The 225,706-nt window shown below is 42.5% G+C and overlaps 1 protein-coding gene across 3 annotated transcripts; it reads left to right on the forward strand.

Annotated features, from left to right (window-relative positions):
* Positions 1–34,664: 34,664 nt before the first annotated feature.
* On the forward strand, positions 34,665–178,704 carry ZFAND3 (zinc finger AN1-type containing 3). 3 transcript variants are annotated; one of them, XM_086460541.1, is made up of 7 exons: positions 34,665–34,735; positions 69,663–69,703; positions 71,605–71,631; positions 127,830–128,009; positions 138,600–138,665; positions 155,649–155,819; positions 176,017–178,704. In XM_086460541.1, the coding sequence occupies exons 1-7, from the start codon at positions 34,665–34,667 to the stop codon at positions 176,169–176,171; spliced, it is 711 nt and encodes a 236-aa protein (XP_086316667.1). In that variant the 3' UTR covers positions 176,172–178,704. The 3 variants fall into 3 exon arrangements, with proteins under 3 accessions (XP_086316667.1, XP_086316668.1, XP_086316669.1); XM_086460542.1 differs by lacking the exon at positions 71,605–71,631; XM_086460543.1 differs by lacking the exons at positions 71,605–71,631; positions 138,600–138,665.
* Positions 178,705–225,706: the final 47,002 nt, after the last annotated feature.

A 225,706-nucleotide genomic window follows, 5' to 3' on the forward strand; every position in this document is an offset into this window, starting at 1 on the left:
CCCTACTGCTTCCCAGTGACAGGGGTTTTGCTCTGTGTCTTATTTTGCGTGGGCTCAGTGTTTATGGTCTGTAGCCTTCTGTACACCCTGCTCTTTGCAGTGCCACCATGGAAATGTCTGTATAAATGTGAATTTCAAAAGCCATTATGCTCCTGGCAGCAGCAATCCACATTCGGTACCTCAGAGCCTGTTAATCTGGAGTAGTCATAAGGCTACTTATCTCCTGCTCTTTTCAAATACCTTGGCAGTGGATACAAAAGGGAAATGGCAGGAGCTATTCTTCTCTGGAGTCTGAGAGGCTTTTTTTCTGTTGTTCTTTCTTTTTTTATAGATATATTTTCTGCTGTACTGTTGCTACATCACCAAATGTCACATTCAAAACTGATGGCAAAGTTTGCAAGAGAGATAAGAGATTGCAGTCCTCCGAGTTTCTGCTAGCGTGAGACTCTTGGCCCAGGAAAGCAGCTAGTTGCAGGGTGATGTTACAAGGGCCCAGAGTGCATGGCTGTCTGTTAGCTAATTAAAGCACCGTGATCTGAAAACTTCAAACAATTTAGTTCAGATCTTCCTCAGGGTCATTTTTATCTCTACTACCTATTTGCTGATGAATCCTCAGCTCCAGCCTACAGTGTTGAGCTACCAAAGGATGTTGGAAGAAGGGCGCTTGCATGCCATGGACATAGGTGTTGTTAAAAGACACAGAGAGATGTGGCTCCAGAGAGATTTCTGGCAAGGATAATGAGAGCTAAAAATATGCAAAGGAAATAAATTACAAAGGAAAACTATAATTTGTACTGGATTTGAGCTGCTGCCTCTAGGGCTCTTATGGTGAAAAATTTGGGATGCTGATTCCCTTAACCTCTACGGCTGCTGACATCCCAAGTTGAAGCCATTTCAGCAGCCAAAATCTGCACAAGAGCTCTCCTTACTAGCCAGCCCTCAGCCCTCCATCCAAGTGGAGTGCTGCTGAGCCATAGGGCACATTGCCCAGCCCTGCCACGTCTCACCATGTGGCCAAGTGTGACCGAAACAAGGCCACAAAAAGAGCAGTAAGGCACAAGGCCCGTGATTAACCAGCTAGGTAAGCTGGACACACTATGTTTAATGAGAGGCTGAAGAAAATCCTCTGCTACGGGATGAAGTGTCCCAGACAGGGGCAGAGGTCTGCCAGGTGCTGGCTAGGGACTGGGTTTACAAAAAAAATAAAAGGGAGGTGCTGGACTTACACATCCAAGCACTCCTGAGCAGAGCTGGGTCCTGCACATGTAGAACAATTGTGCCAACTAAGTCAGGACACGGAGTACTGCAGATGTGAGGGGAGTGAAGAGGATCCTGAAGATGCTTAGCAAAGAGACCCAAAAGATGGGGGTGATCTGGTTCTTGCAAGGAGATGGTAATAATACCACTTTGTTTTCTACCTATAGCAATTAAGATACTTAACAGTTCCTTCAGTTCAATTTTAATAATTTGGTAAGCAAGAGACCCTCAGTCAAGACACAAAAGGCCAAGAATGGAATCTTCATATTTGTTGTCCATCACCCAGCCTTTTCTCTGCTCTTCTGGCTTATTTATCGTGAGGTGTTGGTGAAAACAGCTGCCTTGCTGATCACAGTGGAAAAGGGTTCAGGAGCATGTGCCAGGAACACCAGTACAAGCAGGGACGTTTGCAGCTTTCTGCTTGGAGCCACAGGAGTGTTTCAGGACCGGCTGATCACCTTCAAACCTTTTCTGCTCCTCCACCATCGAAATAAACCCTTAGGTCTTTCTCCACTCACATTTTTTTTTTCCTAATTGTCATGAAGGTAAGTGGATATCCCGTCACCACCAGCTGAGATCAACCACCCATTCAGACGGGACTGGAAATCTGGATCTAGAGGCTTGGAAGAGCTGGTTTACTGAGGCAGAGGAAAAGAAGTGGCCAAGGACAGTAATTTTATAGTGCGACAGCGCCTGACATGAACAAAGCAAATGTCCCTCGTTTCTCTTGCTGCCACACCTTTGCACATCCCTGAAAAACTTTCTCATCCTGGAACTTTTGCTGGAAGTTGAGTCTTTGAATAAATCCTAGATTAGCAAAATCAGCAGCTTTTCAAACGCTGATTGCCAGAGGTTGGGGAGGTGAACGAGGCGAGCCATGTGCGTTCTATTCTTGCATTTACACTGAGGCATCCACCACGGCCACTCTCAGGCAGGCTGCTGGGCTGAATGGACTTTTGATCCAATGCAGCGTTGCTGTTTCCTTGGTCCCTCTTTATAGAAGTGGTCAATAAATGAATGTATGTTTTAAGAGTTCATAGCTCTAAAGATCATTCAGATTTGCTTTGCCAAGGCGGCTAACGATGAACTTAGTTTTTAAGCAGGAGAACAAGCTTGTGAGCCTCTCCTAATTAGAGGAATCTCAAGGCACATTGTTGCTTCCACCTAATCCAGTCTGCAAATCTGAACAAAACCTCTGTCTTTCTTTCATCAGCAGGGCATCATACAGACCAATATATTCATAGAGCTTCACTGATCTTGATTGTGTTAAAACCATCCTTCGCTGCTGCCAATTCTGCAGCTCTACCAAGCCGTAGTGCTGCGAGACAGTCACGGTCTCTGCTCAGTCAGGCCGGCATTTTGCAATGGAGATAAGGAACAAGGGGATAGCACAGGTTTTTCTCCCTTCCTGCTTCCCAGGGTCCGAGAAAATTCAGTAAAGGACAACACTGAGCTCCTTGGAAGGTACCTTTAATTCCTATTGAATTTCTGCAGGCACAGCCATATATAACAATAATCAAGACAAGACAAAAGCAGAGAGCAAGGCTTAGCAACCTAAGATAAACCGTGCTCCTTTTGCTATCGATCACCTCGACTCTGTGCTTTCGTTCCCAGTCAAATCAGATCAAAACACTGGAAAGAGAAACCACTCAAGGATTTCTGAGAAAATGGGCCAGGAACAAAGAAATTATTTTGAATTAAAATCTAGCTTTCTTCCCACCCTCACTTACCCCTCTTCCACTCCCCCCCTGAGCTAAGAATCTTCTGCCATCATCTGCTGGTGGAAAGGCAAAGGCTTCAGGCACCCTCCTTTTTCTGTGCCAGCATCGTCGTAATTACATGAGCAACCACCAGTGTGGTAAAGGAGTCTGGTGTTTTCTTCAGCCAGCCTGCCTGTTTGCCCAGCCTGGAAGGAACATGCTTTTTGTGTCTTTCCTCACGCAGCCGCATGCGTGGCCCACTGCGACTTGGCTGTTATTTGCTTTTCCTCCCTCAAGGGGATAGATATTTGGGAGGAAGAAAGTAAATGAGAGAGTGCCCAAGGTGCCTCACAACACGATTTGGTTTGCCTTCCGAATTATTGCTGCCAGGAGCTAATGAGCATTTCTCCCCAGAATTCCTCTCACAAGAACAGAAAACTCACTTGGCTTAACAAGATTTTTCACACGCCTTTTGTTGTGGGTAGAGGCTACGCAAGGCAGAAATGAGAATATTTTCTTAGTTTGAGGCAGCCACACAAAAGCAAGAGAAGCTTTTATAGAAACCAGGAGATGCAATGAATGAGTTCAGATTTGCATTCAAACTTAACCTCAAATCCTCAAAGGCAGAGAAATTTGAGGTCATCTTTTCAACACGTTTCCTTGATGTCTGCTGGAGGTTCAAGTGCATGAATACGATTTTGTGGTGTATGTATGGGTGTGCATGTACCTGCTGACTATTTACGTGCACTCTGGCATGTGTGTTTATACATCTATTCAGGGCCTGCTCCAACGCATTTGGCAATACCGGTAAACCTATTTTCTGGTGTTTACCTAAGCAAAGTAATAATCCGGTTGTACTGACAGCACTTTGCAGCCAGGACACTTGGGGCACTGCAGAACAACAATAGAAGCATTTCAGAACACAATACAAACACGGTATTAGCATCATCTTATAACTCAAACGAACCATGCTGAGTTCCTGAGAGGCAGAGCGATGGAGATGTCAGAAAAGAATAAATAGGTGGTTACGATGGTTTGGTTTCAAAGCACGCCGTGAGAAAAAAATGTGGTTTAGATGAATTTCGAGGGAAGGGGCAGCGGGGTGAGTTCCTAGCGCTGGAGCCCTCTCTGACAAAAGACTCGCTGTAAAAGCTGAGCTGTGTCTGGCGCTGACACACGGTCAGCTGAAGCTGGAAGGAGACAAGCCTGGGGTGTTGCAAGGATCAGCCCGGTAAAGGGCTTTCAACCGGCAGTATCGGCGTGTGACAGTCGCCCTGGCCCAGAGGAGGCAGCCGTGGCGCTGGACGCAGGGATGTGGAATGTCAGTGGTGCTGCTTTCACCTACTGGCGGGGCTTGAGGGGGTGACGTGCTAACCGGCATGGGAGCCACAGGAGAGGGTGAGGAATGACACCCGTGACCCCAAAAAGTAGAGTGTTGCTCCAACAAACAGCACAACCTGTGTTTGTACCCTGTGGCCCGCCCCAGGGGCAAAAGAGACGCCCCCACCCTCCTCTTTTGTTACACTTGGCCCTTCCCTTCCCATAGATTCACGCGGAGAAATGCAGGTCAGCCCGCTGGGAGCACCAGCGCTCCAGCTTTCCTGCTCAGCCGTTGCGGGGTCCCCGGCGAATGCTGTCGGAGCTGTTGTTATTCCTCCCGTGCAATATCTCTGAGCACAGCACGGAGATACAAAGCCAGCAGGAGCCTTGCAGACAAGAGCCTCGTGATTTGTGGAGAGCATTCTCCAAGGCTAGCGCTCCGTAAAGGGAGCTGCAGCTGGTGATAAGCGTCTAGCTCCAAGGCTACCGAAAGCTAAATAAACCGATGGTTGTTTGTCGTGCAGCAAGCAGAGCTCTAAGCTGGATGCCGCCCGGTGCCTTCCTCATGTAAATCGGGGAGTTCCTGCTCAGATGCCAAATGTTAGAGCTGCCTTTGAGTGCCTGACGTTAATTTCAAGGGAATGCAACTGCTGGAGCTTGGGTCTCACTGAACAAAATGCAAGACCTTAAGCAAAGTCATGGCTGGTGGAGATGAGCTCGGTGTAGCAAGAGGAAGGCTGAACACTGCCCTCTGCCTTTGCAGCATTATGCACTAGGCATTTGTCATTCTCCAGCAGACTCCCCTCGTATTCCAGGAAAAACGCCAGGAAGCTCTCAAGAAGGAGCTTGGGGTCAGGGCTGAGCCCTGCTGGCGGTGTGCAGAGTGAACTAGAAATACTGGTGGGAGGCACGCGTATTGGAGGGGGAAAGGGATAACCAGGAGAGCACCAGCACTGCACTGGAACAGTCATTCAGTATCGGCTTGCTCGGGGAGGTACCAGGAGGCCACGGATGTGCTGTCTGTCCTGCAGGAATCCCAGTGCCATCGCAGCAAAAGACCCCCACAGCAACCTGTCTGACTGTCTTGACAGCTGTGCGTCAGAGTGCCACAGTGTGTGAGGCCCGATGTGGTGTAAAAATAAACCCAGCACTTTAATATAATCCCTCTGACATAAACACAGTCATAAATTTCACCTGCCAATTCAATCATGAATGTGACATCCATATTTTCCCTCTAATTTAAAGAACATCAGATGATCTTGGTCTAAACTTTAATTTAATATAACCAGGTAGGGAAAGAGCCGTCAGTGTACAAACAAAATTACATGTTTGCTTTATCACAATAGCGTAGAATACAAATTAGTTACCGACATTTATACAGCACTTAGACAATGACTGAATGCCTGGACTCTTGGAGTAGCCTCTCCAGCAAAGGAGACAAAAGACGCTGTTCTACCATCTTTGCATTCCCTCCAGCAGCTGTCCTTGTGCGGATAGACAGACCCCAAGTGGGTCTGGCTGGCAGGGTTCATACTGGCATTTCTTCTTTTCCACAGCCACCCTACCCCCAAATGTCTAATTGCTACGTGAAAATGCAGGGTGCTGCGTATCTCAGGTAAGGTGCTCAGAATAGCTGCTCCCAATGAAGTCATCGGTGGCTGAGAGGATGAAAGATTAAGGTAGTATTGAATTGAGAACCAGAAGAGCTTAAAATTTATAGTATCAGAGTCATTACTGATGTTCTGCAGTCTGTGCCTTAGCTGGAGAAGTTCCTGTGGCAATCAAAACAGCATCCCAGCAAGTCTCAGACAGAGCCTGCAACTCCAAGCTGACCCACCCTAGCCTCAATTTATTAGGCAGGACCATGCAAGAAGAGCTACAGCAGCTCTGTCATTTCAAGGTTAAATGTTTGAAACGGTCTAATATATCAAAGAAGGTGAAACATCAGGATCTATTGGGCCAATTGGTGTAATTAACCCCCAAAGGAGGACTGAATTCCACCTGTTCAGAATCCCTTAAGTGCTGCCTTTCTCTCCAAAGACCTCCCATTATGCTGCCTCATGTGACATTAGACCTATATCTGTGTCTAATAATGTGACATTATTAGTGACATTAGACCTGTATCTTTGGCCTCTCTCCCTGTCACAGTCACTACACATCACACGCTGACATTGTCCTTTCCTCCCAGCTTTCATAAGGAATGACATTTTTGACATCACCCTACGAACAAGAAGCAAAGAAGCTGCAAAGCAGCAGGCTATTCCAGGATGAAGACGCAGAGATCCGCCTAGTTCGTGATCTGAGAGTTTTGCAGGCAGGTGATGTCTCCTGTAGCTTTCTTCTTCAGATGGAAGACAGGGTCTCACACAGTCCAGGGCACGTGGCGAGAAAGCGGCTGAGAGCATTCAGAAACTTCCAAAGTTTGTTTAATTCTTTTAGGGCACACTTATACTTTTGGGTGTTTGAATTAAACAACCTCCTGGGGCTTCCTTGCTCGTTCTGAGAAACTCCTTTCTTATGTGAAACACTTCCCTTGGGTGTTTGGGCATGAGGAATTGTAGAACAAGTGCAGTCTGGGAGAGAAGCATGGAAAGGCCAGCTATTCTAGGAAGAGATTTGAAGGTGTTGAAAGAGACTGCTTATGTCTCACTGTGGACACTTCTGCCTTCCTGTTCTTTTATTCTCATTTTTTTCCTCCATTTTTCCTGAAAAGAACGTAAGGATAATAATCAGCAGTAACACAAACAGCAGAAAATGACAGATAACTAGAAACTAATAAAGGAGATGCTCTTCTGGGACTGGTCTGGAGGCCGTAACAGTGTTGGAAGTCACTGCAGAACCTGCCTGCCACATTGCTCCAATCTTTCTGTGGCAGTTTCTCACTTTATTTTTCCTTGGTGTCAGCACTGTATCTATACAGCAGTGTCATATGTAAAGGAACAAACAAAGCATGTAGTGCTGTCTAATTTTCTGAGCTTGTAGCTCGGTTTGGACTTCTCCAGCAAGAGCTGAGTCATGAGTAAATAAAGAGCCTGTAAACAAGAAGCAGATGAACAGAGTATGGAATAATTCTCCTGGAATTTTGTGCATTCTTCAGCCATTACCCTCCATTTATGTACAAACAGGTGAGAGGATGGGTACAAACATGTTCCAAGCTAGACAAAGTAAAATTGATGGAGACTACAGATTCCAGAGCAAATGAGATCTCTGAGGGCTCGGGAAGAAACTCACTGACATATCCACTCAATATTTACTGAAATGAGCTCAGGGAACTTTGCTCAATTAAAGCCTGGCTGCGGGGGAAAGCTGATCCAAGCTGAACTCAGAAGCAGCGGTTTTCTGGACGTGCGAGATCTAAGTCAAAAGAGACATAATTGGCCAAGGGATGCGGTATATTATAATGAAATCTTCCAGAAATGATGTTTTGGAGCGTGCTGGCTTAATGATGCTCGTCTCTCACAGTTACAGCAGTGATGCAGGGTTAATGCCTCTACAGCTAGCTTAGTAGCAAAGCTATATCTATAAATGCAGCCTCCCACAAACAAAGGGGACTTTTGACCCTACTACTCAGCACAGATTCTGGTCCTAGTGACAGTAAATCTGGAATAAACCCACTGAATTCATTGAAACTTTGGCAGATTTACAGTAGCATAGACTGTTTTCACATATTCAGTCGTGGTGCTGCAGACTTACATTGATATAACCATATATCTTGTGTCCATTTCACTTGGAGAGAGGAAACTACAGACAACTTGAGTCAGCATTACTCATCACCTCCCCAGGCTCTGCGTAAAAGCTCCTGAACAGGCATGACTTTACCAGTGAAAGTTAAGCAAACCTGCATTGTCATTCCAAACAATGCCTCCCTGCATAGTACCAAGCCGTATCGACGCAGTCAATGGCAATAACATCTTCCCTTTCTGTAGTACCTTTCACCCCAAAGGAGCCAGAGAGGGATCCACTTTAGAGGTTTCGGTGGAATGCTTTGACTCTCCTTTGCTGCACGGGATCTTATTAATCAAAGGCATTTTAAAAATCAGCACTTGCAGCCTTGTTTTGCTTGCCCCTGCTGCGAAACCCTTTCCCGGAGCCTACACGGCTCAGTCATCACCCACTGACCACCCAGCAAACAGCTCAGCTGAAGCTGTGAATTGATGTGGAAGGCTGTCAGAGAAGAGCCACACTTTGCGGGTGAAAATCAGACCAATCTCACTGCTTGTGCCATACTGTGAGGCATAATGTGGGTCGTGAATCTCAAAACAATGGATAAATGGCCTGGCCCATCAAATACGGATTTGGAAGAAGCGTGTGCAGGGACCCAGCCTAGGAGGGAACCTGGGTCAGATGGAGGCCAGGCAAAAGCTGTGCATTTTCATCGAATCACAGAATCATAGAGTAGTCTGGGTTGGAAGGGACCTTTAGAGGTCACCTAGTCCAACCCCCCTGCAGTGAGCAGGGACATCTTGAGCTGGATCAGGTTGCTCAGAGCCCCGTCCAACCTGACCTGGGATGTTTCCAGGGATGGGGCTTCCACCACCTCCCTGGGCAGCCTGTGCCAGTGTTTCACCACCCTCATTGTAAAACATTTCTTCCTTATATCTAGTCTAAACCTACCCTTTTCAGTTTAAAACCATTACTCCTTGTCCTGTTGAACAGGTGCTGCTAAAAAGCTTGCCCTCATCTTTCTTATAGCCCCCTTTCAGCACTGAAGGCCGCTGTAAGGTCTCCCCGGAGCCTTCTCTTCTCCGGGGTGAACAACCCCAACTCTCTCAGCCTGTCCTCACAGGGGAGCTGCTCCAGCCCCCTGAGCATCTTTGTCATGTTACATGCTCAGATTATGCTGTGAATATCTAACATGGAGAGGAAAATCTTCTATGAAGGGTCTGACTCCTCTGCCTCCACTTTTGGCAATAGTTCTCATCACACTGAAGGCAGAATAACATTTAAGTGAATTTGAAAACTAACTCTGGAAATAAGGGAATTAGAGCCATTAGTAAATCTTTTCACCTCAGAACCTAAACAAACAGGATCAAATTGCTATCTGGTGTAATCTAATTGAATTCCATGGATTTACAGCCACAGACAAATTTCAGCCAATAAAGAGAAGAATATAAATGTTTTATTCTGACATTTGTGACATCATAAAGTTAATATAGCTGTGCAATGAAAGGAAGATTTCTGAGCACATTTGTCTAATTTAAGTCTCATTTATAATGCAAAGTAATTAAATACCTTGCATGAAATTGGAGAAAGCAGAGGAGAACGCTGAAGAATGTCACTTCATTCGTGGGACAGAGAAGTGCTTTGTTGTTTCCTGCTGTTTATCTTTCGCTCTGCAAGCAGGAGTTCCCATTTATGTTCAGTTATCAGCTGCCAACCTAGAGCCCACTGGAAGATGCATGTCATTTCCAGAAGGGTCTTAATAAACACCACCAGTGGAGAGACATTTCACGCTTGGCAGTTCATCTGTCAGAGCAAGAGGTAACTTCAAATTATTTCCATGACCATTCTGCAGATATTTGTGGAAGAAGATAACACCAAGAAGGTGATACTTAGGGAAGACAGAAGTTAGGGAGGGCTCACTGGTTTCATTAGGGGAGAGCACAGTTCAGCAAGATCAGCGGTGACACTCATCTTACCATTGATTTGCTACACCAAAGGCCAGTGGAAGAAAATGAAAACAGCATTTCCTTGCATTGGACAGCCCAGTGCTACTAACAGCATCCCATGGCTCTGGGGGTCCGCTGCCAAATCTCTCTTAACCATGTTGTGTCAGGCAGAGCATCTGTAGGGGGAGACAGGACCCAGAGAAGGGCTTGCATTGCACAGAGAAGTTAAGAGGGCATCCTTCAGCCCCCGTAGGATGCTGTCTCACTAGCCATGTCAGAGTGATAGTCTTCTGCTCCTCTGAGAAGCTCCGACAGTTGCTGAAGATGCTCCAGGTTAAGAACAAGGCCATAAGGTTCATATATGAACCAAGCAGGGAAATGTGGTAGCACTCACCTCTTTGGACTGTGCTCCCACTGCCTTGTTTATCTGGAAATGTTCCTCTCTCTCCCTTTTCCCATCTGTCCGTCACCTTCCTCCGCTTCTTGGATAAAAGGAAGAATTGGGGTGGCAGTGAACTGTGAAAACGGGATGCCTGCCTTACAAGCAGGCAGCAGAAACCAAGGTAAGTACGGGTGGCTTGAAGTCCCTTCCCAGCGGGGAGGCAAAGGAGCAAGGAAAGGTGTGCACACACGGAGTCTCGGGCAAGGTGTGCACATAAGCAGTGTATCCAAGGAAAGGTGTGACTGAGAGGCTCCTTCACCTGAAGCCGTCTGGCAGAAGCTCCTGGCAGCTTTCCCCGTGGCACAGCACTCCTCCAGCAGCTTTACCAGCAGCTCCGGGTCAGGCCTAGCAGCGAGGCAGCTGCCTTCACTCGGGGTTGTGTGCTGCAGCCCTGGGCAGCTGCTCTGAATTTCGGTTCTGGGGCTGGCACCCAGCTTGGGTCCTCTCCTGGAGGGGATTTATTCCTGGCATGTGTTCCTTGCATTTGGGTTTGTTGGCACGTGGAGCCCAGCAGTGCTGAGCAGCGTCAGTATATCTAACAGTTTTGCCCTGATTTGGTCCTTTCTGACAAGGATTTGCCTTTATTTATGAAGGACTTGATGCTGAGAATGGGAGGAGTCCACTTGGATGCCCTGCAGCCACATAGTTTTGGTTTAGGAGTAGGGTCGCTGGGATTCTTTGCTCACAACCCTTGCCAGTGTAACTACTCCAAGCACACCATGTCCACTCATCCACCTTTCGCCTCAGTGCCCCCGCAGCACTGCAAGGCTGTGGCAGTTCTTGTGAAATAGCAGGTCTGTAATTCTGGACACGCATCCCAGAGGATTTATTCCTTCTCTGCCTGTGGCTACGGGTGTCACCACATCATTACACTGCAAGTTCGCCTCTCTCCCAGCTACTACCAGCTGGTAACTACCTACTAGGGGGTCACACACACACACTGAGAAATGCAGCTTTTCTCATTCCAACAGCACTTGGACTGCAGGGGTGTTGTGACTTTTTTCTGTTCTAAGAAAACCGTCTGCCCATCGTCTTCCCTGGCTCATGAAACTTTTCCCTGAGCACTTCTGTAAGTCTTGCTCCATTTCACCAAGAGCTATTGTGGAACGCACATGAAATATAGATTTGGAAGGCTGATGAAGGTACGACAAAGCTGGAAGCTACGGAATAATACCTGCTCCTGGGAAATGTGAACTTACTGTATTTTTTGCCCCACAGCTAAACCTAGCCCTCAGCCTCACTGGCTGGTAGAAGGGTGAAGTGCAGGGTCTTTCAACACGTTAAGGTCAGCAAACTGCCACAAATCGTGGCTCAAAGGTAAGGGTGGTTTTGCATGCCTTCTTTAAACCTAGATGCTAACCATGCTGAAATGCAACTTTGTTATGCAGCCTGGCAAGATTTCAGCAATTTTATTGAGAGGGCATTTTGTTATGTTTATTAGATTTGTCAAAAAAAGGCATTTTACGGTGTTTATGAGATTGCATATAAATTTATGAAACTTTAACTTTTGCGTCAAAAATAGCCTTTACTGAAAATCAAATAATGCAAGTAGTTAAACCTCCCATCGGGCAAATCCAGGCAAAATTTTCCATCAAGCAAAGCGCCGATTCATTCACGGAACAATCTGTGAAATGCTGTCGATGAAGCCCGGGCTGTAAAGCCACGGCATAGCTGCTGGGTGCACACAGTAAGGCTGCAGTGCTCCCGGGTGGGTACAGAGGTGGCAATTCCGTCCGATGCCCTTGCCAGACTACAAGCGTGGTGGTTGCAGGGCATCTGCTGGTTTTGTTGCCCTAGCAGCAGGAAGGGAAGAGCTTCTGGCTTGTGTTTTGGCAAGCGTACTGCGCTTGTCCCGCTTGGGCTCCGAAGCACGACTGGCTGCTGTTGATATACTGCGCAAGGACGAGCCACGAGCACATCTTCCACCAGCTCTCTGCTGCTGTCTCCACTCCAAAAGCCCCTTCTGCAGGTTTTTTTCCTTTCTTGCCGTTGCTGCTTTTCATTTTCTGCTGTTCATTTCTGTCTTCCCCTCACCTCGAGTAAAAAACCGCCTCGTATTTCTGCTCGGAGAGCTCCCTCCTCCTCCTCCTCCTCATCTTTTTCCTTTGTTCATCCTCTGCAATACCATCATGGTGCTGTGAAACCCTCGATCTCTTTCCTTCTCTTTCTTACTTAGGCCATCAGTCGGGCACTCTGCAATTGATACTCTCCCCCTTCTTGGAGACTGTGATGTGGCAGCCAGACAGGCTGAGGAACTGATCAAGTCATTCCTGTGTCAGCCGGGATCTCTGTAGCAGCCATCACAACATTTCCAAAATTATGATTTTGGAATGCTGTTCCCAGGTGTCTTCCCCAGGCAAGGGAAGGCTTAGCGACAATAAAATGCTTCCCACGCTGCTTCTTCCCCGTTCTGAAGGAGCCCTAAGAAGTTGGAAAGGTGGCAGGGATGAGAAGTGTTGGGAGGTTAGGCAGGAGAAATCCAGAGCTGGAAGAAGAGTAGGGATCTGGAGGGGATGCGCTCAGCCCTGCCTGTGTGTTGAGGCAGGCTGTCCTTATGCTGGAGGAGTTCAACCTGGCACGAAGAAGGCCTCTCACCCTGAAGGGCAGAGAGCGGAGCTGTAGGAGAAGGCAAGGGAGGTGGTCACTTCATGTGGCAGAACAGACCTCCCACACCTCTTCACCAACAACCTTTCTGGACCCGCTGTGTCTTGCGTTCTTGAGGAGAAGCTGCAGCACTGCCCTTGCTCGCAGTTCTCCCCTGTTTCACTAGGGGACACATTCAAAGCACAATGCCGAGCGGGGCCCTGCAATAACCTTACTAGACCTGAGCTCTGATGATGCCAAGAGTGTGACTGTGACTGTCACCACCCAAGGGGTATTTAACCTCCTTCCGTTTCCACAAGTCTTGTTTTGGGAAATCTCATAAAATGCCATGGGATCTGAAAGCTGATAGTGTCCTTCAAACAGCAAAGTGCCTTTTTTATTGTCCAGACTCTCTCTAGCTGAAGTATCAGTAGGCTTGGGTGCCTCTCTTAGGCATTCGTCTATCTGAAAGTGCTGCGGTGCCGTTCGTTTGATTGGGGTGGAGGCACGTGCTGCAGCGGTTGCCCTGGATAGCATGAAAATGCAAAAGGCTGGGAGAATGGGGATGGTGAGGAAGTGATGACGTGAAATGACTACGCACATTTTGGGGCAATAATCATCACCAAACAAAACTTCTCTGGCACGGATGCTGCTCTCAGCAAAATGGGAGTTACAAGCCAAATGGATTGGAGAAACTGCCTAACCCTTGTGGCCGAAAATAACATCAAGTGCAGGGCTTGCGGAACACGCTTGTGTGCCTTGCCTCATCCCTCTCGCTGTAACCCCAAGATACACGTGAACATAAAGTCTACTACCTCCATCTCGAGAGCCCTCTTACTGCAGTGGCATAGCAAGTTTATGCTGTGCTAGGGAGCATCTTTGGCTGGGTCTGCCCTGGCTTGTTGCACAGGGAAAAGAGCCTGGATTTACAGGAATTTTCCATGCTCATAGCCCTGGCTAAGTTAAGACAAGCGTCCTCTTTGCCATTAGCACAAGTCACAGCCCTGCACGCCACCTCCTGCACCAAATGTCAGACCCAAAGCCTTGGAAAAGAACTAGCTACATAGAACATTGCCAGAGACCTTGTTTACAGCCTTGGGGGGGTTTCCCCCATTTTTGCCAGAGTTTCATTCCTTCCTTGTTGCAATGAGCTGAACCCTAAGTAGATTGTTCTCCATTCCTTCATTTTAGCACATACTTCTGTATCTCCAGGTCACTCCAGACAAGTCTGAACAGCTTTCCCTGGGCATATGGTGACCTATGACTTCTGGATGACCCCTCATGTATGCAAGGAATTTGCAAGGCAGTGAGACAGTATACATGATTTTGAGAGTATATATTCACAGGCTGCTTTTGGGTACACACACCACGAGCTGAATCCCATTAGCTCGATCCTTGATGCAGTAAGAGCCTACAGGTAAGCAGATGAATCAACCCTGGCATGAAGCACAGTTGTATGGGACAGCAGCAAGAGGCCAGGCAGAAAAGTTCAAAGTACTGATGTGTCCACAGAAAACTTAATACGCTGTGGCTCATCCAAAGGTTTTCACATAAGCCACTTGAAAAATGAATCCAGCCTGTGAAAGGTGGGCACTGACTTGCCGTAGTTCACTGTGTGAATTCAAAGTGTTTCAGGTTTGTAAGAAGAGGGTAGTACAAAAGCACAAATAGAATAAGCTGGCCATTAGGTAGCGTTTGTCGTGGGGCTGTGAATAACTGAGGAAAGCGTGTGAGCAGCACATACAGGAGAGACACAAAAGAAAGGAGGATCAGAAGGAATGTTAGAGCTTCTTCCTCTTAAGAACTTATTTAACCCACTGATCGCTTGTTTGTTTAATTGAAATAAAAGATTACTGAAAGGCCTCCATGGTTCTTGGATCACATATTGAGGAGACCTTCACTCAGCACTTTGAGCTGGTACTTTTTGGACTGAATGTGGTCTTGGCATAACCCCAGTGCCTTCCACCAAGCTGGGCCACATTGCCACAGTGCTGATTTTGCCCTCTCCTGTTGAGGCCACATAACTGCACTTGGCAGTTACGGAAGGAATGTAAGAACTAGAAATTAAATAGCAAGAAAGGTATGACTGCAACTTCATTAATTTTACTCCAGTCTGAATGAATTTGGAAAGCTTTCTAGGCGAGGTTTTGAAGTGAGGGAATATTAAGCCACCAATTTTTTTAAATCTACCAATACTGACCCTGATTTAATATTTTCCATATCCCGTCCAGCAGCAGGATTCATAGTCGATCTGACTGGACTTTCAGAGGAGGCTGTCCGAGCACTTCAAGGTCACAAAGGTCTTGGAAACCAGATGTCTTTAAAATTTGAATTTTGTTAGCAGTTCAGAAGAGTTTCTTGTCCACTGGCAACCTCACTTTGTCTGTGGTAACCTGGTATCAGTTACCTTACCAAAGAGAATTTGCTTCAGACATAGAGGTGGCTATTGCCGTAACTGGTGAAGACCTGAGATACACCGATGTTTGGCCCATTGTTTACTGTGGGAACAACTGTACTGCACTGAGCTTTAGGGCGTTTAGAAATAAATCAACAGGAGTGGAGAAAAAGAAAGGCTCTGAGGGGGTCGCTCAGCCCTCCCCAGTGCAGCTCGCGTGCCTCGTGATGGGATGGTCCCACTTCCCCAATCCTCCTGCCTGTGCTGCCCCAGACACTTTTGCATCCTTTCCCCCAGTCTGTTCAATCCTCTGCCACGGAGCCCTTGGTGCTCCTGTAAAATATGCAGAACGAGTATGTGAGAGATGGGATGGGCTCCTCACGACTCCCTGGGCTGGCAGCTCGAAGCAGAGCGGCTTGTAGCTGAACAGATGGCGGCGTTCGAAATACCTGGGCTCCCCGGGGGCCGGGGGCTTGAGTCCCAGCAGGGCCAATTCAGCTAGCTAGTCCCAGTTGCTCAACTGCTGTCCACATATCTTCCTGTCTCTAACACTCTAGATAAGACCTTCACATCCTGAGGCTGCGCCTGGTTAGTACGCCTGCGATACACCCACAGCACTTCTGGTGAAAGCTGGGTTTTCCCCAGTGGTTTTGGGTAATGTTTGCACCAGGATTGATCCCAATAGCTAACTGGCAGGAATCATAGACCTTCTGGGGAGTAAATTTCCCGGGGAGGTATTCAATAGATAAGATATTCTGCCACATATGTATCAATATTTACAATTTCTAGGACCAAATCTGGAGTCTCTTCCTGAATAATTGGAAGAACTCACACATATTTTGACAGTGCTAAGTAAGCACTTTGGGCCTCGACTCTAATTTATAATGTGCTTTGGGATTAAAGGTGTCCTATAAATGTAAGATTATTATTAATAACAATATCATTGCTAGTCCCAAAACAGTAAGCTAGGAACGGATACAGGGTATTCTGCATGTTTATTAAACCAAACATAACCACTACAGGAGACCGAGTTATTCTTGCCTTTTATTAGAATGAAGCAGAGAAGCAGTATGAACAAACACGATTAAAAAGACCCTCCGGATTAAATGTACCCCTGATTGCTCTTGCAAGCCAGATATCAAATTTTGTGCTGTTTTCTAGAGGTTGATTCTTACTCTACAGTCTTCATCTGATTTTACAGTCAGCATTACTTCAAGCTTATTACATTTGTAACAGAATACAAATACAGCACCATTAATTTAATTTTATTTACATTTCAGAGTTATTCAGCTGGAATAAATTGAACACAATTTGATTGAAACTGTCCTGCAGGACTGACTTGAAGCACATTCAACAAGAGTGCTTTATAAATAATGGCAGCATTTAGTACACAAAAGACACCCTCTTGGACTGGAGGATTTGCAGAAGTCATTAGCAGATGAGGGGAAAGCAACCTTGCCAGGAACAGAGCTCAACCGCACACTTCTGCTCTGGAGCCCACTTTTCACTGCGCGCATCTTCAGAAGAGACCCCCCCGGCAGAGCACGGTGGCCCTCCGTGTATAGCTCCCGCAGAAGGCAGTTGCTAACTTGGGTGTTTCACTAGCACAAAAGCTTCAGGACTCAGGTAAACTGTTCGAGTGAGCCTTGGTAGAAAAGGAATGAGGAACGTCAATGTTCGTTTTGAGACGGCCCTTAGAAATCCTCATCAGTAATGGAGAAGCTTTTGTGGAGACACTTTGCAGACCCAAAAGACCATCCCTGCCTTCCAGATGTGGGTATCTAGAGGGCAATGGATGTATCTGGGCAGGCAGGGCAGCAGATAGATAGGAGGAGCGGACTCCTGTTTGTCTGCACGATGGGGAGCAGCCAAACCACGGTCATGCTCTTCATAGGCGGCATAAAGGAGGGTTTTCAACAGAGATTTGGAAAGATAATGAGGGTCTTTCACGGCTCTTTACCAAGGTTCCTGCCAATAACAGCAAGGAAAAATCACAGAAGTGTTTCTATACAAATGTTAACAAGTGAGACATAGAGACTGGCAGAATGATGAGAAGGGAAACGACATTGTCATAGCAGAGGAGAGCTCTTTGGCAGGGTGGGAAGGGCCTTGGCAGGAAAGATAAATAGCTTGTGTTTGATGGAGTAAAGGAGAGGAATGTAGCAGAGAGGAGCAAAGAACGTGTAAAATCCTCAAACTGATGGATTAGGAGGATGATCTTTACAGCAGTATTTTGCAGAGATGTGCACAGACTGAAATTACACTTGGCGAGGCCAAAGAGAAGGTCGTTTCAGTAACCAAAATGCAAGACCATTGTATTTTAGCCAGGTTAGGTAAGGCCTTCTGATGCTTTTAAATGGGAAGGCTACTACCAGAATCTTTCCTATCTTGCCTGGAAGTGAAAGGAAGAGTTTTGAAGCAATTTTTCTTTCTGATTGCGATTGTTTCATTTTTACCTGAATGTGTTTTGTTCCAACCTCTGACAGCCTGCAGCATCCATGAGACAATCCCGTTCACACGCGTGGGAGAAGGACATGCTCTTAAAAGCTGTAGGTTGTGGGGTCTTTGGTGTCCTGACCTGTCCTGATCCTAACTGATCTCATGTGAGCCGTGAAGGAGAGTTTGAAGGTGTCACTGTTAGTACAGGTAAGTGAGATTTGTTAGTGCCCGTTTGGAGGTGCCTCATCGGCAGGCACTCCAGGTCAACCCCCTTATGGAGCTAGTGGGAGAAAAAAGGGATTCTGTTTCAGACCGCTGGGATTTTTGTGATCTGTCACAGCGAGATGTCTGATTACGAAGAAATGGAATTGCCATCTGTGCCAAACGAATGGGCCATATAGTTTAATGATCCTGCTGTGATAGTGCCTGGTGAAACGCTCCAGATTAAGCACAGGGAACCTGGCAGAACACAAGTAGTGAATGACTTGCCGACAGGGGAGGTTTCTTTTTAATTCTTATCAGTTAGCAACTAGCCTAGGCCCTGAAGCAAGAGGGTTTATATCCTTTCATAACAAAAGAAAATATGTATTCTATTTAATGAGAACATCCCCAATTACATTATCCATATAAATGTCTAATCCTTTTTTAAAATCCTACTAATCTCTTAGGCTTAATGTTATCTTATGGGAATGAGCTAATTAGGCATTGTATAAAATATATTTCCTTTTAACAGTTTCATATTTGCTGTCTTTTATTTCCATTGAATATCCCCTTGTCCTTGTCGTCTGGGAGGATGGAGCATCTATTTTTCCTTCTTTCTACCCCCCACATTTTCCACATCCCAGTCAGGACCTCCTCTCTGATGTACAACTTTTAGTGTTTCCAGACCTTCCCCACTTGAACCTCACCCAAACAGGGAACCAGAGCAGGGCCAGAAGATTGTGCCATTGACTTAAACGAGGGCCTTACCATGATTGCAGACTGGTTTGCCCCAAACTTTAGGTCGATTGAAATTATTTGTGTATTTGATCACCCTGCTATGCCTCAAGTGAGAGAATCCGCTGTGCTCTCCCTTGTGGCACCCCAGTTCCCCTCCTGAGGCGTTACAGCTGAAGCAAAACCCGGTGAGGCGCCTGGCTGCTCTCCATCACCCTTTCTGGAGGCATCGCCCTGTGCCTGCCAGTGGGGGAACGGGCCTCCCGCTGCTCTCTGCTCCCACGGGTTGCCTCTGCCATTGTTCCGTCTCCTCTGGAGGTGAGGTGACTTCACGGCGGTGTCAGATCCGCCTCTTACACCTCACTTTCCCCTCCTTTTTCCAAACAGTCCAACAGTCTTGCTGCCAATCTCTATCAACTTAAAAACCAATCCCTTCTTCCTATGTTTTGTTTCCAGCCCTTTTGCAGGTGTTTGATGGCTCCTCCTCTCACCTTTTACCCACCTTGCCTTTGTACCAGTATCTTGGCAGGGGGGGTTGGTATGTGTTTTTAAATGATCAAATAAAATCTGACAATTTGTTCACACCCTGTACAACCCTGCAGTGGTACTGGAGTCATCATAGTAAAGCTTAGTTCTTGCTAGAATAAAAATAGCCTGTATGGAGCAGAATATAGCAATTGTGAAGGATTTCTATATTCTGGATTCAGCACAGCATTTCTTCTGGCGCTCTTCCAAGGTTCTCCACATTGATTTTTGTTCAGAGCTTATACAGGAAGCCAAACAACCTTTCCATTGAACCCAGAAGTAAACTGATCACAAGCCAAAGATGGGCCCTCTCTCTGCAGCTATCTGAACCATTACAGCAGCATTGGTTGAGTGTGCCTTTATTTTTCTGGTTTTAATCTGCAGTGTGCTGACAGCCCCAGAAAGATCCTTCTTAATGGACTTTAATAGCAATGCAGCAGTAAACTTATAGAGCACCTGCCACACCAAGGCATCCCAGTAGATTTCCCAAATAATAGAGTTCAACGCTTCTGCTTTCACGAGCCGAAGGCAAGGCTCAGGAGAGCAAAATTAAGTTTGGGCTTTGAAATATTGACAAACTTGACATTATTAATTTCAAGAGGTGAATTCATCACTGCTGGAATGGATTGCAGGGGAGAAGCCAGGGGAGGATCAGCAGAGACAGCACCGGTCAACTTACAATCACACACCTGAATGGGAACCCAGGGATGAGAACCTGTGTTCAACATGCAACAATTGCATGTTTACAGCTGCTTAACTTACTGTAATTAAAATAAGTCATCCAGAAAAGCAACAGGAAGTCTGAAGTCAGGCTCGCTGTATGCAATTTCGAGCTTTCATGCAGCACCTTCGATACTACTACGGTCTCAAAGCATTCTACAACCATTAATGGGTTACGCCTCCCTGGTAGCAAAAGCATTGTAGCTATTGCAAACCAAGACACATCAAGATCAAATGATCTGTGCAAATGAATTCATAGTAGTACTGCAAATGAATTCATAGTAGTACTAAGAGCAGAAACCCAGGAGCTCTGATTCGCAGATCTGCCCCTCAGACAATGAAGCTTTCTGAAGCTCCAGGAGGCCAATGTGTCATACGCATCGCTTCTCTTTCACTTTAGTCCTAATCTTAAGGGTGGTTATATATTTGCTATTAAGGCTACTATAACATTAATAATTGCAGCCTTTAACTGGTCTAAAGCAGGTGTCATTTCCTTTCGTCATGAACAGGATTTCAGGCTTTTAAAGCCGAGGAAGCAGGAGAAGAACCAAACCCCATTTCCTGAGCCAGTCTTTCAGCAATAAATGAAAAAAAGTGGGAAACACCTTGCAGACCACCTGAAACAAGAATACAAGGAGATGCTGAAATGTTTAGAACATTTATGAGCACAGTTGAACAGACCCTGGTAGGTTTTTACCTCTTTTCAATGGAATAGGAAATCTATTCCTTAGCTATCCGTGTGAGCTGAAGAAAGCTACTTCTGAACTATGTCTGCAAAGTTCAAGACGAGTCATTCTTTCCAATAGGAAATAGGGCACGTGCTTTCTGAACATTACAACCAATATATGCTTTCTGGTTCCATAACTTTAAAAGTAAAATGCATCTTCACATGATTACAGCTATCTTCTTATTCTCGAGTTACTTATCACATGTGTAATAAATCTGTAAGCACCAATCAGTGCATCAAGCTACAAGTTCCTATTTGAAGCTCCTAAAATATTTTTTTTTATAATGGCAATAAATGATTTTGATTCAGACAGCATAAGTAACTGCAGCTTATAGATATTATGCAGAACCGAGCTTGGAAAGAAGACATTTTTATTTCTCTGCTGTAAGATTGCCCTCCTTGATTTTCAAACCATTCCCAGACATTTTGCTGCCAGGCAAAAGGTGACATGTAAAATAAGCTGTTGGAAGGAAAGAGTATGACTGAGCAAAAACTATGCACAAAAAAGGCCAAAAGAGCTTTTCTCAGAATGAGAAAGTTCATAACCAAACTCAAGCAGTGGGAAAAAACCTGGTTTGGGGATTCAAATTATTCTTATCATCCAATATATGAACTCCACCCTTCCCCAAGGTCATTCTCTGCTTCTGCCTCCTAATAAGCCCATTTACAACCCTTTCTTTTGAGTGACTCTTGAAGGTGTGAGGAGGGACATCGCTCTGACTGAGCTCTGTCTGGCTAGGAACCAGTGGGTGCCCTGCACCTAATACACAAATTTGCAGCATGACTTCTTTTCACCTACAGACAGAGCATCTGACTCTGGAAACCACAATGCTGAACTGGTGCCCTGGGGTATCAGGAGAATCCAGCTGGGTAAATCAGACAACAGATAGCAAAGGCCCAGTTCTGTCACTTCAAGAAAATATAGGACCGCTGTCCGTGCTATCCAGGGAAGAAGGTACTTCTTTGGGTTAAACAGAGCCAAAATATGAAGCATCAGTGCTATTTCCTTGCCGCATTCCGATGTGAAAACGATGAAGAGACGTGTTACTCTAAACGCCCAAGCACCACAGAGGCACAGCTTAAACCATGAGGCACGCTGCATGGCAGAGCTCCCCGTGGCTCCTGCGCCAGCCTGCACGAGCCGGGCAACAGGCAGCAAACAAAGCTGCATGCTGTCTCTTCCGTCATCGCATCCACAACTGAGGGAAATAGTCGTCAAGAAGCAGCTGATGTTACTGGGTAAAGGAGGAAATCAGTCTAGGATGGGTCACGGCCAACCAAAAGGATCAGACAGCAGAAGGGACAAAGAAAACTCAGATGTATTTTAAAGGACTGACATGTCTAATCAAGTGGCCCTCCCTGAGAGATGCTGCCAACCAGGCAGGGGGTTTGGGGGGGGGCCGAGAAGTTGCTCTAGCACCTTGCAGCTTGAGGGGGGAGAACAGATGCTCACAGATTCTCTGGGGAAGAGCTGAGCTTTCTGTTAGGTTTTATCCAGGGTTGGCACGGCATGGGAGGGTAAAAGAGGGGAGAGGGAGTTTAATAAATGGGTACTTTAGCCTGGGTTTTTTTAGTGTTTTATACACATAGAGGATTTTATGTTTCATTCAGGAGCTCAGCACTGCTGGGCACTGCCAAAACATACACCGCCGAGGCAGTTCTGCCTTGATAAAGTTACCAGCCAGGAACAGGGAGCGCAGAACAGATCAATATATAATGTGGGAGTCATCGGCAAACCACCTGCTTAACCAATGTCTAACAGCCTGTCTCCAGAAATAGACTACAGGACACAAACATGGCTGTAAGAGATTCTGCAGTAAATAATTATGGATTAAACTACAGCTGACTACCGATAGTTTGTCTCTCGTCCGTTTTTGTACCACCTCACCTATCGCTGCAGTCTTCAGTCACTTCACTTCAAACTTTATTTTCATCCTCCTGAAAACAAAGCTAGCCACAGACCTCTTGCAGGGTATAAATTAGAGCCTCGGTTTCAGTGTAAGCTGAACCCAAACTGGACACAGCTGAAACCTAGAGAGCAGAGTTTAATTTTAGTAGCCCTTCAACGCTGCTGTGTCTCCCAAGCCTGTATTTTCTCTATTGCCTCTATTTCCTCCAGCTTACTGGAAGCCACCTGCTTGTTTCTAGCAAAGCCGAAACCCAAAATACTGCATTTCTTCACCGCTCCGGTCTCTTCAACAGCCTGAAAAGATACTACCTGAATGGGCTGCTTGCTGGGCTGAGTGCTCAGCCTTGGGTGCTCACTGGTGACAGAAGTGGAAAGAACACGGTTTGGGGCGGGGACACGCTGACACCTGTATGAAAACAGCCACGGGAGGCTGGCAATAGAAAGGCCTGGGCACACGGATGTTGTGCATTCAGGGCAAATTAAACACAATTAAACCATCTCACGACCTGCTTTACAAGGCAAAGTACTGCCACAGCAAGAACGGCCATGAGGTTGTCCCCCAGCAAGGTGGCTTACAAGGCACGTGGTCCAGTGCCCATACAGGGTCAAAGACAAGCGAGAACCGAGTACCTTGGGAGAGACCTTGGCAACGAGAGGACCAAAAAAGCAGGAACAGACCTTGGGACAGATTGTGTGATTAAGTGAAGCTGGAGATAATTGCATTTTAGAGATCTCCTGGGGAAGGGGCTCAGAATAGAAGCAGCGGCAGGGCTGGATCTGTAGCTACGTAGATTGCTATTGCCACATTTGTTAGCACGGAGAAGGAAACGGAGAACGGTGGTCTGCGTGGGTAAATGTTTTTTTTAGCGGGTCAGTGCACTGTTAGACAGATGTGCCAATACTTGTGGTGTAACATTGTCCTGCACAGGCTGTTATAAGTCCCCAGGCTCTGCTAAATTAAACTGTTGACAGGAATACTAGTCTCCACAGGTTATTTGTTCACAGATGGCTGTTTGGGAATAATGCAGGAAGCTAAAGAAGGGATAATTTTTTAACCATCTTCTGGTATCTCAGTTCAGCACCACCTGGACGTTCACCCTGCTTATTCCTTACACCTGACTGGATGCTTCTGATTTTTTACAGAGGAGAGACTTGCTGCAAGCTGTGATATTCAGGAGCAGGATAGATGTCCAACAGCTGCCAGCTAGCTCTCCCCGTTCATTCATATGACGATCAGTCAACAGGTGCTGAAATCTCACCTCTGAGTAAGTAGATGATTTCCTAGCAAAAGCCCAAGAAAAGTTATCCACTCTCTTGTTTAGGGGCCTAGAGGAAAATGCTATCCTTGCAGGGTTTCCCTGGGCAGGAGAAGCATTCGAACTGCTGTGCAAATGGTTGCCTTAACATTTCAAGCTACCTCTGCCTTTTTCTTTTCTTGAATTTGTTTAATGAAACCATTTGAAACCATGACAATAGCATAAGTGTGGCTGCTGCTCGTAACCAGGCCACTAATACCTTTTGAACAGGCTAAGCAATTAAATGTAGGCATGCCTAGTAAGCAGAGATACTAATTTGTGGCCATGCCGTGCTGCAGCGTTTAATATAGGATTTTCTTTCTTTCCCTGGACAAAAAAATAACATGCCCTTGCATTGTTTTGATGGGACTTGCCACCTCAGCCTGGCAGATGTTATGACCTTTGAGCAAGAGCTTTGTCACTAAGAGAGATGCAAAAGAACTCTGAGGCAGCGAGGTGCAAGGGAAGTCCATGTGCCTGAGTGCCAGGAGGGAGAGAGGGACAGGAGAAGGGAGAGTGGAGACAGGGAGGTACCTAGTACGTGGGGTGAGAAGAGAGGGAAGAGGACAAACAGCAGCAGCAGGAGGTTGAATGGCTCATCATTTAAATGGCCATCAAGAAAAACCCCCACCTACAGCGCTTGTGACAGTACCACCTCCCTCTGAAGCAACCAAGCAGTCTCCCCATCCTGTGAAGAACCTAAGAGTGGGTGATGCTGGTGGTGAGTTCCACACCCTCACGTGGACAAAAGTCCCCATTTGCTGCCCTGTCACCCTCTGTCACCACAGGAGCAGACCAGGCGTTGTGCAAGCCAGTGAAACACCATCGTTTGGTTTCACGGGTCCTTTCGCTACCAGACACACTCTTCTGCTTCACTCTTGGCGATGCACACGGCTTACTGGCAGCTGTGAAGACTTTCAGTATCACATGTGTCAGTGCCAGCTCAGCGCGTGCAAACCGCGGGCTCCCCGGTGCTTTGATTTCAGCATTGAACTTCTTGAACCACAGCAGTGCAGCCTGCTTGTCTTTAAAAAGGGATACTCACCTCGCAGCACACGCAGCGCAGGGGCCCTTGCTTAGTGGTTGTAGCCCTTTTCCCCAGTGCAGCCAAGGGCCAGCTGAAAGACCCTGGGTGTGAGAGCAGCTATTTCCTTCTCTGCAATAAATCAGCATGGCCAGAAAGCGCTGGGGTAGAAACCAGAGAGTCACAGCGTGTGGCCTTCCCTCAGGGCCCAAAGTAGAGAGGTGATGTCTCATCCCAGAAATGTAGGGAGCCACCACTGAGAATGAGTTACTGCTGTCAACACCTCCTCCCAACCGTGATGTCTGGAGGACTTGTATGACCTCCTGATCGCGCATGTGAATGAGCTCAAGTTAAGGAGACCCTCCTACTAATTGCAGGTAACAACTGTACTAATAAGCACAGTCAGCTCACACCTCAGAGCTACAAATTGCCTTCAAAAGCCCATAGAAATTCCTGGATAGGGTTTTCAAGCTTTTCTTTGAACCCGGAAAGCAGAAAGCTTTCTTCCCTGGAGAGCTGATTAGAAATTGGCCTACACCAACATGGTCTTAATCCAACCTTTACTATGAATAACAGAATAGGAAAACAAAGCAGTTTGTCCCAGATCCCATTTCAAGGTGTTAAACTGCCATCTCACTTCACAAATAGTCGCAATTACAGACAAAGCCACTGCGCCAGCTTTTCCCTTGGCCTCCTCAAACCTCTCATGTGCCTGTTAACCACCACTGGGAGGGTTAAAAAAGCCGTGAGTAAACTCAGCAGGCAACACAAGTGACAGTCCCAGCAACACTGACCAGCTTCGGGAGGCTAATTGCGACAGTAAGGACTTGAGGATCCCTGCTCAGAAGTCTCTCAGGTTTTGTATCGATTCCCAAGAGCCTGCTGACACCTTCCCTTTTCCTATCCTACTGTTACTCTTTTCTCCATCGCTATGGTCTCCACCTGTGGTATTTCCCTGAACTTTTTCCAGCTTGTTAACCATTGACCTGTCCCCACGTTCCACCTCTTCCTGTCTCCTCCTGTCAGCAGCCTTCACGATGTACCCTGTAACCTGTCCCTCTGTTGAAAAGTTGTCTGTAAAATTCAGTGATCCTCCTGAAAGCCATTTGCTAACCCAAATAGTGACTCCTCCTCTCTCTCCTACATGGGATAGGGGTGGTTAGACATGTATGATCATCCAGCGTTTCGTTCCTGTGCCAGCACTCAGCTCCAAACCTGGGTGTGGGTGTTCGCACTGGTCTTCTGGCCAGACTCCTACTCCACTCACAATCTCATTTGTCCTACAAATCCACATGTTCGTAGCCCATACAGGCCAGACTCACCGCTCAAGTCAAAGATGTGTTTGGGAAGCTGGAGGGGTGAGTTCACCTTCAGAAGGTGAAATTAAGAAGGTGAAATTAAGTCTCTTCCCATCTCCCCTCCCTGCTTCAGGACCCTGACATCCCCCAGCCATACACAGACACTGATAGCCGCCTTCCCTCCCTCGTAAGAGCTCGTCCCTCTCGCAGCAGCTGACCGTGACTCTGGCACCATCACGCCCTTGGGATGTGTGTTACACACTGTGCAGTCTGGGATGGAGAGTCCCAAAGACTTGGGAGGCAAGGCTTGCCCTGCCTGCTGCCGTGGGAAGAAAAAGGAGGGCAGCTCCTTGTGCTGTGGGGAGAGATCATGACCGCAGCAGCAGCCCCACGCTGTACCGTCCGTGCCTCCTTCTGCACTGCCGCTGGCATCCACGGAGCTGTGCAGAACGAAGCAAGGACCAGCGGCTGGAGTCTGATGGCTGCTCACGTAGAGGACTGTGGTCATGCAGCTCTGGCACTGCAGCTGCTCTCTCGTCCGGCGTGCTTCCCGCTTGCCTACAACTACAGTGGGTTTGTGCAACTCCATTTCTTCCTCTTGCAACTGAGCCAAGGTTTCTCCCAGCCGCCGGTGTCTTGTTAGAAGCTTCTCCCCAACCACTGCTTCACTTCCAGATTCCCAGTCCCAGCTCTCCCACCTCCCTGGAAACCACTCTTTCACACCTTGCTGCTCTTGTTTCTTACCTGCTGCTTTGTTCTCGTTTCTTACCTGCTGCTTTGCTCTCTAGGTTCTCCTCAGGTTTTTTGCCTGCCTCTGAAACGGAATGGAGCAGCCCGTCAAAGTGAAATGTTTTGCAGCTTGACAGAAGGAGATACAGAGATCCCCTGCCGCGTTTCTGAGGAAAATTCAAAACCTCAGCATTCTCTTTCCCTTCAAAGACCACCATCTCCTCACCCTCTGGCATGTGCCCCAGCTCCTCCAAGCGAGCTGCAGCTCTCCCCTCGGCGTGAAAGCCTCCTTCAGATCTCAGCGTTACCAGCCCGGGGAGAGGAGAGCAGAGCACGCCGCAGCGGGTGTCTTACTGCAGGAGGCAGGGCAGGACTCTCCAGCAGCCCCTCACCAACTCGCCTCCTCTCCCTCTTCACCCCTTGTCCAAGGCCGGTGCCTGCTGCCCTGGCCTGGGGAGGACCAAGCTGCTCAGGGCCACGACCTCCTCCAACCCGTCCTGCTTGTACTCTGCCATCACCCTGATGCAACGAGCGGAGTGGGAAAGTTTGGGGGTCCCTGGGTGAGCTGGAGGGGTGGCTCCCAGCTCGGGGTCAGAAGGCAGCAGAGATTTAACAAGGTGGGGCAGGCGGGAGCACCACCACGAGCACCGGTCAGCCCAGCAGATGCTCCTGCCTGGAGTGACAGCTGGGGTTGACCGCACGGCACCCCCGCCTGCCGGCCCCCAAGTCCACCCCCGCTCTGCTCAGCCATTTGCAGCCAACAGCTGGGGAAAAGCTTCTCGGAGGAGCTGCTCCGAAAGGCAAGGGGACTGAGCGGCCGATGCGGCAGCTCAGTCGTACGGCGTAAAGGCAAGCTGTCAGCCTGCACACAGCGGGGGCAACTGCGCCACGGGTACAAGGGCTAACGCTTTAAACCCGTTTTGTAACCGCGTCAGACAAATTCGGAACAGCTGCTCTGTATGCTCTTCATTCCCAGCAGCAATGTCTTTTTTTTTTTTTTTTTTTTTTCCCCTTCCACTCGCTGTAAAAGAAACCGGTGCCACTGCTCTTTACAAAATTACCCAAGCTGCACTTAGGACTTCTAACTTCTGATCTTGCTGCGCTCACGCGGATACCGTAAACGGCCAGATCAGGATTTGCTCTGCTAACGTTGGGGCCACAGCCCCGAAAAAGCTCAGTGTTGGGTACATTATGGAGGGGAGAAGCCAGGAGCAGCAAAGGAGGACTGTCGGCTCCCATTTCACATTCTCCAAGACCTTTTGTCATTGAACTACCGAACGCTTTCTCATGCCGCTGAGCAATTAAGCTTCCCTGACACCAGAGCGTTTATGAGGGAATTACTGCCTGTCTCAGCCACGCTCAGAACCACCGGGTCAGAAGTCAAAGAATTGATAAACCTAGAGAGGTGCCTGGAAATACGTTCAGCTGCCGAGTCCCCAGTCTGACATCTTCAGAGCAGCAGAGGAAAGAGCAGAAATAGCTTCTATTCAGATTGCCACGGGCAAGCACCTTCCCGTCTAATAAAGGCTGGGCTGTTTTATATTTATAGGAGGGGTTTATAATGCTTGTTTCTCTGTGCTACAGTAGGACCCAGAACACCTAAGTGCAGACAAGGTCCCTTTGTGCTGGGCATTATGAAAATGCTGAAGAGAAGGCAAGTAAAGAAAACAGAGGAAATCTATAAATACCACTGATCCTCTACCTTTCCATTTAATGATAGCCTTTTGGCCCAAGCTCCTTTTTCAACTGGAGGGACATGTACAGTGCTTTATTTATTTTGATCCATTTAATTTATAAACCAAGTAGTTGCAGGAAAGACGATTTGGGACACCACTGTTGAGTGAACCTGGACCCTGAGGAAGAGGAGGCAGGCCTTGGGGGTTGCTAAAGGAGCAGCCAAGGCACGAGCTCTGCCAGAGGGCACAGACCCCACATCGGTTGCTCTATCGGGAGTCGAGCGATGCGAATGCTGTCACTAGATCTGCAGGTGCCTTCTTGCGTGACCCTGGGCAGCTTGTTTCACTTTCAAGGCTGCTTTCCTCCTGGTAAAACTGCTGTAATAATGCTTACCTTTTGTTTTTTTGTTTTTTTTTTTTTTTTAAAAAAAAAGTGCTGGAGATCATTTGCTAAAAAGAGCTTTCAAAGGCTAAGAATGGTCTTTGCTGAGTCTGCCATCCAGCATCGGGAAACGCCTGGCACAACGTGATCATCATTACACATTCGCAAGTCTCACGGCTTATAATGATAATAATAATAAAAGTCTTGGCTTATACAGACTATCTGCAGGTTTATTTTTCTGTGAGTGACTTCAGTATTAGTACTGTCACATCTGTGTGGGGTCACTACCCACTTTTTTTTTAAAAAAATCTATTTTAAATGTTTTATCTGGCATTTTTAGACTAGCCTGGAATGTTCATTTAACTGCACCCCATTTTTTGCCTTTGTGCTTTTCTCAAAGTGCCCTGGGTTACATAAGGTGCAGGAAGGGGAAGTAAGACATGGGTGAAATAAAGAAAAGTATTATTAATAATAATTGCCCCTGGGTTAGTCATATCCATGCAAATTGCAACAGGCTGCGTTAAGAGTTTTCTCTTTCACCTCGGACCCTCCAGCCAGCCGTTAATTGCAAAGAAATGGCACTCTCAGTCACAGTAATAACAGCAGCAGCGATTCCTCATTTCTAAAAATGCCACCCAATAGTCACTTAATACACTGCCCATGAGATTATTATTGTTTCCATTCCAGAAAACGAAACTGAGGCACAGAGAGACTTAAAATAATCAGAAGAATGTCCAAGTCCTGACTTCAAATTCTGCGCTGTAACTCTTTAAACTTGTCCTTTAGTTTTCAAACTTGTTTTTTTATGTTTAAAAAAAAAAGACACAGCTACGAAAACCTTCTAATCTACATGACTCATAAGTTGATAATTCATGGCTGGTTAAATTTTTTTTTTTTTTTTTGCTCTGTCAACACAACCGATGTTGAGAGCCAAGATGAACTCAGCTTGCCTTCTTTAATCTGGAGACTTCCTTCAAGCAGCAAAGGCAACTGGAGTGGAATTCAGTGAGGCCCAAGCCAGAGGCGAAGGTGCGGGCTCTTCTCCCTTCGGACTGCTTGCACTGACACCTACCTTGAACTAAATGCACAAGCAAATCTTGAGGCCTTCAGCTGGATCACACCCTGCTCTGCCAGATGCATACAAAAACCAAGAGGTGCTTTCCAAACGTGGGAAATGAGATGAGCCACGCCCCACCGAGCAGGCCTTGGTCCCGATTCAGCCGGTTTTCGGCACGGTTCGGTGGCCTTTTCCGGGGCGCATCCGTGTGGCTGACTCGCTGCAGGTTAATGTCTTCATGGTCCGCAGCCTGTGCCCTGGGATCAGGGTAACTCTTCCCCTTTATCATCAGCTAGGACTACAGCTCAGACATGTCCTCTCCGCTGCCCTCTCCCACGTGCTCATTTCTTCAGCCTCCATACAGGGTTTAATGAGAATGATCTTCCAAAAGAAAAGATTTCCCCAAGATATTTGCCCACTGGAGAGGAATAAAAAGCGATTATTTCAATCAGCTCAAGAGTCTCTCTAACAGATTGGCACCACGTGAGTCACTTTTATCATTTTATGGTGATTTAGATGTCGAGACGAGAAGGAAGATGTACAATACTTGTGACATTCTCCACCTGCTCCGCTTTATGGTTGTGCACATCTACCTCAATCAGGCAATCATGCTTATACTAAAATAAACAACGCCCAAATGTTCTGATTATATACAGGTACAACCTTTTCTAGTGTATCTGGAAAAAAAAAAAAAAGGGAGCACTTGAGGAACAATGGTTTTTTAATTGTTGCTGCTAAATCTGGTGGAGTTTTGCCTCCTGATTCTGTGAGGTCTGTTACCTCATCCAATCCTGCAATGGGGCGTCGCTGAGAACAAGCCAGAAGCACCTCAGTGAGAGGTAAAAAAATCAGACTTCACCATGAGAACATTTTCTGTGTATGTCCTCAGCACTTCTCCCCTCAGAGACATCTCTTTAGTACTAAACTCCGTGTGTCCTGCTGGCAAATAACCTCCCATTTTTGTTTCTAATTTTAGACATGAATATACGGTTATGATCCCTCCCCAAATGCAACCATTCCCTGGCCAAACTGTAAACATTTGATTTTTTAAAAGTATTTCAGTGTCTGCAGGCAGTATTTTGGCTGCTCTTCTCTGCATTCTCTCCAACTTGTCTGCAAAAAAGATGCCTTTCTGTGCATGAATATTCCCAACCCTACCCAGCTCACACCCTGCTAAGCACTGCTGATCCATTTGTCTCAGGATGCTTACACATCAGTTGAGAAAGTATCCAGGGCTTGGCCTCTTTGGATGAAAAAAAGCTGGAGAAAACGTCAGTTAGCACTCAAGACTCCTCCGGGAGCCAGAGGCCTGGCTGAACAGGAGATCTGTTGGAGGGAGCTCACACGCCGACGGGAGCCCGCGATGCCCTTTCCATGCCTGCCTTCATTTTACATCAGCTGAAGCAGTTTTCTCCCTGCCAGCCTCTGGAGAAGCATCGCCCATCGGTACTTCCCCTCGCTGCCGCGATGCACCACAAAAACGCCCTTTCTGGTGGTTGCAACTGGGTGGAGATGACTGTAAGTCACGTGACACAACCCAAAAGATTAAAGTGTTTGGAAAAGCAGGTACAGATTAAGATTAGTACGCTAAATTTTCAGGAAACAACGGGGAATGGACTCATCAGTAATTTAAATTTTGTGCTGTTTAGACAAAGTATGAAACACCACAATGACACAAAACTAGTGTTGCAAAAGTTGTACTTAAAAAACAAGATTATAAGCACGCAGAACGACAGCATGAAAGCACGCAAGCTCCCTCTTCTCTGTCCCATAGTATTCAATTGCACTGTAATCCTAAAGATTTTTCCCCCCCTCAGATTATTGCTCCTTAGGGCACTACCAGTAGGCAGAGTTAAGAGTTGTTGAGATGTCTTCATTGTCATCATGCTTGAAATTTGTTTGCTTTGCATCGTAACATTATCTCTAAACTCATGTTTTTCTTATGCTTAACTTTGGAGTGAATTACCACGCCCCTGTAGGGTTTTTAAAAATCTGAATTGCTTGGGAAACTAGAATTTTGACATTATCCCAACACAACTTCACAAAAAATCAAGAAAGGTTTATTTGAAACGACCCAAGAGTACTGAGCAGGAAAACCAGAGAGAATGCTTCTCCATGACATCTGTAATACCTGAAAGCTAACTCAACGTGAGCTCACTTTAATAGCAAATAATGACATACAAACTACCAAATCATCTTTAAAAAGCCAGCAGGTACTGCTTATCCGAGGGGAGTTACAGCCCCCGGGAGGAGTATGGGTAGCCAGCACACAGAAAGACAACTTTAATGTTCAGTTGACTTACTGGCTTAAAGGGACGAGTTAATGAAGCTGAGGCTGTTTTGTTCCAAGTGCTCACTCCTCCGAGTGCAGCCGGCAGCAGCTAGGCTTCTCGGGAAGCTGTGCCAGAGGAAGCTCTCATGCTTCGGTGCACGGGGTGCTACGCAGCCCCAGACACTTCAGGGAGGGCTGGCAGTTGGGACAATTAATTTGTCAGTGAAAACTCTCCACACATGCCCCACCTCCACCGTACCACATCGGTCTCACACTCAGTAACGTTACGGTGTCCCAAGTGCTGCTGAGGAAGAGGAGTGGCGGGTTGAGCTACCCAAGCATCCGCTGCCCGCCTGATGCATTAACAGGGAGTCAAGTAACCCCGGGCTCACTGGCTTGATAAAGCAACCGATATTAGTAAACCCTGTCACAAACCAGTCTCTTCAAAAGAAGACCATTCACATGATTTCAATTAAATTCCAACTTTTCATTAAAAAGTTTAAAGTATGTGTGTATCTAAGTATTCCATTAGTACTTTTTTTCTCTGCCATGAATTAATTTGAGATAAAATTCATTAAGAAGGCTGAATATTTAAGTCAAAAGGCTGTTGGCAGAATTAATTAGGTGCTCACAAAGACCTACATACTCCAGGCTTTGTTAAGGATGTCTATCATTTTCAATATTCTACAACCTTGGCTGTAAGTGCAAAGCAGAAATCAAAGTACGAGTAACCACACCTCAAGAAACGTGTCAAAATTCCACCTTCATTATTGCCACACCAGTATTTTTCCACATCGCATTTTTCACTCGGATGAAAAAGCAGTTTCTAGCAAGGGGTCAGCAGGATTTCCACTCCACAGACAGCGAGGGCAAGACTTATAACTTGCTCAAGGCCATTTGCTGACCCGTCCCAGAAGCACAATCCCCATTACTCAGCCCTCCAGACGCCGGGAACTCCCCTCTCCTTTCCTCTCCGCCAAAGGGAGGCGGGCGGTGATCACCTCCGCGCCGTGCCGGCTGTCCGCTCCCCTGCTCGCCACACCTTACCTCCGCAGGTCCCTTTCTCTGGGGCCAAACCAGGAGGGCCAAGGCGGCCCCCGCCTTCTCCCGGCTCCAGCCAGCCCTCAGGCAGGGAGTGTTGTTCACCCCGGGCAAGGAAACCACCCCGTACGTTAGACACGTAACCGATTTTATTTCGTACCGAGTGAAACCGAGGACGAACACCCACAGAATAAGCACGAAAACCGGAGCGTCGCCTTCAGGGCCCTCGCCGGCCTCCAGGCCTCCCTCACAGCCCGCAGCGGAGGCCTGGTACGAACGCAAACAGAGGCCGCGGGGGGTGAGGCCCGGCCCGGCCCGGCCCGCACTCCCCCCCCCCCCCCGCCGGGGTCCCCCAGGGGCAGCCGCCCGCCAGAGAGAGCCCCCGAAGGCGCATAGGCCGCCCGCCCCCCGACCGGCCGGCAACAACCAGCCCCTCCCGGCGAGGCAGCTCCGAGCGACAGCCTGGGCCCAAGCTCCAGCGGCCCGACGGTGCCGGGAGGATGGGGGGGGGTGTACGGGGGGTGCGGACCCGCTCGGCCCCCCCCCCCCGGCCCTGGGCACCACGGGGGAGGCCCCCGGGGACCCGCACGCCACAGACCGACTTCCGCGTCGAAGGCCCTCCACGCATGCGCGGCCAAAGCCGGCACTCCCCCCCCCCCCCCCCCCCGACTGGTCTTCCCTGGCTGTACCACTATGTGCCTAACGTGTGGGTAGAGGCAAAAGAGGGCGGCGGCTCCAGGGAGTCCTGCAAGCCTCAGCCCCCCTTTCCGCCCCAAGCTTCCTCAAGGAAAACTTCATTCCGCTCTCGAGTCTATGGGCGCCTTCCAAACTTGCTACTCTCCTAGTTCCTGCCCCCGAACTAACCCAACTCCCCCTGAGGATGGGCTATGGTATATGCCACTCCCAGCTGATCCGGAGGCTTGGCGAAACCATCCCGCTCAGGACAGGGGGGAAGCAAAGCGCCGGAGGGGGGTGTGTGTGTGTGGTGGGGGGGAACGCACGCATTGTTGAGTCAGGGGCCGAGTGGCGGGGGAGGGCGGGCGCGCCTCGCTGCGACGGCGGGGTCGTCGCAGAAACCGGCGGGCGGAAGGGGCCGCCGCAGAGAGAGTTCCCCGCCGCGTCCCCGCTCCAAGCCGGTAGGGCGCGGCCGCCCCCCCCCCCCCCCCCCCTTCCTCCCGCGCCCTCCCCTCCATCGCCTCCCCAGTGGTCGCGCCCGGCTCCAGCTGACCGGCCTGGAATCCCGGCTGGGAGCCCCGCGCTCCCTCCCCGCCTCCCCCCCCCCCCCCCCCCCCCCCCCCGCCGCCGCCGCCCCGCGCACCGGCCCCGCCATGGGAGACGCCGGCAGCGAGCGCAGCAAGGCGCCCAGCCTGCCACCGCGCTGCCCCTGCGGCTTCTGGGGGTAAGCGAGGCCCGAGGGCGAGGAGGGGGCTGGGCTGGAGCCGACCCGGCCTGTCCCGGGGAGGGGGGCGGCCGGGCGGGCGGCGCGGCGAAGGGCGAGGCGGTGGGGGGCCGCGGCCGGGCGGGGGCAGGGCCCGGGCCTGGCCTGGCGGCTTGGCCGGCCGGGGCGCCAGGCCAGGTCGGAGCCCTGAGCTCGGGCCTGTCACGGGGTGGGGGGGGGGAGGCGCTGAGCCCGCAGCTCGCCTTGGGGTGGGGGCGGCCGCTGGCACCCGCCGGGCAGGCCGCAGGGGGCTGCCCGCTGGGGAGAGGGGTGTCCCCCTGCCTGCCGGCGTGTGGCGGGGCTGTGCCGCGTCCCAGGGGGCCCGGGCGGGGGTGGCGGCTCCTGCCTTAGAGGCAGCGGGTGACCCGGGCGGAGGGAGGTGGCTGCGTTGCCCCTGGGGCGCGGTGGCGGTGCGGGGGGGGGGCCCGGCCTGGCTGCGAGGGTCGGCCCCGCGGCCTCCCCCCCCCCCCCCCCGGCCGCTCGAGCCCCTCGGCGGGGCGGCCTTCCCGATAGCTCGGTGAGGGGGGAGGCCTGCTCGCTTTCCCAGAGCCAGAGGGTTTGTTTTTTTGTTGTTTGTTTTTTTTTTTTTCCTGGAGCGGCTGCCCCCTCCTCTGGGGCTGCGGGGTGGCAGGCGGCTGCGGGCTGCGCTGCGGGGCCTGCCTGGAGCGCCTCCGAGGCGGGGATGAGTAATGCGGGCCCCCGGGTGGGTGTCCCGGAGCGCGGTGCCTGCCACATCCCTGCTCTGCGCCCGGGAGCTGCATAAGTGGTAAAGGAAAAAGGTTAAGGACAAAAATACATTTCTTTCTCCACCTTAGGAAGGCAGGGAGGTTCGTCATAGGAACGGTCCTCGTTAGCTGTTGGCTGATCCCTTTTTAGAAAGAAGGAAGTAGGGTCGTTCCTTTGCCAAAGGTGAAAAAAAAAAAAGTAAGCCTGCTCCTTGCTAAACTCCTGTCACCTCTAGGGCCATGTCCGTGGAAGATACTTCCATTATTGATTTTTTTTTTTTTTTTTTTAAATCTGATGTATCATGGCAGATGGTGTACTGACAGATATGCATGATCATAAAGCGTCTTTAGTGTAGATCACAGAAACATTAGTCCCTAATGTTCTTATTTATGCAAAGTTCAAAGAATATGTGACTGGATAGACTTTTGAGGGCCCACCTGAGATTTACACTTGTCTGTGATTGTACCTTCTTGGGATTTATGTCCTACCATTTAAGGCACTCTGGGGAAGTGAAGGCTGAGAGAAAGATGCAATAAGAGTGATTTAGTGATGTCACTGTAGATTTGATTGGTTTATTGGAGTGGCAGGATTTAAAATGAAATCCCATTTTTGGGTTATAACAAAAGCCTGAACTGCAACAAATGCCATGGCCCTGCTGGGAGTGATCTTGCACAACAGGTTATAAATATACAGTCAATTATTTTGTTTATTTTTGTTTTGTTAGGCTCCCATATTTGGGCCTGATGCTTTCTGTAATGTAGTGGAAAGCGAGTTGCTGCTATCTCTAGTGTAGCGTGCTGACTTCTGCAACGTGATACTGATGTGAAAGGAGAGTTGCAGAAAGTTGAAAGTGAACTTTTTCTTTGGGCTGAATTTCTTGGCTGGTTGAGCATGTTGTGATAATGAGAAGAAAATCTGGTGCTTCGTGTTCAAGGATCTGCTTAATAGTGACAGGAGGCTCTTAAGAAAGCCCAGTGTCTTTAACTTTTTTTTTTAACATATGCTTCCCTTGCACGAGCAGCTATCAAAATGTTTTGGGGTTTTTTTGGCCTTTTTTCCCCCTCAGGGTGTCATCCATGCAGTAGCGTTTCTTGTAAGGTATTTTTGAAAGACAGCATTGTGAAAAAAAGCGCACTTTGTTCACCAATACAGTGAATAAATCAATCAGTTTTTCAGTTTCTTTAAGTGTCTGCCAGCTACATTTCAGTACACAGTGGCAAACTATGTATCTATTCACTTAAAAACAAACAAACAAACCCCAGAACTTCAGCTTTCAGATCTAATCGTTTGTTGTACTTTTCAGTCCTGAGGAAACTTACGTGTCTTCCTGTCCTTATTTACCTGAGCCTTGGTAGAGCTTGAAAAGATTGGCTGGTAGATCTGTGGAGATGGGCCCTTCTAATGAAGCTGCATTGGCAGGAGTGCATGAGGGGTCACAGTTTTATACCAGCTTTCTGAAGAAAGTAAATCACGATAGCAAAAAGATTTATATGCATCTGAAGTTGGAATTACGCTGCTCTAGATGTCAGCTAGGGTTACTACCAGCAAGATGTCTTAAGACAGAGTCTTGTTTGTGACTTCCATGTCACATTTATATGCCTGCCAAGTCACAGTTTGGAATAAGAGGGCCATATTTCCTCTTCAACTGCAGGACCTTTAAGGCTCTGAAAAGTTCTGACACTTGTAATTTAATGTCGTAGTTTCCATGAAATTTATAAGTAAAGTAGTGTAAGGAATAGTGTTGCTTTGTGTTTCCTGGTCCCCATCGATCCAATGGTTGAAAATCCTTTCATGGTTGTTCTTGAGTGAGACCGAACCACTCGGTAGCAGAACAAGTCAGTGTCAGTGGGTCAAACAATAAGGTCTAGGTTTTGCCAAGTATAAAAGATGGTGATTTTTTTTTTTAATTGATTTTTACGTAGTGCTTAGCCAGGGCTGTTTGCAGTAAGATGCACACTTTCTGTCGTCATCCACAAAGACAGGGAACATTAAAGAAAATACTGAAGAAGCATTACAGTTGAAGTAAGCTGTGGGTTTCTGGGCTAAAACTTGCCTGTTGGTGAACGGTGATAGAAGTAGCTCCTGAAATGCACCTTGATAGTGGTGGTATGCAAGGAGATTACAGGAGAAGACTAAGTGTGTACTATTGTGTTAAATTTGGAGGGGCTCTTCTTTTAAAGTGCTTGGTTTTACATTAGAAATGCAGATCCTGTCCGTTTCAAGAATCTCTAGTGACTGCGAAAACTACTAAACTCTTGATGTTTCAAGATCTGAGAGACTGAAAAATGAACAGCTGAAAGAAGGGACTTGAGTGGGACTGTTCAGGACTTCTGAAACATCTGCTTGAGGTCAATGGGTAACGTTTGCTTACCTCTTGGTGAAGATCATGGAATCCCTCCTTAAATCTTCTGCAGACTTGCCCTTCTTTTTAGAACGTCCAGTCTGTCATTTCTGCTCAAGGGAAGTGCAAATGGAGCACTGAGATGATATTTGTATTTTACAAAATCATTTTGGTTACCTAGATAATCTCCGTTTGGAAACCTCCTATGTGTTTGTGTTATTTATGAAAAATTCACACAACTCGTTGTTTGGAAATATTTTGCTCTTCTTTCTTCTTATTTTTAAATCTTAAACTTCAGTCAGTTTATATCTTAAACTTCAGTCCGTTGCTTTTAATGGAAATAGTCTTAGATTGGAAAGGGTGCAGTGTGCAAGATGTTACTTTATGTTAATGCACCTGGAGTTTATGCTGTGCTTAACTTGTTATGACCTGGAAAAATTCTTTCTTCTTTTCCTGATTAACGGACTATGTAATATTGGGGTTTTTTCCTTAGACTAGTGGATTTATATGGCGTATATAAAATCTTCATCTCTCAGTTAATAAAATGAAAATATTACTATACATATATATTCCAGTTAAACCTTTTGGTTTATTAGAGATGAGGCAGGATTCTTTCATGAACTCCATGTTGGCAGTTCCCCGTTGGCTTCTAAAGGACTCCACGAAGGTTTCACTCGTGTAGAGCTCATCAAAGGGCCGGGGCTGTTGGTATCAAACGGGTATGGGCGTAGATGAGACTCGTAGGCTACAATACTCCTTGGCTGGTAGAAGCATATACTGTGAAGGAGCATGTCAGGGAGGATGATACTTTTGCAGTTCTGTTTGTGACTCTGCTTATTTTTCGTGCGGTCCCGACTGATGCCGTAGCGTTGCACTCAGTGCCTTAGAACCAGAAAAGAAGGAAATATGTTAATGGACGTAAAACAAATGAATTCCATTCTTGAAATGGTGGCAGCCAGCAGGAAGTTGATTGAAAACACAGTGTGATTAGTTTCATCTCATCTCTTTTCTGGCAGCTAGAAGGTACTGTAGTCAGCTAAGACTGATGGCAGTACTGTTTGTGAACATGCCAGGAGGGCTTCTGCGGGATGTTGTCATTTGTTCTGCCTTTCTGTGACACTGCGTGCATCATATGTGTGATGAGACATTGTGCCCCGAGCATTCTGTGCAGGCCCCATCCAGAGTTTGCTTCGGAGTCTGGATTTTCCAGTCACTTATGTATCATCAGGTCCCTGCCATGCCAATCTGGCGCTTTTCTCCATTTTGTTTACTGAAATTAAACATTTGATCAAACAGTGAATCATTTCACGTAAGCATGATTAGTTTCTGACTGTATATCACCAAAGCTTGCTTTTAGCTTCTAAACAAATAATGACTATATATATGCCATTAAGAAGCTGCTTCTCTGGCTAGTCTTTTTCTTCCCTCTTTTTTTTTGTGTGTGATTACAGCTGTTCTTTCCACATGAACTGTCAGTGACTGTCCTTTTAATAAATACTTTCTAATCTCATAGGCTGCGTAGGTCATCATGAGCACATAATGCCTTCATAAACCTAATCTTGCTTTAACCACTGTTGAAACTTCACCTACAGATGTTCCTAAAAGAGACTTGAGGAAACTGTTGAAATATGTACCTTTCCCCCCGAGAATTCGTTCTCGCTGGGCTTGTATCATTGCAGTTCCTTAGCCAGGCTTTCGCTTTCGGGAGCTTTGGGTCAGGTGCTAGAATAAGCAATGATTTTGTCAGTTCCTGCAAGGCAAGGGATGCATTACCAACTAGGTTACGGTTTGTTAGACCTCAGTCTAACCGGTGTCTTCGAGTGAACAGCGAGCAGGGAGGATCAAGTGAGGTGCTTTGGGGTAGCTGTGTGTGGGTAGTGCTGTCTGAGGGGCAGGGTTTCTCTGCAGTTGCTGATGATCAGAAGGGTCAATTCTTCCCTCTAAAGTGATAAATTGCTTGAAATCAATAAATTAATGACGCTTATGTTTTAGGAAGGCTCATTCTTGCTACCTTGTACAAGACCTAAACCATTTTTTGTGTTTTAGCAAAAGTTTGCTCTTATTTATCACAAACGTTTGTAGGTCATCTATTACAGGAAACTGTAGTTGGTTGGAATCAAGCAATTAATTTGCCCTCCGTGGTCCTTGAACTCTGTTTTAGTCTTAGGTTAAGACTAAAAATACTTGAATATTGTAATTTTTTTTTATTAAATTAATTTTATTAAACAAGTTCTGCATGAACTTGTTTAATACTCTCAAATCCTTGGGTAAAAGAACTTGATTGTAGTTAAAGCCGTCATTGACTGCTCTAACACATCTACAGGTGTGTGGCACAAACAGAAGTGACAAATTATTTAGCTGACAGAAACAGTCTGATGAGGAATTGATTTATTTACAATTTATCCTAGGAAGTGCTACAGAGGATGATAATAGGCATTGGAAAGACACTGAAATTCTTTGCTTGGATCTTAATTTTAGAAGATACTGAGAGTTCTGAGACGTAGAGAAGCTTCTATCTGAGATGAGAGCGGTTGTGGTGGTGGGGAACTGAACTTTGACATGTTCCCTGCTTGAATAAGAATGTGCAGAATAAAGAATGATAAATTGTGAGGTTCTTGTGATTTCCGTCAGACTAAGAGCATCTCAACTAATGTAAAAAGAAATTTTTTGACTCTTTTTGTACAGGGAGCAAATGCCTTTTGCAACCGCAGTTGCAAGGTCCCGCATTTTGGATCAGGGCTAAGTTTCTGTTTGCTGCAGAGCTTACCTTTAGGAATGGGGGTTACTGGCACTCAAAGTAAAAGCAGATGAACTGGATTTAATGCTTTAACTGTAATAAGCTCTCTTCTAGGAATGTGAAAACAATGCTTTCTTTTGCAGTACTTAATATAATAGACAAAACAGAAAGGAGATTTTATTTAATGAAAACCAGCTGTTGTGGATCAGCCCAAAGATACACCCAGCCCTGTTTCTGATTTGGGTGATAAGCGATGCTGAGGGAATAAGCGTAAGGACAGAGCCAGCATGCAGTGATGTTTATCTTGGTATACCTCCTTGCTTCTGGCACTCTGACATAAGGCTGTCCTCTGTTTTACAGATTTGTGGCTTAGTAGGTCTTACCTATTTTTTTTACAAATTTGCATAATGACTTGTTGAATCCATATGTACTCTTGACCCTCACAACATCCTGCAGCAAGTAGTTCCGTAACTCAACCATTCCCTTTATGAAAAAAAAAAAAGAGAATTGCTTTTGTTTCCTTTAATCTTGCTATGTGATAATTCTAAAGAGTGAATAAATTCAAACAGCTGGTGTATGAGGGTGTTTTGTTTAAGAAGATCCAAAAATAAGCCTGCTTGATTAAAAATGTCTGTTCACTTCTTCAGTGAAGCCCAAATTTGAGAAAACACTTGCTTAAACCATGAATTGATTAAAAATCTTTATATAAAATGTTTTAGAAGTATTTTCTAATTGTTATGCTAGTTATAGACAGATGTATCCAGCACCTTTTAATCTAACCCTAACTACTTCATCAGTCAGAATGAAATTCGGTGTCATAGCTGCTGCTCTTACAAGTGGAACGAACAAGAAAGAAGTAGATTGTGTGCTGCTTTTTGAAGCTTAGAGGAGTTAAAAGTAACTGTGTCTAGGTCCCCTCCTACATTTCGTTCTATCTTCCTATCAGTCAGTACCTTCTTCATGGTTTTTGTGAACTGCCCTTAGTTGCAGGTGTTGGGATTTGGGCAGTGCTAATGATTATACCACAGTTAGTGCTGTGAAATGTCTGTCTTCATGCTGATTAGCAAAATCTTCAACTGTTACATAATAGCACGCATATATTGTGTTTTGTGTATTGCTTCATTTTATTGCACATACTTTGGGTTCCTGAAAGTTTCTAATGGTTCAGTCCAGTCTGTTAGAGGGTTAGAGGTATCAGTTTTAAGGAAATACTGCTGCAGTTTTTAATTGCATAAATTTTAACCACGTCGATATCAAACTTCCACAGAGGTGGTAATGTTGTTGCTGCACGTTGGGCTTGGCGAGCTGTTGGAGTCTCAAACTGATGGAAGCGTCGTGACCCAGTGTTTCCTTCAAGGTGTTGAAATCGGTGATGCAAAGCATGAACTTGAGAGAATGATCCTTGGTGGACGTATTAATTGGAGATGTTTCGTTTTGACTTGAATATTTTCACGGACGTGCTATGGCAGTTATTACTGGAATTAAAAATTATTTTAAAGTAGAAGTTTGTGCATATAAATAGGCACAGGCTTCTTTAGAGGCAGTTGGTAGGAATGATGAATGTGATGTATTTTCTCAGCAAAATACGGCCTGTATTCTTTGAAGTTTAAAATGTCTCCGTGCTCCTGTATCTCCTCAAATATGCAACCTTGACTGACTAACTTTGTGTCATAATGGCTTGTGAATGTTTTTGGGCAGTATTTGATCTTGATTATGTTGGATCTCAGAGATAAACTTCATACTCACTTTAGGCAGGTAAATTATGTCGATCTGTTCTCTCCCTTTTTTTTTTCCCCCCTCTGCTTTTACTCAAATGGCAAAAGTCCTTCCTGTCCCTGCAGTATAGGCCGAGCTCACTAGCATGGGCTCCTTTCTCTGGTGTCAGAAGGAGAATTAAAAATCAGCCAATAGCTGCAGCATGAGTTGACTTCCCTCGACATCAGATTTGGGAAGGAACTTAGGTCAGAGTAGTTGCAGATATTAGAAAGGCATCTTCTTAGGACGCTGAGAAGGCCACGAAAGAAAGTACTGTTGAGGACACTATATGCAGTGAATGCAAAATGATTCTGAAAAACCCTTTTTGAAAATGAAACCTTGGCGTGGATGACCGTGATCAACGGTTTCCGACCGTGGAGGTGATGTTAACACGCAGTAGAAGTGGGTTGGTATTTTGAGGTTCTACAAAAATGCCCAACCATTATCTTCTAATTTGAGATTTTGATGTAACGCTGTTTGTTTGTTTGTTTTATAATAGGGATGTATCTTTTATTTGAATTGGTGAGAATTTTATATGCTTAAGGAGTGTGGGGTTTAAACTTAATTTTTAATTTTTTAACACATTTTTTGAAATCTTGTAACTCGGAAGTCAAACAACGTATTGTAATTTAGAGCTCTATTCACTGTAAATTCTTCTTTATCTGTACTCAGGAAAACTTATTAATTGAAGAGTTACAGTATTCCAGGAGTTGGAGAAGGAAGATCTTTGTAGTTGTGTGTCCAGTTTCTCTGTTAATAGCATCTGAGTAGTAGCAGTGGTAGGTGCAGTACTTGCTTGTACAGAGAAGTTGTATTAGGAAATTGTAGATGGATTTTTACATTTAATCTGTCCTCTGAGGTCTTCCCTGCAGCAGGGAATGCTGCCCTATGTTATTCATGAAAGAATTGTAGGTATCCTTTTCAGTTCCTGCTGTTTAATCTGCTCACCATATGCATGCTCTGAACTTGAACAGTGTAGGTCAGTGGGATGAAGATAAATTTCAGTTTCTAAATGTAGTAGTATTTTTATTAGTGGTTTAAGGGAATTTATTTTTAAAATGACTTTTGTTGGCATTATGTCCTTTAATAAATGTACTCTGGCTAATGTTGGATTTCCAGGGTTTATTTGGTGTAAATTGAAGAGACTAACTGGGAGTAATGAAAAATTTTGAATGGAGATAAAAAAACTGGTTTTGCTAAAATAATCTTAATAAGCAGTCAGACAAACTGAGAGAAAAAGAGGTTGTTTGACGACTGTCTTTACTTTCTAGCTCTTTAGTCTATGTAGTATCTGATGCTGGGCGAGTTGTTTAATTTGAGGACCTGTTTTAGTAGAGAATGTATTTAACTCCTGCTTGTTTGAATGTAGGAAGGCCTGTTTAATTCCTAAGCACCTAAGGAAGGGGGGGAAGGAGGCAGCACAATACTAGTTTGGAAGCAGTGTTTAAGAACAAAAAGCAAGCTGGTTCCACGATAACCTCCTAATTGTGCACTTAGAAAAGCAGAATCCAAAGTCATGTCCTCACTGACTTAATTGCTAAAAACCAGCTGGCCTTCAAAATATGACTGTTACTGAGATCAGCCCTGTCGCTATAACAGCAGCTTTTTGATCTCTTAATTATATGTTGTTAGAGGTGTCTCAGAGGAAGTTGCATGTGTAAAGTAGGCAAAATGCTTGCATTTAGCAAGAGTCCCTCAGTATTGGAAATTGTATTGGCCTTCTAACTTGATTAGATGCTATTTTCATCCAAGATAACGTCAATAGTGAGGAGTCTAGCTTTTGGTAAACCAATTAACTGTCTTTGAAACTTTTCTTTAAGAGGTATCCAGTATTACTCAATGAAATGCATTTTTAGCTGGAGAAAGGTGAATCTTAGGTCAGGTATTGCTGACACTAGTTTGACAGAAGAGGCATTAGGGTTGGGTGCAGTAATGGTTGTTCATCATTTAGTGTCTTAGTGTTACCTTTTTTTATTAATCTCCTCCAGTGAACTAATGGGCAATAATGGTTTCTAAAATTGTCCCTGTGTTAACAAATGCTTGCTTATTCATGCAGATAGGTTTCAGGTGTTCCCCTGAACTGTTAACATGTTGATCAATTTAAAATCCGATAATTTCTATTTTTAGAAACAACTTTTGACTGTGTACTTCATTGGAGGAGTGAAAGCATTTTTAACAGGGCATGCTTCCATAGTAAAGGTTCTTTCCAATTTTAATTTGCAAGCCTGTTAGTCTAATTGCTTAGTTTTTAATAGGAAAAAAATTATATGGAAGGCATCATGATTTAATTTTAAAACATGCTTAGAATTTTACAAGATTTAAAATACAGTAGTTCTTTGAAGCAGCTGAAATCTTGTTTTTTCATTTTTACATAGATGTGTGGATGAACCATCAGCTGTGCTGTAACTGATAAAGGGCGTTTAGGATTAATCCATATATACTTAGTAACTTCCCTAGGTGTTAACTCATTTTTGAGCTTTCAAAAGAAAGCAATTAACGATAGCATTTGAACCCTACAAATACCTTTTTCTTGGCAGTGGGGCTTTCTGAGTAATACTTCATGGCAAAGTAACTGAAATTAAACTTGCCTCGGAAATAATAATTAACTTAACGTGGAGCAAATTGACTCCTCACTGCTGCTTGTAACTCCGGTGTTGTTAAATACATGGGGTGTTTGTGATACTTCTGACATGCCTATTTTAGAGTATATTTCATTTCCAGAATTAGTTAGATGTTAGAATGTCATTGTATATATAGTGTTGAATGTCACTATATATTATTATCTTGTTTTGTCTGTAGTTTGTTAGCATTAGTTTTATTTTTATATCTGTTTTTATTATTATAAAACATTGTTGTTTTAGCTTTCTCTTAGGTGCTGCAGACATTGTACTCTAATGTTGATTTCTTTTTTTTCATACATCTCACATTTATTACAAGAATTTAGAGACTGTAAACCCATAAAGGTGAGGGTAGTAGAATGTTCCCTTTTTAATAAGTTGGAAAGGATTTATGACTGTTTCTGACACTGATGCACTGTGTGACAGTTGGTCCATGCTTTTCCCTTTACATGTTTTCCTTCACTAGTGAATCATTTATCACTCTTCATTTAATTCCACTGTGCTTTAGGAGCCTTGGATGAAAGACTTGGCAGCAAGGAGTATTTGCAGCTTCTCCAGCTCGGCCCTTTAGAGACGGGTGTTTGTTTTAAATCGGAACTTGCTCTAGGACAATATTGACCCATGGACATGTTGTTTCCAAGGATGTTCATGGAGAAGGAAGTGTTTTTGGTGGGTGGAGGAGGTCTCTCTCAATCAGAAGAGTTGCTATGCAATTAGAAGAGCAAGAACCGCCTGCATTACACATCTGCAAGTCTCAGGTGGTTGTGCAGTACTCTCCTGTTGAAGATAGGACCCCATTATTATCCATTATTCTGTGATGCAGTCTCTCGTTTGACTATTAATGTTCTCGTGTGACTAATTCAGGAAAGACCAGAAATCTTTCTCATGAATAATTAACGCTTCCTGTCCTGCTCAAGTGGCTTGTAAAGACAGATTCGAAAGGTAAAAGCAAATCACGGTGATATATAGATCATTATATAGTAAACCAAACCGATGCATCGTATCGTTCTTGCAAAGTAAACGAAAATACTGGAAATTCCATCTCTTACTGGCGTAACGAGAACTCTAGCAAATTGAGTTACCTGAGCTGGCACGTCTGCTGAAGTGCATCCAAAATTCAGATAACTGAAATTACTGGTTGCTTTTGAAACTGCTGTAATTGGAAACTCAAACTAAACAGCGCTGGACCAGGGCTTTGAGAAACTGAAGCCTACAGCTTTCAGAGGTTACTATAATTTTTGGTTTCTTTTTCTGTTTCTTTTTTTTTTTTTCAGATCAGGTTCCCAGAACACTCCTAGATGCCATTGAGACAGAAACTGATGTAGCTGCTTTCTTGTTGGCATTGTTTCTGTCCTTATTATTTCAGTTTGTGATCTCGTAGCAAGTTTCTGACTTCGTTAGCAATGTGCTTGTTGTAAACTTGAATCCAGAAGTGCTTTCCAGTAGTCTTTATGTTGCGATTGGAAATGCTGAAATTGCGTAGGGATTTTTATTTTTATATAAATATATACACCCCCCTCCCCAACCTTTCATTTCTTTGCAACTTTTGATACAGATTTATAAAATCTGTAATGGCTTCTGCAGCACTTGTCTAGATGGATTGTGTAGCTAATGACTTACTGTAGCACAGAAGAATGCTTATATGTGTTCGTCAATTTTCAGGATGAAAATGGCAGTAAAAGGAACATTTTCTGTTTGAACATGACTTTGACTAAGTATTCTAGTAGTATTTTTCCTGGTATGAATGTCATAAAAATAAAATCAGGGTTTTTTTTTTTAAACTATTTTTGGGGACTACTTAAGGCACTCAACCAATAAGTGAATTTATGGTCCAAATGGATTTGTACTCTTTAAGGTTATGTAGCAAGACTGACACAAATGGGAGCTCCAAAGGCTTGTATTCTTTGGGTGCCTGTGGAAGTTAGAGAAGAGGGTAAGGGAAATGGTGTCCGTGATCCTCATCTTGGGATTTATTATTAGCTGGTTAATCAATGGTGCTTTCCTTTCTTCTGCTCAGCTTTCTTGTCCCTCATAATCTATTCAGGACAAGTTCTGAAGGTAGATGTTACATATTTAGTAGCACAACTGAGCACCTAGTTTGGAAAAAAGTGGGCCAGCTTTTGGAGGCACAGGCTTCCCTTCAGTGTATGGGGAAGCTGGTCTACTTTTTCGAAGTATATACCTGGATACTACCTCTGTCCCCAAAATCAATCTTGCCTATATCCTTAGGTCATCGTGGCTGCAACAAAACTGCTACTAAGACATGAAAGACAAGTGTCTTCTACGAGCTAGTTGGACAGATGGCCTGAGTTAATGTTTCTGATGTTTGTTTTCAGCTGTTTGCTTGTAGGTGTTGTTCAGAAACCACTGTTTCTGCTAAAATCACGTAGCACAATATGTAGCAAACACTGAATGTGGAATTATCCTTAGCGTGGAAGATACAAGTTGCTAGTTCAATTTGTACTGTCTGAAGGTAGCTACAGATGTTTTTAATTCACTTTGATTCTAGTTGAATTAGTTGAGTGTAAACATTTTCTTTGAAAGGTTATAGATAGCATTTTACCTTCCCCTAACAGAGCAAAACCATCTGCTTAAATTGACTTGAGAAAAACGATGCTTAGAGGGCTAAAAATCCAAAATTTTCATCTATCAGTCTACTGTTTGCAGGGGGTAGGGTGTTAAGTAAAAGTATTGGGAAGAGGGGGGCAGGAAAACAATGTATATGAAGTTCATAATTTACATACTTGCTATTCATTAGTTTCATGGTTGGAGATACTTTTTTTGGTTTAAATTCTGTTACCTGCCACTTAATTTCCCAGACTGCTGTGGTGCTTTGGTGAAAGGGCAGAGTGAGAGAAGATTGTGTTGTCCCCTTGCAGTAGGGGCCTTCCACGAGTAAAGGATGCAGCTGAGGAAGGTGCAGAGATGTATGATTAAAAGCTTAAAGTCAGGCAGAATCATGGAAACATCAATTTTTCTTTTGCTTATTTTACGATACGGCTGCTTGCTTGCTAAATTTTTAAAACTCCTTTTAACTCCTGCTTGTATTTAGGATTCCGTGTTAATTTGAGATAGTTAATGAAGCCGTAGAGTTGCAGTTTGCAGCTGTGGCCTGTCACAGTGGTTAGGTAGTTAAAACTCGCTTGTTCTTGTGTACTGGGAAGGTTACACGTAGCTTGGATGAGAGTTCAGGATGAGGTAATGTTACAGGGCTCGTTTTTATTACCTACTGTTAATGATCACTCTGAGCTTGGTTACCGTGCCTTTGCCTAATATTACCTTCAGAAAGGCATAAAAAGCAGATCTAACGAAAGAGCCTTTGCTGTTTGCTCTGCATGCATGGGAATGAAATATTTAACTTGGCCCTGATTTCCCACTGTCTGAATTGGATGAAATAAGTGTACTGATTGTGATTTATCCCTTTAGCCTTGAGTAGTAGAGGCAAATAAGAAGTTGAGGCTTGTTCCCACACTTTCCCATGTTATTTCAAAATAGGAAAATGATGAGAATAACATAAAGGTTTCTGCGAGCGTTGTGGTTTCTGTGATTTTTTGTTCATGCGAATAAATCTAGGCTGTCTGCTTTGAACACTTAGAAAATAGCAAAAGCTACCTTGTGAAAATGACAGCTGTGAAGATTACGGTTTGCCTTTGCCTTAGTCTGGATCACCGAAGGTGGAAGAGCCAAAATACCAGTCTGCGTGAAGGTTTCCTTCTCCTGTCACGGGACGAAGGACGTCGGATGAAGGATGTTTGAAACCCTTGAACTTCAAAGCAAAACGTGCGTGCCGAGTTCTTTCTGCCCTGGAAATTGAAATGCCATTGCCTGAGACCTGGGAAGTGTGCTGTGTAGAAATAGGAGAAAGGCACAACGCCTTAAGTAGAGGGTCTCACCCCAGCTTTACAGCTGACTCCCTTTCTGGAAGGTGCTGCTCTCTGCCCTGTCATCCCCCAAACGGCACATGTCTCGTGGTTAGGGGACCGGTGCTCGCTCGGGGACAAAGTGAGCTACCTGTACAGCGCTGCCCTCTGCAGCAGTTGCAGTTTTACTCAAAAATCTTTCATCTGAACCGCCGTGGAATCGGAGCTCCTGACGGTGAGCTTGCGGGGCGTGACAAGAGCAAGGCTGTCACAAACGCCTACGCTCAGGAATTCATTCAGACTGTGGCAAAACTTTGCAGGAGGTGGGCAGGGGGGAGGGTAAAGCCTGTTCACATTTTGATTATTCCTTTAGTTTCCTTGTTACCTTTTCTTCTAAGTCCTCACAAGGAGAAAAGAAAAGCTATGTATTTTTATTTTTGTCAGAGAATGAAACTTAACAGTTTGGGGTGACCTTGTTCTCTCTGTCCTCCAGCCATTAAATTTTAGATATGCTGTACTTGCATAAAGGCTTTAGTTATAAATTTATAAGGAAAATGTCAAGTGGCCAGCCACAAAATTTCATCTCTCTTGTTAATTATGTAGACACTGCAAAATTCTCCATATGCTGCTTAAACCTCTTACTCTTAGAAAACAAAACCTCGCAGCTTGCGTGCAGTTGTATTATGGCAAAGCAAGGTGCACGCTGTAGAATGGTAAATACCAATGCTTTCTGCAATTTTGCTTTAGATGGTGAGGGAGTAGGTAGCATATTGGAGGGTTGTGTTTAAGGTGTTTGAGAGCTGATAATTTCTTTACTTAAACCAGGCTGCTAATGGAGTTTAGGTAGTTCAGAAGAGTAAGCTAGTGCTTGTCTTGAATTGTAGGAATGAGCAGAACTTGCATGCTTAAAATGCAAAAGTGGGCTAATGTAGATCAAGCTAGTTAAATTGGGGAGTTTAGGTTGTGGGTCACTGATTAGCTCAACAGATTGGTTATGTTGAAGTTGTTTCCAAACAAGGCTTCTGGCTGTTGATAGCACATTTGAATGTTAAGCTAAACACTTCACTAACCCCTCTGTGATTTAGCATGCATAGTGTTTACTTAGTTGCATTTCTCATTAGTTAGATCCTGAGAGGAGATGAGATTAGCAGGTTTTATTTATGTTTTGGCAGATTATTGTATAACACTTTCTTGTACTGCTGCACTACTAAGATTATAAAATTAATAGGAAATGCCTTTTTTTTTTTTTATAAAAAGAAAAGCCTTCTACTTGTTTCTTTGAGCTTTACATGATTTATTATTTGTAAGTGCTAGCCATGTACACGCTGCTTTGCAGAGCTGCCACAGAGAGACTGAAACTGAAGATAAACACATTTTTCATTAAAACTTTGATTTTACTAAACCTAAATTTGGAACAGCAATCATATGAAAATACTTATTTGTACCTCAGAGACCCAAAGAGCCCCCTAAACTGGAAGAATAATCTATCAAGTTGACATTATGTGAAATTGTCAACTGTTAATAAATCAGTGTGTTCTGCACTTGAATAGCTCAAAATCCTAAAATGGAATTGCTTCCCAAAGTAATTGGGTAAGAGAGGAGAAGTGTGATACGACATAGACCAGGAAATACCTGAGGCTAGTAGAGGTGCAAATGAATTCAGCTACAAGAGTGTAGTTATAAAGTTGGGGAAAATGCAGAGGAGATTGAAAACCGAGTTATTTGTTACCTTACTGCAAACATAAAGGGAGATTTATGAATGGAAGGTGTGTATGGGGAGTGCTGAATGCTCCCCACTGGCTCTGTCACCGCTTACAGGAGCAAAATTTGAGCGGTGACTGGGTGAGAGCAAAGGGCAGGGCTGCTTGTACGCTGTGCAACCCGCCCGTAGTCGCTTGAGCTGATTTCCAGAGGAAGCACAGAGCAAGCAGCTTTTTGTGGCAGTGGATGGGCGCTGTCGAACGCCAGCTTTGGGAGGGAAACAGTCAGAAAGGACTCAAACTTTATTTTGCTTCTCATGTTAAGAGAAATGAGGATAATACTGGAATACAGAAGGCTGAATGAGATTTGTGAGAAAAATAGCTAAAGCTTGTTTCTACACCTCGTAGCATGAAAATGAAAAAAATTAAGTTACACTGACAGAGATCATGAATCAATGGTCTCGGCTTCCTGGGTTTCTCTCGCTGAGATTGTTTAGCCTTTTTATACACTTTCAAATATTGAAAAGCTTAGGACTGAAATAAACCCACCTGAATTCTGATCATGTAATATAGGGTCTAATATATCTTTTTTCCTTGTGAAAGTTGAGATTTGATTTATTTTCTGGGAGGGCCTGGTTAAAGAAACCCTGAAAGTGACACCATCATGTTACAACCAAAAAGAACTCTTTATCTTTCATAGGCAGCAAGGCAAACATAGTTCTTGTGACTGAGTGCCCTTTGCTGAAAGTCCAAATAGAATAAATGATTTTGAAGCATTTGAATGACTTGTGTGTCAAATCCCACTGACACTCGGGAGCCTTTGCAAATGTTATGTTACCATCCATACTTTTGTCGTGTGATCAGACAGTGATTGTAGGCTTGGAGGACTGAATCCAAGGCCAAAAATGTGGTGGCTCTCTTAGTGGCAGAGTCAGCATTTGATAGGCTTGTGCATGACTGAAGTGCATTTACAGTGTAGTTGTGTGGTCTTTTTCTTTTATAGAGCATGTATACGTTTACTATTGCACCGGTTTTTAACCACTTTGAGATTAGTTACGTGTTGAAATAAATAATACAGTTTACATTCTAATGTTTTCCCCAACTGGCGTGATAACAGCAAAACCTGTTGTATATTTAATCTGTAGCTCGCATTTGGGCTTGTAGCAAAACTTCAGCACGTTCAAATGAAGGGGTGCCATCAAATGGGATAACTAACCATAGCTCTGTCCACAGTTTGCACATGTGAAAATGAGTCATAAATACATGGTGACTTATTAGCACTTTAAATATCAGTATGAAATGGTTTTCTGCAGCTGTGGACAGAAATGTAATTCTTTTCATCGTAGCTGTACCATAATTATTTAATTTAATAAGGCAGTGGTTTTTGGACTTCTCACTGGTTACTCCTCTGTGTGTTTAGTTACTGGCAGAAATAGTCTTGTGTATTTTAAAAAAAAAAATAAAATATTTTCACCATTAGTAAGATGCACAACTCCGCAGTAATTTATTATCATTTCTGCTCACAAACTGTTTTGGGAGAAACACATTCTCAGCACTAGGTTCACGTGCCTTTTATGACTCTTTCTTTGACAGACTCTCTAGCCATATACCTAATTTTTGTGTCATTTGACCTATTTCCAAACAGATTTGAGTTGGAAATGACTTTGGATGTTTGTTGTACTTCAAAAAAGATACACAAACATGAAAAGATAAGTTGTTGTGTTGCACGAGTGTGTTTAGAGCCGCAAGATGGTCTACAAGTTGGAGGGAAAAATTTGGAAATCCGAAATCTAGTAGGTCTGTTCTCCTGTTGGGTTTTAGCTGCTGTACAAGTTTCTCTGCAGCCTGACTGTGCGATATGTTCCAGTACCTCATGGAAACTTTCTCCTGCACTTAACCCCTTTCCTTGTGCCTTAGGCAGCTGTAACAGCCTGTGGGGAGCCCTGGTAGCAACAGGATTTTTCCTGAATAGGGCAATCAAGTAAATTGCTTGAAGTAGTGAACAAGAGGGGATTGCTGAACACATTGACTAGTGTAGGGGGGAAACAACTGAGATGATGGTAATGGAAAAAGAGGTGTTTAAAATACAACTTAAGTTCAGGTATCCTGAATCAGCAAGGTCTTAAATTCACCTACTTTTCCTGTTAAATTCAGAGGAGAGGTGGCAGGGCAAAGAGGGAGGGGCAATAGCTGTCATTAGTATGACTGTTTAACATTCAATACTTAGCAACTTAGCAGTAGCTTGGAATATTTTTACTTCTGCCACCAGTCTTTGCCATAGTAAACAGTGGATGCGTGCACCCGAAAAAGCCCCGTTAGAGATGTGGACGCCTGCATTGGCTAAGAAATAGTCCCCAAGTCCAGAGAAGCTGTAAGCTCTGACATTCCGGGGTGTGATCTTTGATACAGTACAGTTTCAAAAGCCTCAGTAAACTGGAAGATGAGTCACAAAATGCATTATTCCATCCACACAAATTCTATTTTCATAATTACACGCAGTATCGATAGAACGTAAAGCTTTCACACAACATCGCTTTTGTGGAGAAGGCTAAAGTTTTTAGAGGTATTCAGCTTTCCCCTAACCAAGCTTGGAATTATTTGAGACACTTCTGTAAAATCATACAGCTTTTTTCATATTCTATAATATAAATGCCAGGATTACAGCTACCGTCACTGACCTTCAGCTGTATAATGGCAAGATAAAGATTTTCAAAACCTTTGGGCCCGATATGTAAAGGGCATTGCTTTGTAGGTCAGGGAAACCTCACTGAAGAGTGGAGACTAAGGTATTCACCTGGTTAGTCCAATTGATAGGCCTTTTTTTAAAAAAAAAACACCCCAAAACATGTAATACTTCTGTTTCAAGTAAAAGTGATGGCTCAAAATGAGATGCTCACCTCTCAGGAACAAAAAGCAGTATAAGGAAAGACAGATATGACAGTCTGTCCCGTTGGTAGCTCAGAGGAAAAGAGGCAGCTTGCTCCAAACCTCCTCTTATTTTTTTTTTTTTTTTTTTTTCCTTTGGACAATTAGGAGCCTTCTGGATCTTCTTGTGTGCGCTGGGATGAGCTGTTCACGGTGTGTTACGGAAACAAACCCTGCCCGCATTGTGTGGCTGGTTGTAGTATAGGTGTTGTAAAGGAGAAATGAAAACTGCTGCAGTGTAGTGACGGTTCTCTTGCACAGGAGCAAGAATACAAAACTGAATATAACTTTTATTCCTCTGAAACCGCTCACGCAGCGGTGGTTGTATTGCTGTAGCTGATGGATAAACCATGACAGGTGAATTAGTTAAATGCAAGTAGGATTGTATTTGCATCGTGAAGCTTTAGCAAAGTGTTGGTCGCTGATTTGCAACTAGTAAATCTAGTTTTAATAGCAAAAATACTGTGAGATGGGAGAATTTGTGGGTGTTTTGGTTTTTGGTTTTATTTTTTTCCCCAGAAGGGATACTGTGACAGGGAAGAACTTGTTTTATAATGTTAAGGCATTTAATCTTAAATGCGAAGGTTTAAAGAACTGTGGGGTTCTTGAGTGTGTTTAGAAAGTTGTCCAGAGAAAATGACTGTTAAGCAATATATTTTTATATTATTTTGGACTCTTATGCTACTAAAACCGAGCTGACTGCATGAGCTTGACCGTTGCAGTTTACGTCTCTTGTACCATTTCTCGTCAGTTTGGGGTTTCCAGGCAGTGTGTTTCACAAGCCGTAAATTGATATAAACAGTATCCTTATAGTATGTAAATATCCATATGTATTATATATATCACTTATATCAAAGCCGTGGGCCTTAGTATTTTTTTAAGTCAAACATTTTAATCTGTGTAGTTGACAGCAGCAAAGAAGCTGTGTTACCTGTTTTTAAACTTTAGGATATAGGGAAACAAAATTTGGTCATTTCTTGTGTGGTGCAACAAAAATTAAAAGCTTTATCAGTGTTTAGCAATTTTGATAATTCTAATTCTCAGATGACCCACAAATTAAATTTGGAGGAAAATTTAATTCTGAAGTCTGAAGCTTCGGCCAGTTGAAAAGCCTGAACCGCTTAGGTTTTTAAAAAGGAACTGCTAAAAGAAAGTGTCTCGCTTGCTTTTTTCCCCTGTTGTTTTTACCTTTATAAAGACACTTAAAGTCTTTGAAATTTATCAGTAGAACTGTTGGGACTGTCAACCCACTTCTTTGCTTTGTTGAATTTAATAAAGTCTCAAGAGCAGAAGTGGGAGCTCTTGCAAACCTTTACTGCGGGAGCAGGAAGTGAGTGAAAATATACGGTATTGTTCACTGTAGCGTTGCTCAAGGATTTTGTGAATGCCTCTCATTCTATTTAAATAGATTAAATATTCATGTTTGGTTTCCTGGATTACTTTTTTTTTTTTTTTTTTTGGTGGTAATACCTCCCAGTGTGTTCATTCTCGCACCTTCTGATTTGCTAGTTCTTATTCTGGGAAGAGAAGCAGGAAAAAATAGCCCAGAACTCTTGTAATGTAGTGTAAGAAAAGAGGCAAACAAATATTTTTCTGTGTAGATTATTCGTATTTTCTTTCATTTACTGTGGAAATTTTCTGGGTTATTTTGCATACATGATACTGAATCATGTAACAAGATAAGTTACAAGATTTATCCTGTTTCTCTTAATATAGTATTCAGCATTTCTCCTTCTATGAATAATGTGCAGGACCCCCCCATTGATAATTGTATTTAATTGCTATATAATACTGGTAGACTCTTAATAGTACAGTGCAATTTTTGTGCGTGGTATTTGTTCCCGATAGATTTGTTTGCAGACATTGCAGGCTGGAGTATCATACAGTAGTGCCCACTGCAGCTGGCATTTACTGCAGCCTTGCAATACAAATGTGATTTCACTTGCATTTCACAGAGCTGAGGGATGATCTTCTGAACTTGGTGTAAGTCCTACCGTGACTTACCCATCGGTACAGAACTGTGGGAACCTGTTTCTGTAATACATTTCCTTTATGCCGTAGATTCTCATTAGTGTTTCTAGCAGTTCAGCTGATTCAGTGTTTACAACACACTTGTGTGCCGATAGTTCGAATTATAAAATGTTTCACAGATGTTAGAGTACCTGGAGGATTATAGATGTTCAGTGCAAACTGACAGAGACCCAGAGACACAAGAGAAAGGCAGCGTGCTAACTTCTGTCCTGTGCGGGTACCTTTCTGTGATGCCTTGTCGTCTTAGGGGTCATGAGTGCAAGCCCTTAGGTGGTTACACATATGTTATATTTGAAAGTATATAGGGTCATCAGAGGTTTTATTGAATAAAGAGTCAATTTAACTTTCTGATTTTGGCTATGTCTGAAGGCCAAGGGGAAGTGAGCACCACCTAATAGAAGATGAGCAGTCTGTCCTTACTTCCATTGCTATTTTTGTATTGCCATGTCAGGTTTTTATTTTTAAGGATTCTGCAGACCTTTTATAGCAAGAGCTAAACTGAGATTTGAAGTCGAGGCCGCTTTCTCTGACTAGGTCAATTAGCCACTGGAACAATTCGCCAGTTCCTCATAGGATGTGCTCAAGGAAAGACAGGTGGAATATTTACTATTAAATAACCTCCTGCATTGGTGGAGAACACTGTGGGACACAGGTGATCTTTCTTAGAATCTCTTTCAGTTAAACCCCTACCTAGCTCATACCAGAAACTTATTTCAAGAAAATAAATGGTTTTAAGAATGCTTGAGAATTATTTTTAAAAGATATTTTTAAAGTTGGCCATAGTTGCCTACATACCACAACGCCTGCATTACTTCTTTCGCTCTCAATCACCCTAATACCTTTCAGAAAATGAGTTCTGATTAGGGAATATTGTTGTTGTAGATCTGACTGCCTTTTTAGCTGATGATTGAGTAAATAAGCAATAAGGTTTGATGTTCATGCCTCTGGTTCTAATTTAACAAATTCTGGGGGTCTCCAGGTTCGATGTGTGGTAGCTGGAAGTATGGCTGTGGGGAAGTGATTTGAATATGTTTGTAGTCGATTGGGAGCAATACTGATTGACAGCATAAAGAATTTATATACAGGGTTTTGTTCTTTGTAAGGTATAATAGCAGCAGCATGGAAACTTCTACAGTGATGAGTGTGAGTTAAAATTATTTTCAAATAGTGAGTCCTTTAAGCCTGTAAGTGCACACTAAAACATCAGTTCTTCAGTCTTTGTGGGTTTTAATGTCCACACTTTGTAACTTCGATTTCCTATGCTCTGTTTAGATGATAATACCTAAAACTTGAATGCATGAGTGCGTATCCTGGTGCACATCATGACCTAATACATGCTGTAGTTTGCATGGTCTCCTGTGCTACTAAATAATTTGGGAGCTATGCAGTGTGGCGTGGGAGCAGCCTGAGTATTCTTGTGATCACTTATTTTTAAGTCCCTTATGCTTCAGCTGATAGAATGGAGTTGTGCCTCAGTTTATGCCTTCCCCCTGTGCAGGCAGGTTAAATAGGTGGGGGTACTTCTTTGAACAGTTTCATGTGGCAGAGTAGTTACGGTTTAAGTTTTGTAATTTTTGTACATTTTTGTTTAGACTGAGGACAAAATCCTTCCAATAGTTGTGATGAGGGTGTTAAAAGCAAAATCAGAGTGTTTACCTGTAATGGTCTGTTTCATTTTGACTTTTAAGATATATATTTTTTTAATTCATTCTTCCCACTCAGTGTAATTTATTTTAGTAATTGTTCAAAACTGATGGACTGGTTTGGATTATGTTTGCTAATGTTTTTCTTCCAGTTCAGTGTTTTGCCTTGTTTGTCTTATTCTCCAATAATGAGAATATTTGGGAGGGCAGGAGTAATGAGTGAAGAACACTGGAGAAGGAGAACTTTCCCAATTTTTTATTTTTTTTTTTAAATTTTATTAATATGCAAAAGACAGCCTGTATGGGGAAGGATATCTGAAAGGTATCTGTGGGTCTGTGCTTTTCCCCTGATCCTTTTCACTCTTCCCTAGTCACAGATGCTCATACTGGAATGTAAGGGATTAATTTTCAGGCATGCTGCAGTCGAACATGCAGAAGAGAGAACAATTCTTGATCACAGTCAGAAACAAAACAACTGAGGCCTCTGACAAGGTCCCCAGCACTTTGGGTATTTTAACTAAGACTGTTTTATTGGATTGGCTAGATATATTAACTACCCGATCTTGAATATTTGGGAATGAATTGCTGTTGTTTCCTTTTGGAGTTTTGAGAAATACAGTTTTTATATATATTTTGAAGAGGAACAGAGAGATGGAAAAAATAAGATAGACTCAGAATAGTCTAGTGTAAAATGCCAGTGGAGCTCCATAAGGAGCAAACTCTTGTCTATTGGATCCCGTTCCGCACTGGTGCTGTTGGTCTGGGGTGGTGTTTGTGTACCATGCTCATCCTGTTGCAGTGCCTATGGAAGGTACCTCATGCTGTTGACTTCTTGGTCAATGCAGTGGCTGTGATAGTGACCATATAGCTGCGAAAGAGGAGGGAACAATTTTATTTGCCTGTGTAAAAGATGAAGGAAAAGCATCTGTATAGTTTTTAATGGCATTTACATAGTATGACTCAAAATACTTTTGTTTAATTGTATCCTTTTGTGTTGATTTTCATTATTTACATAGAAAGTTAAACATATATAAAAGTCAACTTTCCCTTTACAGAAAGTTTTTCTTTTGTCAGGTGTTGATTTTAAAGTTTCAGTTTTTTCTGTGGAAGAAATTAATAAACATAGACTTGTAATACACCAGTTTTATTCAGTGAGTCAGGTGCATGTTATCTTGGATTAACGGGCGATAAAAGAAAATGTCAAAGACCAAAATACTATCCACTAAAAGAATGCATAGGATTCTCTTCATCCTGTTTTTGCAGCAGCTTTACTGTTCCTTAGTTGTTGTATATTTGAACCAAATCATATCGTTACAATTGCAGAAAGACAAGTAGCTAGACCCATGAGCTAACTGTAGTTAATGAGAAGATTGAAGATAATAATTTAGTATTTGCTGTTAGGTCAGAGATGAGCAGGTTTCAAGTCTGTATTTTGTAACTAACTATTTTCCCCCTTGGAATTGTGCTGGAGTATTTAAGGTGCTTTTTCTCCTGGAAAAAAGCTTGAGTACTGCTACTTACATTTGCTCTTGGCGATCAAGGATTTGCTTTCAGAATGCTTAAAAAGCAAGACATCAACACTGTGGAGCATTCCATTATTTTAAAGGTCTTTCCTGTTTTACGCCACAGATTCTGGACGCTATGGCCGCGGTGATTTGGGCTCAGGCTATTTGTTACGGTGATCCTGTAGTTTAATGTGTATTAGCCCAGTGAGACGTATTTGAAGCATTTTTCTATTCAAAGTAAAACCGAGAAGAGTTTTGAAATGACGTAGCTGGGTAAAGTGCAAGGTTGAGGCAGCTGGTCCTCTCGGGCACGTGAGTCATAGGAGTTGAGGGAAGCAGCACATTGACTTGCCGTCCAGTTGCTGAACTCTGCCACGTCGTTGGGTCATTACCTTTCCAGCATCCTTTTCTTGGAAAAAGAGTGGAGTTGACCGGCATGCCCTGGGTCAAGCTCAGGTCTTAGAAATCGTGTTGAACATGCAGGGGGCAGCTGAGGTTTTCAGCCATTAAAATATCCTTTGTATACTTAGTGTTTTAATCACAGCTTAAAAAAAACCTAAACCAACCAACCAAAAAACCCACAACAACGCAACCAAAGCCCTCCCGCCCCCCCCAAAAAAGCTCCCCCCCCAAACCCCTCGCCAAAACAAAAAAACAGACACTGCAGAAAACCCCCACAAAACAACACTAAAGAAAAATATCCTTTGGATATCATGGATAAATGGATAATATGTTGAGTGTTTGGCTCACAAGTGATAGGAGAGGCAGTGGTTTTTCTCAGGGGTAGCTGGAGGAGAAACAAGCATAATCTTGCCTTGTGCAAAGGGTTCAAAACTGACCTGGTTTGCAGTGTTCCCTTTGCTACACAGTCTTTCAAGCACTTCCATTTCATTCTGGATTTCTTGACTTAACTGCAGATTTTTTTTTTCCCCCTGCACTTTGGGATTTGTCTTTTAATGGGATGATTTGGGACGGTTTGTAGAGTATACGTCATGCATGACAAAGCGAAGGTTCTGAGGGCTGAAGGCAGTTTTCATGGCCAGCATCCACCGTGTCTTACAAACTCCTGAGAAGGCAACTTTATACCAAACACTTCTTGGAAAAGAAGATGCTGCTTTTATGTGAGCTGTAGGTAACAACTGGTCAGCTGTCACTATTTCACTGAACTAACGGCGCTTTGTTTATGGCTTCTTTTGGATTTCTTTACTTACGTTTGCGTCTGGGTGCATGTTTATGGGGAAAAAAAAATTCCGCCACCTTCTGTGTTCAGGTTAATATCTTGCCTTGTGGAAATCGTTTGTCGTTATCAGCCTAACTCTTGCTTATAGTGTGAGGGGTTTTTTTATTTGTGAGGGCTTGTTTGCTTTTCTAAGCGGTGTTGCCAAACATTTATGTTTGTATTGGTTTGTTCCTTGAACTCTGTTGTTGTAAATGTTACCTGATTTATTTAGGGTTTTTTTCAGACACTTCAGAAGTTGGATGTTTAACACAGAAACATCTTGAAGGAATTGTTTATAAGCAGTTTTACGCTGTTTAGAAATGCTGCATTCCTTGGAATTATGCTGAACTCTGGCTTTGTGGTAGAAAACCCAGAAGTTACATTATGAGAAGAGATCTCTTACCAAGTTTAAATATCCAAAGTGTTCTTCTGGGCCAAGACTTTGTGTAAGGTGTTAGTGCAAAAATTATTTTATAACATTTCTGCAGTATAGCAAGCGAGTGGCACTCTGCTTCTTCACTCTGGAGTGCTTTTCTGAGGTTGGCAGTCTCTGTTCATTACCTGAGAGATGCAAAATCTGGTACAGACATCTACCTGAGAGCTATTAGGAAGTTAACCAAAATTTCTGGGCGACTAAAAAACACATTTAAACCTGCTTGTGCTCCAAGCAAGATAGTTCTGGGTGGTTGAAATACAGCTGACAGTTTGCCAGAAAGGACCTCAGTGTTTTTTGCACTGGTTGTGATGAGTTACCAGTGGTTTATTTCACTTTTTCAAGTGACTCTTAATGTATTTTTTTCCTGTTTCTCTCTTTTATTTTTCTTTTATCGTACCAGCAGGACAGAATTGTTTTCTGCCCATATAGGGGGATCTGCTTTTAGGAACGTTTTGTTTAAAGAGTTAACTGGCAGATTGCTCCTAGTGCAGGGCTTATGCTTGATAGGATTCATTTCAGATTCCTGCAGGAAGAGTTGAAGCACTCTTCTCTAGAACAGGATCATGAGATGTGGCTACAATTTCCCACCTGAGAACTGAAAGAGACTGTGTGTAGTCAGGTGTAGAGGCCGCAGTGGCTGAAGTAAGAGCCATGTTGCTTCCAGACTGTACAGCTGGGCTAACTAGGGTGGAAGAAAGTGTATTTCCCGCAGTGAACCTCCAGCTAACCTTTTGAAGACTTTACTGAAACCTCTTTTAAATGGGGAGGAGGAAAAATGCCTGCTCGCTTACATACTGGTAATGTCTTTTAGACGTGTGTGCTTATGAACAGTGTAAGAAGATAGGACTGCAGGCACCTTGTCTAAATTTTTCAACTGCTTTTCAAGAAGTGCTACAATTCTACCGTAGCATGCGGTTCCAGAAGGGTTTGGAAAGCAAGGAGTGCAAAGAACTCTGAAAGTTGTAAAAACTTGTCTCTCATTCTCCAAAATACGCTGCTTTTTGGGGTGGCTTAGGGAGGTCTGGGAAGTGAGGTATCCTGCTGGACAACCTGCTCCTTACTGAACAGCCTTACCAGTCCTGGACAGCCACACTTTCTTGCTTTGCCCAAGGGATACTCTTTCCTCTTTTTTATTTCTGAACCTAGCTTCCTGAGCTGTAACTCCTAGAAATGAATAGTCAAAATAATTCTTGGGGTTCTGAATCTTCCTGTCGCATCTTTTGCGTGTAGTGCACCTTCAAGTGCTTTCTCTCTCCGTATTTGCGATGGTGAACATTTTAACCTCCTTTTTGCCTGTGTAATGTTTGATTCGTTAGACATTAAAATTAGATCTCTGCAACAAAGGAGTTTATCTTACAATTTTGATATTCTGCTAGCTTTTGAGAGGACGCTTACGGCATAGTACTTGAACTGGACTTTGTTAGTGTGTTTTGTTAACACGATGCAGCGGCATTTTTAGCTGGTTTACATAAGTTGTCCTTGTAAATGGTATTTAACATGCATACAACAGACAAGGTCTCTGAAATATTTTGCAAGGCCATTATAATGCCAGGCATTTTAAAGTATTTTTTTGCCACAGAATAAAAACTTTTATAAAAAAAAAATAATGCTTCTCTATGCGTTTGCATAGAGAAGAGACATGCTGGACTTAAATTGAGCAAGAATTAAAAGTTTTCCTATTTTCTAAGCCAAATCTAATTGTTCAGGTCAGGAAGGGTTTTGGGAAGGTTCCCTGGGGGGGGTTGATACATAATGAGCTATGCCTTTAAGTCAGAGGACAAAATGGATACTTTCTTGAGGTTTCTTCCAGCTTCTTTTTTAATAAGAATGTTTTACTATTTGGTATCTGTTACTGACCCTGTGGTAGAAGGAATAACACAAATGGAACAGGTTTTTGAGTGCCTCTTACCAGCGGAGCGTTGGAGTGTCTGATCTGGAGAAAAAGATAAAGTCGATGTGATTTCATATTGTAAATCTGAAGATGGTGATTGTGTTGTCATAGAGCAATGTTAGTTATTACCTACAGGTAAATAATAATGTGCTGGAGGAATTGGTGGAAGGTGGGTAGACCAGAACTTTGAAATATTATTCCTACTTTACTAAAGGCCTCTTGGACTCTGTTAATACTTAGTATTTCAGCCTTTTTTCGACCTTTTTACTGTCCTTTAAACAGTAGGCTACACATCTTTGTGAAAAAGATTTCGAGGACTTGCAGAGGAATGTTTGGTATAGGATTTTGCTGCTGAGATTTTTTTTTTTTTTTAAAAAAAAAGAAAGTGTAGGGACAGGTATTCATGGGAATATGAAGCATTTAGCTTTGACTGGAGGGCAGCACCATTGTAAGCTCAGCTAGAAACCCAATTGAATCAGGTCTCAGTTCTTACAACCTGGCTTACCTAGTTTAGATGCATTGGATTCCTTGCCATGTATTGTATGAATTGTTGGTGTAGGCTTTAAATTGAAACTCTATCAGTGCTTTTGTGTCAGAACCCATGGTGTGTTTTGTAAGAGTAAGGACCCACTTTGTTGCTGTGTATTTTCCTTATTTCCCTCTCTTACTCTTGTGTATTTTTGCTCTTCTCTGGCCTTATTGTCAACAAAGCGCTTCAGTGTCATTGTATATTTAAAACATAAAAAGTGCTTCAGCCCTAGAGTTTTAAAAGAATGCTTTAGTGTAGCCATTGAAAAAAAAAATAAATCAAGGATACAGCTCCTTCATTGGGATACATCAGCATGTCTTTTGAGTGTGGAAAGCTGCCAGAAGGGTGTTGCACTAGTATACTGGGCTGTGCACGAAGTTTACCCTCCATTTCGTTTCAAATTGAGGTCAGGATGATGAGGTCTGTGCGAACATGTGACTCACTATCTGAAGCATCATTTTCAGCAGCTTACCAAAAATCTTGAGACGATAAGCAACACTGGGATTGTTTGTGGTGAAAATGGGGAGTCCAAAACCAGAATACTGAAAAAAAAAAACCCTGTAATAGTAGTAATCTTAATAAAATCTTACTGGTAACACTTTTGTAATTGAACTAGAATTCTTATCACTGAGCGTATGGGTATAGAACAGCTGATGAAGTAGAGGACATTGACTGCATTTGTAGGATATTTAATTTCAGATTTTAGTTCACTTAAAAATCTGTTTCTGGGTGGATGTGAATGTTTCTGGTTGCCCAGTACTCCGCGAGTCCACCTGCATTTGGCACGCTCCACTTCTCTTTTATTGAAAAAGAATTTGGCATACATTGTTCTTGAAGAGCAACTGATCTGCCTCAGTCTAAAAATATGAATAATTGTTTAAACTGTCCAAAAAAGCCTTGCCTGTATCCACTTAGCAAGATCATAAACTGAGGAGGAACTATAAATAGCAAATATGCAGCATATATGAAATCAATGAGGTGACTTCTGATTTAGGAAAGTTAAATGGCTTTCTCCAGAAGCCAGTGCACAGGACACAGAGAACTTTCAAAGGACGATGGAGGGTCTTCTCAACACAGTCTAATTAACCTCCTTGCTGTACAAGGTGAAGTGTTATAGTGCATGTTGAAAAGTGTAAGGGAAATAGAGAACTGGATCGATTTTCTTTTAATGATAAATAATCCTTCTAGTCTGGTTGGATGAAAGTAAACATATGTGGGCTATGGTTTTGCTTTTGCCGTGTGCCAGGATTCAGCTCAGAGTGAATTCTTCAGCAGAGTTACAAACCTTTGAAAATTACTTTATAATGGAAATGGTGACAGACGATTAACTACGGTCGTATAAATGCATTGGTTTGACATATGTATATTTGTCCTAAGCTGCCAAATACATGAAACTGTGCGTGCTGACTGTACAGGGAGGAAGATTCTTTGTGGTTTCTACTGATTAATAACATGATTCGTGTTGTGTAAATGTTTCTCAAACGTAGGGCCCCTGTCAGTATTGGACAGGTGTCATTCAGGGGCTGAGATAGATGTGTACTGTAGTGACACTGCAGGCTCGCTGTAATTGCTGTACTGGAAGGGGACCAAGAAGCATTTAACGTCATGTGTTTATTCACCAGTGCGATTATAGTGCCCACTGCAGCTGGTATGTTTTCCTACTAGCAAGTCATAAGAACTTCTGAATCATAAAGAATCACTACTAGATATGCTGGAAAACCTTGTTCCCAATAAAAATGCAGAATCTGGGATTTTGCAGTCATACTCAATTAGCATCTGTCGCTTAAATATCTTAACAATTAAATACCTGATGCATGCATGCGATATGAAAGCATTTTTTCTCCAAACTCCTAATTCTTCCATCCTCAAAAGACAATTGAACAAAAATTATTTTCAAGAATGACTATTACTCTGGTGGTGTTTTGCAGGCATTGAGAATATACATCTATTCCAGAATATTTGCTTTTTTTTACTCCAGTGCAGCTGCACGATTCTTGCTATTGGTGAGCATTTACATTAATCATGCTGGCTTACTCTTACCTTAAAAAGTGTAGGAGGCATCCTAATATAGATGAAACTGAGCATTTTATGTTGCCCTTTGGCACTTGTGTGGAGTTGAGCTAGTATTAGTTTTCACTGTTTCTGGTTTGCCTTTTTTCTTTCCTCTTAAAGATGGGATGAGGAAGCTAGGAAGTGCCTGACAGTCTGCTGGAAAATGTAAGATTTTGTTACAAAGCATTCAGTATTTATTAGGTGTGCCTATATAAGTTTCTTGGCAGAAAATTGTTTTCATTAGAGAGACTGAGTATCCTGAGACCAGACAGATTTCTGTATACTTCTTTTTAACTCTCTTTGAATGTGCAAAATTTTCACATGTAATTTGTTCTTGAACCTTCGTATTGAGATTGTCTTTTTTTAGATTCTGGCTATTCAGATCAGCTACTATACATCTAACAGTGTTGCCTCTGAGATTTATGGCTAGAATTTCAACTTCACTCTCTAGAGGCGGTTTCATATGGATTAAATGAGAGAGGTAAGGGAGAGAGGGAAGGAGAAACAAACTTCCAGTGAGACAGAGTAGAATGCGCATTGATTTGGATGGTACCTTGCAATGGCGTACTGCCAAATGGCAAGAAAAAAAAGGAATATTTAGGCAGAAAAGGAATAATGAGTGGTTTAGGGCATGAATTTGAGTACATAGCTTCCAGTGCTTTTAGTGGAGTAGATAAGGCCACACCTTCCTGAGAATGTACTGGAAGTACCATATGAAAATGTAATCAGGGAAGCAATCTTTGGTTTTATTTATTAGTTACATATCAATACATGGGGTTTGAAGGATGTTATTTTGGCTATTTAATGCCTCTTGCTGGCTGTCCCTTCCCATTGTGCACCTTTCACCGGAGATGCCGGTGTTGATCTCGCTGCAGCCTGGAGCTCGTGATGGGCTGCCTGTGCGTCCTCTGGAGGCTCAAATAGTTTCTTTTGCTATGGAGAGTTGTAGGCACAACAGTGCGAGTCAGGGATGATGGGTTGAATACCCTCAAATGTGATGTTTATCCTTACGTGTGATTTGTTTATTGCTTAAAGTATAAATATGTTATAACTTCCAAGGTTTCCCATTTCTGTAAATGTCTTTGTTTTCAAAGTCCCTATGTCATTGCTACTCCTTTAATGGCTGTGGTGTTAAGGGAGTGGTTTTTTTTTTTTTTCCTTTGGCAGTGGAAGTACTCTTAATACCTACGCTTGTTTCAGACTGAGCCCTGTGGAACTCTTGCATGCAATCATTCTGTAGCCTCTGGGGGTTTCCAGCTGGCTTGAAGTGTCCCCTGCCTTTAACTTGCTTTGCCACTTGACCTTCCGAGCTGGCTTCACCTTGTGGTTTCCGATCTACATAATAATTTTGTGTCACCCTTTAGTTAAATGGTTTCTTTCTGACAGATGGAAGTACCTTCAAATAGGGTTTAACTTTATATTCTGCCTCAGAGATAGTACCACTCTTATTTGACTTGATTTATCGATAAATATGAATGTCTTTCTGAATACCAGCTTGAATTATGTACAAATGGAGATTGTAAATTATCGGTATAAACCTGGCTTTCTAGGGACATTGTACATATAAAATGTATACTGTAGTAATTCTGGATTAGGTGCTGTTAAGCATGAAGATGACTTTTATGGGGGAAATCTGGGAATTGACTTAATAGGTCCGGTTAAAAACCGTGGTGGTTAGGTGTCTGATTCAGAGAAGCATGTCGAATATCTCCCATGTAACAGCAAGGTGTAGAAATGTTGGGTGCCAGCCTGAAGACTGGCAGTCTGAAACATGCAATTCTCATTGCCAGGGCTGACTTTGAATTGTAGCTTCACTGTGCCTTATTCACCTTTACACTCAGGATTTTACTGTGTGTTCCTAGAAGTCTGAAATGTATTGTTTTCCCTAGTAGTCACCTGCTCTAAGTAGAGTTGGCTGCTGTGACCATCTCTTTCTTACAAAGTGGAAACAGGGGACTGTACCATGACTAGGGCTGTTGGATATTTCAGAGCTTTGAGTGTTTCAAATAAAATTACCTCTAGAAATTACGGATATTACAGATGCATGATATATGTGAAAAGGCTGTCAGGAGCAAAGAAATTGTGGTGTTCCTGCCTGGCAGTAGGAGTTTCTGGTGAATGCTGGAGTCACTGGGAAGTATTTAACGTAAAGCAGCAATGTGATTAACAGGATTTGGTTCATAGAGAAATCGGCAATATGCAGGTTTGCTCGGTTTTAAGAGTGATGAGAGAGCTCTTGCCTGCTGGAGAGAGGAAATCCTAGCAATGAGAGGAGGGATTTGCAATGTAACAAAGAGCTGTTGAACATGTATTTTACTTGACAGACATTGACAGCACTCTCAGATAATACCTAGTAAGTTTGACGAACGTAAACTGCTTAATGCATTTTCTTTGTAAAGCCTTTGCTCTAATTAAATATTCAAAAGGGCCTGGTTGTTGATCAACACTGTTATTCTGTCTCTAATAAAAAAAGCCATTTTCTTAGCGCTAGTTTAATGTTGATGATTCTGCAGTGACATAAGTGACTGTGTAAAAGAAACTAAAAGAGGAAAAAAAACCACTCAAAGTTTAGATTCTCATCTTCCATAGCAGCCTCAGACTGACTTGGATGCATGTAAAAGGATCAGAGAGAAAGGTATCCCTGAAACCGTTAACAGTGAACTGAAGTTATTTAGCTCACAAGGTCACTCGTCCAATAGCTCTGTCCTTTCAGAAAATGCGGGGGGTTTTGTGTTATGAGTAAATGGCAGCCTTTTTCCTTCCCCCTGTCCCTGTAGCTGTATGTTGTGTGTGTTTTCCATTGTTGGTGTGCTGATAAGTAAATATTGTATGAGGCTTTGGATTGATATTTAACAGCTGAGATGGTTGATTATACCACTGAAAACATTTGTCATTGCCCGTTCCAATGTCATCAATATGAACCATCTGAACTCTGCCTTTCTTTTTCTTTGCTGCCCCTGGGGTTTAATGGCTTTGCAGAGAAGCTCCTGCCTGGCATATTGAGCTGCTCCAGAAGGTCTAACCCATAAGCAGTGAGTACTGAACTGCAGCACACTAATGCTGTAGGTGTTGACTCACCATGCTGTTTTTAATTGCAGTTCTTTTAAAGGTAGATAATCTGTGCAGACTGTCAACATAGATATTGAATCTTCGGGTATATACCAATTTGACGATGTATTTGTATGGCTACAAATGCTGTTCTGCTTTTCTTTTCCTGGGAATTAACTTTTCTCCTGTGCACATACTGTTTGCATTTAAAACTAGCTTTCATGTGTCTGTGGCTCTTGCTATAGCTGGCAAATGCTTATGTCTCATATCTGCAGTGAACTGTGTTCTTCTAGAATTCTTGAGCCTGATGTAAACCAGCTTTCAAATGTGCATGAACTGAAAAGCATCTGTAATTTTGTTTTGATGTGACTAATACTAAGATACGATTGACCAAGTCTGGATTTACTTTGTTACTGGAAAGTCATACAAAATACCCATTTGCAAACGCTCGGGGAGGGGGGGATTCTGTAATTCTGATAGGTGTGTTCATGTGTGATGTAATTGCTTTGAAAACATTGTCAAAATTTTTGTCTTGAGATAATAAGCAGTTTTGATTTTTATAATTTGTATATTGTAACAAGCAGATCTTGTCTCAAAATTCCATCCATGGCTGGGAATAGAAAACAACTCTTTTGGTAGTCTTGATTGGTTTTGTGTGTGCATATTTCTAAAGATAAAGATGCAATTAATTTGGCTAAATAATATGTTCCAGCTAGAGGCTGCTCTGAGGAGGCAAAAAGATCCTGTGAGCCAGGACAGTTTTGGTACCACCTTGCCTGTCAATATGTACTTCCAGGCTGTCTCAGGACACTGTTAATGCTTACACGTAATGGTGGAGCTGATTCAGGAATGCCGAACAAATCAAATATTGGGCAGTGTGCCCAGAAACTGGGTTGCTCTTACCTAAAGACATTTCAACACTCAGAGAGCTTATGAGAATAAACTCCAGCTCACTTTGTAAAGAAGTTGTTGTGAGGTTAGAGGAGAACTTGTTGTGAACTGTAAGAAACTTGTTCTCCCATAGCATATTGCTTTGGGTAGGTTCATGGTGGCCATAAAGAGGTCTATAGCCTTAAATTTTTTTTTTTTTTTAAATTTGTTTTTCTTTTGAGCCTGCTGACTTTCTTTGTGAGGGTGAACACTTGTGGCATAATTGCACAAACACTTTGGAGACATTTGGGAGGCTGAAAATATTGCTGTCGTTCTCCAGCTGTTTTTCTCTCAGCGGAAGGTTGCTGCCCTCAAAGTTGAGCCACGCTAATGGATTGTATGAACTATCCTAGTCCATGTCAGTGCAAAGTCAGCCAGGTTGTTTTAAATTACTGCTGGATGCAGCTGAGGGTAGTAACGAACAGCTTGAGGTAATAACTTCTTAAGCCATTCCAGCTAGACTTCCAAGAGCACATCTGTCTGTGTCCTTATAAGTGCAATACTTCAATCTCTCTGTTGCTGTGCTGTATTCCGGATTTGTCAGGAGTGCAGAGCTGTTGCCAAGGGGAGTCTTAATATTCAAGTGGAATGTATTGGCTCTTCCTGTCTATCGTTATCATCATATTGCAATAGAAAGATCCGAATGATGAGCGTGTAACATATACATTGAATGGTAAAGTAAGCTTATTTTCATATATGAGGTAAATGTGTGGAAGTGATGTTTGGAAGGTCTTTAAACTGGAAAGAGATTGCCAGATGAAGTCTCTTCCCCCTGTCCCAGCTCCTAGTTCAGCCACTTCGAGCCACTTAACTTTGATTCCTAGCCATTTAAGTTCTTACCCTCTCTGTACCCTTTCTTCGTTCCCCCCAAAACTTCCCTGTATTGATTAGAATGATAATGAATTTTTTAGCTCTATTTTTTTTTTTTTATTTTTGCCCCAGGTCCAGCAAGACTATGAATCTGTGTTCCAAATGCTTTGCTGGTAAGTGCAGTAAAAGGTTTTGTGTTTTTGTTAGATTATCGAAACCACATTGTTGGCACCTCCTTTAGGGTTTGTGCATGGGTTTTTCTTCCTTCAGTGTGTATATGTAATCAGATTTTCCTCACTTTGGTGCTTCATTTTATTTGCTAATCAAGAACCTCTTGTGTAAATGTACCAGACAAAGCCTGTTCTTGAAGTTTATGGAATTCTGGAACACCCTTGAACTACAAAGCTCTGCTGTCAGCTCAGCTCTTACACAGATGATGTGGCTTTCGAAATGCACAAGTCTGAATTGTCATTTGGAATTCTGTAGGATTTGTTTTGTAGTAACCTCTGAAATACGGTACGGGTTAAAAAGAAAAATGAAAAGTTGGTCTAGAACAACTCTTGTTCCATTTCTTTTTAACTTGCAGCCTTTGAACATGAAATCATCCGTAGCTCATCAGTAGGCTAATTCTAATTGCTACATCTTATTTTCTTATTGCAAGGTCACTGCTACTGTGTAAAATTGCTATTGACCTTTTCCTGTTAGCATCTTCTATCTTTGCCTTTCTGAATTTTTTTGATACTATTTAGTACTGTAAACTCATTTTTAATTGTCATTAAAGTGCTGTGATAGTTCACGATTTTTAATTTCTCTTGAGGGAAAAGATAAAGTATTAAAAAATTCAAAATCTTAAAAAAACTTTAAAGCTTTTTCTGATTTTTTTTTTTTTTTTAAAAAAAATGAATTTTGACTTGTAGGTTTCAGATCTTGGGTTCAACATCACTTCATTAAACACACACATGGGAATTAAAGATTGTCAAAGGTTGTTCAGCAAAATGATGCCTGTATTTCTCTGGCTGTTTTCCAAAGCATGGATCACTGGAAAGGGTATATTGAATAAAGCCCAAGTCCTTTCTTGTGCTCTTTCCCTACTGACCACGTCCAGAAACAAGCTACTAGGTCGGATGTTACTCAGTACAACTGTTATGTTCATATTAGCACTGTAAACAACTTCTTTTTGTACCTCAAAAAAAGTGTATTTTCTGATTCTGAGAAAAAATGGCCCATCCCTTGTATTTTGAGTTTAACAGAATACCCAAAACTTCACAGCCAGCAGACCAGGCATTATGCAAAGAACCTTTTATTTTGGTTTTACTGGGTTTTTTTTGTGGTGGTTTGTTTTAACAAGAAGAAAAATTCTTGGCTTCTATTCTATAAATCTCTTGAAATGCCATTACCTCTGGTCAAGCTCATTTTTTCTGCTGTAAAAAGGCAAAACGATATCTAAATATTTGTGTGACTTGGGGGGGGTGGGGGGAGGGAAGATTACTTTTTTAAATTTTCAAGGCTTTCCTTACAGCTTGTTTATTTGAATGAAATAAGACTTTTGAAAAGTTTGAGTAACTTAAAAAGCTACTGCTAGTTGGAACAAAACCAAATATTGCGGAAAAAGGCAAATTTACTGGTTTTGTATCTTAAGGATGATTCCTTCAACAAGTAGCATTGAAGTAAACCGTTCTGTTTGAGTAGTAACTCAAAACCTTTCAATGTCATCCTTCCCACATAGGTTGTGGTGTTTTTTTGGTTGGGGTTTTTTTTTTTTGGTGTTACTGAAATTTTTTTGGCATGCTTTTGATACTGGGTTTCCAGCCACAGTATTGGAATAGAAAGATGTGTACTCTTGTTTGTATGAATTTAACCACCGCAGATAGCAAGATTTTAGACAAGTAAGCTGTTGAAAGGTGTTTCTCACCATTCCAGGCGCTCCAAAGATGTGGTGTGAAAAAAGTTCCTTTTGTTTCTCTCTTAATATGGCAAGTTATTAATTCGAATGTATTGAAGCAGACTTGTATGCGAGGGAAAATTGGGAATAATTATTTCTCTTGACCATCGTTTCCTTTCTCTTTTGTTTTAGAAAAAAGAAATCCACACAACGAAAAAGGTTAGTAACTTTGTTAAATGACTGGGTGTTTGGGGGTTTTTCAGGGAAGGGATAGAATCTGGAATTCCTATTTTTTTTTTTTTTTAAATTCGTTTCAGACACGCACAGCAGCAACATTTGAGTAAGCACTACCTTTTTGTATAGATCAGGGGAGAAGGGCGACAAGTCATCAAACATTGTTGCGTTGACATTGCAATGTTAGTTATTATGTGGAACCTTCCTGTCTTTATGGGTTTTTCAGCCTTCGTGCTATGTACAATTTTGTAACTACGTGATCGTGAGCTCTTCTTTGCTTCTGCCCTTCCTCTCTCCCCTGCCCCTTGGGAAAAACAGTCATAGTTTGATGTCTGCGATGTTAATTAGCACAGAAATGGAGCAAAGGGCCATGGTCAGGGGACTGTCAGTTTGCCTTCTGGTTTGGCCAAACGCTTGTGATGTCTAAAGTTATGACGGAGATAAATGCACTGAATTTTCACTCATTTACCCAAAGATGAAACAGACAGCAAAAGCAACCAGATTATGTAGCAGGGAGAATGGAATTCCTTATTTTGTCTATGCTTGTACTTTTTTCTTATATTAAACACAGGAATACTTCTCACAGGTTATTATAGAGATTAAGTTGATCAGCTTTCTACGGCAAGAGTGAGCTGGATACTGCACAGATACGTGCAGCCCTTTGCCTGGAAGAGCCTAATGGTTTGACCTAGATCTAGAAAGTTCACTAAGTTCTTCTGTACAGCTACAAATCTGCTCTTCATTTGCCACAGACTAGTTCTTGGCTTGCACATAATGGTTGATAAATACTGGAGAGGAGCTTGAAGTTAGCTATCCTCTTCAGCCCACTTTGCCTCCTGTTCGCCCCATCTGCCTGTTCAAAGAAGGAATACCTGACGTGTTTCATTTAAGCCCTGTAGAAGCAGCAGACTCTGAAACGTTCAAGAGCTTCTCTGAAATAATTTTGAGTTAATTGTGCTTCTGCAAAGTACTTTACAACATTCTGTCTCCAATTCAGTGCTGACCACGTGCTGTCAATGCCTCAAAGTCTCCAGATACAGTACGAGTGTAATTCTACATATTAAATTGCTTCAAGTAAATTTGCTCTCCAGATGGTTAAGGCATAGTTGCTTCAGACTTCTTGCATGTCCAGAATACAAATGCAATAAAGTGTAGGGTTCTTTTAATCAGAATGTAGGCTGGTAGTGAAAAGATGCAAATTAAGGCCAGAATATCTCCCTTGGTGACACAGCATCTTTTGCTAGCACTGTAGCCTCTCTTCTTGCAATATGGTAAACTGTGAAACCTGAGTAATTAAAATACAGGACAGTGATGAGTGAAATTTTTCAAAAGTACTCTCTATTAATTTATCTTTGCTCCCATTAGGTTTATGAAAGTTTTAATATCAACATCAGGTAGGGGCGTTGTTTGAGTACTTCTGAAAAGCAAGCTCTTTCAGGCAGGAGTTCTACCAACATTCACAGAAACAACAGCTGGTACCTCAAGAACTCAATTTTAATTGGAACCTCTGGGAACAGTCACAGAACAAACTATTACAGAGTAAGAACAAATATTTAAATACAGAAAATGGTAAAACTAGACTTCCTACTTAATTCATTCAAAAAAATGCAGTCTGCCTTTAAACCATGTGATTGTGAGTCTAGAAAGTTTCATTTGTGTTATGGTGCTATCAGCATTGGCAAGAGGGATGCAGGAAACGGATTTCAGCTTGTTCCATAGTATGTGAAGCTCAAGGTAAGTGCAGCAGTGGATGGTTTGGTGGAGAGATGCATTTGGAAAACTGGGGGAAGAGAAAATGATGATTAGATGATTGGATTTGTGAATCAACTTCGTAGCCCTTCTGTCTGAAGGTGTGGTTGAAACTTCTGGAGGCTTTTTAATGCAATGTTTATGTTCATGTTCTGTGACGCGGTAGATCAGCGTCACCGAATTTGAGAAAATACTTCAACCATATAACCCAAGAATTCTCTGAGTTCTAGGGGCCTCGGCTCTTGGTTCAGTTTTATTTTCAGTTTGAAATCAAACACATTCTTTACATATTGGTATCTTGATGAGTAAAAATTACAGACTTTTCATCTTCATCTAACAAGTAGGAATTCAGTATTGCTGGAACCACATATGTGTGTATATTCAATACATATGCTTAGTTCTATGCCAGACTATGGAATTTTGTAACTTCCATAGTATCTTCTGTTCTCCTGAATTTGAAAAACGGTAAGGGGAAAAAATAAAAATAGACACTAATATCTTCTATATGTCATCTGATTCTAGGAGTATCAGATTATGCGCTATTCTTCCTGTTTCCTGAAGTCACTCAGCTGTCTGCCTGTAGAGTTATTTCATGGGTTTGTGCATCTTAACCCTTCTGCTTTGTTGAGCAGACCTTTATTTTGTCATGCCTAAGCCACACACAGTTTTTGGAGCTTACAAAATTGGGGTTTTTATGTGACTCAGAGTCACTTGAATAACACCATTTCCTTTTCTCTCAGTCTTTGTAAATCCTGGGAGCTATTTAGAGCACTGCCTTGTCTGGCAGTAATAGCACCTACTGTAAGCATGAGCTGGCAAAAATCAGCGTTCCTGCCTAAATAGATTTTGCTGTTAATCAACTGCTAACTTGATCCTCAGTCAAGCTTTCAGCTTGCTTAGTGCAAACCTTTTCAACCAGGTGCCTCTTGCATGTTCCTGGTTCACATTTTGTTATCTTTGCTGTATCCTGTTGTATGATAAATGATAAATTATGCTTTATTCAGTCCTTTTCTTCATGACGTTTTCATTCCTAAATGATTGATTAAAAATCTGTTAGGTTTGCATTTTCTATAGTCTTGTGATTTCTGATGTGAATCCACATGTTTGAGTCCTTCGCTAGAGAAGCAGCAAGCATTTTCAGGAGTTTGATAACAGCACTAAGTACTAGTTTTCTTTATCTGTACATAAAATGTTTCTTTTTCAGTATGGTATTCCCTTTGTTGGCTCCTAATGGAAACTGGTGCCTCAATTTGCTGCTTCATTAGGCTAGAATTGGTTGCTGTATTCATGTCTGTCTTTGTATTTTGAAGTACATGGACTCCTTGCTACAAAAAAGCAGCGCTTACTGGCTAGCACTTGAAAGTAGCCAAGCTTCATCTTCCGCTTTTATTACACAGTCAGGCTTGTAGCTACGTAATTCTATATAAAATAAAGAATTCTATATAAAATTGTATAGCTGGTTACAGTGGCAACAAAGAAACTTCCAATTTCTAGAGCACCTACTAATAAAGAACTAGAACATTCCAGTTATAAACATAGATATTGTTTAGCATACACTTAATTTCTTTTACTCTATGCCCGAAGAATTTTTAAAAGGAGAAAGCTGGTAGGGAAAAGATGTCTGAGCTTAATTAGTAAACCTGAAAAAGTGAGATGTATGCTAAGCTTGAGAGAGATAATCACTATGAAATGGAATTAAGGGAAAAAGAAACTGGATAAATTACTTTAGTTGGCCTCACTTATTTATAAGCTTGATTTGCACTACTGACCCCAAAGATTCTTTTTACTTTGTTAGTATGCATTATCCTGTGGCTTTAAAAAAATGTAGAGATCTGAGTAATAGCTCTGTTTGGATTGTTAGAACAGGGCAGTATTTTGTGGAAGGACCAGGGGAGGATTTGTATGTTTCTAGTTGACTCCTTTTCCCCTAACCTGGCTTAAAGTTTTGGAGAGGAACTACAAATTTAAAGAAAATGAGTTTATTCAAGTATAGTTGTATTATCTAAGCTTAGGACTAATGGTTTTACTTCTGTCAAAAACAGTACTATCAACCAAATTACCCAGCATATTTGTGCTACATGTTCCTAGGACTCAATGTATACGGGAGAATTGGAAATATGGGAGAGAAGGATACCTGAAGGCTTGCTGGAGTTTTAAGAGTTCAGTAGAGATCACATTTTGAGTGAAGTTAGTATTATATTAATTAGAGGGCTCCACTTTTTTCCCTCTGTCTGTGCTATCATGGCATGGAAGCTGTGGAGTACAGGGCTCCTCTGTTGCTTTGCAGCAGTACTGAGATGGTTTTGTTACCCATCAGTGCTGATGGAGGACAGACCCATGAAGTATTTCTATTTCTGTACAATCTTTAGTGAAAGAAAGAATTTCTTTATCAGCTGGCACTCCAATGTTGTGTCCTGAGGTAGGACAGGTATTGTCTTTTTCTCTCTTCTGCTTTCTGGCTACTACTAACTTCAAGTTAGTAGTGCTTTTTCCAGTTGCATTTGAAAGTGTCTTTTCACCAACAGAGTCTAGGAAAATTGAATGCCTTTTAATTAAGAACATTAACTTTTTACAGTCAATCAATCCTATCAGCAAACTACCCTGGAGGACATTAGTGGCTGTTTCATTGGATTGTGTCTTGCTAAATTCACAGTCTAGTAGTCTGGGGCTCATTTCTTAAAAATATAAATTATACTCAAACGAAAATATGACCTCTTCTCAGTACTGGCTACCTGAAAAGACTCCCAAATTGTGTTAGTTTATTTTTTTTTGGTCTGCCTTGACAAGACATCACTGATATTTTCCATGTGTTTTCTTTTTGTTATCTCAGGGGATTGCCAGTCCCATTGTACACGTTGATCTACAGGCGAAGAAAAGAGCTCAGCCCTTTTTTGTCTCAGGCTTGCATTGTTTTGTAGTGTTTCATAGCTCTGTTTTCTAGCATGTTTTCTTCTTTATGGTAAAGCCAGTTTCTTTCTTTTTTGTTAATATCTTGTTCACCTTCTAACTTGTAACCTTTCCAAATGACTCATGGAAACACCAGCTGTAATTTAGTCTCTCGTGTATAGGTTCTCTGACGATGTAAAAAAAAAAATGTTTAGAAATATAACTTAATTGCCATGATGTTTGCACATTGCCAGCATGAAAGCAGAGCTACCTATTTAGAATGTGCAACCCACAAGTTTAATTTATTGAACTTTCTTGTAACTCCATTCTCCTGCAAATGTATGCATGAGATAGGAGAGGGAATGTTTTTCTTTTTTTTTCTTTTTTTTTTTTTTTTTCCCATTTAGCAATTTGCTTGATTTATAGAAAAGCCTGTGCTCTGTTTTGTGTATTTGCTCGTTTGGAAACCTTCTATAGTTTATAGAGATACTAGTGATTTGTTCCTTAGCCTCCCTGTGGAGTTTGTTCCATATTACAATCTAATTCCATGTCCGTGTCGTGCACTCCTGAGCTGTTAATTTGTACATTTCGATGCAGTTTGTTTCATCGTGTTTTTGTAATCCAAACTGAACGTAACGAGCTGTGTGCTTTGGGGACCCAGCCTTGCCTTGCCAATTAGAACAAGTGGTTACTGAGAGCGAGCATGTTTTAAATAAAACATGGCACCTCTGTGTGGGACCAGCAGCCTTCAGGGAATAAAAGAGGATATTTAACTCTTTGAGAAGAGAGGTCTGTATCAGCGAGCACGTTTTAGAAACATTCAACTCATTTCTTTGAGAAGTATGATGCAAATTTGTGTTTCATCTTGCAAATAAAATGTAGTTTGTCATTGGGGAAGGGCTGTGCAGTACTGCATGCAGAGTGTTTAGGAATGCACAAGATAGCTGTGAGTTGACTGCATGATTTCTAGGATTCTAATCGCTAATGGCACATGAAAATTGTACAGGACTAGCAGCTAACCTTTTTCTTTCCCCTTCTACTGCTACCCAAGAGGCTGAGGTCGGATAGGAAGAGTGCCAGGTGGTAAAAAAGCTAGTTGCAAAATGTATTTTACAAGGGAAGGAATCTAGAAACAACACTTTATTTAATAGGAGTGCTAAGGTTATGTGCCAGGTGACCATGAGGAAAGGCTCATTGTTATTCTCCATTTTGAGGTAGCTGGGAAAAGGAACTCAATGATCATCAGTATTTTTGATTGTTGCAGAAATTATCCAGCATTCTACTGGTCTTTACACTAACTAAACTTCCTGGTGAATTCAAGCAAGAGACAACAACAATTTTAGAAGTTAAATCTACTTTGCAATTGCTTTCTTGCACTCCAGCTCCAACGTTTCCTTTCTCCTCTCTTCACTCCACATGCTTGCGCATATTGAAAGGCAAGAAGTTACCGTCCACCAACAACCTTCAGCTAAGGACACCGAGAAGGAGTTTAGGTGAACAGTCGTGGTGATTGACTCGGACAACATTTCAGCAGTCTTTGCATTTGCAAGCAAGGCAAGACCAAGAAAAACCTCCCTTGTGAAAACCTTGTAGTGCAGCCGCTAGGTGTAATGGAAGTATAGCTGTTTGCTGAGGTGATTTAAGCTGCTAGGTAAGCAGGTGTACAGGACAAATGTGATCTGGATAACAGAACAGAATGTAACTGGTGACTTTTCAATTGTCTATCCATTTTATGTGACAGGAATGTGATCTAGCAGCTAGACAGCTAGCTAGGAACTTGAGACCTGATTTCCTTTTCACAGTCAATGAACGTTTCTTTGTAACACTAGACAAGTTTCTTTTTTTGTCTTCCACTGCTGTTACTCATCAGCTACTGAGAGATGATAGTATTTCCCTGCTTCACTGGAATGCTTGTGAAGATAAGATGTGTGTGATGTTCAGTACTGTACCAGTGGTCATCTAAGGAGCTGAGATAAATCTAGAGCCCTATCTTGGGAAACAAAAGGTCATTTTGAGGAACAATATCCTCTTCCGAATCGGCTTGAAGTAAGCATGCCGTTGGCACGTATTAGATATACATGGAAATTGGCTGTCTTAAGTCAGTCAAGGCCCTCAGGCTGAGTAAATTCCCCAAACTCTGGGACAGAAGCTTGATTCTTTGGTTGTATGTAATGCAGATTCACACCCCACAACTCTAGCATAGTGTTAGTGATAGTGCAGGAGATTTATCTAACAAATTACTGTCAGACCTTATGGAGGAGAAAGGCAATTTTATTTCACAAAAATCTCTAATTAAATTGATTTTGTCTATTTATGCTTTCACACCCATATACTTACAAGCCCCGAGATGCATGTCCAAGTAGTCTGGCCGATACCACCTTTGTGCGACACAGAGAACAAGGACTTCTGGCTATTGAGCCCTCACTGTGATGACAAGATGATTTGGGACTTGCCTTTTATGCACTTGAGGAACGGATGCTGTGAGGGACCTTTTGATGCTTTGTTTTGTCTCAGCCCTCATAAGTCTTAGGCACAATTCTGGAATTTCAGTTCTCTCTGTTCTACAGTTGTAGTTCTGTTCGTCATCTTCTTGACGCATTATCTTGAATTCACTTTGTTTCTGTCTTAATTTGGAAGAAATCACATTGTGCTGTTGCAATTAATGCATACCATCTCTTTTAAACTTTTTAATGCTGTTTCTTGTGGAGCCTGCAAACATTCCAGGCATTCTTTATTCATACCCTTCTTCATACATCTATTACAAATCTTGTATGTTCTCACAAAGTTAGTCACCAGAGGGCAAACTGCTCATGCAGATTTAGTCAATACAACTATAACTTCTTTATTTTTTAAAAAAATACTGCCTGTGAATAAGTTTACATGTAGTATTAATTAGACAGAAAGTGGAAAGTATAAGGACTGTCGTCTTCAGAGTTCTAGAAGTTAGTATTTTAAGTTGAATGAGAGGGAATTTTTAAAGCTTAACATTTAACCTGTTGAACTAATTAGCAAACTTTGGGGGGAAAAAGTCCCCCTTTCAATAAAATTTTTTCTTGTGATCACATCAAAATATCACTTAATTATTAGTCAGGGGCAATAATAGTAAGTTACAATAGTTTCCAGTGGGAATCTGGCTTTAACAGTGAGTCGATGAATCTCCATAATGGGGGGAGTAGGGGGAAAAATCTTATGCTGGAGATCTCTAAGCCTGCAGGACTGTAGGTAAGGGCTTTCTTGAAAAGTTATCCAAAATTGTTGCATCTCTACTAACTGAATGTGTAAGACTTTTTGTTCCTTTCCTTTGCAGAATGTATAGAGTATTGACTGAATCTGGCACTGAAGATCTAGGAAAGGACAAGACAGGTTATGGTGCCATGATAATTAATCCAATCTGTGTGTATGCATTATAACTGTCTTTTAATTATGCTAAAAGGATCAAAGAGTACGAGAAAGCATAAGATTACCGGCCTAATCTCCTGCTTTAAGTCAGAGGTCGTTAAATATCATCTAGGTAAGCTTCATTTGCTGAAATGTCTCCTTTAAGTAGATACGCTGTCCTGATGGCAAGACACTGGGGTTCTGCATGCACGATGGGCACCAGTATTCCTAATGAATAACCTCCATCACTGTTAAGTAAGAAATAAGGTACATATTTTTAGTTGCAACACTGTAGGGATGTTTCCACAGGATTTTACTTTTGTTCATTGTACTGAACAGGAAGCAATAGAAGACATTCTGTCGTGCCCTATAACTTCTTACTACAGCATTTGCATGTTGACCTGGATAGAGAATAATTATTTTCTTTACAGAATTTCTTTAGAGAACTAATTAGCCCCCTAGTGCTTCAAGAAAATAAGTAATTTACCATCTTGACATTTCTGAGAGTCAAGATGGTGATATTCTTATTCACTATACATAGATAAGAATCCAAAGCACAAATGTCAAACATCGACAGATACTGGAGAGCAAGTCTGAGAAGCCTTGGGACTGTAGTCCTCTTTTAATCTCCCTCCCCCAAAGCACATAACTTTATGATGCTTTAAACATGGAAAGCACAGATCTCCCTACCTTTGTGAAATTACAAGGGTCTTGGATGTTTCTGCTAGTGGGGACCCAAGAATACCTATTTGAACACCCTGAAAATACATATGAGTAGGAGGAACTTACAAAAGTCACGTAGGAATTCCATTGCAGAGACAGTGGGTAGAGTTTAGTTCTCCCTGATTTCTCTTTAGAATTTTCGGGGGGGTTAAAAAGAAGTCAGGAGTCTAGCAGAAAGGACTTTGCTTTCTATAAAATTCTGATTGCACGTTTTTGAACTTCTTTCTACCCAGTAAGCAAGTTAAATGTCCTCTAAAAGAGAAGTTCTGTGATTGCATGCATTATGAAAATAATTTAAAATTAAATAAAGAGGTCAGATCGCCAGTGTACAAAACGGACAAGTTCAGACACTTCCCGATTTCAGACTGCTTGACTTTTCAAGCTTAGGGTAGGATTTTGCCATCCTGTAATGCCACCCCCACCTTTCTGGTTACGTACTCAGTTATGTGGAACTGTGACTGTGACTGGGCCAAAGCATTTGGAAACCATGAGTTGGGAATGTTGATGGTGAGCTGTTGGGCTGCAGTCAGGTCACAAGTTGGACCCAAATGCTCTGTGTCACTTGTGATCCCAGGTGTTGAAGCGGAACGAGCAGTCTGGTGGCAGTCTTCTGTAGAGCCCACCTCCTGAGAGGTAGCTCTAGGAATGGTCTTGGGAGCATAATGCAAGATTTTTCTTTCTCTTTTGCATTAAGGCTTGTCATGGGACAAATTCGGAGGGAGCCTCTGGTTTGTGTATTTTTAACTACTAATGTTACCCACAGCATAGCTCTTTCTTACTTGAATAAGTGAACGTATAAACTTCACGTTGAACAAGATTAATGAACTTGGTGTGTAAGGAGGAACGCTTGGAGCTTTCTAAACTTTGTTTTGTATTTATGCACATTTATATACATTAGCAGTTCAGCAAAACTGGGAGCAGCTTTATTTGATCTCAGTTTCTAAATAACAGGAGATTATATGTTTTGGGATTGGGGCATTTCTGCCCAGCTCTGTGGGAAAGGTCCCATATAAGTGGAGAACAGGTTATGAACAGGCAATACATTTATTGGGGGGGGGGGGGAGGTTTGTAAGCATTAGAAATGGCCAGAAGTAAACTTGTGCATCTCAGATTCTTTAGGATTGCTCAAAGTGGACATGGTATTCACTTGCTTCTAGTTAAAGTCTCTGCATCTGAGGTGAAAGTTGTTTGCAGTGAGCTAAATCAGCAATAAAAGATGCATTTCTTCATTGGTAGTAGTAGAAAGTTACAGGCTTTGCTCTCTTAACCAAAGATAGTGGTTTTTTGCCTTCTGTCTTCTTGTTTGTGGTTTTTTGGTTGGCTTGTTTGTTTTTTCCTGGGAGTAGGGGAAAAAGCTCTCCAACACTAGATGGTATCTGTGGAGGTAAATGCCAGAGTCTGGCTCATTCATAGGCTGAAAATGAAATACATTTTGCTATCTGTTGTTGGGCTTTAGCAACGTTTAGTATAGTGGTACTGCTCTTAATAGGCGGGCTTTCCTTCACCTCTGACACGTCCTGCTCCACAATATTTGAAGCAACAGACAGCAACAGAAAGCTGATCGCAGTGTAGGTGAGTGAACTCTTTCACTGTGGCGTTTCCTCTGCCTCAGCAAAACCTGTGCATCACTTCAGGTCCTCAGTGGAGCTGCCATCTGCTGAAGAGCTTTGAGCAAGAATTTAAAAGCTAGATTTTGACAATGCTGGCTGGCTCCCTCTTTGTTTCCTTTCCTTTTTTCCTCTTTCCTTTTCTTTCCTTTTTTTTTTTTTCCTCTTTCCTTTTCTTTCCTTTTTTTTTTTTCCTCTTTCCTTTTCTTTCCTTTTTTTTTTTCCTCTTTCCTTTTCTTTCCTTTTTTTTTTTCCTCTTTCCTTTTCTTTCCTTTTTTTTTCCTCTTTCCTTTTCTTTCCTTTTTTTTTTCCTCTTTCCTTTTCTTTCCTTTTTTTTTCCTCTTTCCTTTTCTTTCCTTTTTTTTTCCTCTTTCCTTTTCTTTCCTTTTTTTTCCTCTTTCCTTTTCTTTCCTTTTTTTTCCTCTTTCCTTTTCTTTCCCTTTTTTTTTCCTCTTTCCTTTTCTTTCCCTTTTTTTTTCTCTTTCCTTTTCTTTCCCTTTTTTTTTCTCTCTTTCCTTTTCTTTCCCTTTTTTTTTCCCTCTTTCCTTTTCTTTCCCTTTTTTTTCCCTCTTTCCTTTTCTTTCCTTTTTTTTTTTTCCCTCTTTCCTTTTCTTTCCCTTTTTTTTTCCCTGTTTTTTTCCTCTTTCCTTTTCCTTTTTTAAATGAGACTCACAGTATCTAGAGAAAACTGTGATAGATACAAATAGTCCTAGAAATGCAGAAGCCATTAGCGGATGTTGACATCTACCCAGTGAACAGAAGTAAGTTAATGTTTAGAAATACTTCGAATGTTAGTCTTCATTCTTCACCATTTCTGTTAGTGTCTTTATTCTAAAAGTGTTAGTGTCATTATTCTAAAAGAGTTGAAATTATTGTGTAACTGGAACCTTTTAACTGTAAGGGTTTAGTTTTAAGATAGACATAGCAGTCTCTTGTTTTGAGAATTGGCACATGTAAAGCATAGCTGATGCAGGACTGCTGCTAGTCAGGGGTAGCTGGATGGGTTACAACAGGAATAACTTTTTTAATTGTCATTTTGGATCTATGAACAACTGAACTGAAAAAAAGAGTATCTCTGAATCCAAGATCAAGCTGGCTGGTGCTGTTCTCCAAATGAACGTATCTGGTAGCTGTGGATAGCAGTAGGTCTTCAGTGCACTTCAGTCCATCTTTTTTTTTTCTTTCTTTCTTTCGTTCTTTGAAAGGGGCTTGGTGTCCCTCAGTTGGGGAAAAATATACAGAAATATTCATCAAACAGGTTTAGAAATGCAGAGTGCTGGAAGCTTTTGTAACAGCACCTTTTTTTCTTGGTGGTAACCAAAAGAGCTTTTTTGATGTAAAGGTCACATTTCATGTACTTGTTCCCACTTGAGCTCTGTTTGACAGAATGAACGCTATTTTGCTCTTGATTTATAAGCTATTTACTGTGAGTTAGCACTGCATAAACATCTGACGTTGTGAGCAGCTTTGTGTTCTGCTGACCATGCCCTAGTAAATGGTGAAGGAATTTTAAGATATTTATTGGGGCCTTTTCTGTAGTTACTGCAGCAAAGTACAGCATGTCCATTTACAGGAGAGCAGATGTAATTGTTTTGGTTTTCACTTGAAACCATTTTTGCTTCCACACAGCAAGGTGCCGTGGGTAACTCCCGGTAGGGAGAGGATGAATAGTCAGTCGTGGCTCTTTCCATACACACACCTGAGCCTCAGAAATTAAACTGTGCCTTAACCTGCAGGGAAGGAAAACTTAGAGCTCACTCACTTTTGCCTTCTGAAGATGTCAGTAGGACTTGAGAGTGTATCTTACTTTAGGGGACTTCAGAAAATAGTCCAAGTACTAAACCTTGTAGGTTTACGTTGCATTAAGCTTACAAAGGTATTCAAAGGAGAGTCTAGCTTCTTTTTTTTTTTTTTTAAAAAAAAAAAAAAAAGTTAAGCAGATAGTCTTATTGGTATGATTTATTTTTCTATGAATTCAAGTTGAAGATGGTTTCTGTGAAGAACAAGAACAGTTTGTAACTCTTTCTGCACTCCAGTAAGATTGATCAAAATCCATTTCATGGAGTTTATAAGGATTTAGTTAAGAAGAAAACTTTGAAACCATTCTAGAGGTTTCAAAATGTGAAACAGATTTTTTTTTTAATGTATTTACCCATATAAATGTGTGTGAGGGTAGCATTTCAAGGCTTGTGTTAGCAAGCAGAAGTCTTGCATCTTTTTAGGCTATGCTTGAATAATGCCAGATTAAATGCTCTTGTCTACATAGGTTTTTAACTATTCTTCTTCAGTGAGTAGAAAAATACTGAAGTTCTTTAACAGTTTCTCTTCCCTAGAGTGTTGTTCCATGACAGTCAAGAATAAAGATCAGATCTCTTAATCTGGACCATGGTTTTTGTGTGTCTACATATTTAGTGGGGAAATAAGCTAAAATGTTGGTTTGTATTTATACAAACACATACACATGCACATACACATTCTGTAGCTTTATAAGTATATATGTTCTCCCTAGATGTGTGCTCTATATTATATGTAAATGCTCTGAAGTGAGTTTTTACTCTGAATCGTATGTTAAATATTTCCCATTATGAAGTTACTGTACTTTTTAGACTTTCAAGTTAACTTGTCACATTCTTAATCAAAATAATCCTTTAGAAATTGAAGGACCTCAGTGGTGTGCCCACGTGTGGTTTTTTTGAACCAACTAGCTTTTACCTGCTGGATCCTACAAAGGAGCAGATGAGGCGTGAAGTTATAGAAGCCACTAGCTAAGCACTTGTACAGAAATACTGAACTACATCTTGTTCCAGTAACTTCTTCTGGAAGTGCAGAGAAAAGATTTAATTATTTTTATTAATTTTGGTTTCTTTTAATTATTTTAATGACTAACATGAAATTGTGAAACAGTAAGGATGAAAATCAGCTTCCTGGCCCCTTTGCTCTAATCTGTAACCAGGGGTGTTGGGAAGGAACGTCACAGAGGATGTGACAGTCTGAAGCAGTCATTTTTACCAACAGAAGTAGTTCCTCTAAATAAATATAAAGCATGTCTTAAACTTAAAAACAAAAAAAAATCCAAAGCATTTGAGGTTACTTCTTGTTTAACCAAGTAATTATTTTTAAGTTCCTGTATTTGTAAACGATTAAATTCCAGTTTGCATTCAGATGTATTCCTAAACTGTGAATAGACAAATAAGCCAGCAAACAAGAAATGTTCAACAGAACAGGTCAAATACTAAGCTTGAGTATTTTGTAAATGCATGTAGATATTTAGCTAACAAAATGAAGTGCTAAATTTTGTGTAAGACCATCTTTTATTGCAAGTTGATATATTTAAATGTGAACAGCGACTGAGAATCAGTCTTTAAAGTCTGATCACTAGTTTCTAAAACATTTTGGTTCAAATCAGTCTTCTGTGAAACAGGGTTAGAATGACATTTACTGAGTTTTAAAATCTGACCATTCTTTCTAGAGCTGCCAGGTTAGAACCAATTTCTTCCATTTCTCCTTTCCTAGTGAAATTCTAAGGAATTCAGTACCTGAGAATTGAAGAAATGCGTAAACTACTGTGAGGTGGTATTATTGAGCAGGTGAAGAAATGCCACGCTATGTTCTGCATTTCCTACCACGTCTGAGGCTGAGTAGCTGTAGAACCTGTGTACGCGTCTAGCTGCAAGGGCTGAGATGTTTGCTGGTTTCTACCCAAGCTTCCTCTGTGGTTCCCTGTTCTCTGAAAGGCTAAGGGTTGGGTGGGGGGAGAGGTTACAGTGACATGGCATTTACTGTGTCTAACGTGTTGACTTCTTTCCTGCCTTAGAAAACTCTTCTTCCCTTTTATATTGCATCTTATATCACGTACAGCACAAGGCTGTACTCCAGTAAGGGCATGGGCACCTTTACAAAATACTAATTCATCCATAACTGGGTTAATGAAGGGAAAGTTTCCTGAGTTTTGACTGTGCTGCAGCTTCCAGTTGGAAGGTGATTGAGTGAAACTAGTAGCAAATTATTATCATGGCTTTTTTGGCCTGTGCTGGTCTGGCACTCTAGTTAAAACTTGCTTTGCTAAAACCTTTCTGTGGTACTATTTAGTATCATTTCTTAAATAGAGGCATAATATGGAGTCGAATTTTGTGGTTAACTGCAACTCATTTTCTGCCCTTTGCTCAAGGGAAAGCAAGTAGGAGTCTTCCTGCCTCGTTGCCCAGTTTTACTGCTGATTAGGGAAGCTGAAACTATAAAAGTTGGTGCTTTTTCTGCTATATAAGTTTGTGCAGCAAGGTATTAACAATCTTTTAGTTGTGCCCTGGTCTATTAGCAGGAATATACAGTGGTACAAGAATGAATTTCTTGAGAATTTTATGCCTCCGTGAGCTGTTATAGAATTTTATCCCGCTGCAGTGTTATTAAGTCATTTTTCATCTCCTCTTAAATTAATGCTGATGTTCAATTACTGGATTTGTTCGTGTCTTCAGATTGGAACATAAAGGGAAAAAAAGTCTTATTGCTGGAATATTAAAATTAATAGTTTGATAAGCAGTACCTTGCTTGAAGTAGAATTCCCATAGAAAGATTATAACGTAAGATCAATCTCTGCTTTAGATTTGCTTTCACATATGAAAAAGTGCTTTTGGAACATTCAGGGCATCAGGAGAATGCAGGAGGTAAGGGTGAGGTGAAATGACAGTGAGAAAAGCCAAACTGCAGAAGTTACCTGTGTCCGTGCGTGCCAGTATAGCAAGGGACAGTAACTCTTCAGAGTTCTGCCTTTAGATACCTTTGTGATGCCTTTTCAGGAACTGCCTTGTGACACTGCTTGCTATTTGGTGATGGGAATTTCGTGTGATGTACAGAGAGGTGGGAAAGCTGTTTGAAATTAAATGTCAGTCCTGGTGGCTGTTCTTTTTTTGTTTGCTTTGAAAAGAGCCTTTGTGCAAACCTGGGTGCAGGTTTGGAGCTGGCATTTCGCAAATGCTTTCACTATAGATTTTTGCTCTGATTCAACTTGAGTCAACCCAAACTAGAAGTTACTGATACGGAATTTCTGTTTGCCTGTGGAAGACGAATTGTCCTTATAATTCAGTTTCTGTTTAATACTTTCATCAAAATTTCAGAATACTCCAGATGGAGCATTTGCTTTTACCTTTAGGAAAGAGGTAGATCTGTAAAGATAGAGTGTTCAGCAGAACCGGTAAGAGGCTGGGGTTGGGGATGTGTAAGGCAATTCTTTGTTTTGCTTTTAAGATAATTTCACCACCCTACTTGGAGACTTGCAGTCCTTCAGACAAAGCTTGGGCATAAATGTAGGTGACCTGGTATTTGGCAGAAGTGGTGGAGCACGGACTTCTGCCAAGAGGCATGACGTGTGCAAGGAAAACACTCAACGCTTTCACAAAAAAAAAGGTGAATGGCGAATAATTCGCTAATTAACAGCCCTAGACAGAAGCACTGAATTTCCTGAGAGATAGTTTTTAAATTGGTCATTTCAGAACCTGTTTTATTCATTAGGCAAGTGATGATTTGCTTTTACTGTTTTGTATTTGTTTTGTTTTTCTCCTGGTGGGATGGCCAGCAACACATGATAGCTGAGGAAGAAGAAAATTATCTTCAGTTTTTTCTGTGGAGCAATTGTGTTTTTCCAGGAGTTTTTCTAGCGTCTTGCTGTCTTGTTAGAGCAGCAGCAGAATTACGTAAGGTGTATATTTTTAACATATTCAGTTAAAGTTAATGTCTTCAAATTATGTTCATCTGGCTCGATATAAAAATAAAACAAGTGTAAAGTAAACTTCAATATTTTTGTGCTGAAAACATTTTAAAGTGGCCTGAACTGCTGGTTAAAATAGAGTCATATGCTGGCTGGAGATGTAGGTTGAGATATGAAAATTAGGGTTAGAGTTAGCTTCTTTCTTCTGATCCATGTTGCTGAAATTTAGATCACGAACGGGATAGCTGGGAACTTTTCTGCCAAAAGTCTGAGTTCAGTGTCTCATCTGGTGGGACGGACTCTTGCCGTAATGGCATTTATGAAGAGGAAAGCTTTGGTTTGTCAGAAGCTGTAAACTAGTGAAGTAAAACCAGCGTGATCACCTAGTCCATCTGCAGATGATACAGGATTTCTGATATACTTTTGGCATGTAATGTGGTCTACAGAAATTGCTTTGAGGATAAAAGGTAAATAAGTTAATGGAATTGCTTTATCTTTAAAAAGAACACAGAAAAAGTGCTCATTTCCGTGACATCTACCAAATGAGACACCAAGAGGGATTGAAACATACATACTTAAAATCTGGGTATTGCTCTACAAGAAAATAGCATTTTCCCTCGATTTTCATGTCAAACACCATGATATTTTTTCACTTGAGCTAGATTTGGTCCTAGAGGCTTTTAGAGAGTTTGTAAAATAAAAACTTTAGGTTCATGCATATGTTACCTTACCAAAAAAGGTGCAAGACACGAGTGTGAGCTTTCTAGGGTAAAAATAAATGAGGGTAATAAGTGAGGTTTTGGGTTTTGATTTTTTTAATCTTCTTCCTTCCTTCTGAGAAGCAAGACCTTCACAGAATGTTGGGTATGGCTTGGCTCCCAATAGATGTAAAGAATCTGAGGCGTGTCCCTTACTTGGGAACTGCCTTTTTTCAAGTATTCTTACAGTGCTGTCAGTCGAGCTTTTTGTAGCTTGGCCTCATAGGTTACAGCTCCTGCCTTGGGCAGAGTGTGCTCGTGGTTGGTCCCGACTCAGAGTGGATCATTACTGGTGTGGTTTTGGTTTGTTGGTTTTTTTTTTGGTGTGAAAATGCAAATCATTCAGTTTGATCAATGGAAATGTCCAGCGGAAAATGGAGGATCTGTTTGAACAGAAAAAACTTCATTAAATGAGGGCCCGAGTTTGGGATCACTGTGTTCCACGTAGCAGTGGTTTGTGCTGCCAGGTCTACAGGTGTCTGCTGGAAACAGGGCCCTTACACTAGACTGTTGTCGTGTTACTGTCCCCCCACTTTTTTTTTTTTTTCTGATTCAGAAGATGAGGGGTAGATACGTCCGTCAGTGTGGTGATACCTTCCAGAGTGCAGCACCAGAAGGTTAAAGGAAAGCGTCTGTATCTCCGACAGCTTTCCGAGGAGCAGTTTTAGTCCCTAGGGTGTGATACATTGCCTGTCTGGTGTGGTCAGTGGTAAGTGTTCCTTACGAATCAGACATTCCGGGGTAACCTCTTGAAATCAAACCCACGGTGTTCTAGAACTGTAAAGCCAGTATTATGAAGCTTCTCTAAGAAGCAGGTGTGCATTAAAATGTTAAACGGCGCGCTCCTGGTGTTTTTCAGGGAGAAACTAAGTGAAACATTAATGGTTTTTATACTTTGTTAACATAAGACGTTTGTGATAATGCTTCTCCCTTCTCCCTGTCATCATTTTCTGTGTAGGTATAAATGGTAAATGTGAACTGCATTTTTTGAAGGGGTTTTCTGCATTGGTGCTGTCTGGTGTTTAAATTGATTGGGCCTTTTCTTTTAACTCTTGTAATGAGATTTCAAAACTGTTTTAGTTTCTCGTCAAGGCTTTCAGATATGTTCACGCTTGAAATGTACTGGGCTATGAGTAGAGTAAATACTTTTTTCGATAGGTATGATTATTACTTTTCCACAGGAACTGAAAATTAATCTTAACACTAACCTGGCAATATTGTACGTGTGTGATACTGGACTTTTCTGTGATTAAAAACTTAGGGTAAGGTTAAGTTACTAGGTACTGACAGACAAATTGTGAAAGGTGTAGTAACTAACTGGAAAAGAACCCATAGAGAAACTATGCTCACTTTTGACAATTTTTTATATTTAATTTTTCTCTACGTTCAGTAGCTTGTATCTGGCTCCCTGGCACAGTTGGGGGAATAACAGCTGTAGCTCCTCTTGTACCAGTAGCCAGTGAAGTGGCTGTGCAGAGCTTCTCCCATAGGGCAGAAGACACGAGAAAAGTGTGTAAAATAAAAAGTCTGAGAATTCATCTTGAGTCTTAGGATTCAGTCTAAACATCTTAACAAAAATCTGCGTTGCTGTTCATTTACAGTGTGCCAGTATGTCACGCCACTCCTGTCCAGTTTCTTGAAAGCACTAAACAATAGTGCTGCGCTCACTCGTGTAGGGTTGGCCGCTGGGTTGGAACATCACCCTATTCCTTTGGAACCTTCAGAGCTATTGAGTAATTAGTAAATTTAAAAATAATTGAATCTGCTTGAATTGGTGGTGCCATGGGATTTCACTGGTGATGAAAAGTTATTAATAAGCCTGAAAAAATTATTTTCTGCCTAGTGCTCTAGTCATCATTATAAATCTTCTACATGATCTTCAGTAAAAATAATGATAAAAACTCTACGCTAATTTCTGTTTCATTTTACAGTGACAATAGCGTTATGGAATTTTGTTGTGTGCATTTTCCACTGTTGAGGCAATTGGCTTTGTAACTTCTGTGTGCTTCGGTCACAAACGGAGCTGTGTACTGTGCAAATAAAAGTGACGATTCACAGTCGGAGCTGAAGTGCGACAGCTTAGGAGATGGGCAGTGTGCTGGGGAGGCAGAGCCTGCTAGTAGGAGGAACACGCAGACAGGGTTCTTGCAGTGGGACAGGTCCTGTATTTCTTGAAAGTCTCCATTCCACGTCAGTGGCAAAAACTTCCACGCATAATAAAATTCTGAATGATGATTTTTTTAGTTGAATTTTTAAAGTTCATTTTATTTTTTAAAAAAATAGTATATTTAAATAACTAATGAATCAAAGCCACATTTGCGTTACGAGTGGAAAACATCTGTATAGGAAATTTTTGCCTTGCTCTTGTCTGCTGTGGAACATAAATAACTGAATTATGTTTAGTTTTGGGGTTCAGAGGCACAGAGTAGACTTCCTTGACATTGAAAGGTGGGGAGAAGACAGCTGCTTCATCAGAGCTCAGTCTGTGGCTTCACCTTGCTAACGGGCTGTTCTTTTCGTTGGCATAGTTCAATGACCGTTGATCTCCTCTTAGATAGTGATGCTGAACAAGTAGCGTGGTGAAGGGAAATACATAACTGAATAGACTGCATGGAAAAAAGGAGATTTCTTTATGAAAGGATGAGCTGTTTCCTCCCCTCGAGGTAGAGCTCATGTAGGCTTTTAAGGGAAGGTTCCTGCCTGGTGGAGGAGAGCAAGATGAGCTTTCATCACAAATGTGTGCTTGGTTCTAAATACCACCTTAGAAAGAACTGCTGCCTTCTGAATAGAGGTAGCATTTTCTTTCTTGCCTTTTCACTTCTGCTGTCCTACAGAGGAACAATTTATGAAAAAGGTGAGTGCAGGTTAAAGCGAGGCACAGACCTCATTAAAGACTCTAATGGACGCAGGGTTTTTACTCATGAGGTAAAACCTGGGCCGTTGTGAGCAAAAGCAGCCAGCTAATGTTCCTGAAGTATATAGGCATGTACACGTCAGGTTTTTTCCTTTTTCTTCATCAGATGGCCCCATATATAGTGTATTTTGGATTCATTCAAGTCAGCTGCTTTAAAAAGAAATGTTCCTTTCTTCGCTTGCTGAACAGTAGGTCCTTTAGTAAGTGTTCAGATTGTCTGCATTCAGCAAAGCGAGGAATTGTCAGAGAAATGGAAGTGCAGGGCTCAGTGTATGTGGCATTGGGGAAGGGTGCTCTGCCTGAGGCTGTAAGGCACGTTTGTCCTGTGAAACCACGTAGGTTGTAATAGCTTCTGAAAACAGCGAAGGCAGCAAACCATTGAAACTGTTGCCCTTTTTTAATTCTTAGGACATAATGTGTTGTTTTTTTAACGCTGAGAGCAACTTCTTTCCAAAGACCGTTCATTTGGCATGATATGATGAAATAGATTTCTTTCTGGTTTTCAAATTATATTAGGTGGTTGTGGCTGACTTAGGAGAGGTAAAGAAAAGTGTGTGCATGTGTGTACACATATTTATATTTGTTTCTCTCACAATTTTATAGGGATGTTTCTCAGACTCTTCTTCCCTGCCTCTGTTTTGGCTCTGTTTCCATAGAAATAAATTACAATTATCCTGATTTCAGTAGAAAGAGGAAATACTCCTCTTTTCAAATTTCATTCCTTGATTGAAGAAGATCCAGTACTTACTCCTAGAAAGGAGAGTAACGTTTCGTCTTGTTACCTATCATTGTGCTTTGCAGAATGTTTTATCAGTAAAATACCTTTTCATCTGGTTTCATTTCTAACTTACTTCTTACTATATAGATATGAAACACTTGGCAAAACAACAGAACATGTTTGTAGTTCAACTCTTGACTGGAATTCGGGGTGGACTTTTGCAAGAGGACGTTCTCTACCTTATGCATAGTCTGTGCTGTACATAAATACGTATTTTATTTTCTTCTTCCCCCAGCAAGAGGCTCCTCAAACATGTTTGTATGTCATGCAGCTGTTCAAAAAGGGAGGGGAAAAATGTGTTAAGCATGGCCTGAAATGTGTCCTCTACTACTTCAACAGTTCTGAGTAGAAAGTATCTCTCTTGCTGCTAGTGAAGTAAGAACTGTTCAGCTACTTTGGGTGTGACAGTGAATGAATGGGAGAGTGGAAGGTGGAAACAGAAAAGGGAGGGCAACGGTGTCATAATGCTGGAGACATTTGTAAAAGAATATTAGGTCTATTCATGCACTGTCCTGTGTCAGGGTCATAGTGGAAGCTGTTGACTCTTGCACAGATTCCATTAACCAGATTTTTCTCAATTTGGGAAGCTGCTTAGTAGAAATTTAATTTGTTAACCTGACACAGACCTTTCCCTTTACCTCTGTTGAGTTGGTGTTAAGGAAATTAACTTCTATCACATGCTTTATTCAGAGTTTTAGTCCAAGTTCTTGGAAATAAATGGCTGTTTCAGTTGCCTTAGGGAATCAAACTAAAAATTTCTACAGTGAGTTCCGTTTGGTGCTGTCTCTAGCATGTGTGTGTTCTGCTGTGTGTGAATGTACGTCCTAGTTGCTAAGAGGTTTTCTCTTCTGGAAGGTACAACTCAGATGTTGAATGCAGAAAATGTACCTTACAAAATTGTTTAGTGAAGAGAAGAAAAAAACCAATTCCCGTTTGCCTAAGAACCTCAGCGTAGAATATTAAGTTGGATTTTCATTCTCCTTTATGAAAATCTCATATCTGCAAACATAAATGGGCATAGTTCAAAGCAGTTTTCCCATTGATGATGATAATATATGATTAAAAGTGTACGTTTTACTTCTTGGTTTTGAGCAGCAGATTAAAAGATAAACTTAGACTACTTTTACAGCATTTAAATCTATTTCATAGTACTCAAATATTTTCTTGTACACAGTATGCATTTGATTTTTGCATCCTCCTTTTACTCTGCTGTGAATTTCTCATTTAAATAATTATAATTTTTCTTTCTTCAGTTCGTATATGGCACTTGTCTCTGCTATACTGATTGCACAATACAAAAATTTTAACAGATAAGAATTGCTAAAAGAAGCTGAGAATTACTAAACCTGTCTGGCTATAAAGCGTTGTTCCAAAAGTGAAATTTTCATTAGCTGAAAGATGAGAATAGCGGTGGAGGAGGTGGCATCAGTCCTGTTACCACAGATGCAATAAATCCCAAAGCAAGGCAGGAGTTCCAAAGAGTGATAATGGAGTCGAGTCTTAACTGTACTAAACAAAATGAATGTGTGGTTAATACTAAGTATATCTATAAGATATTTTCTATGTGAAGAGAACAGATGTTTTTGCCCATTTTGAAGACCAGAGATTCTTATAAATACATTTGCTTTAATTTATCAGTTGCCATACCCTAGTATTGAATGTAGAATATGGGATAGAATACCTTTTATTGCGAAGTGTAAACATACAAATAACTTGCTTTGGTGAAAGCCTTTGTATCTTACACTTACACTCCATGGACTTTTAGTGCTTCTCAATATTACAGGACAAAAATGAGAGTTAGTCTCCAGGGTGATGGATGCGAAACAAAAAATTACATAAAATTCCATTTTGACAGGACAGCGTTTGTAAACAAAAGGGGAACAAGTTAAAATTCATGAGAGGAATTGAACAATATTACGTGGTGTCTTTGAGGAAAAATCCAGAGACGTTCTTTAAAATGAACTCTCTGTCAATACTCCAGTATTTGGATATTATTATTTTTTTGGTATTGTCATCTTTTATTACGGAATATTGTAAGAATTACAAATACTCTTGCTTGAAGTGTCTAAAGTGTGTCTATCTGTATTTAAATATCTAGAGAATAATGCTTCCAAGCTGCTGGCAGCACTTCACGTTAGTGTTCTGTGCAGCAAAAGCACAGGTGCTCTCTTAATTCTCTGTGGCACCTTATGATCTTCTAGAGGATATTGTGTTCCAGCATAGCTACTTGTCTGCCTCAAACGGAGTGTTTTCATAGTGTCCTGGACTGCTAATTGTCTTGGCTCAAATGTGGTATTTTTTAATCAATTTACCTCCTTGGTATGGGTTTTTGTTTCATATATCATTCTCCTTACTGTAATGCCTGAAATTAATTAAGCAATGTGATTAACATCTGTTATGGGCGGTTTGTTCTTTCTTTCCCCAAGGTAAATCCTGTAGGGCTGTTATTAAACACGTGATTTTATTCGCTGCTCTATATTTATGTTAGTGAAAGGCAGATCGCCAAAGTGTACCTTGCCTTCAGAGAAGATGCTGAGAATATTTGCAGTGGTTTTAGTTTCTGTAGGAATTCATTATGCAAACTCTGGGGAAGAGTCTGTGCTATGCAGGGGAGCTTCACCCTTGCTTTAGGCAATTCGTGGTGTGTTGGCTCACCGCATGGTTCTCTTCAGATGTCTTCTAGTACCATGGTGGCAGATCACTTTATTTCACAAAGATAAGGTCTGAGATCTCACCTGAATTTCCTCTCTGAGAAGCCGGTATGGAGGTATGGAGAGGTTTCATGTGCTACTTGCAGTTTGATGATGACTGTGTGTTCAGCACTAGTTCACTGAGGGTTTGGGCCATCAGCATTGCTGTAGAACATCAGGATATGACAAAGGTGAATGTAGTTGAGGCCAGATCATCACCATCAGATGGAATGCAGCTTCCCCTACTGCAGCCATTCCTTAGAGATCGTGTTTACCTGTAGGGCTTGGTGTAAGATCACTGTCTCCTATAAGCTGACTATAAGAGATCATATGTGATTTTCATGGATGCTGTTGAATTGATATTCCACAGGCTGTCCAAATCTGTTTGTTTCTGTTCTCAAACAGTAGCATCAGGAATACAGTCTTAGTACCGGCAGGTAGCTCTATCAGCAGTTAATGAGAACACAGAGAGGGATTCTTCATCATTGGTCAGACTGCTGCGTGTTTCACAGAATCACAGAAGGGTTGAGGGCCATCATCTGATCCAACCCCTCCTGCTCAGGCAGGGCCACCTAGAGCTGGTTCCCTGGGACCACATCCAGATGGCTTTTGAATTTCTTAAAGGTTGGGGACTTCACAACCTGCCTGGGCAACCTGTGCCAGTGCTCAGTCACTGTCACAGTGAAAGAGTGTTTCCTGATATTCAGGTGGAACCTCCCATGTTTCAGTTTGTGCCCGTTGCCCATATTTGAAGGAAAGTAGTTGTCAGGGAAGGAGCAGGCTGGGCAAGTGCTCTAAATAAGCATCATTGCTGTTCCAAAATAAATATTTGTGAAGAAGGAGGAAAAACATAGTTAGATTCTTAATTGTCGGGTTGCTTCAAGGAATATTTATTGCTTCCTTGGGCTGTTGTATGTGGAAGCTGTTACGTGGAAAGGACAGTGTTTTCAAAGTTCTGTTTCCTTTGACATGGTCATATATCTAAATGCATAGTTCAATAAATGCAGCCAAATATATCCCTGAGTCTTCTTTCTGTGCTGCATAGCAGTATTCCTTTTCGCCTGACTTCGTGTCTTAGAGCTTACTCAAGTAAAAAGTGTAGTTCCTGGTTGGTGAAAAGTTCATCCTTTCTTGAGTGTTCAGGTGTTAAAGGTCACAAGATAGGAAGGGTTTGTCTTCATACCTCCCAAAATGCAGTCATTTGAAGCAGGAGTAGTTTTACTTGAGCTTTTAATAATAATAAACAGCATTTCATCCTCTGTACTGTTTACAGGGATCTGAATACTTTAAAGCAAATAATTAGGCTAGCTGTAGTGATGGATTTCAGAAATCACCTTAATTTACATACAGTTATTTTGATTACATAGTTAAGAAGTTGTAGCTTGCCATAAGGTAAGCAATTACTTTGGCTAAGATCAGTCTTTGATCAAGTTCTCAGTATTTTAGTTTTTCCAGGCAGAGGGTTAAAAACAGTGGCCCAGTATTGTGTATTGACATTTCCAGGAGCTATTGAAGCGTGTTTATAGAAACAAGAAACAGTCGTTGTGTAAACTGCCTATAATAGGCACAGATAGCAAGAGTGTAAAACAGTACTTCAGCCTATTTCTCCCCTTCTTGTGTGGACCAGGATTTTCAATTCCTGCGTTCACATGACTGTTTTATAGTACCTTAGTCTGTCACTGTGCTTTTTTTTTTTAGTACCCATTAACTCCGTGGTGTTTGTCATAAAGAAACAATAATCTAGATGACTGACACCCTCCAGCTCACCTACTAAAGATGTAACTGTAAAATCTGACACCAGAAGTACAGCTAATACCATTTTAGGTTTGTATTTGAATGGCTTTGAGCAGCGATGTATCATGCCCTAGAGAAAGGTCAAGTTAATCCTCTGCATTGTGGGTGCTAAGTAATTTATATAGTGTTTCCAGTAGAAAAGCAGTTCAATGGACCTGCAGGTAATGTCCAATAACTGGGAATGTAAGTTAAATTGACCATCTGTTACATGTCTCTGCAGTGTCATGTGAGATGGTGGAGAAATTTCACACTCATTTTGTTTCAGATTGTTCTAATTGTTTCTTTTTCATGCAAAGCATGAAAAGGCTCTTGCAATTAAGAGAATGCCCTCTCTAAATTAAATGTAAACCCAGAGATTTAACTGAACTAATTTCCAAAGTACATTTACTCCTCCTCAGTGATACACCTTGAAGGGATGGTGTGTAACTTCATAGCCGAGTTGAAACAGGACTGCTTTGCAAATGATGCCTCGGAGGTGCCTGCTGAGTTGCCTCTGTCTCATTCCTTGACTGATTTGCATTGGTTAGCAGATTACAGTCTGTCCTGGATTGTTTTTCTTCGGATAGGTGCATAATAACTTGAACAGTTTTTCAAAATCCTGGTAATGTGCCTTTAAATGTGCGTTTTGGATGTGGGTTTGAGGTCACTCTAACTAACTAGAGATTCTGGGGAAGAAATCAACAAGAAATAGCATTCAGAAGAATTATACCTATATACAAAGAATTATATCCATATACAAAATAAGGTGATGAAGGTGTTAATTTTGGAGACTCCAGATAATTAGAAAGTGGTGCCATCTCTTGGTAATTCTTGTATTCCCCAATGGGCAGCAGAAAGGTTGCACCCTATGCTAACGGAATAAATAGCACTTCCTCATGATGAGAAGCTGTAGCTTCTCGGTGTCAGCTAATTTGAAAAATGCCCAGAGTGAAGTCACGCACCATAAATGAGAGCCCTCTTGAGAAGGTGAGTGTTAACTGCAAGACAAGAACACTTTTTAAAAATCAAAGTTACTTCAGGGATCAGCAAGTGAGTTGAAAACTGCCCTCAAGCTGACACGTATTGGAGGGGAAATCAATATTTTAGCTACGAAGTCTCTTTGGAAGTATTATAACCAAAATGGTGTTTGTTTCTAGAATTAAATGGAAACCTGTCCATATATATATATATATGCTGTGAGCATAGTTTATCTTATCCGGTGTCGAACGTGAGCTATTAATGGTTCAAATGCACGCAAGTGAACTATATGTTAGGGATCAGTATGTACAGAAGCGATCCTTGGCATAAATGTGAATTGAATTTTGAGTAATGTTTCTCTTCTTTAACTATCTACATGGTTTTAAGCACTTTGTAACTGAGGAAATAATGTGTTGTTGGGAACTAAGCATGCATTTTCTGGTTTTCTAAGAAATTAGGAGGGGGAAAACAACAAAAAACCCAAACTTAGTTGAAGTATTAAATAGTTCTTACAAACCGTTTTACCCGGGTGTTAAGTTGGTCAGGTAAGTGAACTGGCTGTATGATACAGAAAACTGTTCCCAAATTGGTTAAGTGTTGTCAGTATTTGGTTCAGGAACACTGAAATTGCAAGAAGGAAGTATTTTTAAAGCATGTTCCTGCTTTTGGGTGAGCAAAATTAAGGATGTCAATTGCTACATGTGTTGATATAAACACCATTTTATTGCCGTTGCGCTTTCCCTGACCCCCATGACAACAGCCTGCTCACATGATGAGCGGCAGAAGTTTAATATTTTGCTACCTTGATACACAGCTTTAAAAATAGTAAATTCTGGCTACTGTGCATTACGTGCTGGGAGGTACTTCAAGCAGTGCGGGGTAGCTGTGCCACTGATAACCGGTGCTCACGGGTGGTGTGAGGCGTTGGCCTGGCCTGTTGCTAAGGGAAAGCTGACATGGCTTTGGCCGCTTTTCAGAGAAGCTGATGATTGTATTGGGCACAATGAAATCACCTTCTTCCTGAAGGGGAGGAATAAGAAGTGTTTCTGCTGGTTCAAAGCATGGGCCGAGTTCTGCGAGTGGGCAAATCCGTACTACATTTCTTAAGCTGGACCCTGATGGTGTGTTTGTTCAGTTACCTGGTTTGTCTTCTGACCAAGCAGAATTGCAGTACAAAAGCATCTTGAATTTATTGACTTACAATACTTAACAGAAATAAATATGAAGAAGCTTGGTTATCATCTTATTTTGAATTCTCTTTTTTGGAAAGTGATGGGAACGAATTCTCAGGGGTGTCTGCATTTTTTTTTTTTTTTTTTTGCCCTTACAGAAGACATTTGGGTGCTGCAAGGGCTGCCTTCTCGGGGTTTCTATAAGAACGAAGCATTGCTTATACTGCTTGATTTACTAGAGCAAAGACTATCAACCCCTTAAGTTAAATTGCTATTGATTGTTTCACACTGGTTATTGAGAGTTTCCTTTACCGTACATTAATGTCATACTAGCAGAAATGAGTGGGAAAGTAGCTGCATCTGTGCCTTCCGAAACAGTGAACAACCATCATTGGTATGACAATTCCTACTGTTTGTTTGAATGTCTTTTATATAATGCCATGAGGAAAATACATGCTAATGGCCAGTGTGCAGATGACAGAAGCAGTGTCCTATGTAATCTCTCTTGCACACACTATAATTTGTTGGTTATAGATGATATTTCACAATCCATCTCCGTGGAGCAGTATCCGTTCAAAAATACAGCCATCTATCTGTTGAGAGCAGTATTTATCTCCTAGCTCACCAAATGCAACTCAAATACGCTGCGCTTTGGAGTAACAGGTGAACCAATATAACCTTCTAAAATCTCTATTTTACATCTGTTGGCTTTCCAGCAACCTGCCAAAGCAGGATTTTGTGCTTGTCTGTTGCGGTCCTGTAAACTCTTAATTCCACTTATGAAACCCCAGCTTTCTCGTCTGTCACCATGCTTCCTACTGCTAACGTGATAAACATTTGGATAGTTAAGCAGGGGGGCTTACAAGCTTTTGTTTCCTTACTGGAATTTTTAATTTCTCGTTGTGCTGGTTGCCAGTACATTTTGCCAACAGTGAATAATAACAAATCCTAAAATTCCTATCACTGCTAAAGACCGTGTGTCCTGCGTACTTTCTATCCCAAAGTTTTCACCCAGAAAAGATAGTTTGTAGCAGTGACAGCCAGCATGGAACTTTGTTCTAGTACGTTAATGAATATGCATATGTTCCAGAGGTTATCCGGTTGTTTTTACTACTAGCTGCTAATTATCTTGCTTCTCGTCTGTCTTCGTATGGCTTGGACAGTATGAGAGTTTCCTGAGATCAGGGATGACTTTCCAGTTGAGATGTGTACCTTGGGTTCTGCTGTAATCCACACAGTGTCACATCTCTTAATTCCTGCTGCTCTGCCGTAATTGTTTAAAAATGTTGTTGTTGACCGTATCTGTTGGATGTCCCATTGATACCTGGGCCACACGGTTTGATACTTTCCGTTCTGACTTCCATCGTGCAACATAGTCAGGAATGTGGGTTGAGGTCAGATAAAAAAACCTAGCTGTAACAGCAGCAGTGCTGCACCGTACCCAGTGAGAGCAGGCGTGGGTATCCCCATTGGCAGTGAAATGAGGACGGCAGCTGTGGTTTATAACTCAGGTGCACCTGGGAAAAGCGGAGCGTGGTCGTTCTCACTGTTCTGGATATAAGGAAAATGAAAAGCAAATGTTTATCACAGTGCTCCTAAGTCTAAATAATTATGTTTTATCCAAATTCAGAATAGTTCAATAATTGCGACTTTATTTTTGGAACAGTGGGTAACACTTTCTAAAGCAACTGAAACAATAGGGAACTCTTGAGACGTATAACCGGAGTCGTTAGCCTTGTACACAAAATAGTTCTGAAGTTCCACTTGCACGAGTTCGTGTGTAATCATTTTCAATATGATAAATTAGATAGAGGGCAAATAGTGGAGACTTCTATTGTGGGTTTTGTGGACAAGCAAATAGGAGTAATGGAAAAATAACTGGTTTTTCCTGCTTGGCATTTATTTAGTTAGGCTGTCTTTCCATACCAGCTGGTATTTGAAGTTGGTTATTAGTGTGCCCAGCCAGCCATGTATTCAGTGCTTTTAAAATACACTCTGAAAGCTTGATCTGCTTAGTTCCGCTGTATCAGTGTTCCTCTTCCTAAAACACTTAACTGCCTCTCCTCACTTCATGTGTGTGTACAGGGATTCAGGCTAAATTCTGAAATGTACATTTATTCTTAAAGCTTCTTCTATTGTCTCTTGACAATGCAGAAGCAATAGGAGGAAAACAGAATTCCACAGCTTCGTAGCTATCACCTAACCCGAAAGGAAGAACGGAAATTCACGTAACCTCTCGGAAGCTGTGGAGCTCGTTGCTCAGATTTCTCCTGCTGTTGTTCTTTGAGTTGGACGGATGATGGGGTACAGGTTTCTCAGCAGACAGCTAAGTGACACTATGATATGTTTAATTTTTTTATCTCAAAGACAAAACCATCCCCTAGAGACATAATGTTATGCTTTGGGTTACTAATTTTTCTGTAAATCACTTTTAGAAGGCCTGTACTGTCTCCTTATTTAAGAGCTGCTTTTATCTAGGATCTTTCCTCTAATTTTTCTAATTTTGTTTCAGTTTTGGACATCATCTTACATGTCATGTAGAATTAGACAAACGGTGGTGTAGATTGCTTTAGCAGACTTCATGTATTGGTCTTTCCCAGTCTTACCTGCTGAACAGTAACTGTGTCTCAAAGAAGTGTTTAAGCCAAGGAGTTGTCCAGTTCGCTCTTTAGATTTCTCAGCCTTGTTTATGTTTTGTTAAGTTTGTATTTGGACCAATCTTGCTACCCGCCCCCCCCCCCAGCATGGTTCCACGCTGCGTTGGGAAGTTTCACCTGAAGCTCTACATGATTAAGCTTTCTGTGTTTAGATGATTGAAGAGTCAAGCTATCTCAAATTTAACTCAAAATTTAAGTTAGACTTTGTGGAGTTCAGGCAGCAATAAGAACTGGTGTGGGTGAACCGCATGAGGAAGCCTCACTTGCTATGCCCCTATGCTGGTACGGCTGTTCTGGCCACACAGCAGGCTGAGCTGGGGGAAAAATAACCCATCAAAATGCAAGCACCTGGATGAGCTCTGTATTTTAGTATATTTTACTGCCTCACAAATAGCTTTGAGACCACGAGGGAGGGGGCAATTACACATAGGTCAGAATGGATGGGTAGTGGAAATTAATAAGCTAATTACAAACTAAGGATAGATTGTCAAATTGTCTGAAATTCAATTTAGGAATAACTAGAGATGTCTTGATTTTGTCATTTCTGCATCCTAGAAAAAAGGAATCAATGCTAATGAGATGTTGTAACATGTTTTGGACAGGGCAATGCTTAGAGGTGCCTTTCAACCAAAGTAATACAGTAGTGAAAGCTAGAAGGTAAAAATAAATTTAAGAATTCCCTTCATTATTGCTGAAAGAAATTCAGGAATATCATGAAAATTACTGCACTGAGTCAGTTTGCATTCAAAACCTTGTCTGGAGTAGGAAATATCCAGGACTTTTACTAAGAAAAGGAACGAAAAAATTAGCTAGAGCACAAAATGCACAACTGTCTAATAACTGATAGCAAAGGGAGATTTATTTTTGACCCTTGTTGGCAACTGTTATCCCCCTGGAGCAGGAGGATTTCATTTAGAATTGATTTAATCTTTTAGATAGAAGCATTGACAATGTTGCTGCTTTTAAATCTTTCTAAAATGCTGGCTTCTGTGATACCTCTGGCAAAGACACGCATGGTTACAAAGAAAGGAATTTTGTCCTTTAGCTAAAAAATGGAAGAAGGGATATTTGTGGAAGACGCATGGCTGATTTTAGACTGTTTGGTACAAACACTTAACTGTGTCAGAGAGTCAGTAATACTTGCTTATGGTTTGTAGAGTTACTTCTGAATGGAAAGTACATCGAAAGTCTTACTTGAGACTGTCATACCAAAAGATAGAGGTATTCTGAAGTTTTGCTGTTAGGAAATTGATTGAGCTGCATGGAGGGGTGGGGGAAAGGTGAAGGATGTTGACATACTATCTCCAAATACATATTTAATATCCATTTAATATGGACATTAAAATCTGTATGCCTCTATAGGACAAGGGTATAATTTAAGAAAACTTTCCCTTAAAGCTCCGGAAGCAGAGATAACTAGGTTACTGGATTTTGCAAACAGCTTCGGATACTTGGAACATGACTGCTCTGAAAATTGTGTCACTACTTACTTTGTAGGTTGGTGAAACTAAAGCCAGGGCTTCAGGTACATTTCTTCTGCGACTGATACGATGTCAAGGACTCCCTGTTCGTTGACCCCAAAGTTCTGTTGTGTAACTGGGCTGGGAACTATGTGGTGCTGACCAGAGTCAAAACCCCATTGACAGCAAAAATGTGCTTGTTCTGGTGTGTGAGGTTCTTGGGGATGAGTGGAGGTGTTGTATTTTTTCCAAATTTGGATCAGTTTCCTGGTGTGGTTCCATCACGCTGTAATACCGGCACAGTGTAGGACGGTTGGCTGAGGAACATGCAGGGAGAGCAGCTTAAACGGCTGCAGCTGTTAGAAGAAGTGTTTTCTGAACTGTGGCATGTTTCTCTCTTCAGGATGAGATTTTTAAAGGATGCAGTCATCTTGTTTTGGATACATTTTGGTTGGAAAGTGCTTAGGGTATTTTTGCATTGGACAAAATTTCAGACTTTTAGCCTGTGTAGATAACGGGGTGGGATCGGTTTAGTTTTGGGGTTTTTTTTCCAGTTTGAAGAACAAAATCATCCTCAAGTAGAGATTAGATGAACTGTATTTGAAAAATGGCTTTTAGAAAGTGAAGGGAGGTTTATCTTTGCGAAGGGTAAAAACTTTTATTATTGCAACTTGTAAAACTTTTTAATGTTACCTAAGAAGGGAGGATGGTGAGGCTTACCAGTATGCTAAAACTTCAGGGAATGCTGGCTATTTATCCTGTTACAGTATTTGGGGGTTTATAGACTTTTTTCCTAGCTCTTGGTATACAGATGGTTCAAAGAGAAGGTCTGGAGGAAGAGAGTGTGTAGTGGATGTACAGGTCACTTCAAGATTGTGTGTCCTGTGTTGGGAGATGTCAGATCCTAGAAAACAGACAGCCTGACGTTTTCCTCAGTTCAGCTATTGCAGAGCATTCATGGACTTGAATTTTCATTACTCTGCAATAAGAAACATGCTGTCAGTGCCACAGAAAGCTGCTTAAAAATACTAATTAGCAGGATGATTACCCTTTATACTACATCATAAAACAGTGTGGTCTGATCTTTTATCTTAGTCACCACAAAGACTGAATCCCACAGAAATGTTACAGAAGACTTTGAACTTGGATTTCATGACAATATTTGAAGTAGGCTGTAATATCTCAAATAGACTTTCTGCGGTCTTGCCTCTGCATGTTCTCTTTTGTTTACACCGTACCTTGTATGGCCGAACAGCCGCCCTGCCCTGTTTGGGCTGCTAGTTATTACTGCAGCGTGAGTAGATAAAGAATTGGGGTTTTCTTATTTAAGCATACAGTAAGGTTTTGTGGGGTGTGTGTGGGTTTGGGGTTTTTTGGGTTTTGTTTTGGTTGGTTTATTTTTTTATCATTGTTGATAGGTCTTTCTCTTTATTTCCCAATGCCAGTAGCTGGCAGGAGTCAACGTACTGGTTTTCTTTTCTGTCAGTAATTGCAATATTGCTGACAGTGGTTGAGGTTTGTATTTTGAAATGGTCATAATGTGAGGGAGAGACTATCATTTCTATTACAGCCACGTTCTGAAGTGTCTGAAGAAAGCATGATATGGTGGCAGTGTTATTAACACGAAAATCTCCTTTTAACTCAAGCAAGTCTGTGACATGCTCTACCCAGGGAGCTTACAGATCTGTACAAAAGCATTTGCTTTGCATAGCAGAGGCGATGGTTTGTGCACTGAAGCAACAAGGATAAATAAAATGACTTGTGAAATTAAAGACTGCCTTCTCCTTGAAGAAATGCATCTTTTCATTTTCCTTCCCCCAGCCTTTGCACAGTCTTACATTGTCCAGAGTGCTGTGGGTCTCTCTGTTAAATGAGCTTTGTATCTCTCAGTTAATTTTCTGCCAGTATCGCTTTAGGCTGGTGACTGCGGGTGTTTGTGCATCCATTAAGCACACTGCCAGGACATGTCCACCACTTGCCACCTCTCCCATTAAATGGCTGTCAGCAGGTTTACAGACCTGCTTTCTTGCTTTGCATTAATTGCTGCAACTCACGAGCTGCAGTGAAAAGCACCTCTAAAGAGAGAATACAGAGTTTGCCTTGAAATTTCTAGAGGTAAATAGAAATGCCATGAGCAGTTAAGTCAGATTTCATATATAGTCATATCAGGATGATTAGCAGGAAAGACGTGTCGCTGCTTTTTAAATTTTCTTTTTTCAACTAACGTTTCTCCTCCAGCTCCCACCCCCGTAAGCAAAACAGTGCAAACCTAAACAAGTGCACCGCAGCGGATTCCTGGATGAGACTGTCTCGTCGGAGTTGTGTACGGTCCCATGCTGAGATTTACAATTGGTTCTGAAATGAAAATCTGTTAGAATTAGATCAAACATTATCCTAGCTGAGATAAGCAGCGTGGGGAAGATTAAGGGCTTGTCCATGAAAGTCAGGATATAGTAGGGTTATTGGTGTGAGGCTTGCCAAGAGACGTACTGAAATGGAGAAGGAGTGCTGGGTACGTTTCACGGGCTGCAGCTGGTTCGTTGCGTATTGAATGGTGTATTTTTGCAGAATAGGGAATTCTGATTCTCGTTCTTAAGACAAAGAAATTTTGGGGGAGTGAAAACGTCTTTGTACTGCTTGAAGCAGTGAAAGCAATAGTAAATAATGAAGTAGTGAAGCAGTGATTTTGTATATGCAGGCTTTCATTAAAATATTACTTTGGAAGTCTGCTGGTGAACGTGCATAGGTGGCCAGCGCGAGACTTGGGAACACTTAAATGTATTCACTGGAGGTGCGAAGTCTAATTAAATATTTGGTATCTCTGAGAAATTTCTGTGAGGCTTTACTGTGCTTATTAAGCTTTTAATTCATTTTAATTTGTGTTAACTTTCCTGAGCATCATTTGCAGGTGAATCCTGAGAGCAAATCATTGTGCTGGTGAGTTTGCAAGCGAGTTTGACGTGACCAGCATGTGGAAAAAGCGGAAGGAAACTCAGCTGAGGTGACTTGTGGAACAACACCCAGAAAGCCAGTGTTGGAAAGCGGAATAGCTCCCAAGTGCTTTGATACAAATACGTTTCCTCTATGCTGAACGGTGCAGTCTTCTACAAATGACTGCAACAGAAGTTCCTCTATTCATTCAGCTTTCTCTGTCTTCTCATATTCTGCAGGACCATGAATTTTTCACCCAGTGATGTTCTCTTCAGAATCTCTGTTCTTTATAATCCTTGATGGTATCATCAAATTTGTCTTCTTGAAGGCTGCTTGTGTTGCTTTTCAAGCAGCCAACTAAGGGTACTATGGAATGATCAGATACTTGCCTCTCCTGCCCAGCCTGCTGGGGACAAGCTTTCTGCTTCCACTGGTCGCAGCATATTGGTGAAATAAGCAATTTTTAAAGATGATTAAGATCTCTAGTACCTTCTGTCACAGTGATTTGTGTGTTCTGTGTTTTATCCCTATGCAGTATTTCTTTCTACCCAACATCTTTATGCTGCATACAAATACAGATATATAAACCTAATCCTGGTGTAGGAATAAAATCAGCTTTGTCACTAGGCGTGTTCTGTTCTTAATAGTTTCTGGGCCTCTTGAAGCTAAAACCAAGTTCATAATCTGACTTAAATATTTTGAGTTCCTTTCTGCTCTTTAGTAATCATTGCATTATTACTCATAAAAACTTTTGATGAAAATTCACACAATTGCCCTCATTGTGTGGTATAAAGTGAATTTAATTTCCAGAGTCACTGTCACTTTCACAGAGAAAAAGAAAAAAAACCCACCCCTACCTTTTACATATATAATTGCTCGTAAAAACATCTGGTATCTCCCTTTTCCACCTACTCCTTCCATTCTAGTGGGGCTTGCTCTCTTAATAGAAAATAAATACTGTCTCTTGGGTTTTCTGTAGTTTTTCATAATTATTCTTGGTGCTTTTTACCCATTGAACATGGCTGGTGATTTGTTTCTAGCCTCCAAGGAAGCTCATAGTTTAATGGGTGAAACACGATTGGTAATGAAGAAAAATGTTTTGCTGCATGCACCAGTTTAGAGAAATGAATCTTATGAATGGTTTGTACTCCGATTTTGAGAACAGCAAAAAAGGTCTGTCTAAGTTTCTAGGTTTTGTTGGGCGTGCTTAAAAATTCTCTTGTGTTCTGCTCACGCGTCATTTAAAAAACCAACCAAACAAAAACCCCTCAAAACCTTTAAAAAATGCTACGGTTCAACTTTCCCATTTTCTCCTTCGGATTTTCCTGTAAACTGATATTGCATGAACTTTTTCATGGTTTGTATTGCCTCTCACAATCTTTGGGGTGCATACTGCTCCATCTTGTCCAGCGTTAGTTAGGGTTGTATCAGCTCGAAGGCATGTTTGTATGACATTTGATTTTACAGGCATCTTTACCATGTGTCACTGTGTATTTTTTAGCATTTTCCAACGCTGCTGAAAAAGTGTTATTTTTGTGCTGGCAATGCCCTTGTCCTTTTGCCTGGGGTAAAATAATGTGCAGATGATGCAAGTGGGTTTTTTTTGTTTGTTTGTTTGAATGGTTTTGGGGAAGGGATGGGACTGGGCAGGTGAAAGGGTGTGTGTATGTATGTGTGTATATATATATATATATATATATGTTACATATTAGAAAGGGTAAAAAACATACTTTGCTTATGTAGCAGAATGAAATGAGCTCATAGTGGTTCATTGTTCCGGAGGGTGTTCATTGCAGATTTTGGTGAACAATCTGCCTCCTCCATTTCAGCTATCTGATTTTTATTATAAAAAAAGGCATTCTGTTTCTCCAGAGATCTGGCAGCCACAATGTCAGTGCCATCTCTAGGTGAACACCTTTAAAGCTGGACATTTTGAGTATGATCCCAGTAGTTTTGGAAGCTCTATGTAGTGTAAAGATCGATTTAATCCCACAACACCCTCTGGGTTTTGAGCAGATGTGCCTATGTTTATCCACAATGGTGTTTCAGCGTATGCACAGAAAACTTAGGTGCCATCAAAACCAGGACTGTTTGCCACTGAGGCAGGGTAGCCAGCAGAAAATGACAGCCATAGCAAGTGTTGTTTCCCGTTGATGGAGTCCGTTGGAGGTGGAAGCAGAGCTCTTTTGAGTGCAATCAAATTGTCCATTAGGAGTAGAAAAGTCCTGTTTTCAAAAGTGACTTTTAGCTTTTTTTTTTTTTACATTAAAGATGGTAGGACACAGGTTTGCTAGGATTGCTGGGTTTGTAGTCATTTAGGGTCTCTAATTTTTTTTTTTCCCTTACTTTTAATGTGGAGATATATGGATGGCTATACAGATAGGCACGCTCACTAGTTAGGGTATTATCTAGGCACCTAAGTCTATAAAGTGATGTTAAACTCAGTATAGTAGGAGAAAGAAATGCAAGTAGGAAAAGAAAAGCATGTGAAGATGTGGGATTAGTCTGGAATTTCCCACAAATTACTACCCTGAACAAAGTTACTTAATTTTTTTGCTTATGTCTCATTTGTTATATGTGTATTATGAGGAATCAGTGCCATTGAAATATCTAAGAGAGAAATTCAGGTCTGAGTACCATGTAAACAAAAATAAAATGGTCCTGACACTAAACAGTACACGATCTCAACAAGCAGGAGAAGATAGATTTAATATTTTCCTGTATTCCAAACCTATACTTCTGGCCCTGTACACTGAAGGTTGATATATATAGATATATATAGATATATATTCAGCTACGTGGAGATTACATCATATTTTCAGAATGTCATAGGGGCTCGAGGAAAATGTTGAACTCTGGAAGCTTTAAGCCAGAGGGGTTAAGACTTTAATACTTAGGTAGAAATAGCAAACCATCAAATTACAAATATCTTAATCAAAGATCTTTGAGACTTTAGCACTGGGAAGCAAGAAACTTCGCAAGTACAAGGACCGGACTCATAGATGAAAGGCACTGATTCAAGTTAAACCCCTCTTTGTTTAGGTGCTCGTAGCTGAAATCTGAAGAATGTTTAACTGATGTCTGACACAGATCCATGTATTTACTGATTGTAACTTGGAAATTTATGGTCAGATCTTAAAGCAAAGCATTGGCTGCAAATGTCAAGACATGTTCAGTAACTTGTCAGTTCTGAGGATTTTATCGGTATAATCACAATACTTTGTGTGTTTTCCAAATTGCTTTTCTTCCCCTTTCCTCCTTTTTCATCAAACCATAACTCACCGAGGGCTGTCAACATGCTGTGGCTGTGTTAAATGTAAATGTCAGAAGACGTTCTGCATAGCTCAATTGCTCTCAAATTCCAAAAATCTGCAGGTGAACTGTGTAAGTCGTGAAACAACGAGTGGCACTCAAGAATTTATTTCATCCTTTTGAGTCTGGTGCAATAAAGAGGAAAAAGACGATACTCACTTTGGAGGCATGTTTTTCCTCAACATCTTGTACTGTCACTGTAGAGTTCTTTGCCACACTATATCTCCTAAGGCACATTTTTTTGTATTCAGAAACGTTTTGAAAGCATATTTTTATTAATACTTATAGTTAAGTATATAAAATATCAATGAACATATAAAAGATTAAAATCCCAGTGGAATGCTGTGGCTAACTCAGTTTATGCAGTATGGGGTTGAGCCACAGAAAATCAAAATAAAATTTTGAAGAAAAAAAGTTATTCACAGCTTGTTGCCTAGGTGTAAAACATTAATATTTATACATGAGTGCTGTTCTCAGCGGAGACCATACAACCAATATGGATACTTGAGGTGAAAGATTCTTACTCAGCACAAGTTAAGATGCCATGAAATCAGCAAAACCGGTTCAAATAGTAGATGTTTCTGAAACCAAATGTAAGTTGCCGCTCTTTTGCACTTCTTCATTGCTCTGACTTCTTTTCTGTGAGAAAATTCAGGGTTTGCATTTGAGTACGGACTTGGATCTTAACAAGGGCAGGTAGCAGTAATTCTAGCTCATGTTGGGTATCACAGTCTCTGATAATAGCTGGCTGTCATGGTACAGGATTAAAATCACTTGATGTTGTTTGGTTTTCAGGGTTGTTTCAGTATTTTTTTTTTTTATCTTGTCTTTTTTTTATAACATGTTGAGTAGAAGAGGCACTGTCACACTGGCTAGAGAACCCAGTAGTTGTTACCTTCTTGCTCAGTAAAGCCCTAATTAGGGTGAATGAGCATGGAAAATAGATACTGAAATAGAGTAGATAGAGGTAATACTGTGCCACAAGAGAAAAGCTTTCTTCACTGTGACCAGATTCTGGCATATTTAAAATATTAAGAGGATTAAATGGGTGAATTAAATAGTTCTGCTGTCATGCACCATTTACATTTGAAAATGAGGACTATGGTAGAGTTTAGACAAGGAGATGTGTCCCAGCCTGCTCAAAGTCTCTGCAGGACAACAGAGACGAGAACGGACCTACTGGATTTCCTCACAAAAATTTTGCTTGCCGAATCATTTTTAGGCGAGCAGCAGGAATGCACAGACATCATTACATTTAAGATAGACTTATTGATATATTTTGCTGTAAAGTCGACTAACCAAACTAAATGGCTTTTTTGAATAGTTTAATGAGCGCTTGGTGTATCTGTATTACTTCTCTAGTAATTTTGAGTCTTAACCTAAGACTGTTTGGTGCTTTCTTAAAGATGGCAAATGATTATTTTTTTGTCTAAAATAAAAGCAGTGTGTAAATTGCAATGTCTCGTTCTGAGGCTCATTCTGATTTTTATTTTCTGATAAAATTACTTTCAGGTGCATGATACCTGAGGAGCATCTTTTCTGTCTTGGTGTAGCTAATTACTCTCTATTTATTCTCTTTTCTCGTTATATTTAGTTGTTGAACGGAATTTTAAGTAAATATAATATTTAGGTTGCACTTACAGTTTTAGTTGGAAAAAATACTTGAAGTTGCTATCATATGGGTGCTTTTCCATTTGCATCTACAGATTTCTAGTAGGTGAATAATTGAATTATGGAGTAATTGGTGTTTTTTAAAGAAACTGCATGAGGTATTGGTACGTACTCTGGACATTTTTGAGAAACAGCAACTGTTCTTAAGTGGATATGATATATACTGTAGTGTTCTGTACTTTTCTGATGTGACTTCTAGTTCTTTAGCTTAGATAGTATGTCCAAAAAATCCGTTGTTTGGACCTGAATGAAGAACAGATGTCATCTTTTGCCTAAACAAGGCATGTAATCTCTCTTTAAAAATCTCAGAAATTCCAGCTCCTTTTGGAAAAATGAACAAGTGAAGATCCCGAGGAACTGCTAGGAATCAGTGATAGGTCTGTGACATAACCCCTTACAGACAATTCTCCTCCTCCTCTTGTGAAAAATTGTGATGTAAAAGTAACTTAGAACTTTGTCAGTAAGACCAAAATCTGCAAAGTAAGAAAAAATCTGCAGTTTTGGATCAGTTTCGTTTGAACTTCAGTTAGTCATTTTGTATTAACATAAAGAGCTGTGCTTCCAGCTTCTATTTTTAGAAGCAGATGTTTTTGAAGATATTTTGGTATTAATCAGGCATCCAGGTGGAAAGCTACAGCTTTCTGTTCTTCACCACATGAGATCTGATGAAAGCCTTTCAGTCTGCTGTCATTGAGCAGGTAGTGAAGATAATAGAAACTCCACTTTCTCAGCTTCAGAGGAGCAGGCTAGGACTTGTTTCCTTAAACTGTGAAAAGAGTTCAGCATAGCAGGGGGATAACTCTGTGCCTTTACTGAACTTCCAGATCTTCCTAAATGTGATACTGTCAGCACGCTCTGCCGTTGACAGGATTCGGGTGCGTTGGGACTGCTTTGCATTTGCCTCGTGTTAGCGGGTTCTGCTAACACAGCATGGTAAGAATAAAGTCGCTCTTACTTGCTTCTAGCCTTGTTTTTTTTCCCCTTGTGCTTGATCGCAGAAGTAAGAGAGTGACTAGAGAAAAAGAAAGTAGGGTTATGCTTTATGCTCAAGTGAGAAAACAATACAAATATGACCAACAATAGTCTTAAATTCCTTTTTGTGGAATACTGTTTGCTTGGGAATATTATCAAAAAGGAGGGGGGAAAAAAGTTGCAGGAAGTGTCTATCAATGTAAAATCTGATACTGCTTCTGAAAATAAGTGATGAAAAGAAGACGTCTGTCGCTAAGATAAAATACCTTCTGCAGCACTCGGAGAAGTCTGGCAGGCAGCTAATGCAGAAAACCATAAACACGAGGCTTGAATCTAGAAGCTGGTGACACATTATTCATGGGCCTGTACAGCTGCCTCTCTCCACTGACCAATGCCTGCCTCAGTCTTCAGCATGAATTAAACAGAAAGCTTGAGAATCTAGCATTGTGATGGATTTGACAGACAAGCCTGTTCCTAGCAGTCTTTGTGACTGTAATGCTTTTTAAAAAAATCATTGCTTTTCTGCTGCTTAATTTTGATGTGAAAACTCATCCAAAAATTCTTAAGATTAGTGCCATGTCTTCAACACGCAGGACTGCTGCAGGTTTTCAGACTGATGCTCTCATGGCATTGCATATCAGTATCATTCTGCAGTTTTCTTGTAAAGGAAGTTTGATGAGAAATACATCCTTAAATTGACCAGAGAACACAAGTTTCATGTTTCTAAAGCTACTTTGTCGAGGGAGTGTGCAGAAGGGAAGAGATACTCAGGGTTGATGAGCAAGAATAAGAGAAAGAAGCTCTAGAATCAGAAAGTGGTAATTTTTCCATACATCGTGTTGAGTTACTGCAGCATCCTCTGAAAAAAAGTCAGGGACTGAAAAGCTATTGATGTCACCCATGGCATTTCTATGAATTTACACTAGTCACTTTGCTGTTCACAAAATAACAGGTTACTTAAGTATTCTGTAGTATTTATAAAGAAGATATAAGTGCTGTTTCTTTTCAGAATGGCTGGGTGAGCTCTTTTTCAGGAAAAAAAAAATTTAAAAAAACCCTCCAGGTTTGTTTGCCTAGACGGGTCAGTATGATTAAGCAAGATATAAATGGCAATACAATTTGCAAGTAAAATGGCTAATATTGGAATATTCATATTAACTGATTTGTGGCACCGAGTTCTTCACACAGCATACTCCTAACTGTATTCTTTCTTTGCTGATTTCTGTTCCTCAGCTCCTTTCTCTTTACAGTGTTGCTTGCTCGCTTCAAACTGTTTCCTGCACAGAAGTGAACAATTCCTAAATAATTCATGAAATTGGATAAAAGAATGTCTGGACAGGGCCAGCCAAAGCTGTGACTAGCCAGCACTCTGTCATCTGTAGTGGCCAGGAGTGCCAAAGTGAGAAAACAGGGCATACTGTTCTCAAGAATTCTAAAAATAATTCCAAAAAAACCCTTCCTAAATTTGAAATGAATGTAGGCTTCCTGACTTGGTCGTGCATCTCCAGCATGGAGAAATTGGGCAAGCGGCTTCATTTTCTTCATACACAGCTTTGCCCTATCTCTAAAGGCAATGGGGTACCCTTGCAAAATGGTTTTGAAAACGTACCTAACAGCACTGGAAGTGTATTTGCAAATACCGAAAAGATCACTTATCAACAAACACAAACTTCACCTTCAGACACACAACATGGGCCGTTTTTCACTCTAAAGGTGTACAGTTCAGTATAAAGCAGCTTAAAATAATCCAGTTGAACATCCTACAGAAGCTTGGATTTCATCTGTCACCTCTGCCACCGTGGTCTCTTTTGGGGCACTGATTTATTTGTCTCTGTTTTTCAAAAATTCTTTTAAATGTGCAAATTTAAATCTGCTATTTCAAGCAGCAGCACAACGTTAACTGGGTTTGGTGGTAACTTAATAGAGCAGGATTTGACACAGGACAGACTAGCCAAAGCTGAAGTAGCGCAGCTGTTAGTGTAAATGTCTGCAAAATATAAAAATGAGTGTTCTTCCTGGAATTAAATATGAGGTATTGAAATCTTGTAATTGAAAGTTGAGCTTCTGTAATCACACTATTCATCCCAGATGCACTGACACATTCTAACATAGCCTGGGGAACTTGGAAATGAAGGAATAAGCAGGAAACCAGACCAGTGTTGCAGTCAAGATTGAATTACGTTCTGAACTAGGAACTGGAGGAGATTGTAGATTGAAGTTCCAGAGTGTGTTGCAGAGGTTACAGATTAATTAGCAAAGGAGGGGCTATGTTCCTGGAATTGAACACATGGGTTTCATATCAGAGTGTCTGTAGTGCTAATGTGTTCTTAGTCATTGCTGAGTTTGGCAGGAAGAAGACAGGGCATAACCAGGAACGCTCTTGGGTCTTTGTGAAATCAAGTGCAGGAGACTTGCAGAAGGCTTGCCTTTATAAAACAGGATTTAAGATTAAAATTTTCAATCTTAATTGGATTTGAGTTCCTGTGGAACTTGCAGTTGACATGCAAGTCTACAAATTAATTTTGTGGTTAAAATCTTGGAGAAAACATGTATCAACTTGGAATTTGGTTCTGGGAGAAAAAACCCTCAAACATTAGGCTGTGGATTGATGTAATAATCTGAAATACCTTCATTTTACTCTGTTTTCAGTTGAACTGCATCTATTATTTGCCAGGAATCTTAATGTTTACAGAAACATTGGACAAATAAGAGAAAGAGAAATGTTCCTTAAAGTTGACTTTTAGAATAGCTAGTGCTGCTCATTTTTTTTTAATTCAAAAAACCACATAAAACGTGTGTGTGTAAATAGTGTTTCTAGAGATAATCCAAACCCATAGTATGAATAAAAGTAATGGTCCTAGTATTCCTTTCCCATATAGAAAAAAAAAAAAATCCTTTTTCTTCCATTTTGGCCTGCACTAGATACATTTCTTTTGTTCAATTTTATTTTATATACAGGCATGAAACAAGTCTGGTGTCAATAACTGTCACTGTGGTCCTACTATATGATTTTGAGAATAAAATCCATCCGTCAGAAGAGCAACTTCTGAAGTTGTTTGTCTCTGAGATACTTTAATATACAGACTATTAGGCAGCATTAAAATGTTCCTTTATAGCATTTAGATGAGGAAGAACAGTGGAAAGTCAGCCTGTTAGATTTACTGCTGCTGTTTCCAAGCAAAACCCATTTAATAGGGAAAACTACTCCCCTTTCTTTTATTAGATGTATTTCTGCTTCTCCAGCCAGATCAGATTTCACATTGGGAAGTCTCTTGATAAAAGCTATCATCTAAAGTTCATGTATGGAAGAACTTGCAGACTTAATTAGAAACAGCCAACGCGATGGATGACAGGTTTCTTCTCCTGGAGACTGGAGTTGGTGCACCCTGCATTTGAAGGGACACCCAGAGGAAAATGCAATGCTCGCTTTTTCATCTGTGTTTAAATTTGCTGCTGTTTCGAGTCCTGCAGGGCTTAGCTGTTGAGCTCCGTAGCATCAGAAGTGTGTCACTCTCCTCTTTCAAGCACAAGGGGGTTGGTTTCATTCCTGACGTGTGCCGAATAGGTGGAATCAGTGTAAAGCAAGATGGCTGGGTTGTGGGATTTTTTTTTTTTTCCCCGTGCATAACTGCATTGCCCACCGTATTCAACAGAGGCAAGTAAATATTTCAAGAAAGTGATTTAGATGCTTTATTCGGCAGTAGTTTTTCTCTTCACATTGGCACCCTGAATCTTTTTTCCAGAGGTTCTTCTTCTGAGCGCTCACCTGTGTGCACAAATCAAATGCCTGCAGTTAGGTGTTGTTGGCACCACTCCTTTGTCTTTTTTTTTTTTTCCCTTCTATTTAATGTCTGTATCTTTCAAGTTTGACAGTTTGCTGAACTGATTTGTGCAAGATAACAAGGTGATACTACTTTACTTCCACTCCACCCCCCCCCCCACCCCCCCTTTTCTCTCCCCTCCCCTCCCTCTTTTCTCCCCACTGAAGAAAGCAGTAGTAGTTTTGGTTTTGGAAAAATTCTGTAATGAGCCCTGGAAGATGAGCATTTCTATTGTCTTTGTGTTATGGGTCAGAAAGAGAGGATAAAGGGCAGGGGTTTTGTTGATAGTTTGAGATGCAAATGATGGATTAGTTACCAAGTTGCTTCTGTTAAATAGGAAATCAAATTTGCCATAGCAGTAATTAGTCTTAAGTGGATATACATAACAAGAGAGTCTTCCAAGTGTCTTTACAGAAAGAAGGAAGCTTGTTCTCTACTGATGATGATTAAATAGACTAGAAATCCATGGGCAGGGAAGGAAGTTTTTGGAAAATGCAATATAATAGAACACCTCCCTCTGGTGGCAGACATTACATAGCTGAACCTGCTGTATCAGCGCACGGAGCTGGCAGCTTCATGGTGGAGCAGTCTGAGAAGCATCCCCTGAAGAACTAGTAGAACTTTTATTTTTTTTAAAGATAATTGAATTGCATGTAGGGTTTCCTGCCACTCTAGCTCTTTATGATGGGGGTTCTTGGGCTGCTTGACCCGGTTTCTCCCGAGTTTGTCAGTTCATTAAAATTTTCTGCTACCCTCCCCTCATGCTGCTGGGATCGGTTACATTTTGCCATTTTTGCTGGGCGGCAAGGACAGGCGCTGTGGATGTTTGTGCTTTAAGCAGGTAATCAGAACAACGTGCACAAAACGGGTAATAGCTTCTAGCAGTCATTTGGCTCGTTATGAAAATTTATTCATCCTTTAGTTTAGTCACATTTAGCTGTTTGATCTGAATTTTATGTGCCGGTCCTTAGTTTCCAAAGTGATGCTTGTAATTATTTGTACTTGAAACACAATTAGGAGGAGGAGAAAGGTGGTTGTTAACTGTTTATATTGTAGTTTATTAATGCCAAGAAACAGATAATTTCTTAAGATTTTCTCTATCAGCTTTTGAGGGATGGGTTCAGTCTTTCAATCCACAGAACGTGAGCCCCTGAAGAGGCTGCATAATTGTTATTTCTAGCTCTGTTTAGGCATAACAAAGAATCCTTGAAAGAATGCTTTCAAACGCTTCTTGAAAGCATATTTTAGTTTCTTGCTTTTCATGGCCATTGCACTTCAGAAGGCGTAACAAACTAGCTGAATGTGTGAGAATAAGATGTTTTGTCCTTGTTTCCTTTCTGTTTAGTAAGCGTTTTAGGATGAGTTTTCCTGTTGTTCTTTCAGGCCATAGTGAAAACTGCTCTTCTCCACCCCCACCCCCCCAGCTGAACACTCAAAATAGTTTTTGCTTTTTTGGTGTGACGTTAATAGAAGAACCTGCGAAACCCTGTAAATCTTCTCTAAGGCTCTAGGTGAAGAGCAAAAAAGCTGGGGCCTTTCTGTGGGTTGGAGTCTCATTCCGTGGCCGTGACGCGTAAACTCAGAGAAACCAAACTGGGGACGTGGAGGACTGGCCACAGAACCTGTTTTCATGTGCACAGTCCCAGTGATACCAGCGTTTAATTGATGTATTGCTTAGGGTCAGCACATTGCTGCTTCGATTTAGAGATTTATGCTTTACTAGCGAAGACTCCCATTTAAGGGATTCCAGATCCATCATGCTCAGTAACAAACATTTGCAACGGCGCTGGCAAAAGGCTTATTTTCTCATTTCCAATAACTTGCAGGTGGTAGTACAAGAAGCCACATCATAGCAAATCACAAATCATGGATATGAGAAGCAAAAGGTTCATTTTCTTCTCATGATTTTTTTTGTTTATTGCACTTTCTCTTTATTTCCATATGAAGACATAGACAAGAGTATGTGTTTTAGCCAGTTTCAGCAGTGATCCTCCAGCGCTGACAGGCAGAAGGATCACTTTGTCATTGCAAGAGATGCTTTAAGTTCACATGTATTCGCTATATAAAAACAAGTGAATGGAGGAGGAGTGTATTTATCCGTCTTTTCCACTGGGGGGACAGGAATAGATCATTCTGAGCAGAGTAGATTTTCCATTCCCTTTTCTTTTCTACATTTTTAGTGTAAACAAACCAGAGAAGCGTCTAAATGTTGAAATAGTATGTCTAAGAAAAAAAAGAAGTAAAAAAACCCATAAGCTTTAGATATGAACTCATTAGATGACTTATTTTTGCAGCCATTTTATACTGATTTCAAATTTGTGTTCCAGCTATTTTCTTTGGGATTAATTGGCTAAAGATGCAAATGCTGTTGTCATTGACTTGAATTCAACATTTCTACTATCGTTTAGAAGATGACTTTAATAAGGAGGAATAAAATTTTAAAAAGTTATTGACTGAAAACTTCAGCGTATTTTGTTGCTCACAAAGAGGTCTAAGCAATGTTTATTTTATGTAGGCAATTCTTTGATATCTGTGTACATTTGTATTTTTGTTCCTAAAAGAGTGGAAAAGAAACATAGACCTTTCAAGTTCGATGAAAATAAGCAAGGGGCACTTAAGCTGGGCTTGGGTTTGTGAGCCATAGTGTTCCATAGTCAGAATTTAATGTAACACAGTGGTTTGCAGCGGCCGCACCTACTGAGAGTTTGCCGTGTCTGATCTTTGGGATTAATAAATTTGGATCAACTTTCCTTTCCTTGGTCCTTGAACTTTTGCAGTTTTTTGTCAGCAGGTTGAACGCTGCTCTCGTGCACTCCCGTGTGATTACAGAACAGGATGGAGGGGATGGTCAGTGGGAGACTACAGCTACGTCCTTAAGCTCCTGGACTCGTTTGGGAAGTTGGTAAAACGTGGAGCTTGAAGCGAAGGCACAAAGGTGTCAGATGAGTTTCCAGTGAGCCCGACCTGTTTCTTTTCATATTTTTGTAGATCATTGCAGTCACAAATTGCTCCTATAAACTCCAACTGTGGCAAAGTTTTTGCCTCCACAACTGAGGACTGTCAGACTTGGAGTTTCCTCTCCTCTCCATGCTTTTCTCTAGCTACTGCATATAAAAGGCAGATATTTATTACAACAAGAAGCATCAGATTCCAGTAAAGTTCACTTCACCTCGCCATTGCTTTTGGTGGTAAAACCTAAATAGCGACAAAACACTTCCTACAGACACACGTTTCAAAGGGTCGGGTTGGCTGTGGGGAAGCGAGGGCTGGGAATCAGGGTGCCTGCTCTCCCTTCTCTTCCAGCGTGGTCTTTAGCTCTGCCTCTGGGCTGTTCAAAGGGGATTAGGGAAAAGAGTCTGATAAATGAGTAATTCTGAGGGGTGTTTTGAGAGTTTTGGTAATGGTAGTTATTAAGGTGCCTTAACTGGAGATGAGGGAGAGGGAGCTGATGAGGGGTTTGTGGGTTAGTGCTATAAAGGTTTAACTTACTGTAGAGGCCTTTTATCCCTCGTGAATATCCTGATGATTTATAGTATAGTCAGAAGTTTGGGAATGCTTGACTGGTATTGACAGAAAATGAGGCAAACGTTCACTTTAATTTGAACCACATAAATTAGACTTGAGGAATTAATTAAAAAATAATAGACATGCATTTTTAAATTGGAGGGTTCTCTCTAGGTGTTGGAAGTGGCATGATAAGGTGACTTGAAAGACAGCTCCAGTACGAGAAAAGCTAATTGAAACATTTCTTTTATTAAAACAATGTTGGTTCCTATGTGCCTGGTGAATGAAGTGTCCAGAATAAATATGAATGGTAATTAAATTCTGTTTCTGTCAGTTAACAGTCCCATTTTCAAGATCATTTGTTACGAAAGCACCTCGAGAAGTTCGCTTCATTAGTTTACTTCATAGGACTCGCTGCTGTTGCGAAGTGCTTGGTTTATACGGATCAGATTCTTCCAATCAAAATGGATGTTTCTCTCCCTTTAGGAGCATAAATTTTGATGTATCATCACTCTGTGCATTTAATTTGAAATGGGACATTTCTTATTTTTTAGCTTCAGAAAGGGGTACTAGTACTGAAAGAATTCTAGCAATAAAGATGCAGAAGTTTAGGGGGGTGATAGAGCTGCGGTTTTTGTGGTAGGTTGTGTGCTGCTCGTAGTAAATTCTAAACTTACACTTTTGAGTATTTTCTAGAACTCTGTCTTATCTCTTTTTAAATGCTCGTGTTACATGTTTTCCAAGTCTTCTTTTAGAATAAAGTCTGTAGATCACAGCTGCTTAGATGTTTTCCCCAGGTACTTTTTTTCACTCCCCTATATTTAATTCTGTTATATCTCCGCTGTTGTATTACCCTCAGATCATGTTAAATGATTGTTCTCCTTAAGTGCCAAATGGATCCTTCAAATAGCTGCAGCCAGTGAGATTTAGAGACTGATTCCATAACCTTTTATCATTTACTTTTCCTGGCTGTTGGGTACCAGAGTTTCTCTTCTTATTTCTCACTAGAATTGGTCAAATCCTTGTCATTGCCATCTTTTGCAGTGGCAGCATGTAAGAGTCCATGGTAGTCTGTTTTGGTAGATGTTATTCCTAATGAATTCCTACTTTACATATCATTGAAAAATATTTTATTTCTTGCAGTCATGATCAAGGAGTGGTGGCTTTGTTTTCCCCGGTTAGTTTAAAGTTCATGCTTTCCCCTTGGATTTGGTTATTGCCAATATCCTTTGATACAGATTCAAGAATCCATACAGTCGCAATTAGTTGGGTAATAAATTGTCTTAATTTCCTAGTTCCACTGTCAGATGCAGGTGCTCCATAGCTAGCCTCTCATTGGTGTTAGGTTTTTCAATTTAATAGTACCTTCCTATAGTACTTTCTCACTGTACATGCTCTGTAATGAATTAAAGTATGAATACTCACTGCGGACCTGAGGGATTCTTTAAAGTGGGTTGTTAAAATAGTAATTTATTCTTCATAGCTTCAGTACTTTGGATCCTGTCATTACAGGCAATAATATTTATTCTTCTTTATGTTGGTGAGTTTTATGGAATAATGAAATTTTAGTTGAAATAATGTAAGCATGCTACTTTAGGTAACAATAGGAAATGTGACGCAAGGGTTTTAAAAATGTTATTTACCGGGGTTTTCAGTGACCTTGTTCTGGGCAGTACTGAAATGTACTGAAATAGCTACAGTAAGCAAGTTGTTATTATCAGGCAGAGCAAGGAGCATTTGTTCTGTGGGGAAGCCGCTCTCAGAGGATGCTTTTGTAGATGAGGACGAAATTCCTTTTTCATCAATTCAGGATTTTGAAAGTACTTTGGAGATGTTGGGATCATGTGGTGTAAAAATGGCATTTTTTTTGTTTCATGGCCGTCATGTAAGGTGTTAGAAGCCTGGTTAATACAGTTACCATAGATTCATCTACTCACTTTTATACAAAACTGTATTTCCCTTCCTTAAAAAGATGTCTGTGTATATATTTATTAATGGCCTGGATCTTAAGTTGAAGGTCATCTGTAATACTGTTATGATTGTTGTCTTGCTAGCCTTTGTTTATTAGTTATTCGTTGATTTTCTTGCTAAATAATAGGCAAAATCTTGTAGTCAAATCTGGAGCTTCCTGTGTAGCTTTGGGGGAGAATCAGTTTATAGAGCCAGGAGAAAGAAGGCCTATTGTGGAATGTCACCTTTAAGCAAGGGCTGTCTTTTTTCAAGAGAAACACACGTCAAAACACAATGTTATCAGACTTCCTGGGGAAAAAAAAAAAGAAGAAACAAACAAAAAAAAGAAACAAACCAAAACAACCTTGATCGTGTTAAACGTCCCAGTAATTTTACAAATATGACAGTCGTATTGTATAACTTGATCCTGTTTCCTGAATGAGAAATACATGTAACTGCAGCCGTGTTGTCACTGGCTGTGTACCGCCCTTGCAGAGCCGTCTTTTTTTGTCTGTATGTTTGTTTTGCCATTTTTCTAGTATTTTTGCTGCTTATTTATTTAAAAAATAAAATGTATCTGTAAAGCTTCGTATATGTAACATGCAAATCACAGTATTATCTGAAACTCTTATTAATGTGTTGCCATTCAAAAAAGTATAGCAGTCATGAAGGATAACAGCGTAAAGCGCTCATTTCATTTTTTCTTTGTATTTATGAAGTAAAATGAAAAAAAAAAAAAAGTTGTATTTATGAATAAAAACCCCAAGCACTGAATGGCTTTCCTATACCACGTGTGCTCGCAATTCTAGATAAAGGCCCATTATATAGAAAAATCATCTTTCTGGTTTGTTAATTCTCCCTGTACTTTATGCTTAACTGTGAAAGTGATGAGCTCTGCTGATAACTCACACAAGAATGTACTGTGATAGCTATTTTGTACTCTCCAGTCTAATTTTCAATTCATCCACCTACTGTTGCTATTATTATTGTGGATGTCTTAAATGTTCTATATTGTTTATAAATATAATTTTGTACAGTACTTACCTCTGATTCAGTTTCATGACTTTGGTTGTCTTCCCCTAATACAAATGCTTGTGCAAATTCTATGGTGTATTCTCCTTAGGGCAGGATCTCCTGTGTTTCTTCTGCAGGTGGGCTAGTGCATCTTTCTGTGTGTTATTTAAAAAGATAAAAAAAAAAAAAAAATCTCCTCCTTCCAAGTGGAGTTGTATTGCCAGTCCATTATTGGAGTTTTAGATTGCATTCAGATATCTACTTAACGGAAAGATTTTATCCATTTCACTATACTTTATTATGCAAAATGTAGTTATATGTGAGTGACACTTGAAACGCTTTCAGTAAGCTATGAACCAGAAAAATCCGGTGAAGAGCTCTCAATAAATAAGTAAACAAATACTTTAGGACTGGCTGTACTATTCCCTGGTCCTACGTGAACAGTTTTTCCAGGCACATGAAGAAAAAAATAAAATGATGCAGTAGCAGTTTGAATGTCATGATATTTGTGCTACTTCCCATAAAATGCTTTCAAAATGCTTTTTCTTTTAAGTGTGGAACTGTTTTCTGATCAGACTGAGGTAAGTAGAAGTCTATTGCGTACATTGGGATGCTGACGGACTAGTAGACATTTGATGGGACATGCATTAATTTACGCTCTGTGAAAGAACAAGATGCTCTGTTAATAAAAAAGGTGGAGGTTGCACTTCTAATGCAGGGTAAGAAGCCACTGTGCTCCAAATAATGTTTTTGCTAGTTCACGCTGCTAAGTTATGGGAGCTATAGGACTGAAGAATACAGGAGTGGTGTAATATTGCCTATCAACCAAAATAATTGTTTTGAAGACTAATTTTCTCCTCTTAGCATGCTGTTTACTCTTGATGCTTCTTGCAGTATCCGTAATTTGTTTGAAGGAACCCATTTCTTATTAATGAAAACATCTGTTATAGACCAGAGAACAGGAAGTATTTGTAACCTTAACCCTTAAAATAAGCTAAAAGTTTAAGACCCTGAGGGAGTTTCATAAATTTTATGATTTCTTATACCATAGTATGAGTGCAAATGAGAAGAAGCTCTGGCTTAATACTAAGTGGTTTAATGTAATATTTTGACATGCCAGTCTTTTTTAGAATAAAATGTTGGTTATATTCGCCTTTACCTCAAGATTCAACTGATGGTAATCACAGGAGCTACTTGCCAGAAGCAGCAGGGGTGTTCCCCGCATAGTTGCAGACCCCTTACAGTCAAGCAGAAGTTGAGGACTCAGTATTTCCTTAGGTATTTTGTTAGATATTGATGAGTAAAGTAAACTAAATACTGGGCTTGGGGCTGTCTGATTTTTGGTGCCACAGAGTCTAGGAATGTTTTAGGTGATGGAAGAGGTTAGATGTTCTAAACATTTGTTAGTTTGATCTTGAGATGCTGGGTGAAATGAACGTATTGAGAAGATGGGCTCTTTCTGGTTGCTCACCCTAACCTGGTAGCAGTAACTGGACAAAGGTACGAGGGAGTTTTAGTCCTGTGCAGAAGGCGTGATTTCATGTGGCACCCCTGGTTTTGTGGGTTAGGATCAGGAGCTGTAAAAGTAACAGCTTTCATTGTCAGTGTTATCTTATGAAAACAAATGGACAAAAGGTGTCTTGCAAAAGAACTTGTCTCCTGAAGTCTGGAGACAAATCTGACTTCTTGCCTTTCGTTTGGTCTAAACTACTTGAATTCATTGCATATATAGAATATGAAATGGTTGTATCATGTCTATATATGCAGGTAGGTGCTGTTTTGTTTCCAGAGAAATCCTAAGTAACAAGACAAACCCAACACTCTTACTGTTAACATCCAGTGCGTGAGAGCCCTGCCTGAGATTTTTCTGCTCCTGCTCAGCTAGGTGGTAGGCTGGGTGCAACCCTCAAACTCAACAAAGCAGAAGGATTTTGGACCCCGGAGACAGGCAGTGTTGGTGCTTGCTCTAGCAGCTTCTCTGCCGTGCGGTAGTAGTTTATTGGAGGCGTTTCATGAGTTTTATTGCTAGATCTTTCCTTCTGTTACTCCCCCATGCAGGAAATGGCTAATTTTCATCTCTTATTTTGGTGCTGGATCCACCTTGTAAGTAACACCAGGATAACTTGCACTTAAAAATAAAATAAAATAAAAATTAAAAAAAAAAACCCAAAACCAAAACAAAAAACCCCAACCAACCAAACAAAAAACCAAACCAAACCAAAAAACAAACAAACAAAACACAACAAAAAACCCCCCACGAAACAGCCGCTGCAGCTGACAAAAAGAACGCAAACCTGAAGGCAGTGGAGAATAGGAGACAATGCTGAGAAGAAAAAGAAAACATATTTTCTGACAAGGGAGGAGGTTTGTTTCCACTAAACAAGTGTACCCATTGAAGTGACAAAGTTGCATTTCAGTAACTAGGAAAGAGGAACGTGGATTTGACTGATTTTTGATCAGTCATCGTGCATTTTGGCACGGATTTTGCTAGCATAGTGAAAGTCTCAGTAAAAACGAAGAAAAAAATTAACTTAAATGACAGTGTTTTGCGTGCATCTCTGGTTAAATAGAAACTTCTGGAAATGATTATTAATGTCTTGCCAACTCTTGTTCTGTTTTTTCCTTGCTGAGATTGTTCGGAGAGGTCATTGTTCTGTCAACAGAATTACATTCTGATTTTAATCAGAATAAAGCTTCCCTTTCAAACTTGCCAGGGTCTTGCTTGCATTGTGTGTGCATTTTTGTTTTGTTTTATTTGTTAAGCAGTTAAGGCTTAGCTGGATTTATTCAGACACAGATCTCTTGTGATTGTTGCCAGCTTTTATTGTGCTTGGGGGGAGAAAAAGGTGATCTGCAAGTTAGTCGTGTTAACGAGAGTCCTGGTTAACAGAAGCTAAATACCATCCACTGATACACACATAATACAGCCCATCCACTCTGTCATTAGATTTGTATTTGTACTGGTAAATACTGGACCACAAATCATATAAAGCAGTATTTCAGAAATCTGTTGATAATTTAGGTCAAATTTATTATATAAACTGTGTTACTGATAGGTCCTGTGGTGCTGTTGACACCACGTTACTGAGGCAACTGTTGATAATTTGCTGTAGCGCGAGGAGAGCTTCAGCTACAGTCAGTCTGTCCGGGGCGCTTGAGATCTGCAGCCTCGACACTTTCCTCAAGTACTCATCTGCAGCGAAAAAGCGGTTAAAAAGGGGAGACAGGAGATGCTCTCAGGTTCCAGACAACTAAGCAGGCTAAGACTTTTTTGAAAGTTAATTGATTTGCAGTCTGAGTAAAAGTTAGTTCTGATCACGAAGCCTTGGATTCCTGAAGGCAAAGGGCGTTGAACTGCCGTGGTGGCTTCTGCTGCTGTGTGACAGCTCTCGACTGTTTCACGAGTTAGCTTGTTGGGAGATGCTGCCGCTGAGTGATCGCTTTTGACAGCCTTTTATGCCCTCTTTGAAGTTGGAGAATTTATCAATAGGTTGCAAAAGTGAATAGCTTTTCAGGAAAAAAAAAACAAAAACAAAAACAACCACCAAAAAACCACCTTGGTCAATGTGCTCTTAAACTTGCAGCTTTGGGAGACCCAATATAGCTCTAGTACTTACCATGCTATCATTAAAGGGCTGCCAGGACTTTTATTATATAGACCGTTTTGCAAAAATGTTTTACCTTTCTCTGTAAGTGCCTTTTGTGGATGACATTGAGCTGGTGCAGCCTCAGTAAAGTATTTGCAGCTATCTAGCAAAAAAAAACCAAAACACCGGCTGAGAATTTTTAACTCGCTGAAGTTGAATGTATTTCGTAGTATCTATTGCTGTTCTGTAACTCTGCTTCCTTTTGTAATGCATGTTATAGCTTGCTCATGGTGTATAATATAGAACTTTACCATTATTTTTGCTCTGCTCCTTGAAGGTGGGAGCTCCTGCTTCTGATACGTGCACACAGCACAGCTTTAGTTCTGTGCAGTCTGCGTTAAACACTTACAATCTTTGTAGCCCCCTTATATTTGCAGGCACCATGTGAGACTTCCATCTGTTTTCTGTACTGGTGAGTTGTAGACCAGTGGTTCTCACCACATCTCCAGCTGTGAGCCCTCCTTCTGTCAGGACTGTGGCCTCAGTAGAGGCACGAAGAGTTGGTGTCTTCTGGGGCGGTGGCTCCAGATCTGATGGCTGCAACTGTCTGACGGTGGCTGGTGCAGAGCCCCAAGTGCTTGAAGCTTTCTCAGTCCCACAAACACACTAATAATATCCAGGAGCCAAACTTGGGTGAAACTTTGTTGATAACTAGTGATGCCGGAGTAGGACATCTTCCTGGGTCCAGTAACTCCTCCCTGACAAAAAGCATCCCGCCTGTTTTTCAGAGCCGTGTTTTGGAGGTGGGTGATTTCCTGCCACCTCCTTCCTCCTCCTCCTCCCTGGCTTTGAGCTCGTTCCTCTCCAAGCCGGAGTTCTGGCTGACTCTTCCATAGCAGAAGTTACAGCTTAATTTCTCTGGCAAATCACTGAGATCCTAATCAGCGTTTAGGGACTGTTTGGCTGTAGTGCTTCCCAGTCCCAGTGAGTCATGTTGGCGACCCGTGTTTCTAACACGTCATCATCCACAAACCGTTAGGAACTGCTCTGTTTTCCTCTCTGCCATGACATGATAATGGGCAACCAAATACTGATTTATGTACGTGTTTGCGTAATGAATAAATTCTGCCTTTGTATGTAATTTTTTTAAAAAAAGAAGTGTTTAGGAGTACCAAGAGGTGATGCACGTCATGTGTCTCTTTACAAGGAAGAGATGCCGTTGCATTGGGAGAGTAACTGGATGTTAGGCAACCCAAAACCCACTTGGCTGGGAGGGGTGTTCCCCAGGGGCATCCAGTGGCAGACCTGTGCCGGAGTGGAAACCAGTAGTGTGTCTGGAAGGAACGGAGACTAATGCTGTCATCGATCAGGTGTCAGGATTGTGGGTTGGGGAAAAAGCCCTCAAGGGAGGATTTGCACTTAAAAGAGTATTTCCCCTCAAACCTGCCTCTGCTTTGGAGGCGAGGTAAGCCTGAGGATGGCATTTATCAAAGACTGTGGGGGCAGCTTGGAGCCTCGCTGTCACTTGGCACTTGCTGGCCAACAAGGAAATATCTAGCTCTGTGGCCATAGATCCGTGAGCAATTTTTAATACCGATGTTGGAGTAAGTGAAGGAACGAGGAAGGAGGACCCTCCCCCCAAACCCCCCCTCAAACAAGTGATGCAAAGGCAATCCCTCAGCAGCTCCCACTTGCTAACCTGGAACCATAGCTGTCTGCGCTAGCTCTGCCAAAACCATTACTGGTGGGATTTTGTATAAAAGCAGTGAGAAGTACTGTTTTTAGAGAAGTTGAACGTTGCCTTACACTTGTATTACATGCCTTAGTTTTTCCCTCATCAGATGTTTGCTCCTTTGTGCTTTTGTGTGTGCTTTGTGTGAACTGGTTTTAAAATTATGTCATATGCTGTATACCGATACACGCAGTGGGAGGCTTTGGATGCTCTTGAATGGCTGGGGAAACAAGAACTTTATGGAGCTCTTAAAATGTTTGTTCTTCTTCAACAACAAATAACTTTTAAGATACTTTAAATCTGAAGTGAAAACTTGAAGGCTACTCTTTGAGCTGTAGGAGATACACAATCAGAATCACGATAGTGGTTTGGGGTGATTTTTGTTATGCTGGGCTTTTTTTTTGCATAAAATTGGATTATTAGATTGAGCAAGTGGGATGACATATGAAATCTTGGTTTTGATAGATTTCCAGAAGAAGCAGCCAGACGATGACTCTACTCCCAGCACAAGCAACAGCCAGTCAGATTTGTTCTCTGGAGAAACGAACAGTGACAACAGCAATACCTCTCTAACCACGCAGGCCGCTAACTCCAACCAGCAACTTTTGACAGAACTGAATGTAACTTCACCGAGCAAAGAGGAATGTAAGTGCACAAGCCCTAAGTGGCAGCAGAGGAGGCATAAACGTTTTGCTTTGTTCTCAGGCTTATGTTTCACTGACTCCCTTTGGAAGTAAATGGCCTGTCTTTTGGGGCGAAGGGAAAGGCTAGAAGTCATTAACAAAATAGACATTGATGGCTTTAACCAAAGAACAAATTAAAAGGGGTCTCAGGAGTTTCTAACTAACTTTACAGCTGTTTGGATGGTAGTGTACGATTTAATTATGATTTTGAGGTACTCTCATTTTGAGAAACTTCTCACATTACTGGTAAATTAATATATATTCTAGGATAAACACCAATATCTTGTGAAATTTGACTTTCAAACCTTTTGCTTTTTAATTCTTGCATTGCATATAGCACTGACTGTAATGCATGTTTGTCTAGACTCCTGCTAGGTTACTTGCATAAAACTTGAGTTTCATGTAGTAATCCATCTCTTCTTTCATGACCCATCTTTCTTCTTGAGTGAACTCTGTCAGGCAAAATTTCTCCCTGAAGGTAAGGTAAGACGTTAAAAATGAGCAAACACAGTGAGATAAAGTTGTCTTTTAAATTGTTCTAAACCTGTATATGAGTTCATCCTGTGTCTAATACATTGAGTTTCAAAATGTGCATTCTACAACTTAAGCTCAATTTGTTATTTCATTTCCCTGCAACTGTAGCTTTATTTTAGGAGGTGCTCTATGGAGAGAATCCCTCTTGAGCTGACTTTATGTTGGGGCTGGTAAATAGATGTAAACATTGCAAGGAAAACATGCGTATTTTTTAGCAGGAAATCTGCAAGAGCTCATCTTCAACACTGAGGCAACTGCTGGAAATAACAACGCTGGCAAAGCAGTAGGACTAAAAAACCTTTGATATGCTGCCCTTGTTTTCAGTTGTGTTAACTATTTGCGTGGGATGGTTTTGCTGCTTGGCTGAAGTAGTTATTCTGTTTACAGGTGGGTAGGCTTCGCATGTATGTTCCTTTTACCTAAGCAGGTTGGCTGTGGACAAAGCACAAAGTGTTGTTTGGGGACTGTGGTCGTTTATCAGACGAACTAAAGTAATTTTTTCTGAGTTATTGTTTTCTAGCTGTATATGAGAATATTGTCAGAAATACAACAGGGTTCAAAGGTGACTGTTCCAACACCAGTTCTTGTAATAAGAGCAAACTTGCCACATAACCCTTGTCTCTCCTTCGCATGCACAGTTGCTGCTGACAACCCATCGCCTCATCCCTCTGTCCAGCAACTCTTAAGGGGAAACCTGTAGTGTGCTGTGAAAACAAGGCCTTAAACCCACCTTCCCAGAGGAGTCAGCGAAACATTCCGCTTCAGCAACACGCTTGGGCCTTCGCAGGGCAGGGGGCTTCAGCACTTTTGCTGGCTCATTAGCCAGGATCTACTATTTTGGTGTTACAGGGTGCTTCTCCAGTGCTTACTGGGTCAGGTTTTGTGAAAATTTTTCCAGTTAGGAATTAAATTGTATTACAGCCAAGTGTTTCTATTGTGGCTGAGAAGGACTTGGGGGTAAGTGAGAGGGTGATTACGGGGATGGGAAGGAAATTAAATAGTGTCCTTCATCCTGAATTGCTGCAAGCTTGTGAACATGAGGTGATGGATATTAGGCAGCACAGCCTGCAGAGCATTTGAAAATGTTACCTATAAAAAAAATTCTTTATGACTTCCTGCTGGGGTGATTTTAAGTGAAATACAGTGGAGAGATTTATTTACAGCTTGAGCTCTCTCTGTCTTCTCTCACATCCCTACTACCTCTTTAATGAAGCTTAATATCATTTATCAGAAATAATTATACACAGATGGAGCTTTTCTGATGGCTAATGGCCTCGGCGTGGAATCTTCTTTCCTGTAATGAAGAATGCCCGAACTTTTAAGTGTCTTCTTGATTTTAATTTGAGGGTGTCTCTTTCTGTACAATATCTATTTATTTTGCAGCAAGTTCTATAAGGTATTCACTGCTCTCATTACAGCTGTGTTCTGCGAAGACTGATACTTTGCAAGGCCATGTGTTGATGTACAGCTATGTTTGATGTACAGCTATGTGCTGAATAGAATTGTGCTAATTCCCCAGCAGTCAATGTGTGGGATCATTAGGGTAATACCTATCAAAGCGTGGAAAGATTGGAGTACTCGGGAAGGTTTCTCCTGGTGCATTCCACTCCCCTCTCTTCCCTTTCAAGCTTTTGAGGAGAGTCTCAGATCCAGGCGTTTGCCGTAGTACTTGAGTCCATAGGGTGAACAGATTGGACGGAATTGCACCAAGTCATTTAGGCAATTAACAAATTCCATTCACGTTACGACAACTGAAGAGAACCATAGAAATCTCAGCGGTAAGATTCGTGTTCTGTGTAAGAGAAAGCAAGGGGGGTTGTTCTACTTGGTTTTAAGTAGGTTTTGCCTTTTCTAACACAGAAGGAATGTTATAGGAGAAAAGTTCCTTGGACTGGATTTTGCAGGAGTTCAGTTTTGGTTTTTATCTTAGTTTTACTTATCACCAATTTTAAAAAAGTGCTGTTGCAATGGCGGGGGGCGGGGGGGGAAACATTCTAAGATTTCCCTCCCCCTCCCCATGCTTCTTGAGTTGCCTTTTTCTACCCAAAACCTTCAGGTCTCATCAGTTGCGTAAGTTTTCTGAAATCAACTTTGCAGACAAGGAATATACTGATATTGGTATAACTTGAAGTCTAGATTTGCATGGATTTTAGTGGTGTTTCTTTAAGAGATGGTTAAATCAATCTAACTTTTTGTTACTTCGCTGCTTTATGTGCAGATAATTTTTTCTGTTCAAGTTCTTGTATAGTTTTCCTCTGTTCTCATTTTCCCCTTCCATCTCATCACTTTGTTTAGGGGGTCCTAATGGTAGTTAACTTCAGTATTAGTTACCATATGAGCTGGTTGCTCTGTCAAAGATTTCCTTTTCTTATTGGATGGGCAGGGGTTTTGTTTCTTTTTAAGAGACAGGAGAAAGGGAATTTGACAATGGCTCTTGCTTTTCTCTCTCCCTACCTCCAGCCACCAGCACGCTTTAAAAAAATCAGCTTATTGAGGAAGGTTCTATGTACTTTGGTAAAGAAAAGGTCACACTGCACATGGAATAATTTTGCTTAGTTTCAGACCTTCATTGCTTTCTTTGGGACTGTGACATTATTTTTCTGTCACTGTATCAGTAGACCTAAAGGCTTAAAACTAACTGTGGCGTTATGTGATGGGAGAAATGTCCATGTGAACAACTCTGACTCTGGCAGCTGGATGAGATTCGATATTTCAGTAGTTCTTCGCTTCGGTTGACGTGATTTTATTTTAATTGTGTGCTTAACTCTTCCTGGCCTCCTTGAATGAGCAAGAACCACAATTGGGAAAGGACGAAAGGAATATCTGATGTTTCTAGAACAGACTAAATGCTCCACGTTTCTACATTGAAGACTTTATAAGAAAGTACACAAAGATCTGAGGTATTGCTGTAAATGTCAAAAAATACACTGGAGATTTCAGCCCAGAAAGAAGTTGGTGATCACTGACCACACCTTATCTCTGTGTGTGCTGAATTTTAGATGCCTAAATATGCATTTTCAGGACCAAATGTCTGCAAATTTGGACTGCTTACTGTATACACTCCACAATTTGAACTCTTGCATGTCAAGCTAAGTGTTTAAAACATCATTAGTTTGTCTCAGACACTTAAATTTGCAAGACAAGTTTAAAGAATGCTTTAAAACTTCATTTTATTAAGCATTTGCATGTGCTGCAAGCACTGAAATGGCCCCAATTATGAAGTTATTTTGGAGAAGTTACTTTATGTACACCAATGTACTACATCTGAGACCGAGAGGCACCAGGCTTCTGTAAAAGATCCCTGGCAGAAAGGTGAGAGATTGGTTTTTCTCCTGCACTGATTGGGTGTTTATACGCTGAATTTCATGGCTTGTTGATGCGTGACTGTGTAAAAAGCCACACAGGCTATAGTACTAGAAAAGTAATGGTATTTTTTCTGTCTTTGGAATGAAAAAAAATAATCTTACGTCAGTTTTTCCAACATAACCTTATGAAAAATGGATAAACAAGCGTGTCCTTTCTTTTCTTTTTTTTTCTTTTTTTTTTTTGAATGGCCTTCTCTCTGACACTATGCAAAAGCTTTCTCCCCATTTATAACAACTTCACAGTTTTTGCATTTTGCCTGGGTTCGTCGGCAGAGGTGACAGCTTTCCTATGTATGCTCTGAAAATACTTCGTATTTTGAATTATTATTGTGATATCCTTAATTGTATTTTATGCCTTTTAAGTAAGGACAGTGATTTTGAAAATGACAATTGCTCTTGGATGCTATCCATCGTATACTTTTCTAAATGCCCTGGCTTTGGGAATTCAGTCGCTCACAGCAGTAGGAGTCAGTTTTGTACGTCCTGTCTCTTTTTTTTTTTTCCTAATTCTGGCTATGGGAAACTTTTTCTGGCTCGTCTCTGACTGAAAGTTACGTTCATACCCACTTCTGTAAAGTGTTAAATGTATAAACAGACCAAGCTAGCTGCCTAGTTTTGTCTTGCTTGTCACAGATGCTTGTAGAAACTAATTTGCTTTATTGCTAACCTGATTTATTCTGATACCAATTTGTATGTTTTTCTCTGATCCAAAAGAATGCAGTAGCTGTTAAAATTATGCTGAGCTACAAACCTAGCCTACCTGACCCACATGATTTAATATCGCAATTAAACTTGCACCCAAACATACCTGAGAAAGCTGGAGCTAGGTGAGGGTGATAATGAATAATTCTGATTTTCCTCACAAGATTCTCATGTGTTCATTCTTCAGTTTGGTCTGTCTTGTATCAGAGCAAGAGGAGACACACCTCTAATATAGTATGTGCACTTCCCGGATTTTTGATATTACAGTCATCTTTGGATTTCTGTGTTACAGAATAAGAACTAGCTGTTTTCTCAGGCTATTTCTTTTATTAAGTTAAATAACAGTAAAAGGTGTTTTACATCTTAAGGGATTTTTTTTTAGCTTTGTTTTCATTAGATACTGTGTACAAATAAAGTTTTAGTACTGTTTTTAATGTTAAAATTAACATAATTCAGTTTTTCCTTTGGATTATCATCAGACCTTGATTTTCTTGAATATTCGTCACAAAATACATGGGGTTTTTAGTATCAACGCAAATACTTTTTCTCTGGGAATTTGCAAGGCTGCTTTCAAATCTAAAACCATACTGGGTTGTGGGCTAATTGAGTTGTCTTTTGAGAAATGCCACTAGTATTAGGTCCAGTACAGAACATACAGGCAGTTAGAGATTTGAACAACACAGTGTCTAGTAGAAGAGTTGCCTTCCTTGTCTTTCCATGGCATGAGGATCTTCCTGTAAGTGTCAATCTAATCCCTACAGCCCCAGTTTCATTTAAAGAATATTTTTGTTTCTTCTAACATCTCAAGGAAAGCTCTGGCGCATAGATTTATGAAATGAACACTTCTTTCCACATCGGTGGCATCATAATTTTGAAACATAATGGAGACCAGCAGAATCGTACCACTGTTAATTGTTCCCTCTGATTTACAGTCGCTTCACACTGCAGAGTAGACAGTGTGTCCCAGGGTCCCATTTATTAAAGTGAAAGGACCCCATGGAACGTGAAACAGAAACACAGTCACATAAGAAAAATGTGGGTTGGAGCTGCACAGCCATCATAATTTAGATAAAAATTATTTATAAAAATATGATTTAACTGCTGGTTTCAAAAGCACATTTTTACACTTCAACATATATCTATAAAATAGGAAAATATCACGTGTGTTTTACAAATGAGGAACTGAGGAAAAGCAGGTAATGGAGTGAGACAACAGCAGGGGAGAAAAGTGCAATCTGAATCCTGTCTGCATTTACTTCACTACAGTTGTTAACTTTACCAGCCGTTCAGCAGCAGCAAAGCAGGCCAGGTTTCGCTTCCTCCTCCAAAAGCTGCACGTAGATAAAAATCCACAAAAGTAAATAATGGCAGATTTGCAAAACTAGATTTTTAAAAAGTTTGTGTTTGTATGTGATTTAATCCTCTTGTCTGTTTAGTAATGACATCGCTTACATTATCATGCAGCCTATCCGTTCTGCAGCAAATAGGCAGTTTGTAAGTGCTCTAAAGTTCTTTTGCCTTTTTTTTTTTCCCTTAAAGGGAGCGTGTTCTGTCTGTGCAGACTGAATTTAGAGATTTATGTTGCCATTTTTTTATGTGTTGGTGTTTGTAATCAATGACTGTTTTCAAACTCAGTTGCATAGATTAATTAGACTATGTCTGTACCTGTTCAGGAAATGCAGAACTAGGTTGCTGGTTTGGACGGGTTTCCAAGGCTGGGTGCTTTCCTGTATTGCAAATAGCTGTGACATTCCCCCTGTCCTGGCTACAACCCTGCTGTCCGAGGAAATTCAGCTCTTTCTTATTCCCCTCTTCCAGTCCGTGGCGTGCAGGGAGTTGGTGTGCTCTTTTCTGGGAAGGAACCATCCCGGTACTGAAAGCTCGAAGTAGTATTTGAGCGTGCTTATGTCTCTGTGATCAGGTGTTACTGAGCTTCGGGCTCCTTCACTCCTTTCTCATGTTTGTTCATTGTCTGGCTTGCAGTTTGTGTAGTCCGTGGTTGTTTCAGTGTGTTACTGTACTCTTGTAGAGGCTTGGTTTCGCTCCGTTCTGCAGCTCTTCCTCTGCTCAGCAAGTGCTTCCAAGTGCCGTTCAGGTACACCTCACGCACGTACGCTGCGTTCAAACCTAGCGCTGCCCCGGGCAGCGAGGGGGGGGGTTACCCTCGTGTTTCATTTTTCCTGCTCAGGAAGTTCTGACTGCGTGGGGTCACTTTGCTTTACAAAGGCTTCAGGAAGGGGAAATCAGAAGTTACCCTGACTCAGGGTACGTCCTGCAGGACAGCTGGTACTTGGCAGTTGTTGCCGTCGTTCAGGAAGGGAGGTGGACAGTGCCGAAAGGCATTCTAAAGGTCAATTTAATTGTATAGAAATTATAATAGTCTGTAATAGTAAATAATAACAATGTTAACGTATATATAGAAATATAAATAATACATGAAATTTTACTACTGTTGAGGGTTAGTGGAGCTAACTGGTTTTGAACCTGTTTTTCCAAATTGCTATATTTAGAGTACAGTTAACAGTGAGTTACAGAAAGCTAGGGCTGTCAGAAGCCACAAAGAAGCCATCGCAGCTACATTAACGAGACCTTTCGTTTTAATATATAATAATGTTCACGTTAAAGGACCTTGGTTTGTCCTTTATTAATTCTGTGTTTGAATTTTCAAACTTGGTGATTCTCACAATCCTGCTGATTTCTTCAGTAGTTTTTAGTGGGTTTACATTTTTAATCATCTTCTCTTGGGATGACATTATTGCTGGGCAGTGGCTGCTTTTGTTTGGAAGAGGAGTTGCAAAGGCCAGAAACCATACACTGGAAAGAAGATAGGAACAGAAGCTATTATTTAATCTGTTAATTGGAGATAGAGTAGAAAGATACCTTTATTCTCCCATTTTAATCTCTTGTTTATGATGAGAAAAAAAAATAGCAGGCTACAGCCCTGTGGGTTATGTTAGAAGCTGGACATGTGTGGCCTTTCACTGTGCACTGAAGCGTTTTATGTGCCACAGTTAAATTCCCTTGAAACGCTTGCTTTTGGGGGGAATGAAGGTGCAGATGTATCCTGAATCAAGCTAAATTATGAGCCTACCTTTGTGTACAGCCAGGGAGGACTGGTGTTCTCCTGGTATCTGACTTCCCTCGTCTTTCGTGCAGAATTGTTATCAGAGCTGTGGGAACTACACTGCCCTGCTTCAAATAATGCAACGATGCCTGTATTTCTGTGTATCAAGAGGTTCTACATAATGACTTCCACGTAGAGTTGCACAGTCAAGCCCATACCACATAGGATTGAATTATGCATGGCGGTTTTAATCGTGGGACAAAACCAGGAGCGGAAGGAGACACCGCCTTTGCTGGTTATTAGGCACTGGTGTACATGCATGCAAATGCCAAGATATTCTTTGTTGAAATTCTGGTGCTGTGCTACACAAATCAAAGCTATATGAAAGTAATACCTAATGAGGGAAGATTAAATAAAAGAAAACCTCTGACACAGGCAAGTGCAGAATACATACCAGCTTGAGGTACTGTGGAGAGTGAGAAATAAAGATCTTGTGTTTAGATGGGTACTGAAAGTACCAAGTAGTGTAAATATTTACTGTACAATAATTGCAAGGATTAGACTTATTTGATGCTCAGCAGTGATGATGCTTGTCAATATCTATTCAGTGAAAACTCAGGGAATGTAACTAAAGTGATTTAAAGAAGAGCTACTGCATCTGAAGAGGCAGCTATGGTCTAAAGTCAGTTCGCTGAAATTCCGTACTCCATTGTATGTATTTTGATATATTCCATATCCTGTTGTATGTATTGTTTACATAAATTCTGTATTGAAACCATATACTATGTACTTGGTCTTTAAAAGTCGAGACTGACTTAACAGACCTGCTGTGTAATTTTTTGAATATCCAAAAGGTTTCAGTAGAAAAGTTGGTAAGGGTTCTGTTGCAGTATTTTCTTCCCAAATGCACTGAACCCTAGACTAGGCATTTGTGAGCCTTTTACAACAGCATTACTAACGTAGATCAAGATTCTATTTCTGGCTTTGTATTCTAGCCTAGAAAAAGATATGTCGTAAAAATTTATTTGAGCTTACTTGACCATTTCTGGTTGTTGCAAAGCGGTTGTTGCTTGCCAGTGCTGCCAGGCCTGGAGCGGGCACCAGCGTGGTGAGACCAGGATGATCCCTCCACCCGGGATGCTTTCCTGTTGGCCGGGAAGGCATCCACCCCGTGCCTTCCAGTCCTCCTCGTTGCAAAAGCAAGCTTGGCTCTTCTCGTGGGCAGACTTGACTGCTGAGAGGTCCACGCTGCTCCCCTCCGCTTACCTGTCCAGTTCAACCATTTCTCACCAGCTCCCTCCTGACCGGCCTGCAGGATCCCTTGCAGCGCTGTCTGCCAGCAGCTCGGGCTGTTGCCTGTCCCACGCAGACGTGTCTTACGTCGTGTTGGTGGTTTCCCACGTCCTGTTCACTTCGCTTAACCTCAGGCCAGGCCCTAATGAGCGGCCTCGGTGTTCGCCTGCAGGCCAACCGCTGGCTCCTCGGCCTTTGAAAGCACCCCTTTAAAGCTTACCCGTTGCACAGTTATGAAGTGGTGGGTGTTGGCAGAGGGATTATTTGGGAGAAGACTCAAGAAGTTTATCAGTCCTTGTCTGGAAAACTGAAAGCGTAAAACTTGTGAGATCTTTACTGACAGCTGCATTTCACTGAAATCCAGTTCACCAAAATAATTTCCTCACGTCTTTCCCTCCCAGTTGCAGAAGTTTCTTTTCTGTTTTTGTAGCGTTACGATGCTATGGGTCTTACAGGGTAGACAAAGTTACCCAAGACTTTATACATACTGAACAAACAGAAATGAAAGAAAAACTTGAAGGGCAAGCATCTCGGAGAGAAGCAAAAAGAAACAGTTTACTACCAGGCCAGACTTGACAATGTTTTTCTCTTTTCTAATATTTTCAAAGCCACAGTGCTGCTTTCCAGATATGCAAAGACTGAAAAAAAATGAAGGGAAGAAGTATTTTTCAGGACGTGAAGACTTATGTTAAAGGTTATCCTGTCATACTAAGCTCTCTTGTATTGCCAGCATAGTACTACTGCATCGCCAGCAGTCCAGTGCAAACTTGATTATTGGTATTTTGATAGCCAAACTCTGCTAGATCTAACTTAATTTCAGGCTCTCTAGCATCATCCAATTTGTAATATCCAATTATCAAAGCTATGATGTGTTATTGCCACTGGTAATGCTACTGTCAATTTGTCTTGGCTTCACTACGTGGGGTGTGTATGTATGTATGTATGTATGTATTTTTACTGCTAGCTGCTGGTACACTCAATTGGCTGCTATTTTAACAAGATCTCTGGAGAACGATGATGCATGTTAAGGAAAAAACCAGAAAGCAGTTTACTACAAAGCAGATACTGGAGTGGGCAAAAGTCCAGAGTTCAACAAAAAAACCTTAAACATGGAGGGAGTTTGTTAGCGTATGCTTGTGCCACGCTTTGAAAGATAACGAGGACAAGATAAGAGGCCAAGTCGTTATCTCACTGGAGTCAGTGGCAAGGTTTCTGTTGACGTTGGGGAAGTGATCACTTCGTCTGTTGTGTTACTTGCGGGTTAGAAACGTTTCTAGATTTGTTCCAACATAAACAGTGTCATTGTCAACGCTGGGAAAATTGCAGTTACAGTGTGTATTTTCCTGCTTCTTGAAATATTTATGAAGTATAACATAACTTGTCTTTCTGTCCCAACTTCTCGTCTATTTTTTCAGCGCAAGACATACTCAAATTTGACTGGGAAAGAAATACTGAGAATAATAGACTACTTCCATCTGTGCTTTCCAAAGACAAGTGCTCCTCAGCGTTTTATATTCCTAAGTATAATCTTGATGTGGTTGTAAATGTTAACTAGAGGTGGTATTTTGAGACATATGATCTTCTCTGTTTCCAGGTGGGCCATGCACAGGTACAGCTCACGCCTCGTTAACCACACCAACCAAAAGATCTTGCGACTCAGGTATGTGTTTGGGGGGGGGGGGGCGAGGAATTAGATTTAGCATTATATGTAGCTGTATGGTTACGTTTTGATAGTCAAGGGTAGTAACTATATCTGGCAGATGCCAAATGAAAATAAATATTGTTGCTTTGCTGTCAGAAATGTATATATAAAAGGATTTGTGTGGCAGATAGTTCATCCATAAATATAGTATGTTTTCAATTGATCTTTGTAAGCGTAAGACACACAGAAGTAATCGGTTTGATTTAAGTCTGATGATTGTGATAGTGGGTTTAAGTCTAATGATTCTGGAAATCCCCCATTTATAAACGCAAGTTACTGAGTAGAAAGCTGTTTGTAGCATATTGACTTTACTTTCCCTGATTGAAGATGCAGCGCAGACAGCTGATGTTTGCATTGAGGCTAAACGTTGCTGCTTTGGGTCCTTCCGATGGCTATTTCTCCGTGGAGGATACAGACGGGTAATCTCTCACAGAGCTAGTGTTAGTAGCGACATGTTAGGGCATTGCCAGGCTGAAGTTGCTGCTTCTGCAGCAGGTCTGTCACAAAGAATCACGTGAGCCCTCGTTCGGGCAGGCAGCCAGGTTACCCCCATTGGCTCAGATCTCTGTCAGGCTTTGGTTTGGCGTGGATTATGGGGAGCTCTTTTGATCCTTTCCACCAGCACCGCTGTGGGAAGCCATAACCTCCTGTGGAGTGGCAGTGGCTGGCGTCTAGGTAGTGGTAATGTTCTAGCAGTCTGTGGTTCCAAAAGAATTTTTGCCTATGTTTGTGTTCATTAGCTAGATTGAATGTATGGAAAGGAAAGGTATTCCTGTTGGAGTAAAGGCTCTTACTTATTCTTTCAGGAGTTCAAGGTACATTTCCTCTGAAGTCATTCACTTTTTAGTGTTTCAGGTTACTGTATGTTTAGCTGAACTGTCGTTATTCCACATATGCATGTTGTTAGCCTGCAGTGAATGCGGGATGATGCACGTTGGCTTGGTCTGCAGCGAGGGAAGGTTAAAGAGAAGCTACGTTACCTTGCACTTGGTGCAGACCTCTTGGGTAATGCAGGATACCCTGTGACAATGCCGTGAGTCTCCAGAATAGGAAGACTCTGGATTTTCTTTCCTACGTAGCCATGGAGGTGTACCTAAACAAGATGGAATGTTTCCCATTGTATCCCTGGCAAGCTAGTCTGCTTTGCTCATGATATTACTAAATTGTATTTTCTTTATACATTAGCTGTTGTAATGTTTAACTCTGGTTTTCATTGCAGTGTAATTTAAAAGCTCTCTGCGATGCTCTAGATACTGAAAACTGAGAGTGCTGTATGAATATTTTAAAAAGATGTACTTGTGATTAGCAAAAAGGCAACTGTGTCTGCAATTTGGAGTGTCAAATGTAAAAGTTCCTTAGAATAAAGCAGATGAAGCTACTAGATGCGTTGAAAAATACCCATTGAATGGTTGGCTAACTTTTCTTGGTAGTTCTCTTATTTTCTGTTTGGTCCCTACGTGTTTGTATGTTAATCATGTGGTGCGTTTAGCAAGAAAATAAGGAGATCTTTTTAATTTGATGCCACAAGTTTCATCTTCAGGCAACTAAACCTAATGATGTTATATTACCTCGATTTCCCGCAGTGTTTTTTACATTATTTGCTCAGTGATCTGCACATTCTGTTTGTAGTCCCTTACACTAATAAACCTGTTACCAGGAGTTACAGTTTTCTTCTCAAAGCTTGAATTTTCAGCAAGCTTTAGTTTTTAAAATAAATTACCATGTTTTCAAAGTCTGCATTTGGGAATCCAGATAAATATGGGAATTGACAGAAAACATTGGCTACCAAATATTGCCCAGAAATGGTGTGACATCTTCAGGCATAAGCAGCAGAGTGTGTATGTGAATATTTCACACTACATTCACTTCAGCTTAGTGTCCCTTCCTAGGAAGCTATTTAAGTGATACATGCAATATTTGTCAATACTACATGTTGCGTATAATCCTCTTTTCTGTAAGTATTCTACATTTCTTCTGCTTGGAAGAGCTTTGAAGGAAGAATGTTTTGGTGGAATTCATCTGTGTAATTTTTTTCCCCCTTCAGGCGCAGTTTTTCCCTTAAGTCTGCCATTATATCAGCATTCGAGACAGAAAATTAGAAATTTGACCTACTTATGTTGTATGCAGGTTCCCATCAGGAGGACATTAAGGAAGACATAAACCTTTCATATTTTATTAGCATTAGTGTAACCATTGAAGAAAGATCAAAACAATAAATCTGCCAAGACACAGGAAGAGTTCTCTTACACAAAAAAAAGAGTTTTTACCTCATGCACTTGTCAGCTTGCGTGCTGGAGGAGCTGTCAGATAAAAAATTGTATTATGACACCAAATAGTGGGTGGGGTGGTTTTTTTTTTTTCCCCCTCCTCCTGTTTGCCAGAATCATCGCTCTGGTAAAAAGGATTTCTATTCCAAAGTGTGCCCATAGGACAAGGAATATAATGAAAAGAATGAATAAAGCCTTGCAATCGTTAGGCTGGATGATGCCTCAAAGGTTTTTGAGAGCCAGCGGTTTGAAGATTTTGTAGGAAATAAGATGGGACCGTGTGGCCTAGTGTATAGCTTATTATATTTTGATTTGTTTCTTAATGCCTAGGTAATGTTACAATTGATGGCAGGTACTGGGAGGCTTGCTCTAGTCAGTAGGGCATCCAGATACCATTTATATTGGGTGCCGGTGTTGTGGAAGTGCAGTAAAAGTGGCATATTACTCTTCTTTTTCTGCTGTATAACTTTAATGATGATTTAAGACGCAATTCTAAACAGCCAGACTTTGAAACATTTTCAGGCAGCTTAAAGAAACCTGGAAAAAAAAAAAAAATCGGTGGAACTGTGTGAGTGCACTCAGTTAATTTTTAATTGTGCAGCAGAGAAGGTAGCAGAAACTGGCTGATAAAGTGCGGTAATGATACAATCAATTCATGCAGTAGATCCATAAAGTCGGTGAGGTTTTTAAGTACTTTATTTCTCAGTAGCAGTTCATGAGAAACGTGCATCTTTAGTCTTTTGTATCGTGAGCTCTCTGCACATGTCACGTTTTATGAGGACATCTGTCCTAGGTGGATGTGGTAGTATTTGTATTGTACCCGTGCACAGCATCTGCCTCGTTGCTCTGTGCTTTTTCTACTTTAAAGTTTGAGTCTGGAAGATGCAAATAGTTCTTCCTCTGCTTGAACAAAGCAGTTAAGCGGGTGTATGGCCCTTTTTGAAGTTTAGGGTTTGTTGATGATCTTAACGAAGGCATGTGCTTGATCGTAGCCGTGCCAGAATCGGAGGATGGTTTGGGTTGGAAGGGACCTCAAAGACCTCCTAGTTCCAACCCCCTGCCGTGGCAGGGACACCTCCCATGAGACCGGGTTCCTCAGAGCCCCGTCCAGCCTGGCCTTGAGCACTTCTAATGCTTCGAGGTTGAACCTGTACAATCGAGAGGACAGCCTTTTAGGAGCTGTAGAAAGGACAGGTGGTGGAAATAGATTGTACACAAATTTTTAGCCAGAAACAAACCCGAGAAATTATTATGTTTGTATGATCATTTTTTAATCAATCTTTGTGTTGAGTAAGGACAAAACGACCTGGTACACCGCTAATTAGATTTTTTTTTTTTTTTTTAATTGCTCGGAAGTGTTAGGCTCCTGATCAAAAAGTATAGAAAAGATTATTGAAGGGAGTTTATAACATTGAAACAACTTTGAGGTACGTTTTTCATTGGTGTTCCAAGGGACTTCTAAGGTGTTCTTTAGCGCTTGACTTCTGGAGGGCATTGTGTTAGAAATCCAGCTTTCTTGGAGCTCTCTCACCGCCAGGAAACTGGTGATAGAACAGCCTCTTAGCAGCCTAATAAATCACCCAGCCCTGGCAATAATAGTGCCCATTAGGGACACGCTTCTTCCCCACCGCCCCCCCGCTCCGTTTCCAGCTGTACTCATAGAACAGCGCAGCAAGCGAGGCTGTAAATAAAAGTTATCACCTCATAGGTGGGTGCTGGAGTGGAACGGGCGGGAGCTGAGGCATGGCGGCCTCATTACTGCTCATCAGCAATTATGAACAGGATGGAGTGTCTGGGACTCGCACTGACGCGGCAAGAGCTGATAGAGGCTGGGAGATGACACCGTAGCCTGATCAGATGATGCATGTTGATGGGGTTTTACTATCTCATCTTACTGCCTGTTTCTGTGATGTGTTGTATCATCCGTTCTGGGCTTCCGTGGCGCTCTGGATGGACAGATTGGTTTCCTCTCCTGCTCAAAGGAGCTTGAGCACGTATACTCAAGCTTGCTTTTTTGCACGTCTACCTTGTGGTAGTTGCCATTACGGGTTATCTAAGAGCCTTCTCAGAGTGTTACGATTATTGTAGATGAAAATCCTCCTAACGGTAAGGATCGTAATAGTCGCTTCTGTCAACACATTTAAGGACTTGCTGCAACTGTAGGATTTGTTTCCACTGTCACCTTGTTCCCCTTTACAAAATCACCCTCATTCGTTAAAAATAGTGGATGTGGTCATCTGAACTCTTTTACACGGAGTGCATCCCCTGCCTTTTAGACTAAATGTGCTATAACCAGCGTGGCTGGAGAATCTAAAGAGATGGGTTTGGGTTCCGTGTATCAAAAAGTTTGTTAAAAGTCAGCTGTAGCTATGATGATCCTTGCCTCTGAGTTACGAAAATTTCAGCTGTTTCTGGGAAGGTTTCTAAGAGCTTGTTAGCACACAATAATTGGTAATATTCACAAAAACGTCTTTCTTGATCTTTTATCTATCACAGTCTAGCACATTTCTGTTCTAGACATCTAAATCATCTCTTTACTAAACCATAGTGGAAAAAAAAGCCTTGAAATTTAGCCTGAACTTGCTTTCATCTAAAGAGAAGTTTTGCAAGCATCTTCATAGTTCATACATTAATCACTCATGCTGTTTGCTTCTGAAGAGAATTTCCTTGAGTAGTGGAAAAATACAACGTTCAGAAATGACAAGGTGTGCAGCAGCATGACAGCGTGTGAAAACAGCGACTCCTATCCTTGTCTGTTCAGTACAGTCGGGATAAAATAAATAGGTTCTTTTTCTGTCATGTTACAATACTAGGACAGGAATACTTCCATCTGCCTGTGCTAAAGTTCGCTCAGCTGAGATGGATGGAAACTCATCCTTTCTGTAGTTAGCGTTTCTGTGAAATTAACTTTCAGCCTCACGGATCCCAGGTGTTCCCTTCCTTTGCCTTGCTCAGTGAGGGAGGAAGCGAGGTAGTCGGGGTGACCGAAGGGACACAAAATGTAATGTGGCTGTGGAAGCCCCGTTTCATGTGCTGAATAGATGAATTAAAAATACTTACAGGCAGTGTTTTGAAGATGTTTACAGAACATGCTAGTAATTCCTGCTTAGGAATAACTCCTTCTAATCCATCTGTTGAAGCCATTCATGAAAGGCTTGCTGGCCTTAAGAAAGAAAACAAAATGACTGGAATAGGATAAACAGATGAACATGATAATTTACATGCTTATTAATGTTTCCCATTTTACACCATTGTATTTCCCCCACATTGTACTAACTCAGATTAATTCCCTTCAGAGCACGTAAGGCAGTCATGTGTGATCTGGGTGTTACTAATGCAAACTTTCTAAAGGCAACAGGAAGACCTGAGCAGCAGAGGATTGCTGCTTCCCCGTTGCGTGGTGTATCAGTGTGTTTTGGTAGTTAGCTGCCTCGTGCAGAAAGTGGGATTTGGCCTGTGCTGGTGTAAGGGGCAGAAATGTGTCTCAATTTAGTTAGATTTGGGCTATACAGGGGGGCTTAAGTTATGAGACACAAGCATCTCTTCCCTTGTGAGGAGTAAAAAAAAACCCCAGTACAACAGAATTAAAAAATAATAATCCAAATGTGTATGTGGATGGGGAATAAGGGTCTCCTGGCCTGTGCAGCCTCCCAGGCAGGTGCTGAGACCCACACCTCTGTGTACCTCAGCATACTCCCAACTCTATGAAATCAGTACCGTGTTGTCAGTTCATTCAAAGTCTGAGTTTTCAAGTCCAGCATCCTAACAGAGAATGTCCTCCGGGTACTTTAAAACTGTTACTCCTACAAGTTTGTTTATTCTCTTATATCACTGAAATTCATCTTTTATCCTTTGTGCTGTACAGATATGCCCTTGAACCTACATTTTTTCTTCTTACTTCACCAAATAACCTGTTTGAGACTTTTCTTGATGACTCCTAAGTCCATTCCTACCTCTTTTTGCCGCCCTTAATTCAAATTCAAAGCAGGAGAATTATTTTGAATGTCAAATTAAAGGCAGTACCTGGTGATAGCAGAATAGTAAACGCTGTCTCTGGATTAGCCGTGTTAGGAAGGCTATAGCTGGCTGCTCAAGGGAAGGGATTTTTCTCTTCTAGCTGGCCCTGGAACAGGTACCCACAGAGGCTGTGAAGTCTTAGTCCTTGACAATTTGTGAACATGGACTGTACCAGGCTCTGAGCAACCTGATCCAGCTTTGATTGCTACTCTGCATCGAGCAGGAGCCTGGACTAGGCGCCCCCCAGCCATCCCTTCTAGTGCAGTTTTTCAGTGACGCTAACAGAAACCAAGTACCTGAGTGATTAAAGGTATCAGTGTAACCTCAGCAGCATTCGCAGGAGTTAGAGAGCTGAGGCAGGTGGGCTCTAGAAGTACGGACAAGAGCCTTGGGCGTTGCGGAGGGGACCCAGGAGAGACTCTTGGGCATGGTCGGTGCACAGCAAAGGTGCTTGCAGCAGGTTCTCAGCGGCCCTGAGCAGGATAAGCCAAGTGTGCTATGGGAAACAAGATACCCTCCTGTCCTGAAAAAGTGTGTGCCGCTGCCCTTACCGCTTCCTCACCTCTCTTTATGGTCTGGTGGGTGGTTTTCGGTGCGGTCGGTGAAATTCAGGCCAAAGACAAAACGTTTTTAAGATATCTTTTAAAATTCATATATGACCACATCTTTGTATTAAAGTCTTAGGGAATTATGACAAAAGATTTGTCCCTGAAATCGTTGAAATAGAAGACTAAATGTTTTATTCTTTATGTGTATTTTGATTAGAATGAAACAGCTTTACTGGGAATATTTTTTCAAGGGTTTCATGCCATGTTTCGTTTTCAGAGCCATCCTGATCTCTGTGATCAGTTAACTGACCTTTGATAGTAGGCACAGGGTAGTTATTAGACAATATACATCTATTAAGCTTACTTGGCGTTATGCTCTGAATTCCTTGTGTCTTTGCCAGTATCCACCCACAGACTGCTGGAAAGCCATTCCCAGATAACAAAATTGCAGCTCATAACTTTAAATAAGCTGCATCTCCATTAATTTCAAGGGCACGTGAATCAGGGTTACATGTGCTGCATTTCCCACCTACAACCCCTTCCTAAGATTTACTAAAAATTATATATATTGGAACAGGATTGGGGGAGCTTAGGGGTTGCTTTAATTTGGACTGGGCTTGCCCAATAGCAAGACAACATGGAGAGTGTTGCAAAGAACAGTTGAGATCGTTAACTTCAGACTCTGTGAGGAACTCCGCTCCTGTCAGCCTGAAGAACTGTTGGTTTTACCTCAGTGTTGCCATTAGCACCTCAATCTGATCTGTCCAGATCAGACAACTGGTGCGCTTTAGCGGCTTTTTATCGTTTAAAATTTGTTATTTTATTCCACTGGACTTTTTTTTTTAAACAAGTTCAGCATTAAATAACTGGCCTGAAGTATATTTAAAAGCACATAGCCACTTAGATTTGCTTTTTATTTATTTGTTTATTTTTACTACCTTAAATTAAAACACATGTAACCTGCAGGGAGCTAATCCGTGATCCTGTTAGTGCTGTACTTTTTGAGGTGAGGGCGTCAGAGGTTTCATCTGACGTTTGGTGAAGGCCTCTGTTCTGAGTAATGATTTCAGTGAGCATCAGACAGCTTTTAAGTGCAAGTTTTCACTATTTTCTGTTTGGATATTAATTTTCATAAGGACCTTAAAAATACATGGAAGCCGTTTCAGAGTCTCTCAGAAGTGTGCTTAGGTCTGAGCATACACGGGGGGAAGTGTATCTTCCTACAAAGTGAGGGGGTTTAGAGATATCTGTGTGTTCCCTGAACTGTCATGCAACAAGTTACCTCTTTTTCCTTTTCCTGTTTCAGTTTTTTTCCATAGCATAAACTTCAGGGACTAGCTAATGAGACCAACATCTTGGGGCAAAAGAGGGTTGAAAGAGAGTGCGTGTACTGTTGCGTCCTCTGAGTTCTACCTCTCCTTTTGTCTAGGTCTGGTGTTCGGTTCAGGTTAGTGAGCTGCTTCCCAAGTATCTCCTTTCAAAACAGGAAGAACTGCCCAGTAAACCAGCCTGACTCCTGATGTACTGTAGACGGCAATCGAGTGTACAGAACTTGTCTTCTATACCAGGGCTGGTTGGTTTTTTCACCACCAAAATTGCTACAAAAAGTAACACAGTCAAAATATAAACTGATTTTTAAGCTTTCTTTAAAATAACTGAATCAAAACCAAGTGTATTTCGAAGATAGATTAGCTGTACATTTCAGAACCTACTCTTAATGCATTCGGCAAAATTTGAAAACTTTTGTCACAATACAAGAGCTCCTAGGATTTTTCCTTCACATTAATCAGTTACAGTCCTTGGAACTGTAGTCTCTCATCGCAAGATTTCTGCTGCTAATGGCATCGCTGAGGTTCTGCAGTTAATGACAAATAAGTTTTTTTGAAAGATAAATATTGAAAATACTTTTTTTTTTTTCCACTGCTAGCAGGCGAGAGTTCTTTACAATTCCTCTTCTGAATCTGTGTCTTAGCCTTGGAAAACCCTCATTATGCCAATGGGGGGAAGGGCATACCAAGAAAAACTCAGTGTATGAATGAAAAATAACAGAGCAAGTAGTTTCTATCTAGAACTGGTTTTAGGCTATTAGTTTGAAGAATTACCTTCCTGAGTACTGTATACCGTCTGATTGATGAGGACAGAGCTGGAGTGCACCACTAGGATTCTGAAGCAGAGCAGCACCGCTTATTTATGCACTCTGGAGCTGGCTAGTGAACGTGCGGCACTTCCAGCGTGATCTCTTCTCGTTAGTGGGATGTTGGGGACTTCCACACGGCGTAAGAGGGCTCTCATTAAGGTCTGCAAAAACAAAACTATGATATTGCTGAGTGCTTTTGCATTTCCCATTTTATCAGAGCCAGTGTAAGCTTGTTTGTGTGTGTTTGTACGTGCATATTCATAGATGTAAATACGCATGGTTGAATACGAGCAAGTAGTCTTCAGGTGCTATGGAACGGCCAGCATGTTCATGATTTGCCTTCATAACTTTTTCATCATGTATATTCCTGTGTTAACAGCTCTTGTCTACCTCCTTGTGTTTCTGTGCTCACATTTAGCCATCTGTATTTGTGCATTATTCCTTCCCTTGATAATCCTGTTCTGATTATTCAGGCCACTTATGATATCATTTTTTCTCCAACTTTAAACATCACCAGAATCTGCCTTTGTCCCTCTCCCAACCCTAACCCTAATGCTGCTGAAATACATGATTTAATAATGAGAAAATAAGTTCAAATTGACACCTGTAAAATATTTTTTTTGGAAACTAGTGAGTTTAGCATTGTGCCCTTTTTTTCTCTTCTGGCCTTTTCAAGGTTCGTTCTTTATAATAGTCTGAATATGTAAAGGGCTTGAGGTGCTGTTTGTCAGCTATTAAAATAAAACAACCCCCCAAACCAGCTTCCCTTAACACCCTTAGAATAGCATCAAGCTTCTGCACTGCATGAATTGCCCCCAGTAACCAAGACAAGAGGAACTGGGTCTCGAGCCTGCACACACGAGCAGTCTCTATCTGTGTGTGGGTTCGCTGCCAGCGGCTGGGTTTTAGCGCGTTCTTCAGCTGTTGACCCTCAAGTGACGGGCAGCCAGCACAGGGCCGAGTGCTCAGCAGGGCTCACAAACTCTTGTTGCGGGCTCTGGAGGGTGTTACAGACTTGGCCCGTTGGTGTAATGCAGGAAAGGAGCTCTATTCCCCTGGTTTTCTAAATAAACAAGGTCCTTCTTTCAGCCAGCAGCAGGAGGGGCGGCCGTTGACTTAGGAAAGTAGTTGAAATGCCCGAAGTGAATCCGTCAAAGGAACTGTACGGTGCAGGTGCCTGAGTGTGTACTTGGTTGAATCACTTGGGTATAGAAGTAAAATTGTTTGAGAAATGGACATTTCCATTAGCTAAAGGCATGCTGATGTCAGAGAGTATAGGGGGAAGTAACGCAAGAATTTAGCGATAAAACAGATGTAATATAGGAGCCTAAACAGGAGATGAAAATTAATTAGCTTTTCACTTAATTTAGCAATTGCAAAATGTATTGACGAGGAAGGGATAACAGGCATTTTCACTTTTTCTAATTATAACCTCCCTGAAACGCCCGCAGCAGCCGATGTCGGTCGCTGTTTGTCATGCAGTTTTCAACGGGCATTTCGTTCCTCTGGGTTGCTGGCACTGGGTTCGTCTCTTCTGTTTCGTTAGAGATGGTGGTTAACGGCCGCGTTAAGTCACGCTGCCAGACAGTATATATATACTGCCGCCTTGACGGGTGCTGGTACCGGCAGTACAGGTTTAGAGGAAGACAAAAAATGCGAGAGGTGGGAAGGAATTGGGGTGTAAATTCATTTTTTTCATTTTCCCGTCCATGAATCTCAGAGTTACAGCACGGCTGAGGGTGGAAGGGGCCTCTGGAGACCATCTGGTCCAACCTTCTTGCCCAGGGCAGAGTCACCTAGAGCAGGCTGGGGGCCGTGTCCAGTCAGGTTTTGAGCCCTTCCGAGGATGGAGCCTCCAGAAACGCCCCCGGGCAACGTGTGCCAGTGTCAGGTCTCCCCTACGGTAAAAAAAGTGTTTTCTTAAGTGCAAGTGGAACGTTACTAAAAATATACGGTTTTGTATGCTCCCACCTTTTTCTGTTTCCCTGAAATCATATGCCAGCAGTAACATATGCATTAACTCATTCACGCACACGTATATCTCTGAAATTTTAACCAGAGTGTGTTACATTGTGAAGTTGGGTGATAACAAACACAAATTAGGTTGATTCACACAAACCACGGGGGCTGAGGGGCAGCAGCTGCCCGGTTTCCTAAGGAAGGGAGGCCCTCCTAGTTTGTCCCACGACAACTTCTGAATCTCTTGGGTTATTTTAATCCAACTTCACACAGGTATGAAGGTCTCGAACACACTAATCTCACATGGAGGTTTTAGGAAAAAGAGCAGCTTAGTACTTGGAGGAGGTACATGTGTGACAAGGCACATCAGTGTCCCTGTTGGAAGGAACTTGTGGCTGGCGGCTCCTCCACATCAGCCCACGTTGCTTTCTGGGGGTGACTGGTGGCCGGGGGACCCACCTTGCCTTGCCAGCATTTCAGGTTGTCTGGATTCAAGTCAGCTGGAGCCCACGGCTGTTAGCTCAGCTGCGGCCCTGTCGGTCACCCACCTACACGAGTTTTGTGGTGCTCCGGAGCGTCACCTCGGTGCTCCACAACTGCCTGTTCTCCCCGCGCTGGCAAAACGCTTGGTACCGCACGAGTTTGGGTCTCCTTCCCTCGCCACACCTGCATCGTGAGCGCCAGCTCTCGTTTTGGGGAAATCAGGCCATGTTGAGCTCAAAAGTACCGCTTACACGCAAAGCCATATATGTGCTAAATTTCATTTTTTCGCTGTTTTTTTAGCATTCATTACCAAAAAAAACCCCAAGCAACACTTTTAAGTCACTGTCTGTAACAGAAGCGTTTTCCTTAATGGCTGTTGCGAAGGGGAAGGTGGGTTTTGCTGGCAGAGTTTGAAGCTCATCACTGATGTTTTGCTCTTGGAACCCCTTGCAGCAGCTCTTTCGGTTACGGGTCTCCAACAGCTAGGCTAGAAGTTGTGGGGGGGGTTTGGTGGTGGTGGTTGTTTTTACTCATTATAGCTGGGAACAACTATAGTTGAATGGTTTTGATAACTGATGAGAAATAATAACTTCTGTAATGCAGCTTCTGGGGGTTATTTATGGTCTCCAGAGTGATTTCACAGGAGCCTCCCGAGGCAAAGCAGCGGCTGACGGGACTTGACTTCTACAGGGACTGTTCCTGTGCAGCCTCCCTGCTCCACGTTGTGTAGGGACAGCGAGTTTTAGTGCAATTGCTTTTAAACTCTGTGGCGGGGGAAAAAAAGAAATCAGTGAAATGGTGATGCTAAGGGCACTGCGCTAATACTAGAAAAGAGATTGTGTGATTGAATTTTTGAGACGTTTGTCTGTGGAGTTTTAAGAAAAATTTGAGGCGAATTCACAAAAGAAATGAATTTCTTATGAGCATGAGTGCTTCCAAAGAGGCACACGCTTAGGTATGTGATGCAGCTTTGAGATGCAGTCATGACGGTGTGAGAGAGCGAGATGTTCCTCTCGATGGAAATGTCAGTTTTCACAGCGTTGTACAGCAACGGGGGGGAACTGAGGTGGTCACAGTTGTCAGACTGGGCTCCTAAAATGTTAATCTTGAATTTCTGTCTCTTCGCTAGTAGTCAACAAGCAAATGGGTTTTGGAACATCTGTGTTAATTTTAGGTTCATTGGAAGTAGAGGAGATTATTTTAAATGATGATTCTGGTAAGTGTGATAGGAAAGATTTGCAAAGAGGCAGTTTCCTCTAGATGGAATTTCTAATGCATAGTCAACATGCTAGGAAATGAAGTAATCTGTCATCTAAAAAGGGAATAACAAAGGGGAAAACCAAAAACAAACAAACAAAACACCCCCAAACCTAGAAACCAGCAACAAGGTATTGCTCAAACTTTAGTTAATCCCTGTTAGGGAGCTACTGTGCGTGACCGTGCCAGTTTCTTCATGGACAGAGGTTTTAACAGCTCAAGCTCCTTTTAGAGTAGTTTCCGAGGAGATGGCAGTGATGTTTGAGGGTTCATTAATTATTGCTCTTACTGGTGTTTGCACAGGCAGCTGAGATCATCAATGTCAGTCTGTCAGTGTGATGGGTTCTTTATGAAAAGGAAAAAAAAAACCGAGTGCCTCGAAAGCTGTCATCAAACCAGAGATTAAACAGATTCATCTCGTTCTTGAAGCAAGCAGCAGCAGAGGGCTCCCCTTTCTGTTACTCCTCTCTCATCTCTTCCTTACCCCTTAGCTGTTAGGTTTTCTCAGCTCACCTCTGCTGGGCTGAGCGCTTCCCACCCTCTCCCCGAAGTGCTGTGAAGGAGACATCGTGATTGTTCGTGAAGCCGTGTGCCTGCAAACTCCCCCGTGGCGGGAGAGTGGGATTCAGCTCTGACAGTCGTAACACCGTTGATTTGGAAAATTGGGAGGGGAGAACACGGGTAACAAAGAGGAGAACAGTGACAGTAAGGAACAAATGTCCAAGACATAACAAATTTTAAGAGCATTACTCTGCTTGTTGTTTCCAGACAAGCTTCTAATTTCAGTCTTGCTCGGCTGAGTGACCTCGTTCTCTCATTTCGAATAGGAGTTTGATGGAGTCACCACAATTAGAAGAATCTCCACATCAGATAGATTAGAAGAGTCCTTTTTTCTTAACTCTGAGCTAAAGTTGTGATGAGGGAGTGTCAACGGCAGTTGCTCTGCTGAACAATTTCTTTGTGAAATTCTGGGGATCTCATCTCTTGTTTTTCTTCATTTTTATAGAAAAAATTTACAAATTTTGACATCTGCAGGTAAAAGGAAAGCAATCTTTCCCCCCCCCCCCCTCAGGCTGGGTATTTGTTGGTTTAGGTGTAATGCTAGAATGCGAGTTGAGTGTGGAAAGTGTTTCTTAAAAGCTAAACAAGACGTAGTTCTTACTGCAGAAATCATCCTTCGAAGGAAAGCCGCTGCCAGTCACCGGCTGAAGGAATCCTCTTCTCTGCAGCCGTTTTTGATTGTTTCGTAGTTCACACTGAGCATTTACTCCCGAGTCTAGTTGCAGCGCTTCACCCTGTTCCTAGGGATTTTTTCCCTGCAGTCCAGGTAGTGAAGCTGTGCGTTGCCGTTCCCTTCTGCTGTCGGATCTCTGAAGTCTCGTGTTGCAAGATTCCAGGTGCTGCCAGATGTGTTCGTGTCCGGTATGGCCGCTGTCAGTACGGTGGAAGGCAACGTGGTCTGGAAGAAACGCCTGCGGGACTGAATCTAAACGCTCTGATTTGTGCTTTCTCCTTGCTCTTCGCACTTGCCCACGAGGAGGTGCAGCCACGTGTGCGGCTGGTCTGTCCTGAACTGCGTATGAGCCTGGGCTCGTGTGGGCAACCCGTGACCAGCAGCTGGTACAGCCCTGAGAGCCAGGCTGCCTCCACCTCCTGTTAACACTCGTTGGCAAAAAGATGCACATTTTAAAGAATGAGATATCTCCATTTTAATTTCTGTCGTATTAACCAGCTTACGTTAATATTCAATTAGTCTTTACCAATTAATGGGAAATGTATAATTAAATATTTTAATTATAGGACTACTAGCCCGACTTGAGGTAGCTATTTTTCTCATTAAGGCCCATGGCTTCATTAACTGATTAGACACTGGTTGACTCATACATGAATCCCTCATGTGGACTTGATGATAAGCAGACCCCTGCGGTTTCCATCAGCTTAACTCAGAACTCCAAGTTTGCTTCGGAGAGCGACCAGCACGGCTTGTGTTGCCGGAAGGAAAGACGTGTGGGAGGCAGCTCTTCCAAAATAGCAGCGGATCTGTTTCTCTGAGCGACGAACAGACGACAGAGCGCGTAGTTCCCCATCTCTGGCAACAAGGTGGGCTGGACCGGCTTTTGACTGAACCCTGAGTCACCCGGGTTACCGTACAGCGGCTGCCTGCCGAAGGGTGCACGCTGCCGCAGCCGAGGCTGGCCTGCTCCTCCAGGCACTCTGACAACAAGCGTCTGTGCGAGGGGACTGTTGTTGCCTTGGAGTACGAGTCGGCACCTCTGCTCAGAAAGTCGGGCAGTCTGGCCAGAGGATCTTCCTCTTGCATCACCTTCTGCAGAGACTTAATTTGAGGCAGGGCTGGTTGTTCCATAACTGCATTAATTCGTTCCGCATTACGTTCTCTTCCTTGTCAAGGCTTGTGGAGGACGTTACGTGCTGAATGTGTTTTGTAAGGTCTCAGTGTTCATCTGTGACGTTGGTCAAGAAGGCAGCTGTATTGAGGCACACGTCAGATAAGTTTTTATTCAGCTGTAGCAATTCTATCAGCTGTATACCGTGCAGAAAGCAGTTCACTCTTCTGTGAAATGCAAGATGTGGAGACTTTATTCTCACTGTAAAGCCAGGCACGTTTTCGGCGCACCTTAGGAGCAGTGTGACAGAAATAAAGTAGACCCGAGCGAGGCCAGTTGTGTATTTGTAGTGGCTGTAATACAGAGTCCAACAACTGGAAAACCACGGTGAGACAAGGCCTGAAACACAGGGAAGAGAAGCGGGGTAGTTTATACTGCGTGTGAGGAAGCGGGGGAAGGTAATAGAGCCCACCCTGGAGGGAGAGGCTAGCCAGTATTCCCAGTCTGACTTGGTTAGGGATTTGCTCAGGGAAAGGCCTGATGCTGATGAGCAGTGGATCAGACAAGATCATTGCAATAACAAGGACGTGGATGATGTTTTAGCCACGGCAGTTATCTTTTCCTGGCTAATCCAGGACGAGTAACATGAAGTAGGCGTGTTTTCCATAGGCACAGGACACCACACAGTGGGAACTTAAAAGCAAAAGCATGTTCAGTAGGCTGCTGTCCTGCCAAAAAGGTATAGGTGTCTTGTTATTTGTTGGATTCAAGTCCTTTCAAAATGGATTTAACTGAACTGAAGTGCTTTTTCCCCTTGATCACCGAGGGGTGACGACTGATTGCAGGAATGGCTTTCAGCAGCTTCCTTACAACATTACTAGAAACAATTTAATTTTTGGTACAGTTTGGTTAAATTTATTTGCAGCTTCTCTTAAAAAAAAGAAAAAATACAGAGCTGATTCCGCTACGTGCAGGTTTGGGAAGGGAAAATGTCTTTTCTAGCCTGACCTGACTCAGCTGGCAGAGTGGCAGATCTGCTGGAATCCACTGCCTCTGATACACCACAAAAATAAAGCTTGGGCCCCCCACGTTCCAGTCAGCAGTGTGCATTTCGTGTGCTACTCTAGAGCCCTGGTCCATGTGCTCTCCCCTGAGAAAGCAGAACAACCAAACGAAAGGCACTACGCTACCTGAAGTAACGCTGTCCTGAACTTCAGCTTCTTAAGGCTTTCCCCACCCTTCATAAATGCCAGCTTACAAGAAATTAAGTTATTCATGCAAATAGCATTCTGACTAATCCTTGAAAAATGGCTGAGCACTTTGAATTTATAGCGTGCCTGTACAGGTTGGGCTTCATTTGTTTGGGTTTGCATGGTCGGTGTACACTAATTCAGCTTTAAATGGTTAACGGTGTGGAAAGAGCGGGAAGCACGGCATGGTGCTTTCATGTACCGCCTTCGGTCGCGAGAGGCACAATTGCCGTGCTGTGCCTGAGAAACCTCCCTCCTGCCAAGGGAGGAGACAGGTCAGACCTGCGTGCGGTGGTTTGTCATCAGCAGCCTAGCTGGGTGAGTTTGTGCGGGGAGGATGAAGAAGGAGAATCTCAATGAGATGACAGATGAAGCCCGCGATTGTGGAGGGTGGTGTGTACTCTACATGACCCAGCCAAGGCTGGAAGGAAGCTGATAGTTCATTTTGTGTTCAGTACTGCCAGCAGGAGGGGTTCTTGTAGGGAACAAAGGTAATTTGCCCTTTGCTTGATGCTCATTTTGATTGTTAAGAAAATGTGTATGTGCCATAGAACGGGGAGCACCACGCTGCTTGTGGTGACCCCAGCTGACAGCAGTAGACCTTCAATCTGCCCAAAGGGCTGCCTCAGCAAGGGAGTTCTAATATTTTTCCTACACTATTTGTTGCGAATACAACAGATTCACAGTCGGAGAGTGAGGCTTCTCCTGTGAAACGGCCACGGCTACTGGATGACAGTAATGACAGGCCCGAGGAAACCAGTCGATCCAAACAGAAGAGCAGACGCCGATGCTTCCAGTGCCAAACAAAACTGGAGCTAGTACAGCAGGAACTGGGATCATGTCGCTGTGGTGAGTACTGTCTGTCAGCTGGGCTCGGGTCCGTACCACAGGTGGGAATACAGAGAACACTTGCTTTGCTTTTCTTTTTTATCTTTCAAAGATACTTTAAACAGAAGCTACGGCTTCCACTGGCAGCAAAAAGTTATAATTAGTTCCTGTCTAATTTTCCCTGTAAAACTTTGGGCTTGATGTACTGCCTTGTCTCAAGAGATCTCGGATGTTAATGAGTTGAGCTTCAGAAGTCCCTGTAAGGCGGGAGAGCGTCATACCCACTTGACAGGAGAAGAAACACAAAGCACATTAGTAAATGTGCAAAGATGACAAGGTTTTTACAGAGCTTAAAGGAACATAGGTCAGCATCTACATTCTGTGGTTTGTAATTACGTTATTACTAAAAGTTAAGACCAAAAAAACCCTCTAACTGAAGATGTTTTCATTCTCCCAGTTGGCTGTTGCGGGGGGAAGACTTGTTGTTCACCGTACGCTTAGAATCATCCAGCCTGTTTTTCCAAAGTCGATGGCCCTGTTCAGCTAATTGAATTGAGGATGATAATCTCATGCAGACAGCTAATTTGGGGGTTCATCTTACATGCAAATAATCTTTCTGAAACAATAATTAATGTGACGAGATTCCAAAGGAGATCTTCTCTCCTCCATGGAACAATTGTGTTCAGCACCGGTTTAAATGTGCTCACCAGACCCAGTGATAGTGCACGTGGTGGTTTTACCTGCTAATTATTTTTTCCTGTCATCACATATCGAAAGCTTACGCTTGCGCTCTCGGAGCGTGCTTGTGCTGATGCCTTTGGAGAAGTTTTAGTTACTTCGCTGTGCCTCCGCAGGAGGATAATTTCCGAAGGATTTGCATCGATGATGGGGGCCGTTCCCGTTGCGCCTGTGAAACGTAGAACGTTGTGTGAAAATGTTTTCTGGGCGGAAGGCGTGACCTTCTGAGCAGCAGCGGGGAGAGCAGGGGTCGGCTAAGCTGGTTACAAAGACCCAGTTAATAAACTCTATACTGGGTAACAAACTCTATACTGGGTAACTAGTATCCAGTGAAGAGAGGGGAAAGCCAGCTGCAAAGATTCCGTCTTCTCCTCGGTTCCTTTCTTCAGCCTCTGTCTGCCTTCAGAGGGTACTGTTGTGCGGGGCTTTTTGGGACACAAGGCAGGCTTTGTTTCAGATGTGGAGCATCGCCACAAAACTAGTACGTTATCTGTGAGGCCACCAAACGTGGAACCACAAGCTGTAATGTTGAAATTCTTGTGATGGAAATCATACGCTGAAGTGTCCCGTCGGGTTTTGGTCAAACTGAGAAGCTTCAAACGGTGACACGGTTTGGTTTGGCCCTTGCTGCTCAGCGTGGCAGAGGCGGGAGATTCTGCTCTTGGTCTGCTGCTGTCCCGTATCAAGTGACGGAGCCTGCTCGCAGGTGCCTGACTGAAATAGAAGAATCCTCCCTAATACCGGGAGCAAGAGAGTTTACAAGTTTGGGGAGAACTGGAGAAAAGATGACTTGGTGATTCTGCAAAATCAGGGCTATGTAGGAGCAAGGATGTTGAAAGCAACTTTTTAAAAGTCCTTACACGGGTTAGTAATGTTTTTAAAATCATGAAATAAGACCTGCCTTTTTTTTTCCTCCATAAACTGGATGACAACTACATCTAGTTGGTTCCTCCCAAGTTTTCTTGAAGTAGTTCCATAATTCAACGTTGTTGTGATATGAACGTTGTAAAAATTATTCTTCAAATTGTTTCCACTGGATACATACAGCTTTATGGAAATACTTCTGTTCAAGTTCATAAAATGTGTTAATGAAACATGAATATGAAAAAAAAAAATTCTGAGTTCCTCAGCAACAAGTGAGGAAGTGAAAATTTTCATTCCTGTGCAGGATGTATAATAAACATTTATATTCCCCACATTTAGTGAGAGCAGTGGGAGGGAGGAGTCTCTTTCTGTGTGTACAACATGACTGAAAAGACGGGAGATCTTTGGTTTATCCGTGCAGCTCTACTGTTTCATTTGTATTGTCATTTTAAAGAAGCTGCCCGAGAAACCGTTCTCACGATCTTTGCCCTGCTGTCTGCAAAATTAGGTTGCTTTAGGGCGTGAGTGACAAGCCAGATCACAAACCCTGGGGAGGGCGTGATGGAAAATGGGACGGAATCAATATATTAAAAGTCTTGTTCATGTAGAATGTTTTCTGAGTCCGTATGTGATCAGGTTGTCCTTTTGTCATAGTGGAAGCACAGAAGTGTTGGAAATATAATCAACTGGTGTAAAATAAGCATGTATGTTCTTCAAAAGTAATGGTCAAGGTACAACATTGTTTGATCCGGACTTTGGGCCGCTGCTGTTAAAGCCTTAACTGAAGCAATGGGGGAAAAACACGGAAAAAACCTCAACTTTAAACATTAAAAGACATTGTGATAGTCCAGATCGATAAAAAGGCAGGTGCGATCTTTAGGAGGAGAAATGTGTGTGTTTGCTGGGATGTGAGGGAAAAGGATTAACCACGTAAATATTATGTTCTTCCAAACTGTGGCTGAAAGACTGTTGTTAAAATCTAAGTTAGCTCTTTAAGCCTCCCCAGAACAGCAATTTTATTGTTTGCTGTTACACATCTTCTTGACCCAACGTTAAAAGTGTTGGAAATCGTCTCGTGTTTTGCTGATGTGTCCTGGTGACTCTTCCAGGGAGATTTTTAGTGAGACGCAGCGGCAAGAAAAACCTGTACGTACTGGACAATGTTTTGATCCAGACGTACCTGCAGGTATTAATCCAGTTTGAATGGGACTTGTCTGACGGGGCACAGCCTGTTTGAAAGGGGACAGAGGGAGTGAGCTGCTGCTTTACGGCTGTATTGGCTCTGCTGCCTCCCGCGAGACCTGCCCCGCGAGAGGTGACGCTGCTGCGCTTGTTCCCTCGGCACGACATGGAATTTTAGACAGGTTCGACAGGGCTTTGCCGTGAAGGAAAACAATTCACTACTGAGGAGGGAGTCCCAGTCAGGCTTCTTCAGACTCAAACACAACGTTTTTCAGCTGTGGAAAGGTTTGTTTATTTTCATACAGGCGTACTCTTAAGATCTTTTTTTCATTTTGCTGCTGCTCTGTACAAGTTATTAACTGCTGACAAGAAATTCACATCTCATAAATAATGCTTAAGAGCCATTGCTCCATAAATTGAATGTGTTATGAATTGTGATGGGCCTTTTTGTAGCGTTCTGTGCCTGGAGCAGGAAGAACAGAGGATGTCATTTTCATTAATTTGTAATGAGGTGCCAATTAAAGGCAAGGAAGGAACTCGGAAGGGAAGAGTCACAGAGCTCTCCTGAATCCTGTACCCTGGGGCTGTCAAATGAGCGCGCTGCCAAGCCTCCTCTGAAAGTTCCAGTAAATTACAAACTCATCCAGAGCACACAGACAAATTCGGCTTCCCTTTGATCTTCAAAAGAGCAATTTGTAAGACGAGTTCTGAGCCTTTTCACACGGCGAACTGGGGAAAGTGATAGGAATTGTTAATTGCTGATGCACCTCGCAAGCTTCGGTGAGAAATTTCCAAATGAATTCTCGTTTTGTGCCCCTCTGACTGGATAACCTTTAAATCAGCACTGCTGGAACAAAACCAGCTTTCTGTGAGAAGTTTCCAGGTGACAGTTACACTAGGCGTGTTTTCCAGACAGCGATGTTCTCAGGTTTTGGGTGGGCCTTTCAGGAGTGTCTTATGATGGATAACGATGTATTGAAATAATGTATTTATTTAATATTAGATTTAGTAGGCAGTTATATCATCAGGAATTACAGAAATCGTATCCTTCAAGTTACATTCTGCTACAGCGTTTCTGCTGGAAGTGTAAGGAGCCTGAAATCAATCACCTCGTGATCCTTGGTCTGAAAATGGTCAGTTCTGTGATGTGATAAGCAAGTGGTTACCACAAACCTGCTTTAAAACTGGAGGCAGCAAATTTGTGCGTGAAAGTAGCTATATAACCGAGAGTTCTGGAGATGTATTTTAGAAAAAGGCAGGTTGATTATTTGCGAATTACACTATAAAGTTATGGGCCTTGTCTTAATTCCTGGGGTAGATGTATATTGCTATGAAATAAAGTTGTGTACGTTTTTAAAAGATAGTGAGCTGTAAACTTCTAAGCCACAGAAGTTATTTGCACAGAAAGCACGGCTTAATTTTATGCCAGAGGCGTAGTATTTTAGAGGAAAAAGTAGTTCTGGTATCACCTACTGTGTAAAGCCAACACAGAGGAGCCTGCAGTGGTCTTCAACATTGTTGGAATTGCCTAAGACGGAGGAGGATATACTAGATATCAGTAAAGGAATATCCCACCTGCCACGTTAGATCCAGTCCTAGTCAGCAATTAAAGAAAAGTCAGTACAGCCTGCCAGCTCCTCAGCAACCTCTGCCCAGAATGGTTTGCTGTTTGCAGGCCACATCCTAATGGAGGTGGCTGTAGCTCGGGCTCCACCTAGCCAGAACCTCTTGGCCAAGAGTTCTGGATGGGATCAGTGGGGTGGCCAAGATGATGGGCCCTGGAAAGTAACCCTGCCTTTAGCTTCCAGTAGCAGTAGTGCGTTGGAGAGATGTTGCTGATTTGTTTCTGCGCTTCTCAGATAGGTACCTCAAGTTTCTTGTGTTCTTTGGCTGGAGAAGATGCTTAAAAGGATGGGAAGATCCCGAAACCTTCCAGTTCGATCAGACTGCGTTAAAAAATAACTGCTCAGTTGTGGTGCAATCTGATCAAACAGTTGTTAGCAGTATTTCTTGCCGATGTGGACAGAAAAGACTTTCTTAGAGTTTTACTGGCCTGGGTTGTGTTGTAAGAAGTTATAATTTCCCAGAATGTGGACAGACTTGGGACAGTTACGTATTCAGTGCTGCTCTTGATGGAGACTCTGCAGGAACTACTAATCCCTGGCATGGGTGAAGGCAAAATGTATTGCAGTTTTTATTGTGAGCTGTTGATGTATTTGTGAGCTGTATTGATGTTTGGCTGTTTCTTGGTTTGGAGTGATGAACATTCCCAAGTGGCCTCTATAGCAGTAAGACTTGGGGTCAGGAAACGAGAGTAACTCTGCTGGTTAGCCAGAGTGCTGCCTCGCTGTGCTCAATGTGTGGAGTGAGGGTGTAGCACGTTGTTGGAGCACACCAGAGACTGCTCCTTTGTAAGGGCATAACTTTCATAGAACCATAGGATGGTTTGGGTTGGAAGGGACCTTCAAGACCAGCTAGTTCCACCCCCCTGCCCTGGGCAGGGACACCTTCCACCAGACCAGGTTGCTCCCAGCCCCATCCAGCCTGGCCTTGAGCCCTGCCAGGGAGGGGGCAGCCACAGCTTCTCTGGGCAACCTGTGCCAGTGTCTCACCACCCTCACAGTGAGGAATTTCTTCCCAATATCTCATCTCAATCTCCCCTCTTTCAGTTTGAAACCGTTACCCCTCATCCCGTCACCACACCCCCTGATCACGAGTCCCTCCCCACCTCTCCTGCAGCCCCTTTCAGCACTGAAGGCCACTGTAAGGTCTCCCCAGAGCTTTCTCTTCTCCAGGCTGAACACCCCCAACTCTCCCAGCCTGTTCTCACAGGAGAGCTGCTCCATACATCTGATAATTTTTGTGGCCCTCCTCTGGACCCACTCGAGCAGGTCCATGTCTTTCTTTTGCTGGTGCCCCCAGAGCTGAACCCAGCCCTGCAGGGGGGTCTCACCAGAGCAGAGCAGAGGGGCAGAATCCCCTCCCTCGACCTGCTGCCCACGCTGCTTCTGATGCAGCCCAGGAGGCCATTGGCTTTCTGGGCTGTGAGCGCACATGGCTGGGTCATGTCCAGCTTTTCATCCCCAGCACCGCCAGGTCCTTCTCCCCAGGGCTGCTCTCCATCCACTCATCACCCAGCCTGCGTCTGTGCTGGGGATTGCCCCGACCCAGGTTCAGGACCTTGCACTTGGCCTTGTTGAACTCCATGAGGTTCACCCAGGCCCACCTCTCCAGCCTGCCCAGGTCCCTCTGGATGGCCTCCTGTCCCTCCAGGGTGTCCACCGCACCACACAGCTCGGTGTCACCAGCAAACTTGCTGAGGGCACACTCGATCCCACTGACCACATCACTGACAAAGATGTTAAATGGCACCGGTCCCCGTACTGATCCCTGAGGAACGCTGCTTGTCACTGGTCTCTACTCGGACGTTGAGCCGTTGACCACGACTCTTGGAGTGCGACCATCCAGCCAAAATCGTATCCGCCCAGTGGTCCATCCATCAAATCCATGTTTCTCCAGTTTAGAGGCAGGGATGTCCTGCAGGACAGTGTTTCCTTCCTGACTAGGTAGAAACTTTATTTGGATATAACTTTTGCGACAGGTCACCGTCCACTGCCCATGAAATCTCGCTGCTAAAGCTTGTCTCGAGGAGGAGGACACAGATTTTAGTCTTTGCAGTATACAGTGTGCTGGGCATCTCGGAGATGGTGCTGAATGTGACTTTAATGCAAACTGCATAAATGCCACGTTAAATTTTTATTAGAAGTTGGTGAAGTGGCTTATCAAGAGGTGATCAAAGTGGGTAACATTGTCTCAATAAAATGGTTTCTTGTTCTAACAAGTTTAATAGCAACACAGAAAATCGACGCATCTGAACAGTTGAAAACTCAATTTGTACCTGGCTACTTTGTGGCTTGTTTCTCTTAAGGTTAATGTATAAAAACATTGAAGATATTGCACTCTTTGCTTCGATTAGAGGAGAGGGCGGGAAGAATAGAAAATAAAGAAAAGAGGCCATAGTGGTACAAGATGTACATACTGCTTAGTGCAGTTGCCTTGGATGACAAATTCTTTCGGACAGGAGAAGGAAAGAAAGATAAAGGAGCAGCTGAAGTGTGAATGAGTATAAAATAAGGAGGTGAAGCAACAGACTTAAGTATTTGAGTAATGTTAAGATTGCTTGCCTAGAGGGGAAAAAAACACGTAAATGAACATTTAAGTACATTGGTTGAAGACAAACAGACAGGATAGTGGCAATGATAAATGCCTAGTCAGTAGATGAAAGTAATCATTGACAGAAACAGAGGTGCTCTGGTTGATTATTAAAATAAGAGAAGAAACTTATTTAAGACAGCTCATCAAAAAAACCCCTATGTCCAAAAAATGCATGTGAAGGCTTCAGGTTAATTTCTGTACAGGTGTCAGAGCACCACGTTCCTTTGTATGTGAACAGTGGTCGTGAGGGAGGGTACTCACGGGAAGAAAATTACAGATTTGGAAAGTCATTTGAAGAAAGTAGCTCCAAGGAGAGCTGCTACGGGGATGAGGGAATAAACCCGTGGGGAACGCGTTTATCTTGCACTAGAACAAACTGGCATTATATCTCTCACAAAACATCCTCAACTGTCTCCTGACTTAAGTCCGGTGTGTTCTAAAGATAATTTGGTGCTTGCCAAATTATCTATGTATGTACAATTAACAATGGAAAGGACTTTAAAACATTAATGAGTAAATGCAGATTAAACAAGATCCAACCATCATGGGAAAGCATTATAAACAAGTTGTAAAAATCTGTAATCTTGGCAGGGACGGGAGCAAAACTTTTTAAAATACTTGGCAAGCATCCTTCGAAGCCATTTCTGATACTATGCATATATATGTGTGGAGAGATATACACACAAACACATAAACGTAGTTCATAAGTATAAAAAAAGAGAGTTCTAGTTATGTTACTGTGCTTGTTTTTTCCACGACCCTGTTTTTAATTGAGTTCCGTAGGAATCTGTAGTAACCCGGCAGAATTCTTTTCTTCAGATTATTTAAAAATGTTGCTTTAGTTCTGTTTTGGTCTTCTGCTGAGCAGAGAGGTAAGAGGAAGGAGAGACCAGACTCGTATCAAGCACTGGGCGTTTCTGTTAGCCATCAGAAACAAAATGTGTCCACACAGGAGGGACTGTACCTTTTTTACCAACACTGGTGGCAAGTCTCACCGTGACTCAGTAATACAACAGGTGGAAGAAAAACAGCTGCAGATTCTTGTCTAACAGAGCTGCTCGTTCATAAACACAGGAGATGAGGCACTTGTTTGGATTGTGCCAGAGTAAATTTGGAATGATTTGATTTACTCAGTTAATTTAGAAATTACCTTCAAAAGGACGGGAAGAAGGAAACAAACTTGAATAGATAAGAGAAAAAGAAAAAGCTCTGACAATTGCTTCGTCTTGGTACAAAGTAGTGCAACATGTATCGAAACCAACGTTTCTTTTAAAATTTGGTAAAATGTTAAATCTTGGTTCCATTTCTGTGGAACCTTTTTCTGTGGCAAAGAATTTGTCATGGCACCGGTGAACTCACTTTCTAGCTGGGTAAGGTTTATCTGGTGCAAACCAAAATCGCTTCAGGCCACCACTGTGTGTGGCTGTAACAGATGTTCTGCCATTGATTGACTTTACCTATGCTCACTGCTTCTGGAGATGATGACTCAACCCGTTCAATAAGAAGAACTGAAGGAGAAATGAATCTTATTAGTAACTGGTTACGTACTGTAATTCTGGTAGGCCTTCCCGCCAGGCCTTAAGAGGTACCATGTTCAGCTGACTTCTGTGGGCTGTTCTCTTAAGATTGTTGCTCCCAGAACAGTACTTTTGCCTCAGCCATTCCAGCAATCTTCGCTTCCATTGCTGCAAGTAGTTAAAAAAACCCCAAAAGGTAAAACTATTGTAGTTTGAGTTCAAACTCGAAGGGGGTTTTTGTTTTGTTTGATTTTACAAAGATTTTATCTCAAGACTCTAATTTAATTGATAGGGAATAGGAGCTGTTAACTAATGTTGGTGTCTCTGAGTAATAAGTATTCTGGCAATACTGGAAACCAGACAGTGAAAAGCAGTTGACTAACTGGTGTGTCCCGGGTGCCAAGGACAGGTCCCAGAAGCCCACTGTGGTGTCTAGGCTTTCGAGAAGCCGTCCACAGCTTTGGCAGTGTAAATGGAGATCCTGGGCTGCTTATCATGAGGAATCATGAAATGCAGTTTGAAGAGGCTCTGGTGTGTTCCCTCAGCTCGTCCAGCGAATGTGGTTTCCTACAGCATGTGCTCATTTTGAGTTCTTCCACCGCGCTACCTGAAGTTCTGCCACAGGCCCTCCCTTGATTTAGTGATGTGCTCTGAGCCCGGTAGTCACCTCCCCGTAGTCCTACGTGTAACTGAGCCACTGCGTGTAGCTGAAATGGGTCAGCGGGTCTCTTAAATCCTTGAGTTTTCCTTAAATAAAACAAGTTAGCATGTTTCTTTTAAAAACAAAACAAAAAGAGGTTTTATTGTGACACCGCTGATACAACCTTCGGGTGGTTTTCGCATGGAAACTAAAGTATGAGGAAAAAAAAAAGGTGGTTTGTTGATGTGCCACGTCCATACCTGTGCTGTGGTTGCAGAAGACAGATGCATGTGCATAAAGTAAAAGATTAGGCAATTTTTAAGTGTCTTCTACGCACAAGAGACCCGTGGCCTGGTGAACTTGAACGTGAAAATCTCGCTGAGGCTACGTGCTTTCTCACTCCGTCGTTTCAGTACCTCTAGGGAAGTAATTTGCTCAGTCTTCAAGTCATTTTTTTTTCTTGTCACAAAAATGAACGTAACAGCCACCTACCTGCCAGATGTTAAAGGAAACATTTTGGAAGGTTAAAGCGCTCTACGTTTTCTAATCAAAATTCTTTCTTTACAGTACTTTTGTTTATCCAGGGTCTCACAGGCACACGTCCCAGCTTCCCCAGGACTGTGCTGCTGCGGGTTGTAGGAGGCTGCAGCAGTCTGTTCTCGAAAGGAAAGACGCTGCCTCCACAGCCTCCCTCTCAAAGTGAAGCAAACGCGTTTGCCCACGGGTTGACGAACAGCCACGCACGAAGTACTGGTTTTACTGATGTGCTTGACATTGGAAGTGAACGCGGAAGGCCCCGAAATACGCGCTAATCGTCTGACAAATCCTGGGGGAACGTTACCAGCTGGTTCAGCTGACCAGGGAGTCAGGCTTAGGTAGGGAGGAATGATGCCCAGAGAATTTGGTCTAAATTCTTCATAGGATGAAGTGGGGGAAAAAACAATCACACCAATTGCTGCGTTGGAACTGAGAGGAGAAAAAGGAGATTGAAAGGAATTGTCAAAATTCACCTTGAAAATGCATGATTCATTCCAGAAACAGGTTTTCTCCCCCCTACAAGCCAAATAAATAAATCATTACCTGAAGGAAAACGCCACCTTACGTTCTGTGTCTGAGGCGTAAGAAAGCGTTAGAGCTGGGTACTGGGACGTGAGCCTGCCTGGGTCTCTGCTCGAGTTCTCTGCGAAGTTGCCGTGGGCCTTCTAAGGCCATGGCACAAAGATCCGTGTGCATCAGCTTCCACAAAAGTTAAAAGAATAATATTAGTCTGTGTCAGGGGCTTTTGATATTAAGTATTTCTGGCCTTGGAGGAAAGTTTCAAGAGCTGAAAACCTGTATTTATGGATATTCTAATCATTAAGGTACAGTATTTTCTTCAGTAGGTTTTTACAAGTAATACTTTTATGTAAGTGTGTCTTTACACATATTGAAATGCAAATGTTTACCTACAGAGGTGTTTGTAGCCACTAAATGTTCTGGAGCTGCTCAGAGAGGTGCCTAAGTGTGTACAGGGATTCCTGCCGTATCCTGACCAAGCAGGAGCAGGGAATGTTGTGTGAGTCTTCATACCCAAAACAAGGGGAGGGGCAGAAGCGTACATCGCTCCAAGCATTTGTGTTCCTTTCTGGTCTGAATAGAGCTTCTGAACAGAGCCCTGTGTCCCTTTGGTCAGAAGGAGAATTACTCTTGACATAGATTGCAGCTTGCACGGAGCAGAATGTGTAATCTAAGAGACCCTGGGCAGAAGGTGTAAACAGGGGATAAAGACATAAAATAAATTTCCTTTAAGTGTAAGAGAAATGGAGCTGCTTCTCTCCAGTGATCTGGCCAGCAAGCCTCGCTGTCAGACTGTGGATCAATATGGAGCAACCTCTAGAAAGCTGTTTAAACCCAAGGCATAAATAATGTAATTCAGGAAATGTACTGAAAGTCAGCCCTGGAATCGTATTGAACAGGTGACGATTTGAAGTTAAAATACACGCAGGATCCAGGAGACCCGTTAGAACTGATTCAACGCGCACGGTACGGTGGTACAGACCCGTTCATTATTCATGCCGGTTCTTTATTAGCAGCTTTCTCTGTCCCGCGTTTTCATTGGGCCAAACAAAATGATACACGTACATTATTGAATCACTCAGCATTGCTTTCTATTTTAATTAAATTACTGGGTGCACTTTGGCTTTTAATTAAATCCTCAGCTTCTGGGAGAAGTGTATTAGCTCAGGTGGGCTTGAGAGAGACTTCTAGAAGTACGAATCCTTATCAAACTCTTCTGAAAATGGCAAACGCTTCGCACGAGGCGATCCTGCATTGATGCCGGGGTAGCTCTGTCATCCGCCTGCCCCTTCCCAGTAGAATTCCTTTAAGATTTCACACTGCTCTCAAAGCTAAATGTTCTGGGTGGGAAACAAAACTTCTTTATATGTTGGTACCGCCTGTGGAAGATCTGGTTTTTAAAGAGCACTATGATAGTGTTACCTATTGTTAGGGTTTACCGCTGCTTTATGAGGTGTCTGCTCTTGGACACTAGGATGCCTTTTTGGCATAATTCCGTTTTTTACCACATGTCTTGTTCTTTGGATTCATTCTCCCACATCCTGCAGGATATAACCTTGTGAAACCAGGAATGGGGAGGTGCAGCGTTGCTTCAGTGTGTTCGCAGCCCTGCTGTCGCGGCAGTCAATGCTCCTTTCACAAGTGCCGCAGGGATATTAATTCCTCCTGAATGTGTCATTGCAAGATCACCCAATTACTCCAAAAAAGCAAGCTCTTCCCCTACCTAAAGTCTAAACTTCTAGTTTTGAAGCTGGCTTTTCCTCTCCCTCAAGTTAGTCATACATTGGGGCTCACTGTCAGGCACTGCTGCTGATGCTGCAAGTTGTTGGGAGCAAAAATGGTTTCTCTGAAAAGTCTTGCTCGGATAAACTTGAACCATTTTTTTTGCCTTTGTGCTTCAACAGTTGCGCAAATCTTTTGGAGCAAAATGTTTCTTTCAGTTAATATTGAGAAAGTAAGTGACAGGTGAAAATGCTAATTTCTGTGAAGTTGCATCTCTGACCATAAATGCCCTGGGGTCTTACCCCGGTTGTGCAGGTGTCTGACCACAGCGGTGACCCACCGCTGGTGCGCGCGGGGCCGTCAGCTTGCAGCGTCACAGCTGCTGCTTGTGCCTGACGGCTGTGGATCGCAACCTGGACAGAACAGTCGAGGACAGTGTGTAATGTTGGGAGCGCGGCCTGCAGGTGAAACGTGTAGGTCGGTGACTTCTGAGGTGTAAGGCAGTTTAGAAGTGAGGGTCAGTTGCCTGCTGAGTCCGTGGGGGTGAGTATTTATCCGAGGTTGCTCCGTTAGACTCTCTCCGATAGGTGTTGGCCTCACGTCATGAATCCATAGTGGAGAGGAGAGGTTGTGAGGTAGAAGCAGTTACTCCTACGTGCGTGTGTGCTGTAGGGCAAGAAAAAGGTTTGGTGCGAAGCAAAAGATTTCGCCACTGTTACTTGGTGGTACGTGGCAAAACTGAGACGCGGTCCTGGCAGAGACCAGCACTGTTTGTTAAGACCTGACCCACAGCGAACGTTTTTTAATTGCCCTTTGCTGTTACAAAGCAGGTGTGCTGTATTTATCACTTTGATTCATTGAGGATTCTTTGAAATTCAGAAATAATTTCCTGAAAACCTCAGTTCTGTTGCTGTAGGTGCTCCCTTCTTCTGTGGAGTTGGTATCCACTGGAGCAAAAGCAGGGCTTGAATCTAGGAGAGTGCCATATCTTCCTTTTTCCCACTCCAAATACATTGTCTTTAAAGAAACAAGAGGAAACTATTTCTTTTGAGTTCTTAGCTCCAAAAGTGAAGGAGTAGAATAGTGTCTTACGTAGAATGTAAGAATTGTTAATCAAACAAACAAACACTAAAAAAATCAGCATGAGCTGATACAATTTGTCTGTGCAAGTAGTAAGATAAATAGGAAAGTGAATTTGAAATTAGCACAAACTGGGATAAACACGCAGTTTATTTGCAGAGCCTCCATGAGGCAAACCCACGTCTCTTGCGTGGTCCCTAAAGCAGCTTCCAGGCGTACGATCGCCCAGAAAACAGACAGAATGCGCTTTCAAACACAGGCTGTATGTGACTAAACTGGGACAGGCAAAGTCTTTGCCTTGCAGTCTAAAGAGTTCTTGCAGAATCTTTAACCATACCTGTCCAGTGGCTGTTACAGGATTAAGATGACATCGTCTTTCCTTTGTGTACAATTTCTTCCGTTCATTTCCTGGGTGTTTTTCCCCCCACTAACAGCTTTTTGTCTCCGATGCATGCTTACACATTCTGCTTTACCCTCTTTGAGGTAGATGGTGACACGGAGCAAGAAAGGAAGAAAGCCTTTGTTCCCTTCTTTTCGCCAAAGCATCAACCCAGTAGTAGAAATGCAAAACGAATCTGCAGCATCTCGTAAGCATCCTGAGTCTCGGACATAAAATTTTATGTAGCATCACAGATGTGGCAGAGCTTCTGGCATGAAGCCCGATTATGACTGACTGAAGAGCAGGGTGGAAGTCCCAAGTGCCCGACCAGTCCCAGGGACAGGTTGGCAGATCAAAAGAGACATTCTGAGGTGCCTTCTGCCACCTCTTTTCTTTTCCTCTTTTTGATTCCATTATTGCTCACTTTGGTAGTCACGAATCAGTACAGATGTTCTGTATAAAGAAGACAAGACTGAAAGGCAAGTGGCAGTGACCATAGCAAATGGTTAGACAAATAACCAAAGAAGTTACGTACACTTCTTGTACCGTGTGTTTTGTGAAGCTTTTGCAGCTGTGCTGTTCGTGAAGGAGCGTGGATCCTTGAGAGGGCTTTTTTTATGATATGTTTTATGATATATTTAGAGACTTCTAACTTTGAGGACTCTAGAGGTCAACATTCCCCATCCACTCTGCCTGGAGTGGAAATGGTAGAAAGGCACTGCCTCAAGGTATGTTTTATGGAGTTTTAATAAAAACGCATCTATTTGGTTAAAAAGCTTCACCATGTGGCCCACTCTCCTCTGCCCTTGGGAAGGAATGACAAGATTCCTAGCCAAGTTATTCTGAACTTAGCACTTAAAAGTCCATGACGTTGTGGAAAGCTGGGAAAGGGAAATGGGAGAATAGTTTAGCTCACTTATTTCCGAAAGTTTGTGGTTTAGCTTGTCGGGATTTGGTTTGGTTTTACAGAAGCTGTCGGTAAAACTGAATGATCCTTGAGCTGTGTAATAAAAGCTGACAAGGCAAACGCAGAGCATTCCCCACAGAAGGGAGAGATAATTAGAGTGCATGCAGGAACGGAGCTGTCTAGGAGGAGAACACAAGGTAGCAGCAGACGAGAATATTTCCATCCTGTAAAGCAGCAGTGCGTGTACCCTGCAGGGGCAGCTTTGCCAGGCTGGACTGTAGCACACTTTCACGGCCTTCCATTGCTGGATGTTCTTTTTCAACAACTGCCAAAATAGCAGGGGAGCAAGCTGGATTACCTTGAAATCCAGAGAGCAGGTGGTTTCTGAGGTGCTCGATGGACAAGCCTTCAGGGTCTTGCTTTGCATCTCGGTAGCTATTTGTTCTCCTCGTACCTTGATTTCTTACCGATTTCATGTCTCGGAAAAAGAAAAAAAAAATTTCCCTCCCACGCTTTTTTTAAAGAGCTTTTATTGTTAGTATCGTTTACAACTCATGAAGTCATCTTCCCAGTGGGAAGGGACCGGGAAGATGCATAAACATTGTTTTGGGGATTATTAGACACTTTTGGTGAATGATGCCCAATTATTCTGAACTGTGCTGCGGCAGCATGCGTCACTGCAGGAGCTAATCTTCTCTGCTGGCTGGTCTCCCTGGTTTTGCTGTGTGTTGTGTGGCACCCTGTAGGCGTGGTCACCTTTTGAAGGTATGTTAAAATCTGTTCTTGCACAGAAATCTGCGTGGAGACTCGCAGTACCTTGTTAGATAATACACCTTTGGTAGGGAATTTCTGCAGCACCTACAAGGTATTTTTCAGTTCTGTTTGAACCCCTGTGGATCAGAATTTCAAATTAGCAGGAAAGGTAAAATTGCTTGTGAAGCACGGGAAGGCGGCAAAGCGCACAGCACAGAATTCTGCGCAGGAATAGGTCTATGCCATTATTAAGACGAATTTTGAATAGGCTTTGTGTGGGGGATCTGTGTAAACACAAGTTGTTTATTGAAATTTGAAAGTGGCGTAAGCTGCAAATTCTGGCAGTTTTGAACTTGAGCCTTTTGACCTGGGAATGAAGATGACAAATAGCAGAATTAGGGGGCAGGTAAGACGATTTTAAGTGTCGGAAGCTCTGGTTTTGTATGGTAATACTGACTTCACTTCCTTTTCCCAGAAGTGTGAATATACCAAATATCAGGGTAACTGCAGCAGCATGCAACTACTTTTTAGGGGATGTACATCAAGATGTTTCAAATAGGGACACTTTTAAGTGTTTTTAAGTCTCTTTGTAAATGCTTAAGCTGTATAAATATTTACTAAGCTTGTTTGACACTTGCACTGCTTTTCTAAACATGCTCACAACCAAAACAATCAAATCTGTCTTCTTTTAGCAACTTTCTGGATGTCTCAGCAATGAGATCAGGATCCAAATCTCAGGGCAGGAGAAAAAGCAGCTTCCTTTCTGTCACAATGCTATTCCCGTAACAGGGATCACTATATTTATTCTATATTTCATGTAACAGTGTGACATTCTCCAGCAGTACCTTGGAAGAGTCTGGGACTCCCTGCCTGGCCAGGGACATCCACTAGAGCAGTCCCACCAGCGTGCTGTTGGCAGCAATCCATCTATTGGGCATTTGTGCCACATCCCAGAAAGTCTGACCGTTTCAGTTGAATTAACAAAGAGGAAAAAAAGAAATGTAATAAAATGGGGGGACCCTCCAAAACTACAATTTGGCTTTTGCGTTGTGGATCGTTATGCCGGTTGTTGAATCGTTTCGGGTGCTTCACGTATTGTATTGGTATTTTAGCAGCTTACTAAAACTTGCAGTTTTCAGCATTTGAAGACAGAAAGTGAAGAATTAAATGTAGGGCTTGGGTGAAATACTTGCTTATTGTCATTCCATACTCCCAGCCAGCCAGTGCTCTTGAAAATAAGTGAGGAAAAAATGGGGTCATTTTGCATCGTCGCCCCCACGCAGCAAACCGTAGGTCTGTGGTATTCGCTGGTCTTGAATGTGGGAAGATTTTTTTGTTTTCTGTCCTTTCCCCTTGCCTTTTCCTAGGAGATTCCCCAGGAAGGATGACAGCAGCAGTTGCTTGTGTGCCATCGTAGACTTCCTTCGAACGACGGGCGTTGGCACGTGGTATGCAAAGGGCTCGCCCGTGTGGGTACGAGCAATGCCGAGGTGGTGCTTCGTGGCTTTAGCACTTCACGCTGTGGTGATGAAATGGAAGGGAATTTGTGATGATGCCTTGTGAAGTCATTTCTAGGGTGCTGAGAGGAGCTCAAAGGTTTTGAGGCCCTACATAATGTTTTTCCAAATGTTTGCACTGGAGGCGTGCGGAGTAGGTGATTCATAGTTTACTTCTAACATCAGAAAACAACAATTGCAATGCTGTGAGATGTATGATTACATTTACTGGGCTGAAATCGTCTACGCCTGGAGTGGAGTCTGGCATATTTTCGGTTGACGACGAGGGTAAACTAACTTTACTTGGCAGATGGATTCCCTTTTCCAATGCTCTTTGCCCTAGCAGAAAGTTATTTATTTTGTCTTTTAGTTATAGCGTCCTAAAGGAAGCATTTCTGCAGTAAAATCCTTTAGGGGAGACAACCTGTATTTGATATCTCCTCATAATGAACTGAACAGTGATACACTGCAAGAGTTCATTGATCTAACTTGCTTTATAACCATAAAAGCAGAGTTCTCAGGAGAAAAGGATTCACCGCTAAGCCTGGATTGGGTTTAAGGATCAACGTAGAGGGACAGCTATTTGCCTTCTGCCCTGGTGCGTGCAAGTTAACAAAGGAACTGTTGTACGAACTGATGGTCTTGACGTGACATCAGGCACTTGTGCGCACACGGACCGCAGAATGTCCGCGCTGATTGCCAGACCAGTGAGGAAACAAGGAGTGAATATTGCAGTAATAACTTCATTGAATAGATCCACTCTGAACTAGTGAAAAAAATGTTCAGAACTACTGTTACTGCACTAGCTACTCTGTAACAGGGTTCAAGTGAGTCACATTTTAAATAAAACCTCCAAAAATACAAGTTCCAGTCTTTAAAGTGACATAAAGGCATTTTGAGCAATGGGACTAAAGATCTGACGTCTCTTTTGGAAATGAGACTTCCAGAGGATCCCCAATGCTCGTTCACCAAGAATAAACCCCCTCCATAAAAACAGCCAATATAGGCAAAACTATTTCAGTAATGTTCAGAATGTGCTTGGGTATTCTTTCATTAGGATTCATAGAATAAATGTCATTATTCTTTCATTTCAATTCTTTCATTCTAATTATCAGTTCTAATTAGCAGTACATATTTAAATAGGTCTATGAATAACAGGTTTAGATCATTTAGTTGCTGAAATTAGAAAGACTTTTCCGATAGTCTGGGAAAATGAAAATCACCTGCCGTTCTTTGTGGACAGTTACTGAAATTCTGTTTGAGAGTGCATAAGGAAATACTTGACAAACCGAAAAAATCAATAACATGTTCCATCTGGAATAAATATAGCGTACAGTACAGATTTTCCTACATGGAAACAGGTGCTCTAAAAAGAACTAAAAGGTGTTCAAAAAAGACATGAAGATATGGCAAAGCACAGAATAGATTGTATTGGGGGTGGCAAAGTAGAAGGGAACATCGTGAAGTTATACTTGGTCTACAAAAGGCAGGAGGCTTTGCAGAAAGTGAGGAGATGGGGCAACTGGAAGGTCACATTGAACAGTGATAAATCATGTTGTATATGTGTTTTCTTACGAGATTTATGGAATTGTCAAAAGGGCCTTGCTGAAGCCGTGTAGAAGGTTGTATGCGTGTTTGAGATCTCTTTTAAGATAACATTAAATAACATTCCTACCTACGCTTGATAACTATGTGGAGAGGATCTCTAAAAACCGTGAGGGTTTAAAACCAGCTTTTACCTACAGGGGACTGAACGACTTCAGCCCAGTCCCTATCTGCAGGGTTTCTCGCCTCTGCTTCTTACACATCCCTTGCAGATAAGATGATTAACTTCATCTTTGAGCTCATCTAGTTGGGTATTTATGTATTCTCGTGCCTGTAGTGGATGTCGGTCCGGTAATTTGAAGTCTTATTTCAAGAAAGAAGGGAACCCTTCTGTCCATGCTGTCTGTAAGAGAGAACTGAGTGAAATGCCTGATCAGCATGGAAGCTGTAGGCCAAGGATGTTTTCATCTTGACAATCAGACCTTGAATTTTTGGCACCTCAGGAAAGATATTTGTCCCATTTGAGGGTGGTATGACCCAGACTGAGATTAAAGTGGAGGTAACGATCACGAGGGGCAAGCTATACATCAACTCCATCTGCATCTTTCCATCCGTACGTCTGAATCCCATATGCCAATACAGAAAACTTGTCTCTTTTTGCTTTGTTCCTAGAACTGGGTTTCAAAGCCAGTCACAGATAACAGACGTGTCTTTTCATAGCTGGTGCTATTGAAACAAAGAGCAAAGATAAATCAATTTTTCTTTCTTTTTTTAATAACTCTGTGTGTGATACTTTTTCTGTTTTCTTAGTAATCGCACCAACCAAGGTAGCCTGTTGTTCTCTCCTACAGTTGATGTTTTATAGTCCAGGAGCTTGAAATACTTTACATACATATCTTTATATCTGTATGTGCGTGTATATATGCGCAAACACGCACTCTCTCGAACATTCACTGATTTTTATCCTATTGCATCTCTCAAATGTAATAATTTTGTGGTTTTAATATCGTTTGAGCATTCAAGGAGCAGCAGTAACGTAAGGCATTCAGTGGGAGGCAAAGCGGTGATCTTTGCACCATCAGGCAGGAAAAACACTGCAGCACAGGCGGTATCACACTTCGTTTCATACACAGTGGCCGACGTGAACCCTGTAACTACGTGACTCTCTTCCCTGCTGTATCATCTTACCGCTACTTACCGCAGTGTCACATTCATTTTAGAGGTAGGAAATGTGAGGCAGTTTGTTTACTGTTACAAAGTGTTAGGGCCAAATAAGAAAAAAGCTGATTTTCTTTGTAGACTAGAAAGAGGTGGCTATGGAAGATGTCCCCTCCTCGCCTGTAGGAAGAAGTATTGACGTGTATTTCTGAACCATACGCGCCCTGGCAAACTGAGTAACGCTGGCTCGCTTTAGCCAGAGAGACGATAACTTGCGGCTTTCCAGCTGCAGGGCAAGGGGACGTGGCATGGCATGTCCCTGTGTCAAATGCCTGTTCGCCCCCCGTGGTTAGTGTCACAGCAGTTCATGGGGAGAAGCTTCTGGAACCTGGAACAGTAGCGGAGCAGTGAGCGCTGCTGCAGCCGCTGGCAGCCTGGGCTGCTGGCAGTAAGGAGGGAGCAAGGTGCTGCTTAGATGTAGCAGTTCTGACTTGAAGGGCTGCTTGGGAGCTCAGCCTGAAGTACCACAGGCATGAACTTCAGAAATGACCACCAGCTCCACAGGAAGCAGGAAAGATTTAAAGATTTCAGTGAAGGTGATCAGTTCCGGGTTTTTTGGTGGGTTGGTTTTTTTAAACAGCAGCTTCGTTACCGTCTGGGCATACCTAGTTCACGTGATTTTGAGGGCTTGCTCTATCAGATGAAAGGATGGCAAAAAACCACCCAAACCTAATATGACTTGAGCTTTGATTTTGTGTTGATAAATACTCAAGAAAATGCAGAAAATAATCAGATATTTATTAATACCCTGTGAGGAAGACCTGTAATTTTTGAGAGGCATTCATTTTTGAGAACTGGGTGGTCCCCCGGTAGGTGGTCCTTCAGCGCTGATGCAGGTAAGATGCTGCCACTTGGTTAACCAAGTCCCTAACTGTATTTTTTTTTTTTTCTCCCTCTCCACGGTAGGTTATGTGTTCTGTATGTTACATCGCCTGCCTGAACAGCACGACTGCACGTTTGACCACATGGGACGTGGGCGTGAGGAAGCCATTATGAAAATGGTGAAACTGGATCGGAAAGTAGGGAGATCTTGCCAACGCATTGGCGAAGGATGTTCCTGAGTGCAAGACTGCAACCAAATGCTGTTCTCTTAGTTCACTAATGTTAGCCTTATTTAGGACAAAGTCAGCCAGACACCTTGTACTAGGCAAGTTTCAGACTACAGCCAATCAGTTTCCTTTCCTTAGCCAACCGTCCTGGTACTGTAGTTTAGGGGTTGATGGTGGTTGAAATCGATTTCTGGCTGGTTACTAAGGTGCCTGCTAGCCACCGTATACAAAATAAAACATGAAGAAATATTATTTTTGAGCATGGCTAGTGGATTTAAACAAAACAAGAAAAATCCAAAGGCTTCTGTTATTGCTGGAGTCACTCTAAAAGCCTTATGCTGGAAGCATTCCAGCTGCAGAGTTAACACAAATAGTTGTATAGAAGCTGGTGTAAAAGTTTGCTATGCACATGGCTTTCGGACAAACTGTTTAATGTGCAGCCTTTCACCTCTTCACTGCTAGTGAATCCTGAGGAGGTGAAATACTACGAAGAGCAGCAACTGCAGCTGCTTAAGCCCAGAAGACCTGACTGGTCACTCGTGCCTTCATCGCGTGTGGCTTTTGAGTTAGGCAGTGTCACCAGCATCAGGGATTCTGTTGGGGTAGGAACATCTTTCTGGTTCTTCCCAGGAAGCCAAAAAGAAAGGGGGACAGAGATTCTTATGAAAATTTTTTATATCTATCTTACTATAAAGAACCTATCAGGGGTTTTGTTGGTTTTTTTTTTTTTTCCTTCTCCGTTAAATTATGATCTCACTTTAAAGCCAACTCCATCCCAGAGCAGTAAATGGTGCAGACTTTTTACATGGCATCCACAGAGATCCTACGAGTTGTGTGAACAGATTCCACATCCCTTGAGCAGCGCAGCCGTTCCCACCGGCCGAAACCTGATTGGCTCTTGTTTGCCTTTTGCTAAGTGCAGGTATCTGATAATTGATCAAATAAGGCTAATTCACAGCACAGTAGCCATGGCTGGATTCTACAGACTGACTTTCTGTAGCTAGACTTATATATTGGGGGGGGAAAAAAAAAAAAGGACATTTTGTAGCAAACGGAATTCAGTAACAGTATTGGGGAACAACCGGTAAAACACCCTTTATCAGATTGAGTTTGTGTTCCTCACGTCCAGAGCGTCAATGAGATAATCGCAGGGGCTCTCTCGGCCCTCTTTCTATGCAGCTGAGCGCTCCCACGAAATCTCTGCCCGCACCTAGCGCAAAGCAAGTGTAGCAAGTGAATGGAAAAGCGTTACACGGCGTAGGATGCTTCGGAGCCGTTAGAGCTGTGGTGCTGCCTTACGGCACGTCACGCTGAGCTGAGCTGAGTCCCACCAGGCCGGGCAGCTGGGAAACAAAAAAGCAAGCGTCACCATCGGCACGTCTCCTGCCGCGCCCGGCGTTTGTGCAGGGGAGAAGGATTTGTGCCGATGGGGCCCGGCTTCATGCCGAGTGAACTGAGCTTCTCAGTCTGTTAGCGAGGTGTTAACAGTCAGATAAATTTGCAAGAAGACCTGAGGGCGGGAAGGATTTTTGTCTCATCTTCAAACACTGGGCAGATATAACAGGTCAGAGGGGTGAAGTAATGTGTCACTTGAAAAACCCCAGCGTTCTGGGAGTAAGCTTGTATGAGTCATCCTCCATTCTGCTTGTTACAGGTAACTAACTCCTTATAGGCCAAATTCTGTTGTTACTTTGGTAGCCAGCTAGGAGCATTTAACAAGGAGACAACTAATTTAAAAAAAAAAAAAAAAAAAAAAAAAAGAAGAATATATATGTCTCTCCGCACACACTCAGCATCTGACTGTATTAGCGTTAATTAACCATGAAGCAAATCAGAAGTGTCCCATCATTATAAAATGCAACCTATCCAAAAGGCAAGCTGTTTTGGGGTTGTTTTTTTTTTTTTATTGTTGTTGTTGTTATTCAAGAGTATGAGACCAGCAGCAGAGTCTTCTGTAACGTGCTGCACTTTCGGGAACTGGTCCTGGGGAGACAGACTGTCCAAGGATATGATTTACCTTTGCCGTGAGGAGTTTAACAAACCGTGGATTTTGGCGGCTGCTGTGATACGCACTTTCTTTTCCTACAAAATCCTGTCATAGCATTTGATGGGCATTCTGATTGATACACGAGACTTTTCTGCATTAATACTGAAGATGCTCTTTTGTTCCTCCTTAATATTCTCTTTAATCTCGTTACAAGTGCACAGATGGTTTCGAGGTGGCTCTCGAGAGAACACTACTTAAAGTTTGTGTGAATTATGGACAATGTTCACTTTAAACAAAAAGTTGGGGAGGGGGTTGTTCCTTTGCAGTATCTGTTCTGTGAAGTTTGTTAAACGTAAAGAAAGCTTAAGTTCTTGTATCTTAAAAGAAGATCTTATTTAACCCTTTTGTGTTCTAGATTTACTTACACATGTAGCCTAGAGCTCAGTTTTAGTTTAACATTGTGAAAATATTAAAAGAATCTTGTAACTTTATTCTTTTTCCTCCTGCTAAAACAAAAATTAAACCAATCAGATTAAAGTTTGAATTCCTTTCTGCCTATTCCAACAGGTCTTGCTGTTTTGCACCATTTCTGTTGCAAGTTCACGTAAGGAATACGAATGGGGAAAATACCAGCTAGGCCAGTAACTTGAAGCTGAATTCACAGTTGGTGGAAGGTGGGCAGTATTTTCTGCCAGTTTGGAAGGGGAGGATAATATTTCTGCTGGGTTCAAGTTGAGTGATTTATTTTTGCAAGCAACTCTGGCTAAATCTGCTGTAGCCGGAGTATTGGTCAATTTAATTTTGAGGTTAGATACAGTAATCAAATGGAGAAGTTGTTCATACTTTTAAGTCAAATGCATACTGTGCGCTGTAGGGTTGGCGTAAAGTGTTAAAATGTCTCAAATGTTCTTTCATGCAAGTTTCGACAACTTCTGCACCTAGCGCAGCTGTATTCCAAATCAGAACGGGCTGTATTCGTAATGGAGAAGTGGAGGAATAACTAGTGTTTGTTAATCATTTCGATGCTAGAAACACAAGGCTAATTAAAAAACAATGGAGTGTATCAGAGGGAGAGAGAATATCAAGGGGATTATTTAAACCATTTTGAACATCGTTTGGAATTGAAAGTGTGCCTGATCCAGGGGACGCCTACGCCCATTTTTCCCTCCAATTAATGTGATACTTTCAGTTATAAAACTGGGTGTGATTCTTGAACAAGATGGCTGTGGTATCGTTAAGGTAAGTTACGTAAACAGCTCCGCCTTTCCGGCAAGTTTCAAACTTACAGCTGGGTGCGAGCTCAAGGCTTCGGGGCAAAATAAGAATTGCCCATGAAGGGTGCTGGGCCGGAGCCTGTCCTTAGTCGCACTGGTGTTGGTTTGGAAGCAGTTCAGTCTCTTGAGAAGCAGCGTTAGCTGTAAAATGAGGTACCTGAGAACACGAACTACTCTTCAGTAGTGCGCAGGGCAACAACCTGAAACGAGTCCTGGTGCAATTTCAGCAGTCCAAAAGTAATATTAACCGCTTTTATTTACTCCATGGAAGACGATAAATACATTCAAAGCTTGAATTTTGCATGACTTCCTTCTTCTGGACAAGCTGTAATCCCCTGGCCTCTTGAACACGATGTTCTGTTTATATTTAACTTTGTACTCATGGCGGTGTTCTGTTCATTCTACAGTTGTAGCAGTTTCCTTCTGTGACTGTGCTCCACCTTCGGTATAATTCTGAGGGATAAAAGCACTTTTTTTTAAATCTTACAATGACTATTTCAGTACAAAGTCTCGCCAGGGAGGAAAACTGATACTAATGGTGTCATAAAAATAGAGATTTTTAGAATGGATTCCAAGAAATGCATCAGTGGAATAACTGACAGCACCTATGCTCACAGTTGATGTGTACACAGTTAAGTGCCCAGACAAATGAATTAACTTTCTCTTTGTTGTAGTGCAGTTACTGAAATTGTTAGTCATCAGTGGAACAGCAACGAGAGTCTAATCGAAGTAATCCCTTAATGTCAGAATGAGACTGTAGCCAATTCATGCTGGAAATAATTTTGTATGCTCCTGGGCACTTGAGAAAACAAATGGAAACATTTAAGACAACACTACTTAAAATGAGCTGTATTTAATCGGCACCAGGTGTTTGTTTCATCACTCAAATACCTGATCCGAATTCTGCACACAGAACAAAGCCAATAGATGCGGTTGTAAGCTGTGGTTCAGCACAACCGCTGACGGGGCGGGAGCTGCTGTGTAAGGACACCAGTTCTGGTGTCACCAGTTCATAACCTTGTGCTTAGCTGGGACAGTACGTGGCTGCACAGAGGCCCACCCTGGAAGCACAGTGCCTAGGACTGAACTGTTCCAAAGGATTCACATTTCACACGGTGAACCTGCGCAGCACTGGGCTTGATATCTCAGTAGCAGCAGCTTTTCCAGGAGAACAAATCTTAGTGCTGCTGGAAAGAGCCACTCTTCCATAGCAGTTCCAAGAGACAGCCGTGAGAAACACGTGGTTTTCTTTCTCTTCCCGGTCTTCAGTCATTTTCCCTTTCTGTCGAGGTGGGCAGCGGGTGCAGCTGGGCATTTGAAAGTAGTTCTGCCTGAGCGTTGCAGTACTCACCACAGGGAAAAAAACACAAACAAACACATCAACTGTGTTGTTCTTGCGAGCCCCTGCACGTTAGTTCAAGCAGATTGAAATATGGACATGGGTCTAGAGAAGCAATAACCTCCTTGTGTGTCTTAGTACAGTGACAGGCTCTTTCTTCAGGTAACTGAAACTAACTGCAGACGGGATTCCCTTGTTCTGGCTGTTAGGCGATGGGTTGTTTGCACTTCAGTTCTGTGATACTGTCCATACACACCTTCCCATAAACTCTGCACGTCTCACCTTCCAATCTGAAGTTGAGTCAGGAGGAAGGCAGGCGGGAAAGCAGGAGGCAGAGGATGCAGATAGACCCGTGCTTACTGATGACACCCACCTTCCTTTTCAAGTCAGCTCAGATCATAAAATGGTAAAGAGGCGAATAATCACTTGCCAGACAGCACCAACTTTCTTGACTTGGTACTACAGAAAACTGTGTCGCTTGATCTCTGTGAATATACCTGTGTAGTGTTCGTCTGAGTCAATTCTGCAACGTATGTTATATGCAAAGAAATGAAACAGGACTGTCATAATTAGAAAACATTTTTGATGGATTATTTAGTAATAACTACATATTTTGCTACAGGACCTTCCTATTTTGCAATACGCTGCTATTTTCTTTGGAAGAAAAACAAGCAGAACTTTGTAAGACTAACTGTAAACAATTTCAAATTCAATACGTGCATCTGAAGCCTTAGGAGAAGATTACTGAAATTCTATGTAGTTTTTAAAGACGATGACTGCATCCTCTAACAAAAGGGGTTTGTTCTTCTGATAGTAGCACGTGTTGATGGCAGTGGTTTAACCGTAAGCAGAATGTTCCTTTCTGCTAGGTTTGTGCAAAGCTAATAACATGCAATAGGATGCTGTGAGTTAATAACTTGTAGCACGGTGCAGTGACTGTGTAAGTAATGAGAATAAAATTAATAGAGACCTACTCTTGTCTGTCGGCTTTCCCTTCACGCCAAAGGACGGAAGATGGCACCCGCTGTTTCCTTGTTGCTTAGCCCCTTTTATTCTTCTCCGAGTTGCAGACTTTCCTTCCCTCTACCAAGCATGCTCAGGGAGGATGGAAAACCACGTTGTAACTAGAGTTCTAAACACTTCAGGCTTTAAAAAAAAAAAAAAGGTGACATCCCTGAAAGCAAAGAGTTAAAGTCATCTGCTGTATCACATGCGAGACCAGAAGGAGCTCTCTCCAGGGTTGTCAGCACAATTGAAAATGCTGGGGGGGGGGTTTGCATCTCAAATTGTTCAGGGTCTCTGAAGCAAAGTAGCCATCCTTAATACTAGGCCCTTTTTTGGTTTTTTGTATCATCTTTGGAGTGGAAGTAGCACTTCTGCATTAAGAAAGCGAAATGAAAGGTTCGTTATTAACTCCTGAAGTGCTTAGGCTTGTCTTTCTACTTTTCAAAGGAGCAAATACAAGCAAGACTCTTAGAGGAGGGAGAAAAGAATCTCAGCCCTCTGCTAGATAAGCTAAATTCAGTGTTCATTCTAGCAATAGTTGGTCTTTTTTTTTTTCCTCCCCCTCTCTTCTTCTGCAGTGCTTACCTTACACTTGGCTTTAGATTCCTGAAAGCTTTCGCTAGACCAGTTTCTGGAGACGTTTTTTAACAGACTACATTTAGCAACAGCATGAGGAAGATCATGAGCTCCAAGAAGAAGTTAAAATTTAAGCTAACCACTGTCGGCTAGCACAACTGTTCCCGTCTACACCAGAGTATTAAAATGATGGCTAGCTAAAAATGCCTTAACTGATCCACCCATATCGGCTTTCCCTGAATCCTGCTCTTCTGGAGGATTCTGTCACATGCTCAGCAGCCAGAGGTGTCCCCCTTATTCTGGCTGCGTGCAGACATTCCCCTTCGTTACCCACCATGTTTGTGCAGATTAAAACGCTGATCTGGTAAGCAGCAGTTAGCTCCAAGTCACCCTGCACAACCTTTGCTTTCTCTCTATTTTTGACTGTTTGGTCTTGGGTCTTGTCAACACTAACGTTCCAAACAGATCCTTCCATACACAGACACAGCACCAATCTCCCGGGACATCAAATGGCTGAAGCAGAATTATGCTGCTGGGCTCGAAAACGGCTTTTCTTTTCGGCACCCCCACATACATCTAATCAGTCCTGGTCTGGCTTCTCTTCTGGGGCAATGCAGCCTGGCCCCAGAGCTCAGTTTGCCTGTTGAATGGCGGCTGTACTTAACCATGACCAACTCCTGCAGCCTCAGTCCTGGAAGCACTAATGCTCATTTGCAACGCCGTTAGAAAGGCTCCCCCCACGAGCCGGGTTACTCATACTTTTCAGTCGTGTCTCACGCTGTTCCCAGGGGCCTGGAACTCTGACGGGGCGGGTGAGGGGTGCGTGTGTGTCGGTGTCGGATCTGTTAGGTGCTGCTGACCATATTCCAGCTGCTACCTTAACAGCAATACTTCGCTTCTGCTTGAGGCAGCCACTCCTGCTAAATTAGTGGGAGCAGGGACATACGTGCTGTTTGAAACTTGTTACCGATATCTCTGCCAGCCTCTGTTCTAGCGCCCGTGCAGGCCTTCATTTCTCTGCTCCCTGGCTTCCCTCTGCTGCTACCCGTAGGCTTTCTCCATTATCCCTTTAGCGCATTCTCCCTCATCAGCTACAACGCCCTCCCCCCAAAGCTGCGATGTTCTTGTGGTGTCCAAAGACAGAGTCTACGTGAAGACAACAGCCGAGATGATGCCATCTAAAGGTACTGAGGCTTGTACTGCCAGCAGCCGTTTCCATCTGCAATGAAAATATTTTTTTTTAAAGTGTGAAATGACTGCTGCTGTTTAGGATATGAAATCCCCAGAGCTGACTTAATGCAATGTGGCAAAGAACATTAGGGCTGAACTGGGGTTTCAACTGGAAGTACTTCATTGCTCTTAACCTCCTCTGTGGACTTTCTCAATACAAGCAACCTTAAGGCTCGCTTGAGACTACAGCCACTAGAGATGGGCAGGTGGTGGGTGACAGTTACCTCTACAGGTACCGAATACCCATCCCGACCAAGAATAAAGAATTTTGTCTGTTCTGCCTTTAATTATTTCTTTCTATTGCTAACCCAAAGTTGGTACTCTGTGGATAAAATACAGAACTGTCACTCATTTGCCAAGTAACCCTAATGTTTATCAATCACACTGATTGATTTAAAATTATTAGCATCTGGTTGATACTATGGGTTAGTCTGGTTTCTTTACATCAAGCTTCATGAAGTCAGTTCCCAACTGTCACAACTACTGAAACAGGCAGTTTGCTTGACATCATAGAAACCACGGGTCTGGTAGACCTAGGTCAAACTTCTTGCGTGAATCTAACCAGTTTCTTGCCTTTGCTGTTCTTAGTCTGGAGAATAAAGGTAAAGCCACTTAGCTGCCCCGCTGCATGCGTGTGCAAGTTGTCCCCTGGCTCAGCAGCTACAGGGGTGCTCTGCACTGTTAGCCCAAGTCCTGGAAGAGCTCAGGATTCACAGAACCTGTCATCCATGAGTCCCTGAAGGCAATCAAGTTGTATATTGTACCTGCTCTTTCTAACCACATTTGTTGTGTGAAACAATAAAGTTGTTTATAAAGAGATATAAAGTATTAAACAAGACAGTGCTGACCTGTGACTGAATTGTGCTTTCTGGGGTGGCTTTCTTTCGTCAGCCTTTGGCTGACAGCAGAAAGGTAGGGAAGGAAATTCAACAGCCTATGGAACTTAAATCTCTCCACAGGAACCGAAACGAGTGTTCGGCAGTTTGCGTACATCCATCAATGCAGTCTTTAACCGTTTACTTCACACCAGCCCCGATTCAGTCACTTAACATCAACATGGGTCTGTTTTTCTTAGCCAACATCCAGCACATTTCTAGAGCAAAGGCAAGGAGGATCAATTATTTTGAGAGCAGTCTGAAGATAAAACACATCGGACAGAGCTAAGTATCTGAGGATTACACAGTTTCATTTAACATGTACCAAACCGAATTCTAATACTAAAATGTGTTTCAAATATAACACTACATTTCTGATTTCTCAGAAAGCACCGTGGGAGCTGAGATTGGGGCATTAACAGCAGACAGAACAAAAGGCAATAAGGCTTCCTGCACCATGTAATTCTTCATGGTAAGACAGTCTGACCCTTGCTGTTCTTACTGCTTATGGATTCCTTGGTGTAATTTTCTGTTTGAGAGCGCTTAACTATGAACTATAGTTTGTGGGTACTGTGTAATTCCATTACTAGATAAGTGCTACTCCAAAGCATATGAGAATGAAAGCATTAAGTCTTAGAATGGCTAATTTTTATCCTTTACTTTGGAGCGTATGGCTAAGGGGTTGGTCCCCTAAATATAGAAAACCAGAGAAATCTAAAATAGTAAATACTTCCAAGGAATCTGTGTAAACTCTTCCTGCACAGAATTCATCAGCATGTCAATTCAGAGCTGCCAGGTACATAGTCTTCAGTTTAAAAAAAAAATGACAGAGTGACTTGCTCCCTTGAGCCAGAAGCACATTCTTCATGCCATGCTTCTATTGCATAAAATTACTGAGGCTGCTGTCCGTGACTACTGGGGCCCTAGCTGTGCCAGCATAACCAGACAAAAGTACAACTCTTGCACGCCAACTCTCAGAGTCAATGGAAGCAGCTGAACTTCAAAGGTCCGCAGCAGTTAAAGGCTTTCCATGATGCTGTTCCAGCCAGCCTTTTGTGTTGCCTCTCTGCTGGTGCGTAGGCCTTGTTAACAACTTATTAACTTATTCAAACTTAACTGTTTGAATTGGAGAGGCGCCGAGCAAACAAAGACTTAGTCAAACACCACAAAACCAAACAAACAAGCAAACAAACAAATAAACATCTTTCCTTCTGGAGGATTTGGAACCTGGCCATGTTCCTTGAGCTGCAGCAGGCCTAGGACACTCACAGGACAGTCTCATACAGGCGTTGTTTGATCCGAGATGACAGACCACACGACCTTCACTTGCGAGCAGTCCAGCAATTTGTCCATGTAATTTGACAAGGACTGAAGTAATACTTCTCTAAAGAGTCCACTCATCCTGAATTTATCTGAACGGGGTAGCCAGCTCTGACACAGTTACAGCCCAAACCCACTCACGTACAAGAATCAAGCTCTGTTTGTGTATTTGTCCATACTGACTACGCCAAACCAGTAAAAGGGGGGGATGCAAGACTTGGGTGGAACGTCCTCCTGGTATGCAACAAGGGAAATTGCTTTGCTGGTTTTTAGGATTAGCACTAACCAGCCTCTCTTGGAAGCCAGGCTGAAAGCAGAATCTAGCAGTTCATTTAGTGAACAGTGCCCATTTTATCATCTTGGACACGGAGCTTCCTGCAGAAGTTAGTTTTAGTTACTGACCCAACCTGCTGGTGCAACAAGACCAAACTCTTCCTCAGGAACAGGAGATCTCTCTGCCACAGGTTCATTCTCTGTTTGCTCCAGATGAGCCCAGCAGTGACTGCACGATGCCAAGATACGACATAAAATATCTGACTCCGTGCTGAACTAGGGCTTTGGCTCAGTATTTGGTTTTCATAAGAAACGAGAAACAAATAGACATGGAAGATTACTGGGAGGACAGGTCACTAACCAGGGTGACTATACTAGACTGACTTACAAGCCATCTAAGTTTCCTCCAAGGTTAGCTGGACTACTATTTCTCACACTAAGAGTGTGTTTGATTTTGCTTGTGATGTTGCAAATGGGGCTGTTTCCTCCCAGAGGTATTTGCCCTTTGGGAAAGGGATCAAAGCATGCAATCACATTTGTAAAGCACTGAAATATTTGTAAAAAAATGTTACATACAGGCTATTAAGAGGCCGCCTGTCAGTATTAATTTCAGAATAGCATAAAGAACCTTTTCTATCAGGAAAAAAAGCTGCCTGTATGTAGGAGAAAGGGTCACACGTTTATTTTACCCAGTATAAATATGCCAAGTATGTGGCTTCCGAAGGGGAAGGTGAACAAAGTAAACCTGAAGGTCAGGGTTTCCTTTCATTTAAGTTTCAGCAGCCTTGAAAGCAGAAATTCTCTCACATGGCTACCTCTTCCATAGATCAGGTCTTTGGTAGCACTCCAATTTCACATCTATATTTATCTAATGATCAATGGACAAAATTTATTGAACTGCAGCATTTAGCAGCTGAGAAGCAAGAGATGTATCAAATAACTTCTGGTATCTGGCTGAAATGAAACTTATTCCTAGATAAAGTAGCAGCTGCTTCAGTTTGACCATTAAGATTCCTTCCCCTTCCACTGATATTTAAAGAAACCCTCTCTGGGAATGCTGCAGCACCAGAGAAATTGCACAAGACTTGTTTTTGGTAAATTTCTGGGTGAATAGTGACAACTTCAAAAAAACCCACAGCAAATACTAAAAGTGCTGTGAAAATGAGTTTGCTACCATCTCTTCAGGCAGCAAAGCCTATGCACAATGTCACTCTTAAAAAACCCCAGTTTTAGGTTGATATTGCTCATAACAATTCTGTAGACAGAACTTAAATGCACAGCATTATGCAGCTGTGTTACAACAATTCTGTACAAGGAATTCTAGTTAAGTGCTGTGGGAAATAAAGTGAGCAAAAGAAGACACCCTTCTTTGTAGTGGGTCAGATTTAGACCAGTGCAATGCTGTGATCTCCTGACTGTAGGTTTGCTAGCCACGCAGCGCTCAACACCTCGGTATCAGCACACTGCCACCATGCAATAAGGACTGCAGCAGCAACACTGACCAGACCGGTAAAAATTTGTATTATGTCTTATATTCGGCATTTTGGCAGCTAAACTGTGCCAAACCTTGCCCTACTGAGACTCATGGCCCATTTGCTGACCTCAGTATGGCTGATGCCTTGGCACAAAGACCATTTGCTGTTGGAAACTGGACAAGGTCTCTTCTGCTCCAAGATCACCAGGCCACGCTAGCCTGCAGCTGCTGAGCTCTGTCATCATCTTTGCTTTTAAAGCACTCTGGACAACCACGACGCTGCCCAAAACACACCCATTTATTTAGCCAAATGACATTAGCTCTGCCTATTACATTGATGCAGCCAGACAGACATTTTTATTGATCCAGGTGGCCTGTTCTATGTCCCCTCTTAATTATTTTCCATTTGTCCAATTAACACAAAGAGAGAGAAGAAAAACAGGCTGTGACAGGACCCTGAATCAGCTAGAGTATTCATGTGGAACTACTTCCCACCTTTTCTTTCAGATAAGCACATCAAAGTACGCCAAGAAGCTCCCAATCTCTAAACCAGAACACGCTCCAGTTTATTAGGCTCTAAAATAAGCCCTCTCTTCAAACAGATAAAAAACCGAGATGTGCTCGGTAAGGCAGTCAATACGTTTCAAAGCAAATCCTCCCTTCCTCATTGCCTCATCCTTGTGGAAAGAGAGAGGGACTCTGTCTCTTCTGCTGGAGTTTCCTACGCCTGTCGCTGCTCTTCTTTCCCTCTAAAAGGTTTTCCTAACTGAGAAGAATGGCTGTTTTTTTCTGAGAGAATGTGCAAGTACTTCCACAGTATTTCACCTGAGCGCAGCAGCTACAAGAAGAAAAACAGGCAGCTCTTCCTCACTGCTGCTCTGCTACAACCCACAGCACTTGAAACGAACTGAACAAAGCAAGCAGCTATACCCTTCGCTGCCTAAGCCCTCCATCTGGTACCGCTTGCATCTACTCAAAACCAAACACCAAGAACTGTCCGAGCAGAGCTCAACTGATATGCCCGAAATCTGCATTACTACCGTACGCCCAAGGTAATCAATTTCCTGCAGCCAAGAGTAACTAAAAACTCATTCAGCATGAAGAGAAGACCTGGGAACAATGGGCTAGCTAAATTTAATTCAGAGTGTTAAACCTTGATTTTTGTTGTCAGATTTGATGCACAACTTAAAAATAAGCCATGAAGAGCTGCAAAGAGAATATTCTTCCCTTTACAAAGAAGAAACTAAACAGAAGGCTGCTGCCAATAAGGTACCGTTTGTTTTAGTCACATAAATAACGTCCATAACCTCCATTTCCTGATGTCAACAAACGACAGTCATAGAGAAACGGAGCTACAGACGGTCTCCCTGAGCCCAGAGGTGACACTGGTCTCAAGTGATGGACAGCTGAGCACTGTGTGCCAGATGGCCTGAAAACCTGTGCAGTGGCTCAGCTCATTCCGAGGGGCTTCTCTGTTCTGCAGAACCGAAATGGCACGATGGTACGTGTTCACTGCACTGTACAGGCATCAGAGGGAGACGGTTTGTGAAACAGCTCCCCTTTTTTCATTTTGTTTTTAAATGAGATGTGTGAACCTGTAATCCAAATGCTTTTAAAAAGCTCTCCCTTTTTACAGATGCCTTTCCCAGCTGCCAAGCTGTTTTATACCTACAAATTTTGAGAATTGTCATGATTATTTGAGGTAATAGCTTCAACAGCAGTTGTGGGTTTGTTGGATGTTCATAAATACATCCAGTTAGTTAGCATGGGGATGGCTTTAGTTCCTAATTTGTCCCACTTCTGTCTTCTGGAATACATTTCCACTGAGAATACCAGAAACAGAGTCAGGCTGCACAAGCCAATCAATGTCAGATGCTGAACCCAGCAGATGAAACTGTAAGAAGTGCCTTTTGAAAAAGCAAAAATAATGTTTTGTTGTTGTTAATTACAGTTATGCAGCACCCCTCTACCTCTCTCATCTCCCCACCATCAAATAGGACATCTGAGATGGCATACTTTGGCTAGGCTCTTTTCTCTCATTTGGAATCATTTTGCTGACTTTGTAAAACAGGCACCCATGAGGTAAAACAATCACCCAGAAGGTTTCCCGTTCAAAGGCAAGACAGGTTACGGTGGTTCAGCTTGGGCCCCCACCCTCTGCCTCTCAAGCAATTCTGTCACTATAGATGGAGGTGAGAAATCAGTGTCATTAGTAGATGTTTCTCAGTGGTAGCTGAACGGTCCTACGTTGTACGTGCCATTTTTCCTCCTTGTTCCAAGCACATAGCAGCATCTTACCTTCAGCAGTATCAAGGGAAGATCAAATCAATTAGTGGCGAGAAGAAAAAAAGCAGTTCCTCTTGTATGTAAGAAGGGGAGAGCACACATACTGCACGGATTAGGTGGCTCATTACATTCTTTTTCATCTTACATTTTAAAAGGCAGCAAAAATGCTAAAATATCATCAGAAGTATTCGCTATGAGTCTCCACAGTCATACCAAAGTCTAAGTGCAACAAAGCAGCATTAGAAATCCCACGCGAAGCCTAGGTGCCCAACAATTCCGGATCAGAGAACTGAAATGCTTCACATGGCAATTAGAATGCCATAAGCATCGAGATATGCCCTTTGGAGATTATACGAGGCATCAGTACATCTCATTATCCTTTGCACTAGAAAACTCCAAATGTTCACTCCACGACTGAAATTTTACTGCTAGACCTAGACTCACTTGCAAAGGCCCAATGACAAAGAATTTGTTCTTACAGAAAGAAAACCTTGACTACGAACAGCACTTTCCTTCTGCCGAGTTTCCCTACGTTGAAGTAAACAAAGCCCAACCCTTTTCACACAGAAAAATCATCAAATATGTGGATTAAACAGATTAATCACTATTCCTTTGAGCACACTGGCAACACTACGCATTTCTTTGGCATGGAAAATCCAAATCATGTTCAAATGAGATTGCTGTCTCCATCCAGAACAGAACTGCAAGCAATTGAGTTACCGTGGTGTGCAGAGAATTACAACTTGTCCATTGAGCAACAGCAGCCAAGGCCATGTATGCTCTTAACCCGTTGCAAATGCAAAATAAAACCATTTCCACCTGGTTTAAGCTAAAATCTTGTACTAAGTTACCATTTATCACCAGCACTTCAGTAACACTTTGCACGCATTCTCCTCCTCTCGCAAACGCAGTCCTTCACACGCAGCACCTCAAACATTTGTTACCGTACGAACATAGATTTAGGGAGGCAGCGCTGAAGTTGTTTACATGGAAATTTGAACGGGCCACACAGGATAAGACTCTCGGCGCCTTGGGAAGTTTTCAACTGCAGCATAAACCAGATGCAATTTTCACGTCATGCATGAATGATGGCACTTCCAGAAGGACAACATCGCCTGTTATCACACTGAAGTGGTGCCCGCCCTTGAAGGGAGAGGAATGCCAGCTCCTCCATCAAAACCCCAACACTCCTTGCAGCACAAGGTTTTCCTTTAGCATTCTCCCACCTAAGAACTGACCAAGCTTGGACCTGCCTTACCTCACAGAAGGAAGCAGAATCACAGCCTGCAAAGTAAAATACTAGTCTGATCTGTGCAGTCAGAGCGTCCTTTTTCCAGCCTTGGCTGCTTGCCTTTGAGCTGGCTCCTCAGCTCCAGTAACATCTTCAGAGAGACCAACAGCCGCAAGGTATTGCGCTGATCACCAGGACAGACCAGCACTACGATGGCTGTGAAATCTCACTGCATCAGAACGAGACACGGATATTATAACCCAGCAGGGAGTTGTGAAAGGGAATGGACAAACCAGACACGCAAAAGGAATGCATGCAGCATTCGCTGATGTTAAAGGGCAGTCACCCACAGTGTCACCCCTCTTTTCCTTCACCTGTGCAAGTCCCAGCAAGATCCAGTAGCTTCCTGTAAGGTCACTAGTCAGGAGGAGAATGAACCAACAGCCAGGGTTTCTAAGTCAGCCTGACTCGTTACATTTAAGGCGCAGCCCCGTGTTTATATTGTGTCCATTATCCTTGGGCTGGAAGACGCCTCCCTAGACCACAAAGTCTCTGGGATTCTAGATTAAAGCCAGGGATAACACGGCTGACCACAAGGAACTCAGACTTCACAAGAGGCGTTTCTTAAGCACGGCCATTCTATGATACACTCAGAGAATCACAGACCGGGATTCACAAAACCCAGCTCTGTGACATAGCAGCCACCTCAGCCCACTGGCGACGCCGAGGAAAAGCACAGAGTTTAGCAGACACATATTCCGGCCAACTTGCCGGCTGCAGCCATTGAGGCAGGCCTTGAGAGACCCAAGCTGGGAATTATAACCCCAGTTAGCTCTGCAGTAGAGGAGCTGTAAAATGAGACATTCCACTTGCTTATCAAGTAAAGAACTCACACATAGCATGGATGGCTCAGATGCACCTCACCCCCCACCCCCCTCCCCCCCAACTGTTGGTGTAGGGGATGCTCCGAGCTAAGCACTCTCCCTACTATCCCAGGTGTTAACTGCCACTGGGCTGGGAGGAAATCCCAGCAGAAAGCTCTTCCTTACCCCAAAAGCACTGCCGCACTTACTAGACTGCACAAAGAATGCAAGGGTAAGCCCAAGTGACACAGCAGAAGGCTTCAAGAATCACTGCACAGCCTAAACGTGCCAGATGTTGCTTCCTAAAATTGCTTCTGCACTTGCTGAATCATCAGAAGAGCTCTCCTCACACCTGCTGCAGTTTAATTGGTTTGACCACAAGTGACCAGGCTTTATACAGAATTCGACATAAGGTGGTATGGTCTTAGTATTTTCCTTTTTCTGCTGAGAAATCCTCACTAAGCATATCTGGAAACAGGAATACAAAATTGCAATCACCACAGGGTGCAGGTACAGCAAGCTCTGTCGTAACACCCACTATCCACATTCAGTTCATTGACAGCTCTGTTAGGGCAAGGGGCTGGCCACTCTGTTTTCCTCAGCCCACTGGTTCCATTTCCATTACTACCACACATAAAACAATGGTCTTTACTCCTTCAGAGTTCAGTTACCTCCACTCTACAATTTTTTTTCCTAATATTGAGGCAAACTTAACTGCTCATCAAGCCATTGTGCCTCAGGCGTACCCTCCCTGTGCTGCCCTTTAAACATGGAAGCAGTCACACAGTAAAATCCAAAGAGCCATCGAAAAACTTCGTCAGGACTCATCTCCACTGCACTGCCTACAAGATACGTGACAATGGCTGGACAGACCAGGCTACTCCAACACTGGTCACTTCCCAAGTTGCCATTTTTTCCCCCTTCTACTGTTACCCTGTGTTCCTCCAGCCTCTTGTGTCCCTCTCCTATTTTTCTCTAATTGTTCAAAGGTCTTTGGGATCGGGCTTTTCATTAGAGACACAGCAGAGTCTTGAGTCTGATTGGAGCTCTTAGATGCGATGATACAAATTAATAATAATAGCTGCAGAACAGTGCCAATACTCTCCAGTTGTGATGGGCATGCTGGAAAGATTACTTGATGTTTATAAAGCTCTTTGAGACTCCTGGATGAAAGTCAAGCTGGTGATGCACAGGATTTATTATTCTATTCAGCACTTCAGTATCCAAGGCTAGCATCTATTCTACTTGAAAAAGATTTTTACTGTATTGTAAAATGGAAACAAAATGAAATATATACAGTGCATGGTGCTTATATATAAGGCACAGGCAGCACAGAAACAGAATTTCATTATTGAAATGGATGTAGCTGAAGCTGTTACACACAGTAGGTAAAAGACCAGATTCAATGACCTCTTATTCCATTTAATCAAAACTGTTGGTATATGGTTTTTCAAAGGCCAAAGAAAATTTGTTTTGTCTTTTTTTTTTTTTTCCTTTATTAGGTATTTCATCAGTTTGTAATAAACCTTTGTAGTTGCTTATGATACGAATCTCAAGCAGACTTGACCAGCGATTAAATGAAAATAAAGTGGCTGTATGTTTAACAAACAAACCCACAGTTCTTCTGTAACACCCCGTGCATTTAACCACCAGATCATAACCGTTCAGTGGCTGCACTCCCTCTTCCCCATCGCAAGTCTCTGCTCAGTTATCTAGATGTGGGTCCCTAATAAGTGCCGCCTCCTCCAGCCCTGCGCTTGCTGAGCACAGAGGGCAGACGATGCTGTTTAAATGGTGGCAGTTATGCTATATGTGGTCTTGCTGTTTCTAGGAATAGACACGCTCAGACATCAATTAACATCTAATTGCAGGAATTAATCTTGTTCCTCTGCCTCAGACACCACAGAGATCAAAGCAAGCCCATTTGCGGCTCTATTTTTAATTTAGTGGAATTACAGTTTTTCCATCCAGTGAAAAATAATTAAGTGACATGCTGTCCAGAGAATATACAATTCATGGATCAGGGTGTTTATGCAGAAATTGAACAAGCAGGAAGAGATCATAACCGTTTGTGCCAAAGCAAAAGCATCTTTGTTACTGCAAGTCTTTCCTCTCTTCTTCACACCTTCTCACCAGTATTTCTCTTCACACCACCCTGCTTGAGCCATCCTCACAGACACGGTGAGGATTATGAGAGTGGCTTGGGAAGGAGCTGAATTTACTACCCTAGCAGATAATCCTTATTTCTCAGGCTCAGCCTGCGCATAGGGGCAAAACAAGCACGGAAAGAAGATAAAACAAGACAGCAGAGGGAAAGGATTTAAAAACAACAACAACATCATCAAGTTTTTGCAGCGCTCCCTTAAAGCAGTCACCCATCTTCTCTACTACCTGCCGAAGAGAGAAATTGCTGTCCCCAGACAAGCTTGCATTTTGCAAGCCTTTGTACTGAACGAAGCCAAGCAGTTTTCAGCAGACAGCTCCCAGTTTTACGTTACTGTCCCAGCTTCCTACATATGTAAGCAAGGAAGCCTCGCGCTGGGCTGGTGAGGTAAGGGGGGAAACAGGCTGGATTATTCAGCAAGAAAAAAATGGAATCTTATATGATAAGGGCAAACCTGCAACAGATACCAACCAGAAAACTATCCGAGCCTGACCCTCTAGAAGGGCTGTGCGAGATAACTCAGTCATGACACCGGACTCCAGGACTGGCTCACACCACCTTCTTACATTAAACCAGAGGCAGCTGAAGCAAGCATTATGTCTACTTACAATGCAGCCTAGTGACCTGTGTTTCTTACTGTATGGAAAGGGACTTTGATGGCTCCTCCAGTTTTCAGAGAGAACTGAACCACTCCTTCCTCATTCTTGGGTTAAATTGGCAAAGTCCTCGGTTAAATTCCAAGGTCAATTGGCATGATGTGTAGCTTCACTCATTTTTGCTGCTTGTGTCAGTCCGATTATTCTCTTGGCTGCTCAGCACCAGTGGCTAGATCAGAGTTGATCTCACCTAAGGCCATCACCCCTTGGCTTCCCATTGCTGTCATTTGTCAAACACAGCATGCCCAGTAACGAATACCGCTGAGCCTCTCATTTTACTTCCTCCTGCTAAAGGAGGATGTGGAACATTCCCACCTCAATGCCTTCATAACAGCTCAAACTCCCTTCAGAAATGCAGCTGAAGGAAAAGGTGCATGTGTGAAGCTTTCTGGCACCTTTACTGTAGGTCACTCCCTGTGGAGTGGACAAACATCAGCCAGCCCTGCACCCAGACAAACTTCAGAATTCACCAAGCAATAAAGAGGGCAGTGGAGAAGCACCACCATTCCATCTGCTCTCACTGGCTTTCAAATCCCACTTTCATACTTAAAAAAAAAAGGAAGGGTTCCCAGAGCTTTGGCAACCAGACCCATCTTTCCCACGTTGCATTGTAGTCCTAAATGTGACCAGTGTTGGTGGAGATTCGCCATGTCACACCTGATTCAAGAAACTTACAGTTCCTATGGAAGGGGAAGATGCTCAAAAACAAGACGGCAAGATGCTCAAAAACAAGACGGCAAGATGCTCAAAAACAAGACGGCAAGATGCTCAAAAACAAGACGGCAAGATGCTCAAAAACAAGACTCAGTTTGGTGAGACTGTCTTAGGAATAGGGCAAATTTACACATGCTTATGTGCGAGTGAAAGGCAGAGACAGGCTGTTTGTAGCAATCTGCACTAAGTAGTAAGACAAGAAAACCAAACCCATTTATTCAATGCACATCATTAGTTGGTTAATTTACATTCCTACCTAGCAGCAATAAACATCCTTCTGCTGTTTCCCATCCCCCTCCCCCCAGCCCTTCCATTAGGAGCTCAGCTGGAGGCAAGGAAGGAGTGGGAAAGGAGGGAAACAGAGAACCTAATTCCATAAACAAATTCCTAGTTCTCAAAATACTGATACATAATTCTGCCAGTACACCTCAACTTAGAACCTTTGTGCCCTCTGCAGTCCTTACTCCCTGCCGACAGCAGAGCTCCAAGCTGCTAACACCGCATCTCAAAAACAATTTGACTCGCTTGCCACTTCTTCTACTACCTTATTCCTGGAGTGTTCCCCTGTCCCTCCTAATTGCATCCCCCCCAAATCACTCCTCACCAACAATCCATACCATTATGACCCAGCACTTCTCTGAAGCAAGAGAAAGTAATGTGACCAGCAAGAGAGTTTGAAAGGGTCCATTCCCTACCATTTCATCCTACCCTACAGCAGACATGCTCTCTGTAGGAGACTGACATTGCAATAAAACAAGGACATAAACAAAAGCGAACCCTTCCCAGCATGAAGGTCTTAATTCTCTGTCCAGGTGAAACCCCCACAGAACAGACAAAACAAGGACCGTTCTAACTGGATGGTAATTACCTCATCTGCAAATTACACAGAATTTTCTAGTGAGAAAAAGCAATTGCTCTTGTCTTGGAAATATATCCTACAGTGCGGAAGAAAAGAAAGAATACAGAATTAAAACTCTTGGATAAAGGAAGTAACCTTAACGTTAACCCCAAGCACAGAAACAGTACTTTAAAAAGCCATGCTCAAACAAAAACATTCTCACATTCAGAGATCTCATTTCTTTCCTTCCTCACAGACATGACGCCCTGAGCCAGAAGCAACCTGCTTACTCCTTATGAGTGCCACACACCACAGCTCAGCAGTAACAGTTACAGTCAAAGGAACTGTTAAAGTGGTGCAAACATGAGCAAAGCAGGCAAACTGTGCTACACACAACAGTGGTCTGGGGAACACGCCACAGGCAGGGAAGCCACGCTGAAGCACACCAGCACTTTGCACAGTATTTGTAAATAACAGGCAAGGTTTCACGGAGCAGGAGGAAAGGGGTTTTAGATGAAAGGCTGCAGTATCCCATTTCTGACTTGAGTTGCAAAGCAAACCAAAATGTGACTTACATTCCTTCCTCAGTTTCCCGTTTATATAATGACACTAATGTTCAGACACCTTTTAAAAATATTTTACTCTCTCTGTTTGACAAACGCAACATTAATTAAGTTTATTCATGCTAGTAATTTCCGTCATACTCATTAGCTCTACTTGAAGACATCACAGCTTTATTAGACACCAAAACTGCTTCATAAATTTCAATTACCTAGTACAAATCATTATTACTATTATTGTATTAACTCTGATGTAATTGCCTGTTCTGCATACAATTACAAAGTTAATATATGTAAATCCCGCTTTAGAAGTTCTTTCTGTACCTTTTATCTGCATACCTAGCACATGCATGTACTTACATCATTGTTTTCATCACCTTTAAAATTTCCATCCTGAAATTTTCACTGTGCTTACACATATAATTTAGACAGTAAAACATGGCTTGTGATATTGCTTACTTCCAAAGCAGCCATTTGTGTCACAGAAAAAAAAACCACAAAAAACATCTTACCATTCAGATGCCTGCAGGAAATCTGGAGAAAGAGGATCACACCATTATTTCTTGGATTTTTTTTTCTTTAAAGAGGAAAACAAAGACAGCCAGCTGGTTGGGTCTTGTGCATAATTAACATATCAAGATCCCAAAATACTACTCAACAGCTTTCACTCAGCTGTGGCCTATTGAGGGCAATGGTCTGCTTTTAAAAAACACCTGAGGACTTAAATTATGCACCTGAGAGAAGGCAGCATTGGGTTTTCAGCATTACTCCAGGGACCATTATTAATTGGTAAAATAACTACGTGTTCCCTGAGACAGGGATCGGAACTCTGGACTCTCAGGTGACTGAAGTACTTCATGTGGAAGCCAAATTTCCTTTTCCCATGTATTGGTTTCTGCATAACAACACAGCCTCGATAACGCAGGTAACATGTACTCCACCTCTCTCCCAGTAAGCTACTCAGTAGTTCTGGGAGTAAAGATGTGACTTTCAAAGTCATGCGGTCGCAAAGAAAACAATCTGTCACTTTCTGTATGGTTTCTCTGACAAGGTGTTATATACCAAGATGACACCTCCCTCTCTTCTCCTACAATGAGGAGAAGTTAAGGAAAAAATAAAATCTCTGTTCTCTTTGTAGGCATCTCTGCTCAGTAAAGAACTCCAGATGATATCCCAAGTGTTTCCAAATTAAGTGCTTGAATGCTAGAGAGAGACAGGATGGATGATAAACCCTTCCACTCAGAATTTCCTACTGGTTAGCTGTGTCCTGTGTTGAAAACACTGTTCTGGAAGTCACTTTGATACATCTTATTCAAGGAATGCAAGTGGGATTTGATAGAGGTTTCAGATTCAAATCCAGGGACAGGTGATTAAAAACCAAATCATTATAGCATTTAAAGCATCATACTTTATTGTGCCAAATTAGTTTTGGTATCCAGCTCTTTGAAACTGGCGTAATGAAGCTGTACTTACCTTCCTCAAAGGTAAAAAGCATCTGAAGGTAAAGGCAGCAAGTTTTGTTTGTTTGATTTTTAGTACAAAACTAAATGGATGGAAACCAGAAAACACCTGTAATATTAGAGATTTCAGGTAAGACCATAGCAGTTTTACCTACGCAAGGGTGAGCAGGTCCTGCACACATTCTTCCTTGGAGCGCAGCACAAAGAAGCGAATGCCACCTGGGGAGCCAGGAGGCACGGCAGCCCCCAAGAATTAGCTGGGAAATGATGAAGCCGTGATTGGAAAAGCGAGGAAAAAACGACAGATAAAATCTGAACGAATCACGGGGCACCTCTTGTAAATAAACATAACAACGATGGAAATGACTGTCAAATCAAGTTACACGAACCGCAGACCGTGAGCTGCGGCTCCACAGCGGCCTGACTGATCCCCCAGAAGGAGCCGAGCAGCAGGCGGGGGACACCGCCGGCATGTTAAGCAGCCCCTCACGCCACAGCTGCGGCTCCAGCAGCGCGGCCAGGCCCAGGGACGAGCCGCCCCGGAGGCGACCGCGTTGCTTTCGGGTCTTGCTTCTCCCCAGCCGCTTGTTTCACCAACAGCGTTAAAACGGGGCGAAAAAAACAAAAAAAAAAAAAAAAAAGAAAAAAAAAAAGAAAAAAAAGGAGCCCCCGGCGCCCCGCCTCGCCTCAGCCGCGGGGCTGGCGGTCTGCGGCTCCCTCTGCCGGGGCCGCACCAGCGGAGGCGCCGCCACCGAAGGCGACGCCGCCGCTGCCCCCGGCTCCGCGGCTGCAGCCCCGGCGGCGGGAGCCAACCCCCCCCCCCCCCGCCGCCCTTTCCCCTCACGGGCGCGGCTCGGGCCGTTGGGCGACCGTTAAACGGCCGCTGCCGCCAGCGGCGCGCGGGGGCTGCGGTTGGCGGAGGCGGGAACCCCCCTGAGGGGGCGGCGGCGAAGGGGAACCCGGTGGCGAGTTTGGACGCGCTGCGGGAGGGGGGTCGAACCCCTCTTTTGAGGGGGCTGAACCCCTCTTTTGAGGGAGCCGAAGGCGGGAGATCGCCTCCCCGGGGAGTTCCCTTGGCTCTGCCCGGCCCTGCCTTGTGAAGGTCTCCTGAGAGGCGCTGCCGTGTTGTGCCTTTCACGGTGATATCTGATCACGTCTCCCTGGGACAGATAAACCACCTTTCTTGTCCAAAGTAATCTCGTTTTGAATTTGAATGGCCTCCTTCAATAGAATAAGTTGGTTTTATCGTTTATTCTGTCTGTACAAAACACACCAGATTTGTTGCTAGAGATAAAGCTACAGCAAAGGGCGATGTTTAACAAAGATATCAAAGGGTTTCTCACAAAGCGGTGCTCAATATACACATCACATTATTAATACCAAGGAAAGAAATAGATGGCCACTGTAGATCATCCATCTCCAGAGGGCAAAGGACTTTCCACAGCAGTTTCTTTATGTAAAATTTCATCTGGTGCCCCAGAACTCCCAGTCGGTTCCTTCAGCTGTATTTCACTAAGGATCCCACAACAAAACAGTAAACCCTTAAAGACATGATTGCATTAAGCTCGCGATGTCAACCTTAATATATCGCCGTTACCCATCTGGCTGGGTGTATGGCGATCAGGGAGCAGTAAATAGTTTGTAGGTCGCTTTCCCTTCACTTGCCCAGCAGTTTGGCAGCATTTGCTTGGGATTCTCTGCAGCAAATTATGTGAAAGAAGCAAAATCAAACACTGCCTCAGCTTCCGTAACAGCGTGAAGCTCATACTGTAGCTCAGCTAAATCTTCCTTTGAGGTCTTGGCCAGACAAACTGTTATTTAACTCACTTGCTTTTATTTTTTAATAAAATTGTCTTTAAAATGTATGAGGCGCATCGGAGGGGACAAGGTGTACAAGGACAGAAAGTGCACTGTCAGCCAAATAAGCAGCTAAATGCAATAAATAAGTAACGAGAGGAAGCAGAAGGCCCTGCAAGATGGGCCCATAAAGATGTGGGAATGCCCAAGGGAGCAGTCTCGTACAAGAGCAAACACCACCATGGCTTTGCTCCCAGACAGCCGCCCCGCGCGGAGGACATGGAAAAGAAAGCTACCGCTGCTCGGGGCAGATGCGGTGAAACTCCAAACGCAGGCACAGACACTTCCAGGGCTAGAAATATTAATGCTTTACATGGAAGTAGTCAGACAGATGCTAATTGCAGTTCACCAGGGAAAGGAGAATCAGGTCCTACTTGCAGCTATGAGCTCCGTGCAGCTGTCCTAGAGGGATCAGTCAGTCTCCTGTTTCAGTCCAATAAAAACCTATGGCCTTGCTCAGCAATGACTGAAGCCAATTCAGGGAAATCTGGAATTGTTCCCTTTTCTTCCTTTCCCTTCCCCCAAGACAAACAGGGCAACACTCACCTTTCCCTGATGCCGTGTGTCCAGCAAGTGGGAGATGCCACACAGGATTTCTAAACCTTTACAGAATGGGCAGTAAGTAACGTGCCCAGGCGGCTTGCTTGTTCGTAAGGAGAATCAAAGTGGAGATTGGGGTGGAGGGAGGGACATGACCACGATACATACAGAAATATATGGGGAAAAATCCCGACGTCCATTTGTTCGGAAGTTGAAACTGTTAAATCCAAGTTGGTGCCATTAATCCCAAGCATTTCATTGATTTTGTTACATCACCGAAAACGTTATTAACCGCCCAGATCCCTGTGTGCCCTTGGCTTCACAATTCTCCATTTAAATAGATGGAGACTGAGGGAGGTATTTTCAAAGAGAAGGACTGCAAATTTAAGCACTCTTGGATTTTCAGAGGTGCTGGGTAACTGCCGGTGAAATGAATCAGAGGGGCATTTGCTCAGCACTGCTGAAAATTAGAGTGGTTTTGTTCAGGTAGTGCATCGATTTGAAAAGAAAAGCCTAGTTTACGCACCCAGGTTGAAGATTTTGACCATGATTTTGATCAAGCAGCAGTCTAAGGCCACGTGCAAGATCCACGTGGCACTTGGAAAAAAATCCTCGTTTTGTTCTTCACAAATGTTAAGAGCAGCAATTTTGACTCAGCTTTTCTTTCTCAGCAGCACATGGTGCTCTGGAGGTTAATGGGCCTGCTCAGTTATGTTAATATAGATGCTCCTTAGCAGAGTTGTCCCCTTTGGGGGCCGTGGGGGGGGTGGGGGCTGAGATTGATAGCTAAAATTTCTGACGCTTTTCTGCGCAAAGTCCTTTTCTCTGTTCCTTAAGAGAGGAAAACCTATAAAAAGAGCAAAAGGGCCTGTGGTGCATTAATGTTTCATATGGAAAAGATAGAAAAAGGTTGCAAGTTTAAATAATTTACTTAGAAGAGGTAACATGCTGTCTTTTATCTAAAACTAATTTATTTTTCAAATACAGATGTTTCTAAGGAACAGACTGCTGCTGGCTCCTGAACAGTTTGCAGCGGGAGTGGTTTTAGCGGCTCGATGGAAACCCCAGGTGACAAGCCAGCCCGTAATGCCAACTCATCCCACCGCAGCGCAGCCGGACCAGGTGAACAGCGGCGGGAGGGAGAAGGAAGGCCCCATTGGCCAAGACTTCTGCAGTAAAATACACAGGTGAAACCCGATAAACTATCCCTAAATCCTTACAGATTCTCAAACCGTCTAGAGTTGATATTATTCCTGGACTCCCATCTGTAAGGCTTTCTGGAACAGTCTGTCCCACTGGAGTTAAGAGGTGAACAGCAAGCTTTGCCGTGCTTTAGTCATCCTCCTTTCTGGGGCTAAGTTCTCTATAAGGAAGAGGAACCTCCCAAACCTTTTCTGGTTACATAGTGCAGTACTGTTGAATCTGATAATGACGATTAATGCCAAGCAGAGGGTTATGAATGCAATAGTGCTAAATAGAGAACAAGAACAGAAAATGTTTGAAATGCACCAAAACCACTCAAAATACTTCACAACAGCCGAAAAATGGGAGACGGCCTGTTTACAAGTAGTCCCACCTTTCAGAAATCTCCATCCAAATACCCATGTGGGAAGCCTTTCTTTGCCAAGAATACACTCTAGTTAGAGACTGAATCAGAAAACAACATTTCCTGCTGCTTCCAACACCTTTCACAAGAAGAAAGAACATTACAAGCGTAACAGAAAAGTGTATTTTTAAAGGCATGGCTGTCGTGCTAGGAAAAGCACCACCACCTCGAGCCTCCCACCGTGCTGGGAGCGGTGTTAGCCAAGAAGCTGGCAGCAGAGGAGCGTCTTAATCTCCGCTGAGTGGTGTTGGGGTGAAACCACTCACAAAGGTCTTTCTACCGTGCAAGGTCTACTGATAAGGAATTAGATCAGTGTCTCTCATCTCTCACTACAGAGTGGCCTTTTTAAAGGAAAAGTGTAGAAAAAGAATTGTTTTCAAAATTCCCCATTACAAAACCATCTGGCAGATGGCAGCTGACAGGGAATGTGGTGGTTTTGCCCTGACTTACGCAGCTGAGGAGCAAAGAGCATTCTGCACTTGGGACAGAGAGTTAAATCATGCTTACGGTATGTGTTAATGATTAGTTTGTGAGAGCTGATTATATTGGGTACTAGCTGGTTTCCAACAGCTATAGGACCTCATGGAGCAAGCCCGTATCAGTCTGATTTCAGATTGCAAACATTACAGTGCCAAACAGCGATGGCTGTGAGTGCCATCCCTCTGCTAAATTTTCTTCACACAAAATACTCAGTGAGTAGCTCTGGGTGTGAGATCCACTTATAGAAACTGTTCTCTGTTCCGAAACAGAATTCAAACTCAGTGGGTAAATAATTTGTTGCCGACAGCTGGGGTAGATGGGCAGCGGCAGGCTGGGCATACTGTCGCTGTGCTCCTCTGTACCCACAAAAGGCACTCGTCAGGGTACATGCTGCATGTAAACATAAAGGACAAGCAGAACATCAAGCGTTTTCTTTATGGGAAAAGTGAACATGAGGCTTTTGTCAGCTGCTTCCAGTAGATGACATGAAGCCGTGGGCAGGAAATAGGAAGCTCAAATAGAACAAAGCTTTTCTAAAGGGCAAGTCAAGCAAGCGCTCTCTGAAATTTCCAAAAGAACAAGCACACGTTTTGCAGGTAAATCTGCTGTCCAGCTGGATCTGTTTACCGCCTGCCTTATCTCAGAGGTACAGCTAAAAGAGTAACAGGGATTTTGATGCTGGCAAGTCGCTTAGATATGGCTCATTAAAACCCAAGGTGACTTGGGAATGTGACGTATTTGCTGTAAGACACGGTGATGTGAGTATCGGGGGCTGACACGTAACAGCCTCGTTGCTGGCCGTCAGGTGGCCGTAAGGTGGCCAACAATGAAGGCTGTGTGCTCCAGGGGGGTGGAATGTGACTTGGTTTCACTCTGAGGAAGGGGCTTGAGGAGGATATGGGAAAAAAGGGAATATGTATAAATCTGAGAAGCTGCAGATGGACAACCTAGTCTGCATCTATATAGGCGTCACTGTCACATTAGGTGGTGGCCAAGATGAGATTTGCTCTTCCAGAGCTTTTCACAAGGAGCTGAAGCTTCCAGGCAGGCTGGAGAGAGAACTGCTGTGGGACTGGGCATGACATGGCGCTTTTCTCATTAAAGAAACGTGATTAGCCTCTTGCTTACTGGGCTTCCTAACCTCGGTGATTTGGCACCGGTTTCATGCTGACCGTGCCTGGCTATGGTCCCAGTGCACAGGACCTTGCTGTGAAGGCAGTTGGCTACCCAGGAGGGATGATTAGTGACTCGCCCCCGCCATCACCCTCACCCAGAAAAGGAAAATAACCTCTTTATCTGCCCTCTGCACAAAACCTGAAGCCCCCAGCAGCCTTGGCAGCCAGATGAAGTAGATACGGATCAGTAGGCCTCTTGCCGCTGGTATCTCTAGCCCACTCCTGCCAGCCCTCAGAACACACTTGGCTTTTGCACCCTCTGAGGAAGACGCACACTTTTCTACCAATTCCTGAACCATCTTTTTGTCGTCACAAACATAACAGAGCAAAGGGGTATTCACTGAAGCTGGGGACTTTTAACCAGGACTTTTCTATTAACCTTCGTTCTGAATCCTTATCCACAAAGGTGAAATGTAGGACTCATATTGTTTATTGCTTCATGTGAAGTAAAACAATTGATTCTTCATGGACGGGAAGTACTGGCACACAGGTATCAATCAAAATCCTAGTCTTTAACCCAAACCGTGTTAGCGTGTGGGAAGCAGAAGATTGTGTCAAAAGAAGCAATGTGCCTTTACCCTTCATTATACAGTAATAAAGAAGAATTTCCCAATCTGTATCGTCTTGCTCTTCTCCCTTCTGTCTCTCTGAAGCAGGGCAACAGAACACACACCGAGTTATCCAAATCCAGTATTTAAGACAGCAGAAAACAGATTATAATACTATGCTCTGCCAGCTCTCCAGAGATCTTATAACAGTTCATAATTGCTAATTCAGCCTCAGAAACCCCAGTGAGATAGGCTGGAGCTGTTATTTTCATTTTTAAATATAAGGAAACTGAGACAGAGTGAAAGGTTGTGACTCATGGACTGTTGCTTCAGGAAGACATTTTAGAAACATGGAATTGCTGCATGGGAGCAGACCGGTTCATGAAGGCTCGGCCCCCCCTTCTCAGTGAACTCCAGAACAGCGTGCCTGCTTAGCTTAACGGTGTTGGGCACGCCTTGGCAGTTGCCACCACCAGATAAATCAGAGGAAGGTATAAAGTCCCAGGGCAGAGAATCCTATCGTTCCCAGGACATACATTAATCACTTTTATTAAAAACATTGTCTCCCTCTTGCTTAATTGCTGCACTACCTTATGTTATTCGCTGTGCAGCAGCCAAGCTCTAACAGGCCAGGGAAGGGTGCCTTCTTCCTACAGCTTGCTTTAAAATGTCATCTTTTGGCACTCTCCTGGAAGGCAACTGTGAGGGTCCTTTACATGGAGACACTACAGCTGGACCATTCAGGTTTCTAGACAAGTGCTGTAACTGTTTATCTTTTAAAAAACTAAAGGCACCGTCACAGCCACAACATTTAAATGAATTCATGGCTGCAGTGCCCAGTGCTGAGCCCAGAGCTATTTCTATGAGTTAGGTACCTGTCCTTGGTGCCTTCTAGATGAGGCCCTACACCTCTTGTGTCTGGTTCCTGTTTCATCAGTCTGGGCACTATGATTCTGGCTGTCCGTTAAAAAGTAGAGTGAAGCCTTGCAGTAGCTTTTTCTGTTCCCAGCATCGGAAAAAAAGAGGCTGGTTTTGCTTTTGTTTTCTGCAACTGTAACGTTGGACTGAAGTGCCTGAAGTTGGAGACCTAAAAGCTCATCCTGAGTCCAAAGGAGGAAAGAAAATTGTGCTTCACATTCAAGCTCCCTGAAACCAGAGTAATTAGTCCTTTATTAGGGAAAAAATCCCACACTTTTAACTTCAGCTTGTGTGTTTTTCCCAGAATATCTAGAACACTGAATTCATAATATTTTGGATTGTTTGCTTTGTCTGAAAGCTGCTTGTTTTAACTCATCATCCACTAAATCTTCTTTGGGTCCTTTCTCTAGGATGTATCAAAGGGACAAAAAAAAAAAAAAAGTAGCTCTGGGGGGAGGGATGCTGGTGTTCTCTTTTCCTTTATCCATTAGAGAATCAGGATAGTCTGTCAGTGCTGTTCCAGTGAAAACTCCTTCCAAGCCTGTAGAATGACAAAGGGACTGATTTTAGTGGTTGGTTACATATTCATTTTAATGGCATTTTCCTTCCTCCCTCATTAGCCAAGAAGACGAATGTTTCAGATTACCTCTGTCCCCCCAAAGTTCTCTGTGTTCTCCCAGGGAGGTGAACATATCCAGGAGGCAAATGAAACCTGCTTTGGTTCTTTCTAAATATTTGAGTACCTGGGATTCCCTTCAAGGGTTTTTCATTTAGCTGCCTCTCCTTCTGCAGATACATTTCACTTGATCTAAGAAGCTCATCCTCTTTTTCCACTGAAAATACTGATAGTCATGCATCTGATTTAACATGACAGTGTTTAAGGCAAGCACTTTTCCATGCTCAGCTCAAGACACCTTTGCAATCCATCTTCTTCTCCTGCGCCTCCATTTCACGGCCATCCTAGCCTTGCCGAGCTGTAATTTGCAGAACTTCATGCCACGGACATTACTATACGATCACCTCCCTGTTTCCTGGGACTGGATTATTCCAATTGTGGTTTATGTCTAGCATGGCTGCAGAGGTGGTCGGCTCTGATGACACACTTTATATCATAGCTTAGGTGCAGTGGTGGAGAACATGGCCATACCACTTAGAGGCTTGGAAAGCACAGAGCTGTTCTGGTTGCATGGAGCCCCCGACTGTAAACCTGGTCAGACTCAACGTATCTCAGTGCCTGCGCCACACTGGCAGGACCAGGTGGGCTGTCAGGAATAGCGCATAGGGACAACTTCTGGAGCCACAAGACGTAAGACGGAGTGCGGCTGTGCACAGCCGCTCATGCCGCGCAGAACCGCTGCCTCCGCACCCGCAGCTCCGTGCTCCTGGTTCCAGGGCTTGTTCGTTCAAGCCATGATCATGGAATCACAGAACCACAGGATGGTTTGGGTTGGAAGGGACCTCAAAGACCATCCAGTTCCAACCCCCATGCCCTGGGCAGGGACACCTCCCACCAGACCAGGTTGCTCCCAGCCCCATCCAGCCTGGCCTTGAGCACTGCCAGGGAGGGGGCAGCCACAGCTGCTCTGGGCAACCTGTGCCAGTGTCTCACCGCCCTCAGGGTGAAGAACTTCTTTATATCTAGTCTCAACCTGCCCTCTCCCAGCTTCCAACAGACCTAGATCTGGGCTAGCACTGTGCTGGATTAATAAATCCTCGTCTCTGGAAGACTGGGGAACACTAGTGTGACTGCAGGAACCAGCCTAGCTCTGATGTGGCCAGCTAATCAGCTTGACTGACCTCAGGCCTGCACTGGACACAGACACTGGGTGTATTATGTTGCGCTCTCAGGTGCACCCAGTACTACTTGCATAGGCTTCTCATCTCAGGAGTTGCCCCATTACCTTTGATAACGGAGATTTCACTATAGGATCTGTCTCCCATCCTTTATCCGACAGTATTTACGTGTATGGGAAGAAGAACAACTACGGCAGCTGCGAATTTGCCAAACAGCGCAACTGCAGCAGTGCAGGACGCAGGTTTCCATTCTTCGCTGAACGCATTTTGCAAGAAATTCTAAAGATGAAAAACTGCCTGGGCATGACTTTATCGAACAGAGCTTCGTTCTTGTCTCAGTTGTTGCCTCTGATGGTTTACTTATTTACACACAGATAAGACAGCTTCAACCTGGAGTAGTGCCTGTCTTACATTTCCAAGGGGCGAGGGAACAACCAGGCAGAGTGCCAAGACTGAGCATGCTACTAGAGAGGCCACCTGGCACAGAGAAAAATGGACTGGTTTCTCTAGCAAGGGTGCTAAATTAATTAACTGTAGTTTGTAAAACATTTAATATGCTTTGAGCCTTTCATGTGTAGGAAAAACACCACTTTGGAGGGAAATAACAGTAAATAATTTCCTGAACTAGCTGATTATGACTCCTATTTCATCACTTCTAGCTCTACTCCCAAGTCCTTGGCTGTCCTTTTTGCCCCATTTACGTGTGTGATTTCCTTCAAACTGGTTTAATAGAAAGCATATTTGCACGCACATTTCATTTTAACTCAGTGTCTCCAAAGCTAAGCTTCTTTGGGATTTTTGGCTACCTCTATCTGCTTTTTGCTACAGCTTCTCAGTTTTCTCTTTGTTTTGGCTGAGAGACAAAAATTTGAGATTCTGAGCAACTTTGCTTATTGAGGTTCCCCTTATTGAAAGAACCAGAAAATGACTGTTTTCTTCAGGGAAATTCTATGGTCTGTTTTCCTTTTTAATGACTCTTCCATATCTTTCTCAAGGATCTGTACTGCCCTTTTTATTCATTCTAGTTCTCCACATCTCTGTTTTTCCTTCCTTTCTTCCTCACTTTCACCCCTCTAACCTTTAATTTCCTCTTTCTTTCCAGCTTCTCTCTACTGTGGAGTAGAAGCTCCTCTTCTCAGTCCTGCAGGGTTTTTCACTTGCCATGCTTTACATGAAAAGCCTTCCACCTTTAAAATGCCTTCCACTTTTAGAGTACAAAAGTATACCTTGGTGTCAACCTTAATATTTGAATATAGAATGAGATTTCGAGTGTTATGCTTCAATTTGACTACTCTCTGCGCTGCCTCCTCTTTCTGTATGTCGTTCTCCAGTGTCGCCCTAACTTCCTGGGCAAGCCGTGGGGAGGACACAGTCATATTTGTTCAGAAATCCCACTTGAGAGGTGAAGTCAGCTTCGTGGTTTGCTGAGGCTTACAGGAAGTTTAGAGGTGGTTATTAGCTGACTAATAATCATGGGAGAATTAATAATCTCCCTGGCCAAATCACTGTCCTGCCAGTAGCATGTCAGGCTGAAAAATCCATTTGAATGCAGAGGTGTGTACCCAGATTCACCAAATAGGGCATTTCAGGAGTGGGCGTTTAAAATTAAAACAATATTTTGGCAAATAAAAGTTACATCCATAAAACATAAGCCTGTACCTTTCCATCTGCAGTCAAATTACAGCCATACAAGGGCCTCTGCCTGACTGCAGGGACCAGGCTGGTAGACAGAAATGCAAGTTTATTTTGAGTTTCACTCTGGAATCTGTCAGATGAGGCATAGATTCACCACTTTGGAGCTTGTATCCTGTAGACAATTTTAACTGTCCTACAGCTATGGTTTGTAAATCCCTGACCTGACACGGTAGTGAGGGATATGTGTTTGCTCTTTCCCTGCTACAACCGTTAGAGAGCGCTTTCTCTTGAGCAGTTCCTACGGCTCTCAGGCTAGCTGGTGGGATAGCTGTCACCAAAAGAAAAGTGTAACGTGACTAGAAAGAGGCCGTGAGCAGGGAGAACAGTGCAATTAATTCAAGTTTGTATTTTACCAGCTGTTAATCATGCCAGCAGTTTCCTCCCACTCTGCTTCATGTGCTGAGCTGCCTCATTTCCTTTAATGATGAATTAGCGCACTTGTCAGGCAAAAAGATTCTCACAAAATCCAAGGCTCTTCTGAATTTAGTGATTGTCAGCCCCGACAGCCTTTCAGCTAAGTTCATTGGGTACGTTTTAGCAACTCCATTCACAGTAGAACAGTTTCTCACCAAGCTGAGGCACCTTATTGATCCTGGTTATATTGTGGGAGAGCCACTTTCTCGACCCACACTAGCACCAAAGGGACACTTGGACCAAACGCACGCCACAAAATGGTTGCCCAAAGGAGCAGCAGCAAGGACCAGGAAGATGAAGACAAAACCACGTGGAGCTTAGAATTTATTCATCTGAGATACCCTGTTTCACTTGTTGGTTTCTCCTCTGTCAGCAGTTTTTTCCCTTAGCATAGGGATGTTGCTTCCCACCCGCGTAAATTGTAACTCTGTCGTCCCGGACTGAATTTAGCTGTGCTGTTTAGTGCAAGCACACCAGGCTGAGCATCAGTAGAAATACACTGACTTCTGTAAATTCCTTGATTTTTTTCCCTTAGTGAAGCCAGAAGTCTTGTTTGGTCATCTAAATCCTGCTAAAGGGACATTTAGACCAAAAAAGTAATTGAAACGCAGAGGTACAATAGTGAAATATGAAAGACAGCTGTTACAATCTCTTTTGCCTCTAGGTTTGCATGAAAAAAACCCCAGCACCCCAAATTGAGTTTCTTATGTTGTCAGGTAGTTGCAGCAAATCTTGAATAAAGGCCATCCCAGGATGGAATATATTAGATGCTTCCTCTAGATTTAAAACTGCAGTGAAAACAGGATACTAACGAGAGAGACCACTGTTCTATGGTTTCCATTTTCATGTAATAGATGTTTGGGAAAGTCCCTTTAAATCCATAATCCAGTCTCTGGTATGTAAATATAACCTTTTTCGTTTGCTTGCACAGGCTGCAGTGCTTTGCCACAGACCTGTCTATTGTTTTGCTACCTTATCTATTATTTTGTGTTTGAAATTAGATTTCAAGTTCCTCGAGTCCCATGATGTATTTTGCACTGTAGAGGTGTTTCGAATGCACTGAGGTGACTCCAAAAACATGCAAAAAAGAAGAAAATATAACATGGCAATGATTCTGAATTTCACGGGCCCTCATTAATGCACATCTCTACCGGTTCTCATAGAAAGGATTGTGGGTTAGACTTGGAATTAAAGATTGCAGGTGGGTGAACCATGAGCAAAGCCTGTAAGCATGATGTTTTTACAATATTTTAGTTATACAGATCTGCTAGCAGGCTGTCACCTGCATAAGGAAAGACAAATCTCACCACCCAGCTGACTGATCAGAAGAGTGTTTTCCCCACAGACATGACTTAAGAACTGAAGTCATTAGCTCAGGAGGCTTTTTATAGTGTTTCTGGAGTATTTAAAGATCCCTTTGTCTTGTGAAAATACCAGCTCTTTGGAAAAGCAGTTGCCTTCAAGCCATGCATGTTCCACTGTTCCTGTCTTTCTCAGACACCTAATTTTGTCATGGCTGGGACACTGATACTTCCTTCTGGTTTTACAGGGGGGTTTTATTCCAAGCATTTTCTGTAAATCTATGTTATAGAAAGTAATGCTGATCCAGCCGTCGCGTTTAACATGACACTCTCACCTCGCTACACCTACCTGATGTAGCTGGGCACAGGCAGAGCTCCCTTCTGTGGTACCCGAGTGCCCAGGCAGAACATTCCACAGCAGTTTTCATCAAGAGCGAAGAGAGCAAACCAGAGAACTGTGCAGTGATCAGATCAAAAGTGTCTCTCAAATGTGCCTGGAATCCGCACTGGTGTGTCACTCTGTTGATTGCTTTTGCCAGAGTTCATTTCCCGGGTGACACGGGACAGCAAAAAGCAGGAGGAATTTCTGAGAAATCACTGCATTCTCGAGTCTCTGGGCAGCGACAACAGCAGCACAAACTGACCTTATCTATCACCGATGAACGCTCTCCATAAATACAAACAATGCAGGAAAGCAGCTGATATTGCAACTTCTGTGGTAAAACCCTGTGATTTAGTGTGCAATACACTGGCGCTCACCGTGTAGCTTTAATATGGAACTCCAGGATTTACAGCAGCTCACACTGTGCGAGAACATTGCCAAACGCTGTGATTTGTGCCAGGCAGAATCGGAAGAGCAGGAACCGTGGGTAAATAGAACACCTTGTCTTTGCTGGTTTTCGCTGCTTTGTGGGAGCTGCGATGTGTATCTGCCAGTTAGCCGAGAGACTTGGGGAGCTGGATCAAAGAAAGCTCTCGCGTGCGTGTGTCTATCTGCATTTCTTCATAGATACGTGTGCACAGATTCATTCATCTGTAGCTGTATTTATCTAGAAAAGCGGAGTTAGACAGGCTTACACAGTAGTAGTTGTAAAATCAGTATCTATAACCAGTTGATTATTCTCAGAAAAAACTCTGAAGGGTTTTTTTTTAATTGTTCTTATTATTCTACTATTCCTATTTTTGTCATCTTAATAGAACTATATATCTGATGCTTTAGAGGTGTGAAGTATTCATAGAGTATAGGCAATAACTATAAATAGCGCATTTGCCACAGACCTCAGGCTGTACTTTTCCTGATTTACAGCCTTTGGGTACCCACCATCTGCCTGATCTTGACTAAAAGGAGGAGGAAGAAAGGAAGAAGAGTGGATTTGGGGGTTGAAGAGCAGAACATGACAGTTGTTTATGTATTTTCTGTTTTGAAACCACATGGAAGATAATCCAAAGGCAGTTAATAAATTTTTCACACCACTATTGTTTGTTACCATTAATTCATCTTGGTGGATGGTGTGCATACACTGTACCTCTCAAAATCATGGTGACATCCTTCACAGTGTTGCTTTCCAACATCTGACGCCATTGCAGCAAGACAGTATAGGAAACTCCTTTGTTGCTATGGCTAAGGATGGAAAAATCTAATAGATGGCTGAATGATAAATATTTAATGCAAGAAAGCAGAGTATGCCGTGCTGTGACATGTCGACTAGGAACTGGGAAAAGCAGCATCTGCTTTGGTTAGTTTGGTGGTTTTTTGCAGCTGTGGTCTGAACTGGTTCTTCTTCAGCACTGGAAACCATTGCATAGGAGCAGTGTGCTGCTCCTGTCCTGCACAGTCCCACCCAGTTCGCGTGTCCTTGGACCCTGTTGGAGGGTTTGCTGTCAGTGTGACTTGCTGGCTTCACCGGCTGCTCTCTGCAAGATGAGCCTGAAGCAGCCCGATGCGCTTGTTCGCTCCCGCTGGAATCACACCACCACTGCTATGGACATTCCCTCAGGATGACGCTGTGAAAAGGCATGGTCTTCAGGAAAAGATAAGTGAGACAGCAGGACAAGTGCTTTACTATGAACAATACGTTTTAAATTGTTTGGTTTTTTTTTTTTTTTCCCTTTTATTAAAAATCTTCTGAGCACCAGATTTGACTTGGCAGTATCATTAAGGAACCCATATTTTCATGCTGCATGGGTGGAACTACATTACTGCAATAGCTCAGCAAAGAGCCTTGAGCACGCAGCATGTTGTGAATTTGCTGTAACGGATCACTTCAGGGGGAGGGGAGGTCTCTTTCCTGTGATTCCCCACGTTTCGCCGTGGAAATCAAGGCAGAGTCAGCTGCAGGTAGTCGGAAGCCAAAGCTGCCTGTTTGCGATAGCTCCCAGCTCTGAACGCCCCTATCCAATATATGACACCTTCTGTTCGCTCTCGGTGTTGCTACAGCTTTCAGCATTCAGATATTCGACTTTAAAAGCCTTCTCCCATTTCACACAGAGCCCCTGCCGCACCTCTGACTAGGGAGGATAATTAGATGAACCAGGCACGAAATGATGTTCCACTAAGGATAGTCGCTGTGGCAAACCTTTGAAAAGCAGAAGATAAACTCCCACTGGAACACACAAGGAAGCAGTAACCATATGGGGATTGTGAGGTTGAATATATCAGAGAAATCAAGAAAAATATATCTCAGGATAAGTCAACATACGGCAGGCATCAGCAAGGCTGAGACATTCTCAGCTTGGGCTGTGTGTTTCTTACACAGGTCACAGAAGAAAATGCTAATGCCAGGCAAAAAATATGAAAGATCAAAGTCTGCACACGAGTTAAAAGCAGCTCAACATGTGGGCGCAGCAAGTAATCCGTGGAGCAAAATGAGCAGCGTAACGGATTGCAAGCTGACGCTTCCAACACCTGATTGCAGCCACAGGGGTACAGCCACCCCAGTTCCCCCCGCCTGCAGCCTGGTCGTCTGACATCAGTGTTTGCATCATGAAGAAAAGAGTAATCAGACCTCATACGGCAGGACAATCGGTCATCCCATGAAGGGATAATTAGAACTTCTCTTTACCCATATCTTATACCGTGCTGATGACCATGGTTTCTGAAAACGCCCTTTAAACAAAAATTAAATCCTTTTTTTATCCCCCCTGCCCCCCCATCTCCTAGGAATTGCTTCCCAACTCTGTCTTCTGTCCAGGACCACTCAACAGGTGACGTACGTTTTAGAGAACGCCTCCCTTCAGCTGAAGCATCGGACACCGGTCCCTGCCAAGGACAACATAACTGATTTGACCAGCAACAGACGGGTGACAACATCTCTGCTAGGAACGGGTTCCTCTCTTTCTGGAGGCAGTTCATACATTCGCACACAGGTCAAAGCTGTTTTGTCACGCGCCCGTCTACCATTCAGCGAAAGTGAGTTGGCAATTTCCAAGGTAATTCCCGTTTCCCCGCCAACAGCTCTGACAGGAGCCCCTGGGGACATACCCATTAAGCAAACCTCTGTGTCCCTCCTACCTGTCAGCAGCTCAACAGCTCCAGAAGTGGGGGCTGACATGAAGGACCTGCCAGCTTTACCAGAGCCCGGATTCCGAGGCAGCTGAGATTAGAAGAAACTGTGACTCAACGGTGATAAAGACCCAGAGATACGCCGAACGGCACAAAGTGGCAAATTGCTGTTTTCCCAAGTGTATGATGTTCACCTTGATACAATATATGTCAATTTTTACAATAAAAATCTCCCTTGAGAACCTGCTGCAGGATTAATATTGTCATCTGTCTGGTGATGACACATCGTATTGTCATCTTGTCAACATGATTAAGTGAGTTAAAAAGCTAACATTTTAGCACTTCCACGATAAATAAAATACATAAAGGGTTCTTTTTTGTTTGTCGGCATCTGCTATATTTTAGTAATTTGGCTCTGAAGGAGGAGGGAAAAGGAAACACATGGTGGGGAGAAAGACAGGTAAGGAGAGCCACTAATCTTGAGAAAAATACGACTGCGATCTGCCCATCAACCTTAAGATTAAAATCACTCAAAAACCAACGGGCAATTTTATTTTCACTTAAGAAGAAAATGATAAAGCAACTTGCTGCTTCACATTCTCAGAAGTAAAATCTACACAGCAGCTGTTACCTAATAGTTACTGTGATATTTTCAGGGGAACAGAATATGTCAGTGTCTTCCTTGCCGTAAAACGGACCAGCCAACACTTCCAAACTACACCTGACATACACCTTCGCATCGCACCTAGCAGAGAATATTGTCTTCAGTTAGACCACTACTGACCTTGTGATCTTACGTCACCCTTAATATTTATCAAACCCAGGGAGGTGTTGCCAGTGACGTTTGTGAGGGAGGCTGTACTGCAGTTAGCTTGATACAAACTTGTAATCAGGTTGAAAACATCTGATGGTTTGGATTTAGATATTACACAAGCAACCTTTAAATTTGATGTAGGACTGCTACAGGCGACCGTGGGGCATTCTCTACGGCATCTCAGATTTATGTGCCTACTGCTGTGTTTCGCCCAGGACAGCACGGTTGATTTGGCCTGCCTGCTGCTGCACTCAGCAGAGAGAATTAGAGATCACACTCAATTCACGCGATACAGATACCGACCAACTTCAGTGTTCAGCCTATTTCCCACTGACTACAGAGCGGGCCAGGATTTGGCAGCCTTGGAAAGCAGTTGGTCCAAACTATTTTGCCACCGCCTGATCTTAGAAACTGTTAGTGTTACAGACACCAACCTTACTTGTAGGTCAGTTGGTTGATGTGGCCCTGAATATTCATGTTTCATTGGCTCCTTCATCGGCATCTCATCTCCTTCATGCAGATAAAAAACCTTGCAACCGCTACGAGAGCATCTCCTTGACGATGGATGATGATAGCCTAAAGTGAAGTGCCAGGCCCTTTCGTGAGCTCCTTCATATACCTAAGTCTGGCCAAAGGATCCTTTTCTGAAGATCAATAATAATAAGCCTTCTTCCTCTTTCCTTATCTCACTGAGAGAATATTTGACATGTGTAATAGTTCAGCTTAGAAATCATCGCATTTAAGTTATTGGGACAGCCATTTCCCTGAACAGCTACCGCTGGGACCTGTTCAGAGCTCATGCTTGGAAAAAAGAAAGAAAACGCTCTGGAGTATTAGTAAACTTGCAGCTTGTGTTTCTGAGGTTGCCAAGTGTTAATAAGGACAGGACAGGAACAGCAGCATCCTCTTTGAGCAGATGCTTGAATCACCCTAGCCATGTACTGAAACCCTCAGAGGTTGGCCCATCACCCCAACAGGTAATGTGCAAGTGAGAAACAGTGGAAGTTCTTAAATGTACCATCACTCTGGCAAATGCCAGAAGATTACCGGATTTCTTCTTATAAGTCATGGGTCCTAGTATTGTTTGAAACAAAGAGAGAGATCAGTGTAATGGGGAATTCAGATCTCATAAAACATGCAGGATAATGTATGTATGCTTATACTATCGCTCCCAATTCCAGAAAAGTGGAAAGAATACTGTAGCTTGCTGGCTGTTCTAATCGGGGACTAATATTAATCTATAATTGTGCCAAAACTTTCCCCAGTTAGTTCTTCAGATTTTGAAATTACCGACCCTGTATTCAATGTTCTCTGCCCAAATATTTCTGCAGGTCTGCAGTGGGGAACGACATTTTTAGCAAGGGAGCCACCTGTATTTCCTTCCCTTTAAATAACACTTCTCAGCAGTCCTACCTGAGAACATGAGGAAAGGAAATGTTTGTGTAGTTACAACAGCACAAAGAGGACGGAAGCTGCCGGGAGCAGGACAAGAAAACAGCACCATTAAACATACGGGAAAGAGTTTAGTGTACCTACCAACTGTAAAGCTGTTAACTGAGAATATTTGTATACCCCTACTGTTATCTCCTGTGTTTTTGCTGAAAAAACACATTTCTTCTAAGAATCTCAATTGCAAAGGCAGTGCTTTTTTATCCTCTTAGTGGGTTTTAACCTAGTTAATACTATGACAGCATCAAGAGCATAGGTAATTCCTTTCCTCATTCCTGTTTCCATCTGGTATTATCATTAATAACCAGAGAAACCAAAATGTAACTATAATGTGAGCTTATATACTGGCAGCAGACTCCTCCTGATGCTATATAGCTTACAACATGGCTAAAAGAGCACCATGACACATATTTCATTTATATTAATAAAACCCCATTTATCTGTTTATTAATAGTGAAACTATTACCTTAAAAATACATCTATAAAAGAAAATATCACCTCTGTTATGTGATGCTGAAGTCTGAACGGTGCAAGCAGCAATAAAACTACACTATGTCAGCACCTTAGCAAAAATATCTTTTCACCCAGACATTGATAACAGAATGTGATAATGTCATGTCTGAATTAAAACAACAAGGATATTTATTCTAGTGGTCTAGCACAGAGCACGCAGCATAAAGAACACACCTGTCAGAAATACATCTATTTGTACCACATTCTCATTTCTTAAAATACACATTATACGTGTTCCTGGCATTAGGCTGTTAAAAAGGAAGACCTTCTGAGATACTCAGAGTGGCATCAGTTTAATGCATTGCAATGATGGATTGACAGTAAATTGCCTTGTTAAACAGAATGGACTTGCAGAACTGCACCAGCAGCCTCAGGTGTGCCTTCAGCAAATGTCTAATACTCTTGCCGTGCCTCTCATCGAGATATTCAAGGACATTTGTTTGTGCGTGATCTCTTCATACATGTTGTGCCTAATGAAACCACGAAATCCGGCTGCAAAACAGTTATTTATCAGAAATAAGTAACTCTGAATAGAGCTCAGACTTGGTCTCAAGCAGTCTCCAAGGCGAGGGCAATCAGAAGTAATTGTTCCTAGAATCGCTTTTACTTTTAGACGGTTTTAGAGCAGCAGCCCTGGAACCTGCTTACTGCCTAAGAATACAACTGTCCACATTTTCAAAGCTCACAGATTCTCTGAATCAAATTAGGGATCTCTCCTGAGCAAAGCGTGTGCAGGAGCACAGCTGAGTCGCGCGTAGCCGTTTCTGTCCACGAGGGACGCAGGGAGATGTGCAAGCCGGAGTGACCCATCCTGGAAATAGGTGTCATGGTGCTTTTTTAGCCATGGAGCATTCAACAGGCACAGCTGTGTCCCAACCCACGCTGCTGCCCAGGCAGTAGGTCCCACAGTCTGAGAACAGCCGAGGCATGAGGCAGTAGCTAAGCGTAGACAGGTGAGCAGACGCCCTGGAGAGCGGTTACCTCTCCATGGGGATGACCAAACCTCTCGGCTATTCTGTAGCTGTGCTCTCTGGCTGGGGGGCAGGTGGATTACCCGCAGACAGCACATGCAGGCCCCAAGTAGCAGCTCCTGGGCTCTGAAAACCACACCACCAGTGGTAGTGAAGGACAGTGAAACTGGGGACGGATGAGCAAGTCTCAGCACAGGTATGACCTGGCAGGTCTGGATACGGAAAAGCTCTTCCACAGTGCACAGAAGCACAGGTCACCTCTGTTTCCTCCTCAATAAACACACAACGGGAAAACTCAAGATGGCTTTTGTAGAGGAAATAATTACCTCACATTTGGTGCCTTGAAGAAGTCAATGAGCACAAGGATACCAGTGATCTAGTTGGTATATTATATTCAGGTTTCCCAAAAGCTTTTGATAAGGTTCCTCACAGAATCTCACTCTGCTATGGACTACCATCAGGGACAGGACACCAGACCAGGGAGACTATATTGCTCACCACAGGCTGCAAGAAACTGAGCCGTCACAGAATATAGAATGTCCTCTCATAAAGAAATAACTTTCATACTCTATTAATACCTCCTCTTGCCAATTTGATTTTATCCCAGAAATGGTGATAGAATCATCGAATGGTTTGGGTTGGAAGGGACCTTCAGACAGAAGCGCAGCAGACACACAGTTTGTTGCTGAGAGGAGTGAAGATTTGTGGGTATTTCAGTTTCTCCCCAAGTCACGCCGTCTTCAAGAAAAAAGCTTAACAATTTAAACATCAGCCTTCAAACGTAACACCTAAAAAGCAGACCACAAAGAACAGTCATTCATAAATGGGACTAAAGTCGGCACTGCATAGACTGCAGCTTCCCAGTGACTCAGGGACACGAAGGGATTATTTTTGTGATGCATCCACTCTTATTAAATGGGATATGCTTTTTTCTATACACTTCAGAGAGACAAAACCCACACACTTTTCCACTTACAGGTCCACATATTATTGGAGGAGGAAAAGGGAAAGTGAATGGCCAAGCACAGAAATACAGAAACTCAAATAAGGCCTTATAGGATTATTTCTTCTTTGCCTTGAGCTGTAAGGCAACCATTGCCTACTTTCCAGGAGATTTAATTTGCTTAGGGAGAGCCTGTGAGGATGTTTAAGCAGCAGTTAGTAGATGGTAAATTACAAAACGAGTAAGTAACAAAAATGTCCTGCTTATGTGCATTTTGCTGCATATAGTGAAAATAAAATGACTGTGATTATCTATCTGGTCTTTCCAACTCATAATCAAGCGCTGTGTGACGGTGTTTAAGCCTCAATTGCCACTGCTCATTAACAAGTCCATCGCTGAGAATTAGAAACAACTTGTAAACAAATCCTCAGGCTGTAGCATCCAAAGTGACTCCTCACTCTGCTGCTGTTTGGAAAGGCGGCTGTACCTCCCCCTCAGTCTGCACTCTCCTCCTGATCCCTGCCTGGGGATGAGGATTTTACAAGCCTAAAGATAAACTGGACCCTTACCAGAGCAAGGAGAAAGAGTATTTCTTCTTGGTTTGCTCTCATCCAACTTTTTTTCCTCCTCTCTACACTCTGCAAGTGTATTTTTTCTTCTAGTATGATACATCCACACTTGCTCTGAGCTGCATTATCTTGAACACAATCAAGATTTTGCCTGAGGGCTGCAATGGAAATTCCCCAAAGCCTTCCTCAAGAGGCCTCCGATTTGTTCAGATGAACTAAAAGCATTTACCTTCTTTTTAACTTGGACACGTGGCCTGGGAACACAGACAGCTTCAGCCTGTGCTGCTTCTCACTGACTGGATCATACAACTTTCTGGCTTACGCTCAGCCCGTACTCCATCAGGCCAACACCATTTCAAAAGCAAGGCTTCCTCCCATCGGTATTCCCACATGTTACAAGTGTCACAATTGAGTAACCGAGGCGAGCGGCAGCTTAGGCTCCAAAATCCACACATTCATTTTTTAAAATGAACAGCAGGATCTGACACTTAAAAAATCCCATTTTTACTCTCAAAATCTAGCAATAACTGTCAAACCCTTTAACTATTGTATGGCTAATCAACACACAAAAGATGTTAGATCCAAGTGCGTTGTGGCATTGTGGTTTGCTGCGGCACCTCAGCTTGATCTCACAACTTGGTATCGTACTTCCCTCTTTCAGGTTGGCCATCTCCACTGGCGAGGTGGCAAAGGTCACATACGGTTATGGAAGGGATAGCATGGCACTGTTTAAGAGATTATACGATAGAGGAAAGTGGTGTTGTTAGTGGAGGACAGCCCACTTCAGGGCGTGAAGTTCTGAAATCCAAGCAAGACTTATAAAAACTCTGTTCAACAGGTGAGGCTGATAAGCCAGGCAGAGACAGGCCTAATATTCACTGATCAAACCCTCCGTGCTCCCACCTTTCATGGCAGTTCAAAGGAAATCAAAGTGCTAAGTACCTCTGAAAAAAATCAAGCCTTTTTGGTTCATTTGAAGACAGGCTCCCAAGTGTCAAAAGATTTGCCCCCTTTTTTTTGTGAAACAAAGGGAAATAAATACTCATTCATATGCTTCTTCTGGACAATACGGTGACGCATTCTGGCAGCAGCCTACAGCAGCTGTTCTCAACATTCGCAGCAGCTTCACGGATGCCCACTGGCCTGAAAGCCACTGTGCAAAACACCAGCGATTTCTATGTTGATATTAACACTGTGTCGTTACGAGTTAATAAATCAGTGATGATGACAGTCATTTTGATGCTATGCTGGGAAACCCGTCCAGTTCTGCCAAAACTCGTCTGTTCGCACAGGCAATACGCGAGCAGCACCAGACGGGCTCCACCGGGATTTCAACAAAACTCCAGACAAGCAGTTAAACACAAAAGATGACTTTATTTCTCAAATCACACCCTTCTCATTCTTGAAAAGGTGCATTTCTAAGCCACTATTTTAAATATATTCTCTATTTTCCTGTGAAGTTAAATACTTTAAAGAAAAATCCCCGAAGAAATAAATACAAAGCACAACAGTTTCACTTTATGATTCGCTTTGAGCATTGTCTGGTCCTGCACCCACTCCGGCGAGTTTTCCTGCTCTTTGGAACTCTCAGGAGAAGTCCAGAGCCAGCCTTCCTCGCTCTCCAGAACCCTCTGCTTATCAGCTCTTAGCACAAACTGTTACTACAATGCTCGGGCATGCACAGAATAGCTTATAGCAGTTTAATAATTCTATACCTTTTATTACAAATACACACGTTGTTACTAAGGATATAAATGTGATGCTTCTTTTTCCTAGATGCTCATAGAAAATTCCACGTTACAAAATGCTCGTCTGATGAGGCGCACGTCTGCTGGCGAAACGGACACCAGTACTAACAAGGTTTGCCGAGTTGTTCGACGGGTAACTCACCAAACCAGACAACTCCCAGAGTTATTGACGGGATCACCGCAGCACAAGCCGCAACCCTCATTTTGCCTGAAACCGAATCAGCCCAAACGGTTGGCAGCGCGTCGCCGTCGCGGCGCATGATCTTACCGAGGCCATCGGAACGCGCCGTGTGGGGGAGCTGTCATACGATGAGCACAGTCCAGCGCCATAGCACAGCTCCTGCCAACAGCCAGGACTGGAGGCCTGACGCTGCCATTTTTATGATGGTTGTCCCAGTAAGAGAGAGGTGACGGTAGCCCAGTGCAGGCGATATCATGTTCCTTCAAAGAGCTGAGAGCAGAAAGTTGAAGCGCTTCCCCTATCGGAAGTTGCGCCCCTGGGAAGTTTTTCCTGAAAGAGGTATCGGGATGAGCCTGAAGGGGCATGGCCGTGCGTCAGCCATCTCGCCTGAGGCGGCACTGAAAACGCACCGGGGGTCTGGCAGGCTGATTTCACTACTGGCACACGCACTTAACGAACATTCACAGGCTATGATGAAGTCTGAAAACTTTAGCTGAAACTCGTACCTGTTCGCAACAAGGTCTGAGGTAGTTTAGAACCACTCTATGTCTAGGAGATATGAGAAAGAAGGAAAGGGATTTAACGCACAGAACTTTCAAGATACAATGATCATTGCTACAGAGCAGGGGAGTGTAACCACACAGTTTTAAACTACTGCCTGTCAAGGAAGAGAAGCACTGGCAGAAATGAGTGAAAAAGTTCATGAAAAGCTGAACTTCTGTTTAGGCTGGCTCCTTATATTTAATCTATGACCTTTGAAGGAGCAACATTGACATTCATTCCAGAAAGAAAACTAATGATAATAATGAAACTGAGCAACGCAAAAAGGAAAGAAAATTTTACAAGACATTGGAGAAGGTTCATAGACACGGGCACTGAATGGTGAAGTAACGCTGGACTTCCCAAAATGAGTCCACGGGCTCAGTGTGATGCTTGAACATCCAGACATACCTTCACACACATACCCAGACAGCTGAAATACCTCCACATACCTTCACCTAGGAACACTGAAGAGTCACGAATTCTTTCAAGGTTCACTTTTGATGATGCAGTTTATTTCGAAAGCAACACTTATGTACAACTAACACATTGAGCAGTGCACAACTCACAAACTGAGTGTCTATCTGGCACATCACGGTGAGAGAGAAATACTTAAATTCATATTTAAACTTAAATTAGATAAGCCTGCACAAAGCCTGACCTACTAAAGTCAACAGAAAACCTCTTATTGATTTTTCTCTGCAGGGTAACAAAGAGATTGCAAACAGATTATGGAAGTCCATGCTCCAAAAGGGCCAGTAGTTCCCATGTCCATAGACAGCCAAACGGAAATTTTGCTGACTAGCAGTTGACAGCCTAGTGGAAGTTGCCTTTAAAGTCTGATGTGAATGAATGGGGATGAGAATATTTTATTCAGCATATGACAAAGCGATAAAAATAAATAAATTTTAAAAATCCTTAATATATCATAATTTGGAGGAAAGTTCCACAGAACACCACAGCAACAGTGATACGATGCTATGTAGGGAGGAAAAGAAAATGAGAAACAAGCGGATTGGGGGAAGCATGTAGGAAAAAGTAAGAGCTGTGAGGACTGGAGACAAATGGAACTAGCTCAGACCACAAGAATCATATCTGTGTATTGCTCTTCCCGTAAAAACTACTAGAGCCTTGCTCTATGTTCTCTTCCTCTCCCCACCGCCACCCCCCAGTGCTCACATTCAGGTGAGTGATACATTCCTTCACAAAATTCCCTAAATTAAAGAAAACAAGGCCATGTAGAACCACATCTTTGCAAACAGTCACTTCAACCCAGGTAACACGTACATTTTCCCAGCTATATATGCACAAATGCACACGTGCAAGTCCACAGCAGTCTTCCCCCCAAACTGCTCCTTGCAACTCCAGCCCTTGCTGTTGCGTGTTTCGAATCATCCAAATCCCATGAACGTTGTATTATTGCATAACAAAATCCACTCAAACTAGTCATCTCCCAAAATGAGTGACGTAACTCCTGAAATAGATCCAAATCATGCAACATCGACACCCTTGTTACTAAAAATGGCATAAACAAACTTACAGAATGACCCACACGGGATCCTGGCCTGTAGAGACCAGGAGAAAACTGCTCCTGTTCTCCAGCAACGAACCCGCCGTGATTGCTTCTAAAGCTGTTTCTCAGCGTGACAAATCTCTATGAGAAATTCCTATGAAGAATTTTCCTATCTTTTAGCAGCGGAAAATAACTAAAACACCCCAACCGACAGCTATAGAAGATGCCAAAGAAGCAATTTTGTGGCCTGACCACGCTTCGAAGGCACAATCTCAAACTTTTATGTGAAGACAAAAACTTTGTAACATCTACCGTTAAAACATATTGATTGGGTTCTAGGTATCAGCCATAAGTCACCTGGTGACTGTAGCTGAGGAGCACAGAGACAACAGATGGGTGACGTAACTTAGCAATGACACGGAGGAAACGAGTCATTTCCAGTAGGTGTGCAAGTTCCCCGCTTCCCCCACAGACAGAGGCTGCGATAACCACTATTCGCTGGGATTACAGGGCACAGGTTCGGATGCACAAACCCTCCTCTGGACAGCAACGCTGCCCAACTTACTTGATATCTCAGGAGCCACCCAGTGCCTTTTGGACACAGCGTTTGCTGTAAAAGACCCCACAGGTCAGTTTTGTTAATTCCTCAGGCTGCTTAATAGAGACTGAGGTTGTTGATGTAGATCTGCCAGTTTGCAGGAGTCACTGGGTAATTTGGAAAATCATGAGAAACTAGGTTACCTTCTTGTAACTGAGGGGTGAGTATCTGCACAAGAGAATAGATGTGCCAAGGGATAAATACAAAATAAATGAGTAAGAGTTCTAAGGAGAAGCACTTACATTGCACCAACAGGGCCACTCTCCTCCCCACACCAGCCCAGGGCAGCAGGAGGCACTGGGGAGACGTGTTTATACCTGTGCCAGCTGAAGTCACCCTCGTTCAGATTTTCAGCCAAAAGTAATCCCAACTTCAGTTCCCATGATGTTTACGCAATGAATTTTCATTTTTTTCAGAACACTGAGTTGTATTACTCTAGTAGGCTGGAAGGAGTGGGAAGAGAAGTAATTCTCTGATGGCTGGTCAGGTGATGATGTCTAGCGCCAAGAGTGTGGGAGCTGATTCTTCACCTCCTTCCACCACGGGTACGTGTCACAGTAATTCCGCACACACAGTATGACAATCCTGGTATGGGGCTGTGCTGGCAGCCAGCCTATTGGTAAGTGACAGATACCTGCAGTTTCCTCAAATTTATACTAGGGGTTTTAATTTGGGCTTTCTTTATCTAAGAAAAGCTGTGGGTTGACTTTGAAACTATTTTTCTAGGAAGCATTCTCAAAGCCAAACGCAGACCCAGACTCTGTCATGGAATAGGGGTGGGACTGTGACATTCCCTCAGCCAAAGCTGGTGAAGGGCCCAAGAAAAGCCTGCCGGGTGTTTTTATGCAGTTAACCAAAGTCTTCAGAAGCCTCACTCTGGAAACACTGGCGTGCAAGGTAGCAAGGAGGAATACAGGTGTGTTCTTCGGACTGCACCCCTGCCTTTGAGATGAGCGTTTAACTTGCTCTATTTTATACACCTCACCATGGCCAAATTGCCAGTACTTAACCACTGGGCAAAAGCCAGCTTTGGACCTGCTCACCCACCCCTTGTCCAGACGTCTGCTCTTTTCAAGCGGCCATAAAACAGAACGAGCACCCTGCCATACCGCAGCGGTAGCATTTCACACCTGCCTGCACAGAATTTTGTTTTATTTTTGGAGCTTTAGAACCTGTTCTAAATTCAAGCTCAATAATTATCTACTAGCTCAATTTAACACACACACATATATATATATGAAAGAAGATTTAGGTATTCCTAAAACTTGAACTAGGACTTTTACTTCTGTATCCTGAACAAAGCCTTGTGGAGCTTCTATATATATATATCTGAGGTAACTAATACCACTGAAAACAACAATCCGTTCAGAGAGAACTAAGGATTCTACCCTAAATACACCATTAACTGAGAGATGGGGATGGGAACCAGGCCTCAAGCATCCTCTGGGATCTACAAATTATCGTTTCTGAAGCACGGTTTAGCCCTCTGGCAACTGATACCGTGACGTACAAGCCTAAACATTCACTGGTAAATGCATTAACTCTTAGTGATTATTTGCTAACTACTCCAGCCACAACAACAGAACCACCAACGCGTTTCACTTGTCCACTTGACAGTGTATTAACCCTTGTCAAAATATAAGCAATTAATACTTCTACAGAGAAATGCAATGTAGAGCGTCTGCTTTCTGTGAAATCCCATCTAAGTCCTGACTCCTTATCGAGTGTCTCCGAGTGGGCATCACTGTATAAC

Source organism: Leptosomus discolor, chromosome 2 (assembly GCF_034619465.1).
Source record: "Leptosomus discolor isolate bLepDis1 chromosome 2, bLepDis1.hap2, whole genome shotgun sequence".
NCBI lineage: Eukaryota > Metazoa > Chordata > Aves > Leptosomiformes > Leptosomidae > Leptosomus > Leptosomus discolor.

Coding starts and splice junctions, on each gene's coding strand:
- ZFAND3 (XM_086460541.1), top strand. CDS start 34,665: ATGGGAGACGCCGGCAGCGAGCGCAGCAAGGCGCCCAGCCTGCCACCG. Junction 71,632..127,829: donor AAATCCACACAACGAAAAAG/GTTAGTAACTTT, acceptor TGGTTTTGATAG/ATTTCCAGAAGAAGCAGCCA. Junction 155,820..176,016: donor ACTGGGATCATGTCGCTGTG/GTGAGTACTGTC, acceptor TCTCCACGGTAG/GTTATGTGTTCTGTATGTTA.